The 226,879-nt window shown below is 40.8% G+C and overlaps 1 protein-coding gene across 1 annotated transcript; it reads right to left on the bottom strand.

The window, feature by feature from the left end:
- Window positions 1-30,530: 30,530 nt before the first annotated feature.
- Window positions 30,531-212,857, bottom strand: TACR1 (tachykinin receptor 1). Its single transcript, XM_044925729.2, has 5 exons — window positions 211,838-212,857; window positions 100,794-100,988; window positions 47,591-47,741; window positions 35,487-35,683; window positions 30,531-33,736 (listed from the first exon to the last, which is right to left on the bottom strand). Exons 1-5 carry the CDS (start codon window positions 212,224-212,226, stop codon window positions 33,445-33,447), a joined length of 1,224 nt encoding a protein of 407 aa, XP_044781664.2. The 5' UTR covers window positions 212,227-212,857; the 3' UTR covers window positions 30,531-33,444.
- Window positions 212,858-226,879: the final 14,022 nt, after the last annotated feature.

Raw genomic sequence — 226,879 nt, 5'->3', positions numbered from 1 at the left:
CGGGAGAAATATCAATAACCTCAGGTATGCAGATGACACCATCCTTATGGCAGAAAATGCAGAAGAACTAAAGAGCCTCTTGATGAAAGTGAAAGAGGAGAGTGAAAAAGTTGGCTTAAAGCTCAACATTCAGAAAATGAAGATCATGGCGTCTGGTCCCATCACTTCATGGCAAATAGATGGGGAAACAGTGTCAGACTTTATTTTTTGGGGCTCCAGAATCACTGCAGATGGTGATTGCAGCCATGACATTAAAAGATGCGTACTCCTTGGAAGGAAAGTTATGACCAACCTAGATAGCATATTGAAAAGCAGAGACATTACTTTGCCAGCAAAGGTTCATCTAGTCAAGGCTATGGTTTTTCCAGTGGTCATGTATGGATGTGAGAGTTGGACTATAAAGAAAGCTGAGCACCAAAGAATTGATGCTTTTGAACTGTGGTGTTGGAGGAGACTCTTGAGAGTCCCTTGGACTGCAAGGAGATCCAACCAGTCCATCCTAAAGGAGATCAGTCCTTGGTGTTCTTTGGAAGGAATGATGCTAAAGCTGAAACTCCAGTACTTTGGCCACCTCATGCAAAGAGTTGACTCATTGGAAAAGACTCTGATGCTGAGAGGGGTTGGGGGCAGGAGGAGAAGGGGACGACAGAGGATGAGATGGCTGGATGGCATCACCGGCTCAATGGACGTGAGTCTGAGTGAACTCTGGGAGTTGGTGATGGACAGGGAGGCCTGGCATGCTGAAATTCATGGGGTCGCAAAGAGTCAGACATGACTGAGCAACTGAACTGAACTGAACTGAACTGAGATATAAAATCAGTTAAAATATTTTAATAGCTTTTGTTGTTGTTTAGTTGCTAAGGCATGTACAACTCTAGCCCACCAGGCTCCTCTGTCCATGGGATTTCCCAGGCAAGAATATTGGAGTGGGTTGCCATTTCCTTCTCCAGGGGATCTTCTTCACCCAGGGATTGAACTTGTCTCCTGCATTGGCAGGTTCATTCTTTACCATCATTGAGCCACCAGATGTAGGCTATAGTCCCTAGAGTTGCAAAAGAGTCGAACATGACTTAGCGACTAAACAACCACTATACAATTTACCCATTTAAAGTGTACATTTAAGTAGATTTTAGTTTATTCACAGATACATACAACTGTTGCTATAGTCAATTTTAGAACCTTGTTAAGGAAATTAGAGGTGGTATTTTATATCTGGCTTCTTTCACTTAAGATAATCTTGGTAATGTTTTATAGCATGTATCAGTACCCATTCCTTTATTTTTAAAAATTGTGGTAAAATATACAGAACATAAAATGTGTCCTTTTAGTGATTTTTAAGTATATAATTCTGTGGTATTAAGTATATTCCCATTGTAATCACCATTATCCATCTCCAGAGCATTTTTCATCTTCCCATACTGAAACTGAACCCATTAAAAAATAATCCCCTATTCTTTCCTTCCCCAGGCCCTGGGTAAATTTTGTGTTTTGATGGAAGGTGTGGGTGTCATAGGAGGAAGGAGGCAGAGTACTTAGAAAGTAGTGGTTAAGAAAAGCAGGAAGCTTTGAACAGTGGAGCTTAAGTATTTTTGGATCATGAATGAAAGGTACAAAGTCTAAATCTCCCTAGAAAATGTACAGATGCTTAATCCTGTAATGTTACAGAAAAGCTGCATAGGTAGTAGAGGGTTCTTGTATACTCAGCTAGGTCCCCATTTCTAACATCTTACACTGCCAGGTACATTTGTCAAAACTAAGAAACTGACTTACCACTATTAACTGAAGTCCAGACTTTTTGGATTTCTTTAATTTTCCCATTAATATCCTTTTCCTATTCTAATATCCAATCCAGTACATTGCATTTACTTGTCCTGTCCCCCAGTCTCCTGGTCCATGACAATTTCTCAGTCTGTTCTCTCTTCTTGACTGATAGCTTTCAGTAGCACTGGGGAGGTATCTTGTAGACTGTCCCCATCATGGGTTTGTCTGTTTTTGTTACAATTAGTTGCAGAGCTTTGCATATAATTTCAGGGGTTGCACAGGCCTCTGAGGCCCTTATATGGGCCTTCTATTTTATTACTGTAGATAGGAATTTAAAAGGGAATGCAGGGCCTGGCTGTTTGAGGGGTAAGTCCCCGCAGAGTTAGATCATTTTCTTATTTCTCTCGGGACCTGGACTCCGTGCGAGTCTATAGGTCGGCCTCGGGCCCCTCCGCCCTTTGGGTCCCACCCCCGGGACCTCTATCCCGGTGGCCTTCGTCCATTGCCGGGCACAGCCCAGCGGTCAGTGAGGCCTAGGCCTCCAAGTCATCCCAGGAGGCCACCTTCCCCTCCCCAACCCGGATGATGCCACCTCGAGCTCTCCTCCATGCCTTCTTGATTGCATTCTGTGCAGCAGAGCCTATGAGTTGAAGATCATTATGATAAATGTTTTCCAAGAACTTGTCACAGAGGATGGCTGTGAAAACACCAGGACCACCGCTGTGTATATAACAAGCAGATCAAGTCCTTAAGCAGTGGTGCTTAAAAACTCGTCATTACCTCAAAGGTGTGGTGTGTAACGTTTTCTAAGGAAAAATGAAGAGTTGTTCAAGAAGACGTGCATTAAAGCAAGTGATAAAAATTAAAATTTTATTTAACGTTCATCTCACAAATTATGAAAAAGAAAAAGGGAATGCGGGCCTTTGTTCAACATAAACAGAAGTTGCAGCCCATTAATTGGACATGACATCAATGTAGTATGTTGCTATTGTTATTAAAAACACCAGAGTGTTCACCTGAATGACAGGTTAGTATTTTTGTTTCATTTATATGCGTGTACTAGGTCATTGTGTAAAATCTGTACGGTGGGCACAGTCTTGGTCCCTGTGGCCTTTGCCCTGGTGTCATGCTTGTGAGCATGTTACAAGGCAAGAAGGATGTCGCAGTTGTAATTAAGGTTACTAATCAGCAGACTTCCCTGGTGGCTCAGATGGTAAAGCGTCTGCCTACAATGTGGGAGACCCAGGTTCGATCCCTGGGTTGGGAAGATCCTCTGGAGAAGGAAATGGGAACCCACTCCAGTACTTTTGCCTGGAAAATCCCATGGATGGAGGAGCGTGGTAGGCTACAGTCCGTGGGGTCACTAAGAGTCAGACACGACTGAGCAACTTCACTCATCAGCAGACTTTAAAATAGATTATCCTGAATTATCTGGCCAGCCAAATGCAATCACAAACTTTTAAAAACAGAGCTTTGTCCTAGGTAAGGGTAAAAGTTAGAGATGTGGCAGGAGAGGATGTCAGAAAGAGTGAAAGCATGAAAAGTACATGGTCTGTTGCTGCTGGCTTTGAAGGTGGAAGGCGTCATGAGCCAAGGAATGCAGCAGCCTTCAGAAGCCAAGAACGATCTCTGGCTAACAGCAGGGACATGACCTCAGTCCCACAACTGTGTTGAACTGAATTGTGCCAGTAACTTGTCTGGTCTTAGACGTGGATAGTCCCTTAGAGCCTCCAGATAAAGCCCAGGCCAACTGACACTTTCACTTTGGCCTGGTGAGACCCTGAACAGATGATCTGGTCATGGTGTGCCGGACTTCTAAACTGCAGAACTGTGAGATAATAAGTAAGTATTGGTTTAAGCTGCCAAATTTGTGGTAATGATGTATTTGTTACTAAGGATCAAAATAAAACAACATTGGAAAATATTGCTGTAGTGGAAAGGATCCTAGACAGGTCAGGAGTTTGGTTCTCACCTCACTATTCCTACTGCCTTAGATAAAACTGTTAATCACTTCCCCTTCCTGAGTTTCCCCTCTTATCAGTTGAGTGGGCTATTCTAAAGTTTCTTCCATATGACATATTTTTCTTTTATGAACTGCCTTTCTGTTTCTGCAAAATTCACCCCTCTTAGTGTATAGTTTTATGAGTTTTGATAAAGGCATGTAATTACCATCTCAAGGATTAGAAAAGTTACATCACTACAAAAACTCCCTCATACTGTCTCTTAAGGTCCTCTCCCAACCAAACAGTGCTCCAGCTGCTGGCAGCCATGGATCTATTTATTGCCCCTGCAGTTTGCCTTCATAAATGGAATCATACAGTAGGTAGATTTTGAGTCTGGCTTCCTTAATTTGGGCTTCCCTTGTGGCTCAGCTGGTAGAGAATCTGCCTGCAATGGGGGAGACCTGGGTTCAAGCCCAGGGTTGGCAAGATCCCCTGGAGAAGGGAAAGGCTACGCTCTAGTATTCTGGCCTGGAGAACTCCGAGGACTGTATAGTCCATGGGGTCGCAAAGAGTCAGACATGACCGAGTGACACTTTCATAAATTTAGCATAATGCACTTGACTTTTGTTTATTTTGCATTTATCAGTAGTTTTTTTTTTTTTTTAATTTCTGTGTAGCATTCCATTGTATGGGGTATATGTACCACATTTTCTTTACCCTTCCCCTGTTGAAGGATACTTGCCAATTTTTTTGGTGATTATGAATAAAGGTTGCTGTAAATATTTCCGGAGAAGGCAATGGCACCCCATTCCAGTACTTTTGCCTAGAAAATCCCATGGAAGGAGGAGCCTGGTAGGCTGCAGTCCATGGGGTCGCGAAGAGTCGGACACGACTGAGCAACTTCACTTTCACTTCTCACTTTCATGCATTGAAGAAGGAAATGGCAACCCAGTCCAGTGTTCTTGCCTGGAGAATCCCAGGGACGGCGGAGCCTGGTGGGCTGCCGTCTATGGGGTCGCACAGAGTTGGACACGACTGAAGCGACTTAGCAGTAGCAGCAGCAGTAAATATTTGCATGAGGTTTTTCATGTCTCTCAGGTAAATACATAGGAGTGGAAATGCCAGATCCTCCTGTAAACATATGTTTACTTTCTGAAGAAACTGCTCAACTATTTTCTAAAGTGTGTGTGTGTGTGTGTGTGTGTGTGTGTGCTCCATCACTTAGTCACGTCTGACTCTTTGTGGCTCTATGGTTTGTAGCCCGCCAGGCTCTACCATCCATGGAATTTTTCAGGCAAGGCTACTGGAGCTTGTTGCCATTTCCTACTCCAGGGAATTTTCCCAACCCAGGGATCAAATCCGTGTTTCCTGAGTCTATTACGTTGGCAGGCAGATTCTTTACCGCTAGTACCGCTTGGGAAGAAACTGCTCAACTGTTTTCCATGGTACCAGTACCATTGTGCATTTATCCCAGCAGTGTTTGAGAATTTCCGTTGTTCTGCATCCTTGTTGGGCTTCCCAGGTGGCGCTAGTGGTAAAGAACCTGCCTGCCAATGCAGGAGTCCTAAGAGACAGGGTTTGATCCTTAGGTCAGGAAGATCCCCAGAAGGAAATGGCAACCCACTCCAGTATTTGGACAGAGGAGCCTGTACAGTCCATGGGGTTGCACAGAGTAGGACATGACTGAAGTGACTTACATGCACACAACCTTGTTAGCGCTTTGGTTGCTATAAACTTCCCTGTTAAAATTGGTTTTGCTGTGTCTCATAGGTTTTGGATAGTTGTGTTTTTCTTTCCATTTTTCTCTAGGTATTTTTTATTTGCTCTTTGATTTCTTCAGTGATCCACTAGCTGTTTAGTAGCATATTGTTGGCTTCCCAGGTGGTGCTAGTGGTCAAGGACCTGTTAGCCAATTCGGGAGACATAAGAAATGCAGGTTTGATCCCTTGATTGGGAGGACCTCCTGGAGGAGCGCATGGCAACCCATTCCAGTATTCTTACCTGGAGAATCCCATGGACAGAGGAGCCTGGCAGGCTACAGTCCATAGGGTTTTAAAGAGTCAGACGCAACTGAATCAACTTGGCACATCTGGCACACACCGCATACAGTTTTTTTTTTTTCTAAACTGATAAGTGTTGAGATCAGAAAAGATGCTTGATAGGATTTCAGTTCTCTTAAATTTACTGGGGCTTGATTTGTGACCCAAGATGTGATCTATCCTGGAAAACATTCTATGTGCATTTGAGAAGAAAGTGTATTCTGCTGTTTTTAGATTGAATGCTCTATATATATAGCTTCATCTATTCTAGTGTGTCATTTAAGGCCTTTGTTTCCCTATTAATTTTCTGTTTGGATGCTCTGTTCATTGAAGAAAGTAGATTGTTAAAATCCCTCACTATTAATGTGTTACTGTTGATTTCTCCCTTTATGGCTGTTAGTATTTACATTTTATATTGAGGTGCTCCTATGTTGGGTATATATATATTTGTAATCATTATATCTTCTTCTTGGATTGAACCCTTAATCATTATGCATGTCCTTCTTTCTCTATTATAACACTGTTTTAAAATCTATTTTGTATGATATGCTATTTTGTCTGATATTGCTACTCTAGCTTTCTTTTGATTTCCATTTGCATGGAATATCTTTTTCCATTCCATCACAGTCTAGATCTGAAGTGTCTCTCTTGTAGACATCATATATTCAGATCTTGTTTTTGTATCCATTCAGCCAATCTGTGTCTTTTGGGTGGAGCATTTAATCCATTTATATTTAAGGTAATTAGCAGTGTATTACCAATATGTATGTTCTTATTACCATTTTGTTAATTGTGTTAAGTTTGTAGGTCTTTTTCCTTCCCTTCCTCTTTTGTTCTCTTCTCTAGTGGTTTGATGACCATCTTTAGTGTTGTGTTTTGATTCCTTTTTCTTTTTTAGCTTGAGCCAGTGCTCTGAGTGTTGTGGTCCCATTGACCAGACATGATAGCCTTTCCTATTTGGGTGCCTTCAACCACTGGAATTGTATTTTGATCTCCATTTGTTCTGAGCCCACATTCCCCAAGCACTGATTTTTTGCTGACTTGGCTTCCCAGGTAGCTCTGCCCCAGGGAGAAAAGGCACTAATCATGGGAATTTGGTCTGTGTCCATTCACTCTGACAGTGATTTCTCTTTATGAACGAATAGGACCATTTCCAGCTATATGAGTTGTCTGTCCGTTGCATCATTATAGGCAAACAAGAGGATGTGGTGGCCTTATGCATAGGGAGTATTTCACTCCTTGAAATACTGGAAAATTCTAGAACAACATCTACTTCTGCTTCACTGACTACACTAAAGCCTGACTGTATGCTCTTGCTGCTGCTAAGTCGTTTCAGTCGTGTCCGACTTTGTGCGACCCCATAGATGGCAGCCCACCAGGCTCCCCCGTCCCTGGGATTCTCTAGGCAAGAACACTGGAGTGGGTTGCCATTTCCTTCTCCAATGCATGAAAGTGAAAAGTGAAAGTGAAGTCGCTCAGTCATGTCTGACTCTCAGCGACCCCATGGACTGCAGCCTACCAGGCTCCTCCGTCCGTGGGATTTTCCAGGCAAGAGTACTGGAGTGGGGTGCCTGCCGGGGTCCAGCCCCGGCTGATCCAGGGTATTCGAAGGAGAGACGGCGTAGGCGAGGGTCAGGAAACAACTGCTTAATTAAACGTTAATTAAGGATATAAAGAGTAATAGAATGAGGATAGCTCAGTAGGAAAATTCAGTGGAGAAAAGAGGCTGAGTAGCTTGGTTTACGCGGGAGACCAATAAAACTTCAAGACAAGAAGTTTGCACCACTTACGTAGGCCGCAGGCGTCCTTCCGTTCTCCCAAAGGAGAGGAGACACTGAGGCCTCCCCGGTCGGATCTTAGAAGCCCAGGCATAATTAGTAAGCATGGTGGGTTCCGCGCTCCAGATGGAGACTCAGCCAGAGCGAGAGAGAGACATGGGGAGACCAGTCTTTCAAGGAACTGATTCCAATTCTTTATTTTCCATGGTCTACTTTTATACACTGAGATGTTATGCAAAAGTCACGCGGGGTCAGCAGTCCTGACTTCTATCAAAGTCAGGTGCTTCATACAAATGTATACAGAGGTCTTAGGGGTGTTACATCATCTTCTGGCCAGGGGGCCTGCTGACAATTTATGACCCTCTCCTTGTGACAGCGGTCAGTCAACCAGGACACTTATTTCTCCAAGGGTGATTATTCTTAAAACAGACGCCACCCAAATAAAGTTACATTCCTATAGGGTGAGGGTGTAGTGGGTTTTAGTTAAGGAAAGAATTTACTTGGCCTAAGGTCTAATGTGATTTATATCAAAGGTTAATACTTATTTCTTCTATATATTCATTAATGTGTATAAGGGCAGGGGATGTGGAGACTTAGCAGAAACATTGGCTCAACAAATGAAAAACCCTTCACCAATACAATTTCTAATCAGCCCATTATACTTATGGTTTTCTAACTTTTCTAAGGAACCTGTTTTTAGAAGGTTTAAAGCATCTCGTGCCTCTCACAGTTGGGAGGCTGTGAGCAATCACATGTGGCCGGACAAGCCTGTCAGGCAGGCTAGAGAACCTTCAGAGGAGTTTGTAGGTTGAAACACTCCTATCACGCCCAGGAATTATTATTAACTGGAGCTCTAAGTTAACTCCTTCTCCGAAAGAGGTGGTGGGGGACAGCCCCCCATAAAGTCAGAGGTGTAGGGGAGAGCACAAAGTAGTAAAGTAGGCAGGCTCTGGTTATGGGGGTAGATGCTTGAGGATTTCCAGGGGGACTCCTGAGGCTCGATCCCGCCTTTGCGTATGTCGAGCCTTCTTCCTCATGACCTTTGCCATGGGCGGAGTGCCTCACGCCGGCCCCCAACAGGTGCCATTGCCTTCTCCACTTTGACTGTATGGATCACAGCAAACTGTGAGAGTTGGACAATACAAAAGGCTGAGCTCTGAAGAACTGATGCCTTTCAATTGTGGTGCTGGAGAAGACTCTTGAGAGTCCCTTGGACAGCAAGGAGATCAAACCAGTCAATCCTAAAGGAAATCAACCCTGAATATTCATTGGAAGGACTGAAACTGAAGCTCCAATATTTTGGCCATCTGATGTGAAGAGTAATCATTGAAAAAAACCCTGATGCTGGGAAAGATTGAAGGCAGGACGAGAAGGGGACGACAGAGGATAAGAGGCTTGGATGGAATCACTGACTTGATGGACACGAGTTTAAGCAAGCTCCAGGAAGTGGTGAAGGACAGGGAGGCCTGGCAAGCTGCAGTCAATGGGGTCGCAAAGAGTTGGACATGACCAAGTGACTGAACAACAACAATACTCCTTGAAAGAGTTATTCCACATTGTAGATTACTGATGTATTCAAAAATTGCATACAACCAGAACACACACACATTAGAAGTAAACTTCCTATAGGAAATGATACAGGAGAGAACTGAGGTGTTGTGGTCATATTTGGAACAATCCACAGGCTGCATTATGCCCATATTTATAGAGTTCTATGAATATTCAGTATTTCAATGTATCAGATGGTGACAACATCCAACAGGTGGAGGAAGAGAGAGAGATGTTGTAGAGTGAGGAGAAGGTGATTTGCACAGGTCAAGGATGTGGGGCATCATGAACCAGATCTAAAATAATCCAAACACAAATGTCCAGTCTCTAGCAGTGAAAAAGTGAAAGTGTAAGTCTCAGTTGTGTCTGACTCTTTGTGACCCCATGGACTATACAGTCCATGGAATTCTCCAGGCTAGGATACTGGAGCAGGCAGCTGTTCCCTTCTCCAGGGGATCTTCCCAACCCAGGGATCAAACCCAGGTATCCTGCATTGTGGGAGGATTCTTTACCAGCTGAGCCACAAGGGAAGCCCAAGAATACTGGAGTGGGTAGCCTATCCCTTCTTCAGTGGATCTTCCTGACCCAAGAACTGAACAGGGGCCTCCTGCATTGCAGGTGGATTCTTTACCAACTGAGCTATCAGGGAAGCCCCAGGCATTAGAGACCATGGGGCAAGTAAGAAAGACCCGTCACCCACTGATTGTTGTGCTGAATTGCCTGGCAGTGACACGCTTACAGTTTTCTGTATTAGGGGAAAAGCTAACTTACTATAACAAAAGTCCTCCCAAATATACTAGCTTAAGTCAAGCAGAAGTTTATTTCTCCTCCAACAATTCAACTGGTGTAGACTAGCATGGAAGCTCTATTCTAAGGGGTCATTTGGAATCCAAGATCCTTCCATCTTATTTCTTTGTAGTTACCAACTGTATATTACTGTCCAGTAGAACTTTCCATGATGATGGAAATGTGCTACATGTGTGGTGTACAATATGACAGTTAACAGCCACATGTGGCTAGCAGTTGAAATGTGGCTGAGGAACTAAAATTTTAATTTAGTTAAAAGTTTAAATAGTCATAGATTCATAGATGTCTAGTGATTACTCTGTTTGACAGAACAACTCTAGATCAAAGCTGGGTGGTCTCCAAGACCAGTTCCTGTTCACGGGAAGGGAAAGAGAGTGTTAGTAGGATAAAGGGCTCATTTTTTAAGCTGGAGAGGACTCCAAAGGTGTATATATTACTTCAGTTCAAATCTCATTTATCCATTCTTAGTCAACTAGCCACATCTAGGTGTAAGGACAGAGAGGAAATTGTTTCTGCCTAGAGGGCCCTGTGCAGCTCTATTGTTATGCTCAAGTGATGGGCAGACTTTGGTAGATATCTAGAAGTCTCAGCCACAGCATCTCATTTTTGTAATCTTAACTCTAGGACTGTGGGCATGTTAACATTTCTAAGCCTTGGTGATAATGAGCATCATCACTACTCCATAAGGTTATTGTGAGGGTCACGATGAGCTACTGCTATAAAGCCCTCACTTTAATGCCATAAAGTACCATGCTGGGCACACAGTATTGAATTAATATTGAGCATGGCTACTACAGCTTTTGTCAACTCCAGTCATGTTTACCGAGCACTGAAGTCCTTTTTACTTTGAACATAGCTCAGCATGCCTGCATGCACCTATGATAATAAAGTTCTAAATAAGAAATGAGGGCTCTACCAAACCACACAAGGGAAACAGCATAGATGGAGACATGTCTGCACCCCAGACACCTGGCTCGGTTAATGAGAGTTTGCTTCCGAGAAAAATATTCATTTGATGTGCTGGCGGTCCCAGGTTCCTTAGCTGACGTACTCCCTGAAATGATCAATGTTACTGTGAAGGACCTCTTTGGGGATGCTCAAGAGCTTTTACCCAAGAAAGACAGCATGTTTCTTTCACTCCTTACTGCCAAATAGAGTCTAGTACAGTGAACAGAGAAAGATATGCTTTTAAAAAGATGACTGTGCCTGTCAGTTCAGTGTTTTCTTGATGAACTGATAATTAGCACATCTCTATCTTGAAGAAGATAGAGACTGACCATTTACCTGCTGAATGAAGCAACTTGGGTTCCTTCTATATCCTGACAATTGTAAGTAGTGCTGCTAAGAATGTTGGGGCACATGTGTCTTTTTTTACTCAGTGATTATGTTTTTAAGAAGAGTTTAGTGTGTATTTTATAGCAGACCTACTTTAAGATATGTACACAGCACTAAAGGGAAAGCCTCAATGTAAACAATCATTTATTATCAATTTCTAGTGAATCTTTGGATGCATGTTGATGTATGGCAAATCCATTACAATATTGTAAAGTAAAAAAAAAAATAATAATTTTTTTAAAAAGTAAAAAAAAAAAAAAAAGAACAGTATCACAGTCTCAGAAGGGCAGCTTGAGGATCCACTGCTGCAGGCAAGACTGGATTTTCTTCCTGACCTCACTCTCAGGCGTGACCTGAGTCTCTAGCTGTCTTGAGCTCCAAGGAAGAGATGTTAATGAAGTTCTTTTTGGTTGTAGCATTCTGGGTCAAATCAGGTGATATAAACTATACAGTGGGTTAAATAGAAGTTAATGTAAGAATCACTAGCTATGCTATAATAGTCACTATAAGGAAACTATAGGGTACCTTAAGATCAAGGAGAAGTACACAGAAAAGGGTAAACTTGGAAGGACTTCGGACCTCATTAAAGAGAATGCGATTCAGCCCAAAAGATAGTAGAAAAGTTTGCTGCTTTGTCTGGTCCTAAGCTGGTCTGGAGCTGCTACCCTCTCAAATGCAGGTGTGGGAGCAGGCAATCAGCAAGTGGTAGCACAGGCAAGCAGGGGGATCTGGAGACCGACAGGGGTAGGAAGCTCTCAGAGCATGTGGACTGCATGGGAATCTGCAGAAGGAGCAGCAGCTCCATGTGGATGTAGATGCAGAACTCTTAATTACAATATCAACAAATTTAATTTAGTCAGAAATTCAGAAGCAGCCAAACCAGACGATTTTGGTGTAGGATCTTTCCTGTAGTTGCAGTCGGGATGTTGGCAGAGGTGGCAGTTATCTGAAGTCTTGACTGGAGCTGGAGGATCAACCTTCAGGATGGCTCACTCACATGGTTGTGGCAAGAGGCCTCAGTTTCTCACAGGATCGTGGTAGGAAAATTCACTTCTTTGCCACACGAATCTCTCCATAGGCTCTTGAGTGTCCTATCAACATGGTGGCTACCTCCCTCCATAAGAAGCAACCCAAGAGATTGCCCAAGCCACAGTCTCTTTTGTGACCTGATTTTAGAAGTGACACATCACTATTTATTCTATTAGTTAGAAGTGAGTCACTAAATCAATTTCATACACAAGGGGAGAAGAATAAGGCTCCACGTTATCTAAGGAGTACCAAAGAGTTTCTGAACATATTTTGAAATCCCCATAGGAAAGATTTGTGAATTTTTCATTGGTCAAGGCCACCTCATGGACATTATCTGGTCTTGCATTATCTAGCAAGTACTGTACCTAAGATACTGCTATTGTTATAACCGATGTTTCAGTAGCAAGATGCCAGGGTATCTTGGTGGTGGGAGATATCCCTGGTGGTGGAAGATGAAACAGGAAGGAAGAGTTCAGATCTCCCTCATCAGGGTACCAAGTGGTGATGTCCTTCAGGGCTCTCTGGAGAACCTGCACTAACCTCAGGTTGACACTGGCATTTAAACACCTGCTGCTCTAAAGGCTTCTATGGCCATGGTTAGCCAGAGGAATGATGACAGCCAGCAGATATAGAACTCCAACCATTGCCAAGATGCAGTTAAGAAATGGGGAGGGGCATGGTTGAAGGAAATAATGGGAAAACAAGTGGTCCCTTAAGAAAATGGTTACAAAATATTGATAGATATGAATACACGCCTATTTATGAATGAATTACAAGCCAAAGGACAAATTAAGAAAGCATTTACAACATATATGTTAGAAAACAAGTTGGTTTTTATAATATCTTAATTTCTTCAGAAGCAAAAGATAATTATCGCCAATAGAAAAGCGGGCAAAGGATATGTTTGGGGAAGACTTAGAAGGGGGCACTTAGATGGGATTGGGTCGACTTATAATCACTCAGAATAAGGAGCAGGGATTTTCAGAGATTTCCCTTGGTCCAGATTCAGGACAGTACTTTAGTAGCTGTGCATGCTCAGTTGCTCAGTCATATCCAACTCTTGGTGGCTTTAAGGACTGGAGCCTGTCAGGCTCCTCTGTTCATGGGATTCTCCAAGCGAGAATACTGGAATGGGGTGCCATGGCCTCCTCTAGGGGATCTTCCTCACACAGGGATCAAACCCACATCTCTTATGTCTCTTGCTTGGCAGGCGGGTTCTTTACCACTAGCACCACCCGGGAAGCGGCCTGTAGCTTGTAGCACCTAGCAGCTTGTAACACCTTACATCTCCTTATTTATTGAGGAAATATGGTCTGTAACTTGGGACATTTGTAAGAATAGAATTTTCTTTTATCTTTCCCCTATGAAATATTTGGCACTTATGAAATTGTTCCTTATCTGTGATATTTTATGATAAAAAAGTGATAGTGAAGAATCGTCAACTGTTCATGAATGAGGTACATGTTGCAAGGAGTCAGCAAGACCTGCAATGGAGAAGATCTGTTCATGAGAGGGTATTCCAAGGATCAACACTTCCAAATGGAAGGGGACATGGGAATCCTATTTTTTACATCCTTCCTTTATGCTCTTCTGACAGTGCTTCTCTTGTTTATTACACAGTTGTTAAGTGATAGAAAGAGGGTAGACTTGGAGGGCGCTGTACTCTGAACAAAGGCACAACCATGTGAATTTAAATAAAAGTAAACATAACTCTCATACTGCAGGATGAGAAGGAAATTGAACCTCATCAACATTAGTGCTTTTTCTTCATGCCTTCTCTGCCGTGGAACAATGTAAAGGCTCCAGGGCTTTATGAGAAATCAAATACTTAAGGGGGTCTCCAGGTCTTTGGCTCCTACTCAGTGCTGCCTTCTTCCTCCCTCCCTCCTCTCCTACCTCCTTTCTTCCATCCCATCTCTCTTTTCCTTTTTATGAGGAAGATAAATGGGTAAGGCAAAACTAATAAGAAACAGTAGAACACTTCATAGTTATTTTGCTGGTGTCTTTCATAGTCTACTCTTTGTAGAAAGCAGAGCTCAAGGGTAAAGTTTATGGCCTAATACTTTGTTTCAGAGTGCAGACCAGTGGTATGTTGGAGTCTCACAAGAACTGTTGTTTTTCAGTTGCTCAGTCATGTTTGAGTCTTTTGCGACCCCATGGACTGTACTTGCCTGGATTCTCCAGGCAAGAACACTGAAGTGGGCAATTCTGAGGAATACCAAATAAAGCTCTTTGTTCTTTGCAGCCTCAATCCTGATTATTGTTCAATATTGCACCATTCCACTTATATGAGGTATCTAAAATTGTCACTCTTAGAAACAGTGGGGGCTTCCCAGGTGGTTCAGATGGTAAAGAATCTGCCTGCAGTGTGGGAGACCCAGGTTCAATCCCTGAGTCGGGAAGATGCCTTGGAGAAGGGAATGGCAACCCACTCTAGTATTCTTGCCTGGAGAATTCCATGGGCAGAGGAGCCTGGCAGTCTACCATTCATGGGGTTGCAAAGAGGTGCACACGATTGAGCAACTAACAAGCACACACAGAAATAGTGGTGGCCAGGGCTAGGGAGGTGAGGAAAAGGGTGGAGAGTGTCAGTTTGCAAGATGAAAAAATTCTAGTGCTCTGTTGTATAACAATGTGTATACAGTTAACACTACTGGACTGCACACTTAAATATAGTGGACGTAGTCAATTTTATGTCACACACACACACACACACACATATAAATATAATGGTAAAGAATCCACCAGCAATGCAGGAGACCCAGGTTCAATCCCTGGGTCAGGAAGATCCCCTGGAGGAGGTCATGGCAACCCACTCCAGTATTCTTGTGTGGAGAATCACCGTGGACCAAGGAGCCTGGTGGGCTACAGTCCACGGGGTTGCAAAGAGTCAGACATGACTGAGCAACTAAGCACACACATACCACATATTAAAAAGAGAGAAAAATGGTTACTTAGCTAGTCTCAGGGTCTAACACGCACATCTAATTGATTGGTTTCGTAGGATATCTTCAGGGTTTCCAAATAGTCCATATGTGAGAAAAAGAGGAAAGGAGTTCTCTCCCAGGTCCAACTGTCTCCCAGGTCCAATGGACTGGCCAGGTCCACTCTGTCTTCCACTGGTCAGTCACCCTATAGGGTGTAACTCCACCGTGCTTTCAGCTTCTGTCACCTGGCCTCTCCAAGTAGTTGTCTGGTTTTCAGGGACAGCGGTCTCTCTTTGTCTGTGCTGAGTGGGGGGCTTCTTGATCTGCACCAATGGGAGCAGCAGCAGTGACTGGCTCCACAATCACAAGCTGTCTCTAGATCCAGGAAGCAAGGTACATGGGCTGATTGGAGTGACACAGAAACTGAGCCTGTACAATGTCCCCGTGCTCTCTAAATTCAAGCTGAAATCAGGAAGGAGTTGTGTGGGAACACAGTCCTCAGAAATGATGAGGAAAAGGAAGAATTGCAAATTAGTGTGTAAGGGCTTTAGTTGAGAAAGCCACTCCTCAAAAAAGCAAACAGGTGATGATGACCTAGGTAAAATATTTTCTGCAGAGGAAAAGCATCTTGATAGTACCTACTCAGAGTTTCACAAGCAAAGTATTGATACATAAAGGCCAGTATTATTGGTTACTATTCTACTGTGACTGTAGTAAGTAGCTTATAAAATTCAACTAATGAATGCAAGAGAGCTATATTTATGAAAAGGGCGTTGTATTGATGGAAACACATTGTAGTTTTCAAAATATCACTTTGGAGAGTAAATTCATCAGTGTAAAAGAGATAGTTGGAAGCTAGATGTTATTATTCTCTACTCTTGGGAAATTGGCAAGAAAAATAGGGTCAGATCCCTTTTGCTTATACTGCATTTGCATTGTGCTTTGGAGAATGGATTGCCACATTAATTAAGCTGAGTAAATTCTTATGAGAACTACTTGCTTTTATTAGCAAATTTGTTACCACTACTCCCTGGGTGTAGCAGTTTTTGTTTCTTTCCCTATTCAGAGGTGAAATTGACTTAAGACCCTCTAGATTGAACTAGAGCTAGGAGAGGTGATTTTTTTTTTTTTTCTTAATGATGGTTTAGGTTCTTTAAATATTGGGAGTCCCTAGAATAGTAAAGTAATTATTAAGACAATAAAATTGTCATGAAGGTGCAATTTAAGTCCTTTGCTTTTTAAACTTCTTTGACAACCTCAGTCCCCTGAAGTTCGAATCACTTTAGCAGTAACTCCACAGAGGTCTCTGTGTGTCCTAACTTTGAAGAGCCATCCTGGCTCCCATGCAGCTTTTCCGCTTCTGGACAGCATCCGTGGGCTCAGTCTTTGTACTTTCTTGGTTGCATTTCCAGACAATGCTTCTCTGATATTGAGACTATAGTAGGTCGTAGTCTCACTTGGACTATAAACAAACCCCTTTTAAAGTTTCATGTCTCCCAGAAAACAAATTAGCCCCAGAGTAACTCCAGACACTGATTCTCAAGCCTGAGTGAGAAATTTAGGGTTTGTCGAATGGAAAGAAATCCAGTGCCCCTATGACAGCTGTCAGGACAGTCCTTATACCCCCACTCTTTACCCCCGTCACATCCCCTCACCTTTTCATGTAATGCTTGTGGTCTGATTTCTGACTGCCAGCATCCGAATAGCCTTTCCTGCGGGCTTTTCTCGTGCAAGCTGCAGGCCAGTAGTGGTCTTTATGTTTAGCAGCCTTCTGCCAACTGATGCAGCTGGTGTGTAGATAACTACCTCAGCTCCCTCGCTTCTGGGGTGACAGTCTGACACCCAAGCTTCACACTGACCCCCAGGGTTCTGGAGCAGAATCAAGCTCCAGTGGCCCATAGTAGGAACTTGCACGACAACACTTCCTTTATTATCTTCTTTCCTTCCTTGGCTCACTTCCCCACTCCCCTAGTGCTGTTTCTGGGGATGGCTTCCAAAATAAACCACTTAGTTGAGAATTTTTGCCTCAGGATTGGCTTCTGGAGGAACCCAAATGAAGACAGCCTCTAAAATCATAAGAAAAATTTGAGCTGAATATAATGCCACTTTTTATTTCCAAAAGAGCCCTTGAAAATGGTGTATTCATTTCAGCTGAGTTCTTCGCCTGTCAAATAACTTTGATTTGCCCATAGCTGAAAGGATGTTTGAGTTCTTCATACCTCACTATTTTTCAAAGTTGTTTCCAGAAGCTGTCAGTTTTTATTCTTATCTAAAGTAGCTTTTCAGATATAAAGTTTAATTAGTACATGGCAGTCTATGAAATAAACAATAAGCTTGAAATTTAACCAGTATATCTCCCCTTCCCCCCACTCCTTTATTTCCCCTTCCCATCCCTTTATTTAACATTTGGTTAATATCTATACATTTTGATAAGTAGTTGAAAATATGAAAATAAATGAACTAAGGACCTGAATTAGAAAAAAATGATGGCAAAGTCATTCAAGGAAAGCAAGAGGAAAATGTGGAAAAAGATAACGGCAGAAATTGATGAATTAAAACCCACAGAGATATAGAATTGATAAAGCAAACATAAGATTCTTTTTAAAAACAAACTTCTGACAAGTCTATTCAAGAAATAAAGAGAGCATAAATGAGCAGAGTTAACTGTTATGATATAACATTTAATAATTTGAAGATGCTTTTTCAAAATTGTTCAGAAATTGTTGTCTAGAATTACCCTAACTTCATTTTTTAAATACAGGTATTACAAGAAGTGGTGGCTGTAGAATTTCTAAGTAGGAAAGGTTAGGAGGATACATGCTTGTGGGATGGAGATATTTGAGACTCGGCCTGCCCTCAACACTGAAAGGTAAGTTGTGAACCTGTAAGGGGAAAATAAAGTACCCAGCATTTTCCAAATTCACGGGTCGCTAGAGTTCTGCAGACCATAGATTGGACAACACTGTTGTAGGGAATTCAATGAACAAGAACTAAAAAGGAAAGTCAAAAGGTAGAGCTATACATTTATTTGCAAAATAATTATTTTTAGATGATATGAGAGTTTGTTTCTCTAGAAAATTTAAGAAAATCCCAGTTGAAAAACTGTATGACCAGCTACAATGTTAATAACTTTATAATATATTAGCAAAACTAGTTAAAAAATGGAATATGAAGTTTATCATATTTAAATACTATAAAAATATAAAATACCTAGGAATGAAATTAATAATATACTGCTTCTATATGAAGAGAATCAGAAAGTGTTCCTGAAGATTTGATGGAGAAATCAAAAGCTTTTCAGACAAGCAAAGGTTAAGAGAATTCAGCACTACTAAACCAGCTTTACAATGAATGCTAAAGGAACTTCTCTAGGCAGGAAACACAAGAGAAGGAAAAGATCTACCCAAAAAATAAACCCAAAACAATAAACAAAATACTAATAGGATCATACATATCAATAATTACCTCAAATGTAAATAGATTAAAAGCACCAATCAAAAGACATAGACTGGCTGGGTGGATGAAAACCTGTGCATGTACATAATTTTGCTTACCACATCACTCTGCTTGAGCCCTCAAAATTGTATGCAATCATTTTATTTTTTTAATTTATATTTTATTTTTTAAAATAAATTTCTTTTGATTGGAGGATAATTACTTTACAATATTGTTATGGTTTAGGTCATACATTAATATGAATTGGCCATAGGTATGCATGTATCCCTCCATCCTGAATCCCCCCACCCACCTCCCTCCCCACCCTATCCCTCTGGGTTGTCCCAGAGCACCGGCTTTGGGTGCCCTGCTTCATGCATAGAACTTGTACTAGTCATCTATTTTACAAATGTTAATATATCTGTTTCAATGCTATTCTCTCAAAGCATCCCACCTTCACCTTCTCCCACTGAGTCCAAATGTCTAGTCTTTACATCTGCATCTCCTTTGCTACCCTATGTATAGGATCTTTGTATATTTTGGAGATTAATTCTTTGTCAGTTGTTTCATTTGCTTTTACTTTGTCCCATTCTGAGAGCTGTCTTTTCACCTTGCTTATAGTTTCCTTCGTTGTGCAAAAGCTTTTAGGTTTACTTAGGTCCTATTTGTTTATTTTTGTACTTAGGTCCCATTTATTTATTTTTGTCTTTATTTCCATTACTTGGGGAGGTGGATCATGGAGGATCTTGCTGTGATTTATATCAGAGAGTGTTCTTCCGATGTTTTCCTCTAAAAGTTTTATGGTTTCTGGTCCTGTGTTTTGATCTTCAATCTATTTTGAGTTTATTTTTGTGTATGTATAAACTAGCAAGTGTTCTAGTTTCAATCTTTTACATGTAGTTGACCAGTTTTCCCAGCACCACTGGTTGAAGAGACTGTCTTTTCTTCATTGTGTATTTTTGCCTCCTTTGTCAAAGATAAGATGTCCATAGGTGTGGGGATTTATCTCTGGGTTTTCTATTTTGTTCCATTGACCTATATTTCTGTCTTTGTGTCAATACCATACTGTCTTGATGACTATAGCTTTGTAGTACAGTCTGAAATCAGGAAAGTTGATTCCTCCAGTTCTATTCTTTCTCAAGATTGCTTTGGTTATTTGGGGTCTTTTGTGTTTCCATACAAATTGCTTAATTGTTTGTTCTGCTACTACTGCTAAGTCACTTCAGTCGTGTCCGACACTGTGCAACCCCAGAGATGGCAGCCCACCAGGCTCCACCGTCCCTGGGATTCTCCAGGCAAGAACACTGGAGTGGGTTGCCATTTCCTTCTCCAATGCATGAAAGTGAAAAGTGAAAGTGAAGTTGCTCAGTCGTGTCTGACTCTAGCGACCCCATGGACTGCAGCCTACCAGGCTCCTCCATCCATGGGATTTTCCAAGCAAGAGTACTGGAGTGGGTTGCCATTTCCTTCTCCAATGCATGAAAGTGAAAAGTGAAAGTGAAGTTGCTCAGTCGTGTCTGACTCTAGCGACCCCATGGACTGCAGCCTACCAGGCTCCTCCATCCATGGGATTTTCCAAGCAAGAGTACTGGAGTGGGGTGCCATTGCCTTCTCCAAATTGTTTGTTCTAGTTCTGTAAAAAATACCTTTGGTAGTTTCATAGGGATTGCATTGAATATATAGACTGCTTTGGGTAGTATAGCTATTTTCACTATATTGATTCTTCCAACCCATGAACATAATATATTTCTCCATCTATTTGTGTCATCTTTGATTTCTTTCCTCAGTGTTTTATAGTTTTCTGTACACAGGTGTTTTATTTTTTTAAGGTAAATTTACTTTTAAGCATTTTATTCTTTTCATCGCATTGGTGAATGGGATTGTTTTTTTAATTTCTCTTTCTGGTTTTACATTATTAGTGTATAGGAATGCAAAGGATTTCTATGTATTAATTTTGTATCCAGTGATTTTAGTATCTTCATTGATTAGCTCCAGTAATTTTCTTTTAAAACCCTGGCATCTTTAGGGTTTTCTATGCAGAGTATCATGTCATCTGTAAACAGTGGAGTTTTACTTCTTCTTTTCCAATCTGGATTCCTTTCATTTCTTTTTCTTCTCTGATTGCCATAACTAGGACTTCCAAAACTATGTTGAATAATAGTGGTGAGAGTGGGCACGTTTGTCTTGTTCCTGATTTTAGAGGAAATGCTTTCAATTTTTTGCCATTGAGGAAATGTATGCTGTGGGTTTGTCATATATAGCTTTTATTATGTTTAGGTATGTTCCTTCTATGCCTACTTTCTGGAGATTTTTTTTAATCATAAATGGGTGTTGAATTTTGCCAAAGGCTTTCTCTGCATCTATTGAAATAATTGTATGTTTTAAATCTTTTGATTTGTTAATATGGTGTATCAGATTGATTGATCTGTGAATACTGAAGAATCCTTGCGTCCCTGGGATAAAGCCCACTTGATCATGATGTATGATCTTTTAAATATGTTGTTAGATTATGTTTGCTAGAATTTTGTTGAGGATTTTTGCATCTATGTTCATCAGTGATATTGGTCTGTAGTTTTCCTTTTTTTGTGGCATCTTGGTTTTGGAATCAGGGTGATGGTGGCCTCATGGAATGAGTTTGGGAGTTTTCCTTCCTCTGCAGTTTTCTGGACGAGTCTGAGTAAGACAGGTATTAGCTCTTCTCTAAATTTTTGGTAAAATTCACCTGTGAAGCTATGTGGTCTTGGGTTTTTGTTTGTTGGAGGATTTTTGATTACAGTTTTGATTTCCACATTTGTGATTGGTCTGTTTTATATTTCATATCCAGTGCTCCCACCTCATCTAGTTTATGTTTTCCAGTTTCTCCATCTCTTCTATTTTTGATGTTCTTTCTCAAATCTTTATCAAGTGTAGTAGAAAAGCTTTTGTATACACACATATAAATAGTATGTATAACATACATATTTTAGAAAGCATGAATTTTTGCCTAACTGCAAAATTTATGACATTTTGATTCCACTTGTTTGTCTTAGTATGACTAGAAGACTACATTTCTAATTAAAAATTTGCAAAAAGCAACAAAGGCTTACTATATATCACAGTGATCTATAGTCAGTACCTTGTAATAACCTATAATGGAAAATTGTCTGAAAAATAATATATGTATATATGCATACCTGAATCACCTTGCAATGCACCTGAATTGTAAGTCAACTCTAATTCAATAAAATAGACAAACTAAGAAAAAATAGAATGAGTAAATAGAGAAAAGTGGGAGGAGGGAGGAGGGTTCAGGATGGGGAACACATGTATACCTGTGGCAGATTCATTTTGATATTTGGCAAAACTAATACAATTATGTAAAGTTTAAAAATAAAATTAAATTTAAAAAAATAAAAAAAGAAAAGAAGTTATATGAGAAGACTTATCTTACTAAATGTATAAATAATATATAAAAATATTATAAAGTGTTTACAATTTAATTTCATGGTATTGATTCAAAATATAGACATCCATATTCTAGAACACAAAATAGATTAAAATACAGTAAATGAAGCATCAAAAATCAATGAGAGATGAATTATTTAATAACTGATGTTGAGACATTGGTTATTTTCAAAAATAATAATCTTAGAACCTCCTTTTGCAAATAGATGAGGAAAGAAAAGAAGCAAAAGGCAAGGGAGAAAGGGAAAGATATATTCAACTGAATGCAGAGTTCCAGAGAATAGCAAGGAGGGAAAAGGCCTTTTTTAATGAACAAAGTACAGAAATAGAGGAAAACAGAAATAGAGGAAAACACTAGAATAGGACAGACTAGCAATCTTTTCAAGGAAATTGGAGATATCAAGGGGACATTTTATGTGAGGGTGGGCACAATAATGGACAGAAATGGTAAGGACCTAAAAGAAGTAGAAGAGATAAAGAAGAGGTGACAAGAATAGACAGAAGAACTATACAAAAAAGGTCTTAATGATCTGGATAACTTTGATGGTGTGGTCACTCACCTAGAACCAGACATCCTGGAATGTGTATAGTCAAGTGGGCCTTAGGAAGCATTACTATGAACAAAGCTGTGGAGGTGATGGAATTCCACCTGAGCTATTTCAAATCCTAGAAGATGATTCTGTTAAGGTGCTGCAGTTAATATGTTAGCAAATTTGGAAAACTCAGCAGGGGTCACAGGACTGGAAAAGTTACATTTTCATTCTAATCCCAAAGTAGGACAATACCAAAGAATGTTCAAACTACTGAACAACTGTGCTCTTTTTACATGCTAGCAGGATTATGCTCAAAATCCTTCAAACTAGGCTTCAGCAGTACACGAATCTAGAACTTCCAGATGTACAAGCTGGGTTTCAAAGAGGCAGAGGAACCAGAGATCAAATTGCCAACATTCATTGGATCATGGAGCAAGCAAGGGAGTTCCATAAAAACATCTACTTTTGCTTCATTGATTATACTAAAGCCTTTGCCAACAAAGATCTGTATAGTCAAAGCTATGGCTTTTCCAATAGTCATGTACTGATGTGTGAGTTGGACCATAAAGAAGGCTGAGTGCCGAAGAATTGATGCTTTCAAATTGTGTTGCTAGAGAAGACTCTTGAGAGTCCCTTAGACTGCAAGTAGATCAAACTAGTCAATCCTAAAGGAAATTAACCCTGAATATTCATTGGAAGGACTGATACTGAAGCTGAAGCTCCAATACTTTGGTCATCTGATGTGAAAAGCTGATTCATTGGAAATGACCCAGATGCTAGAAAAGATTGAAGACAGAATGAGAAGGGGGTGGCAGAGGATTAGGTGACTAGATAGCATCACTGAATCAATGGACATGAGTTTGAGCAAACTCTGCGAGATAGTAGAGGACATTGGAGCCTGATGTACTGCAATCCATGTGGTGGTAGAGAGTTGAACATGACTTAGTGACTGAACAATAATAAAAGTATTGAGAATGTCACTTAAAAGTGCATATAAATCCTTTCATAAATTTGGTGAAAACAAATGAATATGTACTTAATCCCTGAACAGGTAAGGGATCTCCATGTAGAAAACAATGGAAAGAATTATAAAGGAAGAAACGCAGATTTGAACAGAAGCAAGAAGAACAACATGCCTGAATCCTGTGGAATGGAAACCACACTCATAGAAAGTTAAACAAAATGAAACAGCTGAGTAATATATCCCAGATGAAGGATCAAGATTACACCCAAAAAGAACTACATGGAGTGATTTTAGGCAATTTATTGGAAAAAGAATTTAGAATTATTACAGTGAAGGTAATCCAAGATCTTGGGGAAAAATGGAGGTAAGATTGAGAAAATGCAAAAAATGCTTAACAAAGACTTAGGAGAAATAAGAATAAACAAACAGATGAACAATACAGTAAGTAAATGAAAAAATGCACTGGAAGGAATCACTAGCAGAATAATTGAGGGAGAAAAATGAATAAGTGGCCCGGGAGACAGAGCAGTAGAAATCACCACCAGAGAACAGAATAAGGAAAAGAGAAATAAGAAATGAAGAAACCTTTAGAGAACTCTTAGACAATATTAAACGCACCAACATTCACAAAATAGGGTTCCCATAAGGAGAAGAGAAATGGGATCTCAGAAAATATTTGAAGAGATAATTGCTGAAGACTTCCCTAATATTGGAAAAGAAACATTCATCAAAGTCCAAGAAGCACAGAGAGTACCAGACAGGATAAACCCAAGAAGGAACATGCTGAGACACATAGCAATCAAACTGACAAAAATTAAAGACCAAGATAAAATATTAAAAGTAACCAGGAGAAAGTGACAATATACAAGGGAACTCCCATAAAGTTATCAACTGATTTCTCAGCTCAGACTCTGCAGGCCAGTTGGGAGTGGCATGATATATTCAAAGTGATGAAAGGGAAGAACCTACAACCAAGATTATTCTACCCACCAAGGCTCTCATTCAGATTTAACGGAGAAATCAAAAGGTTTACAGACACACAATACCTAAGAGAATTCAGCACCAATAGGCCACTTTGGAACAAATGCCAAATGAACTTCTCTAGAGGGGCAAGAGACCAGCAACTTAAAACAATCTTGTACATATATAGACTGCTATAGCGAAACCTTATGAAAATAGCAAATCCCCAGACTACAACACACACACACACAAAAGCAGCCCAAACACAACACTAAAGATGGTCCTCTCACCTCAAGTGGAGAGAACAAGAGAGGAAGGAGAGAAAAAAGACCTAGGAAAACAAACCCAAAACAGTTAAGAAAATGGCAGTAAGAACATAATCGTTACCATAAATGCATTAAGAAACAGATTAAATGCTCCAACCAAAAGATAAAGACTGGCTGACTGGATAGAAAACAAGTCCTGTATATACTGTGTCTACAAGAGACCCACTTCAGTCCTAGGGACACATACAAACTGAAAGTGAGGGGATGGAAAAAGGTACAGTAAGTCCCCCACACAAGAACCTTCAAGTTGCAAGCTTTCAAAGATGCACATGTACTCTTGCTTGTGCAATCGTATAAGTTAGTTAGCATGTCTGGTGTACATTGTCATGTGCATACGTCCTCTACAAGTGGTTGTGCTTTTGCGTACAGTGCTGGGTAGAGTACATTAATACAGTATCTTTATTTCAGGCCCAGGATGTCCAAAAGCAAGTATAAAAAGGAGAGGTGATGCAGCTGGTACTGCTCAGAGATGCCAAGTACCAAGAAAGGATGAAGACAGAGAAAGAAATAACGGAAGCACCAAAGAGATTCATGATGCAGGAAATGGCAAGGAGATTTCTTTATTTGAGGAGGCACCGTTAGTTTGTGAGGCACAGGATCCAGATGTAGAATGCTACATGAAAGTTGCAGCAGCTGTTCAGAATGTAATCCAGTGCTACTGTGTCATTTGTGATGAGGAAAAAGGAGCTACTACCTAGACATCACTGGATCATTTTTTCAAGAGAGTGGATAGAACGGACTCCAGCAAGCAACAGGAACCTGTGCCATCAAGGTCAGGTATGAGTGAAATTGCAGCTTGCTGTCCATGTCCCCCACTCTGCTTATCCCTGGTAGTGGGCATAGCTGTCTATTCCCATTGTGAAAACTCCTAGTGGAATATTAGGATCAATGCAGAGATATTGAGGACTTGGCAGAACGCCTGCCATAGTTAGTGATGTGGGATCTTCAAATCAGAGAGGGCAGAAGGATAATGATGTGAGGAGTCAATGGGGGAGCCTCATGATTACCTCCCCCAATCAGATCAGGAGTTCTCCTGGTGGGAACAGAAGCAGAAGTGATTGTATGTGTGATGAGCACAGTTGTATGAGAACTCCCCATTTCCGGACTGGCATCTTCTAATGTGGTCTTTTTTTCTTCAAATCTATAACCCAAGCAACACCTAGGCCTAGGAAAGTTATGTTCTTGGCACTGGCTCTTGGGACACTTTAAAGTGATGTCCCCGCTGGTAGAGGGCATTTGGCTTTAGTGTTGGATACTCCTTTCATTTGAATCCATAACCTGTATATTTTAATAGAGTCCTTCAGAGGGCACCCAAGACCAGTCCTGTGGCCCAAAGGTGGAACCTGGAGAGGGGTGAGAGCAGAGGCAGTGGTGGTCAGATTCTACTGGGACTGTGAAGGGACTGTCTTTTGATTTGGGAGGATTTAAAGTCAACAATAAACCCAATTGAAAAATCAACAATTGAAAAAGGGTTAAAGCAAGGGTGTCCATCTGATATGAGAAAACTTAGAAGTTTGTGGAAATAAATCAATGAGAAAATAAATCAATATAAATAAGTATAAATAAAAAATAAATATAAATATAAATAAATCAATGGGAAAACATTTCTGTGAGTGACTGTATGTGCATTGCCATTGAGGAAAACATTGGACTTAAGATTTTGTTATCTTTTCACAACATTTTGTGTGGTGAGACATCAAGAATTCTTTCTAGCATCTCTGTTTTTACATTCCTCCCCCTGGACTATGATGAACATCTGTCTACCCCTCTGGACTGTGAATTTATTGAGGGCAGACACCATGTGCTATTGAAATTTACATTTCCAACCCTCCCCTCCCCCACAGAGTGCCTGCTATATCATGACAAGTCTCCAGTGGATGAAGTTGAATCATCTGCTAGCAAATCCTTTTTTTTTTTTTAACTTTTTATTTTGTATAGTGGTATAGTTGATTAAGGAAATGGCAACCCACTCCAGTGTTCTTGCCTGGAGAATCCCAAGGATGGGGGAGCCTGGTAGGCTTCCGTCTCTGGGGTCGCACAGAGTCAGACATGACTGAAGCGACTTAGCAGCAGCAGCAGCATAGTTGATTAACAATGTTGGGATAGTTTCAGGTGAACAGCAAAGGGACTCAGCCATACATGCACATGTATCCATTCTCCCCTAAATGCCTCTCCCATCCAGGCTGCCACATAACATTTGAGCAAAATTCCATGTTCTAAACAATAGACCTTATTGGCTATTCTTTTTAAATATAACAGTGTGTACATGCCCATCCCAAACTCCTGACTATTCCTTCCTCTCATCCTTCCCCCATCAGCTGTCAAATTCTTACAGGTATAAAATTAGCAGAAAAGTTCTGGCTCTCTTTGTGAGATAGTGTTTGGCTTGTCCCCAAATTCTTGAGGTCAACACAGAATCACATTCATAATCATCCATAAGATAATCTTTTTTTTTTTTTTTTGGACTGTCTGGACCAACCCAGGTGGCTGCCATCTTTGAGGAATAGTTACTGTCCCTTCTGCCAAAACAGGTACTTCTCCAGGTGGTAGAACAAGAGGGCAATGGGCATGGGTCAATGAGTCCCTCTTCAATGAGGAAATGTACGACCAAATCCAGAAAGAGCTTTGTGAGCAGTGAGCATGCACTGCCTTACCTTACTTCCTCCACTCTGTCCCATGGCCTCTTCATGTGCTAACATTGTTCTTTAAATTCATATATTGGCATGATTAGGAGATGACAGTACTGGATCCTGGAGTCCCTCTGGAGCCTGCTATTCTCTCAGCCCAATCTAGTGTCTGGATTTCTTGCTGCAGCTGTTTCTTTTGAGTTTTAGCACTAACTCAGGAGCCCTGCTCTGAAAGTCCTCTTAGTTTCGGAAAATGGGTGAGTGGGCGGTGAAGCTGGGAAGAGGATTAAAGAAAAGAGTGGGTGAGCAGGTACATGAGGGAGCAAGAGCGAACTTGAGATGGGAAAGGAAATTTGTTAGGGATGGTGGGGTTTCACTATTATGCCTCACTCTCTTTATTAAAGTGTGTACCAAGAAGGCATCCAGAGTAGTGGGATTAAAACAGAGATTTCAGCAGGGTGTGTGTTAGGAGGAGAGAGTGTCTAGGGATAAAAATAATGTTGGAATAAAGAATGGAGAACAAAAGGAAACTGGACATAAAAAGAAGAGGAAAGAGACAAAGGACATGCACAGAATGCAGAGGACTTGGGTTAGAATCTGTCGGTGTGAAAATCTCTGAAGCTAGCGGAATAGATGCTGCTAACATGCAGCAGAGAAAGGCAGGCTCAGGGCAGCAACCACAGTGGGGCTCATGTCATTGCTGTTGCTGATACAGTAGGTCACATTTCTAGTTAGCAGCCTTTTTTCCTAACTGCACTGCTTGAGAAAGAACCAAAGATCACAATCACTTTATGTTGAATCCCATGTGGTGCTAGTGGTAAAGAATCCATCTGCCAGTGCAGGAGACGTACATAAGAGACATGGGTTAGATCCCTGGGTTGGGAAGATCTCCTGGAGGAGGACATGGCAACCCACTCCAATATTCTTGCTTAGAGGATCCCATGAACAGAGGAGCCTGGTGGGCTATAGTCCATAGACTCAAAGAGTCGGACGTGACTGAAGCAACTTAGCACTCACGTACATGGCCTCATTCCTCTTCCTCCCTGTTTTCCTAACTAAATACAGATAAATGAGGGCTTTTCAGAGCATTGCCTATGGGATTCAGGAAAGCAGTTTCTGCAGTCAGATTCTCCCTTCACTTTTTTATTTATTTTTGTCCCTTCGGGATCTTTGCTGCTTCTTGGGCTTCTCTCTAGTTGAGGTGCGCAGCTTCTCATTGTGGTGGCCTCTCTTGTTGCAGGCTTCAGAAGTTGCAGCATGTGGGATCTTCCCAGACCAGGGATCAAACCTATGTCTTTTGCATTGGCAGGTGGATTCTTTTCTGTGGAGCCAGCAGGGAAGCCCCTTCCCTTCACCTTTGAAGATGGATAACATTTTTGATGTGTCTCCACCTTGCCTGCCTTTGTTTGAGGACTTGACTGAAACCCCTTCTTGGGTTTTAGAGCTGGGAAGATCCATTTACTCATGAAAAGGATCTGATGCAGCTATGCAGGGAGAATTACCAAAGCCGGAATGGCTCTTAAGTCACCTTCATGGTGTATGAGGCCACGTGCCTACACAGGACTAAATGAAAATGTCTTTGAATTTCTGCAAGAATGTCCATACTCCACAGCTGATATTATTTCTTGACCTATAATTAAGCTTAGTATTTTCTTCAGCTAACAAATATTCATCTCTCCAATGAAGAGTAAGCCCAGCCCTTAATCCTGAATTGGGTGCTTTTACTGTTACAAACATCTTTAAAGATGTTCTACAACTTTAACTCATCTGGGTGCCTGAAGTGAATTATGGTTTTGTTCCAAAGTTGTTTGAAGCTTCCTGGCAGCCATTCTGGTTCTCCCGGGGCTCCCCTACCTCTCACTGTGTTCTGAAGGCCTCGGGGCTCCTGTTCCCTCTCTTGTAAACAGTTTATTTTCTCTCTTTCTCTGGAGAGAAGAGTGAGAATGATTTCTTCTGAGGCGATTCAGGTTTTGCACCCTTTATTACACACACACACACACACACACACAATGTTTTACATATGATTTGTGGGGAACTTGAAGGGAATTTGTGGATTCCTTGAAGCTTATCCAGGCGTCTCAATTTAAGTCATCTTAGTTTTAACATGAACATCCTTATTATTTGTTTCTGATACTCACCATGTTGCATAGGTATCTAGATTTTCCTCAAAATTCACCCTCTTAAAGCCTTACAGTCTCATTGCATGCCTTCACCAGCTGCTCATCACTCTTTTGAGGGGGCGTGCCTGAGGGATGAGGCAGTACAGGGTGGCCCCTGCTTCCTGGGCTCTCTTCCAGGTTGCCAGGGCTCACAGAGATTAACCACTGATGTTTCTAATACTGCCAAGGGCTTCCTGACATGTTTTCAAACACAGAGGGCTGGACCAAAGCTCTGGTGGTGGCTGTGGGAGTGACGGCACAGATCTCTCTTCAGGAGAGAGCTGGCCGTGGGAGTGTAGTCAGCTGCCTGCCTCTAGCTGCGGTACCTTCAGGACCCGCCATAGTGTTCAAATCCAGACTACTCTCTCCCCAGATAGCTCCCAGTCAGTGAGAGTCTGTTGGGGGTTCGAGGCCTGGCCATTTCTGCTAGTGTGGGGGCCCCCTTTGCATGCAAGCTGGTGGGCCAGCTGAGGCTTTCCCAGGGCTGTACCTCATATGGAAGCTCCTCCTGCTCAATCTCCCTCCATCTTTTTCACAGGCATCAGATTTCCAGAGTCTCAAGCACCCCCCCCAACCTGTCCTCCTCACCCCTTATCTTTCCCAAGTGTTCCCTCAACGAGTCTCTTGCACTTCTAACTCTGTCCTGGTGTCTGCTTCTGGGAGGACCTGAACTGACACAATTCTACTCATAGGCGACTCTGTTGGTCACTTCACACAATCCCATACTGCCTTCCCAGATCCCCACCCAGAAATCGTTCTCACATCTTGCCGACCCATTTTGTCACAAAGGTAGGAGTTTGCTGGGCGTTGGGCTCCGTTCTTTTGTCTGTGCCATTTGTTAGGGTTCATTGTACCACCCCATTCAGTATCTTATAGGGTGCTTAGTTTTTGTAGAGATGAGACAGAGGCAAGAAGTAGTCAAAAACATACTTTATTTCTGTATGGAGATTTTTCCAGGATCCCAGGTTGGAAAGTATAGAAACCTTAAGAACTACCTGTCTTTGCTTACATGATTCTTCCTGAAAGCCAGGTCAATAAGTTTAGCTCCCAAGTCCCCTTTTCCTAGGGTTCCACCTAGTCTTTCCGAGAAAAAGGAAATTCCACTATGTCTTAGCGCTTTAGTGGGAGGTAAGGAAGATAAGAACTCTTATCTTTTAGTTCTTCCCATTTAGTCTTCCTCCCCATCCCTCAGTTGCAATGGTCCTACTGTGTGTCTATGATATACATCAATTTCTGTCTGTGAAAGAACAAGGAGGAATTGGCACAGTATAAATAGCTCACTGACAGCAACTGGATCCCGCATTTTGGAAGTAACATAACAAAGATGGCCCAATGATGCCTTCTATTTTATCCCTACTGAACAGAATATCAAGGAAAACCACTTAGGAGATAAACACAGGGTGACACATTTCTACAAGAGTGAGACCCACACACAGTACAAATCATGGTGTTCCTCACAGGGGAGAAGACAGCACTTTTATCAGGTAAGTGGGTGTTGGAGGGTGGGGCAGGGGAAGGCTTGATGGGCTCTCTCTCTCAGAGGAAACGTTCTGCCATATTTGACACTGCCCCCTCCTACAATGTGCAGCGATGATGCTGTCCAACCACATCCCTTCAGTTCCTCTAGATTGGCTGATGCTCTCTTTGGAATTATCTCAAAGAACTTCCATTGCAAAAGGCTATCTAAAGGTCTTTGACTTTGACCCCATTACGTATGTTGAGTGTGGGTCTTTAGAATCCTGTGGAGAATCTGCTTCTCAACTGCCTCCATGCCTGCTGGGCAGCCTAGATCAACTAAGACTGGTGAGTTAGCAATGGCCTGACTGATAGGTTTTCTCAAGAACAGAAGAAGCTGTGTGCCCCCAGCTCAGGGCCAAGTCCAGATCAAGTGTTCAACAGTCCTTGTTAAATTCAACTCTAACCTCTTCCATAGAGAGAAAGTCCCCCTACTCCTTAGCATTTTCTTCTTGGGTACATCTCATAATCATGCCAGTTCTTTACATCCCTCTGACGTGAATAATCCATACATGGCCTGATTCTTTATTAGAAGTATGACTAAAATGTTTTGGGCACTGACTTTTGTTGCCCCTAAATTAAGTATTCCATCCACATGTTTACACTGAGCTGGTTTCCTTAGTTTAATCCTCCTTGTTCTGCTTTGGCGAATGTGGCTGTCAGGTCCTTCTGGCTTCTACTATTGCTATACAGCTTCTTCCTGGCCTGCCAATGCCCTAGCAGGGCTAGGGCCAGCACAGCTGGTAAGGGCTGTAAACCTGATGTGCATCACTGTTCTTCAACACGATGGACGCAGGACTTGTGCATGCATTCTTCAAACCATGAGGAAGGCATTTATATGGTTACATGTTGTCTCTGCTTTCAGCCACATCTGGTCAAAGCACAGATCTGGAGACAGAAAGAAATTCCATGCTCACCTGCTGTAACCCCAAAACTGTGTTAGGACATGAAGTTCTCCTGGTTCATGACTCTTTGTTGACCGACTCTTCTTCTTTAGGGTTTATTGATCATTCTACCTCTTTTAGGCAGGAGGTCAGCAAAGCCAGTGGCAGGAAGGGGAGATTCAGAGTCTAAAGAGAGATGTAAGGTGGCCTCTTCCCTCAAATGTGGTTGCAGGGCACAGCCTCCTCAGTCATTGAGCATCTCAGCACATGCCTAATGCTAGTATAAAGAAAAATCTGCATGAGTCCCCTGCCTTAAGATAACCAAAAGGCCAGAGCAGGAAGCCCACGTGTTTGTCTTTCCCAGTGGTATTCTCTAGCTGTGAGACCTAGCCTGCTAAGGCCTGATAGAGAGATGCAAGTCTTGACACAAAGTCCTCTGCTCTGTCAAAGGCAAAAATCTTTCAGGAGAAGGAAAATACTCACAGTTCCAGGACAAATCAGAGAATGTCATATATGGATATTGATACATGGTCTTAGCAGTTGCTACATCTCAAAGAGCTGGGCATTAAGTCACTAGACTTACTGCTCCTATTATTCCGTTTTTGGTTAAACAAACAAAAAAACACATACAATCATTGAACCGATGAATGTTAAAATTTGAAGGGACACGTAGATGATGTCATTCAGCTTCTTAGTTTTACAAATAAGGAAAGAGAGGATCAGATTAAGTGTTGCACAGTTCTCCTGAGTCTTGGTTCATCACAGACATTAACTAGTATCAGTGGACATATTCTGTTTGCATTGGTGGCTCAGGAGATAATACAGATGAATTTGAAACTCTCAATCCCAATCCCATGATACATTGATTTACTGAGATGCCAAAAGGGGCTTCAGAAGTACACCTTATTTTCATTGGTGCTTAGAAGAGAAGGTTAAATCTTTCATTCAGATTTTAGCTGGTTTCTCCTTTTGTTTACATTATCAAGCAGAGGCTGATGCAGTGTGAGCCACCAGCTAAAGGAAAATAATCTAAGCAAGACTGAGAACATCTTTATTGAAGTAAGACAGGGTCTTACTTCAGATCAGTTTGATTTGTTTCTGCACTGCAGGCATCACCCTGAAATGAGCACATGCAATTGAAATTAATTCTAGAATCTTGGAATGGATTGTAGAGAAAATCAAGTTTAACCTTCTCATTGTACAGGCTCAGAGAAGTCAATGATTTTTTTTGGGTCACGCAACGTGTGTGTGACAAAGATATAGAAGAATGTAGGTTTTTAACTCCAGAATGGAATGTTTTACTCAAACTATTCTCAACTTTCACAAGCCCCAAGGGTGTTTCTTATGGATTTTATACCAAAAATTTATCCATGCATGAAATGAAGCAAGACAAAGATAGAGGTGGCCGTGCCTGCTGAAAGCCCCGTGGTCTAGGAGAGCATGTTGGAGTAGAAGCTGAAGCTCTCCATTGTGGTCTTAGAGTCGCTGTGAGAGGGGTCATTGGAGATCTGGTCCAGGGATGAGGGCACGGCCTTGGGGCCTTCCTCCAGGTCTTCGTCATGGGCCCCCACCACTGTGGAGACAGTGGTCTCCAGGCGGCTGACTTTATAGATGCTGCCTTGAGTCTGGAGATACCTAGTGGATTTCATTTCGAACCCTTCATGGTCACCAGTACTGATGAAAGGGCAGCACCGAAAGGCATGCTTGAAGCCCAGACGGAACCTGGAAAGAGAGTGGATGGACAAGTAAAGCTTGAGTATGGCCTGCTATCAGGAGTGTTCCCACCATTGCAGAAGCTGTTTAATATGAGGGTATACCCAAATGAGACTCTGTCTTCTTATTTTTTTTTAATTAATTGATAACTGGAGATGCTAAGGGAAAAAGATTCAAAGGCCAGTCATCAAGGTCAACTCCAGGATTAGAACCCAAGTTCATGTGAAATGCAAGTCTGTACTGAGGGTGGCAGTTGAAATATGCTGCCTCCACCGGCTCTGGGTCAGTTCAGCATCAGTAAAAACATTCACCAAGTGTTCATTACGTGTACAATACAGTGTCAAGACCCAGTCCTGTCCCTCAAGTAGCCCACTGACTTTCTACCAATCGTGTCCCTTCAGTGTGCCTCAGTTTCCCTGTGTTTTGAGCAGGAAGAATCAGCTTTTACTTAAAAGATGTGCTGAGAGATTTAACCTAGAAATGTTTAGGCAGGTTGTGAGGCTCTTAGAAGAAAGATACATTGGTGAGTTAAACAAAGACCATTTGGACAAGTCCCAGGGACTATCTGTCTTCAAAGTCATAGCCCCTGAGTGTCTCATTCATGGGAGGCTCCTTATAGGCTGATAACTGTTGGCTATAAATGTGAGAAATCTTTTATCCCTCCCCCTCCTTCTCCTGTCTCCCCTCTTCACACAGAGGCTGCAGCGGTGCTCCAGATAACCGAATGCCACCGCAGCTTCCCACAGCTCTCCCTTTTGGAGACTCTGCACTCTGTGGTGGCATCCTTATTGCTGATCACCATTCCTGAGGGTTCTTTCTTTTCTTACTTGTCTGAAGTTGGCTGCCACTTCAGGGGAGGCTCTCCTGGCCCCTGTGGCCAAACAAAGGCAGAATCAGGCCTTTGAGGCCCTGACTTCCTTTTGCTTACCCTGTCCTGCTAGAAGTGCTGGAAGAAACTGGACAAAGCTACCTAAAAAAAATTTTTTAAGATTTTTTTTTCATGTGGACAATTTTTAAAGTCTATTGAATTTGTTACAATATTGATTTTGTTTTGGTTTTCCGACTGCGAGGCATGTAGGATCTTAGCTCCCCGACCTGGAATTGAACCCGCCCCACCCCTGCTGCATTGGAAAGTGAGGTCTTGACCACTGGACTGCCAGGGAAGTCCCTGCCCAGATGGGCTGGGAAGAGGAAAATGAGAGACCAGAGAAGGGGAAAAAATGCCATGTGGTGGATAACATTCGAATGGCATCAATCTCTCTCTCTCTTGTTCTCTCTCATTCTCTGACTCATTCATTCTCTGACTCTCTCACTGATTCTTTGTCTCTTTCTGCATGCACAACTCTCTGTGAATGGGATCCTTAGAGCAGATTGAACAAATTTATTAACTTGATCCAGCTGGCAACCTGATTTATGTGTATTAATTACAGAGAGTTTTTATCTGCCCTGCACCCGACCCTCCAATGCTGAGGTAACTAGTGCTTAAAAGTCTGAAGATTTGAAATACGGGTATGTGTTTCTGGCTCCCCTTGGAAAGGAAAAACGGTCTTCTCATGGCTCCTATTCCTGCATGGTGACAAGACCATTTGTCTTTGTAGTCCCCAAGCAGCCAACCTAATTGAGCAGAGCCAGCTGTGAGAGAGGAGTGAGTGGTGCAGACTATAGAAAACTAATCATCACATGGTTCAGTCAGCAGGGATTCAACAGAGGGATTATTAGGTTCTTGTCCTGGAGAGAGTATGGGGGATGAGGGTCTTACCTGTCATTGAGACAGCAGTAGATAATGGGGTTGTACATGGTAGAGCTCATGGCCAGCCACATGATGGCCAGGTAAACCTGCTGAATAAACTTCTCCAGGTAGAGATCAGGGTTGATGTAAGGCAAGAGGAAGAAGATGTGGAAGGGCAACCAGCAGATGGCAAAGGTACATACAACAACGATCATCATCTTAACCACCTGGCAAGAGAGTGAGACAGGTAAGACTAGCAGCACGTCTTCCCTTTATAATGGTTATTTTCTCTCTTATCCTGCCCACTTACTATGCACAGTGTGATATGTGATATAAAGTAACTAATGATATAGTAACACCTTTCAAGGTGGAGGAAGGACCACTTATATGTGGTACCAAAGGACTTTGGTTGTATCAGTGATTCCCAGAGAGTGGCCCCAGGACCAGGAACATAAATATCACTTGAGAAGTTGTCAGGAATGCAAAAGTCCTCAGACTGCATTCCAATCTAACTGAATCAGAAACTTTGAATGTGAAACTCAGAATTCAGTGTTTGAGAAGCCCTGCTGATTATTCCCATGTGCATTCATGTTTGAGAATATCATATCATACTTCTAGGCAATGGCTGGAGAAGTCAAGGGAGGCCAGATTAATGAGCAACGGGTGTTCAGGAGGAAGAGATCCCACAATGGGGAGAAAGCAGCAGAAGGAAAAGGGCCATGAGTCAGAGTAGGCTGCTAGACTTGAAGACTCTGGGGGAAGGAAAGAGAATGGGTAGGATTTGGATAGCTGCAGCAAGGGACTGTCAGATGTTTAAAGGGAATATTCATAAAATGGCTTTATGAATATAGGGTGATACAACCCACTCCTTTTCATTCCCAAGACATCTTAAGAGAAAGAATGACCTAGAAGATGTGTGGCCAACATAGTAGAATAGGAAGGCAGTGAGTTCATCCCCTCACATGGGCACACCAGAATTACAACTAGTTACAAAGCAACTATATATGGGAGAAGCTGAAGACTAGCAGAAAAGATTTTCTACAACTAAAGATATAAAGAAGGAATCACAATGAGATGGGTAGGAGGAATAGAGATGCAATGTAGTGAAGATCCATACCCTTGGGAAGGTAAACCACAAACGGAAAGATAATCACAATTGCACAGTTCCTCCCCAAAGAACAAGAGGCCTGAGCCCCATGCTGGGTTCCTGGTGGGTCCTGGACTGGGAAGACAACACCCAAGACTCTCTGACTTTGAAAGCCACCAGGGCTTATACACAGGAGTGCGAGAAGATCGTAGGAAACAGAGATTCTGTTCCTAAGAGAGCCTGAGTCAGACCTACCTGCTGACCTTGAAGAGTTTCCTGGAGAGGCAGGAGGCAATTGGGACCACCTCTGGGATGAAAATACCGGTGGCAGCCATTTTAGGCATTTGGCAAATGTCATTTTGGAGTTCTCCTATAGCCTCTCAGGTCTGGGCGCTTACCCACACACCAGTGGGCTGATATCAGCCCCAGAGCCCTCACTGGCCCATAGCCACATGCCCTAGAACCTATCCCTTGCACCAGTAGCCAACAGTCACCACACAAGGCAGGTCTGGCAGTGAACTGGGCTGGGAGCCTCACCGACAGGCGTGCCCACAGTAGTCAGGTCCACCACAACGGAAGGGCACACAAAGCACACACAGGGGCACCCTTAGAGCATATAGCTCTGCTGACCAGACAGGAGTGTGCTGCTGGGTCCCGCCGGACGGCTCCAACATAAAGCCACTTCTCCAAGGTCAGAACTTGTAATCAACTTACCTGATATATAGAAATAGGCACAGAGAAATAAATACACAACATTTAAGCTGGCTTAAAACTCGACATTCAAAAAACGAAGATCATGGCATCTGGTCCCATCACTTCATGGCAAAGAGATGGGGAAACAGTGGAAACAGTGGCGGACTTTATTTTTTGGGGGGCCCCGAAATCACTGCAGATGGTGACTGCAGCCATGAAATTAAAAGATGCTTACTCCTTGGCAGGAAAGTTATGACCAACCTAGAAGGCATATTAAAAAACAGACATTACTTTGCCAACAAAGGTCCATCTAGTCAAGGCTATTGTTTTTCCAGTAGTCATGTATGGATATGAGAGTTGGACTATAAAGGAAGCTGAGTACCGAAGATTTGATGCTTTTGAACTGTGGTGTTGGAGAAGACTCTTGAGAGTCTCTTGGACTGCTAGGAGATCAAACCAATCAATCCTAAAGGAATTGAATATTCATTGGAAGGACTGATGCTAAAGCTGAAACTCCAAGACTTTGGCCACCTGATGCGAAGAGCTGACTCATTTGAAAAGACCCTGATGTTGGGAAAGATTGAAGGCAGGAGGAGAAGGGGATGACAGAGAATGAGATGGTTGGATGGCATCACTGACTCAATGGACATGAGTTTGGGTAAACTCCAGGAGTTGGTGATGGACAGGGAGGCCTGGCATGCTGCAGTCCATGGGGTCGCAAAGAGTCAGACATGACTGAGCAACTAAACTGAACTGAACTGAACCAAAGGAATTCCATACTGTTCTCCATAGTGGCTGTACCAATTTACATTCAAAACAACAGTGTAGGAGGGTTCCTTTCTCTCCACACTCTCTCCAGCATTTATTGTTTGTGGATTTTTTTTTTGATGATAGCTGTTCTAGCTGGTGTGAAGTGATATCTCATTGTAGTTTTGATTTACAGGAGATCAGCCCTGGGATTTCTTTGGAGGGAATAATGCTGAAGCTGAAACTCCAGTACTTTGGCCACCTCATGTGAAGAGTTGACTCATTGGAAAAGACTCTGATGCTGGGAGGGATTGGGGGCAGGAGGAGATGGGGACGACAGAGGATGAGATGGCTGGATGGTATCCCTGACTTGATGGACGTGAGTCTGAGTAAACTCCGGGAGTTGGTGATGGACAGGGAGGCCTGGCGTGCTGTGATTCATGGGGTTGCAGAGAGTCGGACACGACTGAGCGACTGAACTGAACTGAATACTTAGCAATGTTGAACATCTTTTCATATGTCTCTTGGCCATCAATGTGTCTTGTTTGGAGAAATGTCTATTCAGGTCTTCTGCCCATTTTTTGATTGGATTGCTAGTTTTGATGCTGTTAAGCATTATGAGTTGTTTGTAAATATTGAAGACTAATCCCTTGTTGGTCACATCACTGGCAAATATTTTCTCCTAATCTGTGGTTTGTCTTTTTGTTTTGCTTATTGTTTCCTTTGCTGTGCAGAAGCTTTTGAATTTAAGTTAGTCCCATTTGTTTATTTTTGTTTTTGTTTCCATTATTTTGGGAGATGGATTGAAAAAGATATTATTGCTGTGATTTATATCAGAGAGTGTTCTGCCTGTTTTCTTCTAGGAGTTTTATAGTGCCTAGTCTAACATTTAGGTCTTTTTTGTGTGTGTGTGTGGTATTTTTTAAATTTATTTTTTAATTGAAGAATAATTGTTTTACAGAATTGTTGCTTTCTGCCAAATATCAGCATGAATCAGCCATAGTTATCCATATGTCCCCTCTCTCTTGAACCTCCCTCCTGTCTCTCTCCCCATCCCACCCCTCTAGGTTACACAGCCCCTGTTTGAGTTCCCTGAGTCATTCAGCAAATTCCCATTGGCTATCTATTTTGCATATGTTAGCATATGTTGGAGAAGGCAATGGCACCCCACTCCAGTACTCTTGCTTGGAAAATCCCATGGACGGAGGAGCCTGTTAGGCTGCAGTCCATGGGGTCGCTAAGAGTCGGACACAACTGAGCAACTTCACTTTCACTTTTCACTTTCATGCATTGGAGAAGGAAATGGCAACCCACTCCAGTGTTCTTGCCTGGAGAATCCCAGGGATGGGGGAGCCTGGTGGGCTGCTGTCTATGGGGTTGCACAGAGTCGGACATGACTGAAGTGACTTAGCATAGCATAGCGTATGTATTTCCGTGTTACTCTCTCCATACATCTCACTCTCTCCTTCCACGTGCCCCCTACACTGTGTCCATAAGTCTGTTCTCTATGTCTGTCTCTCCACTGCTGCCCTGCATATAAAGTCATCAATACCATCTTTTTAGATTCCATATATATGTGTTAGTGTACAATATTTATCTTTCTTTTTCTGACTTAGTTCCCTGTGTATAAATAAGATCTAGTTTCATCTACCTATTAGAACTGACTTAAATGAGTTCTTTTTTATGGCTGAGTAATATTCCATTGTGTGTGTGTATATATATAAAGAAGTTGTGGTACAACTTTATAAAACTTCTTTATCCATTCATCTGTTGATGGACATCTAGGTTGCTTCCATGTTTTATCTATTGTAAATAGTGCTGCGATGAGCATTGGGGTTCATGTATCTTTTTTGGTTTTGGTTTCCTCAGGGGTATATGCCTAGGAGTGGGATTGCTGAGTCATAGGTTTTATGTTTTATGTTTTCTAGTTTTTTAAAGAAATCTCCATACTGTTTTCCATAGTGGCTGTATCAGTCTACAGTGCAAGAGGGTTCCCTTCTTTCCACACCTTCTCCAGCATTTATTGTTTGTAGACTTTTTGATGATGGCCATTCTGACTGGAGTGAGGTGATATCTCATTGTAGTTTTGATACGAAGTTCCCTAATAATGTGTGATGTTGAGCATCTTTTCATGTGTTTGTTAGCCATTTGTATGTCTTCTTTGGAGAAATTTCTGTTTAGGTCTTTCCCCCTTGTTTTGATTGGGTTTTTTGTTTTTCTGGTATTGACTTGTATGAGCTGCTTGTATATTTTGGAGAATAATCCATTGTCAGTTGTTTCATTTGCTATTATTTTCTCCCACTCTGAGGGTTGCCTTTTCACCTTGTTTATAGTTTCCTTTGCTGTGCAAAAGCTTTTAAGCCTAATTAGGTCCCACTTTTTTCTTTTATTTCCATTACCCTAGGAGATGGGTCATAAAGGATCTTGCTTTGATTTATGTCAATGAGTGTTCTGCTATGTTTTGCCTATGAGTGTTCTGACTATGTTTTCCTCTAAGAGTTTTATAGTTTCTGGTCTTACATTTAGGTCTTTAATCCATTTTGAGTTTATCTTTGTGTATGTTGTTAGGAAGTGTTCTAATTTCATTCTTTTACATGTAGCTATCCAGTTTTCACAGCACCACTTATTGAAGAGGTTATCTTTGCCCAATTGTATATTCTTGCCTCCTTTGTCAAAAATAAGGTACCCATAGGTGCATGGATTTATCTCGGGGCTCTCTATCTTGTTCTTTGGTCTATATTTCTGTTTTTGTGCCAGTACCATAGTGTCTTAAGGACTGTAGCTTTGTAGTATAATCTGAAGTCAGGAAAGTTGATTCCTCCAGCTCCATTCTTCTTTCTCAAGACTGCTTTGGCTATTTGGGCTCTTTTGTGTTTCCATACAGATTGCTTAATTATTTGTTGTAGTTCTGTGAAAAATACCCTTGGTAGTTTCATAGGGAGTGCATTGAATATATTCGAATCTTTATGTAGTGTCCTTTCTTATCTCTTGTAATATTCTTTATTTGAATGTCTATTTTGTCTTATAGGATGGTTGCTACTCCAGCTTTCTTTTGATTTCCATTTGCAAGGAATATATTTTTCCATCCTCTCACTTTCAGGCTATATGTATCTTTAGGTCTGAAGTGGGTTGCTTGTAGACAGCATATATATGGGTCTCTTTTTTGTATCCATTCATCCAGCCTGTGTCATTTGGCTGGAACATTTAATCGATTTACATTTAAAGTAATTATTGATATATATGTTCCTATTGCCATTTTCTTAATTGTTTGGGGTTTGTTTTTGTCACTGCAGATGGTGATCACAACCATGAAATTGAAAGACACTTGATCTTTGGAAGAAAAGCTATAACAAACCTAGACAGCATATTAAAAAGCAGAGACGTTACTTTGCCAACAGGTCCGTAAAGTCAAATCTATGACTTTTTCAGTAGTCATGTATGGATATGAGAGTTGGACCATAAAGAAGGCTGAGCACTGAAGAATGGATGCTTTTCACTGTGGTGTTGGAGAAGACTCTTGAGAATCCCTTGGCCTGCAAGGAGATCAAATAAATCAATCCTAAAGGAGATCAGTCTTGGATATTCACTGGAAGGACTGATGCTAAAGCTGAAACTGCAATACTTTGGCCACCTGATGTGAAGAGCCGACTCATTGAAAAAGACCCTGATGCTGGGAAGAATTGAAGGCAGAAGGAGAAGGGGACAACAGAGAGTGAGATGGTTGGATGGCATCACTGACTCAATGGACACAACTTTCAGCAAGCTCTGGGAAATGATGAAGGACAGGGAAGCCTGGTGTGCTGCAGTCCATGGGATTACAGAGTTGGACATGGCTGAGCAACTGAACAACAAATTGCCATTTTCTTAATTGCTTGGGGTTTGTTTTTGTAGATCTTTTTCTTCTCTTATATTTCCTGACTACGTAAGTCCCTTTAACATTTGTTGTAAAGCTGATTTGGTGGTAGTATATTCTCTTAACTTTTGCTTGTCTGTAAACCTTTTGATTTCTCCATCAATTTTGAATGAGATCCTTGCTTAGAGTAATTTTGGTTGTAGATTTTTCACTTTCAGTATTTAAAATATATCCTGTCATTCCCTTCTGGCCTGCAGAGTTTCTTCTGAAAGATTAACTGTTAAATGTATGGAGTTTCCTTTGTATGTTACTTGTTGCTTTTCCCTTGCTGCTTTTAATATTCTTTCTTTGTCTTTAATCTTTGTTAGATTGATTAGTATATGTCTTGGCATGTTTCTCTTTGGGTTTATCCTGTATGGGACTCTGTGCTTCTTGAACTTGATTGACTATTTCCTTTCCCATGCTGGGGAAATTTTCAACTCTAATCTCTTCAAAAATCTTCTCATACTCTTTCTTTTCTCTCCTTTTTCTTCGAATATTGGTGCATTTAATATTGTTCCAGAGGTCTCTGAGACTATCCTTAGTTCTTTTCATTTTTTTTCCATTATTCTGCTATTCAGCGGTTATTTTACGCCATTCTATCTTCCAGCTCACTTATCCATTCTTCTGCCTCAGATATTCTGCTATTGATTCCTTCTAGAGTATTTTTAATTCCAGTAATTGTGTTGTTTGTCTCCGTATGTTTATTCTTTATTTCTTCTATACCTTTGTTAATTGATTCTTGCATCCTCTACATTCTATTTTTGAAGTTTTGGATCATCTTTTCTATCATTATTCTGAATTCTTTTCTGATAGTTTGTCTATTTCCTCTTCATTTATTTGGACTTGTGTGTTTCTAGGTTGTTCCTTCATTTGTGCAGTATTTCTCTGCCTTTTCTTTTCTTTTTTTAACTTGTTGTGTTTGAGGTCTCCTTTTCCCAGGCTTTGAGGTTGAATTCTTCCTTCCTTTGGTTTCTGCCCTTGTAAAGTTGGTCCAGGGGGTTGTGTAAGCTTCATGTAGGGTGTGACTTATGCTTGCATCCTTTTGGAAGGGGGTGAGTTTTTTTTATCCTTCTGATGGGCAGCACTGAGTGAAGTGGTAATTCTGTCTGCTGATGATTGGGTTTGTGTTTTTGTCTTGTTTTTTGTTTGGATGAGGCATCTTGCGCAGGGTGCTACTGGCAGTTGGGTGATGCTGGGTCCTGTATACAAGTGGTTGCTTTTGTGGTAGTTCTCACTATTTAGTACTCCCTAGGGTTAGGAGTTCTCTGGTAGTCTAGTGTCTTGGAGTCAGTGCTCCCACTCCAAAGGCTCAGGGTTTGGAGATTCTCCAGGGAATAGAGATTCCAGAAGTGGTTTGGTATGGCATTAAATGGGATTAAAATGAATATACAGAAATGAGAAACAAAAGATGCACCCCAGACCAATAGCAATTACAAAATCAGGCAAATAATAACTAAAATAATAGCATATACACACATACGTATACACTCATAAACAAATCCAAAACAGTAATTTAAAAAATGTACCATAGATAGACCTATTGAACAAAGGAAACCAAAAATGATATCCACCAGTTAAGAACAAAGCTCACTAAAGCACGAACTGGAACACAAGACTAAAACAAGGTGCCAACTGGGAAAAAAACAACGAAAACAGAACAAACCAATCATATGGTGAGAAAAAGAAAGAAAAGAACAACAGAATAGAAGTGTAAAGTTAAATAGAGGTAGATAAGGAACACACACAGATTTGTTGCATTTCTATATACTACTAATGAACTATCAGAGGAGAAATTGAGAAAAGAATCCCATTTACAATTGCATCAAAAAGACTTAAATATTTAAGGATAAACTGAACCAAGGATATAGAAGAATTGTACATGGAAAACTATAAAACATTGATGAAATAAATTGAAGAAGACACAAACAGAATTCAATATAGACCAATATATAGCATACTTACAGATCGGAAGAATTAATATTGTTAAAATGACCATACTACTCAAGGCAACATACAGACTCAATGTAATTTCTCAAAATATCAGAGACAATCTCACAGAACTAGAACTAATAATTCTAAAATTTATATGGGCACACAAAAGACTCCAAATAGACATAACAATTTTGAGAAAGAAGAACAAAGCTAAGGGTATTATGCTCCTAATTTCAAAAAGCTATGCTAAAACCTATAGTGATCAAAACAGTATGGTACTGGCACAAAGCAGACACAGAGCTCAATAGAATAGAATAGAGAACCCAGAAATAAACCCACACTCATATGGTCAATTAATCTATGACAACAGAAGCGAGAATCTACATGGGGGAAAAGTAAGCCTCTTCAACAAAATATGTTGGGAAAGTTGACGGCTGCATACAAAATAATGAAACTGGATCACATTGTCACATAATGATTGGACATAAAATCAAAGTGGATGGAATAAATAAATTCAAAGTGGATGAAAAACTTAAATGAAAAAGACCCAAAACCATAAAACTTCTAGAAGAAACCATAAGTACCACCCTTTTTGACACTGGTCTTAGCTGGTTTTTTATTTGTCTCCTCAGGCAAGGGAAACAAAAGCAAAAATAAGTAAGTGGGACTACATCAAAGTGAAAAGCTTTGGCACAGTGAGGGAAACCACAAACAAAGCAAAAAGGCAACCTACTGAATTGAAGAAGATATTTGCAAACGATATATCTGTTAGGAGATTAATATCCAAAATATGCAAAGAACTCATATAACTCAACATCAAGAAAACCATACAACTGCATTAAAAAATAAGCAGGGACTTGTATAGATTTTTTTTTCCCCAAGAAGATATACAGGTGACCAAGTGGCACATGTAAAGATCCCCAATATCACTAATCAATAGGGAACTGCAAACCAAACCACAATGAGATATCACTCACATGTATCATAAGGCTATATCACAAAGACAACAACGAAGTGCTGGCGAGGAGAAGCTGTTAGTGGAAACAGAAGCTGGTGTAGCCGCGCTGGAAAACAGTATGAAGATTCCTTAACAAATTGAAAATAGAACACCATAGGATCCAGCCACTCCACTCCTGGGTATTTATCCAAAGGAAACAAAGACACCTTGAAAAGGTACATGCACCCTGATGTTTAGAGCAACATTACCTACAATGGTGAAGATATGAAAGCAACTTAAGTGTCCCTTGATAGAGGAATGGGTATAAAAATACATATAAAAGTAATGCTCAAAATTCTCCAAGTCAGGCTTCAGCAATACATGAACCGTGAACTTCCAGATGTTCAAGCTGGTTTTAGAAAAGGCAGAGGAACCAGAGATCAAATTGCCAACATCCGCTGGATCATAGAAAAAGCAAGAGAGTTCCAGAAAAACATCTATTTCTGCTTTATTGACTATGCCAAAGCCTATGACTGTGTGGATCACAATAAACTGTGGAAAATTCTTCAAGAGATGGGAATACCAGACCACCTGACCTGCCTCTTGAGAAACCTATATGCAGGTCAGGAAGCAACAGTTAGAACGGGACATGGAACAACAGACTGGTTCCAAATAGGAAAAGGAGTACATCAAGGCTGTATATTGTCACCCTGCTTATTTAACTTATAGGCAGAGTACATCATGAGAAACGCTGGTCTGGAAGAAGCACAAGCTGGAATCAAGATTGCCGGGAGAAATATCAATAACCTCATATATGCAGATGACACCACCCTTATGGCAGAAAGTGAAGAGGAACTGAAAAGCCTCTTGATGAAAGTGAAAGTGGAGAGTGAAAAGTTGGCTTAAAGCTCAACATTCAGAAAACGAAGATCATGGCATCCGGTCCCATCACTTCATGGGAAATAAATAGGGAAACAGTGGAAACAGCGTCAGACTTTATTTTTCTGGGCTCCAAAATCACTGCAGATGGTGACTGCAGCCATGAAATTAAAAGACGCTTACTGCTTGGAAGGAAAGTTATGACCAACCTAGATAGCATATTCAAAAGCAGAGACATTACTTTGCCAACCAAGGTCCGTCTAGTCAAGGCTATGGTTTTTCCTGTGGTAATGTATGGATATGAGAGTTGGACTGTGAAGAAGGCTGAGCACCGAAGAATTGATGCTTTTGAACTGTGGTGTTGGAGAAGACTCTTGAGAGTCCCTTGGACTGCAAGAAGATCCAACCAGTCCATTCTAAAGGAGATCAGCCCTGGGTGTTCTTTGGAAGGAATGATGCTAAAGCTGAAACTCCAGTACTTTGGCCACCTCATGTGAAGAGTTGACTCATTGGAAAAGACTCTGATGCTGGGAGGGATTGGGGGCAGGAGGAAAAGGGGACGACAGAGGATGAGATGGCTGGATGGCATCACTGACTCGATGGATTAAGTTTGAGTGAAATCCGGGAGTTGGTGATGGACAGGCAGGCCTGGCGTGCTGCGATTCATGGGGTCGCAAAAAGTTGGACACGACTGAGCGACTGAACTGAACTGAACTGAGGGACAGAGAGTTACTGGAATTATTGTGGTGATAATGGATGCAAATGTCCAATCATTATGCAGTACGCCTGAAACTAAATACTATTGTAAGTCGACTATATTTCAATAAAAAAAAAGCTATCTAGCATCTGCACAATGAAATACTATGCAAGGTGGTACTAAAAGAGGGGAAAAAAGAATGAGAAAGCTGTTTCTATATTGCGTTTTGAAGATTTTGTGGATACTGTTAAATTTAAGAATGAGGGGAAGAAAAGTGCATATTTACTATTTATGTAAAAAAGAAAAGAACATATGTTTATTTGGCTTATAAATACATTACAATATCTGAAAGGATTAATAACAAATAACGGTGGTTACCATGGTGAGTGTGTGTGTGTGTGTGTGTGTGTGCGCGCGCGCGCACACGTAAGTGCATAAACATTTGGGAACTCAATAGAGGACCTAGAAAGGAGTGAGCCTTTTCATGGTTAAGACTCAATATATTTTTTGACTTTTAATTTCCAAGCAATTTAAGACTCCCAGGAAGTTGCAAAAATCGGACAGAGAATTCTCAGATACCCATCACAAAGCTTCTCCCAGTGATACCATCTTACATAGCTATGCCACACCATCAAAATCAAGAAACCGATGCTAGTACAGTACTATTAACTAAACTACAGGCTGTACTTGGAATTTGCCAGCTTTTACATGCACTTTTTTGGTGTATAATTCTATGAAATTTTATCATATGCAGAGATAAGTAAAAAAACCCACAGTAATCAGGATACAGAACTGCTCCATTATTGCAAGGAAATTGACTCATGCAATCCCTTTGTAGGCAGATTCTTCCCCCAGTACTAATCCTGGCAATTCCCAGTTTGTTCCCAATCACCATAGTTTTATTTCTTTTAGTGCTTTTTAATGTTTGAATGAAATGAATGTATTATTTTGTCAAATTGTAATAACTAAAGAGAACTGAATAGCTCTTCATGCTTCTGTAGGTAAATCTGTGTGCTTGTGTTTTATGAATTGACAGTTTTCTGTTAGTTTTAGGGTGAGAATGAGGAGGCTTTTGCCTGTATAGGCAGGCCTAGGTTACAACACATTGAAGGAAGATTTCTTCCTCCCCTCCCCTTTCCTCCCCTCCTTTCTACAGTTCTGGGGACCCAGGGACTGCCTCCGGGACTCCTGAGGCTCTGGGGCTCATATGCTTACCAGTCTGTCATCTGTGCCAGGATGGGTTAAGTGCTGCTAGCCCTTTGCTCACCTTGCGCTTGGCAGAGACTTGCTCGTGGTAGCGGTCAGAGGAGTCCCCAGGGATCTCACTGGCCCACAGTGTGATGCCCACGACAGTGTAAGCATAACCTATCACCAGCAGGGGGAGGAAGTAGATCAGCACAGTCACGCAGATGTGGTACCTGCAAGAAGGTGAGTGAGAGTAGTCAGTTCAAGAAGTAACAGGGCTGGTCAAGCCTTGACGGTTACCTGTCTCAGACTAGTTACTTGCATGAATAAGTAGGTGATCCATTAGTGGATAAAGTAGAGAAAGCAAATCTTTTTGACATGTTTTTCTTGTAGACTTTTCCATAATGGAGATTCCTGTTCAGAATGAAAAGAACATAATGAAAGGGAACTGAATTTGTTGAACATTTATGGCAATTTTAGTTCAGTATTGCTTACTGCTCCCTCCAAAGAAAAATACAAACTTGGGCTGAATTAATAGTATATTTTCTAGAATAAAGAAGGTGATTGTACCACTCAATAGTACTTGTCAGATTTAAACTTAGGCTTAGTTTTGATGCAGGGACACGGATCAATAGAACAACTAGTACATTCATGTGAGAACAATTGTGATGGTTAATAAGACTTGTTTAGTTGCTAACTTTTGTCTTAATATTTTGCAGTTCCATGGAGTGTAGCCAGCCAGGCTCCTCTGTCCATGGGATTTCCCAGGCAAGAATACTGGAGTAGATTGCCATTACTTTTTCCAGCTGGATCTTCCTGACCCAAAGATCAAACTCATGTGTCGTGCATTGGCAAGTGAATTCTTTACCACTGAGTTAAGCTATTCTAAATGACAAATGGATTCACAGATGTAAGTATAATTATCTCGGAGAGAGACAAAACTTATCCCAGAATTAGGATCAGTAGGTGAGAGCTACAAAGGTTAAGCTACTTCTAAGCATAATTCTTAAATATATATCTCTTGATGGAAGCTGTCTGGGTCTCTGAGTTACTGCTTGAAAGACAGTTACCAAAGGATTTGAATCTGACTGGAACATAAACAAGAAACAAACCTTTGCAGTGTTAGCCCACAGATTCTGAGATTTCCTACAATGGCATAACTTGAGGGTCATTGTAAGTTGGACATTTAAATGTTATTTGAATTTTGAGAAAGAATATTTGTTCTCAGAGGGTCCTTGGGAGATGTGGCTAGTTATAAGGCTTTCCCTCTGATGTGCATGTAATGCAAAAGCTCAGAATTTCTAATATAATAACATGAGAACAGCTAATATTTGGGGAGGTTTACTCTAGGTCACTGTGTTAATAATTACATTAATGATAGTGTTAATAGCAGAACTGGAAGTTAGATTTTGTTTAGTGAAGAACACAATGCCAAGGACTTTACTGGCAATATTTTCTTTAACCCTCAAAACAAGGGTAGTGAGAAATGGAATATTTCCTGCCATATCAACAAACAAGTATGTCGCAGTCATCAGCAATTCCATCCCTCCAAATGTGAATTTCTGAGCCTGCAGGCCACCCAGAAAGAACAATACCTACTATCCAGCAGCCTCAGCCACTCCCCATGGTGAGCACTGAGGAGCTGGGGTGTGTGTGTGTGAAAAGCATTAGAAACTGGCCCCAGATAGCTGAGATATATATGAAAGAAATGACTTCAGTGAGCCCAGGCTCTTGTATCTGCTCACATATAAAAAGGCACTAAATTACTTGAGATACCTGGTTTTCTTTAATTAACAATAATCTTTTGATGTTCGGACTACTTGCCCCTTGTTGCAAACTTCTATATAACTTGACTCCTCCTCCTGCCTCCTGAGAGCAGTTCTCTCAGGGTTACTTGAGATGCTGTCTTCTGGACTTGAAGTCCTAAAGTGAAAGTGAAGTCGCTCAGTCGTGTCCAACTCTTTGCGACCCCATGGACTGTAGCCCACCAGGCTCCTCCGCCCATGGGATTCTCCAGGCAAGAATACTGGAGTGGGTTGACATTTCCTTCTCCAGGGGATCTTCCTGACCCAGGGATCGAACCCAGGTCTCCCACATTGCCGGCAGATGCTTTAACCTCTGAGCCACCAGAGAAGCCTCAAAGTCCTAAAAATTCCCATCAAATAAAACATAACTTGCAACTTCCAGGTTGTGATTATTTTTTAAATGGACAGTTTTGGCAACCAACAAAGGGATCCAGAATGGATTCCTATCCTTGACCTGAACTCTACGAGAATCTGGAGCCTTGGTACCAGCAGAGGCCTCTTGTGTCCATCTGCCTCCTTGAAATCCAGACAGATTTGAGTGAATCTTCCTGGATCTCAGATCTCCTGTATTGGTTGATGACCTTGAGTTTTATTTGGGGGAAAATGTTATCTTTGAAACTTGGTTTCAAAAAGAGGTACCTGGGTTTCTCAGTTTAGACATTGGGTGGGACACCCTCAAAGTACTGGGAGGATTTTTCTCAATTTAGGTGCTGAGTAGGATATCCTCAGTGTTAAGGCACTGGGAAGATTTTGCTCAAGCAGGGGATCCTCAGTGTTAAAGCCCTGGGAAGACTCATTTTGGATACTGAGTGGTTAGCCTCAGTTTAGAGACTGAGAAGACTGCTCAAACACTGGGCAAGGTGGGACTGAGTTATTAGCGGGGAGGACTGAGTTATTAGTGGGGAAGACTGGCTTGTTGTTTTTCCTTGACCTGGCTACCTTAATAGAGTTTGTCAAAATAAAACGGAAATCTTCTGAGAGCTTCTGAGCTCCAAAAAGGGACTCTCTTCCTGGCTGGCAACGGCTTTCTCAGATGACTGAGAAATTTGCAGGAACAAGACCTCATGCCATGCAGCTTGTTCCTACAGAAAAACCCACTCATGTAATTAACAAACTGCTCAACAGGGGACACACATAAGAACTGGCTATCCCACAATCTGAGCATCCATGGAAGTCTTATACTCCACTAGGAAACCCGAGGCACATAAGATGGGGCTTAAACAACTCTGGAGCAAAACCAGAGAACTTAAGCTCCCAAAAGCACACACTGGCCCAACACATGCAATTTTGTCTCAACAAACTGACTTCAAAATGGAAAATAAAGGTTTCAAAATAAAAAGGAATGAAAAATTGCCAATATCCATACCAAACTTACAGGTGTTTACTTGATTGGAAATTGGAGGAAATCTCACCATGGACATTGAGTGGGCTCTTTCATTGCCTATGCAATTAAGTTTCATTAAGGTGAAAAGCTGGCTTAATAAAAAAATATATTTTCAGCCTTTAAACAAAGACTTTCTAGAGGGAAACTTGCATTTCTCTGTGTCTTTGAGATGTAAATGTTCTGCCCTATCTTCCCAGGTCGACCTGTACTTGTTTGATTTGTTTGTTTGTGTTTTTGAAAACTTGGTCTTGAGAGTAAAATTCTCTGGGTTTAGGTTACATCCTCTCCCATTCTCTTATGGGGATGTCTTTTGCATCTTAATGGTTTGAATTTCTATTGAGATATATTTTATTGGTGGCCAATTGATAGATCATTTAAAATTGGAAAAACTAACTGGTAAATCTAAAGTATGCTCATCACAGCCTGCGGTCTCACTGGTACCTATAAACAAAAATCAAACTAAAGGTGAAATTATGTATCTAATAATTAAACTAAGGACTTCCATAGTTTATTTAAAACAAGTTAAAAAAACTGGCTTGAGAAGCTTCATTTGTGGTCTGTGCTTCTTCTCAATGGGTTTTACAATGTCTAAAAAGAGTATTAAAATAATTATAATATAAGCATGAAAAACATGTAAGGAAAGTCTGACTATAATTCCCAACAAGTTAGAATTTCTTTAAGGTGTTATCTCAAATGAATAAAGAAATATTTGGATGATTACTTAAAATGGGACCAATAAAATGTGGTTAAAACAAGATTTGATATTACTACATTACCTAAAGCTGAATGGTCCAAAAGGGACACCTACTGGTTCCCAACATTAAAAGCCAAACGAGCCCATCCTATTTACCTCAGGTTTTATAATATATATTAAAGAGGCTGAATGAATCACAAGGTGGAATCAAGATTGCTGGGAGAAATATTAACAAGCTCAGATATGCAGATGACACCACCCTAATGGTAGAAAGTAAAAGAGGAACTAAACAGCCTCTTGATGAAGGTGAAACAGGAGAGTGAAAAAGCTGGCTTAAAACTCAACATTCAAAAAACTAAGATCAAAACAAAACAAAACTAAGATCATGGTGTCTGGTCCCATCACTTCATGGCAAATTGATGGGAAAACAAGATAAAAGAAATTAAAACAAAAATAAACAAATGGAAAAAAAATAAAATAAATAAACAGGATCTAATTAAACTTAAAAGTTTTTGTATTGCAAAGGGAACTGTTAGGCAGTTAGAATAGGAAAAAGGAGTCCAGAATGGCGGTGGCTAAAAGACAAGAAAGGGAAAAGCCCACGAAAAGAGAACAAAGGAAGGTCTGAGGACAGGAGTGAGGACCTCAGGTAGAACAAACAGCACTCTGGCTAGCCCAGTTTACACAGGGCAGGCCCAGGGGAGGAAAAAACATATAAAAAGAGGAGCCAAAAGGCTGGGGGTCTCTCTCTCATGCACGCTCTCTCTCTCTTCTCTTTGCATCTTTTGGGTTGGCATGCCCTCATGCCTCAGGGATGTATTTTCCTTTATTTTCTAAATAAAACTGAGCTGTAACACAGAGCTGTAACACTCTGTACAGATCTGTTTGAGAGCCATAACACTGATCTGTCCAAGAGCTGTGACACAGTCTGTCCAAGAGCCATGACACACTGAAGGCTTTAACGTCCGTCACTTCAAATTTTTGCTGTGATGGGACAGACCCGAGGAAATGACACACTCCCCTGACAGAACCATGGACAAAATGAAAATGCAAACTGCTGAATGGGGGAAAATATTTATAAATGATATAACTGATAATGGTTCAATATTCAAAATATATAAACAGTTCATACAACTCAATATCAAGAAATAACCCAATTAAAAAATATACAGAAGAAGACCTGAATAGACATATTTCAAGGAAGACATAGATAGCTAACAGGCACATGAAAACATGCTTAACATCACTAATCATCAGAAAAACACGTCGAAACCGTAGTGAGATATCATCTCACCACTATCAGAATGGCTATCATCAAAGAGGAACTAAAGAGCATTTTGATAAAGGTGAAAGAAGAGAGTCAAAATGGTGGCTTAAAACTCAACATTTAAAAGAAACTAAGATCATGGCTTCCAGTCTCATCACTTCATGGCAAATAGATGGGGAAACAGTAGAAACAGTGAGAGACTTTATTTTCTTGGGTTCCAAAATCACTGCAGATGGTGACTGCAGCCATGAAATTAAAAGACACTTGCTCCTTAGAAGAAAAGCTATGACAAACCTATACAGTATATTAAAAAGCAGAGACATTACTTTGCCAACAAAGGTCCATCTAGTCAAAGTTATGGTTTTTGCAGCAGTCATGTATGGATGTGAGTGTTGGACCATAAATAAGGCTCAGCGCCAAAGAATTGATGCTTTTGAACTGTGGTGTGGGAGAAGACTTTTGAGAGTCCCTTGGACTTCTAGGAGATCAAACCAGTCAATCCTAAAGGAAATCAGTCCTGAATATTCAATGGAGGGGCTGTTGCTGAAGCTCCAATACTTTGGCCACCTGATGTGAAGAGCTGACTCATTGGAAAAGACCCTGATGCTGGGAAAGATTGAAGACAGAGGATGAAATGGTTGGATGGTATCACTGACTCAATGGACATGAGTTTGAGCAAATTCCAGGAGATGGTGAAGGACAGGGAAGCCTGGTGTGCTGCAGTCCATGGTGTTGCAAAGAGTCGGACACGACTGAATAACTAAACAAAAATCATCAAAAAATCTACAGATAACAAATGGTGAGGATGTGGAGAAAAGGGAATGCTCCTACACTCTTGGTAGGAATGTGAATCAGTGAAGCCACTATAGAAAACAGAAAGGAGGTTCCTCAAAAAACTAAAAGTAGAACTAATATATGACCTAGCAATTTTACTCTTGAATGTATGTCCAAAAATAAAAAAAACTAATTCAAAAGAATACATGCATCCCAATGTTCATGGCAGCATTATTGACCATAGCCAAGCTATGGAAACCACCTAAGTATTCATCAACAGATGAATGAATAAAGAAGATGTGGTATATAAATATGAAATACTACTTAGCCATAAAAATAATTAAATTTTGCCACTTGCAACAACACGGATGGACTTGGAGCGTACTTAGTGAAATAAGTCAGACAGAAAGAAAAATACTGTATGTTATCCCTTATACGTGGAATCTAAAAAATAAAACAAATTAATGAATGTAACAACAAAGAAAATACTCATAGGTATAACAACAACCTAGTGCTTACCAGTGGTGAGAGGCAAGAGTGGAGGGGCAAGATAGAAGTATAGGATTCAATTCAGTTCAATCGCTCAGTCATGTCCGACTCTTTGTGACCCCATGAACTGCAGCACGCTAGGCCTCCCTGTCCATCACCAACTCCCGGAGTTCACCCAGACTCACGTATAGGATTAAGAGGTACAAATTACTATATATAAAATAAATAAGCTACAAGGATATATTGCAAAGTATAGGTGATATAGCCAATATTATATAATAACTATAAGTGGAGTATAACTTCTAAAATTGTGAATCACTATGCTGCACTATGGAGAAGGCAATGGCACCCCACTCCAGTGCTCTTGCCTGGAAAATCCCATGGACTGAGGAGCCTGGTAGGCTGCAGTCCATGGGGTCGCTAAGAGCCAGAGACGACTGAGTGACTTCACTTTCACTTTTCACTTTCATGCGTTGGAGAAGGAAATGGCAACCCACTCCAGTGTTCTTGCCTGGAGAATCCCAGGGACGGGGGAGTCTGGTGGCCTGCCGTCTATGGGGTCACACAGAGTCGAACCCAACTGAAGCGACTTAGCAGCATCAGCAGCATGCTGCACTAAAATATATAATATTATTAATCAACTGTACTACAATCTTTTAAAAAGACCAAATAAAAACACAAAACTTCAATGCATAAATCTCATCTCTCTCATCATGTGGGAACCAAAGCAGTCCCTTCTGTCACAGACTATTGTAGTCACTCTCAATTTATTCTCTGGCTCACTTTGGCGCATCCCTGATCCCTGATCTTTGAGCTCTTCTTCCAAGGCCGATATTAATTCTGAGAGCTGACTCTCAGATTTGAGAGCCAAAAAAATCCTTCATGAAGCTGTACAAAATATTGATCAATTCTCTAAAATAGTGATTTTGGCAAAATATTAAAATGTAAGTTTATCTCCAATGAACTGCAAGAATGTGGTAAAACTTCTCCAAGAAGATGTCAAGATGGAAGAAATGTTTATTTTCATCTTTTCTAATGATTAAATTTCAATCATTTGACCTACATTCATTTAAATTTGGATATTGGATTGAGCATTTGCAGTTTCTATGTGAAAGGGGTTTGTCTGAGCTAGATTTTCTGTCTCTTTGAATTTGTCTATTCTAAATATTTTAGATAAGTGGAATCATACAATATTTGTCCTTTTCTGTCTGGCTTATTCACTTAGCATTATGTTTGCAAGGTTCATCCATGTTACAGCATGTATCAGAACTTCATTCTTTTTTAAGGCTAAATAATATTCCATATATATATTTATAACATTTTGAATATTCATTCATCTAATGAGGAGCAACTGAGTTGTTTCCACCTTTTGGCTATTGTGAATAAACTTTGTACTCTTTGGTGTATAAGTATTTGTTTGAGGCCCTGCATTCAATTCTGAGTATATATCTAGAAGTGAAATTGCTGGGTCTTATTATTAAGAATAATTTAATAATAATTAAGTTATTAATTATCCATGTTTGAGTATGAACCTGTCTATAATTCTTTTCAGTTGAAATGAAATCTATACTTTTTATTGCTCACAAATGAATAACAAAATAACTTTTCCTTCTTAAAAAAGAGACTGATAAACTAGGTTGACTGATTAAGCTTAGGATTTTCCAAATGGTCTGATCTGTGATTTTTCCAAAGAGCACGTTGTTTTAAAATATAGATTTTACTTTTTTAAATTCAGGAGTAGTGAGGCCTATGTTCTGTGATGTTCGGTGTCAGCTATGAGTTCATAGTCTTCAAAGGAAAGATTTCTCTGCAGGACCAAAGGAACACAGTCTCTTACGTGTTTGCAGCAGTGTAACAACTTTATTAAAAGTCAGAAAGTAATAGGGACAGCTTCTGGCACAGATACCAGAGGGCTTAGGAAGAAATCCACATACAGCTTTTAAGACATCTTATTATATATACCTTTTGACCTGTTACTAAAAATAGTTTTGGCATAGGATTAGGTCAGTTTGTTTCCCTTAGATCTTGTAACAAAGGTTGATCTCCTGACAACGCCAAGGAACCTGTTCCTATGGCTCTGATGTTATCGATTAACCAGCTCCGTAGCTCCCATCTCTGATGTGGGTGAATGGCCATAAATTCCAAATGGCCATAAATTCCAGGACATGGATGACTACATGACTGGGTCCATGGACTCCTCATCCACCTGCCTAAGAAATGCTATCACTAACAGATCAAGACAAGTTTTCCATTGAAAAGATAGTTTATTAGTCATATTTCCCAAGAGAAAGGAGCATACAGTCTTACAGACGGTTACAGGCAGAGAGCATGGAGAAAATGTAGGAAAGTCTTCTACTATGTGTTTTGAGGAAAAGAATCAGTGAGGCAGGATAAACAGGCCTAGGATGGTCTCGTTTGAATCGTTTCAGTGGGGCCCAGTGTAGGGACTGCCCATAGATGTCAGACGTGGCCCTGGGGTGATTAGGGCAGAGGATAGTGTCTTGCAGTATAAGAGCCCCAAAAAAGCAGACAGGTGATGGGTAGGGGCTTTGGGTTGTTTAGTTTGCATATGGAAGCACACTAGCAAGAGTTATCCCTAGGAGTTATCTAGCCCTGGACAGGCAGTCCCTCTTAGATCATCAACAAGACCCAAGATAGCAAAGCATCAGATACAGAAACTAGAAAAAATGGTTAATACACACTTTAGTGATGTCATTAAATCTCAAACAACAACGTAGTTCCAGGGACTACCCTGGTGGCTCAGTGGTGAAGAATCTGCCTGCCAGTGCAGGAGACATGGGTTTGATCACTGATCGAGAAAGATCCCACGCACATGCTGCAGAACAACTACACATGTGTGCCATAACTATTGAGCCTGCGCTCTAGAGCCCAGGAGCCACAACTGCGAAGCTCATGCGCCACAACTATTAAAGCCTGCATGCCCCAGAGCCTGTGACTCCCAACAAGAGAAGCCACCACATGAGAAGCCTGAGCACCGCAACTAGGGAGTAGGCCCCACTCACCACAACTAGAGAAAAGCCTGCTGTGCAACAGTGAAGACCCAGCACAGCCAAAAATAAATAAATGAAACTATTACAGACAATAATGTAGTTCCAACAGGCTTGTAGGCCTTGGATCTGAAAAGGCAGTTCTCAACGCTAGCTATATTCCAGAATAGCTTGAAGAATTTTCTGAACTGTGGTTTTGTGTTTCCACAACCAAGTACATGAGTATCTCTGGACACTGATTATTTTAAAATTTCCCCGTTATTCTCATGTGATTCTGAGCTTGAGAAAGACTTATCTAAGACAGTGTTTTTCAAAGTCTGAAACAGAACCAATAGCAGTTATCACCTTGGAACTTGTTATAAATGCAGATTCTCAGTCTCGCTAAGTTGGAAACTGGGTGGGGCCCAGCCCTCCATATTTGCATAAGCCCTCTATATGATTCTGAGGCTGGTTTAAGTTTAAGAACCACTGGTCCAAGGTAAGGAGCATCTGTGGCTTTGGTCAGAGAGCTGACTTTGATGTGAACGCAAGTCACATCTTCCTCAGGGTGTGCAGGCAGCTATCACCTTAAAAGGAAGTGGAGCTGAAGCTTGGGAGACTGGGGCCAGAGTCAAGTGTGAGGCAGGGTTTCCCCTATGCTTAATAAATGTTGATGCCCCTCGGTACTGGGCCAGATCTCAAGTCACTGGAGCAGAAGTCCTGGACTTTGGGTCTGAACTGGCTCTGTTTCCTTTAAGTGTGTGCTCTTCTCCTTCCCAGCTCCTGCACCCAGCTGTGCTGGAGCAAGAAGGGTTGTTGTGGGTAGTTAGCAAGGTTTGGGGCTGGGTTGTGGCCGTTTGGCTACTGTCAGAGATCCAGACTGCCTCTGGTGTGTCGCCTGTACAATTGCAAATAATGGCTGCCCTTTCCCTGCTGAGACACCACTTGGGGTTTGAGCTACTTCAGATCTCACAGTCCAGCTTTTTGGCTGGTTGTACCAGTCCTTGCTCCAGCGTGGAGCTGTGATGCCAGGCAAGTGGTGTTGGAAGGTTCACTCAGTTCAGGCTGGGTGGCAAGCCTAGGAGATTGCAGGAAACCAGTCAGTCATGGGTGCAGTTTCCATTTGTCCCCTTTGCCCTACTTCAGGGGTAAGCAAATCATTATGCATGCCTTATGAGCAGAGTCCTGGCTTTCTTCTGCCCTTCTGGAGCTGCCCACCAGCCCTCCAACCAGCCAAGGAGGCTCATCTTCCTGGCATTGGAACCCAGGGTTGGAGTGGCTAGTATGTGACTCAAACTGCTCACTTCCCAGTAAGGATCCCTGTGTAATTGCTCTTTTTCTCTGATTCTCTTCCCACAGGGACTGACCTGGTTAATTTTCTTCCCTTCCAACTCAATTCTTTGTCGATCTTCGTTATAGCTTTGGTTACACATGACTTCTGCCACTTTCCAGTTAGTTTTAAGTGAGGATTGCTCCATATGAAGATGTTATTTTTGATCTGTTTGTGGGGGGAACTAAGCTCTGTGTCTCCCTGCTATGCAATCTTGATCTCCCTCCTTATCTGCTTGATTACATGACATGGTTCTTAGAGGCAGAGCCCAGTTGTTGTTCGGTTGCTAAGTAATGTCTGACTCTTTGTGACTCCATTGATTGCAGCCAGATAGGCTCTCTTGTCTTTCACTCTCTCTCAGAGTTTTTTCAAACTCATGTCCATTGAGTCAGTGATGCCATCCAACCATCTTATCCTCTGTCTCCCCCTTCTCCTCCTGCCCTCAATCTTTCCCAGCATCAAGGTCTTTTCCAATGAGTCAACTCTTCCTATGGATGGCCAAAGCTTCAGCTTCAGCATCAGTCCTTCCAAGGAATATTCAGGGTTGATTTTCCTTAGAATTGACTGGCTTGATCTCCTCGAGTCCAGGGAACTCTCAAGAGTCTTCTCCAGCACCCAGTTCAAAGCAGAAACTCATTGGGCTCAGCCTTCTTTATTGTCCAAGTCTCATATCCATACATGACTACTGGAAAAACCATAGCTTTGACTAGGCAGACTTTTGTCAGCAAAGTGATATCTCTACTTTTTAGTACACTGTCTTGGTTGGTCATAGTTTTCCTTCCAAGGAGCAAGCGTCTTTTAATTTCATGGCTGCAGTCATCATCTGCAATGATTTTGGGGCCCAAGAAAATAAAGTCTGTCACTGTTTCCATTGTTTTCCCATTTATTTGCCATGATGTGATGGGACTGGATGCCATGATCTTAGTTTTTTGAATGTGAGTTCGCTATAATCGACAGAGTCAAAATCTTTAACACAGTCAATGAAGCAGAAATAGATGTTTTTCTGGTATTCCCTTGCTTTGTCTATGATCTAACAGATGTTGGCAATTTGATCTCTGGTTCCTCCGCCTTATCTAAACCCAACATGTATATCTGAAAGTTCTAGGTTCACATACAACTGAAACCCAGTTTGAAGGATTTTGAACATAACTTTACAAGCATGTGAAATAAGCAAAAGTGTACAGTAGTTTGAACATTCTTTGGTATTGTCTTTCTTTGGGATTGGAATGAAAACTGACCTTTCCCAGGCTTGTGGCCACTGATGAGTTTTCCAAATTTGCTGACATATTTAGTGCATCACTTTAACAGCATCATCTTCTATGATTTGAAATAGCTCGATCGGAATTCCATCATCTCCACTAACTTTGTTCATAGTAATGCTTCCTAAGGCCCACTTGACTTCACACTTCAGGATGTCTGGCTCTAGGTGAGTGACTATAGCATCTTGGTTTTCTGGGTCATTAAGACTTTTTTTGTATATTTTGTATATATTTTGTGTATTCTTGCCACCTATTCTCAATCTCTTCTGCTTCTATTAGGTCCTTACCATTTCTGTCCCTTAGTGTGCCCATCCTTGCATGAAATGTTCTCTTAATTCTCCAATTTGAGGAGATCTCTAGTCTTTTCCATTCTATTGTTTTCCTCCATTTCTTTGCATTGTTCACTTAAGAAGGGTTTCTATCTCTTCTTGCTATTCTTTGTAACTCTGCATTCAGTTGGGTGTATCTTTCCCTTTCTCCCTTGCCTTTTGCTTCTCGCTTCAGTCTTGTCTGACTCTGTGCGACCCCAGAGACGGCAGCCTACCAGGCTCCTCCGTCCCTGGGATTCTCCAGGCAAGAGTACTGGAGTGGGTTGCCATTGCCTTCTCCGCTTCTTTCCTTAGCTATTTGTAAATTCTCCTCAGACAATCACTTTGTCTTCTTTTGTTTCTTTTTCTTTGGGTTGGTTTTGGTCACTGCCTCCTGTACAATGTTACAAACTTGTGTCCATAGTTTTTTAGGCGTTCTATCTCTCATATCTAATCCCTTCAATCTATTCATCACTTCCACTGTATAATCATAAAGGATTTGATTTAGGTTATACCTGAATGGCCTAGTGATTTTCCTGACTTTCTTCAATTTAAGCCTGAGTTTTGCAATAAGGAGCTCATGATCTGAGCCACAGTCTGCTCCAGGTCTTATTTTTGTTGACTGTATAGAGCTTCTCCTATGCAGCAGTAAAGACTATAATTAATCTGATTTCAGTATTGACCATCTGGTGATATCCACGTGTAGTAGCGTCATCTCTTGTGTTGTTGGTAGAGGGTGTTTGCTATGACCAGTGTGTTCTCTTTGCAAAACTTTGTTAGCCTTTGCCCTGCTTCATTTTGTACTCCAAGGCTAAACTTGCTTATTATTCCATGTATCTCTTGATCTCTTGCCTTCCTATGTTTGCATTCCAATCCCCTATGATGAAAAGGACTTTTGTTTTGTTTTGTTTTTTTTGGCTTTAGCTCTGAAAGGTCTCATTGGTCTTCATGGGACTGGTCAACTTTAGCTTCTTCAGCATTAGTGCCTGGGGCATAGACTTGGATTAGTGTGATATTGAATGGTTTGCCTTGGAAATGAACCAAGATCATTCTGTTGTTTTTGAGATTGTACCCAAGTACTGCATTTCGGACTCTTTTGTTGACTATGAGGGCTACCCCATTTCTTCTAAGGGATTCTTGCCCTCAGTAATAGATACACCCATTCCTATCCATTTTAGTTCACTGATTTCAAATTGTTGATGTCTTCTCTTTCCATCTCCTGCTTGACCACATCCAATTTACCTTGATTCATGGACCTAATATTCTAATTCCAATATTGTTCTTTACAGCATTGAACTTTACTTTCACCACCAGACAAGTCAGCAACTGTGTATTGTTTCTGCTTTGGCCCAGCCAAAGCTATTTCTCCACTCTTTCCTAGTAGCATATTGGACAATTTCTGACCCAGGGGGCTTATCTTCTGGTGTCATATCTTCTTTTCAAACTGTTCATGAGGTTCTCAAGGCAAGTACACTGGAGGGATTTGCCATTCTCTCCTCTAGGAGACCACATTTTGTCAGATCTCTCCACTATAACCTGTCCATCTTGGGTTGCCCTTCATGCCATGGCTCATAGCTTCATTGAGTTACACAAGCCCCTTTGCCATGACAAAGCTATGATTCATGAAGCAATTTTCATGAAGGTATATGGTCATTTAATCAGTATTCTAATGTGAACATTTGAGTCATTTATAATGTCTTGATATATACCTGATACTATAATTAACACCTTCAGATAAATGTCTTCTCTCTATTTCTTATTTCCCAAGAATTAGTCAGGATTAAGTCACAGTGTTTTTAAGGATTTGGTGTATATTTATACTCTTCAGAAAATATATGCCAATTTATACAACCAGCAACAATTTATGAGATTTCTGTTTCCTCTTCATGCCTGTACTGGGTATTAGTAAGTCTTTTTGTCTTTGACAACATAATAGTTTATACACGATTCCTTACTTTACTTACTTTAGTATTCTTGATTCATTGTAAATTGAAATATTATAATTTTTCTATTTAGTCATTGTCATTTCTTTTGTGGATTGATCGCCTGCTTAATTTACTCAATTTTACATTGAGGTGCTCATATTATCTTTACTATTTTCTAAGAAGTCTCTATGGATTCTATCATATTATGATTAAAATGTCTCTTCCATATAAACATCATGAAAACACTCACTTATGCTTTCTCCTGGTTTATTTATGTATTTGCATTTAACTGATTAGGCTATCAAGGCTATACTTTGATATTATGAGAAAAGGCTCCAAATTTCTTTCTCCAACAATTGTTTATAGTTTCCCAAGCAACCCTATTGGATATTCCATCCTTTCCTGATGCTTTAAAATTGCACATATGTCTGTACACTCATATAGCTCTATTTCCTGGCTTTTGCTCTGTTTCCTGGACCTATCCCTCCTTTGTGGTATCAGCTCCACACAATCTCAATTTTTGTGGCTTTGTAGTATATATTATTTTTTTAATGTCATGGCAGTGCAAATCTCTTATTATTTTACTTAGTTCCAAAAAATAAAGGATGTCTGTTATAATACACATTTCTTAAAAGAGCATCAGGGGATGGTTTCAGTTATTTGTAGCCAGGCCTGCAGCTTCCCAGAAGATATCAGATGGCTGAGTTCCCTGGCCCATCTCAACATTGATTCTCATGATAAAGTTTAGCAGGTGCTATTGATCTGCTCAGTCTCTTATGTCCTTATTTCAGGTTCTTTTTTTGGTCAGCTCTTTCAGGCAAAGAGAAAAGATGTGCTGCCAGGAATGGCTCCAGAGTTTGGAAATGTTCTAATAAGAAATATTTATGCATTAGACTCCAGCAGAAAGAAACTCACTTACTCTACCCTTCCTCTTTCCTGTCCTCTTAGGGTCAGGGCAGGGATTTGGGTGGAGGCAGGTGGCTAATAATCCCACCTGAAAATTTTATTTAGTGTGTGTGTGTGTGTGTGTTACTCACTCAGCTGTGTCTGACTGTGTGCTATTCTATGGACTGAAGCCTTCAAGGCTTCTCTGTCCTTGAAATTCTCCAGGCAAGAATACTGGGGTGGGGTGGCATCCCCTTCTCCAGGGGATCTTCCTGACCCAGGGATTGTACCCAGGCCTCCTGCATGGCAGGCAGATTCTTGACTGTGTGAGACATCAGAGAAGCCCTTTATTTAGTGGATATGTTAAATAAAAAGAAACCATAAGTTACAAATCTTCTATATGCTTCATATATCCGAGAGAGGAGAACAAATTAGATGGTGGTTGGTTTGGCTGGGGATATCAACATGTTTTGTGATAAGAAAAGATAGGCCATGTTGAAATGGGATGAAAACTGCAAATTGGTGTCTGTGTGGTAGAAGAATGTCAAGAATACAGGTAACAAGGAGAGGGAAATGAGAGAGAGAGATTGAGACCCCTTGGTTGGCAGCAGGGACTTGCAAAAGGACACAGCTAGCAAGAAATTTACTTTGGCAAGGATTGCGCTATATATTGTAGGAACACTGGTCTCTGGGAGTAAATTCAAGAAAGTACAATCCTGTCCTATGCTATAAATCTCTGATTTCTCTAACCACTCCCAAAATCTTCAGTAAAATATGCCTCACCCAACAACTCCATGTCAGTGGGACTTTGAGGAAACAAATGAAGAGAATTGGTTTCCAGAGTGAAGCCAAGAAGGCTGGCCAGAGATGGTGTTGTCCACAAAGTTCGCACTACCTTGTTTGGGGTAGAAGATGTGGTGGAGATGAAGTCTCTGCCTCAGGAAGCACGGAGACAGACACAGGTTTCCTGAATCTGTACTATGCTCCCTGGTCAAACTTCCCAGTCTGGCAGATGACATTGTTACAGAGAAGAGTCAATTTTGACTCCATATTGGATCCATTTAATTGAGTTTAACCTTTGCTTTTCATCGCTTTTGTTATTATAATCATACATAATGGCCTGTCTCTGGGAACCCTGCCCCTCTACCTGAATGTTAAACCAAAGTTCAGGACCCTGTCCACCCATGAATGGCTGTAGGAAAGAAAAAATTAACACATTCCTTCCCTGAGGCTGGACATTCCAGGAGATAGTTGCAAGACTTCTTTCCTCACCTCCTTTCCCTCTCTGTTCTGTAAAAGAATCTGGCATTCAGACCCCAATGAGACAGTTATTTTAAGATATTAGTCTGCCATCTTCTCAATCTGCTGGGTTTCCAAATAAATTCATATTCCTTGCCTTAACACCTCATCTCTCAGATTACTGGCCTGTCATGTGGTGAGTAGAGTGAACTCTAACTCAGTAACAACATCAGATCACATAGATAGATATCCTTGAATTTCTATGGTAGTTCTAGAAACCCCATTCAGCCACAGTTCAGTTCAGTTCAGTGGCTCAGTCGTGTATGACTCTTTGAGACCCCATGGACTGCAGCACACCAGGCTTCCCTATCCATTACCAACTCCTGGAGCTTACTCAAACTCATGTCCACCAAGTCAGTGATGCCATCCAGCCATCTCATCCTCTGTCATCCCCTTCTCCTCCCACCTTCAATCTTTCCCAACATCAGGGTCTTTTCCAATGAGTCAGTTCTTCCCATCAGGTGGCCAAAGTATTGGAGTTTCAGCTTCAACATCAGTCCTTCCAATGAATATTCAGGACTGATTTCCTTTAGGATTTACTGGTTGGATCTCCTTGCAGTCCAAGGGACTCTCAAAAGTCTTCTCCAGTACCACAGTTCAAAAGCATCAATTCTTTGCTGCTCAGCTTTCTTTATAGTCCAACTATCACATCTGTACATGACTACTGGAAAAATGATAGCTTTGACTAGATGGATCTTTGTTGGAAAAGTAATATCTCTGCTTTTTAATATGCTGTCTAGGTTGGTCATAACTTTTCTTCCAAAGAGCAAGTGTCTTTTAATTTGATGGCTGCCATCACCATCTGCAGTGATTTTGGAGCCAAAAAAAATAAAGTTTGTCACTGTTTCCATTGTTTCCCCAACTATTTGCCATGAAGTGAAAGGACCAGATACTATGATCTTAGTTTTCTGAATGTTGAGCTTTAAGCCGATTTTTTCACTCTCTTCTTTCACTTTCATCAAGAGGCTCTTTAGTTCTTCTTTGCTTTCTGCCATAAGTGTGGTGTCATCTGCATATATGAGGTAATTGATATTTCTCCAAGCAATCTTAATTCCAGGTTGTGCTTCATCCAACCTGGCATTTTGCATGATGTACTCTGCATATAAGTTAAATAAGCAGGGTGACAATATACAGCCTTGATGTACTCCTTTCCCGATTTGGAACCAGTCTGTTGTTCCATGTCCAGTTCTAACTGTTGCTTCTTGATCTGCATACAGATTTCTCAAGAGGCAGGTCAGGTGATCTGGTATCCCCATCTCTTGAAGAATTTTTCACAGTTTGTTGTGATCCACACAGTCAAAGGCTTTGTCATAGTCAATAAAGCAGAAATAGATGTTTTTCTGGAACTCTTTTGCTTTTTTGATGATCCAACAGATGGTGGCAATTTGAGCTCTGGTTCCTCTGCCTTTTCTAAATCCACCTTAAACATCTGGAAGTTCACAGTTCATAAACTGTTGAAGTCTGGCTTGAAGAATTTTGAACATTACTTTGCTAGTGTGTGAGATGAGTGCAGTTGTGTGGTAGTCTGAGCATTCTTTGGCATTGCCTTTCTTTGGGATTGGAATGGAAATGGACCTTTTCCAGTCCTGTGGCCTCTGCTGAGTTTTCCAAATTTGCTGGCATATTGAGTGCGTACTTTCACAGCATCGTCTTTTAGGATTTGAAATAGCTCAACTAGAATTCTATCACTTCCACTAGCTTTGTTCCTAGTGATGCTTTCCAAGGTTTCCTAAGGCTGACTGACTTCTCATTCCATGATGTCTGGCTCTAGGTGAGTCATCATGCCATCATGGTTATCTGGGTCATGAAGTTCTTTTTTGTATAGACCTTCTGTATTCTTGCCACCTCTTCTTAATAGCTTCCGCTTCTGTTAGGTCCATACCATTTCTATCCTTTACTGAGCCCTTCTTTACATGAAATGTTCCCCTGGTATCTCTAATTTTCTTGAAGAGACCTCTAGTCTTTCCCATTTTATTGTTTTCCTCTATTTCTTTGCATTGATCACTGAGGAAGGCTTTCTTGTCTCTCGTTGCTATTCTTTGAAACTCTGCATTCAATGGGTATATCTTTCTTTTTCTCCTTTGCCTTTGGCTGCTCTTCTTTTCTCAGCTATTTTTAAGGCCTCAGCCACAGGGCACAGATAATTGACGTCTGAATAGATATTGCCACCAGGTGGCCCCAAACTTCAGCTGGGACCTGGAGCACTCAGTATTTCATTTAGGCAACTGGTATCTCAATAACTCATTAATAGAACAACATGCATTTTTATGTGTTTGAATTAATTGTACACTGCACACCCCACCTCCCAGTTCCTTTCATTTCCGTTCAGTCACTCAGTCGTGTCCAACTCTTTGTGACCCCATGAATCACAGCACGCCAGGCCTCCCTGTCCATCACCAACTCCCGGAATTCACTCAGACTCACGTCCATCGAGTCAGTGATGCCATCCAGCCATCTCATCAGTTCCTTACCATGTCATGATGTCATTTTCTGGTGTTTACCTTGGTCCAGTCTTTACCACCATGGCATGGGCTTTGCAAACTTCCTCAGATAATTATAATCCCATCAAGAACAAGACTGCATTTTATCCAAGATTTGCTTTTTTCTGAGTATCAGTGGACATTGATAAATGTTTTGTTTATATAACTTATCCACCTTCAACCTCTCTAGATAGTTCTGAATTCTACATGTTTTGGTCGCCTCGATGTTAGCTTAACTGACTATCACTGCAGTGGAATATTCCTTGCTGTATTAACGATCAGGGACAGATCTGGGATGAGCTTCTGTCGTGGCTGTTGGAGATTGTGATGAACACTGAGTCAAGGGGGACTATACATGCAGCAGAAATGAAGCTTGTACTTCACCATTCTGTTGAGCATTTAAAATGCTGCTATTTTTGGTGGGGTACTGTTTAAAATTACTTTGATTGATGCTTACTGGTATTAGTAAACATTTCTTTATAAAGTAAGTTGCTTATAAATGTGGGTGTTTTTGTACTCTAGTCTCTGGCACCTGAAAAGCACTTAAAATAACCAAAGTAATCCTAGTCACAATATTTGGTGACTAATAACCATTTACGTCCTCAAGTTTGGATGAAGTGCCCAGACTCTTGGCCCTCATGCTGAGTGCCCCCTTTCCTGACTGTGCCCTGATAGTATTTTCTCTCTACAAAGAAAATCTTGGCATAGTAACCACTAACAGATGGCCAGGTAGTGGCCATTTTTCTTTTCTTGTGATAAAGTCCAGTGAAATTTAGTTTATCAAGTGTGGAACAACATGAACAGTCATTGGCTTGCAGAAGGTGCAGAAACTTCACATTTTCTATGCGCAGTAGTTTCATTGTAAAGGTGTTCTGAAAAGTGGATTTGACTTCATCTCATTACTTCTAGGGGACTTGAGGTACAGGACAGATATTGCTGACTCCATTTTAAATTGAAAAAATGAAGTACAGGGAAGGTGATTGCTTCGTTCAAGTCACTCAGGGTTGAAATGGGAATGGAAAACAGATCTCTTCTTATTTCAGCCCTTTACATTTCTATCATTTCTGTTTAAATAAGCTCTGAATAAAAATGGATACTTTTCTCTTACAGCAGGGAAAACACAGTTTTCAAGAGTAAGCTCATATGTGAAGTACAAAAATTTTCACAGCATTTAATAATACAGGTAATTCACTGAAAAGTGGCATAGCTTAAAACATCATACACATTGTAAAGTAATTAGCCACCAATTAAAATAAATAAATTAAAAAAAAAAAAACTCAGACACAGAATTTAATTGTGTCTACATCGGTGACTTGGAATGTGGTCATACCTTGTTTTCCAGCTTACATCTGGATTCATTTTTGTATTTCCACAGCTTTTTCCTATCTTGAACCCTAAACCCAAAGACTCTCAGTTGGCTGAAATATTTGGGAAAGACAAATGCTTTACTTTTTGTACCTCAACCAGAATTTCTCAGCATAGAGAATAGACCATTATGACATGACCCACACAGGCTGCTAGTCTATAGTTTTCATTAACAAATTGAGCAATGCAATTTGTGTGTTCACAAGAAATTATCAAGGAGACTACAATACTCAGTTTAAAGCCTGTTGTGAGTCATATGTGAGAGGACAGACATTTTTAATGAGGGAGTGTTGAAGATTATCATACCGCCTTAAATTGGCCAAAGAGAATCTAGTTAGTAGCTGCTTCCCCCTTCTGCTGAGAGGAATAGTTGTGACAGAGGCCATAGGGACTACAAAGCCTAAAATATTTATTACCTGGCCTCTTAAACTTTGCCTACTCTGCTTCACTGTACTGCATAGAGAAGAGGCTGAGCTACGATTACAGAAGTAAGACTAATACTGTACCTTCACTTATATTATTAATGCTATTGTGATTCTCTCCCTTCTTCTGGCATCAATCCAACACCTACCCTTCTTCAAAGTCCATCTCCTGATACTAGGAGCTTCTCTAGACCATTCTAGTCCTCATAATTCCTCCTCTTCCTTTAATCTCCTTTACCACTTAAGATCTACTTAGTTCAGTTAAGTCATTCAGTCATGTCCAACTCTGCCACCTCACGGGCTTCAGCACCCCAGACTTCCCTGTCCATCACCATCTCCCCAAGCTTGCTCAACCTCATGTCCACTGAGTCGATAATGCCATCCAACCATCTCATCCTCTGTCATCTCCTTTTCCTCCTGCCTTCAATCTTTCCCAGCGTCAGGGTCTTTTCAAATGAGTCAGTTCTTCGCATCAGGTGGCCAAAGTATTGGAGCTTCAGCTTCAGCATCAGTCCTCTCAATGAATGTTCAAGACTGATTTCCTTTATGATTGACTGGTTTGAACATCTTAGTTTTTGATTACTTGATGCCTCATACAGTTCTTCATTTCAGGCACCTTAGCTTTGTCTTCCAAGTTATCTATAAGCTCCATGAAAGCAGGGACCATGGATATCTTTCTTGTCCCTATATTATCAACCATGGATTAAGTTTTCTGCTACTTAGGTGTAATCTCCGATACAAATGACCTCCCTGTTTAGGCTTCCAATTGCCTACCAGATTAAGCACGGACTTCTTACCACAACATTTAAAACTTTAAACCCCTAATCTTACCACCTAACTAGTCCCCAGATTAGTGCTTAGAAAATAGTGGCTGCTTGGGAAATGGTATTTTCTGTCTTCCTTTACTTTACTTTTTATTATGCTCTTACAACATTGGAAGAGTTCTGGATTTGACAATGATGAGGTCAGTAATGAGCAATTTCAGTATCATGTTGGGAACAAAGCCAGAAAGCAAGAACAAAGAAATATATCAATGAAAAAAATAACTGCAACAAGCATAGTACAGATGTTTGTGATGAGAAGGAGAAGGTGGGGAGGCAATCAGAAGGCCAATTTTTAGTTTGTGGTGAGCACTGCATGATCTGTGGGTGAATGACTGGAGTCAATTTCAATATGATGAGGAGGTTAGCTAGGAAGAGTTCAGAAGGAGCAGAAACAGGGCTCAATTGCAGAGGGGGAGAGAGAAGAGAAGGAAGTTTCACTTTTTGTTTTCTCAGTGTGGTTGACATGAGCCATCTACTGAGTCAAGGATGGAGGTGGGGCCGAATTAGAGATCTGAGAAGACTGGCCACAGGAAAGCAGTTGATGACATCAATAACAGAAGTGCTAAAACAAGCAGCATGGAGAAGGAAATGGCATCCCACTCCAGTATTCTTGCCTGGAGAATCCCAGGGACAGAGGAGCCTAGTGGGCTGCCGTCTATGGGGTTGCACAGAGTCGGACACGACTGAAGAGACTTAGCAGCAGCAGCAAAACAAGCAGCATAAATTAATATGACCACAAGTAGCCTGGTTTCCTAGAATTCCTTGAAGAGCTGGGCTTGAGAGGGGAGAAAATATCAGGAGAAAATATAAGGTGGGAGAGTTGAGGTTGGAGATGGCCATGGAACCACGGGAAACCTTGGGAACAAGGCCTGGGTGAATACGTTGGCTTGAGCTACCTTGATTTAGCACCAACTGCAGTCCAAAAAATTACCATGTGTTACTCTGTTTAAATAATTCTGTTAAGATTGGGCTTTATCACCCCAATTTTGCAATTTAATTTGGGGTTCAAATATATTCCTTGACTAATGTGGTTTGAGCTAGGGTTTTAATACAGGTGTTTATTTTTCCACTCTATCGTTGTACTTTCATACTATAGAAATAGTGTCCCAGGAAGCCCCAGGGTACCACAGATTGGAGGGATAAGTGAAACCTTGAAAGGCTAAGATTCTTTAGCATCCTCATTTCTATCAAATCGCATATCCTTCGTCATTGTGACACTATTTATCTAACCCCTCCTGGTCCATGAGTTGTCACCAGTCACATGAGTTGTGCTTGTTTTGTGCTGAATTTGTCTGAAAAGTGGAGCCCTGAGGATACCAGTGTCCACCTGGGGAAACCATGGGTAGTGCAGGTCACTCCTTACTTTCCCCTCTCCCTAGGACAAGAAAATCAGGAGTGGGAAGGGGACAAGCAAGGGTTCAACCTCGAGACCCCTTTGCTCTTCACTATGGCTCCCAAGAAAGACCTCTGTTATGAACTGAATGTTTGTGTTCCCCCAAAGGGCTGTTGAAACTCTAACCCGCAGTGGGCTGGTTTTAGAAGACAGGAGTCTTTGGGAGGTAACTGGGTCATGAGGGTGGAGCCCTCATCATGAGAGTAGTGCTCTTAAAACAGGACAGAAATGATCTCTCTCTGCCATGAAGGATACAGCAAAAGGTGTCCCTCCACAAACCAGGAGGAAGGTTCTCACAGGAACAGAATGGGCTAGCACCTTGATCTTGGACTTAACCAGCCTTCAAAACTGTGAGAAAGAAATGTTTTTTAAGCCACCTAGCCTATGGTAATTTGTTACAGCAGCCCAAATTAAGGTAACCCCTGTTTATTTCAGACTCTCTCTGAGTACAATTTGCTGGTGAAAACCTGTTTTGGTTGCTGAAAAATTGTTTTGGTGCCACCCTGACAATAGCAATAAAAACGTTTCTTAAGATAAGGAGGTGATTTCCTGGGTTAGAAGCAGAAAGACAAGAGATTCCCATGATATTTAACCCCGTTTCTTCCACCTTCATGGCAAATAGTCTCAGAACGTGTAAAGAAAAAAAAAAAAAAATCACTGTGAGTCAGCTTTAAAAATGCTGATTTCTTTGCCCTACCCTAGAAATTCTGAGGGAAAGCCTGGGAACATGAATTTTAGTAAGTCCCTCAGCGATTCTGAGGCAGGTGACTCCTACATGTGAAAAGACAATACTCTGAGAGGGAACCCCAATTCACCAGTTTTAAATAGTTTAAATCCTCAGTGGCATCTAGTTTAGGGCAGTTACCCAAATTCCTCCTTAGAGACAGACTCACTAGTGCAGTTTGCTGCATTTTGGAAGAAAATGTGTTTCTGTGGTACACAAATGTGTCTCAGGGGATGGCTGACTGGCCAGGCACCAAGGGACTCCCAAGGGCATTTTCCTTAATAGGTTTGGAAAAGGCCAGTGTAGGGGCTGGCCTCAGTCTCTGAGCCCCAGAACCCTCCTTTTGCCCGCACACATAGCTTCACACGTATGCACATACTAACCACCCCTCAGGCATCTGATACATAAACCATTTTAGGGGGAAATACAACCACTAAATAAACTGGGTATTGGGGCTGGTCTAATCAAAAGGCTGCTGCTGCTACTGCTGCTGCTGCTGCTAAGTTGCTTCAGTCATGTCCGACTCTCTGTGACCCCATAGACGGCAGCCCACCAGGCTCCCCCATCCCTGGGATTTTCCAGGCAAGAACACTGGAGTGGGTTCCCATTTCCTTCTCCAATGCATGAAAGTGAAAAGTGAAAGTGAAGTCGCTCAGTCATGTCTGACTCTTAGCGACCCCATGGACTGCAGCCTACCAGGCTCCTCTGTCCATGGGATTTTCTAGGCAAGAGTACTGGAGGATCAAAAGGCTATAGATCATTAAACAGATTCAGCACCAGGCGGATTGGCTGGCTCAATCCAGGGCCTCCCTGACATCAGACTTTTAGAGCTTAAAAGGCCGGTGCACCCCCTTCCACAGTAGGATCTATTTGTCAGGGGGATGGACACACCTGTTCTTGAGGGGATACCTGCCCTTCACTAGTGCGTAGCACACAATTAGTGTCCTAAAGGTGGCTTAGCGTGGTGAGGCCAACTTTAGGACTCCTTTGCTTAAAACCTCAAGATCTATAAGACTTCCATATTTCATGTAAAAATTTTAAATAAAATTTGAGAACTGATATAGGTTTTTTTTTTTTTCAGTGTCTTACTGCATCAAGTAAGGATATTGAAAATTAACCTAAGCTAAACTAAACTAAACTAAGCTACTGCTGATTATCATTGTCACTACATCTGGCAAAGTATATGTGTATTTTTTTAATTAATTTATTTTTCATTGAAGGATGATTGCTTTACAGAATTTTGTTGTTTTCTATAAAACTTCAACATGAATCAGCCATAGGTATACATAAATCCCCTCCCTTTTGAACTTCACTCCCATCTCCCTCCCCTTCCCACCTCTCTGGGTTGATACAGAGCCCCTGTTTGAGTTTCCTTAGCCATACAGCATTTTCCCGTTGGCTATCTATTTTACATGTGGTAGTAAAGTAATGCTCAAAAGTCTCCAAGCCAGGCTTCAGCAATACTTGAACCATGAACTTCCAGATGTTCAAGTTGGTTTTAGAAAAGGCAGAAGAACCAGAGATCAAATTGCCGACATCTGCTGGATCATCGAAAAAACAAGAGAGTTCCAGAAAAACATCTATTTCTGCTTTATTGACTATGCCAAAGCCTTTGACTGTGTGGATCACAATAAACTGTGGAAAATTCTTCAAGAGATGGGAATACCAGACCACCTGATCTGCCTCTTGAGAAACCTATATGCAGGTCAGGAAGAAAGAGTTAGAACTGGACATGGAACAACAGACTGGTTCCAAATAGGAAAAGGAGTACGTCAAGGCTGTATATTGTCACCCTGCTTATTTAACTTCTATGCAGAGTACACCATGAGAAACACTGGTCTGGAAGAAGCACAAGCTGGAATCAAGATTGCTGGGAGAAATATCAATAAGCTCAGATATGCAATGACACCACCCTTATGGCAGAAAGTGAAGAGGAACTCAAAAGCCTCTTGATGAAAGTGAAAGAGGAGAGTGAAAAAGTCGGTTTAAAGCTCAACATTCAGAAAATGAAGATCATGGCATCTGGGCCCATCACTTCATGGGAAATAGATGGGAAACAGTGGAAACAATGTCAGACTTTATTTTTTGGGGGCTGCAAAATTGCTGCAGATGGTGACTGCAGCCATGAAATTAAAAGACGCTTACTCCTTGGAAGAAAAGTTATGATCAACCTAGATAGCATATTGAAAAGCAGAGACCTTACTTTGCCAACAAAGGTCTGTCTAGTCAAGGCTATGGTTTTTCCAGTGGTCATGTATGGATGTGAGAGTTGGACTGTGAAGAAAGCTGAACGCCGAAGAATTGATGCTTTTGAACTGTGGTGTTGGAGAAGACTCTTGAGAGTCCCATGGACTGCAAGGAGATCCAACCAGTCCATTCTAAGAGAGATTAGCCCTGGATTTCTTTGGAAGGAATGATGCTAAAGCTGAAACTCCAGTACTTTGGCCACCTCATGCGAAGAGTTGACTCATTGGAAAAGACTCTGATGCTGGGAGGGATTGGAGGCAGGAGAAGGGGACGACAGAGGATGAGATGGCTGGATGGCATCACCGACTGGATGGACATGAGTTTGAGTGAACTCCAGGAGTTGGTGATGGACAGGGAGGCCTGGTGTGCTGCAATTCATGGGGTTGCAAAGAGTCAGACACGACTGAGCAACTGAACTGAACTGAACTGAACTGAACTGAATGTAAATTTCCATGTTACTCTTTCCATACATCTCACCCTCTCCTCCCATTTCCCCACATCAACAAGTCTGTTCTCTATGTCTGTTTCTCCACTGCTGCCCCGTAATTAAATTCTTCAGTATCATTTTTCTAGATTCTGTATATATGCATTAGAATATGATATTTATCTTTCCTTTCTGACTTACTTCACTCTGTATAATAGGTTCTAGGTTCATCCACCTCATCAGAACTGACTCAAATGCATTCCTTTTTATGGTTGAGTAATACTCCATTATGTATACATACCACAACTTTTTTATCTATTCATCTGTCAATGGACATCTGGGTTGCTTCATATTCTAGCCATTGTAAATAGTGCTGCAATGAACAATGTAATACATGTGTCTTTTTCAGTTTTGGTTTCCTCAGGATATATGCCTAGGAGTGGAATTTCTGGGTCATATGGTGGCTTTATTCCTAGTTTTTTTTTTAGAAGAATCTCCCTACCTTTCCATAGTGGCTGTATCAATTTACATTCCCATCAACAGTGCAGAGCGTTCCCTTTTCTCCACACCCTCTCCAGTATTTATTGTTTGTAGACTTTTTGATGATGCCCATTCTGACTGCTGTGAGGTGATATCTTATGGTGGTTTTGATTTGCATTTTTCTGATAATAAGCGATGTTAAACATCTTTTCATGTGTTTGTTAGCCATCTGTATGTCTTCTTTGGAGAAATGTCTGTTTAGGTCTTTTCCCCATTTTTTGATTGGATTGTTTGTTTTTCTGGTATTGACTTGTATGAGCTGCTTGTATATTTTGGAAATTAATCCTTTGTCACTTGTTTCATTTCTTACTATTTTCTCCCATTCTGAGGGTTGTCTTTTCACCTTGCTTATAGTTTCCTTTGATGTGCAAAAGCTTTTAAGTTTAATCAGGTCCCACTTGTTTACTTTTGTTTTATTTCCATTACTCTAGGAGGTGGGTCATAGAGGATCTTGCTTTGATTTATGTAACTGAGTGTTCTGCCTATGTTTTCCTCTGAGAGTTTTATAGTTTCTGGTCTTATATTTAGATCTTTAACCTATTTCGAGTTTATCTTTGTGTATGATGTTAGGAAGTGTTCTAATTTAATTCTTTCACATGTAGTTGTGAGTTTGAGTGAACTCCGGGAGATGGTGATGGACAGGGAGGCCTGGTGTGCTGCAATTCATGAGGTCGCAAAGAGTCGGACACGACTGACCGACTGAACTGAACTGAACTGAATTGTCCAGTTTCCCCAGCACCATTTATTGAAAAGTCTGTCTTTGCCCCATTGTATTTCTTGACTCCTTTGTCAAAAATAAGGTACCCATAGGTGCATGGGTTTACTTCTGGGCTTTCTGTCTTGTTCCATTGGTCTATATTTCCATTTTTGTGCCAGTACCATACTGTCTTGATGACTGCAGCTTTGAAGTATAATCTGAAGTCAGGAAGGTTGATTCCTCCAGCTCCATTCTTCTTTCTCAAGACTGCTTTTACTATTCGGTGTCTTTTGTGTCTCCATATGAATTGTGAAATTTTTTATTCTAGTTCTGTGAAAAATGTCACTGGTAATTTGATAGGGATCACATTGAATCTGTAGATTGCATTTAATATTATAGTCATTTTCACAGTATTGATTCTTCCTACCCAGGAACATGGAATATCTCTCCATCTGTTTATGTCATCTTTGATTTCTTTCATTAGTGTCTTATAATTTTCTGTGTACAGTTCTTTTGTCTCCTTAGGTAAGTTTATTCCTAGATATTTAATTCTTTTTGTTGCAATGGTAAATGGGATTGATTCCTTAATTTCTCTTTCTGATTTTTCGTTGTTAGTATATAGAAATGCAAGTGATTTCTGTGTATTGATTTTGTATCTTGCAACTTTGCTAAATTCACTGATTAGCTATAGTAATTTTCTGGCACAATCTTTAGGGTTTTCTATGTACAGTGTCGTGTCATCTGAAAACAGTGAGAGCTTTACTTCTTTTCTGATCTGGATTCCTTTTCTTTCTTTTTTTCTCTGATACTTGTAGCTAGGACTTCCAGAACTATGTTGAATAATAGCTGGGAAAGTGGACACCCTTGTCTTGTTCTTGATCTTAGGGGGAATGCTTTCAGTTTTTCACCATTGAGAATAATGTTTGCTGTAGGCTTATCATATATGGTACATTTGGCAAAGAATATTTTACTAACAGAAAAGAAGAGTGGGCATAATTTAAGCATAAAAAGCAAACGTTTAAATGAAGAGTTCCAGAGAATAGCAAGGAAAGATAAGAAGGCCTTCTTCAATGAACAATGAAAAGAAATAGAGGAAAACAATAGAATGGGAAAGACTAAAGATGACTTCAAGAAAGTTGGAGATATCAAGGGAACATTTCACACAAAAGCAGGCATGATAAAGGACAGAAACAATAAAGACCTAAACAGAAGCAGAAGAGATTAAGAAAGGGTGGCAAGAATATACAGAAAAACTATACAAAAAGAGTCTTAATGACCCAGATAACCACAAGGGTTTGGTCACTCACCTAGAGCTGGACATCCTGGAATGTGAAGTCTAGTGGGCCTTAGGAAGCATTACTACTAGCAAAACTCGTGGAGGTGATGAAATTTTTCTGAGCTACTTGAAGTCCTGAAAGAAAATGCTGTTAAAGTGCTGCACTCATTAATATGTCAGCAAATTTGGAAAACTCAGCAATGGCCACAGGACTGGAAAAGGTCAGTTTTCGTTCTAATTTCAAAGAAGGGAAATGCCAAAGAATGTTCAAACTACCATACAATTGTGCTCATTTCACATGCTATTAAAGTGAAAGTAAAAGTGAATTCACTCAGTCGTGTCCAACTGTTTGCAACCTCATAGACTGTAGCCTACCAGGATCCTCTGTCCAAGGGATTTTCCAGGCAAGAGTACTGGAGTGGGTTGCCATTTCCTTCTCCAGGGGATCTTCCCAACCCAGGGATCAAACCTGGGTCTCCCGCATTGTAGGCAGACACTTTACCATATGAGCCACCATGGAAGTCCCACATGCTATTAAGGTTAATTCAAAATCCTTCAAGCTGGGCTTCAGCAATACATGAATTGAGAACTTCCAGATATACAAGCTGGGGTTTCAAAGAGGCAGAGGAACCAGAAATCAAATTGCCAATGTTCATTGGATCATAAGTCATGCCATGTGGGGCCACCCAGGACAGACGGGTTATGGGGGAGAGGTCTGACAGAATGTGGTCCACTGGAGAAGAGAATGGCAAACCACTTCAGTATTCTTCCCTTGAGAACCCCATGAACAGTATGAAAAGTCAAAATGATAGGATACTGAAAGGGGAACTCCCCGGGTCAGTAAGTGCCCAATATGCTACTGGAGATCAGTGGAGAAATAATTCCAAAAAGAATGAAGGGATGGAGCCAAAGCAAAAAGAATACCCAGCTGTGGATGTGACTGGTGATAGAAGCAAGGTCCGATGCTGAAAAGAACAATATTGCGTAAGAACCTGGAATGTCAGGTCTATGAATCAAGGCTAATTGAAAGTGGTCAAACAGGAGATGGCAAGAGTGAACGTTGACATTCTAGGAATCAGAGAACTAAAATGGACTTGAATGGGTGAATTTAACTCAAATGACCATTATATCTACTACTGTGGGCAGGAATCCCTTAGAAGAAATGGAGTAGCAATCATGGTCAACAAAAGAGTCCGAAATGCAGTACTTGGATGCAATCTCAAAAACGACAGAATGATCTCTGTTCGTTTCCAAGGCAAACCATTCAATATCACGGTAATCCAAGCCTATGTCCCAACCAGTAATGCTGAAGAAGCTGATGTTGAACGGTTCTATGAAGACCTACAGATCTTTTAGAACTAACACCCAAAAAAGATGTCCTTTTCATTATAGGGGACTGGAATGCAAAAGTAGGAAGTCAAGAAACACCCGGAGTAACACGCAAATTTGGCCTTGGAGTACGGAATGAAACAGGGCAAAGGCTCATAGAGTTTTGCCAAGAGAATGCACTGGTCATAGCAAACACCCTCTTCCAACAACACAAGAGAAGACTCTACACATGGATATCACCAGATGGTAAACACCAAAATCAGATTGATTATATTTTTTGCAGCCAAAAATGGAGAAGCTCTATACAGTCACCAAAAACAAGACTGGGAGCTGACTGTGGCTCAGATCATGAATTCCTTATTGCCAACTTCAGACTTAAATTGAAGAAAGTGGGAAAAACCACTAGACCATTCAGGTATGACCTAAATCAAATCCCTTACAATTATACAGTGGAAGTGAGAAATAGATTTAAGGGACTAGATCTGATAGACAGAGTGCCTGATGGACTATGGATGGAGGTTCATGACATTGTACAGGGGGCAGGGATCAAGACCATCCCCATGGAAAAGAAATGCAAAAAAGCAAAATGGCTGTCTGAGGAGGTCTTACAAATAGCTGTGAAAAGAAGAGAAACAAAAAGTAAAGGAGAAAAGGAAAGATATAAGCATCTGAATGCAGAGTTCCAAAGAATAGCAAGGAGAGATAAGAAAGCCTTCCTCAGCAATCAATGCAAAGAAATAGAGGAAAACAACAGAATGGGAAAGACTAGAGATCTCTTCAAGAAAATTAGAGATATCAAGGGAACATTGCATGCAAAGATGGGCATAATAAAGGACAGAAATGGTATGGACCTAACAGAAGCAGAAGATATTAAGAAGAGGCGGCAAGAATACACAGAAGAACTGTATAAAAAAGAGCTTCACGACCAAGATAATCATGATGGTGTGATCACTCACCTAGAGCCAGACATCCTGGAAGGTGAAGTCAAGTGGGCCTTAGAAAGCATCATTATGAACAAAGCTAGTGGAGGTATTAGAATTCCAGGTGAGCTATTTCAAATCCTGAAAGATGATGCTGTGAAAGTGCTGCACTCAATATACCAGCACATTTGGAAAACTCAGCAGTGGCCACAGGACTGGAAAAGGTCAGTTTTCATTCCAGTCCCAAAGAAAGGCAATGCCAAAGAATGCTCAAACTACCGCACAATTGCACTCATCTCACACGCTAGTAAGGTAATGCTCAAAATTCTCCAAGCCAGGCTTCAGCAACACGTGAACTGTGAACTTCCAGATGTTCAAGCTGGTTTTAGAAAAGGCAGAGGAACCAGAGATCAAATTGCCAACATCCACTGGATCATGGAAAAAACAAGAGAGTTCCAGAAAAACATCTATTTCTGCTTTATTGACTATGCCACAGCCTTTGACTGTGTGGATCACAATAAACTGTGGAAAATTCTGAAAGAGATGGGAATACCAGGCCACCTGACCTGCCTCTTGAGAAACTTATATGCAGGTCAGGAAGCAACAGTTAGAACTGGACATGGAACAACAGACTGGTTCCAAATAGGAAAAGGAGTACATCAAGGCCTGCTTATTTAATTTATATACAAAATATATCATGAGAAACACTGGGCTGGAAGAAGCCAAGCTGGAATCAAGATTGCTGGGAGAAGTATCAATAACCTCAGATATGCAGATGACAACACCCTTAGGGCAGAAAGAGAAGAGCAACTAAAAAGCCTCTTGATGAAAGTGAAAGTGGAGAGTGAAAAAGTTGGCTTAAAGCTCAACATTCAGAAAACGAAGATCATGGCATCTGGTCCCATCACTTCATGGGAAATAGATGGGGAAACAGTGGAAACAGTGTCAGACTTTATTTTTCTGGGCTCCAAAATCACTGCAGATGGTGACTTCAGCCATGAAATTAAAAGACGCTTACTCCTTGGAAGGAAAGTTATGACCAACCTAGACAGCATATTGAAAAGCAGAGACCTTACTTTGCCAACAAAGGTCCGTCTAGTCAAGGCTATGGTTTTTCCTGTGGTCATGTATGGATGTGAGAGTTGGACTGTGAAGAAAGCTGAGCACCGAAGAATTGATGCTTTTGAACTGTGGTGTTGGAGAAGACTCTTGAGAGTCCCTTGGACTGCAAGGAGGTCTAACCAGTTCATCCTAAAGGAGATCGGTCCTGGATGTTCATTGGAAGGACTGATGCTGAAGCTGAAACTCCAATACTTTGGCCACCTCATGCGAAGAGTTGACTCACTGGAAAAGACTCTGATGCTGGGAGGGATTGGGAGCAGGAGGAGAAGGGGACGACAGAGGATGAGATGACTGGATGGCATCACTGACTCGATAGACGTGAGTTTGGGTAAACTCTGGGAGTTGGTGATAGACAGGGAAGCCTGGCATGCTGCAATTCATGGGGTCACAAAGAGTCAGACACGACTGAGTGACTGAACTTACTGAACTGATTGGATCATAGAAAAAACAAGAGAATTCCAGAAAAACATCTACTTCTACCTCATTGACTATGCTAAAGCCTTTGTGTGGATCACAGCAAACTGTGGAAAATTCTTAAAGAAATGGAACACCAGACCATCTTACCTGTCTCCTGAGAAACCTCTATGTGGATCTAGAAGCACTAGTTGGAACCATACATGGAACAACTGACTGGTTCTAAATTGGGAAAAGAGTACAATAAGGCTATAAATTGTCACCGTTATTTAACTTATATGCAGAGTGTGTGTCTATGTACTCAGTCATGTCCCACTCTTTGTGACCCCATGGACTGCAACCTGCCAGGATCCTCTGTCAATGGAATTTTACTGGTTGGAATACTTTTGAATACAGGAGTCGGTTGCCATTTCCTACTCTAGGGGATTTTCCTGACCAGAGATCAAACCTGCATCTCCTGCACTGGGAGGTGAATTCTTTAACACTGAGCCACCAGGGAAGCCCTTTATGCTGATTACATCATGTGAAATGCCAGGATGGATGAATCACAAGCTGGAATCAAGATTGCCAGGAGAAATATCAACAACCTCAACCTTCATGAAGAAGGCTGATGGCTAAAGAATTGATTCCACCAGGGCTTGGAATCTGCATGTGAAAGTCCTCTTCACATTCTAAGGCAGAATGTGAAGAGGAACTAAAGAGACTCTTGGTGAAGATGCAAGAGGAGAGTGAAAAGTTGGCTTGAAGCTCAACATTAAAACAATTAAGATAATGGCATTTGTTCCCATCACTTCATAGCAAATAGAAGGGGAAAAGGTGGAAGCAGTGGCAGATTTTATTCTCTTGAGCTGCAAAATCACTGTGGACTGTGACTGCAGCCATGAAATTAAAAGACCCTTGCTACTTGGAATGAACATTATGACAAAGCTCGGCAGAGTATTAAAAAGCAGAGACACGCTGATTCATGTTGATATATGGCAAAAACTATCACAATGTTGTAAAATAATTATCCTCCAATTAAAATAAATAAATGGCATTGAAACATGTATAATATCATATATGAAACGAGTCGCCAGTCCAGGTTCGATGCACGATACTGGATGCTTGGGGCTGGTGCACTGGGACGACCCAGAGGGATGGTATGGGGAGGGAGGAGGGAGGAGGGTTCAGGATGGGGAACACATGTATGCCTGTGGCGGATTCATTTCGATATACGGCAAAACCAATACAATATTGTAAAGTTAAAAAAGAAAATAAAATTTAAAATAAAATAAACAAATTAAAAAAAAAAAAAAGCAGAGACATCATTTTGCTGACAAAGATCCGTATAGTCAAAGCTGTTTTTCCAGTAGTCATGTATGGATGTGAGAGTTGGATCATAAAGGAGACTGAGCGCCAAAGAATTAATGTTTTCGAAAATGTGGTGGTGCTGGAGAAGACCCTTGACAGTCTCTTGGATTGCAAAGAGATCAAACTAGTCAATCCTAAAGGAACTCAACCTTGAATATTCATTGGAAGGACTGATGCTGAAGCTGAAACTCCAATACTTTGGCCACCTGATGGAAAGAGCTGACTCATTGGAAAAGACCCTGGGAGAGATTCAAGACAAAAGAAGGGGGTGGCAGAGGATGAGATGATTAGATAGCATCACTGACTCAATGGACATGAATTTGAGCAAACTGGGAGATAGTGGAGGACAGAGGAGCCTGGTGTGGTACAGTCCGTGAGGTCCCAACGAGTCAGACGTGACTTAGCAACTGAATGACAGCACTACTCACAAACACAGACCCAGTTTTTTGAAACACCTGGGAATCTGGGCAATCATTCTCTTTCTTTGCCTGCAGTCACACTCCAGACAAGCCACAATCAGACTGATTTCATTTCCATCTACTCACAATCACAGTCCAGTCCCGCCTTTGTGATCACCCTGATTAAGGTTTTGTGTGTGTTCTCATTTGCTCAGTTGTGTCTGACTCTTTGGACTGCATGGACTGTAGCCTGCCAGGCTCCTTTGTCTATGGAATTTTCCAGGCCAGAATATTGGTGTGAGTTACCATTTCCTACTCCGGGGGAATGTCCCAACCTAGGGATCAAACTGGCGTCTCTTGTGTCTCCTGCATTGGCAGGCAGATTCTTTACCACTAGAACACTTGGGAAGCCCTAAGGCGTTCTCAGACTTGGTAGTGTCACTTGTACAGACAAGCTCCTGATGTAAAGATAGCTTCAGCATCCTCTTTACTCTTTACTGTGGAAGCTCCCAGTGGAAGTCTCAGAGCGTAACTTTCTTTGCAAGAGGAAGAAGGGTGATAACTGGCTGGTACTGATCACCAGGACTTGGAATCTGCATCTTTACTCTGTGGAAGGGTGTGTGACGAGGGGGCCACACATGATGTTGGTGTTGGCTGGTAAGGCAGTAACTGTTTTGAGTCCAGTTACTAAGTGTGACTAAGGCAGAAGAAATAAAGAAACTAGAGGATATAAAGGATATGGGCATGGTGTTTGCTCACAAGTCAGAGTGTGCTATGGGTCTTTCCCTGTCTGGAGTTAGGTGAGCACCCACTGAGGCTGGTCTGGGAGGAGGGAGCAATCTGTGAGTAGACCAGGGTGACATAAGGCTCCTCTATCTGGAGACTAGTCAATGGAGGAAATGGGACAGAGAAAGAAATCCTCTGACATTTTCCTTTAACAGGATTTTTTCACAGCCTTACATGTGAATGACCACCTCTTTCCAAAAGATCTATTTCCAAATAAAGCAAGAGTCCCCAAACCCACCTAGAAGACAATTTCTGCTGGGAAGGATGAGGCATTTACAGAATAGGCTCTTCTCAGCTCAGCTTTGAGGCCCTTTCCTACTCAAGGGCGTTGAACCTGAAGGCATTTTCACTCACCCTAAAATAAAGGACACCTTCACCTTTTTTTGTGTTCTATCCAAACCCAAAACAGTTCTTGGAATTATATGGCATGTATAGTGTCTGAGATAAACCACACATTTGAAGTTTATATTATTAAGTAGTTTTTAAAAAAACCACCTACTGTGTTATGCATGCATGCATGTTAAGTCTCTTCGGTAATCTCCAACTATTTGCGACCCTATGGACTGTTGCCCACCAGGCTTCTCTGTCCGTGGGATTTTCCAGGCAAGAATACTGGAGTGGGTTGCCATTTCCTCCTCCAGGGGATCTTTCCAACCCAAGAATCGAAACTGCATCTCCTGAGTCTCCTGCATCAGCACCCAGATTCTTTACCACTAAAGAATTCTTACCACGCAGATTCTTTCTCAGGGCCACCTGGGAAACCCAGGTGTTATACTATCTTCTAAATGAAAGAAAGTGTCAAAATATTTTAACAATCATGCTGCTATACCTGTGTGCTTCTGCTGAATGCCAGTCCAGCTCACGAGGAGCACCCAGCTTATTTGCAAGATGAGAAACTACCAACACAAGCGTTGCCAGGTGCTGTCATAAAGTGTTGTTGCTAGGAGAAAAACTGACAATGGGGTTCTTTTGTCATTTTTGTTCCCTGAGGCTCCAGCCTCTAGCAAAACCCTGTTCGGTCTCTTAACTCTTCTCTGCTTTTTAATAAGCTGTCTAGGTTGGTCATAACTTTTCTTCCAAAGAGCAAGTGTCTTTTAATTTCATGGCTGCAGTCACCATCTACAATGATTTTGGAGCCCCCAAAATAAAGTCTGTTACTGTTTCCACTATTTCCCCATCTATTTGCCATGAAGTGATGGGACCAGATGCCATAATCTTCGTTTTCTGAATGTTGAGTTTTAAGCCGACTTTTTCACTCTCCTCTTTCACTTTCATCAAGAGGCACTTCAGTTCTTCTTCGCTTTCTGCCATAAGGGTGGTGTCATCTGCATATCTGAGGCTATTGATATTCCTCCCAGCAATCTTAATTCCAGGTTGTGCTTCGTCCAGTCCAGCGTTTCTCATGATGTACTCTGCATAGAAGTTAAATAAGCAGGGTGACAATATACAGCCTTGACGTACTCCTTTCCCAATTTGGAACCAGTCTGTTGTTCCATGTCCAGTTCTAACTGTTGCTTCCTGACCTGCATACAGATTTCTCAGGAGGTGGGTCAGGTGGTCTGGTATCCCCATCTCTTGAAGAATTTTTCACAGTTTGTTGTGATCCACACAGTCAAAGGCTTTGGCATAGTCAATAAAGCAGAAGTAGATGATTTTCTGGAACTCTCTTGCTTTTTTGATGATCCACCAGATGCTGGCAATTTGATCTCTGGTTCCTCTGCCTTTTCTAAATCCACCTTAAACATCTGGAAGTTCATGGTTCATGTACTGTTGAAGTCTGACTTGGAGAATTTTGAACATTACTTTGCTAGTGTGTGAGATGAGTGCAGTTGTGTGGTAGTCTGAGCATTCTTTGGAATTGCCTTTCTTTGGATTTGAATGAAAACTGACATTTTCCAGTCCTGTGGCCTCTGCTGAGTTTTCCAAATTTGCTGGCATATTGAGTGCAGCACTTTCACAGTATCATCTTTTAGGATTTGAAATAGCTCAACTAGATTTCCATCACCTCCACTAGCTTTGTTCCTAGTGATGCTTCCTAAGGCTTCCTAAGGCCCACTTGACTTCACCTTCCAGGATGTCTGGCTCTAGGTGAGTGATCACACCATCGTGATCATCTGCATTGAGAAGATATTTTTTGTATAGTTCTTCTGTGTATTCTTGCCACCTCTTCTTAATATCTTCTGCTTCTGTTAGGTCCATACCATTTCTGTCCTTTATTGTGCCCATCTTTGCATGCAATGTTCCCTTGGTATCTCTAATTTTCTTGAAGAGATCTCTAGTCTTTGCCATCCTACTGATTTCCTCTATTTCTTTGCATTGATTGCTGAGGAGGGCTTTCTTATCTCTCCTTGCTTGCTATTCTTTGGAACTCTGCATTCAATGGGTATATCTTTCTTTTTCTCCTTTGCCTTTCACTTCTCTTCTTTTCATAGCTGTTTGTAAGACCTCCTCAGACAACCATTTTGCCTTTTTGGATTTCTTTTTCTTGGGGATGGTCTTGATCCCTGCCTCCTGTACAATGTCATAAACCTCCATCCATCATTCTTCAGGAATTCTGTCTATCAGATCTAATCCCCTGAATCTATCTGTCACTTCCACTGTATAATCATAAGGGATTTGATTTAGGTCATACCTGAGTGGTTTTCCCCACTTTCTTCAATTTAAGTCTGAATTTGGCAATAAGGAGTTCATGATCTGAGCCACAGTCAGCTCCTGGTCTTGTTTTTGCTGACTGTATAGAGCTTCTCCATCTTTGGCTGTAAAGAATATAATCAATCTGATTTCAGTATTGACCATCTGGTGATGTCCATGTGTAGTCTTCTCTTGTTTTGTTGGAAGAGGGTGTTTCCTATGACCAGTGCATTCTCTTGGCAAAACGCTATTAGCCTTTGCCCTGCTTCATTCTGTATTACAAGGTCAAATTTGCCCATTATTCCAGGTATTTCTGACTCCCTGCTTTTGCATTTTAGTCCCCTATGATGAAAAGCACATCTTTTTTGGGTATTAGCTCTAGAAGTTCTTGTAGATCTTCACAGAGCCATTCAACTTCAGCTTCTTCAGCATTATTGGTCAGGGCATAGACTTGGATTACTGTGATATTGAATGATTTGCCTTGGAAATGAACAGAGATCATTCTGTAATTTTTGAGATTGCATCCAAGTACTGCATTTCAGACTTTTTTGTTGACTATGATGGCTATTCCATTTCTTCTAAGGGATTCTTGCCCACAGTAATAGATATAATGGTCATCTGAGTTAAATTCACCCATTCCAGTCCATTTTAGTTTGCTGATTCCTAAAATGTCAATGTTCACTCTTGCCATCTCCTCTTTGACCACTTCCAATTTGTCTTGATTCATGGACCTAATATTACTGGTTCCTGTGCTATATTGATCTTTACAGCATCGGACTTTCCTTCCATCACCTGTCACATCCACAACTGGGTGCTGTTTTTGCTTTGGCTCCATCTCTTCATTCTTTCTGGAGTTATTTCTCCACTGATCTCCAGTAGCATATTGGGTACCTACCACCTGGGGTCTTTCAGTGTACTATCTTTTTGCCTGTTCATACTATTCATGGGGTTCTCAAGGCAAGAATAGTGGAATGGTTTGCCATTCCCTTCTCCAATGTACCACGTTTTGTCAGAACTCTCCACCATGACCCATCTGTCTTGGGTGGCCCTACATGGCATGGCTCATAGTTTCATTGAGTTAGAGAAGGCTGTGGTCCATGTGATCAGATTGGTTAGTTTTCTGTGACTATCATTTTTCAATCTGTCTGCCCTCTGATGGAGAAGGATATGAGGCTTATGGAAGCTTCCTGATGGGAAAGACTGACTGAGGGGGAAACTGGATCTTGTTCTCATGGGTGGGGCCATGAACAGTAAATCTTTAATCCAATTTTCTTTTGAAGGGCAGAGCTGTGTTCCCTCCCTGTTATTTGACCTGGGGCCAAACTAAAGTGGAGGTAATGAAGATAATGGTGACCTCCTTCAAAAGGTCCCATGCAGGCACTGCTACACTAAGTGCCCCCCACCCTGCAGCAGGCCACCACTGACCCACGCCCCCACCAGAGACACCTGGATACTCCCGGGCAAGTCTGGGTGAGGTTCCTGTGGGGTCACTGCTCCTTTCTCCTGGGTCCTGGTGTACACAATGTTCTGTTTGTGCCCTCCCAGAGTCTGTTTCCCCATTCCTGTGTAAAAGTGAAGTAGCTCAGTCATGTCTGACTTTTTGAGACCCCATGGACTGTAACCTACCAGGCTTTTCTGTCCATGGGATTTTCCAGGCAAGAGTACTGGAGTGGGTTGCCATTTCCTTCTCTAGGGGATCTTCCTGACCCAGGGATCAAACCTGGGTCTTCCACATTGTAGGCAGACACTTTACCATCTGAGCCACCTTTCCATGCTTCTTAACTCTGAAGTCCTGTTAACCTCTTAGGAATACTCTGCCTTGTGGGTGAGACCGAACACAAACTTGATGATTCTATAGAATGTAACATAACTCTATAGAATGTAACTTTATAGAAGGTAACATGACTTTGTAGAATGTGGCTGATTTTCCCAGGTAGACTGGCCCTGGAACCTGTATCATTTTGAGATGTTTTCCCCTAGTATGGGGAGATAGGAATTTTTGTAAAAATAGCTATTGAGGAATGCACTGATACAAATGCAATATGACCCAGATTTCTCTTTAAATTCCTCCCCTCCCCCCAGATTTCTGTTTTAAAATAAGAAATAACGTTATTTCATTCACCTTATTCATTAATAACAAACAATATTTTCAGGCAAGATGGTAGCTTCAAATTGCAGTCTCTATGCTGCTCTCTGCTGTACAGAGGCCAGGCTGATATGGAGTGTGTGTGCAGGATTAGTCTTTCTGCATGGAATAAAATGCTTTAGTACTAATAAGGCTGGAGAGCATCTATATGTGTACTGTAAGTAGATGACCAACTTGGCTTGGCTTGCCTGGAATTTTCCTGATTTTAAAATGAAAAGTCCTACATTCAGGGAAACCCCTCAGTTCTAGATAAATGAGTATGGTTGTTCACCTTAGATTTAAGGTTGCTGTGAGCCTGTTCCTCTTCCCAGCTGTCCCCTCTTTCACGGGCTATAATAGGGCTGATTGTACATGATTTCAAATCCATTCCTTTGAGTCAAAACATTGTCCCATATTAAAATGTAAGCATCTTTGAGAGAGGTGACCCATTAAACTACTAAAGCTGGAAGCAGCATTCTACATAGCTAATCACTCCCTCCTCTAGAAACAATTGTCTTCTTCCTTATGGAAATGCAAATTAAGATGACAACAAGATAGCATTTTATGTTTACTAAATGTAAAAAATAGAGAAGGCAAAAAATAAAGAAGTCTGACAATACCAAGTGTTGACAAGGACATGGAACACTAAGAATTTTATTTACTGCTGGTGGGTACATAGGTTGGTACACCTACTTTGAAAAATAATTATCATATAAACTTTCTCTTATAAAGTTGAACATGTGCAAACTGAAGTTAGTTTCACTTTAAGATGCCTTAGAGAAACTCTTCTATACTTGGGCCTCAGAAATCATTCACAATAATTTCAGAGTAAAAAAATACTGGAAACCACCTAAGTGATAACAATTAAGAGAATGGATAAATGAATTACGGAGTATTTATATAGGAGACAGGGCTTCCCGGGTAGCTCAGCTGGTAAAGAATCCACCTGCAATACAGGAGACCTGGGTTCCATTGCTGGGTTGGGAAGAGCCCCTGGAGGAGGGCATGGCAACCTACTCCAGTATTCTTGCCTGGAGAATCCCCATGGACAGAGGAGCCTGGTGGGCTACATGGGTCACAAAGAGCCAGACATAGCTGAAGCCACTGAGAACACACACAGAAGACAATATGGAGAGTTCAGGAAAAGCTTCCAGGAACATAATCCATTAGCAGTCCATCCTCTTTTCTTTCTCATTATTATGTCCTTTTTTTTTTTTTTTTTTTGGTTTCAGCTCTATGTTCATCTTTCTTTCCTCCAATAATCAAACTCACATCAACCCACTCAGAATGGAAAGCTCATCCACATCTACTGCATTGCCCCTTCTGGAAAGTCTGAATTTTAACCTGGGCCTCCTGATAGCAAGTGAACCACTGCTCTATTGGTGCAACTACTATTATAAGAGCAGGGAAATGTTCCCAACTGGGAGTGGGAAGGGCTCCTTAGATCACCCAAGGAAGGCCCTGACCACCACCAAGGAGGAAAGAACAGAGATGACTCGTTTAAAGTGCTTAGCATAGTGCCTGGCTCATATAAGAACTTGACAAAAACTTAATGTCATTCCAACTAATACGATTTTCATTTCTCTTAGTTTCCCTTTGCCTCCACTTTATTATTTTCCTCTCTATGAAGACTCTTTTTCTAGGCAAAATGTCCAAAGACATCTTGGTTTGCTTTTCTATGTTCTGCTCCAATTGATTTGCTTTCCCACATTCTGCTCCAATATGTTCCAATCACACCATCTACTCCACTTCCCAAATCATGGAGGTAGCACAGAGATGCAACCAGGGCCCTAGTCGGGATGTATTCAGGGGAACTGAGGGTCCTCTTTGAGCATCAAAAAAGCAAATAGTAACTCTATATGCTTTTCAAACCGTAAATATCCTTTGGCTTCATTTGTTCCTTTTCTGATACTCATACTGTGTGCAAAACGTTTAGCACCATGACTTGTCTCCTATAGCATCTTAGTGAGAGTTCTTTTTTTCTTTTTTTGTAGTTCTTACACTACCTACCATATTTTTAATCTATTTAGTAACAAATCCTGAAGATTCTCAGGATTATTATGGGGAAAATAAGGCAAAGTAATTCTAATGTTCATGTAAAGTGAACATAAACATTGAATCATACGCCCACGAATTCTCTGACAAATGCATTAAAGCATCAAAATCCTGTCTTTGCTTGAGGTCTTACCAAACAAGATAAAATATTTGCAAATCATATACCCATCAAGGGGTTAATATCAAAAATATATAAGGAACACATACAACTCAATGTAAAAAATGTGATTAAAAAATGGTCAGAGGACCTAAATAGACATTTTTTTCAAAGAAGACATACAGCTGGCCAACATGCATATGAAACGATGCTCGACATCAATAATCATCAGGGAAATGCAGATCAAAACCACAGTGAGATAACACCTAATGCCCATTAAAATAACTGGTATCAAAAAGGCAAGAAACAGCAAGTGTTGGAGAGGATGTGGAGAAAAACTCTTGTGCACTATTGGTGGGAATGTATATTGGTGCAGCCACTATGGAAAACAGTATGGAGCTTCCTCAAATGAAATAAAAGTAGCAATCCACTTCTGGGTATATGTCTAAAGAATATGAAATTTTTACATTTCCTAAGCAGTTCTGTCACCTCAGGCAGGTTATTGCAACACAAAGTGCAGAGCAGGTTGTGAGAAGTTGGTGTCCTTCTCTATTTATCAATCTACTTATTAAAGTAGTGTTGATTTATGATATTATACTAGCTTCAGGAGTAGAGCATAATGATTAAGTAGCTTTAGAATATTTTATACTCCATTATAAATTATTACCATAGATAATGGCCATAGTCCCTACTCTATACAATAGATCCTTGTTGCTTATCTAATATATATATAGTAGTTTGTACATATAGTAATTCATATCTGTTAGCCCCATACTTCTAATTTATCCTTTCCCCCTTCCCTCTCCCCTTTGGTAACCATTAGTTTGTTTTCTATATTTGTGACGGAAGTTGATTTTGAAGTAGTTAAGCTGATCTGTCCGCAGATCACAGCACTAGAGAAAGTAATTACTCCTCAGCCTATTACTCATGTTTCAGGATTGAGACAAAGATAATCCTTACTGAATTTAGAAATCAAAATGGGATTATTGCTTTCTAATAGCATAAATATTTATAGGAGCATAAGGCATATTTCAAATGGCTAAAACACTGAATGTCTTTTTGTATGAGATGAGGAAGAAAAAGGCAGTACTCGGTAACTCAAGGCACACAGAGCACATGCATAAAAACACACTCATATACACATACACTATCATCTTTTCCTCTGAGCACTCATCATTGATATACTCAGAAATAGCTATTCGCTTGGACTTTCAGTATTTGCAAAATTACTCATCCATTGGGCCAGTTATGACTACACTTTACAATATTTCTAACTCAGAACTTTAGAAATTATTGAATTACCCACCATACAATAGCATTTTTAGCTGGCTCAGGAAGATAATGAGCTGTCTAGAGTCATCTCTTGGTTTAGGGAGGAAAACTTTTAACTCGAGAGGACAGAAGACCAGACCTTCAATTTTGGCTCTTCTATTCACTAACCTGGAGAAGGCACTGGCACCCCACTCCAGTGCTCTTGCCTGGAAAATCCCGTGAACAGAGGAGCCTGGTGGGCTGCAGTCCATGGGGTCGCTAAGAGTCGGACACTACTGAGCAACTTCACTTTCACTTTTCACTTTTGTGGATTGGAGAAGGAAATGGCTATCCACTCCAGTGTTCTTGCCTGGAGAATCCCAGGGACAGGGGAGCTTGGTGGGCTGCAGTCTATGGGGTTGCACAGAGTCGGACACGACTGACACGACTTAGCAGCAGCAGGAGCATTCACTAACCTGTGAGTTTGAATAAGTGTTTCATTGTTTCATACTTCTAGACAAAAATAATAGGAGTATTCTTTACCTCTTAGGATTGTTGTAAGGGTATATGGAAGTTACCAATGTCACCAACCAGACCACCTTACTTGCCTCCTTGAAACCTGTATACAGGTCAAGAAGCAACAGTTAGAACCAGACATGGAACAAGGGACTGGTTCCAAATTGGGAAAGGAGTATGTCAAGGCTGTATATTGTCACCCTGCTTATTTAACTTATATGCAGAGTACATCATTCGAAATGCCAGGCTGGATGAAGCAGAAGCTGAAAGTAAGGTTGCTGGGAGAAATATCAATAACCTTAGATACGCAGATGACACCACCTTAACAGCAGAAAGCGAAGAGGGACTAAAGAACCTCTTGATGAAGGTGAAAGAAGAGAGTGAAAAAGCTGGCTTAAAATTCAACATTCAAAAAACGAAGGCATCTGGTCCCATCACTTCATGGTAGATAGATGGGGAAACAATGGAAACAGTGAGAGACTTTATTTTGGGGGGCTCCAAAATCACCACAGATGGTGACTGCAGCCATGAAATTAAAAGATATTTGCTCCTTAGAAGAAAAGCTACGACAAACCTAGACAGCATATTAAAAAGCAGAGACATTATTTTGCTGATAAAAATCCATGTAGTCAAAGCTATGGTTTTTCCAGTGGTCATGTATGGGTGTGAGAATTGGACCATAAAGAAGGATGAGCACTGAAGAATTGATGCTTCTGAACCTTGGTGTTGGACAAGACTCTTGAGAGTCCCTTGGACTGCAAGGAAATCCAACCAGTCCATCCTAAAGGAAATCAGTCCTGAATATTCATTGGAAGGACTGATGCTGAAGCTGAAGCTCCAATACTTTGGGCACCTGATGTGAAGAGCCGACTCATTGGAAAAGACCCTGATGCTGCAAAAGACTGAGGACAGGAGGGGAAGGGAGTGACAGAGGATGAAATGGTTGGATGGCATCATTGATTCAATCAACATGAGTTTGAGCAAACTCCAGCAGACAGTGAAGGACAGGGAGGACTGGTGTGCTATAGTCCATGGAATCACAAAGAGCTGGACATGACTGAGGGACTGAACAACAACAAAAGTCTAAAATCAGACGATTTTTAAATTTTCTTCATAGAATATCTATTTCTTAGTTTTCTGAGTTTTGTTTTTGTTGTAAAGAAGAAGTGTTATTCACTTTCATTTTCTCAAAGATTATTGCTGGGATAAGCTATTTTTCTTTAATAAATATTATTTTTGTCATTTATTGAGGCAAATATATAATACCAATTTTTTTATATTGACCAATTAATTTGCTAAAATAAAATAACAATTTCCTGATAACTTACTAACCTTATTTGCTGGAAAAGTCAGGCTCAAAAAATAAACCATTGCTCTTTTAGCACAATTTTGAATTTTTGGTGTGAATCTTGTATCTATAGTTTGTAATGAAATTAAGCTGACTGTTTATTTTTGGATCTTACATTTTACATTTAGATCATAGAAATTAGCAAGTTGTCCATATGGTTCTGAACTCATTAAGAGCTTATGAGGTATTTAAAAGAAACTGCACAGATTTTGATTCAATTGCCTTTTATCAATGTAACTTTTCAGCAGTATTTTCATTCCTCTTCTCTCAAGCTGCATCAGTGTGATTATTTACAGGTTTGCAGAAAATAGTGCATTTTATCTTGCACTCAAATATGCATGTAGGCCTGGTTTTGCTTTCTCTTTCCCAGTAAGTTCAGCAGCCTCCGAAACCTATCGTGACAGCACAAAAGAATCCCAGATTAGGCGGTCCCATCTTTCTCAGGTGCGCTTTCACCTCCTGATCAGGGATTGCCACATGGATTGCCCCCGACTGCCCATGGTGGCTACTGCGTCCTCTTTGTCTCTATCCGTGCACTATCCACCAGTAGTGAAATTTGTGGCAGTTTTATGACAACCTTTCTAGTTTCTACATTAATGTAGGCTTCTCTTTCTCCTCCTTCTGTAGCTTTTTTTCTGGGAGTCAGAGTATAAGGCTTGTTTTCATGCAACTCTTTCCCCCTAAAATGTCAATGCACTATTCATTATTGAATTAACTGCTTTCCATCAACATTGGTGACAACACCAGGAATGCCGGGCTGTATAAATGTAGTGGGTGTCAGGGAGGAGATTAATCATAGCAGCTAGAATAAACAATCCTGGAACCACAAATATGCTGACACCCTTTTGGCTGAGGACTTGAGTAGCTTGGCAAAGAAGCTACATTTTTTTTTCACATTATTTCACATTTGTGAAATAATGAAGAATGTGGAAAATCAGGGAGTAACACCACGGGTCCTTTTTCCAGTATTCTTTCTTTCTTTTTTATTCTCTATCAATTAGTTGATTTTTAATTTTCAATATTGTTAATGAAAGTAAAGAATACACATAAAAATAAAAATGTCAGGTAAGATGATGAGTCATGACATACAAAAGACCAAATGCTATAAGTGAAGACAGTCTTCTGTTATATTGGTTCTAATAGAGAATTATATTAGAGTTAATATATCCACATTCATATACATTTCCACAAAATCTTCAGGGAATTAGAGTCATTGAGTGATGCAGTTTTCTGACATAGCTTCCCTTTCCAGAACTATTGATGATATTTGGAATCCAGAATAGCCACATCTTACTTCCTGCTAAAGCTTTACCACAAAGTTATGTGTTAAGAAATTTAATTAACAGAAAATGACATATAACCAATATTATAAATGATTCAGGGAAGCTGAAATTCCCCGGGCTATCTAAATCTCATTCTGTGGGGGTATATTTCTCATTTTTCATCCTTATTTCTTGGCTATGTTGGTGACCCTCTGATGAAGAGTCCTCATTCATCTTCCTTGTCCTCAGGAGTATTGCCTATAACCCTACAGGACCACGGCAACTTGACAGTCTGTATAGCATCCTCAAGAGTGTGCTTGGGTCCAAATAACTTTGAAAATTACTGAATTTGCATCTTGCAAAGCCAAATATCTCATCTTTATACTTTTTTTTCTTTTTAATATGCTTTTTTTCTCCACCAAGAAGAATCACTTTTGGTTACCCATGAAATTTTTCTTCCTCACCAGTCAATCACTGCATCATTATAAAAGTTCCTACATAGTATCACGGTTTCACTAGAGGGGCCACAGCTACCAACTTGCTAAAATTATGGCAGGAATCAATTGTAAACTATGACAATATTGCATTAATAATAAGCCCAAGTCTTCACTTTCATGAATGTTAGAATATTCGAATAGCAGTCTGTAGTTGCAGATTGTAGACATAAACAGTGATGGCAGAGGACATTAAACCTATCCCTCCAGGTATCTGAGGATATAGCTAAAAGCAGCATACTTATGAAGTTTGCTGTTTTATCTTACGAGTCAGCTATGAGAAGCCACTGGAGTAATCAATTTTCATAGCAGTTTAGCTAACAAAACTATTATTTACAAATGCACACACACATACATTCACATCAAATTGTAGAAACATGTTTAATGACACATGAAAATAATAGGAAATTTTTTATGATATGGCAAATGAATTAAGCAGATTACAAGATAAATATAAAAATTGTGAAAAAATTCAACCCCACTCCTAATAAGAAACATGCATTTTTAACTTTCAGTTCAGTTCAGTCGCTCAGTCATGTCCTACTCTTTGCAACCCCATGAACCGCAGCATGCCAGGCCTCCCTGTCCTTCACCAAGTCAGTGATTCCATCCAACCATCTCATCCTCCTCTGTCATCCCCTTCTCCTCCTGCCTTCAATCTTTCCCAGCATCAAGGTCTTTTCAAATGAGTCAGTCCTTCGCATCAGGTGGCCAAAGTATTGGAGCTTCAGCTACAGCATCAGTCCTTCCAGTAAATATTCAGGATTGATTTCCTTTAAGATTGACTTTTTTGGTCTCCCTGCTGTCCAAGGGGCTCTCAAGAGTCTTCTCCAACACCACAGTTCAAAAGCATCAATTCTTTGGTGCTCAGCCATCTTTATGGTCCAACTCTCACATTGATATATGACTATTGGAAAAACCACAGCTTTGACAATATGGACCTCTGTCAGCAAAAAAAAAATCTCTGGTTTTTAATACACTGTCTAGGTTTGCCGTAGCTTTTCTTCCAAGAAGCAAGCATCTTTTAATTTCTGCACTGCCTGCAGTGATTTTGGAGCCCAAGAAAATAAAGTGTATCACTGTTTCCATTGTTTCCCCATCTATTTGCCAGGAAGTGAGGAGACTGGATGCCATGATCTTTGTTTTGTGAATGTTGAGTTTTAAGCCAGCTTTTTCACTCTCCTCTTTTACTTTCATCGAGAGGATTTTTAGTTCCAGGAAATAACAACCCACTCCAGTATTCCTGCCTGGAAAATCCCATGGACGGGGGAACCTGGTAGGCTATAGTCCATGGGGTCGCAAAGAGTCGGACACGACTGAGCAACTTCATTTTCACTTTCACTTTCACTTTTCTCTTTCTGCCATTAAAGAGGTGTCATCTGCATGTCTGAGGTTATTGATATTTTCCCAGCAATCTTGATTCCAGCTTGTGTTCCATCCAGCCCAGAATTTCACATGATGTATTTTGTATATAAGGTAAATAAGCAGGGTGACAATATGCAGCCTTGACATACCCCTTTCCCAATTTGGAACCAGTTCCTGTCGTGTTGTAACTATTGCTTCTTGACCTGCATACAGGTTTCTCAGGAAGCAGGTAAGGTAGTCTGATATTCCCATCTCTTGAAGAATTTTCCACAGTTTGTTGTGATCCACACAGTCAAAGGCTTTAGCATAGTCAATGAAGCAGAAGTAGTTGTTTTTCTGGAACTCTCTTGCTTTTCCTATAATCCAATGGATATTGGCCATTTAGAAGCTCTTTATGAACTCTTATGGAAAGATCTCTAAGATGTATTAAGTTAAATAAAAAACAAGGTACAGAACAATACACATAATAATCTTAATTTGTGTTACAAAAATGGCAACAATCTTTATTTGTGTTGACCTGTATGTACACAAGACACTTCAAAAGAAACTAAGAGCAATAATTCCCTGGATGGAAATTCATCAAAATGATTGAGCCTTTATAAATGATGGGAATACGGGTGATTAAAGAAATTGTTAGAATTTTCACCATACTTTGTGATTTACTCGTAAAGTTTTAAATGATTTCCAAGGAAGATTAACCAAGTTTATATGTAACATTTTGTAATCCAGATGTATGTACTTATGAATAATAGCAGCAGGGGATGAGTACTATGGAGAGCTATGGGCTTGTTCTCTTATTAACATTGTCACATACCTCCGAGCTCAATAATTTGTCTTAAAACCCTTAGACCAATTGGAAAAATTCCAAATCTCTGCAACATAGGAGTCAGCAAAAGGCAAAATGCAAGTAAACATGAGAATGAAGTATGCCCATTGATACTTTGGCTTATCCAGAGATGAGTACCTATGATTGTCACTCCCAGGAAAAGCCCCACACCTTAGAAGAAATTTCTTATGGAGGACATTTTGGGATTATCCCCATGGAAGCAGTTTCTTGAGAGTTTGTAAAAGCAACCGCCTTTGAATAGCATTCGATTTTAAGTTAAATAAAAATGAGGCATACATTCCATAGGACTTCCTTTGTGTTCCAATGGCTGAGACTCCTATGATCCCAGTGCAGGGGGCCCAGGTTCAATCCCTGGTCAGGGAACTAGATCTCACGTGCTGCACCTAAGAGTTAGCATGCTGCAACTAAAGATTTATGCTGCCAAATGAATAAATATTTTAAAAAATGAAACATACTTCCAGAAAAAGTGCATAAACCAAACTTCCTGGTATTATGAGTAATTTTAAAGCAAACACTCATGCTACTACCTATCACTGAACTGAAGAAATATGCCATTTCCTCAGAAGCACTTCCATGTGTCCCTTCTTGATCACATTCCTTTCCTTCCCTTGAGAGATAATCATAGTCTTCATTTTCATGGTGACTACTTCTTTGCTTGACGTTGTAGTATTACTACCTATTTATGGAATTAATAGTTTCTTCTTTTCCAAATACCACAAAATGTTTTCCAATGTGGTTTTATCAATGTTTGCTTGTGCTGCTGCTGCTGCTGCTAAGTCAATTCAGTCGTATCCGACTCTGTGCAGCCCATCAGGCTCCTCCGTCCCTGGGATTCATCAGGCAAGAATACTGGAGTGGGTTGCCATTTCCTTCTCCAATGCATTCGTGCACGCTAAGTCGCCTCAGTCATGTCCAACTCCGTGCAACGCTATGGACAGCAGCCTACCAGGCTCTTCCGTCCACAGGATTCTCTAGGCAAGAATACTGGAGTGGGTTGCCATATGCTTCTAGCAGTCTACAATAGGTTCTTCACCCAAAGTTCTAAATGCTTAGCTTAGTCAGACTTCTGAACATTTGTAAGTCTAATGAGTAGGCAGGAAGGTTTCATTATGGTTTTAATTTGCATTTCACTGGTGACAATTGAAGTTTTGTGCCTCCTTATAAATTAATTGGTCATTTGGATATCTCTTTTTGTGAGGCACATGTTCAACACTTTTGTCTATTCTTTTATTGGGTTATCTTTCTTTAAAAGTGTCTAATTTAATGCATGTATTAATAAGAGTCTAAAAGAGTTGGACACGACTGAGTGACTGAACTGAACTGAACTGAAATGATAAATGATCAGGGTTAGAGGTTAACCATGCAGCCAGAAGGCAAATGTAGCAAACTAAGACTTTCACAAAATCTTTTAGTATAATTATCTGGCAGAAGTTATTCATCAGACAAGATGGGCCTAAACATTTGCCCACCACACTGTCTGCTGCCCGTCTGCCCACCATCTGCCAATGGTATGTACTCAGATCAATGAGCTATGCTAATTGCAGTAGATAACATTCACTGGATTCTTCACAATGTGTGCGGCACTAGGCAAGCACATATCTTAATTAGTTCTGTCAACACCTCTATATGGACTATACTATTAGTCTTAGAAGCTTGAATAACTTGATCATTATGACTCAATTTGAGAGTGATGTAGCTGGGAGTTGATCCCTCATTTAACTGGAGCCTATGTTATTACCCTAATTATTACTTTGTCTCAAAGCAAAGTTTCCTTCAGGTTTCAAATTTGGAATTATCATGTATTGTGGAAATTGCAATCATTAGTTTTAATAGAAGAGAAAAGAATATAACTATGTGCTTAGTTTAGAACTGGTAAAATTTAAGTTGCCTAAAAATATATCATAATGCATTATGGCAGATACTGACAGACACAAAATAGGTTGGCATAAAGCTTACACTTATGTTTGTAAGACAATATGTGCATGGCAAATCTCTGTCAACTTGTTACTGCATCTGTAAACATTTTATACATCTTGAATAGACAAAATCAGATTCTCTTAATCTAGCCTCATATTTTAGGTTAAAATTATAAAATAAACAATAGCAGCAAACCTAACCATGAGTCCAATAGCAGTTACCCTAAATTCTTGAAAGGTAACTTGAAAAGATGGCCTAAAACGTTGAGTCTCAGAGGGACTTCCTATTCATTTAGTTCAGTTCAGTTCAGTCGCTCAGTTGTGTCCGACTCTTTGCGACCCCATGAATTGCAGCATTAGTAAGCATAAAACAGCGAAGTGTTTAAAGGTAAAACACCAAACACTACCGTTTCTTGGATGAGGTCATAGACGTCTATGAGAAAAGAAACCTTTATTTCCAAGTTAAAATTTGAATTTGTTAGAAGACAGAAGAACTGTGCTTATTTGAAACAAAAAGCTGAAGAAAGGTGTGATCAGACTTTGAAAAGATCACAAGAGCTAAGAACTGAACTCCAGTTCATGAAGTTGATGGCAATTTCTGAAGCAGTTTATATAAAGAGCTTTATTTCAGAGGGCCACCCCACCTTTGAGGGAACCTTCTGGCTTGAACATGTTCATGGGTCCTGAACAGCTTGTAAAGCTATGCTCTTTCTCCTGCTGTGACTCTGCTCAGGCTTGTAGTTTCATTTGAAAGAAAAATGTTCACTACCTCCTAGGCTGAGTGTTAATGCTCCCACCGCTTGATCAGTTAAATCCCACTGTCTGTGTCTGGAAGGCAAAGTCTGAGCTTTACATATTGCTTTCTGGTAAGCCACACTGCAGTTTCCATGGAACAGGTGCAGCAGTGTAACTCTGTGCAACAGGCTTTTGGACCCTCAATATAGGGGGCCAACAGGTACAGTGTTTCATTTTACCACTTAAGAAGTCCAAAGGTCTATAATGATTATACTATCTAATGAATTTGTTTCAATAAAAATATCTTTCATATGGCACTGAATAGCTTACAAAGTGAGAATATATTCTCTTGTTTGCTGTTCAAAATGATTGTTTACTGGAAGGAGTGCCTTATTATGCTCCATTTAACAACCAGGGGAGATTGTGATCTTGCCCAGGGTCACATAGCTAGTTAACTGGCAATCTTGTAATTAAACCCAGATCTTCTGGATCCTAACCAGTGGTCTTTTACAATTTCCTTAATAAACCCAAGATTGGAAATTATAGAGGTCTTTCAAAAGGAATCACATTATCAATGTGCTTTGAGTCCAGAAAACTGGTGTAATATAAATGTCATATTGCTGCTCACTTGGAACAAAACAAAGAAAAGACCATTTTAATGTTGCCTCTAAGATAAGAACTCTTGGAAAAATATGCCAGAATAGCTTCAAAAAACCTTAAATGTGACCAGTCAAGTCCCTGGAAGAGAAGTAGGTCTGCCTGTTGGGGACCTGTAACTCGTATGATCTCAATGTGCTAGCCTTGCCTTCCATGCATTTCACATGCATGGGTATTTTTCCAGCTGAAAAATCCCGGAAGGTAGGTTTTTGGTTTAGTTTTCCCTAGAGACAGATCTTGAGATAAATAATCAAGTGCAAATGACTTATTTGGAAGGAGAAATGACAGTAGGGAGTAGATATCAAAGGCTGTGTCACTGAGCCAACTATCACCAGGGTGACTGGAGCTTAATTGTAAGAGGAAAGCCTGAACACAGTAAACACACACTCCACAGAGACATTCCACCTGAAGGGTGAGGGAGCTGGCGTGTTCATATGCCAACTCCCATCAGTCATTTTTTGAGAACTGCTGGGAGTAAGGGTTGGTGTTAATTCCCTCACTCTCTGGCATGCTGTGCAAGAGGGCAAAGTGGCATTCTATAGGTGAAGAAGAGATTTCAAGGCAAAGAAATGCAGACATTGGCAGGGCAAAGTAACTGGTTTTTTAGTGTTCATTTGGTTCATTGGCAGGAAGAATATGGAAGTGCACCCAAATGACCTAGGTCTTATACTATAAAACTTTTCATTCAAAGTCCAGAATAGTATTTGGGACATAATAGTTCCCTCATAACTATGGACATACCAACCTGAAATCAGAGTGGTTGTGAGAATACTTACAGATACAAATTAAATCCTGATCAACAAAAGAACATGGAAAGAAAGAAGGAACAAGAGAAGGCAAAGAAGGCACTGGGAGTCATCTCTACTCACACTTTCTCATAAATCTTGTTGGGATGCTCTGGCCATTCGATCATGCACACCACTCTGTTGGGCATGGTCTCCGTGGTTGAATAGTAGCCCTGGGGGAAGGCCAGGAGGAGAGCCAGGATCCAGATGACACAGATGACCACCTTGGTGGCTGTGGCCGACAACCTGGGCTGGAGGGGGTGGATGATGGCCATGTACCTGGAATGGAGAAGAAAGGACAAAATTCCAGTTTGGTCACCAAAATCTGCATTAGGGATATGCATTGTTCCTGCCCAGTGAAAAATTCCTTAGAAACCCTTTGAGTCCTGGTGATTTTTATGACTATTCTAACCTTAAGCTATGTGATTTTTATGACATGAATGCAAAAACCTGTAAGAAAAATCAGCCAGATGTTTTAATATTTTAGAACCCATCTGGCAATATCCAAGGAGAGACATTTTCACACTTGTAACTCTTATGCTAGGCACATGATGCCCCGGTATAGGTTGGTGGCTTACAGCAAAATCAGAAAAATAAGAACAATTTGTGAATTTATTCAACATAAAGTCTATATCTTTTTTAGATTAAGGAATAATCATGATAGAAATAGTAGTTTTTAAAGTCCTGGTATGATGATTTAAAAGGCTAGCAATCCTGTACAGGTCCATACAATTTGAAGGCAAGTGAATGTGTATGAATGAGAAAGCAGTGACCTAAAGCCAACAAAAAGCAATGGTTCCTGGAGAAAACTTCACCAATTCAGTGTGGTTAAAAAAAAGTATGCTTCATGAAAAGAAAGAGACTCTCCACCTTCTGAGACAGACACACTTTTGCATATTAAAGGCCAGGGAGGATGAAACCTTTTGTAGGAAGAGTGAAGGAAAATGAAGGATGACTTCAGGCCTGGAGCCATTTCTCCATCTCTTGCTTGGTATTGAACAACAAATGGTGTCATCTGAATGAGTGCCCATGTCCAGATTTGTGTGTTGCTTTTCAAATTCAGCAGAGAGTTTAGAAATAACAAATATTCCAATCAGCATTTCATATCAGTTATAATCATATCAATTCTGCCTATTACATTTAAAAAGTCAAATACCTTTTGAAGAATAGGTTTAGCCTAGTCCCATAACACTACTACCCTGAGCTACTGAGGTGCATGGTAGGCAGCAACCAAGCAGCTTGGGGTGGAACATAGCCCATGCCCCTTCTAGGGTGCTGCTCCCTTCTCCCAGGTTGTAAGGACTCCTGACTGGAAGTCAGGAAGCTTGTTCTTGAGAGGGTGGTGGACTCAAAGGGGCCACTGTCAAGTACTCCTACCTCACTGGCCTAGATACAGAGTCCTCACAGGGGGAAAAGGAGCCATGCCTCACATCCTTTCACATCCCTTTGTTACTATTTTGCACTCTTAATACCTGCCAATAACTACTGTCTACACTGAAAAACAATTTTCTTTCTTGCAAAGTTCATGGATCCATCCCTTTGAATTATATCTTACACTGCCTTTGGGATTTAGGTATCCAAGAAAGTCTCAGAATCATGCATTTAATTCTCTGACATGCAGGTGTTTCTGACTTCCATGGGACTGAAAAGTCAATGGAGACAGAAATGAGCAGACAAATAGAATAGCTGCCAGCTGTCTCCATGTAATTCTCTTTTACAGTGTTCAGAATCTAGAATCTCTAGGATGATCCAATTCCTCCTTCCCCCCAAATCCCCACCTCTGATAACCATAAATCTGATCATTTTTTTCTATGAGTTTGTTTTTGTTTGTTTTTGAAGTATAATTGGCCTACAACACTATGTTCATTCTTGGTATACAACACTGTGATTAGATATTTGTGTGCAGTTTAAAATAATAACCTTAAGAAATCTAGTTACAACGTGTCACATACAAATATATTACATAATTATTGACTCCCCACACTGTATATTTCATACCCCTGTCTCTACTCTTGTTTAAATATTACAGTCATTGTGCCCCCCCTTTGCCAAACACAGTGTCAGCATGACCCTGAAAACTTTATCACCTATTTGGGAAATAAAATTATGCCTTAACAAAAGGACACTAAGGGGAGATAGACTTGAAGTCAGGAGAGGGTTGAATCAGAAAGAGACTTGCAAAAGATATTGTGGTGGAGGTGAGTAATAATCTATAAATCTCTTGGTTGAATTGGTGGCTATAAAGTTTGTCACTCAGCTGCCAACTACAGAGCATCAAAAGGGCAAAAACAACTCTCAACATGCAGTGAATCAAACATTGTCTGGCTACTTCCAAGGGAGGTTCAGTGAACTGCAGACCTGATGACCTTCCATACTTGTGGTGGTATTCTAAAAAGAATCTTGAGAAGTCTTGAATTCTCTCCTGGTTCTGCCTCTTTTTGTGCTGCCTGACAGCAATAAAGTATTGGTTTCCTCTTAGGTCATGGAACGGTTGTGGCAACCCTAGAATCAGAGCCAACAGAAGTGGATTTGTGCAACTACGATTGTCTTGGTGGCTGCGAGGGTGCAGGAAGGCCTAGAGGAGCTATCCCACATTAAAGGTCAGGAAGGGCGGCAGTGAGGAGATACCCCTCGTCCAAGGTAAGAGAAACCTAAGTAAGACAGTAGGTGTTGCAAGAGGGCATCAGAGGGCAAACACACTGAAACCATACTCATGGAAAACTAGTCAATCTAATCACACTAGGACCACAGCCTTGTCTAACTCAATGAAACTAAGCCAGGCCCGTGGGGCAACCCAAGATGGGCGGGTCATGGTGGAGAGATCTGACAGAATGTGGTCCACTGGAGGAGGGAATGGCAAACCACTTCAGTAATCTTGCCTTGAGATCCCCATGAACAGTATGAAAAGGCAAAATGATAGGATACTGAAAGAGGAACTCCCCAGGTCAGTAGGTGCCCAATATGCTACTGGAGATCAGTGGAGAAATAACTCCAGAAAGAATGAAGGGATGGAGCCAAAGCAAAAAGAATACCCAGCTGTGGATGTGACTGGTGATAGAAGCAAGGTCCGATGCTGTAAAGAGCAATATTGCATAGGAACCTGGAATGTCAGGTCCATGAATCAAGGCAAACTGGAAGTGGTGAAACAAGAGATGGCAAGAGTGAATGTCGACATTCTAGGAATTAGCGAACTGAAATGGACTGGAATGGGTGACTTTAACTCAGATGACCATTATATCTACTACTGCGGGCAGGAATCCCTCAGAAGAAATGGAGTAGCCATCATGGTCAACAAAAGAGTCTGAAATGCAGTACTTGGATGCAATCTCAAAAACAACAGAATGATCTCTGTTCGTTTCCAAGGCAAACCATTCAATATCACAGTAATCTAAGTCTATGCCCAACCAGTAACGCTGAAGAAGCTGAGTTGAATGGTTCTATGAAGACCTACAAGACCTTTTAGAACTAACACCCCAAAATGATGTCCTTTTCATTATAGGGGACTGGAATGCAAAAGTAGGAAGTCAAGAAACACCTGGAGTAACAGGCAAATTTGGCCTTGGAATAAGGAATGAAGCAGGGCAAAGACTAATAGAGTTTTGCCAAGAAAATGCACTGGTCATAATAAACAACCTCTTCCAATAACACAAGAGAAGACTCTATACATGGACATCACCAGATGGTCAACACCGAAATCAGATTGATTATATTCTTTGCAGCCAAAGATGGAGAAGCTCTATACAGTCAGCAAAAACAAGACAAGGAGCTGACTGTGGCTCAGACCATGAACTCCTTATTGCCAAATTCAGACTCAAATTGAAGAAAGTCGGGGAAACCACTAGACCATTCAGGTAGGACCTAAATCAAATCCTTTATGATTATACAGTGGAAGTGAGAAATAGATTTAAGGGCCTAGATCTGATAGATAGAGTGCCTGATGAACTATGGAATGAGGTTCGTGACATTGTAAGGACACAGGGATCAAGACCATCCCCATGGAAAAGAAATGCAAAAAAGCAAAATGGCTGTCTGGGGAGGCCTTACAAATAGCTGTGAAAAGAAGAGAAGTGAAAAGCAAAGGAGCAAAGGAAAGATATAAGCATCTGAATGCAGAGTTCCAAAGAATAGCAAGAAGAGATAAGAAAGCCTTCTTCAGAGATCAATGCAAAGAAATAGAGGAAAACAACAGAATGGGAAAGACTAGAGATCTCTTCAAGAAAATCAGAGATACCAAAGGAACATTTCATGCAAAGATGGGCTCGATAAAGGACAGAAACAGTATGGACCTAACAGAAGCAGAAGATATTAAGAAGAGATGGCAAGAATACACAGAAGAACTGTCCAAAAATATCTTCACGACACAGATAATCACAATGGTGTGATCACTGACCTAGAGCCAGACATCCTGGAATGTGAAGTCAAGTGGGCCTTAGAAAGCATCACTACGAACAAAGCTAGTGGAGGTGATGGAATTCCAGGTGAGCTATTCCAAGTCCTGAAAGATGATGCTGTGAAAGTGCTGCACTCAATATGCCAGCAAATTTGGAAAACTCAGCAGTGGCCACAGGACTGGAAAAGGTCAGTTTTCATTCCAATCCCAAAGAAAGGCAATGCCAAAGAATGCTCAAACTACTGCACAATTGCATTCACCTCACACACTAGTAAAGTAATGCTCAAAATTCTCCAAGCCAGGCTTCAGCAATACGTGAACCGTGAACTTCCTGATGTTCAAGCTGGTTTTAGAAAAGGCAGAGGAACCAGCGATCAAATTGCCAACATCCGCTGGATCATGGAAAAAGCAAGAGAGTTCCAGAAAAACATCTATTTCTGCTTTATTGACTATGCCAAAGCCTTTGACTGTGTGGATCACAATAAACTGTGGAAAATTGTGAAAGAGATGGGAATACCAGATCACCTGACCTGCCTCTTGAGAAATTTGTATGCAGGTCAGGAAGCAACAGTTAGAACTGGACATGGAACAACAGACTTGTTCCAAATAGGCAAAGGAGTACATCAAGGCTGTATATTGTCACCCTGTTTATTTAACTTATATGCAGAGTACATCATGAGAAATGCTGGACTGGAAGAAGCACAAGCTGGAATCAAGATTGCTGGGAGAAATATCAATAACCTCAGATATGCAGATGACAGCACTCTTATGACAGAAAGTGAAGAGGAACTGAAAAGCCTCTTGATGAGGGTGAAATTGGAGAGTGAAAAAGTTGGCTTAAAGCTCAACATTCAGAGAATGAAGATCATGGCCTCTGGTCCCATCACTTCATGGGAAATAGATGGGGAAACAGTGGAAACAGTGTCAGACTTTATTTTGGGGGGCTCCAAAATCACTGCAGATGGTGACTGCAGCCATGAAATTAAAAGACGCTTACTCCTTGGAAGGAAAGTTATGACCAACCTAGATAGCATATTCAAAAGCAGAGACATTACTTTGCCAACAAAGGTTTGTCTAGTCAAGGCTATGGTTTTTACTGTGGTTATGTATGGATGTGAGAGTTGGATTGTGAAGAAGGCTGAGTGCCGAAGAATTGATGCTTTTGAACTGTGGTGTTGGAGAAGACTCTTGAGAGTCCCTTGGACTGCAAGGAGATCCAACCAGTCCATTCTGAAGGAGATCAGCCCTGGGATTTCTTTGGAAGGAATGATGCTGAAGCTGAAACTCCAGTACTTTGGCCACCTCATGCGAAGAGTTGACTCATTGGAAAAGACTGATGCTGGCAGGGATTGGGGGCAAGAGGAGAAGGGGACGACAGAGGATGAGATGGCTGGATGGCATCACTGACTCGATGGACGTGAGTCTGGGTGAACTCCTGGAGTTGGTGATGGACAGGGAGGCCTGGCATGCTGTGATTCATGGGGTCGCAAAGAGTCGGTCACGACTGAGTGACTGATCTGATCTGATCTTTCGAATTTGGCCAATGACTGAACCTGGATGGTCATGGCTAGTGTCTTTTTGAGTGTTTGCATTACTGTTGCAGAATTGTTTACTGAAGCATTTCCCAGAGGAAAGATCTTTCATCTCCAATGCTGGACCTGCAGCTATGAAGATGCCTGTCTCAGCTTCAGCATCTCCCAGGCCCCTGCTTTCACTGTGGCTGTGCATTCTCAGACTTCACAGGAGCTTAAGGAGAATGCATAAGGGAGAACACAGTAATTACACTGTCCCTTTTGGATGTTATCTCAAATACAAAGTTTTAATTTACTTTTCAGTTCAGTTCAGTTGCTCAGTCATGTCCAACTCTTTGCAACCCCATGAATCGCAGCACGCCAGGCCTCCCTGTCCATCACCAACTCCTGGAGTTCACTCAAACTCATGTCCATCCAGTCGGTGATGCCATCCAGCCATCTCATCCTCTGTCGTCCCCTTCTCCTCTTGCCCCCAATCCCTGCCAGCATCAGTCTTTTCCAATGAGTCAACTCTTCGCATGAGGTGGCCAAAGTACTGGAGTTTCAGCTTCAGCATCATTCCTTCCAAAGAAATCCCAGGGCTGATCTCCTTCAGAATGGACTGGTTGGATCTCCTTGCAGTCCAAGGGACTCTCAAGAGTCTTCTCCAACACCACAGTTCAAAAGCATCAATTCTTCGGTGCTCAGCTTTCTTCATAGTCCAACTATCACATCTGTACATGACTACTGGAAAAACCATAGCCTCGACTAGATGGACCTTTGTTGGCAAAGTAATGTCTCTGCTTTTGAATATGCTGTCTAGGTTGATCAAACTGTCCTTCCAAGGAGTAAGCGTCTTTTAATTTCGTGGCTGCAATCACCATCTGCAGTGATTTTGGAACAAAAAGAATAAAGTCTGACACTGTTTCCACTGTTCCCCATCTATTTCCCACGAAGTGATGGGACCAGAGGCCATGATCTTCATTTTCTGAATGTTGAGCTTTAAGCCAACTTTTTCACTCTCCTTTTTCACTTTCATCAAGAGGCTTTTTAGTTCCTCTTCACTTTCTGCCATAACTGTGGTGTCATCTGCATATCTAGGTTGTTAATATTTCTCTTAGCAATCTTGATTTCAGCTTGTGCTTCTTCCAGTCCAGCACTTCTCTTGATGTACTCTGCATAGAAGTTAAATAAGCAGGGTGACAATATGCAGCTTTGACATACTCCTTTTCCTATTTGGAACCAGTTTGTTGTTCCATGTCCAGTTCTAACTGCTGCTTCCTGACCTGCATACAGATTTCTCAAGAGGCAGGTCAGGTGGTCTGGTATTCCCATCTCTTTCACAATTTTCCACAGTTTATTGTGATCCACACAGTCAAAGGCTTTGACATAGTCAATAAAGCAGAAATAGATGTTTTTCTGAAACTCTCTCGCTTTTTCAATGATCCAGTGGATGTTGGCAATTTGATCTCTGGTTCCTCTGCCTTTTCTAACTCAGAACAAATGTTAAAACATAAGTAAATGTAATCTAATACTCATCCTGATGCCCAACCTGGTGATATATCACTTAGAATGTAATGTGACTGGGGCTTAACAGGGATTGCATCAGCATATTGGTGCTGTAGCTCCAAATAGGTGGCAGAAAGCCATATTTTATTTTTATTGCAAAAACTGCAATTTGGAAGCCCATTTCAGTTAACTCTGCCATTTCTTAAGTGTAGGAGATATTTCAGTCACAGATGAAAATATTGTACATAGAAAGCCAGAGGAAATAAAAAAGATTAACTTCTAAAGTCAAACATGTGTATTTTCATTTGTATGAAATAGAGCTATTTATAAATCTCTCTCCTCTCCTTTCTTTTCCCCTTTCTTCTTTCTCTTTCAATTCTCACTTCTGGGGCTTATGTGACACACTTCTTTCTTAATTACCTCAAGTCTAGTACCACTTGGATGACTTGTCTGTAGATGGGTGCACATTTTCTTTCTAGCAGTACATTTGTAGTTTGGATTCCATTTTCATATACTTATATATTTATTTGTAACCACCCTGAATAATTCTTGCTTATTCAGTTGCAAGTTATTGCAGAGTAAGTGCTGCAAGCCCCAGGAAATTACATTCAATAAATATTTATTGACTGCATTGTGTTCATGAGACTACAAGGCAGTCAATGAAATGTCTTTCCAGTTTATGCATTAATCATCAGGCTGTCAGAGACTGTCCAGAGGCTGTGTGGGAGGTGGGGTGTGTTCTCCACTTCAGGCTGTTTCAGTCCCATGAGGGCCATCGGCTCTGATTTGAATTGTATGTGGCCTCTCAGATGAAAACTTGAGGTTCTATCTTCCTTTTGCATGATTTTGCTTATAAAAAGAACTCTCCATCTAGCCCCTTAAATCTGGCAAAATACAAGTTTGCATATCTTAAAAATCACAGAGTGGAACAACCTTATTATGAGAAAGGATTCTTCTGACAAGCTGCAGTATCATAACTTTCTCCTATGCTAGCCCTTAGTCATTTGGCAAAGAGAATGTTTTTCCTTTTCTAGGAGATCTGTCTTACCGGTCTTTCTTCTACACTATCCCCTCCAATTCTGGTCCTTGCCCTCCTTATTCCCACTCACATCTTCCTGTGATGGTACAAGTTTTTTTTTTGTTTGTTTGTTTTTTTTTAATGGACTGAATCTCCCTGGGTTCAAATGACCAGGAGGAGTGACAGTTGAGAGCATGGCTACCTGAGGAAGGTAGTTGCATGTTACTATCTTTGGCTTTCTCAGTGCCTAGAATATAGTAAACACTCACTGAACACTTAATTGAATAAATGAATGTGTAAATTTCATGACACATAGCAGGAACTCCATAAAGGTTGTTGAATAATAACACATGCAGCAGGAAAAGCACATGCATATTATACCTTTGTTTCTCACAGTATGAACATATGTGAGAATAATGTGTTTCTGTCATACAGACATTTGAGATCATCCTTGCAGGAATGATCTCACTGGATCCAGGTCTTTCAGAATCTCCTAGGCCTTAACATTTAACTCTTAAATTCTCAGTAAGTATTTGTCAAATAATTTTTGCATTGACCACTTTGTTGGAAACTGTACAAAACTCAGTCTTTCTACATGGTATCTCCCCTTGGCTCTTCCTCCGAACAAGAGGTCACTTCATCCTTTCTTCTAGTCCCCTCCATTCCATTATAAGGACCACCATTCCACTGTAAGGAACACACAGTTTTCTACCCAAGGCCACTATGCTTTGTCAGTTTGGGTTTTTGCTAGGACATTTCTTTAATTACAAAATTCAGGGACCTCATTTAGCCAGATCACTTGACCAGAAACTTTGTCTATTTAACTAAGACCATGCTTACAAACTATAAATGAAGAGGTTTTTGAGCAGCCAATAGAGATGACAAGAGTTCACATGCCTACTAAAGCATTGTGGTAATGGCAGAGGCCCTTACATTCTCACTGCTATGCTATGCATAACTCCAAATAGCCTGAGTTTTTTGCCTCCAAGCCCCAGTAGATTTGTAACACTGTTAGTGAACTCATTTCAAAAAGTAGCAAATGACAAGATTGCAGTAAACCAGACCATAAAATTTCAAGAGGTGTGCAGTATGTGTGCTTAATCATGTCCAGCTCTTGAGACCCCATGGACTGTAGCACGTCAGGCTCCTCTGTCCATGGGATTTTCCAGGCAAGAATACTGGAGTGGGTTGCCATTTCCTTCTCCAGGGAATCTTCCCGACTCATGAATTGAACCCAAGTCTCTGGCATTTCTTGCATTGGCAGGTGGATTCTTTAACACTGAGCAACCTGGGAAGCCTGGGAAGATTTCAAAGACAAGATGGCCTCAAGAGCTTGTGACAATTTAGAGTGAACTGAAGGAAGGGATGTGGCTGATTCTTGTCCAAGCTCTCCTGTTCAGGTGTGATCAAAGAAGGACCAATGTAGTTCAAAGATGATTCAAATATAAAGTTTTGAACCAGGGCTACCATAAAAGTACATATGACTAAGGCCTGAAATGAACTATGGGTAAAATGCAATAAATGTCTAAACCAAATATAATACCCTGAGTGTTTTCAGGAGCAGCTAAGATGACAGAGTAGGAAGACCCTGAGCTCAATTCCTCCCATGGGCACACAAAAATTAGAACTATTTGTCTGTGATAATGGCATGATTTCCCATAACTAAATATATAAAGAAGCAGGAGACACTATCTTCTCCTCCTGGTCACCTCTATTTCCCTCCTCCCTCTTCTCTTCTCTATATAACTCCATGAACCTCTTTGGGTGTTCCAGACTGTGAAGAGCACATAGGGAATTGATTACTGGCTAGCTTGCTCTCTCCTCTGTTGACTCCCGCTCTTCTCCTCCTGGTCACCTCTATCTCCCTCTTCCTTCTTCTCTTCTCCATGTAACTCTGTGAACCTCTCTGGGTGTCCCTCACTGTGAATAAGTTTTTCACCATTAACTTAGATGTTTTATCATCTGTGCTGTATGGATGGAGAAGTTTTGAGGCTAATGTAAGAATAAGACTGAAAGCCATAGGCAGGAGGCTTAAATCCATAACTTGAGAACACCAGAAAACTCTTGATTCCAGAGAACATTAATAGACAAGAGCTCATCCAAAAGCCTCCATATCTACACTGAAACCAAGCTCCACCCAAGAGCCTACAAGTTCCAGAGCAAGACATACCACACTAATTCTCCAGCAACACAAGAACACAGCCCCAAGAACTAAAATACAGGCTGCCCAAAGCCATGCCAAACCCACAGACACCGAAAAACTCACTACTGGACACTTCATTGCACTCCAGAGAGAAGAGATCCAGCTCCACCCACCAGAACACAAACGAAAGCTCCTCTAGCCAGGAAACCTTGACAAGCCACTAATCTAAACCCACCCAAAGGGAGCAAGCTCCACAATAAAGTGGAACTACAAACTTCCAGCCTACAGAAAAACCACCCCAAACACAGCAATCTAAACAAAATGAAAAGGCAAATAAATATTCAACAGGTAAAGGAACATGATAAATGCCCACCAAACCAAACCAAAGAGGAGGAGATAGGGAGTCTACCTGAAAAAGAATTCAGAATAATGATAGTAAAGACGATCCAACATCTTAAAAACAAAATGGACTTACAGATAAATAGACTAGAGACAAGGATTGAGAAGATGCAAGAAATGTTTAACAAGGACCTAGAAGAAATAGAAAAGAGTCAATCAATAATGAATAATACATTTCCCCTAAAGTCAGGAACAAGACAAGGGTGCCCACTCTCACCACTACTACTCAACATAGTTTTGGAAGTTTTAGCCACAGCAATCAGAGAAGAAAATGAAATAAAAGGAATACAGATTAGAAAAGAAGTAAAACTCTCACTGCAGAAGACATGATCCTCTACAAAGAAAACCCTAAAGACACCACCAGAAAATTACTAGAACTAATCAATGAATATAGTAAAGTTGCAGGATATAAAATTAATACACAGAAGTCCCTTGCATTCCTATACACTAATAATGAGAAAATAGAAACAGAAATTAAGGAAACAATTCCATTCACCATTGCCACCAAAAGAATAAAATACTTAGGAATATATCTACCTAAAGAAACAAAAGACCTATGTATAGAAAACTATAAAACACTGATGAAAGAAATCAAAGAGGACACTAATAGGTGGAGAAATATACCATGTTCATGGATCAGAAGAATCAATATAGTGAAAATGAGTATACTACCCAAAGCAATCTATAGATTCAATGCAATCCCTATGCTAACAATGATATTTTTCAGAGAACTAGAACAAATAATTTCACAATTTGTATGTAAATACCAAAAACCTTGAATAGCCAAAGCAATCTTGAGAAAGGAGAACGGAACTGGAGGAATCAACCTGCCTGACTTCAGGCTCTACTACAAAGCCACAGTCATCAAGACAGTATGGTACTGGCACAAAGACAGAAATATAGATCAATGGAACAAAATAGAAAGCCCAGAGATAAATCCATGCACATATGGACACCATATCTTTGACAAAGGAGGCAAGAATATACAATGGAGAAAAGACAATCTCTTTAACAAGTGGTGCTGGGAAAACTGATCAACCACCTGTAAAAGAATGAAACTAGAACACTTTCTAACACCATACACAAAAATAAACTCAAAATGGATTAAAGATCTAAACATAAGACCAGAAACTATAAAACTCCTAGAGGAAAACAGGCAAAACACTCTCTGACATAAATCACAGAAGGATCCTCTATGACCCACCTCCCAGAGTAATGGAAATAAAAACAAAAATAAACAGATGGGACCTGATTAAACTTATAAGCTTTTGCACAACAAAGGAAACTGTAAGCAAGGTGAAAAGACAGCCTTCAGAATGGGAGAAAATAATAGCAAATGGCTATTTGCTACTGAAGCAACTGACAAAGAATTAATCTCAAAGATATACAAGCAGCTCATGCAGCTCAATACCAGAAAAATAAATGACCCAATCAAAAAATGGGTCAAGGAACTAAACAGACATTTCTCCAAAGAAGACATACAGATGGCGAACAAACACATGAAAAGATGCTCAACATCACTCATTATCAGAGAAATGCAAATCAAAACAACAATGAGGTACCATCTCCCACCAGTTAGAATGGCTTCTATCAAAAAGTCTACAAACAATAAATGCTGGAGAAGGTATGGAGAAAAAGGAATCCTCTTATACTGCTAGTGGGAATGCAAACTAGTACAGCCACTATGGAGAACAGAAATAGAACTGCCATACGACCCAGCAATCCCACTGCTGGGCATACACACCAAGGAAACCAGAATTGAAAGAGACACATGTACCCCGATGTTCATCGCAGCACTGTTTACAATAGCTAGGATGTGGAAGCAACCTATATGTCCATCACCAGATGAATGGATAAGAAAGCTGTAGTACATATACACAATGGAATATTACTCAGCTATTAAAAAGAACACATTTGAATCAGTTCTAATGAGGTGGGTGAAACTGGAGTCTATTATACAGAGTGAAGTAAGTCAGAAAGAAAAACACCAGTACAGTACATTAACACATATATATGGAATTTGGAAAGATGAGAATGATGACTCTATATGAGAGACATCAAAAGAGACACAGATATAAAGAACAGACTTTTGGACTCTGGGAGAAGATAAGGGTGGGATGATTTGAAAGAACAGCATATAACATGTTAATATATAACATGTATATTACCATATGTGAAATACATCACCAGTCCAAGTTCAATGCATGAAACGGGGCACTCAAAGCCAATGCCCTGGGACAACCCTGAGGGATGGGATGGGGAGGGAGGTGGGGGGTGTTCAGGATGGGGGACACATGTTCACCCATGGCTGATTCATGTCAATGTATGGCCAAAACCACTACAATATTGTAAAGTAATTAGCCTCCAATTAAAATTAATTAATTTTTTTTAAAAAAAAGAAGGTGACATGTGGTGGGTGGGCAAGACATGATATAGTCAAGACCCACAACACTGGGGAAGTAGCCAACAAACAGGAGGATAATCACAATAGTAGAGGTTCTTTCCAAAGAGTGAGGAGTCCAAGCCCCACACAGAGCTCCCAAACCCTATGTGGATTGTGGTCCTTTACCAGGAAGGTGAGTCCCCAAACACTGGGCTTTGAAGGCTATCCAAGTTTGCATATGGAAGAGCTAGAGGGCCTGAGGAAACAGACTCTGTCTGGCCTTAAAGGGTGCATGCAAAATTTCACACTCCCAGACCAGATACAGAAGCAGTAAACTGAAAGGAACCTGGATCAGATCCAGTTTCTGATCTTGGAGAGCCTTTCAGAGAGGCAGAAGGGAACTGGAATTCCTGTTGGAAACAGAGACTGTCAAGGCAGCCATTTAAAAAGAAAAATGAACAATGATGTTTATTTCATATTAAAAGCAAACAAATAAAAAGCAACCAAACAAGTTAAAACCACACACCACCTGATGTCAGTAAGGACACTGATATTTTAATCTACCAAGCTGTTTGTAATGAGGGCTTTTAAGCAATCCTACTTTCTATAATGAAAGCTTTAAAAGGGGCCAGGATAGCTGATGTCAGCAGATTTAAAAAAAATTTTAACTGGAGGATAATTGCTTTACAATGTTGTGTTGGTTTCTGCTGTACAACAATATGAACCAACCATTAATATACATATATCCCTGCCTTCTTGAGCCTCTTATTCCACCCATCTAGGTCATTACTGAGCACCAGGCTGAGCTCCCTGTGTTATACAGCAACTTCCAATGAGCTATCTGTTTCACACATGGTAATGTTTATATGCCAATGCTACTCTCTCAATTTGTCCCACCCTCTGTGGGTGGGACATGACTATGGGTGTTATAATCATTTTGACAATATTGATTCTTCCAGTCAAAGAACATGGTATATCTTTCCATCTGTTTGTGTAAGCTCTGATTTCTTTCATGAGCATCTAATAGTTTCCAGAATACAGGTCTTCGGTCTTCTTAGATAGGTATACTTCTCTTTCTGATCTTTTGTTGTTAATGTATAGATATACAACAATTTATGTGTATTAAATTTGTATCCTTCAACTTTACAAAAATCATTGATGAGCTCTACTAGTTTTCTGGTAGCATCTTTAGGATTTTCTATGTATAGTATCATGGCATCTACGAACTGTGACCACTTAACATCTTCGTTTCCAGTTTGCATTCCTTTTATTTCCTTTTCTTCTCTAATTGCCATGGCTAGGACTTCCAAAACTATGCTGAATAAAACTGTCAAGAGTGGACATCTTTGTCTCATTTCTTATCTTAGAGGAAATGCTTTCACCTTTTCACCACTATGATGTTGGCTGTAGGTTTGACATGCATGGCCTTTATTGTGTTGAGGTATGTTCCCTCTGTGACCTCTTTCTGAAGAGTTTTTTTAATCATAAGGTGGTATTGAGTTTTGTCAAAAGATTTTTGCAACTATTAAGATGATCATATGGCTTAAATTCTTCAATTTTTGATGTAGTATATCACACTGCACAGGCGGCTGTGACGGGCGTGCCATAGCGTGGCCGAGAGGAGCCACCCCAAGTCCGAGGTCAGGGGCAGAAGCCGGGAGGACCCCATGCCCGAAAGGCGGCGGCCAAGAGGAGTTACCCCACGCCCGAGGTCAGGGGCAGCGGCCGAGAGTATCAGACTGCCACAGCGCAGGAACGACCGAGAGGAGCTACCCCGCGTCTGAGGTCAGGGGGGCGGCTGAGAGGACATACCAAGCATCCAAGGTCAAGGGTGGCGATGAGAGGAGTTACCCCACGTCTGAGGTCAGGGGCAGCGGCTGGGAGGAGCTACCCCACACCCCTAAGCCCGAGGTCAAGGGCGGCGGCGGGGAGGAGCAACCACACATCCAAGGAGCCGTGGCTGCACGGGCGCAGGAGGGCCTAGAGGATCTATCCCACATGGAAGGTCAGGAAGGGCAGCGGTGAGGAGATACCCCTCGTCCAAGGTAAGGAGAAATGGCTGCGCTTTGCTGGAGCAGCCGTGAAGAGATACCCCACGCCCAAGGTCAAGGGTGGCGATGAGAGGAGTTACCCCGCGTCGAAGTCAGGGGCAGCGGCTGGGAGGAGCTACCCCACGCCCCTAAGCCCGAGGTCAGGGGCGACGGGCGGGAGGAGCTACCCCACACCCCTAAGCCCGAGGTCAAGGGCGGCGGCAGGGAGGAGCAACCACACATCCAAGGAGCCGTGGCTGCACGGGCGCAGGAGGGCCTAGAGGATCTATCCCACATGGAAGGTCAGGACGGGCAGCGGTGAGGAGATACCCCTCGTGCAAGGTAAGGAGCAATGGCTGCGCTTTGCTGGAGCAGCCGTGAAGAGATACCCCACACCCAAGTTAAGAGAAACCCAAGTAAGACGGTAGGTGTTGCAAGGGGGCATCAGAGGGCAAACACACTGAAACCATACTCATGGAAAACTAGTCAATCTAATCACACTAGGACCACAGCCTTGTCTAACTCAATGAAACTAAGCCATACCCGTGGGGCAACCCAAGGTGGGCGGGTCATGATGGAGAGATCTGACAGAATGTGGTCCACTGGAGAAGGGAATGGCAAACCACTTCAGTAATCTTGCCTTGAGATCCCCATGAACAGTATGAAAAGGCAAAATGATAGGATACTGAAAGAGGAACTCCCCAGGTCAGTAGGTGCCCAATATGCTACTGGAGATCAGTGGAGAAATAACTCCAGAAAGAATGAAGGGATGGAGCCAAAGCAAAAAGAATACCCAGCTGTGGATGTGACTGGTGATAGAAGCAAGGTCCGATGCTGTAAAGAGCAATATTGCATAGGAACCTGGAATGTCAGGTCCATGAATCAAGGCAAACTGGAAGTGGTGAAACAAGAGATGGCAAGAGTGAATGTCAACATTCTAGGAATCAGCGAACTGAAATGGACTGGAATGGGTGACTTTAACTCAGATGACCATTATATCTACTACTGCAGGCAGGAATCCCTCAGAAGAAATGGAGTAGCCATCATGGTCAACAAAAGAGTCTGAAATGCAGTACTTGGATGCAATCTCAAAAATGACAGAATGATCTCTGTTTGTTTCCAAGGCAAACCATTCAATATCACAGTAATCTAAATCTATGCCCAACCAGTAACGCTGAAGAAGCTGAAGTCGAACAGTTCTATGAAGACCTACAAGACCTTTTAGAACTAACACCCAAAAAAGATGTCCTTTTCATTATAGGGGACTGGAATGCAAAAGTAGGAAGTCAAGAAACACCTGGAGTAACAGGCAAATTAGGCCTTGGAATATGGAATGAAGCAGGGCAAAGACTAATAGAGTTTTGCCAAGAAAGTGCACTGGTCATAACAAACACCCTCTTCCAACAACACAAGAGAAGACTCTATACATGGACATCACCAGATGGTCAACACCGAAATCAGACTGATTATATTCTTTGTAGCCAAAGATGGAGAAGCTCTATACAGTCAGCAAAAACAAGACCAGGAGATGACTGTGGCTCAGACCATGAACGCCTTATTACCAAATTCAGACTTAAATTGAAGAAAGTAGGGAAAACCACTAGACCATTCAGGTATGACCTAAATCAAATCCCTTATAATTATACAGTGGAAGTGAGAAATAGATTTAAGGGCCTAGATCTGATAGATAGAGTGCCTGATGAACTATGGAATGAGGTTCGTGACATTGTACAGGACACAGGGATCAAGACCATTCCCATAGAAAAGAAATTCAAAAAAGTAAAATGCCTGTCTGGGGAGGCCTTATAAATAGCTGTGAAAAGAAGAGAAACGAAAAGCAAAGGAGAAAAGGAAAGATATAAACATCTGAATGCAGAGTTCCAAAGAATAGCAAGAAGAGATAAGAAAGCCTTCTTCAGCGATCAATGCAAAGAAATAGAGGAAAACAACAGAATGGGAAAGACTAGAGATCTCTTCAAGAAAATCAGAGATACCAAAGGAACATTTCATGCAAAGATGGGCTCGATAAAGGACAGAAATGGTATGGACCTAACAGAAGCAGAAGATATTAAGAAGAGATGGCAAGAATACACAGAAGAACTGTACAAAAAAGATCTTCATGACCCAGATAATCACAGTGGTGTGATCACTGACCTAGAGCCAGACATCCTGGAATGTGAAGTCAAGTGGGCCTTAGAAAGCATCACTACGAACAAAGCTAGTGGAGGTGATGGAATTCCAGGTGAGCTATTTCAAATCCTGAACGACGATGCTGTGAAAGTGCTGCACTCAATATGCCAGCAAATTTGGAAAACTCAGCAGTGGCCACAGGACTGGAAAAGGTCAGTTTTCATTCCAATCCCAAAGAAAGGCAATTCCAAAGAATGCTCAAACTACCGCACAATTGCACTCATCTCACACACTAGTAAAATAATGCTCAAAATTCTCCAAGCCAGGCTTCAGCAATACGTGAACCATGAACTTCCTGATGTTCAAGCTGGTTTTAGAAAAGGCAGAGGAACCAGAGATCAAGTTGCCAACATCCGCTGGATCATGGAAAAAGCAAGAGAGTTCCAGAAAAACATCTATTTCTGCTTTATTGACTATGGCACAGCCTTTGACTGTGTGGATCACAATAAACTGTGGAAAATTCTGAAAGAGATGGGAATACCAGAGCACCTGATCTGCCTCTTGCGAAATTTGTATGCAGGTCAGGAAGCAACAGTTAGAACTGGACATGGAACAACAGACTGGTTCCAAATAGGAAAAGGAGTTCGTCAGGGCTGTATATTGTCACCCTGTTTATTTAACTTCTATGCAGAGTACATCATGAGAAACGCTGGACTGGAAGAAACACAAGCTGGAATCAAGATTGCCAGGAGAAATATCAATAACCTCAGATATGCAGATAACACCACCCTTAAGGCAGAAAGTGAAGAGGAACTCAAAAGCCTCTTGATGAAAGTGAAAGTGGAGAGTGAAAAAGTTGGCTTAAAGCTCAACATTCAGAAAACGAAGATCATGGCATCTGGTCCCATCACTTCATGGGAAATAGATGGGGAAACAGTGTCAGACTTTATTTTTCTGGGCTCCAAAATCGCTGCAGATGGTGACTGCAGCCGTGAAATTAAAAGACGCTTACTCCTTGGAAGGAAAGTTATGACCAACCTAGATAGCATATTGAAAAGCAGAGACATTACTTTGCCAACAATGGTCCATCTAATCAAGGCTATGGTTTTTCCTGTGGTCATATATGGATGTGAGAGTTGGACTGTGAAGAAGGCTGAGCACCAAAGAATTGATGCTTTTGAAGTGTGGTGTTGGAGAAGACTCTTCAGAGTCCCTTGGACTGCAAGGAGATCCAACCAGTCCATTCTGAAGGAGATCAGCCCTGGGATTTCTTTGGAAGGAATGATGCTGAAGCTGAAACTCCAGTACTTTGGCCACCTCATGCGAAGAGTTGACTCATTGGAAAAGACTGATGCTGGGAGGGATTGGGGGCAGGAGGAGAAGGGGACGACATAGGATGAGATGGCTGGATGGCATTGCTGACTCGATGGACGTGAGTCTCAGTGAACTCCGGGAGTTGGTGATGGACAGGGAGGCCTGGCGTGTTGCAATTCATGGGGTCGCAAAGAGTCAGACACGACTGAGCGACTGATCTGATCTGATATCACACTGATTGATTTACAGATGTTGAAAAATCCTTGTATTCCTGAGATAAATCTCCTATGGTGTATGATTCTTTTAATGTATTGTTGGATTTGGATTGCTAGCATTTTGTTGAGGATTTCCTGTGTTTATGTTCATCAGTGATATTGGCCTGTAATTTTTTTGTGTGTGTGATCTTTGATTTTGGTATCAGAGTAATGGTGGCCTCATAGAATGAGTTTGCAAATATTTCTTCCTTTGCAGTTTTTTGGAACAGTTTTAAAAGAATATATGTTAACTCATCTCTAATGCTTGATAGAATTTGCCTGTGAAGCCATTTGGGCCTGTACTTTTGTTTCTTGGGAGTTTTTACATCACTTTTTCAATTTTAGTACTTGTGATTGACCTGTTCACATTTTCTATTTCTTCCTGGTTCATTCTTGGGAGATTATATCTTTCTAAGAATTTGTCCATTTCTTCCAGGTCATGCATTTTATTGGCATAGAGTTGTTTCTAATAGCCTCTTACAATCCTTTGTATTTTTGTGGTGTCCATTGTAAATTTCTCCTTTTTCATTTCTAATTTTATTGATTTTTCTTGATAAGTTTAGCTAAAAAAAGATTTGTCAGTTTTTTTTTTTTCAAAACATCAGCTTTTGATCTTTTGACCAAAAGTTTAAATTGATCTTTTCTTTTGTTTTCTTAGTTTCTGTTTATTTTTTATCTTTATAATTGCTTTCCACCTACTAGCTTCGAATTTTGTTTGTTCTTCCTCTAGTTGCTTCAGGTGTAAGGTTAGGTTGTTTATTTGTGAGTTTTCTAAGCTTCCTTCCTAGAACTGCTTTTGCCATGTTCCATAGGTTTTGGATTATTGACTTTTCATCTTCTTTTTTCTCTAGATACTTTTTTATTTCCTTAGTCATCCATTGTTGAGTAGCATACTGTCTGACCACCACGTGTTTGTGTTGCTTTTTTGTTTGTTTGTTTGCATTTTTCTTGTAGTTGATTTCTAATCTCATGGAGTTGTGGTTGGAAAAAATGCTCAATATGATTTCAATCTTCTTAAATTTACCAAGACTCATTTTGTGGCTCAGCATGTGGTCAATCCTGGAGAATATTCCATGTGCCACTGAGAAGAATGTATATTCTTCTGCTTTGGGATCAAAGGCTCCATAATTATGGCTTGCTTGCTGAGTTGCTTCTGTCATATCCAACTCTTTGTGATGTAGCCTGCTGGACTCCTCTACCCGTGGGATTCTCCAGGCAAGAATACTGGAGTGGGTTGCCATGCCCTTCTCCAGGGGATCTTCCCAACCCAGGGATCAAACCTGTATCTCTTATGTCTTAGGCATTGGCAAGCAGGTTCTTCACCTCTAGTGCCACCTGGGAAAGCCTATCTAATCTAATGTATCATTTAAGGTCTGTGTTTCCTTATTTGCCGGAAGCCAGCACGGGAGTCCCCACCCATGACAAGACCATGTGGGAGAGTTCTGGTGGGCAAGGTGAGCCAGAACTCGAGAGGTGCCCCTCTGGGCCTGCCTGAGCATCTACCCCCAAGCCAAAAAAAAGTTTTACTATTTCATGACTTTCACCAACTCCTCTGACATTAACAGGGGGCTATCCCCGACCACCTTTCTCTGTAAGAAAATCAACTTAAAGCTCCGGTTAATAAGTCTCCTGGACATAATAAGAGTGTTTCAATTCAAACCCCTCTGATGACTTTCTAGCTTGCCTGACAGGTTTGTTCAGATTCACAGCCTCCCAACCACAAGAGGCATTGGAAGCTTAAGATATTCTAACAATGCAGAGCTTCTCAGAGAGTTAAAATTGTTAAATAGAACTAGTAGAGGATTTCTTTGTTGAGCTAATGCTTGCTGCCAAGTTTCCATATCCCTTTCCTACTGTGTCCCTGGGAGTGTATTGATTAATATAGTTGGTGTATAGAAATGTAAGTAGTAGCTTTAATGTTTGTAACCTTGGACCCTTGAATTAATTCTTTTCTTGTTATAGCCCACCACTTTTTGCCCTATTGGTATGCAACTTTATCTAATGCTTTTGGAGGGTGACGCCTGACTTAAGAATAATCAGCTTTAGAGAAAAATAAGTTTTCTGAAGAAAGGGTCATAAAACGTTAACAGGCTTCCTGGCCAGAATATGATGTAAATCACCTAAAGCTTTTGCATATGATAAGTTTGCAGAAAGAAAGCCTGGCTTCGATAAAGATCAAGGACTGCTGACCTTGCATGACTCTACCCCTTCCCCCATTATCCTCTATGCACAACTTAAGGTATAAAAACTACTTTGGAAAATAAAGTGCGGGCCTTGCTCACTGAAGCTTGGTCTCCCCATGTCGTTCTCTCTCTTTCCTTTTCCTATTCAGGCTGATTCCATGGAGCACAGGGGCTCTCTGCATTCACTTTCCTGCCCAGGCTTCTAAGACCCACTCGAGAAGGTGCCTAAGGTGGGGCACCTTCCACGATTAGAGAGGGCGCCTGTGGCCTACGTGAACAGAGCAAGTCCCATGCTGGGGCTTTATTGGCTTTCTGCGTAAACCAAGGAATATCAGCCTCTTTTCTCTCCTCTATTTTCTTAACTGCAAAATTCCTTCCTTATCTCTTTACCTATTTTTTCACCGACGCCGTCCTCCCAAGGGAATCCCTGGATCCAACCGGGGCTGGACACCAGTACTTATTGATTTTCTGTCTTTATGACTTGTCCATTGATGAAAGTGGGGTGTTAAATTCCCCCTCTGTTATTATGTTAACGTCAACCTATCCATTTACAACTGTTTGTAATTGCTTTATATATTGAATTGCTTCTATGTTGGGTGCATATATATTAATATTTACAATTGTTATATCTTCTTCTTAGATGGATCCCATGATCATTATGTAGTATACTTCTTTGTCTCTTGTTACGGTCTTTATTTGAAAATCTATTTTGTCTGATATGAGTATTGCTATTCCAGCTTTCTTTTAATTTCCATTTGTATGGACTAATTGTTTCCATCCTGTTATTTTCAGTCAGTATGTGTCCATATATCTGAAGTGGGTCTTTTGTAGGCAGCATATATATGGGTCTTGTTTTTGTATTCATTCAGGTAAACTTTAGGTTGGAACACTTAATCCATTTACATTTAATGTAATTATTGATATTCATGCTCTTATTTAGCATTTGCAAAAGCTTGCTTAAAACTCAACATTCAAAAAACAAAGATCGTGGCATCTGGTCCCATCACTTCATGGCAAATAGACAGGAAAAAAAAAATGGATACAGTGACAGACTTTATTTTCTTGGGCTCCAAAAATCACTAGAGATGGTGACTACAGCTATGAAATTAAAAGATGCTTACTTCTTGGAAGAAAAGCTATGGAAAATCTAGAAAGCATATTTAAAAGCAGAGACATGACTTTGCCGAGAAAGGTCCATATAGTCAAAGCTATAGTTTTTCCAGTAGTCGTGTACCAATGTGAGAGTTGGACCATAAAGAAGGCTGAGCGCCAAAGAATTGATGCTTTTGAACTGTGGTTTTGGAAAAGACTCTTGAGAGCCCCTTGGACTGCAAGGAGATCAAACCAGTCAATCCTAAAGGAAATCAACCCTGAATATTCATTGGAAGGACTGATGCTGAAGCTCCAATACTTTGGCCACCTGATGTGAAGAGCCGACTCACTCACTGGAAAAGACCATGGTGCTTGGAAGGATTGAAGGCAGGAAGAGAAGGGGACAACAGAAGATGAAACTGTTGTTTGGCATCACTGACTCAATGGACATAAGTTTGAGCAAGCTTTGGGAGATGGTGAAGGACAGGGAAGCCTGGAATGCTGCAGTCCATGGTGTTGCAAAGAGTTGGACACGACTGAGAAAATGAACAATAATGCTTTTATCGCCAAAAAATATTCAAACTACCATACAATTGCACGCTTTTCACATGCTAGCAAAGTCATTCTCAAAATCCTTCAAGTTAGGCTCCAGCGATACTTGAACGAGAACTTCCAGATGTACAAGCTGAGTTTAGGAAAGGCAGAGAAATCAGAGATCAAATTGCCAACATTCGTTGGATTATGGAGAAAGCAAGGGAATTCAAGAAAAACTGCTTTATTGACTTTGATAAAGCCTTAGACTGTGTGGATCACAAAAACTGGAAAATTCTTCAAGAAGTGGGAGTACCAGACCACTTTACTTGTCTCCTGAGAAATCTATATGCAGGTTAAGAAGCAACATTTGGAACCTGACATGAAACAATGAACTGGTTCAAAATTGGGAAAGGAGTATGTCAAGGCTGTGTATTGTCACCCTGCTTATTTAACTTATATGCAGAGTACATCATGTGAAATGCCAGGCTGGATGAATCATAAGCTGGAATCAAGATTGCCAGGAGAAATATCAACAACCTCAGATATGCAGATGATATCACTCTAACTGCAGAAAGAGAAGAGGAACTAAAGAGCCTCTTGATGAGGGTGAAAGAGGAGAGTGAAAAAGCTAGCTTGGTCAACTCAGCATTACAAAAACTAAGATCATAGTATGGTATCCAGTCCCATCACTTCATGGCAAATAAAAGAGGAAAAAGTGGAAGCAATGATAGATTTTACTTTCTGGGGCTCCAAAATAACTGTGGATGTTGACTGCAGCCATGAAAATAAAGACACTTGCTCCTTTAAAGGAAAGCTATGCCAAACCTAGGCAGTGTGGTAAAAAGCAGAGACATCACTCTGCTGACAAAGGTTTATATAGTCAAAGCTATGATTTTCCAGTAGTCATGTATGGATGTGAGACTAGGATCATAAACAAAGCTGAGCACTGAAGAATTGAGGCTTTTGAACTGTGATGTTGGAGAAGACTCTTGAGAGTTCCTTGGACTGCAAGGAGATCAAACCAGTCAATCCTAAAGGAAATCAACTCTGAATGTTCATTTGGAAGAACTGATGCTAAAGCTGAATCTGGCCACTTGATGCAAAGAGGAACTCACAATTTTTCCCAGATGCTGGGAAAAACTGAAGTCAAAAGGAGAAGGGGATAGAGGAGGTTGAGCTGGTTAGATAGCACCACAGACTCAATATACATGAATTTGAACAAATTCTAGGAGATAGTGCAGGACAGAAGAGCCTGGCATGCTGCAGTCATAGGACTACAAAGAGCTGGCCACATTGTTGAACAATAACAACAACAATGCTCCTATTGCCATTTTCTTATTTCTTTTTAATTTTTTTAGATCTTTTTCTTCCTTTCCTCTTTTGTTTCCTTCTCTTGTAATTTGATGACTAACTTTAATGATGTGTTTTGACTCATTTTTGTCTGTTGTAGATTTTCAGCTTGTAGTTCCATAGAGGATTTGATTTAACAGTCTCTATATAAACAAGATCATTTTCAGTTGCTGGCCTCTTACTTTTGGATGCGTTCTGAATATCCTGCATTTGTACTCTTGTCTTGTCACAATTGCTGGTTTTGATATCCTATTTGTGTGCAGATGATTTCCTACATTTACTTTTTTTTTGCCTTTACCATTGAATTTTCTATTAATAATTTTGTTGTTTTTAGTAGTTGTCTTTTATTTTGCTTAGAGAAGTTCCTTTAGCATTTGTTGCAAATCTCATCTGGTGGTGCTGAATTCTCTTAGCTTTTGCTTGTCTGTAAGTGTTTTGATTTATCTGTCTAATCTAAAAAAGAGCTTTCCTGGGTAGAGTATTCTGTTGTAGTTTTTTCCCCCATTGACCAGTTAAAATATATTATCTCCCTCCTTTCTGATCTGTAGAGTTTCTCCTGATAAAGCAGGGGATAACCTTATGGGATTCCCTTGTATCTTATTTGTTGATTTTCCCTTGTTGCTTTTTAAATTTTTTCTTTGTCTTTAATTTTTGTCAGTTTGATTACTGTATGTCTCAGAGTGTTTCTCCTTGGGCATTCTGCCTGGGACTCTCTGTGCATTCTGGATTTTGATGACTGTTTCATTTCCCATGTTAGGGAAACAATCAGCTATTATCTTCAAATATCTTCTCAGGTCCTTTCTCTCTCTCTTCTTCTTCTGGGAGCCCTATAATGTGAATGTTGGTGCATTTAATGTTGTCCCGTAAGTCTCTTCCCCAGAGGAGGGCATGGCAACCCACTCTAGCATTGTTGCCTGGAGAATCTTCATGGACAGAGGAGCCTTGCGGGCTGCAGTCCATGGGGGTCACAAAGTCAAACATAACTGAACAACTAAGCACAGCACAGCACAGCATAAGTCTCTTAGATTGTTTTCCTTTCATCTTTTTTCAAATTTTTTCCTATGGTATTGACATCCACCATTCTATTTTTCAGGTCAGTTATTTGCTCCTCTTCCTCAGTTACTCTGCCATTGATATCTTCTAGTGTATTTTTCATTTTGATTACTGTATTTTTCACTTCTGCTTGTTTGTTCTTTAGTTCTTTCAGGTCTTCATTAACATTTCTTGTATCTCCTCCAACTGTGCCTCCATCTTTTTCTGAGATCTTGGATCACCTTTACTATCATTACTCTGAATTCTTTTTTGAGTAGATTGCCTATCTCCATTTCACTTAGTTGTTGTTCTATGGTTTTATATCATTGTTCACCTGAGACGTATTCCTCTACCATCTCATCTTGTCTATCTTTCCGATTGTTATTTCCTTAACACAGCCTGCAGAGTTGTAGTTTTTCTTGCTTCTGGCATCTGCCCTCTGGTGGATAAAGCTGCCAAAGAGCCTTGTACTGGCTTACTAGTGGGAGGGACTGGTTCCTGCCTGCTGGTGTGTGGAGCTGGATCTTATCCCTCTGGTGGCAGAGCTATGCTTGGGAAGACTTTATGTGGCCTGACTCTTGATGGGTTGGGCTGTGTTCCTGCCCTGTTGGTTGTTTGGCCTGAGTGTCCCAGCACTGGTGCCTACAGACTATTGGGTGGGTGTAGGTCTTGGTGGGAAATGGAAGTCTCTAGGAGGGCTCATGCCAATGACTACTCACCGCAGCTGCTGCTGCCACTATTGTTGTCCCTGCAGGGAGCCATAGCCACCTCTTGCCTCTGCAGGAGACCCTCCAGGACTAGCAGGTAGGTCTGGCCCTGTCTCTTATGAGATCACTCTTTTTCTCCTGGTCCTGGTGCACACTAGACCTTGTGTGCACCCTCCAAGAATAAAGTTTCTCTTTCCCTCAATCTTGTGGAATTCTTGCAATCCAACCCCACTGACCTTAAAAGCCAGGTTCTCTGATAGCTCTTCCTCCCATTGCCAGATCCCTAGGCTGAGAAGCCTAATGTGGGGCTCAGGACTTTCACTCTTCTGGGATAACTTCTGTGGTATCATTACTTTCCAGTTTATAGGTCACCTACCTGGCAGGTATGGGATTTGCTTTTATCACAGTTGTATCCCTCTTACCATCTCATTGTGACTTTTTCTTTGTCTTTAGATATAAGATATCTTTTTGGTAGGTTCCAGCATTCTTTTTGTTGATGATGGTTGTTTAGCAGTAGCTGTGATTTTGGTGTTTTTGTAAAAAGAGGTGAGCTGACATCCTTCTACTCCACCTTCTTGCTGGCAAGTCTCCAAAGCAGCTATATTTGAGAGCTCACTCTACCACAAGAACACTGGTGCTGTCTACCATGATTTGGCATCTTCCTTCTAGCCTGTTAACCCTGGGGCAAGGCCCCTTGCACCAGAAGTCCAAGATCATCCCTGAGACTTATGCAGTCAACTATACCAGGATCCAACAGTACCCACCAGTAAGATGGGATCAGCCCAGGGACACCTTGGGCCACATAACCAGCCATTCCTAGGCCCTATACTACCCATTTGTATACTAGAAACAGCCCCATGACCTCCTGAGACACACAGCCATTCAGGGATTCAGAACTACCCCACAGGCCTGCACCAGCCCCAGGGCAGCCAAGGCCCTAGGCCTATTCAATAGTGGGCCAGCATCAGGACTGGCACAATCCAGCACAGGTAGGCAGCCATCCTGAGATCAGGAGTCACTCAACAGTGATGGGTAGCCTAATCATTAGACAGGATTGGCTGGAAAACAGCCCTGCCATCCAGCGCATTCATAGTGGTTGGTCCCACCACAACAGATAGGCCCATTCAGCCCACATAGAGGACATACCAAGATGTTATAGTTCTGGCACCCAGATGGGAGTACGTTGCTGGGGCACACTGGAATCTGCTATAAAAGTTCATTTCTCTAAGATTGGGAAAAGTAACTGACCTTACAAATATATACAAATAAACATAGAGTCTTAGGCAAAGGAAGACAACAAAGAAATATGTTCCAAATGATGGAACAAGTTAAAACTCCAGAAAAAGAAATAGGTGTAGTGGAGAACATCAAAGAACTGAATGCATGGTTCAAATTTTTGATACTAATACAATAGTATCAGGGAATTTTAAAACCCCACTTATATTAATGGACAGATCTTTGAGACAGAAATCAACAAGAAAACACTGAGAACAACACATTAAAGAAACCATACATTAGATCAGATGACTCTAATAAATATATATATAACATTCCATCCAAAAGCAGAATACAAATTCTTTTCAAGTATGCATGGAACACTTTCTAAAAATCAATGGCATACTGAGCCACAAATCAAGTCTCAATAAATTTAAAAAGATTGAAATCATACCATGCATCTCTTCTGACCACAGTGGTATGAGAGTAGAAACCAACTACAAGAAAAAATACTGTAAAAACACAAACACATGGAGGCTAAACAATATGCTAGAAAATAACCAATGGGTTCCTGAAGAAATCCAAGAGGAAATAAAAAATATCCGGAAAGAAAATTAAAATGGAAATATGGAGATCCAAAATCCATGAGATACAGCAAAATCATTTATAAGAGGGAAGTATATAGAAAGCTAAGCGGGAAACAAGAAAAATTTTGAGTTAAAATTCACACTTAAAGGAACTAGAAAAAGAAAATAAATAAAATCCAAAGTTGGTAAGAGAGAAGAAATAAAAAAATATTAAAGCAGAAATAAATGAAATAGAGATTGAAAAACAATAGAAAAGATCAATGAAACTAAGATCTGGTTCTCTGAAAATTTTAAAACTCCAAACTAACCAAAGTGCATATCCAGGTGGCTTCATATATGAACTTTACAAAACCTTTAAAGAAGAGTTAATACCTATCCTTTTCAAATTATTCCAAAATACTGAAGAGGAAGAAACAATTCCAAAGTCATATATGAGGTTAACATCATCATGATACCAAAGATACCACAGAAAATCATATTTTGGGTCAATATTACTGATGAACATACATACAAAATCCCCAAGAAAAAATTAGCCAACCTAATAGGACAAAACATTAATAGGATCATTCACTATGATCCAGTGGAATTTATCACAGGGATGCAAAATGATTCAAGATCAACAAATCAGTCAATGTGACACCTGTGTTAACAAAAGAATAAAAATGATCAGATCATTTCCATAGATGCAGAAAGATCTTTTGCAAAATTAAGCATCCATTTATGATAAAAAAAAAAAAAACACCTCAAACAACTGTGTATGGAGGGAATACACCGCAGTATATTAAAGGCCATATATGACAAGCCCACCATTAACATCAGACTTCATGGTAAAATGCTGGAAGCATTCCCTCTGAGATCAGGAATAAGGCAAGGATGTCCACCTTTGCCCTTTATATTCAAAGTAGCATTGTAAGTCCTAGACATAGCAATCAAACAAGAAAAACAAATCAAAGAAATAAACATTGGAAAGGAACAAATGAAGTTGTCACTGTTTGCTGATGGCATGATACTATATAGAAAATCCTAAAAACACCACCAATAAATATTCAAATTATTAAATAAATTCAGTAGAGGAGAAAGCCCCAAATTAATACAGGTATCTGCTGTGTTTCTATATTATAACAATGAACTATCAGAAAGAGAAATTAAGAAAACAATCTCACTTAAAATAACATCAAAAAGAATAAAAGAGCTAAGAATAAACCTAACCAAGGGAGGTTTCAGCTCCAAAAACTACAAAACTCTGATGGAGTAAATTGAAGGTGACACAGATGGAAAAATATACCATGTTCATAAATTGGAAAAGATAATATTGTTAAAATGATCATATTATCCAAGCAAATCTACAGATTCAATGCAATTTCTTTCAAAACACAAATGGCATTTTTCATAGAACTAGAGCAAGTAATTTTCAAATTTCTGTGGAAACACAACAGATCCCAAGTAACCCAAACAATCTTGAGAAAGAAGAACAAAGTTGAAGGTATAATGCTCTCTGATTTCAAGCTATACTAGAAAGATATGGTAAACAAAACTGTATGGCACTGAGGTAAAAGTAAACATTAATCAACAGACAAGAATAGAGAGCCCTAACTGATTTCACAATTATATGATCAATTAATCAGAGAAAAAGAAATGCAAGAAGGTAAAGTGGTTGTCTGAGGAGGCTTTACAAATAGCTGAGGAAAGAAGAGAAGTGGAAAGCAAAGGAGAAAGGGAAGATATGTCCAACTGAATGCACAACTCCAGAAAATAGCAAGGAGAGATAAGAAGGCCTTCTTAAATGAACAATGCAAAGAAACAGAGGAAAACAATAGAATGGGAAAGACTAGAGATCTCTTCAAGAAAAGTGGAGATACCAAGGAAGCATTTCATGAAAGGATGGGCACAAAAAAAGGACTATTGACTGAGCACCAAGGTTGGGATGAGCAAATTTCCTTGAAGTCCCCGACAGGGTAGACATTTCTAGCTCTTTTAAATACTTGAGAGTGTTTCCCTTTGCTTTCCAACTTTAAGATAAGGTATCCTATTAGACAATCCATCTTGGGCAAGTCCAAGGCTTCCTGTCTTGTCCCCACACCCTGTAAGCCAAACAAGGTCAAATGCCCTGGAGACCAAAGGTAGTTTTGCTGCTCTGTCCAATACTTAGAAATATTGTCTTCATTTAAATTTGACCTGAGTAGTCCTCACTTTCTTAGCAGATAATTATTGCATATAAGAAGGTTTTTTAAAAATATTTTTTAAAAAAGAAAACAACCCAGAAATTAACGTAGTATTGTAAAACAACCATGTAGTTGTTTAGTCACCACATTGCATCTGCTTTGCAACCCCATGGACTTTAGCCTGCCAGGCTCCTCTGCATGCCAATAAAAATTAACTTTAAAAAAGGAGAGGGTTTTTTAATGATGGTGGTATCTCCTACAGAATTTTTTGGTTAATTTCAAGAGCATAAATCAGAGTATCTAGTCTGCCATTTTGCTGGAAACAGAAGTTCTGCTGTCTTGGTTTTCTTTTTCTTGTCTAAATATTTGAAGTGAAAATTCAAATAATATAGGAAAACATAAAGAGAAAAGCCTTTTTCTTACTTCCATTTCCTAACACAAATATCTAGCTAACACACTAACATGCTTGGGAACTGATATGATTTATTGTATGTGTTTTCTGTTTATTAACTCGTTTTATCTTTTACTATCTCTTTGATAGTCTACTTTTATGACTCCCTTTTTTCATATGAAGAAATCAAGGCTCAGAGAATTTAAATGACTCATCCATCAAGTGATGGGGCTGGGTTTGAACTTGGCAGTGTGGCTTCAGAACCTTTGTCTTCCTTCTCTTCACTGCGTTTGCTTTGCTTTTAATCATAGCACTATCCAGGACTCGCACATTCACTGTCAACAATGAGTGAAATCTTTCTTTCTTTGCACATTCAAGCCTATATACACATACATTTCCTAATTTAGTTTTTACTCATTTACTCAAGAAGCATTATTTTACCTCTTCTATGTGTCAGATCAGAGCTCAGTATATTCATTTTTGAAGGAGTCTTGAGGGAGAGGCACACACTTCGTGATAGTGAAGATACAACGTTGCTCTGTGCTGCAGTAGAGTTACAATGCATAGGAAGCATAGAACAGACAGAAGGCCATTTCAGTCTGGGCAGGAAAATCACATCTTAATGGAGCTGGTATTCGAATTTGACCTTGAAGGATGAGTCGTTATGTATGTCTCTGGAGAACGCTATGCTTTCTAGGAGGAAGCCTCAGAATATACAAAGCTCTAGGGACCTGAAAAGTAATGGCTTGTTTATAATAATTTCTAACATGCTATTAAATGCTTATCAGGAATAAACAAGTACTGTTTCTTTTGTGTTCCCATGACACCTGGCCAGATAAACATGGCCCCATAGTGACTACCATCTAATTAATTTAATGACTCCATCTATTAAACATGCAGATGTTGGCCTCTTCCAGATGTTGATGGGAAAACAAGGATAGAAAGTTGGATGAAGAAGGACGTGGTCTTTGAATCTCTGCTGGGGAAAATGCCCAGGGAGATTGTTACCCTCTAAGGAAATGTATGAAGGATGCTGGGACCAGGCCTGTCAAACACAGAGTAAGAGCTCAAGAGAGGAAAACATGCTTTCCAGAAAGTAAACTCTACGCAGGCTTGTGTTTATAGGCCATCCTGTGGCTGGCCCGTTCTGCTGGTGATCTAGGGCTTCCTCGGTCTGCATTCCTGGGCACTAGAGCCCTTATTGTCAGAGTAATGACTTTCCTCCTCCCATGAGGCTCACAGCACAGAACATACCTCTTTCCCTCTTCCCCTCTTTCACTTTTCATTTTTCCTGCTACCTAATCTCACTTGAAGTGGTTTCTCATGCCACATACTATTCACTGGGTAATGATGGTTGACTGAGATAACATGTGATAAGAGAAAAGGACAGAGCCTGGTGTGCAGTAGGCACATGATACAGGTTCATTTTTTCCCTACCATCTTTGTAAGGCTCATGACCAGAGGCAGCATGATACCTTCTCAGAGGCTCAGTGTCTAGCTTAACCCCGGGTACCTAGAGCATGAGACACTTCAACTGTGTAAATCGTATGTGACTGGCTGAATCCGGGACTAGACACCCAAAGGATGCTCAGATAGCAAAAGGACAATGAAGCAGTGGCATCAGTTTAATAGCTGCTGTCAAATCTGGAAGTACTCAATTTACAACTTAAATCATATTTCATAGTTTAAAAAAAAATTGGAGTAGTATTATTCATCCCCCAGTCCCCACATGTGGATTCCACTGAGACATTCAAGCATGACAGTCTCTGAAACATGCTGTCACAGACTGGTAAAAGGGCACTAAAATGTAGACAACTACACATCAGACCTCCTATAGGGTTTGCTGGAATAAACTGTACTCCTCTCAGGAGGACAAGATCAGGTTCCCCTATGAAGGAGGAATCTGATTCACCTTCTCCCTCCTTCCCCGCATAGCCAATCCTCCTCCTTTATTCAGCATCCTGCCTTACTGCCTTCTTGTAGATCTCATTTCTTTGTCAGAGGCTCACGAGAGAGCTATTGTGACACCAGGAACAAATAGGGGCATTGTCAGAAGGCTAAACGCATAGACTGCATGTGCGGGACTGCCCAAGAGAAGAAAAGCATATCCACAGGGAAGAAGACAGTGCACAGGGAGGGCAGGGGTTGGGAGAGGGCCCAGGCATGTCATCGGACAGGGCACAGCTCAGCCTCCTCGTGCTTCTGCAGTCCTCCATACAGCTATCTCTCTGGCCATTCTTTCTGCCCTGGGCAGAAAGGGCAGTGGGTGCTCCTTTGACAGATCCAAGCTCCAAGAGGCTTGGCACTCAATTCTTTATTCAACAACCCACAGCAGAAGAAATGCAGAATTTGCACTTACCACTGTAGTGTAACAATGCTGCACTACTTCTCTGACAACAAGTCAGAAAGGACTGAATTGTAGTCTTTTCTTTTTCTGCCACTGACTAGTGAGAGCTTCTGGAAAGTCATCTCTTCTTGAGTCTTGGTTCCTTATTGGTGAACAATTTTTGTATATGTTCTGTAAAGTCCAAGTACTAGTTTAGCTGTGAGTCTTGGCCCTCGCGGTGGAGCTGGGCTGCTTCTCTTAGCCGCTGGGAGGTTTGTTCCTTCCCTCATCTTTGTCACATTTTATGGGACCTCTTAGCCACTGTCTCTCAAAATTTCCTTACTCCAATCAGAAATGGCCAATTCCTAACTAGCAGTTTAATTTTATTTCATGTAAATATTGTGAGGACCAAATAAGACAAAAATTTAGGATTTTTGATTGTCGTTTATGCATTGTTAGGAATACTTACCAAACAGATATTCAGGCCCAGGAAAGACAGGAAGAAGTTCGTCAAGGTGAGCTATGTCACATCCAGAGCTTTAGAAAGATCACAGATATCTGGGATGGATGACAGCAGAGCAGGTCTCAATAGATAAGGATGTCCTAACCATTAATTTATAATGACCCCTCAGCCTGGACTTCAAGGAAAAATTGTTAGGTCAACGGTATTTCACTATCCTTGAAATAGATGGACCTTACCGACAAAGATCCATCTAGTCAGAGCTATGGTTTTTCCAGGAGTCATGTATGGATGTGAGAGTTGGACCATAAAGAAGGCTAAGTGCTAAAGAATTGATGCTTTTGAACTGTGGTGTTGGAGAAGACTCTTGAGAGTCCTTTGGACAGCAAAGAGAACAAACCAATCAATCCTAAAAGAAATCAGCCCTGAATATTCATTGGAAGGACTGATGTAAAGCTGAAGCTCCAATATGTTGACCGCCTGTTGTGAAGAACTACTCATTAGAAAAAACCCTGGTGCTGGAAAAGACTGAAGGCAGGAGGAGAAGGGGACAGAGGATGAGATGGTTGGATGGCATCACTGACTCGATGGACATGAGTTTGAACAAGCTCTGGGAGTTGGTGATGGACAAGGAAGGCTGGCGTGCTGCAGTCCATGGGGTTACAAAGAGTTGGACATGACTGAACTGAGCAACTGAAAGGAATGACTGAACTGAACTGAGAAGCAGCTTGACCCAGGAATCAGGTTGAGTGTATCTGTGCTCCTTGCATACAGATGACACACAGGACCACAGTGACCAGGCAGGCTGTTAGGATGAGAAGAAGGATTACAGGTTGTGTAATCCAGTCCCTCCACTAGACACATGAGGACACTGGGGCCCAGAGAGTAGCATTAATAATCAAGGTCCAATCTGAGGTCAAGTTGTACTTAAAGCCAGTGGTGGCTCCAGAATTTTTGTATTGGAAGGGCTAGAGGACAAAATCAGGCTTAGGGAATGGGAGAAGGCTGTCTTGAAGCTGCTTTTGTGTAAGACTTTACATACGATTAAAAAATTGTCAAAGTTTATTATACAAGCAACTCCTACAGCTCAACTCCAGAAAAATAAATGACCCAATCAAAAAATGGGCCAAAGAACTAAAGAGACATCTCTCCAAAGAAGACATACAGATGGCTAACAAACACATCAAAAGATGCTCAACATCACTCATTATCAGAGAAATGCAAATCAAAACCACTATGAGGTACCATTTCACACCAGTCAGAATGGCTGCGATCCAAAAGTCTACAAGTAATAAATGCTGGAGAGGGTGTGGAGAAAAGGGAACCCTCTTACACTGTTGGTGGCAATGCAAACTAGTACAGCCACTATGGAGAACAGTGTGGAGATTCCTTAAAAAACTGGAAATAGAACTGCCTTATGATCCAGCAATCCCACTGCTGGGCATACACACTGAGGAAACCAGAATTGAAAGGCACGTGTACCCCAATGTTCATCGCAGCACTGTCTACAATAGCCAGGACATGGAAGCAACCTAGATGTCCATCAGCAGATGAATGGATAAGAAAGCTGTGGTACATATACACAATGGAGTATTACTCAGCCATTAAAAAGAATACATTTGAATCAGTTCTAATGAGGTGGATGAAACTGGAGCCTATTATACAGAGTGAAGTAAGCCAGAAAGAAAAACACCAATACAGTATACTAATGCATATATATGGAATTTAGAAAGATGGTAACAATAACCCTGTGTACGAGACAGCAAAAGAGACACTGATGTATAGAACAGTCTTATGGACTCTGTGGGAGAGGGAGAGGGTGGGAAGATTTGGGAGAATGGCATTGAAACATGTAAAATATCATGTATGAAACGAGTTGCCAGTCCAGGTTCGATGCACGATACTGGATGCTTGGGGCTGGTGCACTGGGACGACCCAGAGGGATGGTATGGGGAGGGAGGAGGGAGGAGGGTTCAGGATGGGGAACACATGTATACCGGTGGCGGATTCATTTTGATATTTGGCAAAACTAATACAATTATGTTAAGTTTAAAAATAAAATAAAATTAAAAAAAAAAAAACAAAGTTTATTATAAAAAAATATAAGGGAAGAGCTCATGAAGATGGGAGAGAACTAAAGCCAATCTTTGGTACCAACACAGCTTGATGCCCAAGAACTCTTTTCTCATGCCTTTCTCCACTATATGTGGCCATATGAACATTTTTAGATGAAGGGAGAAGAAGGCAGATCCACACAACAATGAGCCCACCCTCTGGATGAGGCAGGTCAGGACATGTCCTGCCCAGGGTTCGGGGAAGCAATGGTGAGGACCAGAGTTGGTTCCAGCCTTGGCAATAGATGTTCACTACAGAGACATGCAGGTATCTACATCTTATGCCCAGATTAAGGAGACTGGGGAGGTGATTTCTAGCAATAGACTCATTAGTACCAACCTCTATGACCAAACGTTTGGAAGGCTGAAAGAATTGATTAAAATGGGACTTTACTGATAGTAATAATTATAAACAGAAAAGATTATGATTTATGCCCAGATTTACAATGCCCTTGTGGAGAGAAATGGTGGAAGGATTCTTGTTCCCACTGTTTCTTGACCTTTCAGGGCCTTTTCTATTCCTAAGGCAGATGTCATAAGCAAATTAAAGACATTTGTTTGAACATCCTCAATGGCCTTTTTTTGTTTCATGGCTACCCAGCCAAATTTGAGGCTTTGCCTCCCAACTTTCTCTTTCTTTTCTTTTTTTGACTATTTATTCTGCCTGATTGCAAGTCTCCTGGGTGACCAGCCAACTGTTAAAGACAAGTTTAGTTCAGTCCCTCATTCATGTCTGACTCTTTGCAATCCCATGGACTGCAGCATGCCGGGCTTCCCTGTCCATCAAATCCCCGAGCTTGCTCAAACTCATGTCCATCAAGTTGGTGATGCCATCCAACCATTTCATCCTCTGTCATTCCCTTCTCCTCCTGCCTTCAGTCTTTCCCAGCATCAGGGTCTTTTCCAATGAGTAGTTCCTCCCATTAGGTTCAGCTTCAGCATCAGTCCTTCCAATGAATATTCAGGTTTGATTTCCTTTAGGATTGACTGACTGGATATACTTGCAGTCCAAGGGACTCTCAAGGGTCTTCTCCAACAACACAGTTCAAAAGCATCAATTCTTTGGTGCTCAGTTTTCTTTAGGGCGCAACTCTCACATCCATACATGACTCCTGGAAAAACCATAGCTTTGACTAAACAGACCTTTGTCGGCAAAGTAACATCTCTGCTTTTTAATATGCTCTCTAGGTTTGTCATAGCTTTTCTTCCAAGGAGCAAGCATCTTTTAATTTCATGGCTGCCATCACCATCTGCAGTGATTTTGGAGCCCAAGAAAATAAAGTCTGTCACTCTTTCCATTGTTTCCCCATCTATTTGCCATGAAGTGATGGGACCAGAGGCCTTGATCTTCGTTTTGTGAATGTTGAGTTTTAAGCCAGCTTTTTCACTCTCACTTTCATCAAGAGGCTCTTTAGTTTCTCTTCACTTTCTGCCAGAAGGGTGGTGTCATCTGCATATCTGAGGTTATTGCATATCTGCATATCTGACGTCTTAAATGGAACTGGATGGTTTACAGTACAAGTGGCTCCTGAAATTTCAGTGAAGTCCTGTCATCGAGCTTGTACCTCACTTAAATGAAGCAGGGCGGTTTGATTCAACAGATTTATATGACTTCTTTAACATGGTGGGGTCACCATGTAGAAATGATTTTCTAATATCAAGTAATGTGCAGAAAATTACTTCTTCATATCCAAGCAAGTCCCTCTCCATTACCCCTACATCTCTCAGGCTTTAAGGGAGGTTTGGTGATGATGTGGGGAGGATAGATGGGATGGGGTCCAGGAAGGGGATAAAGAAGCCTATTAAAACACCTGGATAAATAATGACTTGATTTCAAGTAATATCAACATGTCTTTGTTGTCAAGTTTTATCCATTTATAATTGTTTATTCCTAGATATCTAATGGGTAACCCACCACCCACTTCTCCTCTGGGAAAGAGTGCTTCCCTCAGATTCTCTGAGAATGGTGGCTGTTATATCAGATATCTAATTCACCATCCTCTATATAATTAATAGCTAATCACTGTCTGGAGTACAGCCAGCTAGCTGATGACTCGCTCATATCTCTATTCTCCCTTTCTTCTTCAGTTATAAAACTCTAATTTGAGTAAGGCAAGTTCTGACTTTTGTGTTGCTGTTCAGTTGCTCAGTTGTATCTGACTCTTTGTGACCCCCTGGACTGTGGTACACCAGGCTTCCCTATCCTTCACTGTCTCCTGGAGCTTGCTCAAACTCAAGTCCATTGAGTCGGTGATGCCATCGAACCGTCTCATCCTTTGTTATTCCCTTCTCCTCCTGCTTTCAATCTTTCCCAGCATCAGAGTCTTTTGCAATTAGTCAGCTCTTTGCATCAGGTGGCCAAAGTATTGGAGTATCAGATTCAGCATCAGTCCTTCCAATGACTATTCAGGACTGATTTCCTTTAGGATGGACTGGTTGGATCTCCTTGCTGTCCAAGAGACTCTTAAGAGTCTTTTCCAACACCACAGTTCAAAAGCATCAATTCATTGGTGCTTAGTCTTCTTTATGGTTCAACTATCAAATCTGTACATGATTACTGGAAAAACCAAAGCTTTGACTATATGGATCTTTGTTGGCAAGTGATGTCTCTGCTTTTTAATGACGACAGTGGCAGTGATGTCACTGTCTAGGTTTGACGTAGCTTTCCTTCCAAGGGGTAAGTGTCTTTTAATTTCATGGCTGCAGTCACCGTTTGCAGTGATTTTGGAGCCCAGGAAAATAAAGTCTGTCACTGTTTCCACTGTTTGCCCATCTATTTGCCATGGAGTGATGGGATCGGATGCCATAATCCTAGTTTTTGGAATGTTGAGTTTTAAGCCAACTTTTTCACTCTCCTCTTTCACATTCATCAAGAGGCTCTTTAGTTCCTCTTTGCTTTCTGTCATTAGGGTGGTATCATCTGCATATCTGGGGTTATTGATGTTTCTGCTGGCAATCTTGATTCCAGCTTATGATTCATCCAGCCCAGCATTTCTCATGATGCACTCTGCTGCAGGGGTTAATACTCAGCCACCTGTTGCTCTGGCTAAGCCATGAGAAAATCACCATGGGAAAAAAGTAAAAGCAAAATATAGCAATACAGGATAGCCCAAATAAAAGTACACCAGGTTGATTAGTTGGGGTCAGTGTACCCTGCTAAGCTAAGGAAAAACAGTGTGGACCTTGGAACGCCGGATCAGCACAAGTTCAGAATGCTGCTTGTGCACACACACTAAAACGTTTTCCCAAGGCATATGTGGGTCTGTGACCTCCAGGCAGGTGATAGCCCTTGTACAAGAAAATAATAAAGATAGTTTAAAGTAATCAGTAAAATGGGAGATGTGACTGGGGACACAGGAGGCTAACTTTATCATAGCACAACAGATACTTCCTGCTTGTCAAGATATTAAATAAAAGTGATGTAGCTCCGAGGAACAGGGCTCTTGATCCAAGAGGTCTTGAGTCCCCCCGATCCCATCTTTAAAACTTTAATTCTGTCTCTAGTTTCTTTTCCCCAAACTGTGTGTCGACCACTTTCAATCCCTACCTACTGTGCTGGCTGCAGCAAGTGGTGCCCATCGTGGGGCTCACAAGTGAAGGATCACTGAGAGCAAAGCTAAAGTTAAAATATCCGCGCACAGTCCTGAAGAAGAGTGGAGTGCTGCTGCTGCTGCTGCTAAGTCACTTCAGTTGTGTCTGACTCTGTGTGACCCCACAGACAGCAGCCCACCAGGCTCCCCCATCCCTGGGATTCTCCAGGCAAGAACACTGGAGTGGGTTGCCATTTCCTTCTCCAAGAGTGGGGTGAGGCCCCTAAAAATCCTCCTTTGTGGCAAGTAATACTCTCTCAGACATTGAAACGGGGTTAAGCATGGGAAATTCAGAAAGCTCAGAAGAATACCGGCCACATATATGCCTCTTAAGGCAGCTTTTGAAAGCAGGGGGAACAAAAACATGCGAGGGTCGGCTATTGGAGCTTTCACAAACCACTGAGAAATATTGCTCATGATTCCCTTCTCTCGGTACTTTAGGTTTAGGAACATGGGAGAAGGTAGGTAGGGAATTAAAGAAACTTCTTTGCAAGGAAGTGCCCTCGTCTGTATCTATCTGGTCAATTTGGACACTGACAAAGTCCATTTTGGAACCTCTTCAGACCCCTGAAAGCTCAAAAGGGAGTAAAGGTAAATGTAAAACCCCATTAGAGGGAGGACCTGAATATGCAGAGCCCAAGGGGTAAAACAAAAAACTCAGGAGGCTCTTAAAGCTGCAGTTTCTTCTGCGCCTTTTTTTGGGGAAGATGAATTTCCTTTGCCTCCTCTTCCTCCCTCTCCTGGCTTAACCGCTGTAGAGGCTCAGGCTTTTCCTTCCTTACAGCAGACAGCAGTTCTGTTACCCCTCCAGAAAGGCATTTGTCGGACTCGACAGGAGGGTGACTTGGAAGCTATGACTATGGCATTTCCAGTGACAACAACACATGGACGGACACCTCCTGGGACAGATCCTAATAATCCTAATGGGGTATATGAGGCTATGCACAGACAGATTCCCTTCAAAATACTAAAGGAACTTAAGCAAGCTGTTCAGAATTATGGAGTAAATTCTCCTTTTACCTTGGGACTAGTACAGGGACTAGCTGAGGGTTCTCATTTGATTATGATGGCTCATGACCAAGCCAGGCAGATCCCCATCTCTTTAGATCAATTAATAGACGGTGGAAATTGGGGGAGAACTCAAGATCAAGTGCTTATGGAAGATCAGGCTATAGAACAAGTGAGGTGATACTACATAAGAGCTTGGGAGAAAATAGAGGTTAAGGGACAGGTTTTCTTTACTTTAAGAGAAGTCACCTCCCCAGAGAGACAATCCCTGCTGGGACAACATCTTATCAGTCAGGCTACCCCTGTAAGTGGAGAGTGAAAAAGTTGGCTTAAAGCTCAACATTCAGAAAACGAAGATCATGGCATATGGTCCCATCACTTCATGGCAAATAGATGGGGAAACAGTGGATACAGTGTCAGACTGTATTTTTTTGGGCTCCAAAATCACTGCAGATGGTGACTGCAGCCATGAAATTAAAAGACGCTTACTCCTTGGAAGGAAAGTTTTGACCAACCTAGATAGCATATTCAAAAGCAGAGACATTACTTTGCCAACCAAGGTCCATCTAGTCAAGGCTATGGTTTTTTCCTGTGGTCATGTATGGATGTGAGAGTTGGACTGTGAAGAAGGCTGAGCGCCAAAGAATTGATGCTTTTGAACTGTGGTGTTGGAGAAGACTCTTGAGAGTCCCTTGGACTGCAAGGAGATCCAAGCAGTCCATTCTGAAGGAGATCAGCCCTGGGATTTCTTTGGAAGGAATGATGCTAAAGCTGAAACTGCAGTACTTTGGCCACCTCATGCGAAGAGTTGACTCATTGGAAAAGACTCTGATGCTGGGAGGGATTCGGGGCAGGAGGAGAAGGGGACGACAGAGAATGAGATGGCTGGATGGCATCACTGACTAGATGGATGTGAGTATGTGTGAACTCCAGGAGTTGGTGATGGACAGGGAGGCCTGGCGTGCTGCGATTCATGGGGTCGCAAACAGTCGGACACAACTGAGCGACTGAACTGAACTGAACCCCTATTTTCAGAGCCAATTTGAGCATTCCTTAGTTCAATATTTAGTTATAAAACTATGACTACAAAAAAGAGAGATGACATTTTTGACACTGAATGGCCATGATATTCTTTAGACTCCAGAGAAAACTGGTTAAAATCTTTTTTGAAATTGCAAAACCAATTCCTTTTGCATGTGCAATTAAGAAAAAGTTGAATTGTTAAAATACTTTTTTGGAGCTCCAATTCTGCCTGAGAAACAAAAAACAGGCCTGGGAAAAAACCTGAAGTTAACTCTTATCATGTCCTTGGGATACATAGCCCACTCTATCTGGGACTCCAGCCATGAACAAATTGGTAGAATTCAAACCAAGAAAAGAAAGAATGGACAAAGAGACATTTTAAATTTCAAGTGGAAAACTATGAGATCTCTCTGTCTAAATTTATCTGTGTCTCAGTGTGTGTCTTTGCTTTTGGATAATATGAGGTTAATTTGTAAATGAGCTCTATTTAAATCCAGGTTCACATGAACTGAAAAATATTCAATATTAAATATCTAACATTAATGTTTGTTTGCTAATCTAATTAAAACATGTCTTAAGTCATCAACATTGTGTAATACTTTTATTGTGCTTAGGTTTAAGGTAAACTAAATTTGTCAACAAAGACAGTGACTTTTTATATATATAAATGAGATGAAAATATTTAGATAAACTTTATTTAAAATAATTATATTTTAGAAATGTCTATCTAAAATAATCTCTGAGGATTGGGGTAACAAATTTCTAGAATTGTATTAAACTAAATGACAAAGTTGATTAAATAGCTAAGTCATTTCCAAATAAAATAAGATTTTGCAACATTAATTACTGAACACTAACAGAGAAACTAAAGAGATTTTGGACTGTTAATAAATATATTTGGTGCCATCTTGAAATAGTCTCTAAATAGATAAATGAAGTGATGACTACAAAAAAATGTAAAAAAAGGTTTATGACAAGTGAAAAAAGAGTTTTGTGCATGGTACAAATTTCTTAAGACATTAAACTGCCTTTAAAGTCTTATTGTTACTTTGAGTAAGTAAATAATTATTGTTTCACAGTGAATATAAGCTGGTACCCATCTGAAATTTGGTTTTCTCTTCTTGTTAAAAACAAAGTTTTCTTGAAATATGGTTTTTGATAACAGACTATGTAAATTTGTCTTTAAGTGATTCATACTTGCTTTTAAAATCTTTTGTTACTTTGATAAAATAAATGAGTGCTATTTCACAATGATCTATGGAAACTATGCCACACATAGACAAAGCTCTTTCTGCTTCTACAAAATTAACCCCTCATCAGAAAATTTAAAATGGATAAACAATGGCTATAAACCAAAGAGTCAGGGCTATGGGAAGTCCAAGATGGCCACTTTGCTTTTCCCGGCTCCCTGACAAGCCTCACTTCTATTTGATAGGATAAAGCCTTTCCTGGCTGCAGGGTTAATAGCTCACAATGGAAAAAATGGTTAAAATGCATTTTCTGCAATCTCCAGTGGCCAGGGCACCCACTTTGCTAAATAGGTCGTACAGACACAGACACTGGCAAAATTTTCTTGAGCTTCTTGGAGACTGTCACTTTCACTGATGTCCTTTGTCATCACACAAGGACCACAGAACAAAGGAATTGGTTACATGAGATTGAACAAACTGCTAAATATGAATACAATTTTCACGACTTTTTGTCTGACATATTACTGGCTTCTAATCTTTGTTTTCAGATATTAAAAAAAACTCTTCTCCTCAAGTCACTGATAACTTAAAACAATTTAGTGATTTATACCTATGGGCAAAATTAAAATATTTTTCTTTTCTCTCTGCCTCCTCCCTCCACAAACTGGATACATTTGAGTTCTGAACAGCCTCATCAAGGTAAAAAACTGTCTCCAGACATTTACAAAAATCACTGGGGAGCCCAAACTCATATAGATGAAGAGATTAACAACAGGTTGGTGGATTTAGAAAATGCAGTGCTACTCTTAGGAAAAGAAGTACAAAATCTTAAATTACAAATACATTTAAAGTGTGACTGTAACATTACTACTTTCTGTGTAACCCCCCAGAAATTTAGCCAATCTGAACACACCTGGAAAATGTTAGATGGCACTTGCAGGGCCATATGGCTGACAACCTTACTCTAGGTGTTAAAAAGCTACAAACAAGAATCATTGACAAGTAGCATGCTTCTCCTAGACTATTACCAGATACAGATACACTTCAAGGGATAACAGAGGGCCTTAACTCATTGAGTTCCTCTTGAGTGGATCAAAGGTATCAGAGGTGCTGCTGCTGCTGCTGCTAACTCACTTCAGTCGTGTCCGACTCTGTGTGACCCCATAGACAGCAGCCCACCAGGCTCCCCCATCCCTGGGATTCTCCAGGCAAGAACACTGGAGTGGGTTGCCATTTCCTTCTCCAATGCAGGAAAGTGAAAAGTGAAAGTGAAGTCGCTCAGTCATGTCCGACTCTTCGCGACCCCATGGACTGCAGCCCACCAGGCTCCTCCATCCATGGGATTCTCCAGGCAAGAGTACTTCGTCTCATTAAAATACTAACTATGTTTTGCTGTTTCACTATAATCTTCTCTTTAGTCCTCAGATGCACACAAAAAGCCCTCTGAAAACTAATAAAGAAAGAAGTTGCAAGATCAACATATCTTCTGCTACAAAAACAAAAAGTGGGTTATGACAGGGTTAGTAGTCAGCCGCCTGTTGTTCTGGCTAAGCCATGAGAAAATCACCATGGGAAAAGAATAAAAGCAAAATATAGCAATACAGCATAACCCAAATAAAAGTACACCGGGTTGATTAGTTGGGGTCGGCATATCCTGTTAGGCTAAGGAAAAACATAGTGTGGACCTTGGAACACCAGGTCAGCGCAAGTTCAGAACGCTGCTTGTGCACACACTGAGACGTTTTCCCAAGGCATATGTGGGTCTGTGACCTCCAGGCAGGTGATAGCCCTTGTCCAAGAAAATAACAAAGATAGTTTAAAGTATTCAGTAAAATGGGAGACGTGACTGGGGACACAGGAGGCTGACTTCATCTTAGCGCAACAGATACTTCCTGCTTGCCAAGACACTAAATAAAAGTTACGTGGCTCTGAGGAACAGGGCTCTTAATCCAAGAGGTCTTGAGTCCCCCAGTCCCATCTTTAAAACTTTAATTCTGTCTCTAGTTTCTTTTTCCCAAACTGTGCGTTGACCATTTTCGATCCCTACCTGCTGCGCTGGCTGCGGCACACTGCACAGAAGTTACCGGGTGACGATATACAGCCTTGATGCACTCCTTTCCCAATTTGGAACCAGTCTGTTGTTCCATGTCTGGTTTTAACTGTTGCTTCTTGACCTTCATTCAGGCTTCTCAAGAGGCAGGTAAGGTGGTCTGGTATTCCCATCTCTTTAAGAATTTCCCACAGTTGTTGTTATCTATGCACTCAAAGGCTTTCACATAGTTAATAAAGCAGAAGTAGATGTTTTATTCTGGAATTCTCTTGCTTTTTCTGTGATCCCTGGATGTTGGCAATTTGATCTCTGGTTCCTCTGCCTTTTCTAAATCCAACTTATACATTTGAAAGTTCTCAGTTTGCATACTGTTGAAGCCTAGCTTGAAGAATATTGAGCATTACCTTGCTAGTATGTGAAATGAGTGCAATTTTACAGTAGTTGGAACATTTTTTGGCATTGCCCTTCTTCGGGATTACAATGAAAACTGAACTTTTCCAGTCCTGTGGTCACTGCTGAGTTTTCCAAATTTGCTGGCATATTGAGTGTATCACTTTAACAGCATCATCTTTTAAAGAGACATAAGTGGAAGTTTCTGTAAGAATTCCATGAGGAGGCACCTTTCTCCCTTCTTCCTTCATCCCTTTTGCTGCTTAGAATGTGGATGAAGTGTCTGAAATCTCAGCATTCATTTTCGACCAACAGATGACTTGAGAATGGAAGACACATGAGAGGGAGCAAAAAGATAGAAGGAGCCCAGGTGTCTGATGGTTTCATCAAACCACCATACCTGTCCTACTCTGTGCCAGGAGCCAGCACGGGAGTTCCCACCCATGACAAAGGTCATGCCGAGAGGCCTGATATGCAAAGGCGAGTCAGGGCTCAAGGGGCCTCCCTGGACCTACCCGAGCATCTACCCCCAAACCAAAATCTGTCTGTGTTACTATTTCACGACTTTCACCAACTCTTCTGACATTAATGGGGGACTATCCCAAACCACCTTTCTTTGTAAGAAAATCAACTTAAAACTCTAGTTAATAAGTCTCCTGGGCATAATAGGAGTGTTTCAATTCAAACCCCTCTGATGACTTTCTAGCTTGCCTGACAGGTTTGTTCAGATTCACAGCCTCCCAATCATGAGAGGCACGGGAAGCTTAATATATTCTAACAATGCAGAGCTTCTCAGAGAGTTAAAATTGTATTAGAATAGAACTAGTAGAGGATTTCTTTGTTGAGCTTATGCTTGCTGCCAAGTTTCCATATCCCTTACCTACTGTGTCCCTGGGAGTGTATTGAGTAATATAGTTGGTGTATAGAAATGTAAGTAGTACCTTTAATGTTTGTAACCTTGGACCCTTGAGTTAATTCTTTTCTTGTTATAGCCCACCACACTTTTGCGCTATAGGAATGCAACTTTATCTAATGCTTTCGGGAGGGTGGCGCCTGACTTTAGAATAATCACCTTTAAAGAAAAATAAGTTTTCTGAAGAAAGGGTCATAAAATGTTAACAGGCCTCCTGGCCAGAAGATGATATAAATCACCTAAAGCTTTTGCATATGATAAGTTTGCAGAAAGAAAGCCTGGCTTCGATAAGGATCAAGGACTGCTGACCTTGCATGACTCTACCTGCCCCCCCCCCCCCCCCCACCACATTATCCTCTATGCACAACTTAAGGTATAAAAACTACTTTGGAAAATAAAGTGCAGGCCTTGCTCACCGAAGCTTGGTCTCCCCATGTCGTTCTTTCTCTTTCCTTTTCCTTTTCAGGGTGATCCCCTGAAGCGCAGGAGCTCTCTGCATTCACTTTCCTGCCTGGGCTTCTAAGACCCACTCGAGAAGGTGCCCAGGGTGGGGCAACTTCAGCTATTCAAGAGGGCGCCTGTGGCCTACGTGAACAGAGCAAGTCCTGTGCTGGGGCTTTATTGGCTTTCTGCATAAACCAAGGAATATCAGCCTCTTTTCTCTTCTTTATTTTCTTAATTGAAAAATTCTTTCCTTATCTCTTTATCTATCCTTTCACCGACACCGTCCTCCCGAGGGAATCCCTGGATCCAACCGGGGCTGGACCCCGGTAACTCTGGCCATGGCTTTAGGTAAGTCTAGCACTTGCATGTCTCTAGCATCCTTAGGGAGAAGGCAATGTCACCCCGCTCCAGTACTCTTGCCTGGAAAATCCCATGGACAGAGGAGCCTGGTAGGCTGCAGTCCATGGGGTTGCACAGAGGCAGACACAACTGAAGCAACTTAGCAGCAGCAGCAGCATCCTTAGAATGTTGACCTGCCTCCTACTGAGGTTGTTTTAAACCTTTTTGTGTTTAAGACACAGCAGTCAGGTCTCAGTTACTCTCATCTGATTTGAATTCTGACAGCAATCTTTAGCACTTATGAATGGCTACTGTACATACATGTGTGCATGGTCAGTCACTCAGTAATGTCTGAACCTTTGTTACCCCATGGAGTGTAGCTCCTCAGTTTCCTCTGTCCGTGGGATTTTCCTGGCAACTTTACTGGAATGGGTTGCCATTGCCTCCTTTAGGGATCTTCCTGATCCAAGAACTGAATCTGCATCTCTTGCAGCTCCTACATTGACAGGAAGATTCTTTACCACTAAGCCACCCAGGAAGCCCCTGCATATTGTAAATAATAGAACCTAAAATAAGACATCTGATTGTTAGAGAAAGGGAAGGCAGATATTAAGGACTCAGTCACTGCAGGTTGAAAACTTGGTGACTCTCATTGTGCAGCAGAAACATATTTGGTCAAAACAGGACACATTTCTACAGCCTGAGGCATTAGGCGGTCATGGGTTCTTGCTGTTTTTGTAAAGTCCTATGAGAGCAATGAACTCAGGCAAGAGCCAGAGAAGCTACACACAGAACTAAGATGGAAATCAGCTTTGTTATGAGAGGTTTGTAATTTGAAACATTGCTGGGCTGAAAATCATTGACTGCTCTTGGACTCAAGTGAAGTAATTACAAGTGGTGGGTGTACAACTGCATCCTTGGAAAGTGGTAAGATTGTTGTCCTGCCATACTTACGTGGTAAGCCCAAGTCTTAACCTAGATGCCAGTTCCCATGCACCAGCTTGGTGTTTTGAGGAGACAATAGGTGTCCCCAGAATTTTCATCTCTGACATCCTTAGGATGTCAAACAACTCATTCCAGTGCTTTACAGAGCTTAAAAGCAAGGCCAAGTTTTCCAGTAGGAAGAACTGCTTATTTTAGTCCATCTCTACACATTATTTAAAATTAGTATCTACAAAACAGTTTCTATAAACAAAATATTAGCTATGTAGGTAGAGTGGCCACGCACGTTGCTACCTCTAATTCCCTTTCTCCTCTAGGTTTAAAAGGAAAATATTCCTTAGAGATTCAGTTGCTTATGGAAAACTTTGGCTCAAAATATCTTCCAATGATTGATATGTTAGTGTGTCTTTGTCTTTCCTGTACATATCCACTTGCTCCACACCACTAGATCTTTAATGTGTCTGTTCATAATGGGATCTTGACATTAAACATTGTAGAGTATTAAATATACAATGCCGAGTTTTACCCGTGCTGCAGGACATTAACACATCTAAGACAACTTAATAGCTTTGAATAAAGTGGCTCCAAACACCAGTACTGGGAAAGATGGATGTACTTACGATTACACTATCCTTTGACAGTATGTGAGAAAACTGGAGTTCGCAGATACACAGAAGTTAAATGTAAAGATAAGGCCCCTGCCCATTAGTTCTGTCCCATTTCAAAACCTAAGCTTTGTAAGAGAAATGCAGAGTCCTCCCCAGTTCAAAGATCCCATTAAAAAATAAACAGGACTGGGAATGACACAGTCACAGATTTTAGCACTGGCAGATATTTATTTGAGCTACATGCCAGGTACTGTGTGTGCCCTGAGAGAGATCTGCTTTGGGTAGAGCAGTAAGTGAACAAGTTCGTCACAGACTTTGCTTTTCACCCACAGCTGAAGCTACCTACCTTGAACTTTTGCTTTCTTCCCAAGGAAGGTGATTGCTACTCAAGCAAGAATAGATTTCAGGGCTGAAATGATCTCTCACCCACGAAGAGTTGATTCATTTCACTGACCCAAAATTGAGGGGGGGCAGTGGGTGTTTTAAGACATCCATTGAAGACATCCCATGTAGCCTTGGCCTGTACTGCATGACTATACACTATGGCAAACAAACTCATGCAGGATTGGAGTACTGTCAAAGGGTCTGATATCTGCCTCTCCCCACTGGCTACTGTTGAGGTCCTTACCCGTCACTGGTTGGCAGCCTGGATGCTTTTATTCAGGTAATTACTGAATGCTTATTAGAGAGAGGTACTATGGAAGGGGCTAGAGATGTAAAGGCAGAGATCATGACTACCACCCATGATCTCAGGGAGCTCTAGTTGTGTTAAATTCTATGAAGAAGAAAAGTTAGAAGTTCATGTAAGAAAGGGCTTGCACAGCCAGGGAAGGCAGAGAAAGAATCTCTGAGGAAGCGGCATTTGAGCTGAAATCTTTAAGATGAGTTGGCTCTGGTAGGGGAGGAATGACACGCAGGTGGAGTCATTCCAAAGAGGAAGAGGGAACTGGAGTGAGAGGGAGAATGGTGCATGGTAACGATTGCAGCTCACACCACTGGGTTCATACTCTATGAAAGTGAAAGTCACTCAGTCATGTCTGACTCTTTGCAGCCCCATGGACTAAAGACCATGGAATTCTCCAGGCCAGAATACTGGAGTGGGTACCCTTTCCCTTCTCCAGGGGATCTTCCCAACCCGAGGATCAAACCCAGGTCTCCCACATACCAGGTGTTTTTTGAAAAGTTTTATATATATGAACTCACTTAATCCTTGTAAAGACCCAAAGAGATAAATGCTATTATGACCTACATTTCACATATGAGAGAACAGTCACAGAAAGATTAAGTAATCTACCCAAAGTCATACATTTGAATCTTCAGATAGCCTAACTCCAGAGTAGTGAGCAGGATGAAGAGGTATCTATCCAGATGGGAATGGGAAATCATTGTATTTTCTTCAGTCAAGGGGTGAGGTGGCCAGGTTTGTACCCTAAACAGTCTATTCTGGCTCAATGAACTCTGCTTGGTGAATGACAGCTTTGAGTTCATCTTAGACCCTCTGCCTCTAGTCCACATGCCCTCCCAGGACATGTACACATGCGGTAAGAATTATGCTCTGTTATAAAACTGCAGTCTCCCAAATCCTTTGGACTCAGGGTTCTAGAGTTTAGGGCTTTAACAAGAACTACAGAAGGTACAGATCCTAAGAGTCTGAATGAAGCCTCTGCAGGCATTAAGAAGTCCATTCACCATGTCTTTTCACTGTAATGGGAGGGACACACAGAAGGGACATCCGCATTCTCCACACCTCTGACCACCTCTGACCCAGGGACTTGGTTCCTTGGAGACTGCAATAACTTTGTATTTGCTGACTGGCTTCCCCACCTGGTCAACAATGATCCAAAGAACTGTAAACAAAAGATAAACACCATCCTCTCTACTCAGACCTACCATAATCAGAATTTCTGGGAAGAGTTTCAGAAATTGATACTTTTGAAGAGTCTCAAGAATGAAGCAGATTACTTCTAAGATCTTGATTCAAAATTATGATTTTTATCTTTCCTTACATTTATCCATTAAAAGAAATATAAGAAGAACCAGAGTTTTTTCAAAATGCTGAGACACCTTATACATTTTATATTGCTTAATGCCAACTCAGCCCTTTGAGGCTAGTACCAGCATTATCACTTGACAGATAAGGAAACTTGGGCTCAGTAAGATTTCTGCCCCCTTCAATGTGCATGCATGTGTGCTAAGTCGCTTTAGTCGTGTCTGACTCTTTGTGACCCTATGTAATGTAGCCCCTCAGGCGCCTCTGTCCATGGGCTTCTCCAGGCAAGAATACTGGAGTGGGTTGCTATGTCCTCCTGCAGGGGATCTTCCCAATCCAGGGATGGAACCTGGGTCTCCTACGTCTCTTGCATTGGCAGGCAGGTTCTTTACCACTAACACCACCTGGTAAGCCAATACCTCACACTTAATACTGGAGTGAAAACTTGAATCTGTTTTTCTAAACTCAGTCTCCTTCTGCTAACCCAGATGTGGGCAAAAAGGCTAAACAGTAAATATTTTTGACTTTTGTAGGTCTTAGATTTTTTTTAGTTTCAGACATCTGCTTATCAGTGAAGTTCTCTGGCATGAAACTTCCTTTGTAATTACTTTCTTAGTTTCAACAGTTTAGGGGAATTCTGACTTGGCACAAATGTTCTTAACTTTGAGTAGCAGGCCCAGGACTCTATGGGGCCATGACTGGGACAGGAACTACAGTGGGAGCTGATAGAATTCTTTCAGCCTTGAGAGGTATGATAATTAAAAGTATGGGCACAGTCTATGGGGCTCCGAGATAACCATGGACTTCACTATGGCCTGGAAGAATTTATTTATCACAACAAGAGGTTCTCTTTTGTGCAGATGTTTCTAAGTGTAACCTTTTCCCAATCTTCACAGTCAACTGTAGTCCTACAAAACTAAAGCTGCAGACTTCTCCTTTTCTCTTTTTCTAAACTTAAGATTGGAATAAGTATCCCCATGATTTCTGACAGAAACCATTGTAACTCACAAATATAAAAGGACTTCCTCAGGAAAGCCGGGCAAGCACAGAAAAACCAGATATATGAAATGACTCAAAAGTTTGAATGAAGAAAATACATCTGAACAATCAGAAATGTTCTCTGAAGGAAGTTTACTCCAAAAAGTAAGTTATGATAAGAAACAAAACAAAATTGATTCATATTCTCAATAAACTTGGATTTAAGCAACCACTCCATCTAAAAGCAGTAATCAGAGGTCAGGAAATATTGTTTTTAAACATTTAAAATTTTAAACTAATTTAATTTTTAATGTACATTTATGTTTCTGAATTCAAGTTTTAAATGTCAAGTTTTATTTGCCAGTGATAGTAGTGAGTAACAGATTAGACATTATAGAAAATCACATCAGTGATTCAAAAGTTCGGCTTGAGAAATTTTCCCAAAACCCAGAACTAAAAGACAAAACAAATATAATACATTAACATGTAAGAGATATGAGAAGTGGGTTTAGGAAATAAAACATAGTATAATAGGAATTCTAGAAGGGGAAGCAATAATTAGTAAATTTAGAATGTAGTCCCTGAACTAAATAAAATTTTGTTTTTAAATTAAATGGGGACTTTTCTAGAAAAAAATTACTAAAAAGAAAATTCAATATCAGAAATTCTATTAATATCATCTATCATATGACTAGATCAAAGGAGAAAAATATTTTTTATTTGGATAATTAAAAGGCACATAAAAAATTAACATCATTTACTAATATAAAATGGAAACAGATTGATATTCTATCAATAAAATATCTACATAGATTTTATTCAGTGGTGAAAAGCTATTAAGTTTTATGATGAGAAACTGAATCACCTAATGATGACTATTGGTGGTGGTAATATTGTTTTAGGCCAACCAATGCAATTAAGATAAGGAAAGGAATAAGAGACTTAAGTAGTGTAAAGTAAGAGAAAATTATCATTATTTTAAGATAACAGTGTATCTACAAAACCAAAAAGAATCAACTGAAAAACAGATAAAACTAATTTGACATTTCAGAAGATGGTTTCAAAACAAATGTGTAAAAATTACACATTTACATTTTAGCATAGCCATTTATAAACATATGGAAGTAAAGTCATATCACAATGGTCATGATATATAATACTTAGAAGTAAATTGAGTTATGTAAAATCTGTATGAAGAAAACTACTTAATATTCCTTTACTCAGTTGTGTCTGACTCTTTGAGATCCCATGGACTGTAGCCTTTCAGGATCCCCTGTTCATGGAATTCTCCAGGCAAGAATACTGGAGTGGGTTGCCATTTCCTTCTCCAGGGGATCTTCCTGACCCAGGGATCGAACTTTGGTCTCCTGCATTGCAGGCAAAATCTTTAATGTCATGCCAAATGATTTTTCTATAGACAAGATCATATCACAATGGTCATGAAAGTATATAATACATCAAAGAAAATTGAGTTATGCAAAATCTATATGAAGAAAACTGCTTAATATTCCTTTACTGAAAGAAATAATAAAAAGTTGAATAAGTGAAGAAACATTATACCCGGCTCAACAGTCGTATCAAATACTGTTACGTTAGAACAAGCTAGTGTGCAGGATCTGCACACCTAGGTGGGGAGATGCAGAAATCACGTTGGCTATATAACTTGAATTAAGATAAGAGATCTGGCAACAGAAATTTAGGAGTTACCACTGTGAAGTTAATGGTTATAACCATGAACACAAATGAGATCATCTAGGAAAGGGTGGGTTGCAAAGAGAAAAGGGCCAAAGACCAAATCATAGAAAAGAACAACAAATTTGAGATAAGGACTTCCCTGGTAGCTTAGTGGCAAAGAATCCTCCTGTCAAGTGGGAGATGTGGGTTCACTCCCTAAGTCAGGAAGATCCCCTGGAGAAAAAAATGGCAACCCACTCCAGTATTCTTGCCTGGGAAATCACATGGACAGGGGAGCCTGGCAGGTTCGAGTTCATAGGGTTGTAAAACAGTCAGGCACAACTTGGAGACTAACTAACAACAACAACAAAAGTCGAGAGAAGGATACTTGAATTTTTTGTGATGCTAATAACCGTGGAGAAGACAGTATACATGGAAGTAAAGCAAAGTATTAGTCACTCAGTTGTGTCCGACTCTTTGCGACCCCACGAACTGTAGCCTGCCAGACTTCTCTGTCCATGGGTTTCTCCAGGCAAGAATACTGGAGTGGGTTGCTATGTCCACCTCCAGGGAGTCTTCCCAACCCAGGAATCAAGCCCGGGTCTCCTGCATAGCAGGCAGATTCTTTACTGTTTGAACTACAGGGAAGTCCCTAGTATACATGGAATCTACCAGTTATTGTGTGAAGTCAACAAATCCTGCTGCTGCTGCTGCTAAGTCGCTTCAGTTGTGTCTGAGTCTGTGAGACCCCATAGACAACAAATCCTAACGAGTCTCAATTTCCTCTTCTATAAAGTGGAGTTGCAGTTACCAGGGGAAAAAAAAAAAAAGAAGTGTAATAATGATTGTGAAATATTTTTTTTTAATATAAACTGTAAACCATTATACAACAGATGATGTTATTTTTAGTTCTGGCCAACTTCCAGGCAATGTTTTAACGTGAAATGTGTTACCTGATGGCTCTGAAAAAAATTTCCCATCACTTCCTCTGTAGTTACAGTTTTTCCACCCAAGGCCGGTTCTACAGGCTTGTTAACACAGACACATGATCTGCTCTGTGCTTCTGCAGTGACGCAAACTAAGCTGCCAGGGAAACCAACGGATCTGAAATGTTTTACAATGCCCTGCATTGTTTCAGTCATCAAATGGAGACCAGAATTCCAGTTCCAGTCAAGTGAAGTAGTGGAGCACTTTCTTTTTGTATAAACAGATGCCTGACCTTATATAAATACTGTGTTCCTTCCCAGAACTTAGCTGGAAAGCATCCCCACCAAACACCTCCTAGGATGTTTGGCACATGGCCCAAACCAGATGACATTTCAATTGTCCTTCCCCTCTATTGTGATTTCAAATATTCATAACATGGACATTTCTCCAAACCCTTAATTTCAATGACAAGTGTCAAGTAGTAATAACATAATGGGCTTAGTCCCACATCCATCATTCTTTCATCCATTCCTACAAAATGTGTTCATTAATCATCTATTAAATACCAGGCACTTTGTAGGAATAAGGTTCACAGAGATGAATGACAACTGAGTTGCTCTTGAAGAGCTTGAAGTCTAGTCAGGAAAAAAAAAAAAAAAACAAAGAAAGAGAGAAACATGGTAGCACTGAATTGCAATACAGTGGGATCAGATCAGATCAGATCAGATCAGTTGCTCAGTTGTGTCTGACTCTTTGCAACCCCATGAATCGCAGCACGCCAGGCCTCCCTGTCCATCACCAACTCCCGGAGTTCACTGAGACTCACGTCCATCGAGTCAGTGATGCCATCCAGCCATCTCATCCTCTGTCGTCCCCTTCTCCTCTTGCCCCCAATCCCTCCCAGCATCAGAGTCTTTTCCAATGAGTCAACACTTCGCATGAGGTGGCCAAAGTACTGGAGTTTCAGCTTCAGCATCATTCCTTCCAAAGAAATCCCAGGGCTGATCGCCTTCAGAATGGACTGGTTGGATCTCCTTGCAGTCCAAGGGACTCTCAAGAGTCTTCTCCAACACTACAGTTCAAAAGCATCAAATGTATGTTGACTATTTGTTGTTGTGGTTGTTGTTTAGTCGCTAAGTCCTGTCCAACTCTGCAGTCCCATGGACTGCAGTACATCAGGCTCCTCTGTCCTACCTACACTATCTCCCAGTTCAGTTCAGTTCAGTTCAGTCGCTCAGTCGTGTCCAACTCTTTGTGACCCCATGGACTGCAGCACACCAGGCTTCTCTGTCCATCACCAACTCCCAGAGCTTACTCAAACTCATGTCCATTGAGTCAATAAGTGATGCCATCCAACCATCTCATCCTCTGTCCTCCCCTTCTCCTCCCACCTTCAATCTTTCCCAGCATCAGGGTCTTTTCAAATGAGTCAGTTTCCAGCATCAGTGGCCAAGGTATTGGAGTTTCAGCTTCAGCATCAGTCCTTCCAATGAATATTCAGGACTGATTTCCTTTAGGCTGGACTGGTTGGATGTCCTTGCTGTCCAAGGGACTCTTAAGAGTCTTCTCCAACATCGCAATTCGAAAGAATCAATTCTTCAGTGCTCAGCCTTCTTTACGGTCCAACTCTCACATGACTACTGGAAAAACTATAGCTTTGACTTATACAGACTCTTGTCGGCAAAATGTGTCTGCTTTTTAATACACTGTCTAGGTTTGTCATAGCTTTCCTTCCAAGGAGCAAGCGTCTTTTAATTTCATGGCTGCAGTCACCATCCACAATGACTTTGGAGCCTAAGAAAATAAAACCTGTCACTGCTTCCACTTTTCCCCCTTTATATGAGTGATTCTTGAGAGTCCCTTGGAGTGCAAGGAGATCGAACCAGACAATCCTAAAGGAAATCTGTCCTGGATATTCATTGGAAGGACTGACACTGGGGCTGAAACTCCAATACTTTGGCCACTTCATGCAAAGAACTGACTCATTGGAAAAGACCTTGATGCTAGGAAAGATTGAAGGCAGGAGGAGAAGGGGACGACAAATGATGAGATTGTTGGATAGCATCACCAGCTCAATGGATATGAGATTGAGTAAGTTCCGGGAGTTGGTGATGTACAGGGAAGCCTGGCATGCTACAGTCCATAGGGTCGCAAAGAATTGGACAAGACTGAGCGACTGAACTGAACTGAACCATCATGGTTATGGCTGGGTGATTAAGACCTTTTTGTATAGTTCTTCTGTGTATTCTTGCCATCTCTTAATCTCTTCTGCTCCTTTTCCCCTTCTATTTCTCCTTCCCATGGGTGGAGTGATGGGACCAGATGCCATGATCTTAGTTTTTTGAATGCTGTGTCTCAGCCCAACTTTTACACTGTCCTCTTTCACCTGCACCAAAAGGCTCTTTAGTTCCTCTTTGTTTTCTGCCATTAGGCATCTGCATGTCTGAAGTTGTTGATCTCTCTCCCAGCAATCTTGATTCCAGCTTGTGATTCATCCAGCCCAGCATTTTGCACAAGATACTCTGCATATAAGTTAAATAAGCAGGGTGACAGTATACATCCTTATCTTACTCCTTTCCCAATTTAGAACCAGTCAGTTGTTCCGTGTCTGGTTGCTTCTAGAACTGCATACAGGTTTCTCAGTAGATAGGTAAGGTAGTCTGGTATCCCCATCTCTTGAAGAATTTTCCATAGTTCATTGTGATCACACAGTCAAAGGCTTTAGTAGAGTCAATGAAGCTGAAGTAGATATTTTTCTGAAATTCTCTTGCTTTCTCCATGATCCAACAAATGTTGGCAATTTGACCTCTGGTTCTTCTGCCTTTTATAAATCCAGCTTGAACATCTGGAAGTTCTCAGTTTGCATTCTGCTAACGCCTAGCTTGAAGGATTTTGAGCATAATCTTGCTAGTATGTGAAATGAGCAAAATTGTACAGTAGTTTGAATATTCTTTGGCATTGCCCTTCTTTGAGATTGGAATGAAAACTAACTTACTGCTGAGTTTTCCAAATTTGCTGACATATTAAGTGTAGCACTTTAATGGTATTGTATTTTAGGATTTTAAGTAGTTCAGTTGGAATTCTGTCACTTTCACTAGCTTTGTTTGTAGTAATGCTTCCTAGGGCCCACTTGACTTCATGCTCCAGAATGTCCGGCTCTAGGTGAGTGACCATACCATTATGGGTATCTGTGTCATTAAGACATTTTTCGTATAGTTCTTCTGTGTATTCTTACCATGTCTTCTTAATCTCTTCTGCTTCTGTTAGGTCCTTACCATTTCTGTCCTTTATCACGCCCATCCTTGCATGAAATCTTCCCTTGATATCTCCCAGAGGACTATGGAAACCCTGGAAATGGCCATCCAGACTCTCAGTTCAGCCAAAAGTCTGAGAGTTGAAGTGTCAGAAGTCTGACTCCTTCTGATTCTGAAAATAGAGTATAATTGATAAATACCACTACACATGACTTTAGATGGCAGCTCTCCTCATCACTGAACTCTTTCTCCTTGGTATAATCCATTTCTAAGGGGATAGTGACATCCTCCCTAGGAGAGCAGACTACATTACACACAGTCTGCCATCCTCAAAAAGAGAGAGGAGGCCAAAACCGCTTGAAAGAGTTGTTTTAAGCAGAAGTTCAGTAGGATTGCAGACTGGAAATGATGCAAATGTCAAAGTCACTTTGACTGAATCTAAGGAGATACTTGCATGTGGCATGAAAGCAGAGTGGGCAGGAATCTTCTGACTTCACCTATACCTCAGTGGGACATCATGAAAGATTGCCCAAAAGGAAGACAGTCCTGACATTGAAATGAGGTTACTCCCTTCTGAGAATCACTGATCCTATTTATCACATATGAATGTTGGCTGGATGTGCTCTGGGATCTCTTCTAGATCTATGAACCTAGGATTTATTTTAGAATCAGAACAAAGACTATTACAACAAATCTCTTAATTCTTAGAGTAGGTGTATATAACTGGGGAAGAAGCAGGAGCAAGATCCTTAAAATTCACCTAATGCATCCTTCATTTCCTTTCACGTGGCTGCTAATCCTTTTAACTTATGAGGGCAGAAGATCCAGGCAGGAAAACCTAGGAAGCAAAATAGAGACAGTTTCATCTCCTATATGACTCCTTGCACATTCTTTATCCTACTCGTGCTGATTATAGGTCATCAGTATCATTTAAATACTCTATCCAGGCTCATTAAACTTTCTACTGAAGCTTCTGACTGTGTACAGTACTATTCAGCTTTATTCAGGGTGTTGTGCAGAGAAAACTAGGGTGGTCCTTGCTACAGAAGGACATCATGAGCCTTGGTAAAGGGCTAGCCTGGCTGGACGACTTCAATAAAGGCTAAGCTTGCTGGTTAACTGAAAGATGGAGGTTTATTGAAGTGTGGAGGTTGGGAGCTGACTGTGCAGAATGCTATTTCTCTTGGGTGCCCCTGCTGCTAAGTCACTTTAGTCGTGTCCGACTCTGTTCGACCCCACAGACGGCAGCCCATTAGGCTCCTCTGTCCCTGGGATTCTCCAGGCAAGAATACTGGAGTGGGTTGCCATTTCCTTCTCCAATGCATGCAAGTAAAAAGTGAAAGTGAAGTCGCTCCATCGTGTCTGACTCTTAGCGACCCCATGGACTACAGCCTACCAGGCTCCTCCGTCCATGGATTTTCCAGGCAAGAGTACTGGAGTGGGGTGCCATTGCCTTCTCCATGGGTGCCCCTAGTAATGCCCAAAACAGTGCTTGGCCCATAGGAATGCTGAGCCTGATACTGCCTTCATCCCACGCTCCTGGCTTTCCTTAGGATTCCAACAGTCAGGATCACACTATTGCTGCTGAGCTATGAATGTATTTTTCCTGAAAACCCCCAAAAAACACCACTTCTGAGGAGCCCACTGGGGAGTAGTTAGACTCTCCAGACTAAGCGTGTCATGAGGGAAGGGCTGCATTGCTGAAGCCAGCTGCTCTGGGAGATTTCTAATTGGAAGTTTGGCCCCATGGAGATAATCAGTCAAGCAAAAACCACTGGGGATTCAGGACGAAAGCCAGAACAGCTGAGTGAAAATGCCAGCCTGTTAGCCACCCAGCCACGCTCCCTCTTTGAGAAGGGTTTCGCATCTTCTCCCTTTCATCACGTGTGAATCAGGCCCTTAAGGTTTCCTGCCTGAACTATAGGGAAGCAAAACTTGCCGCCCCAAATATCTCTGACATGCAGATTATTTCAAACTGAAAACATTCAAATCTCAAAAGAATCAGTAAGAAATTTTGACCTTCCCCCTAACTGCCTAAACAAATGTAGACAGAGGACCTGTTCTAGGAAAAGAGCGAATAGATAATTATATTAATAGAATGAACTAGGTGTGTAGACAGGGAGGAAACTAGCAAAGTCCATTTGTTAAGATTCTTCCCTGTGTCCCATTATCTCTGCCTGGCCTAGCAAACATTTTTATTTTTTTTAATCAAACATTGTCTTTTACATCTCCATATGAATGGCCTTCCTCCCCTTTGAAGTCCCAAACCCCTACCCCCAATATCCTCTTTTATCTTTAGCTGAAGATGGTATTTAAGGTAAGAGTTGTGGCCATTTTGGGGAGTTACTCAGTTCTCCTGGATCTCTTCCATGTATACCTGTTATTAAACTTTTCTTTGATTTTCTCTTGTTAATCTGTCTCGTATCAATTTAACTCTTAGACCAGCCAGGAGAAACTAGAAGAGCTGAAGAAAATTTCTTCCTCCCCAGCACTCCTAATTGTCCTGTGTTCTCTGATTTTCCTATGTTCTCTGCATCAGTCTCTCCTTGTCCATCCACCCTTCATCCTTGCTGTCAGAGAATGCCCTGAAACTGTCTCCAAAGCACTGCTCAGCTCCTGTTATGACCCCACCACCTCTTCTGGCCCACTCTGGGCTGCGGGCTTCAGAGGCCATGTCCAGTCCACTCCCACCTCAGTCACAGTAGCCTAAAGAGGCACCCCTCTTCCCCAGAAATCTATGTTCTCCCCATTCTTTTGCTCACGGAAATTTATACCAAGCACAATCCTCCTGGACCCTACCTCTCCATATCAAAGGAAAGGGCTACTAAATATAATTGACTTTGTTAATTTTGGAAAGATGCTTTACACCTTGTCTGCTATTTAAAAACTAACGAAAACAAATGTCCAAACAGTCAGGAACAGACAGACGAATGTTCTTGTGCATTCTGCCCTTGGCCTTTAAGGATGTTCTCTTCATTCTTGAGATTTCAGCTCCTAAAATGTCTTAATTCTCTTCAGCGCTAAGATGTTTCTAATTGCCTTCTCTCCTGTGATGGTCTAATAAGTTTCAAACTACCTTAGCATCATTTGAACTTAGCTTCCTCTTCTGCCTCTAGCAACCTCGCTTTATCTTTCTCTCTCTCCCTTCTTTTCCCATCTCCCTTTCCCTGTTTACATGCCCTTCTTTCCCCTTTTCCTCCTCTCTCTGTCTGTCTTTCTCTAATGTCATTAACTCCATTCATCTTCCATCCACAATGGTACATCTGGCCAACTCACTTGAAGAGGGTTCTATTCCTTCCATAGTAGTCACCATATCCTGTTCTTAGGGGTCACATAGCTCAGATACACATAAATGAGGTCAGGACCATCACCTTCCTGCCTTCAAAAGTCACCGTGTTACCCTCTATCATCATATTTCTTGTGAAGCCACTTTTATGTTTCATCATATCCACATGACTAGAGGAAGGATTTTGAAAAGGAGAGCAACCACAAAGTGTGTCAAAAGACATGGAAACTTCTAGAATAATGAAGATACAGAAAAGATAGTTGACCTCATTTTAAGGTTAATCAGTTCAGTTCAGTCGCTCAGTTGTGTCCGATTCTTTCCGACCCCATGAATCGCAGCACACCAGGCCTCCCTGTCCATCACCAACTCCCGGAGTTCACTCAGACTCACATCCATCGAGTCAGTGATGCGATCCAGCCATCTCATCCTCTGTCGTCCCCTTTGCCTCCTGCCCCCAATCCCTCCCAGCATCAGAGTCTTTTCCAATGAGTCAACTCTTCGTATGAGGTGGCCAAAGTACTGGAGTTTCAGCTTTAGCATCATTCCTTCCAAAGAAATCCCAGGGCTGATCTCCTTTAGAATGGACGGGTTGGATCTCCTTGCAGTCCAAGGGACTCTCAAAAGTCTTATCCAACACCACAGTTCAAAAGCATCAATTGTTCGGCACTCAGCCTTCTTCACAGTCCAACTCTCACATCCATACATGACCACTGGAAAAACCATAGCCTTGACTAGACAGACCTTTGTTGGCAAAGTAATGTCTCTGCTTTTGAATATGCTATCTAGGTTGGACATAACTTTCCTTCCAAGGAGTAAGTGTCTTTTAATTTCATGGCTGCAGTCACCATCTGCAGTGATTTTGGAGCCCAAAAAAATAAAATCTGACACTGTTTCCACTATTTAGCCATCTATTTGCCATGAAGTGATGGGACCAGATGCCATGATCTTCGTTTTCTGAATGTTGAGCTATAAGCCAACTTTGTCACTCTCCACTTGCACTTTCATCAAGAGGCTTTTTAACTCCTCTTCACTTTCTGCCATAAGGCTGGTGTCATCTGCATATCTGAAGTTACTGATATTTCTCCCAGCAATCTTGATTTCAGTTTGTGTTTCTTCCAGTCCAGCGTTTCTCATGATGTACTCTGCATATAAGTTAAGGTTAATGGAAGTCTTCAAAAAAGAAATCAAGGTGATTTGAAATATATTCTATAATTCTAACCCAAGATCAACAAATTACAGACTATGGGCCGAATCTGACCTGCTGCCTGTTTCTGTACAGTCTATGGACAAAAAATAGTTTTTATATTTTTTAATGGTTGATAAACAATAAAAAGAAAAATATTTCATAAAGTGTGAAAATCTGTGGAATTTGAATCTCAGTGTTCATAAATTAAATTCTTCTGGACTATAGCTAAACATTTACTTATAGACTGTTTATGTCTGCCTTTGTGCTGCAATGGCAGAGTCAAGTAGCTGGGACATAAAGTAGTTGTGACATTTATGTCCCATAAAACCTAACATACTTACTATCTGTCTGTAATGGGTTGAATGGTAGCCTCTCAAAAGACACATTCAACCCTGGTATCCAGTAACTGCAAATGTCACCTAATTTCTAAAAAGTCTTTGCAGATGGAATTAAGGATTTTAAGATGAGAGCATCCTAGATTTATCCAGGTGGGCCTCAAATCCAGTAACAAATTTTCTAATAAGAGATAGGGGTGAGGATGCACATGGACAGAGAGAAGGCCATATGACAATGGAGGCTGAAACTGAAATTACATATCTACAAGTCAAGAAATTCCTGGAACCATCAGAAGCTGGAAGAGGCAGTTAAGGATTTCTCTCCTAGACCTGTGGTGTGCTGGAAATGCACACCTGCTAAGACTTTGCTTTTATGCTTCTGATCCCCAGAACTGTATTGTTGTTGTTGTTCGGTCACACAGTTGTGTCCCACTCTTTGTGACCCCATGGACTGCAGCACGCCAGGCTTCCCTGTCCATCACCAACTCCCGGAGCTTGCTCAAACTCATGTGCATCGAGTCGGTGATGCCATCCAAACATCTTGTCCTTTGTCATCCTCTTCTCCTCCTGCCTTCAATCTTTCCCAGCATCAGGGTCTTTTTTAATGAGTTGGCTCTTCGCATCAGTGGCCAAAGTATCAGAGCTTCAGCTTCAGCATCAGTCCTTCCAATGAATATTCAAGACTGATTTCTTTTAGGATTGACTGGTTTGATCTCCTTGCTATCCAAGGGACTCTTAAGGATCTTCTCCAGCACCACAGTTCGAAGGCATCAATTCTTCAGCATTCAGCCTTTTTTATTGTCCAGCTCTCAGAGCCATACATGACTACTGGGAAAGCCAGGCTTTGACTAGATGGACATTTGTAGACAAAGTAATATCTCTGCTTTTTAATATACTATCTAGGTTTGCCATAGCTTTTCTTCCAAGGAGTAAGCATTTTTTGATTTCATGGCTGTAGTCACAGTCTGCAGTGATTTTGAAGCCCAGGAAAATAAAGTCTGGCATTGTTTCCATTGTTTCCCCATCTATTGCCATGAAATGATGGGACCAGATGCCATAATCTTCATTTTTTTGAAAGTTGAGTTTTAAGGTAACTTTTTCACTCTCCCCTTTCACCTTCATCGAGAGGCTCTTTAGTTCCTCTTCACTTCCTGCCATTAGGATGGTGTCATCTGCATATCTGAGGTTATTGATATTTCTCCTGGAAATCTTGATTTCGGCTTGTGCTTCATCCACCCCGGCATTTCTCATGATGTACTCTGGATATAAGTTAAATAAGCAGCATGACAATATACAGGCTTGATGTAATTCCTTTCCCTATTTGGAACCAGTCCCTTGTTCCATGTCCAGTTCTAACTGTTGTTTATTGACCTGCATAGAGGTTTCACAGGAGGTAAGGTGGTCTGATATTCCCATCTCTTCAAGAATTTTCCACAGTGTGTTGTAATCCACACACTCAAAGGTTTTAACACAGTCAATAAAGCAGAAGTAGATGTTTTTCTTGAATTCTCTTGTTTTTTCTATGATCCAACGGAAGTTGGTAATTTGATGTCTGGTTCCTCTGTTTTCTAAATCCAGCTTGTACATCTGTAAGTTCTTGGTTCACATACTGTTGAAGTCTAGCTTGAAAGATTTTGACCTTTACTTTGCTAGCTTGTGAAATGACTGCAATTGTGCAGTAGTTTGAACATTCTTTGTCATTGCCTTTCTTTGAGATTGAAATGAAAATTGACCTTTTTCAGTCCTGTGGCCATTGCTGAATTGTCCAAATTTGCTGGCATAATGAGTGCAGCACTTTCACAGCGTCATCTTTTAGGATTTGAAATAGCTCAAATGGAATTCTATCACCTCCACTAGCTTTGTTTGTAGTGATGTTTTCTAAGGCCTAGTTGACTTTACACTCCAGAATGTCTGGCTCTAGGTGAGTGATCACATCATCATGGTTATCTGGGTCATGAAGATATTTTTTTGTATAGTTCTTCTGTGTATTCTTGCCATGTCTTCTTAATATCTTCTGCTTCTGTTAGGTCCCTACCATTTCTGTTCTTTATTGTGCCCATCTTTGCATGAAATAGTCTCTTGATATCTCTAAACTTCTTGAAGAGATCTCTAGTCTTTCCCATTCTATTGTTTTCCTCTGTATCTTTGCATTGTTCATTTAAAAAGACTTTCTTATCTCTCTTTGCTATTCTTTGGAACTCTGTATTCAGATGGCTATATCTTCCTTTTCTCCTTTAGTTTTCACTTCTTTTCTTTTTTCAGCTTCTCCCAAACTGTGAGAAACTAGTATCTGTTGTTTTAAGCCACTCAGCTGGTGGTAAAATCTAGGAAACTAATACACTGACCTTTGTCAGAAATATTGCCAACCCTTGCTTCAATTTGTATTTTTACATAGTATTTTGTTATGTTCATTCAAATTTAGTTTTCTCCTGAATGGAGTAGAGATAACACAATGCAAGGATATATTGCATTTCTATTAATTTGATTAAGAAAATGAGAAACCCTTTGTATGTCCACAGGGTGATGCTGATGCCTTTCTTTCCTTGTTGTGGGAATGGGAGCAGGCGCTGAGTGCTCCATCCATCTCTCCAAAGAACTCATCTCTCCAATGCTTATCAGCCACTGCCTGGGATCAATGGTGACTGGAACAGAAGCTGGAAGGGATTTTCTCCCAAGATTTTATTCAACTTTGCACTAGTGGTAGGATGGGCTTGGGGAAGTATTGAGGAGGAAAATGAATGAAGAAGGATGCTAACTTGGAAAGACTGGTAGCTGAGACTTGGAGGAAGACTAGACCCCCACTCCACCAAGGCTGAACAAATCATCTTTCCTTCCATTTTCCTTTGTACCACCTGCCCACTGTAGTTTCCTCATCCACTTATCCTTCATTGTATCCACTTCATGAGTATCCACTCATCCATCCTTAGCCAGGAAGTAAATGCCACCTGGCTACTTGATTAGGTGCCCACATTTCTCTCCTTTACACTCCCAAGAGAGAGGAGTCAGACAGCATAAGGACCTGCAAAGCCAAGTGTTTGACTTAGTGGGCTCGGAGAAGGTATGGGTAAGAGCTGAGGAAGAAGGTTACATTCACCTGGTTCCCCACTTGTTCACGTATGATGTACCATACAAGGGAAGAAAAGTAGACCAGGGAGCTCCCAAATAGCCCTGTGCCAGGACCATGGCGAATGACATCAGTCGGAACCCCAAGGCAGAGGCTAGGCACAAGGAGGCGCTGCCTGCACTCCCAGGGGAACTGTCCTTCCAAAACAAAAGGAGAGACAGAAAAATACACAACTGTGTGCTATTCAGGAAGAGATAAGTAATTTAAGAAGTGAATTATTTTTTTTTAATTTTATTTTATTTTTAAACTTTACATAATTGTATTAGTTTTGCCAAATATCAAAAAGAAGTGAATTATTTAAATATTTTATTCTATTCTTTCAGTTCTGGTTAATGGCCATCATCAGAAAGATGTGGGAAGGAGACTGAATGAAAATTGTCTTACTATTGAGAGAGAATTCACAACAGTGGAGCAATTTATGGTGTTTCTACCTGGAGACAGGGAAATAGGAGCTTTCTGAGTCCAAGTTCCCTTGGAAATAAGCTGTAGTTCAAAACTGATTTCTCAGAGAACTTGGACAGACACACAGACATATGTTAGGTCTAAACTTTATTTTATGTATGAGAAAATGGAGGCCTAGCTATGCGAATTTATCGAAGATCACAGAGATAGTTGAGGACAGAGAAAATAAGAGGTTCCATGACCCAAGTTGGTTCTTCGATATTCCTCACTGTTTTGGGATCTAATTCACTTCAGGTTAATGTCTCAGAGATCTTCAAGTGGATGAAGACCTAGGCATTTGTGGGGAAAACCATTATTCCAGTTAATTACCTATCAGCATAATTTTGATTAGAAATAGTGGACCAGGAAAGATTTCCAAAGTTTCCTAACTTTCCTTTATTCTCTGCCTTTTTCCTGGGTAGAGCAGGCATATTGTGTATTTTTAGGGTCTGACTTAATAAAAGGGATTACTATAAGGGGCAGCATTAACACAGTTATCATCCAAGATAAAATACATATTTAAATAGATAAATGAAAATGTTCTTAGAGTGGGTCTCTATCCCAAGCTTCAAATAAAGTTCTAACCTTAGAATCTGTTAGTTTTTATCAGCAGGGGTAAAAGTTGTTTCTGTCAGCTTTGGGTGATTGTCATATCTTTTCATCAATTAATTTTTGTTGAAATGCCTGCTGAGTGTGTGCTGTAGCGCAGGGAGACAGCTGACTGTTTGCAACATAATCTAATTTGGCAGCTGAGCCCTGAAAGCTGAGTATTCCTTAAATTAACATGCTAGAGGATGGCAGAACTAAAAAAAGGAACCGGTGCTCTGGGAGATGCTTGCTGGCTATTCAGTGAGGTTTGAGCCTCTGCTCTGAATTCTGATGGTCCCATGTCCAAGCCCAGGCTCTGCCTCTGACCAACTTTGTGGCTTGCAGCAAGTTGTCAATCTCTGAGCATCTGTTAATGCATTTGTAGAAGAGAGATAGCACCTCTAAGGGTGTTGTACTGAGTGCTTTAGACATATTTTCTCATACAGGTTTTAGAAGAGCTGATAAAAAGACTTTTTATTGGTACTTTTTTTTTCCCCCGAGGGATAAGTAAAGCAGCTAATTTGGAGGAAAGGCCAAGGAATAGGAGACATGATTTCTAGTCCAGTTTGGCTATTAACTAATTCTAGACCTGTAAGGTTTCAGAAAGCAGATCCCAACAATATGCCTTCCTAAGTTACATCATTGAAAGAATTAAGTACTTGGACCAGCTAAGACACAAATCAAAGTAAAGAATTCAAATGAGGAAGTTGTGTTATGAAAGTATAGAAATAATAGAACTCAGTTAAATCTAAATAATTATTAATTTTTGTGTTATCTTTTAAATCTAATAAATTATGGGTTTTTTTTTTCTCCTCCAACTTCAACTCCAAGAAACTAGTTTTATTAAAGCTGGAAACTATTAATATGCCTTGAGTATATGCCAGGAAACAAAGAATTTCCATTAACCAAAGTTCTGAGAAAACTTACAGGCCTTAGAAAGGAAAATGGTGGCAGGACATTTGTCATACCTACAGATTTGGAATATAGCCACGAAATTAAAAGTTTACAAAATCAGATTTATACAGATGAGAGTCATCCCCAAGTCATGTTTTCATGTCCCAGTCTAGCCATATCTTTAAGAAAAATGAGGGCATTTTACAAAAATGTGGTAGCAGCACACAGTGTAGCATGCATTAACTAATTCAGGTCAACGGCCAACAGTTCTGGATCTACTAACAATAGCAAAAGACCACTCTCAATACCAAGACCCACCTCGACCAAACTGCCTGGAAACTCCACTGCTAGAACCTGAAGGCCAAACAACTAGTAAGACAGGACACAGTCCCACTCAACAAAAACCAAAACAAAAAAGAAGAAAAAGAAAGAAAGAAATGATAGCAAATATGTTACAGACAAAAGAGCAATGTAAAAACCTACAAGACCAAATAAGTGAAGAGGAAATAGGAAACATACCTGAAAAAGAATTTAAAGTAATGATAACAAAGACATTTCAAGATATGAAAAACAGATGGAGAAAATACAAGAAACATTTAACCTAGAAGAAATAAAGAATAAACAAACAGTGATGAGCAGCACAATTACTGAAATTAAAAATACTCTGCTGCTGCTACTGCTAAGTCACTTAAGTCGTGTCCGACTCTGTGTGACCCCATAGACGGCAGCCCACCAGGGTCTCCCGTCCCTAGGATTCTCCAGGCAAGAACACTGGAGTGGGTTGCCATTTCCTTCTCCAATGCAAAAATACTCTAGAAGAAATCAATAGCAAAATAACTAAGGCAGAAGAACAGATAAGTGAACTGGAAGATAGAAATAACTGCTGAGGAGCAGAAGAAAGAAAAAAGAATGAAAAAAGTGAAGACAGTCTCAGAGACCTCTTGGACAGTATTAAACACACCAACATTCAAATTATAGGCGTCCCAGAAGAAGAAGAGAAAAAGAAAGCATGTGAGAAAATACTTGAAGAGATTGCAGTTGAAAAGTTCCTTAACACAGGAGAAGAAGCCTCCACCTATGTTCAGGAAGCCCAGAGAAAAACCCAAAATAAATATATACAGGAAAAACCTAAACAAACAACAGATAATGGAAGGGGTGTGGAGAAAAGGAGACTGACTTGCACTTTTGATGGTAATGTAAACTGATATAGTCACTGGGGAGAACAGTATGGACATTGCTTAAAAGACTAGAGCTAAAACTACCATGCTGCTGCTGCTAAGTCACTTCAGTCGTGTCCGACTCTGTGTGATCCCATAGATGGCACCCCACCAGGCTCCCCCATCCCTGGGATTCTCCAGGCAAGAACACTGGAGTGGGTTGCCATTTCCTTCTCCAATGCATGAAAGGGAAAAGTGAAAGTGAAGTCGCTCAGTCGTGTCCGACTCCTAGCGACCCCATGGACTGCAGCCTACCAGGTTCCTCCGTCCATGGGATTTTCCAGGCAAGAGTACTGGAGTAGGGTGCCAATGCCTTCTACCATATGACCTAGCAATAAGGAGCTCATTATTTGACCCAGTCAGTTCCAGGTCTTGTTTTTGCTGACTGATTAGAGCTTCTCCATCTTTGTCTGCAAAGAATATAATTAATCTGATTTCAATATTGACCATCTGAGGATATCCAAGTGTAGAGTAGTCTCCTGGGTTGTTGGAAGAGGGTGTTTGCTATGACCAGTGCGTTCTCTTGGCAAAACTCTGTTAGCCTTTGCCCTACTTCATTTTGTACTCCAAGGCCAAACTTGCCTGTTACTCCCGGTATCTCTTGACTTCCTACTTTTGTGTTTCAGTGCCCTGTGATGAAAAGGACATCTGTTTTTGGTATTAGTTCTAAAAGGTCTTGTAGGTCTTCATAGAACCACATAACTTCATCTTTAGGATTAGTGATTGGGGCATAGACTTGGATCACTGTGATATTGAATGGATTGCCTTGGAAAGAAACTGAGATCATTCTGTTGTTTTTGAGATTGCATCCAAGTACTGCATTTTGGACTCTTTTGTGAAATGCAAAACTATGAGGGTTACTTCATTTTTTCTAATGAATTTTTGCCTAGAGTAGGAGAAATAATATATAATGATCATCTGAATTAAACTCCTCCATTCCCATCCCTTTTAGTTCACTGATTCCTAAAATGTCAATATTCACTCTTGCCATCTCCTGTTTGACCACATCCAATTTATCTTGATTCATGGACTTAACACATTAAATCAACAAACAAACATTAATATCATATATCAACTTAATTGAATATTTTTCCAGTTCACATAAACCTAAAAGTCATCTTGACCAGAAGAAGGTATGATAAACGGAATTACATTTTACTGAGGAAAAAGAAGGAAAGAACTGGTTAATCGTATTTGGATGGAAATTGAGAGATAGGTTGGATATGGAAAGTAATGAGAGATTGTGGAAAAGGAACCCTGAAGAGTGAGAAATGTCATGCATAGTCAGGATTAACTAAATTTAGATTGAAGTTAACTAAATGGATTGTATTAAATAAGCTAGTGCAAGACTGAAATTTAATTTCTCTTTCTGTTAAAAGTTTTTGATAACAAAACTTCTTTTTGATAACAAATTTTGTGTTTCTGTGGCCTTCAGTTCAGTCAGTTCAGTCGCTCAGTCGTGTCTGACTCTTTGTGACCCCATGAACAGCACGCCAGGCCTCCCTGTCCATCACCAACTCCTGGAGTTCACCCAGACTCACGTCCATTGAGTCAGTGATGCCATCCAGCCATCTCATCCTCTGTCATCCCCTTCTCCTCCTGCCCCCAATCCTTCCCAGCATCAGAGTCTTTTCCAATGAGTCAACTCTTCACATGAGGTGGCCAAAGTACTGGAATTTCAGCTTTAGCATCATTCCTTCCAAAGAAATCCCAGGGCTGATCTCCTTCAGAATGGACTGGTTGAATCTCCTTGCAGTCCAAGGGATGCTCAAGAGTCTTCTCCAACACCACAGTTCAAAAGCGTCAATTCTTCAGCACTCAGCCTTCTTCACAGTCCAACTCTCACATCCATACATGACCACAGGAAAAACCATAGCCCTGACTAGACGGACATTTGTTGGCAAAGTAATGTCTCTGCTTTTCAATATGTTATCTAGGTTGGACATAACTTTCCTTCCAAGGAGTAAGTGTCTTTTAATTTCATGGCTGCAGTCACCATCTGCAGTGATTTTGGAGCTCAAAAAAATACAGTCTGACACTGTTTCCACTGTTTCCCCATCTATTTGCCATGAAGTGATGGGACCAGATGCCATGATCTTCGTTTTCTGAATGTTGAACTTTAAGCCAACTTTTTCACTCTCCTCTTTCACTTTCAAGAGGCTTTTTAGTTCCTCTTCACTTTCTGCCATAAGGGTGGTGTCATCTGCATATCTGAGGTTATTGATATTTCTCCTGGCAATCTTGATTCCAGCTTGTGTTTCTTCCAGTCCAGCGTTTCTCATGATGTACTCTGCATAGAAGTTAAATAAGCAGGGTGACAATATACAGCCTTGACGTACTCCTTTTCCTATTTGGAACCAGTCTGTTGTTCCATGTCCAGTTCTAACTGTTGCTTCCCAACCTGCATATAGGTTTCTCAAGAGGCAGGTCAGGTGGTCTGGTATTCCCATCTCTTGAAGAATTTTCCACAGTTTATTGTGATCCACATAGTCAAAGGCTTTGGCGTAGTCAATAAAGCAGAAATAGATGTTTTTCTGGAACTCTCTTGCTTTTTCTATGATCCAGCGGATGTTGGCAATTTGATCTCTGGTTCCTCTGCCTTTTCTAAAACCAGCTTGAACATCTGGAAGTTCATGGTTCACGTATTGCTGAAGCCTGGCTTGGAGAATTTTGAACATTACTAGCATGTGAGATGAGTGCAATTGTGCGGTAGTTTGAGCATTCTTTGGAATTGCCTTTCTTTGGGATTGGAATGAAAACTGACCTTTTCCAGTCCTGTGGCCACTGCTGAGTTTTCCAAATTTGCTGGTAGATTGAGTGCAGCACTTTCACAGCATCATCTTTCAGGATTTGAAATAGCTCAACTGGAATTCTATCACCTCCACTAGCTTTGTTCATAGTGATGCTTTCTAAGACCCACTTGACTTCACATTCCAGGATGTCTGGCTCTAGGTCAGTGATCACACCATCGTGATTATCTGGGTCATGAAGATCCTTTTTGTACAGTTCTAATGTATATTCTTGCCACCTCTTCTTAATATCTTCTGCTTCTGTTAGGTCCATACTATTTCTGTCCTTTATCAAGCCCATCTTTGCATGAAATGTTCCCTTGGTATCTCAATTTTCTTGAAGAGATCTCTAGTCTTTCCCATTCTGTTGTTTTCCTCTATTTCTTTGCATTGATCGCTGAAGAAGGCTTTCTTATCTCTTCTTGCTATTCTTTGGAACTCTGCATTCAGATGCTTATATCTTTCCTTTTCTCCTTTGCTTTTCGCTTCTCTTCTTTTCACAGCTATTTGTAAGGCCTCCCCAGACAGCCATTTTGCTTTTTTGCATTTCTTTTCCATGGGGATGGTCTTGATCCCTGTCTCCTGTACAATGTCACGAACCTCATTCCATAGTTCATCAGGCACTCTATCTATCAGATCTAGGCCCTTAAATCTATTTCTCACTTCCACTGTAAAATCATAAGGGATTTGATTTAGGTCATACCTGAACGGTCTAGTGGTTTTCCCTACTTTCTTCAATTTAAGTCTGAATTTGGTAATAAGGGATTCATGATCTGAGCCACAGTCAGCTCCTGGTCTTGTTTTTGTTGACTGTATAGAGCTTCTCCATCTTTGGCTGCAAAGAATATAATCAATCTGATTTCAGTGTTGACCATCTGGTGAAGTCCATGTGTAGAGTCTTCTCTTGTGTTGTTGGAAGAGGGTGTTTGCTATGACCAGTGCATTTTCTTGGCAAAACTCTATTAGTCTTTGCCCTGCTTCATTCCATATTCCAAGGCCTAATTTGCCTGTTACTCCAGGTGTTTCTTGACTTCCTACTTTTGCATTCCAGTCCCCTATAATGAAAAGGATATCTTTTTTGGGTGTTAGTTCTAAAAGATCTTGTAGGTCTTCATAGAACCATTCAACTTCAGCTTCTTCAGCATTACTGGTTGGGGCATAGACTTGGATTACTGTGATATTGAATGGTTTGCCTTGGAAACAAACAGAGATCATTCTGTCGTTTTTGAGATTGCATCCAAGTACTGCATTTGGACTCTTTTGTTGACCATGATGGCCACTCCATTTCTTCTGAGGGATTCCTGCCCACAGTAGTAGATATAATGGTCATCTGAGTTAAATTCACCCATTCCAGTCCATTTTAGTTCGCTGGTTCCTAGAATGTCGACATTCACTCTTGCCATCTCTTGTTTGACCACTTCCAATTTGCCTTAATTCATGGACCTGACATTCCAGGTTCCTATGCAATATTGCTCTTTACAGCATCGGACCTTGCTTCTATCACCAGTCACATCCACAGCTGGGTATTCTTTTTGCTTTGGTTCCATCCCTTCATTCTTTCTGGAGTTATTTCTCCACTGATCTCCAGTAGCATATTGGGCACCTACTGACCTTGGGAGTTTCTCCTTCAGTATCCTATCATTTTGCCTTTTCATACTGTTCATGGGGTTCTCAAGGCAAGAATACTGAAGTGGTTTGTCATTCCCTTCTCCAGTGGACCACATTCTGTCAGATCTGTCCACCATGACCTGCCCATCTTGGGTTGCCCCATGGGCATGGCTTAGTTTCATTGAGTTAGACAAGGCTGTGGTCCTAGTGTGATTAAATTGACTAGTTTTCTGTGAGTATGGTTTCAGTATGTCTGCCCTCTGATGCCCTCTTGCAATACCTACTGTCTTACTTGGGTTTCTCTTACCTTGGGGGTGGGGTCTCTCTTCACGGCTGCTCCAGCAAAGCGCAGCCATTGCTCCTTACCTTAGATGAGGAACTTAAGTGATGTATATTTGTTTTCTTTTAATTATTTTGTGACTTTGGTTGAACAAGTATTGTTTCCGTGATCTATGATTCTGTTGTGTTTTCAAACCTTTTTTGATATTTCTAACAAACTTTTAAAATATCAAAATCTAAGCTCTTTTAGCCTCCAGATGACTCTGGGACAGATGCTAAGAAGAAACACCCCTGAAACATTTCAGAGAGGAATGTTAAACTAAGTTTTGTTGATATTTTTAATTCAGAAATTTTGGAAAATGATTAGAAGTAGACTTTAGGTTGTAACATATGGATTGATGTCATTAATACTGATATCCCCAAATTTCATATGGAATCCCTATAATCCAATATACCCTGATTTAATTTTATAGTGTTATGAGTCATAATTCTAGTGATAATACTAAAATGTTACATGTTGCAGAAATATCCAAGTTTTCTAATTGCATTTTACTCAAATCTTTAACCATGCTACTTTAAATTTTGTCCTCTATAGATTATCATAATTTTACATTGACTTTAAAAAATGAAAGTTTTCAAGAAAACTCATAAAAAGTACTTTTAAACAGATATGTTTCTGATAGCCTTTTGGTAAAGGCCACTGAGTGAGTTGAAGTGAAAGTCGCTCAGTTGCATCTGACTCTTTGCGACCCCATGGACTATACAGTCCATGGAATTCTCCAGGCCAGAATACTGGAGTGGGTAGACTTTCCCTTCTCCAGGGGTTCTTCCCAACCCTGAGATAGAACCCAGGTCTCCAACATTGCAGGCAGATTCTTTATCAGCTGAGCCACCAGGGAAGCCCAGAGACCACTGAACAGGGCAGCAAATGACAAGCTGTAATGGAAAACCTGATTACTTCATGTGAATCAACAGGAATCAGTTATATGGGAGTGAATGAACTGATAGATATGATTTATAATTTTGACTGTAGAAAACATACTAGAAACTTGAAACTGTTTCCTAGGTAACAATTTTTTCTCTTATGCTGTGATCTCCAAGTTGATAAAGTATGCCTTTGTAAACAAAGATGAAACATTTGTCTTTTCTCTCTACTTGATCCTGCCAAAATTTGGCTTCTCCAGCTGGCTCTTCTATGGACTTGATGGTTTACTGCAACTGGATTACAACTAGCTATAATAATAGCTGTTTTAATTTGTTCTTTGTTTCCAAGTTCTTTATGCCTTTGTCTCTCTGCTACAGTATAACTTTGTCATGTAATGTTACTAACTCCATTGCTTATATCTATTTAATAAGTTTGTTGGCTCTTAAACAATGTGTAACCAGGCCTCCAATAAATGTAATGGTGACTAGGGAACTTAAAGAAATTGATCAGATATATAGTTCTGTATACAACTAATAATTCCAATAGTGTGATTCTAGGTATGAGAAGAAGCAACAAAGGAAATACTTCCTGGATCATAATAGGTTAGAAGATAGAGGATCCAGGGAATCTTTTATTATCTATCAATGGGCCTAATCAAGAAATTAACACCTGGAGTAACATATCAACAAAAAATTTTGCCTGATCTGGAATGAGACTCCCAGCACCAGGGGACAAAAAAAAAAAAAATGGTCTTGAAATGTCTCCAAAATATTGTTTGAATTTCTTACCATGGAGAAGGATTGTGAAATGGCATATTTACTGCCATAACAGTAAACAAAGATGTCACAGTCATCAGGGATTCTGGCCCTCCAAATGTGAATTTCTGAGCCCAGGAAGAACAATGCCTGCTGTCTTTCACCCACCAAGCTGCTGCCCCAATCTTCTCCCAGCTGCCACTCTACGGTGGGCAAGGAACTAAGTACATGAATAATCAAATTGCAAGATGCTGGCCCCAGATAGCTGAAATGCACATGGAAAAAAAAAAAATGTTTCCCTAAGCCTAGACTCTTACATCTTCCCATACATAAAAAAGCACTAAATTCCTTAACTTGAGGTATCTGATTTTCCTTAATTCTTGATAATCTTTTGATGTTCAGACTAATTGCACCTTGTTGCAAGCTTCTGTATAACCTGACTCCTTCCCTTGCCTTCTCAGAACAGTTCTCTTAGGGTCACTTGAAATTTTGTTTGCTGGGCTTGAAGTTCTAAAAATTCCCACCAAATAAAACATAAATCTTAACTTCTAGATTGTGACTATTTTTAAAGTCAATAGTAGTATGGATAAAAACAATGTTTTCTGTCATTTCAGTAAACAATAAATGTTGCCCCACCATCAAGGCATCAATCCCTGTAACCCCTCCCAATGTTGCATTTTGTGGGAAATTCAGAATAGAGGAAAACAAGAAACTGGCCCTAGATAGTTAAGATGCGTATCAAAGAAATAATTTCTTTGCACATAGACTTTTGCATCTTCCCGTATACAGAAACGGAGAAGGTGATGGCACCCCACTCCAGTATTCTTGCCTGGAAAATCCCATGGATGGAGGAGCCTGGTAGGCTGCAGTCCATGGGGTTGCGAAGAGTCAGACACGACTGAGCGACTTCACTGTCACTTTTCACTTTCATGCATTGGAGAAGGAAATGACAACCCACTCCAGTGTTCTTGCCTGGAGAATCCCAGGGACGGGGGAGCCTGGTGGGCTGCTGTCTATGGGGTCACACAGAGTCGGACACGACAGAAGTGACCTAGCAGCAGCAGCAGCAGTATATAGAAAAGCACTAAAATAATTTACTTGAGATGTCTATTTTTTGTGATCATCATTACTCTTTTGATGTTCAGCTATGTGTGTTTCTTTTTAAGTAAAAACTCCTGTGTATCCCGACTCCTCCCTTTTCTCTTTGGAACAGTTCTGCAGAGTTATCTGAGAGGCTGTATATACTGGACTACAGACCTCAATGAAAGTGAAAGTGAAAGTCGCTCAGTCAACCCCATGGACCATATAAACATACTAGAGTGGGTAGACATGCCCTCCTCCAGGAGATCATCCTGACCCAGGAATCAAACCCCTGTCTCAGGCATCTCCTGCATTGGCAAGTGGGTTTTTTTGTTTTGTTTTGTTTGTTTGTTTTTTTACCACTAGCGCCACCTGGGAAACCCTTTTATTTTTTAGCTGTTCATACAAAAAAAAAAAAATAATAATTTTGATATGTCAAGAGAAACCCAATTTGGCTATTTTTAAGACAAGATTTCCTTTAATTCCTTATTAAGCAAGTATTTGCAAATGTAAATTCTGTATATAGATAATAAAATTTCTCAATGTCTTTCCAATGAGAATAACCCCAATACCTCTTCTTGAAACTGTTCAAAGGAAAACTTACTCCTTCAGAGAGAGGAGCTAAACACCATTGAATCAACCTTAGAATCATCTGACAATAGGAGAAGATCCAAGACCCAGAAAAGACTTACACAAATTCATCTAGACTCTCCAAGTAAGCAGATAGGCACAAGAGGCCTGTGCTAGTACCAGGGCCTGGCTCCTCATAGAGTTCAGGTGAAGGAGAGAAGTCTGCTATGGTTTTCGCCATTGATTCCAAAACTATTGACTGAAAAATATTCACAACCTAAAAGTTGAGAATTATGGTTTATTTAGTGACCTATTGAGGTCTGTGACTTCCCTTATAGCTCAGTTGGTAAAGAATCTGCCTGCAATGCAGGAAACCCTGGTTCAATTCCTGGAACAGGAAGATCCCCTGGAGAAGGGATAGGCTACCCACTCCAGTGTTCTTGGGCTTCCCTTGTGGCTCAGATGGTAAAGAATCTGCCTGCAATGCAGGAGACCTGGGTTCGATCCCTGGGTTGGAAAGATCCCCTGGAGAAGGGAAAGTCTACCCACTCCAGTATCCTGGCCTGGAGAATTCCAGGATAGAGGAGCCTGGTGGTCTACAGTCCATAGGGTCACAAACAGCTGGACAAGGTTAAAGTGACTTTGCACACATGCATGCTAAAAAGCACTGCTTGATAAACTGGGAATTCTGACCTTAAAGGAAAAGAAGCCCTTCTAGGGGGAACTGGTATTTTCTCCCCCTGTCTTTGAAGTGTAAATGTTCCACTTGAACCTCATAGGCTTTTTCCCCCTTTGTTTTCAGAGCTCAGTTTCTGCCATCCAGAAGGTACATAAATGGTGCACATTTGGCAGCCAATCAAATAGAGTGGAATTCCCAACAATCTTTTGTCGGGTTGAGCCAACTCTTGGGAGCCTTTGTCATCTTAACCTTCATTGTGTCCACCTGTGCAGTGAAGGCCCTTCACTTTCTTAGACTGTTTTTAGGAATAAACTTCCTGAATATTGTGAAGGCTCTATCTTTTGCATTCTGTAATGAGGATTCTCTTTGAGTCTTACTGGTTTAAATTGTTGTTAAGCTATATCTCATCTTAACTGAAGGATGAATGCTGAAGGATGAATCTTTTAAATTGGAGAAACTTCTAAGTTGGTAAATTTTTAGACAATTTTCATTATAAACAACTTTTATTAGAACCTATGAAAAAAAAAACTAGAAGATGGATTGTTGTTGTTTAGTCATGAAGTAGTGTAGGGAAAACCACTAGACCATTCAGGTATGATCTAAATCAAATCCCTTATGATTATACAGTGGAAGTGAAAAATAGATTTAAGGGCCTAGATCTGATAGATAGAGTGCCTGATGAACTATGGAATGAGGTTTGTGACACTGTACAGGAGACAGGGATCAAGACCATCCCCATGGAAAAGAAACGCCAAAAAGCAACATGGCTGTCTGGGAAGGCCTTCCACATAGCCGTGAGACGCAGAGAAGCGAAAAGCAAAGGAGAAAAGAAAAGATATAACCATCTGAATGCAGAGTCCCAAAGACTCGCAAGAAGAGAGACGAAAGCCTTCCTCAGCGATCAATGCAAAGAAATAGAGGAAAACAACAGAATGGGAAAGACTAGAGATCTCTTCAAGAAAATTGAGATAGCAAGGGAACATTTCATGCAAAGATGGGCTCGATAAAGGACAGAAATGGTATGGACCTAGCAGAAGCAGAAGATATTAAGAAGAGGGGGCAGGAATACACAGAAGAACTGTACAAAAGAGATCTTCACAACCCAGATAATCACAATGGTGTGATCACTCACCTAGAGCCAGACATCCTGGAATGTGAAGTCAAGTGGGCCTTAGAAAGCATCACTATGAACAAAGCTAGTGGAGGTGATGGAATTCCAGTTGAACTATTTCAAATCCTTAAAGATGATGCTGTGAAAGTGCTGCACTCAATATGTCAGCAAATTTGGAAAACTCAGCAGTGGCCACAGAACTGGAAAAGGTCAGTTTTCATTCCAATCCCAAAGAAAGGCAATGCCAAAGAATGCTCAGACTACCACACAATTGCACTCATCTCACACGCTAGTAAAGAAATGCTCAAAATTCTCCAAGCCAGGCTTCAGCAATACGTGAACCGTGAACTACCAGATGTTCAAGCTGGTTTTAGAAAAGGCAGAGGAACCAGAGATCAAATTGCCAACATCCGCTGGATCATAGAAAAAGCAAGAGAGTTCCAGAAAAACATCTATTTCTGCTTTATTGACTACGCCAAAGCCTTTGACTGTGTGGATCACAATAAACTGTGGAAAATTCTTCAAGAGATGGGAATACCAGACCACCTGACCTGCCTCTTGAGAAACCTATATGCAGGTTGAGAAGCAACAGTTAGAACTGGACATGGAACAACAGACTGGTTCCAAATAGGAAAAGGAGTACGTCAAGGCTGTATATTGTCACCCTGCTTATTTAACTTATATGCAGAGTACATCATGAGAAACACTGGACTGGAAGAAACACAAGCTGGAATCGAGACTGCTGGAAGAAATATCAATAACCTCAGATATGCAGATGATACCAGCCTTATGGCAGAAAGTGAAGAGGAACTCAAAAGCCTCTTGATGAAAGTGAAAGTGGAGAGTGAAAAAGTTGGCTTAAAGCTCAACATTCAGAAAACGAAGATCATGGCATCCGGTCCCATCACTTCGTGGGAAATAGATGGGGAAACAGTGGAAACAGTGGCAGACTTTATTTTTCTGGGCTCCAAAATCACTGCAGATGGTGACTGCAGCCATGAAATGAAAAGAAGCTTTCTCCTTGGAAGGAAAGTTATGACCAACCTAGATAGCATATTGAAAAGCAGAGACATTACTTTGTCAACAAAGGTCCGTCTAGTCATGGCTATGGTTTTTCCTGTGGTCATGTATGGATGTGAGAGTTGGACTGTGAAGAAGGCTGAGCGCCAAAGAATTGATGCTTTTGAACTGTGGTGTTGGAGAAGACTCCTGAGAGTCCCTTGGACTGCAAGGAGATCCAACCAGTCCATTCTGAAAGAGATCAGCCCTGGGATTTCTTCAGAAGGACTGATGCTAAAGCTGAAACTCCAGTACTTTGGCCACCTCATGCGAAGAGTTGACTCATTGGAAAAGATTCTGATGCTGGGAGGCAGCAGGGGGGCAGGAGGAAAACGGGATGACAGAGGATGAGATGGCTGGATGGCATCACCGACTCGATGGACGTGAGTTTGAGTGAACTCCGGGAGATAGTGATGGACAGGGAGGCCTGGCGTGGTGCGATTCATGGGGTCACAGAGAATCAGACACGACTGAGCAACTGAACTGAACTGAACTGAGTGTTCAACTGTTTTTGACATCATGGACTATAGCCCATCAGGCTCCTCTGTCCATGGGGTTTCCCAGGGAAGAATATTGGAGTGGGTTTCCTTTTCCTTCTCTAGGGGATATTCCTGACCCAGGGATCAAACATACATCTCCTGTGTCTCCTGCACCGGCAGGCAGATTCTTTACCATGAGCCACCTGGGAAGCCCTAGAAGGTGGATAAATATATACGCAATATATATATATACAAACACACACATATATACACATATATAACAGCTAACCTAAAAACTCTTAGTTTAAAACAAACAAAATATTATTTAAGAAGCCTTATTTTTGGTCTTCACTTCACCTCAATAAATCTTGCAGGTGCTAGTATAACATTGATTAATGTTAATTAGGTTGATTAACAGGTTGATTTTCCTGAGGTGAGATCACCAGGGACTACCTGCAGTAGGGCTGTGCCCCACCTGCCAACTTGGCTGCAGAACTCGGAGGCTGTGGTGGAAAATGAGGGAAGGCTGTCCAAGAATCTGCCAAGGTTTCTTTTGCCTTAGTATGCCTTCTCTTCCCTTGTCCATTCTGACCTGGACCTCTACTCCGAAAACACATTAACTCTTTTGGAGGATCAGAAGGAGGGCATCTGGGGCATTGTGACACACTGGCCACCATTTTGGCAAGCTCCCAAGCTGCACTTGGAGACCTCTTGACGTTTCCTGTTTAGGAAACTGCTGCATTCCACTTTGGGAAATCCCTTTTGCAAAGCACCTCTTTGGACGAATGTCACAGGTTTAGTGGGACTTGGGAGTGACCTTTGGGGCATTCTTGTCATTTGGCTTTTTCATTTCTGGGTATCTCTTGCCATCCTTTTGAGGCACATTCTGCCCCTTTACTTTTGATTTCTGGGCATCTCTTTGCCATTTGCTTTGTTTTTAGTGACTTCCCAGTGGTGCTGTTTGGTCTAATTTGTTTACTTTGGTTTGAGTCTACAGAGATCTGGCACTAAATGCTCAAGCTAGAATGGGGAGTGCTTCCTCTAAGGTTCCATCTCAGAGTCCCCTAGGACAATTCTGACTGATCAACCTATTTACTTAACTAAAGGAAATCACATCCTAAATACTGAGGGGGCTCTTTTACTGTGTACACAATTAAGTTAAATTAATGTTAAAAACCTTATTAAAGGACACTTACTCCTTGGAAGGAAAGTTATGACCAACCTAGATAGCATACTCAAAAGCAGAGACATTACTTTGCCAACAAAGGTCCGTCTAATCAAGGCTATGCTTTTTCCAGTGGTCATGTATGGATGTGAGAGTTGGACTGTGAAGAAAGCTGAGCGCCGAAGAATTGATGGTTTTGAACTGTGGTGTTGGAGAAGACTCTTGAGAGTCCCTTGGACTGCAAGGAGATCCAACCACTCCATTCTGAAGGAGATCAGCCCTGGGATTTCTTTAGAGGCAATGATGCTAAAGCTGAAACTCCAGTACTTTGGCCACCTCATGTGAAGAGTTGACTCATTGGAAAAGACCCTGATGTTGGGAAAGATTGAAGGTGGGAGGAGAAGGGGAGGACAGAGGATGAGATGGTTGGATGGCATCATCGACTGAATGGACATGAGGTTAAGGGAACTCTGAGAGTTGGTGATGGATAGGGAGGCTGGCATGCTGCAGTCCATGGGGTCGCAAAGAGACGAACAAGACTGAGTGACTGAACTGAACTGAACTGAAGGTTAAAAAGCTGTCTTTATAATAATATCTGTTCAGAATTCTGACTTTAAACAAAGGCTTTCTTGGAGTGGGGACTTGCACTTCTCTTCCTGTGTATTTGAGATGTAACTGTTTTACTTTATCCTAGGACATTCTATGGAGAAGGCAATGGCACCCCACTCCAGTACTCTTGCCTGGAAAATCCCATGGATGGAGGAACCTGGTAGGCTGCAGTCCATGGGGTGGCTAGGAGTCAGACACAACTGAGCGACTTCACTTTCACTTTTCACTTTCATGCATTGGAGAAGGAAATGGCAACCCACTCCAGTGTTCTTGCCTGGAGAATCCCAGGGATGGGGGAGCCTGGTGGGCTGCTGTCTATGGGGTCGCATAGAGTCGGACACGACTGAAGTGACTTAGCAGCAGCAGGACATTCTATGTGTGACTGTGTATGTGTTTTGAAAACATGACCTTTGCCATAATATTTTGAGAATAAACTCTCCAGATTTAGGTTATATCATTCACCAGTCTCTTATGGGGAGGCCTCTTAGTGGTTCGGATCATTATCTATCTATCTATCTATGTGCTAAGTCACTTCAGTCCTGTCTGACTGTAATCCACCAGGCTCCTCTGTCCATCAGATTCTCCAGGCAAGAATACTAGAGTGGGTTTTCATACCTTCTCCAGGGATCTATATATATATATAATATATATATGTGTGTGTGTATCTATATATATGTATCAGATCAGATCAGATCAGTCGCTCAGTCGTGTCCGACTCTTTGTGACCCCATGAATTGCAGCACGCCAGGCCTCCCTGTCCATCACCAACTCCTGGAGTTCACCCAGATTCATGTCCATCGAGTCAGTGATGCCATCCAGCTATCTCATCCTCTGTCGTCCCCTTCTCCTCCTGCCCCCAATCCCTCCCAGCATCAGAGTCTTTTCCAATGAGTCAACTCTTTGCATGAGGTGGCCAAAGTACTGGAGTTTCAGCTTTAGCATCATTCCCTCCAAAGAAATCCCATGGCTGATCTCCTTCAGAATGGACTGGTTGGATCTCCTTGCAGTCCAAGGGACTCTCAGGAGTCTTCTCCAACACCACAGTTCAAAAGCATCAATTCTTCGGTGCTCAGCCTTCTTCACAGTCCAACTCTCACATCCATACATGACCACAGGAAAAACCATAGCCTTGACTAGACGAACCTTTGTTGGCAAAGTAATGTCTCTGCTTTTCAATATGCTATCTAGGTTGGTCATAACTTTCCTTCCAAGGAAATCCTTTCCTTCCAAATCTTTTAATTTTATGGCTGCAGTCACCATCTGTAGTGATTTTGGATATATGTATACACATATAAGTATAGGTATACATATAATTGATTTCAAAATGATGAATACTTTTAAAATTTGAGAAACTAACAATTTAGTGAATCTAGAGGACTCATCATAAACAACTGTTTTATTGGCACCTGTAACCAAAAAAAAAAAAAAAAAAATCAAATTAAAGGTGAGAAAAAAATCTAATCATTAGCCCAAGAAAGTCTGTTGTTTAAAACAAGTAAGAATACTACTTTGGGAAGCTTCATTTGTGGTGTTTCTTCACCTCACAGAGTTTTACAGATGCTAATAAGAGCATTAGAATAATTAATGTTAACTTTTTAAAAAACTTGGAAAGTTTAGCTACTATTTCCAGCAAGGTAAAAAATTTAAAGGAATTCATTCAAATGGATAAAGTAATCTTTGAGTGCTTCCCTGATAGCTCAGTTGGTAAAGAATCCGCCTGCAATGCAGGAGACCCTGGTTCAGTTCGTGGGTTGGAAAGATCCACTGGAGAAGGGATAATCAGCTACCCGCTCCAGTATTCTTGGGCTTCCCTTGTGGCTCAGCTGATAAAGGAATTATTTCAAATGGATAAGGAAATCTTTAGATATATAATTATTTAGAAGGGGATAAATAAAATGGACATTTATGTGATTAAAATAAGATTTGATATTACTATACTAGCAGCATGTAGTACACCACATCACTGTCTGAGCTACCAGGGCTTTCCCGGCAGCTCAGATGGTAAAGAATCTGCCTCCAATGCAGGAGACCAGGGTTCGATCCCTGGGATGGGAAGATCCCATGGAGACGGAAATGGCAACCCAACCTACTCCAGTATTCTTGCCTGGAGAATTCCATGGACAGAGGAGCCTTGCAGGCTACAGTCTATGGGATCGCAAAGAGTCAGACACAACTGAGTAACTAACACACACACACAACCAACGAGGGCTTCCCTGGTGGCTCAGACTGTAAAGAATCCATCTGTAATGCAAGAGACCCAGGTTCAATCCCTGGGTTGGGAAGATTCCCTGGAGAAGGACTTGGCTTCCCACTCCAATATTTTTGCCTGGGAAATCCCATGAACAGAGGAGCCTGGCAGGCTACTGTCCATGGGCTCACAACCAGTCAGACACAACTGAGCGACTAAGCACACACACAAACATGACCAATTAACTGGTCCAAAATTGGAAAAGGAGTACATCAAGGCTGTGTATCATCACCCTGCTTATTTAATTTATATGCAGAGTACATCATGTGAAACACTGGACTGGTTGAATCACATGCTGGAATCAAGATTGCCAGGAGAAATATCAATAACCTCAGATATGCAGATGACACCACCCTAATGACAGAAAGCAAAGAGGAACTAAAGAGCCTCTTGATGAAGGTGCAAGGGGAGAGTGAAAAAGCTGGCTTAAAACTCAACATTTAAAAAATGAAGATCATGGCATCTGGTCCCATCACTTCATGGCAAATAGATGGGGAAGTAATGGAAACAGTGACAGACTTTATTTTCTTGGGCTCCAAAATCACTGCAGATGGTGAATGCAGCCATGAAATTAAAAATGCTTGCTCCTTGGAAGGAAAGCTATGACAAACCTAGACAGTATATTAAAAAACAGAGACATCACTCTGCTGACAAAGGTCCATATAGTCAGAGCTATGGTTTTTCCAGTAATCGTGTATGGATGTGAGAGTTGGACCATAAATAAGGGTGAGCACCAAAGAATTGATTGATGCTTTCAAATTGTGGTGTTGGAGAAGACTCTTGAGAGTCCCTTGGACTGCAAAAAGACCAAACCAGTCAACCCTAAAGGAAATCAAGCCTGAATATTCATTGGAAGGACTGATGATGAAGTTAAAGTTCCAATCCTTTGGCCACCTGCTGGGAAGAGCCGACTCATTGGAAAAGACCATGATGCTGGGAAAGATTGAGGTCAGGAGGAGAAGGGGATGACAGAGGATGATATGGTTGGATGACATCATTGACTCAATGGACTTCAGTTTGAGCATACTCTGGGAGATAGTGAAGGACAGGGAAGCCTGGCACACTGTAGTCCATGGGGTCTTGAAGAGTTGGACACAACTGAGCAACTGAACATCAATATAATCTAAGGTTAAATGGGAAGAAAGGGACCCCCTACTGTTCCCCAGCATTAAAAGCCAAATAAGTCTGTTCTATTTACCCCAGTTTTAAATTTACACTGAAGTATTTGATAAGTAATTATTGGGGGCAACAGTTAGGCCAAAGGGCCTGATTTCCTCAGGTCAAGCCCACTCTCAATCCCAGAGCCGTCTCTATACAAATAGATAATATGGACAGGGAACAAAAATTAAAATTTAAAAAAGGCTTCTAAAACTCCTCCTGTAAGACCAAAGCTTGTTGATTAAATCTTAATGAAAACTGATGTTGAAGATAAAAAGTTGACAGATTTGAGATGGAAGTATATAAAATTGGTATATTTAAGTGGGCTTTAAAAGGTAGTTCTATAAAGCTTTCTATAAAGAAAGCTGAGCACCGAAGAATTGATGTTATTGAACTGTGTTGTTGGATAAGACTTTTCAGAGTCCCTTGGACTGCAAGGAGATCCAACCAGTCCTTCCTAAAAGAGATCAGTCCTGAGTGTTCATTGGAAGGATTAATGTTGAAGCTGAAACTCCAATACTTTGGCCACCTGATTCAAAGAACTGACTCATTTGAAAAGACCCTGATACTGGGAAAGATTGAAGGTGGGAGGAGAGGGGAGGACAGAGGATGAGATGGTTGGATGGCATCACTGACTCAATGGACATGAGTTTGGGTAAACTCTGGGAGTTGGTGATGGACAGGGAGGTCTGGCATGCTGCAATCCATGGGGTCGCAAAGAGTAGGACAAGACTGAGCAACTGAACTGAGCTGAACTGAACTTAAAGATAGTTCCATCTCTTTTGTTTAACTATATTATGGGATAAACATGTTTCACAGGGGTATTCTTCCCCTGCTTGGTATTATCAAGGGAAACACACTGACTGAAACCGCCCACCCTGGCCAGACACTATAATAGCCATTTGCATGAAGTTACTTTATGACAGGAGGTCCTGGTAAAGAACTCGGAACTAATAAGCCACCACCAACCAGAAGAGTTCAGGAAAGGTCAAAAGGAGACACCACGTGTCTGACCACCTCCAGAATCCTTGCTGGCATCCGCCTTGGCTAAGCAATGCGTGCACCACCAGCAATGACTCTCAGTCAGGGCGACAAGCCAAAGACAACCTGGAAACTAATCCCATCACCGTAAAACCTAGACTGCGAGCCACAGGGCAGAGTAGCTCTCCTGGGTTCCCTTACCCTACTGTTCTCTGCCTGGGTGCCCTTTCCAATAAAATCTCTTGCCTTGTCAGCTCATGTCTCTTTGGACAATTCATTTCCAAGTGCTAGACAAGAGCTCGCTCTCGGGCCCCGGAAGGGATTTCCCTTCCTGCAACAAATGGCAACTTTGGTGGGGACTCTTCTTCACTGCAATTGACATCCTGACCACTCAGGGTACTCAGGGGCCAGCTAACCTGCTGATGGACCAGACCCAATAGCTGCAACAGGGCCCCTTTTTTCCTTGGAATCCTTCTATTGCAAATGACTGACCAGAGTGCCCCAACTGGCTAAAGAAACAAGAGACGTTATTGAACTCTTTCCCCTTCCCTCTCTCTTTCCTCTTACTCCTTCCTAACTTACCCATTTTTCTAGTCCTCCCCCCCGCCCCCGCCCCTAGTCCTGGATGCAAGAATCTGGTTGAAGGGCCTCAGCCTGAGCTGAGGATAGGAGGCTGATCATTTCTGCTTGGCAGATCTCGGATTCTAGCTTTGTTCTGGTCTGGTTTTTAGTTTGAATTCTGATTCTGTTCTGATCTGGTTTCTGGTGGGGCCGAGTTCCAGTCTTCTGTTCCATGGAGGCCTGGGGTACAGTCCTGTAATGCCTGAGTATCTGTAGATGGCAAGAGACTTCTATAAGGCCACCCCCTTTACCCCACTCTCTTGCCTCCTTCCCCCTCTTCTCTCAACCTGGCTTCCTTTCCTCCCTTTGAAATCTTTGAAGACCTGAGATATTTTTCTCACTGTTAGTACTTGGATCTGAAGTTCTGTGTCTCTAAAGGAGGCTTACTGAGAGGCCATAATCTTGTATTTAAGGGAGTGCTTGATTAGGACTGCTGGGTCTGTGTGTGTGCTTTATACTCTGTTCTGTGTTATGATCTGTGATGGCCATTTTGCTTTATGTGGCTCCCATTTTGTTTAGACTGCCACCATTTGTTTATACCTCAGAGAAAGTAAGTTTAAGCAAAAGTCTTCAAAATTGGTTCCAAAACTGTTTTTTTTTCTGCATATGTAATTCGTAAAAGCAAGCTTGATCAAACAGCTTTTTAGAATTCTGACCCTGAGGTCGGAAAACCAAGTAGAACTTAATTTTCTCTCCCCTTGCCTTGAGACCAGGGCTCTCAGGAACACTTACTTAGACCATCTGTAACTCCTGACACTAAGGGAAAAATGGGTAGAAGCCTTTAAAAAATTTATTTATTCCAATTGTTATAAAATAGTAAATTTTACATTGTAATATCTGATTCACGACTAAGAAAACAAAGCTACATCTCTTGTGGCTGTATGGATATGTGTGTATCTCAGTATGTGTCTTTATCTCTAGATAATACTGTTGAGATTAATTTATAAATGAACACTATTTAACTGACCTAAAGAAAAATAAGTGCTTACAACTCAAACAATTCCAAATTAAGCCAAATGAATTTCAGGTTCATGTGAACTAGGAAATATTATACATGTGTCTTTAGAGTCATCAGAAAGTATAATACTTCTGTTGTACCTAGGTTTACAAGAGTTCAAATAAGACTTATTCTGTTACAAATGTGTCAACAGGAAAAGGAACTCACTGTGGAAAAAAAAAACTTAAGGGAAGTATTTTCAGGAAATGAAGGTGTGAGACATGAAAAAGTACTAAAATGAGTGAGTTATGCATGATCAGTATTTTCTAAAATTGGATTGCAATTAGTTGGGTAAATGGATTTGGTTAGGAATGACACAGCCATAGGAAAACTGGTTAGAGCCAACTAGATCCAAGATGGTGGAGTCAGCTTTCATTAGACCTTGAGCCTCAGTATATACGCCCATTGCGACATATCAGCAAGTTAAGTGATACACTAACCAGCACAGGCTAAATCTGACGGGGTGTTCTAAACCCCTAGATTTTTTGACAAAACTTTCTAAATCAAATTCTATTGAAGTTCTTTTGACCTCTAGCTACCTTTGGGATGCTTCAAAGGGCCCCTGAAACATTCCAAAGACATATTAAACTAACTGAGTTTATTTGGTTGGTTAAATTGCATGGGAATATTATCAAACCAGTAATCCTCTGAGGTTATATTGTATGGTAAACATTACTTTTATAGATATCCTAGAAATTATATGGAGTTCCTAAAATTCTGATATGTCCTGGTATTCTAATGGGAAACCTGATGATTTCACAAAGGTTAGCAAAAGGACTGAATGAACTGTCAAATATACTTATAACTTTTATGGATTCTATCTGAAAAATTATGGGTTTGAATCTCTGTTTCCCATGAGTAAAGAAAACTTTCCCCTCAAACTAATTATGACAGTAATTTGGTAAAATTATACTTTATAAACAAATTGAAACATTTATCTTTCCTCTCTACCTGACCTCTCCAGAGATTGGATGCTCTTAGGTTTCCAGTAACTTTATCAGATAAGTTAGGAAGGTTATCTCATTAACAGGTACAGAAATCTCAATGAATTTTTGAGAACTTGAGAAGGGAGGAATTCATAAATCTGTTAGATGAAATCTGTGATAAGCCTTTGGTGTGACTTTCCTATCCCTGAAAGGTTTTATTTTAAAAGTTCAATCTGAGACTTCTAAAAAGTTTCAGCAAAGCAAAAAAGTCTATGATCAGTTATGGTTATATAAATTATCAAGCCAAATTTACTGAGACCAGACCTATTTTGCAAACAAACTAGTCTTAATTTGGTTATATTTGGTAAAAAATGAGGGTGATTTTAGGGAGAAAAAGATGTTTCAATGAATGTTAAATTCCAGTTTGTTGTTGGAGGTCTGTCTACTAAGACTCATGTTCTGGGTAGTTCTTTGCTATTATGCGTATTAATGTAAAATTTAATTGAACTCTTTAAGTATACCCTAAGTTTGCTTCTGAAGCTTATCTCAGTACTCTGTCTTTGAATGAAGATCAGATGCCTCACAACCTGCAACCAAGACTGGCTGCTGCTGAGTCGCTTCAGTCGTGTCCGACTCTATGAGATCCCATAGACGACAGCCCACCAGGCTCCCCAGTCCCTGGGATTCTCCAGGCAAGAACACAGGAGTGGGTTGCCGTTTCCTTCTCCAAGACTGGGAAAAGACATAATTTAAGGGCCTGTCTGCAACCTGGATAGACAGACCTTTTTATCAGGTACTCTTAACTAGCTCATGCACTGTGAAATTGAAGGGAAATTGACTCTTAGATTAATTCCCACTTCCTGCAGCCATGAAATTAAAAGATGCTTGCTCCTTGGAAGAAAAGTTATGACCAACCTAGACAGCGTATTAAAAAGCAGAGACATTACTTTTCCGACAAAGGTCCATCTAGTCAAAGCTATGGTTTTTCCAGTAGTCATGTATGGATGTGAGAGTTGGACTATAAAGAAAGCTGAGTGCCAAAAAATTGATGCTTTTGAATTGTGGTGTTGGAGAAGACTCTTAAGAGTCCCTTGGACTGCAAGGAGATCCAACCAGTTAATCCTAAAGGAGATCAGTCTGAGAGTTCATTGGAAGGACTGATGCTGAAGCTGAAACTCCAATACTTTGGCCACCTGATGTGAAGAACTGACTCATTTGCAAAGACCGTGATGCTGGGAAAGATTGAAGGCAGGAGGAGAAGGGGAGGACAGAGGATAAGATGGTTGGATGGCATCACCAACTCAATGGACATGAGTTTGAGTAAACTCTGGGAGTTGGCGATGGACAGGGAGGGCTGGCGTGCTGCAGTCCATGGTGTCGCAAAGAGTCAGATGCAACTGAGTGACTGAACTGAACTGAACAGCCCCTACAGTGGACTACTCTATAGAGAGGACTGCCGACCTGCATTCACCTTAAAACAACGCTCAAATAGAGGAAACTGCACTATACTAGGACAAGAAGATGATATCAGAAGTAGACAGCTTGCCCAAGATCCTTGACATGACTCGTATGATCATTTATAATGTTTTCTTGACTTCTTGAATCATTACACATGGATAGAATGTTTTTCTATCATAGGCACGTTCCTATGCTAGTTTTAGAAATCAAACCAATTGTTGGGTTTGAGTCCAATTACCTGTGTCTAGTTCTGTGTTATCTTGGGGAATTTCTCTACTCAAAGGCTCTAATTGACTGGCTCTAAGGAAATTTACTTTAAAATGACAATTATAGTCATGTTCAGGTCACTATTGATATTCCTCTCACCTGGCAAATTTATAATACCTGCTCTGACCCTGGCCATAGATTTAGTTTTCTCTTAGGGTCATTCAAACTCAGTGACAAGCTAAGTCTCAATCAAAAAACTGTAACCTCTCATCTATTAAAAGGAAAACTGCCACAACTATGGGATGGATTTATGTACATAACACCAAGCTATGGTAATTTAAGTTTAAAGCCTCCTCTGTGTTGGGAACAATTAAATCATACTAAAGATAATCAGTCTAACAACACTAGGAAACTGGGCTATGTGCCTTATAGACAGTGCCAATATATAATTTCCCTGGAAGATAAGGATTGATACAGGATAGACTAAGTCAGATGGCTTGGGATATTACTGGACTGCACATAATGGAAGCTTTTGGCTTAACTTTTTTTTTTCCACTTAAGACTTTTTTTTTACTTAAGACTTTACTAATACTGCTAGCCTATGTTATTTGTAGTTCATCTGTTTTGCAGATTGCTGTTTCTTACACTGCCAAGTGTGTGACTGAGTCTCTGACAAAATAATACATAGCTCCATATGAGATCGATGATGATAACAGTGTAACTCTAGATATGGGAAGAAGAGGAAATGTTTTCCTGGACTAAGAGGCTAGTAAGACAGGTGGTCCAAAGAATTTTGGATACTGCTTTATTGCTTAGTCCGGTAACAGCACATTGAGTGGCCTATCAGCAAAATCTTTGCCAGACCTGAGAATGAGCATTCTCAGCTCTATGGGATGAAATAGTCATGAAATGCCACCTTCCTCCCCTCCAAAAAAATTCATGGTCAAGTTTATGACCAAGAAGGGGCTCTGCTGACTGGAAATTGGCACTTGCCACTGACCTCTACCAAGATAAATTCATGGCCACTGCAGCTGCTGACCTTCAGCACACCTGCAAGGAGCTCAGGACAGAAATCAGGAATGAGGCACTCTGTGCTCTGGGAAGCTGGCAGGACAGGACTTCAGATAGGTATTTTGAGGAAAAAATTTTAGAAGTCCCAATTCTTGCATCTTTTCATACCTAGAAAAACACTAACATTGTTAACTGTGACATCTGCTTTGGCTATTAAGAAGAATATTACAAATATTACAAATATTAAAAGTCAAAATAGAGTAGCTATTGTTCAGACATCCAAGAAAATAACTAGGTGACAATATAGATGCAATTTCAGACTAGTTATTGTAGCTTTCTGAGTTATATACCAACTTGGATGCTACCAGACATTCTCAAAACAATGTCTGTGCTAGCAGCTAGTAACTACAACCTTACTTTTTATAAAACTAGGCAACTGGTTACCCAGCTACCAACTGCCTGGACCTGAAATGCCAGGTCCAGATTGGATTTCAGGCTTATTCTTCTGAAAAGAAATGAGATATATTTTATCTATTAAAATTCCAGTTGTCTCTCCTCTCTCTACTTCTCATTGGGTCTCTTAACACCAAAATGGCAGACCAAGAGACTCAGATTTTAATCATACAAGATTCAGATCTAGGACTTGGAACTCAGAAATACTTTCAATTCAGTGTCTGTTCTCCAAATTGAGGCATCACTATGTCTCATTTTGAAAGGAAGTTACTGGAGCATAGTTGCCTAGTTCCCTGAATTAAAACTGAGCAGGACTCTGTGGGGCTTTGATGTACAGATCATTTCTGTTTCTTATCTGTAGAATATAAGCTTCATTCAGTCTCCTTGACCTTCCCTGAGTTCCAAAAGGAAAATTCAAACACTTGCTAACCAGGAAAGGGAAGGAATACAGAAACATACAGAAGAAGAGTCAAGTGATGGTACTGCCTTGGGGCAGGGTCTTGGTTTCTTCTCAAGAAATACACATAACAAAATCTTTGAGTTCTTCTGCAGTACTATGGCAACCCACTCCAGTACTCTTGCCTGGAAAATCCCATGGATGGAGGAGCCTGGTAGGCTGCAGTCCATGGGGTCGCTAAGAGTCGGACACAACTGAGCGACTTCACTTTCACTTTTCACTTTCATGCATTGGAGAAGGAAATGGCAACCCACTCCAGTGTTCTTGCCTGGAGAATCCCAGGGACAGGTAATGACCATCCTGTTAGGTCTCCTGTTTGGCCCATGTTAAGGTCCAACAGTTTCAGGCTAAATTGCTGTTACTACAAGGGTGGAAGCTGGTTTCAGATACAGAATACCTCAACTTAGATCAAGTAAAGAGAGACTTCTACTCCGCTAGGCAGGACTACGCCCATGCACAGCAGGAAGAAGTTACAGAAGAAAGAGACCTCTGCGCCAATTCCCAAGAAGTATCTTGAGTATAAAGTCTCTTGGGAGGAGTTGTTAGGGGAAGCACACTGACTGAAACTGCCCACCCTGGCCAGGCACCATGGTAACCATCTGCATGAGTTGTTTTATGACAGGAGGTCCTGCAACAGTAGTATATGAATAAAACAAGGCATATAAATCTGTGTCTCAGAAAATATTAACCAAACATGCTAAAGGAAATCAGTAGTTACCTGAACCATACGAAGTAAGTAAAAACTAGGAACTAACGTGCAAAGACTAATAAAAATAAAATAGTGATTGTGCTTTAGGCTTAATTTGTAAACAAAGAAGGTCTTTGCTGAATGCCTTATACAAACCTTTGAAGGCATGACAAATTAAACTCTAAAATTGTAGAACATAGCACTTACAAAATTAATTTCAGTTTAATTAGAAATCTTGTCACTGATAAAATCTTTTAGTATCTTTTGGGTGACAGAGCTGTTCTTTGGGGAACTAAAAGCAACTGACTTTCTCTTGCTAATCTCTACAAACCAGAGTGATAACAGGCCACAAGGACCTGAGATTAAGCCTAATTAGCTCAAACAGATAAGACCTAAAATCAAAGAAAGAAAGTAGCAGTTTAAAATTCAAACTTCTGGGATGCTCCCTCAGCCAATCCTTACAGATAGTAAGCCTTAGTCATCTGAGCAAGCAACTTTAATGTATTTCAACTGTTTGTAAACTGTTTGTAAACTTCTACTGTATAATTGTAAAATCCCTTACAATTATACAGTAGACATGACAGATTCAAGGGATTAGATCTGATAGAGTACCTGAAGAACTATGGACAGATGTTTGTAATATTGTACAGGAGATGGTGATTAAAACCATCCCCAAGAAAAAGAAATGCAAAAAGGGTGTCTGAGGAGGCCTTACAAATAGCTGAGAAAAGAAGAGAAAAGAAAAAGTGAAAGTTGCTCAGTTGTCTCTGACTCTTTGTGACCCTGTGGACTATACAGTCCATGGAATTCTCCAGGCCAGAATACTAGAGTGGGTATAGCCTTTCCCGTCTCCAGGGGATCTTCCCAACCCATGGATAGCTGAGTCACAAGGGAAACCCAAGAATATTGGAGTGGGTAGCCTGATCCTTCTCCAGGGGATCTTCCTGACCCAGAAATTGAACCAGGGTCTTCTGCATTGCAGGTGGATTCTTTACCAACTGAGCTAAGAAAAGAAGAGAAGAAAAAGGCAAAAGAGAAAGGGAAAGATAAACCCATCTGAATGCAGAGTTCCAAAGAATAGCAAGGAGAAATAAGAAAGACTTCCTAAGTAAACAATGCAAAGAAATAGAGGAAAACGATAGAATGGGGAAGACTAGAAATCTCTTCAAGTTTATAATACCTAATTCATAACTTTTTTTTTTAAATGAAGTCATGAGATCTCTAGTTTTGCCTGTTTATGTCTGTGTACACATTATACATATGCAATAACTCTACCTTTGAAAAGTATTATCAAAACTAAATTTATAAAATGCTCCATTCAATTAAAAAGTAAATGCTCACAAATTAAATGTAAAGAAACCTGCCTAAAGAAATTTCAGGTTCATGTGAACTCAGAAATTCTCAAAATTAACTTGATACCTGGTATTAAAGTTTAAGTTTGTGGATCCAATTGATATAGTCATCTTTAAAGTCATCAAAATTAGGTATACTACTTTACTGTACCTAGATTTAATAAATAAGACCTTATTATATCTGTTGCAAGAAAAATAACTTTCTTTGATAAAACTTCAAATGTAAATGAGATAAGAGATTTGGGGTAACCCATTAAATAATTGTATTTTAGAAATGTCTGTTTAAGATGATCTTTCCAGGTACTTTGTAACCTTAAGTTCTAGAGTTATGTTAATTTAAGTGATGGAAGTTTATTAACTAGCTAGAGGATACTGAAATATCAATTACTAAACAGAGAAATTAACATATTTAGGAATATAAATGAAAATATTTGGTGTTAGCCTGAGTTGTTGTTCTCTATCAGAAAGCAAGTGTTTTAAGAAATTACCACTGATATTTGTGCTTACCAATCTATAGAATGCAAATGTAAAAGAGAGTTCATAATTGCTTACTTCTTAGCTTTCATTAAAAATTAGTGTCTTAAGAGTTGAAGATTCTAATTTAAACATATAATTAAAGCTAGTGGAATAACAGACATTTCAGTGTACAGTAAGAGACTGAAAGTGTTTACTGAAAGTGTATATTTTCAGTAAAGAAGGTATGAGGAATGAAAGGATATTTTAGTGAGAAAAAAGAATGATCTGATTGATTTTATTTGGATGGAAAATGAGAGACAGGCTGGATACAGAAAATGATGAGGAGTAAAAAGTTTCATACATGGTCAGGATTAACTAAATTTAGATTGGAGTTAACTAAGTTAATGGATTTTGTTAAGTAAGCTAATGCAAGACTGGAATTTGATTTCTCTGTGTTAGAAGTGCTCCTCTTTGATAAGATATTGTGTGAATTTCTGGGCCCTTGAATGATTTGCATTTGTTTTCTTTTAAACATTTTGTGGCTTTGGTTAAAAAAGTAGTGTTTCAGTGACCTATGACCCTGTTTTGTTTTAAAACCTTTTTGATAGTCCTAACAAACTTCCCAAGTATCAAAATCTAACTAAAGCTATTTTAACCTCCAGCTGACTCTGGGATGCTTCAAAGAAACATCTCTGAGACATCTTAGAGAGGAATGTTTTAAGTTTATTTGGTATTTTAAATTCATAAGCATTGCCAAATGATTGGAGGTGAATTTTAGGCTATAGTGTATGGATAAATGTCATTAATATAGGTATTTCAGAATTTATATATAATATATGTTATCAGTCCTCATTCTAGTTGTTAACATAAAATGTTGTTTGTTGCTGTTATTTAGTTGCTAAGTCATGTTCAACTCTTTGCCACCCTCTGAACTGAAGCACACTAGACTCCTTTGTCCTCCACTATCTCCCAGGGTTTGCTCGAATTCATATCCATTGAGTCAGTGATGTTATCTATTCATCTCATCCTCTGCCACTCCCTTGTCCTTTTGCCTTCAGTCTTTCCCAACATCAGGATCTTTTCCAGTGAGTTGGCTCTTCCCATCAGGTGGCCAAAGTATTGAAGCTTTAGCTTCAACATCAGTGCTTCCAATGAATATTCAGGGTTGATTTCCTTTAGCAGTGACTGGTTTGATCTCCTTGAAGCTTAAGGGACTCTCAGGAGTTTTCTCCAGCACCACAATTTGAAAGCACCAATTCCTCAGTGCTCAGCCTTCTTTATGGTCCAACTCTCACATCCATACATGACTACTGGAAAAACCATAGCCTTGACTATACAGACATTTGTCAGCAAAGTGAAGTCCTTGCTTTTTAATATACTGTCTAGATTTGTCATAGCTTTCCTCCCAAGCAGCAAACATCTTTTAATTTCATGGCTGCAGTCACTATCTGCAGTGATTCTGGAACCCAAGAAAATAAATCTGTCACTATTTCCACTTTATTCCCTTTCTATTTGCCATGAAGTGATGGGACTGGATGCCATGATCTTAGGGTTTTTTTTTTTTTTTTTAATGTTGAGTTTTAAGCCAGCTTTTTCACTCTTTGCTATATGTTAGGGAAATATCCAAATTTCCTGCTCATCAAATCTCTAGCCATGCTATTTTAAGTTTTGTCCTTTATAGACAATTATTTTATATTGATGCTGTTACAAAAATGAAGATTTTCAAGAAGACTCATAAAAAGAACTTTCTAAGCAAATATAAGTTTCTGATAGTCTTAGAAAATACCACTCAACTGACAAAAATACCACTGACAAAATTCTGATAGAAAACTTGATTACTTCATCTAGATCAACAGGATCAACCTGGAACTGAATGAACTGATGAATATGATTTATAACTTTATGACTTCGGAAAATATACTAGCTTGAATCTTTGTTTTTCAGAAAAACCTTTTCTCTTATGCTGTGGTTTACAACAAATTGATAAAGTATGCCTTTGTAAACAAAGATGAAAAATTTATGTTTTTCTGTCTACCTGTTCCTGCCAGAATTTGGCTTCTCCAACTGGCTTTCCTATGGACTCGATGGTTTACTGCAAACTGGATTATAGTTAGTCATTCTAGTCATTGTTATAACTTGTTCTTTGTTTTCAAACTGTTTATGCTTTTGTCTCCCTGCTACACTATGACTTTGCCAATGTCACTAGCTACTTTACTTATATCCTGCCTATTTTATAAAATTATTGTCTCTTACAGTACCCAGTGCATAAGCAGGATAATAATGATAACTAGGTGACTTGAAGTAGTTGATTAGATATGTAGTTCTGTATGAGATCAATGATTGTAACAGTGTAACTCTAGATATGGGAAGAAGCAACAAAAACAAATATTTTCCTGGACCACAAGGGACTAATAAGCATGGGTAGCCCAGAGAATTTTGAATACTGTTTTATGGACTAAACCAGTAACAGAGCATTGAGTGCCCTGTCAATGAAATCACTAGATTTGGGAATGAGATTCCTAGCGCCATGGGACAAAACTGTCATGAAATGCTCCCCAAACTATGGTCAAATTTGTGACCCAGAAGAGGCTCTTCCAACTGGAAATTGGCATTCACCATCTACCTCTACAAAGATTAAATCATGGTCACTACATCTACCGACCATGAATACCCCCTGAAAGGATTTCCTGGTGGAGATCAGGAATGAGGCCCTCTGTGCTCTGGAAAAACTGGTAGAATAGGCCTTCAGAAAGATACTTTTAAGAGAAGATTTTATGGGCTCTGGTTCTTATGTCTTCTCATACCTAGAGAAATGCTAACATCAATGACAGTGATTGGCTATTAAGGGGAAAATTACTATTAAAAGTCAAAAGAGAGTGTTGTTCAGACATCTAAGGAAATAAATAGGTGACACTATGGTGTGATTTCAGACAAGCCCTTGTATCATTAAGAACCTGAGTTTTCCGAGCTGTGTCAGACTTGAAATGCCATCAGGCATTCTCAAAGCAATGTCTGCTAGCCCTGGTAACTACAATCTTACCTTTGAAAGGTTTTCCCATGTAAATCTAATATGTTTAGATGATGAAGTTGCTTTAGATCATATGTTAGCAAAAAGAAAAAACACATATGTAGTGACCAATAGCCACATTAAAGGTTAAAACCTACTTGGATGAACCGAGACAACTGGCTACATCTCCTCAAAGTGTTAAGTCTAGATTAGGAATCAGGCCTATATTCCTAAAAAGAAATAAGATCTATTTTGTCTATTAATATCTGGTTTTAACTCCTCCAACTACTGATTCCAAATGTCTCCACTTGTTTGTACAGGATAACCCAAGCACTGACCCTATTGTGACAATAATCAAAATTGTTATCAAATGTAACTTGGTTATTACTCCTTCTCTGACCCCTAACTAGTTGCAATAATTCTTTTACTGATCATTGGCCTCTCTTTTTTTAAACCACTTGCTAAGTTTTGTCTCCTCCAGACTACAACAGACTCAATTCAAGGTAAAAATGATGCAGACATTACAGCCACTCCTCAGAACAGATCCTGCAGGAATAACTACAAAACCCACCCTGCAGCCCCTTAATGAACAGGGCAAGAACTCCATGACCCCATCTAGGTGGGGTCTATGAATCATGTGCCAGCCTGAAGAAGCTACAGAAGACAGACTATTATCCCTCATCCTCCTAATAAAGATTTCTTGGGGTTCAAATAGGGAAATTTAAAGTAAGAGATAGATGAGCCCCTGGGCCCGAGAGCTGGTGATCATCAAATCGAGCAAAACTAAGGTTCTGTCCTCAGCCAAGCAAGAATGATACCTATTTCCCCTCCTGCATTGATATGGAGGGAATAAACTAACAGAGGGAATTTGTTGCAGTGAAATAGAAAAAAAGAGGAATGAGTTTTTCTTTTGTTTCTTTCCTTTTCCTGAGAACAAAGAAGATATAGAGAACAGTGAGCAGGCCTGATCACTTGTTTTTACTTTAACTGTTCCTAATCTGTAGTCTGTAACTAAGTTTGCTTTTCTCAAAACCAACCTGCTACTATATAAACTACTACCAGCACCTATCACCTCCCTAACTCCGCATGAGTTATATCCTGCACCTATTACCCTTTAACTCTATGCTAATTACATCCTGTACCTGGAGCTTACCTTTAAGGCAGCTTTCCCTTGTAGTTTTCTTTCTTTTTTCATTTCAGAAAGAAAGCCATAGTACAATACACCAGAGGAAGACAAACCCAATTACTGGGTTACCTGATGCCAGCTATGACTTTTGAAACAAAACAAGAAGAAGAATGCAAGACTTTCATTACTTTGAGCCTATCATTTACTCTAAGACCATGAGACCCAGGCTACATGCAGTCTCTCAGATTTCAGAGGAGGCGGGGCACAGTTCCTGAGGCACGAGCCTACTGTGTTCTCTCCCCTACTGGTTGAAGATTTAAGTCATCTTTCTATTTCTTCCAAATTCTGTCTCTGTAATTTGTATTCAACTTTAGAGGCAGAGGAAGCCAAGGTTTTGGTGGCAAGAGCACTACAGTTGAATGAACCAAAAGGAAACCTCCCATTAGTCCCCAGCATCAAAGGGCACCAGTCAAGTACATCCCATATATATACTTAGATATGTATGTTCAATGGGCTTCCCTGGTGGCTCAGTGGTACAGAATCTGCCTGCCGATGCAGGAGATGCAGGTTCAATCCCTGGGTAGAGAAGATCCCCTGGAGAAGGGAATGGCTATTCACTTCAGTATTCTTGCCTGGAGAATTCCATGAACAGAGGAACCTGGCAGGCTAGAGGCCATGGGATGGCAAAAGAGTCAGATATGACTTAGCAAGTAAACAACAAAATATGTCACATGTATATGTATATACATAAACACATACATCTTTTAAGACTGGAAAAAAACTTGCTGATGGGATTCTAATGGAAACAAAAGTTGAAGGTATAATAATTGGCACAAATAAAATGAAAATTTATATAAACTGGTATATTTAAATGGATTTATATAAGATGGTTACATCTCTTGTGCCTAATTATAATGTAGGATAAATATTATGAATCTCATTGGGGAATGCTTCCCCTGCCTGATATTATAAGACAGGGCATATAAACCTGCCCCTTAACAACATTAATTAAACATACCAAAAGAAACCAGCAGTGTTACCTGAACCCTCATAATATGAAATTAAAATTGAAAGCTCATATTCGGGGGGTAATAAAGATAATATTAGTGATTTTAGCTCTGGGCTTAAGAGGGTCTTTGTTGAAAGTCTTGTGCTAACTTTTGAAGGCATGATAAATTGAACCCTAACTCTGTAGCAAATAGAACCCTCGATTTGCAGTTTAGTTGAAAATTTTCTCACGGATATAAAAAAATTTTTTTTAAATATTGTTGGGCAAATCATTCTTTTAATATCATTTAGTGGCAGACCAGTTCTCAGGGGGAAATAAAACAACTGTCTCCATCTTTGTCTTGCAAATCTCTGTAAATCAGAAATGCAAATACTGTGCACAATAACCTGAGGCTGAGCCAAAGGAGCTCAATCAGGTAAAACCTGAGACTGAAGGAAATAAAAGGAGAAAGCCTTTTGAAACTCAAACTACCGGAAAGGTTCCATCACCCCAAAGCTAATTCTCAGCTTCCTTAGGATCTACAAAGGACAAATATATATCTTAAAAGTCTTACTATAAATAGTAAAGCCTTAACTATCTGAACAAGTGAATTTAACTATTGCAGCTATTGTTTATAAACTTGTAAGTTTATCTCATAATACCTGATTCAGAACATTTTAATTTTTTAACATGAAACCATAGGATATCTAGTTTTTCTGTTTATATGTCTGTGTACATTAAACATAATACTTTCTGCTTAATGATATACCCAATTGAAGCAGAATTCCAGAGAATAGCAAGGAGAGATAAGAAAGCTTTCTTAAGTGAATAATGTAGGGAAATAGAGGGAAAAAGTAGAATGGGAAAGACTAGAGATCTCTTTAAGAAAACTGGAGACACCAAGGAAATATTTCATATAAAGATAGACACAAAAAAAGGACAAAAACGACAAGGACCTAGCAGAAGCAGAAGAGATTAAGAAGAAATGGCAAGAATACACAGAACATCTGTACGAAGAAGCCCAGATAACCATGATGGTGTGGTCACTCACTTAGAGCCAGACATCCTGGCGTGTGAAGTCAAATGGGCCTTAAGAAGCATTACTATGAATAAGTTAGTGAAAGTGATGAAATTCCAGCTGAACTATTTCAAATCCTAAAAGACGATGCTGTTAAAGTGCTGCACTCAATATGCCCGCAAATGTGGAAAACTCAGCAGTGGCCACAGGACTGGGGAAGGTCAGTTTTCATTCCAATCCCAAAGAAGGACAATGCCAAGGGATGTTCAAATTACCATACAATTGCACTCATTTCACATACTAGCAAGATTATGCTCAAAATCCTTCAAGCTAGGGTTCAGCAGTATGTGAACTGAGAACTTTCAGATGTAGAAACTAGATTTGGAAAACACAGAGGAACCAGAGATCAAATTGCCAACATCTGCTGGATCATAGAAAAAGCAAGGGAATTCCAAAAAACATCTACTTCTGCTTCATTGACTACGCTAAAGCCTTTGACTGTGTGAATCACAACAAACTATAGAATATTCATAAAGGAGGAAGCAGGAATATTCATAATGTGGAGGCAAACCACATTACCTGCCTCCTAAGGAACCTGTATGCAGGACAAGAAGCAACAGTTAGAACGGGATGTGGAACAGACTGGTTCCAAATTGGGAAAGGAGTACATCAAGGCTGTATATTGTCACCTTGCTTATTTAACTTATATGCAGAGTACATCATACGAAATGCTGGGCTGGGGGACTCACCAGCTGGAATCAAGATTGCCTGTAGAAATATCAACAACCTCATATATGCAGATGCTACCACTTTAATGGCAGAAAGTGAAGAGAAACTAAGGAGCTTCTTGATGAAGGTGAAAGAAGAGAGTGAAAAAGTTGGCTTAAAACTAAACAGTTAAAAATGAAGACCATGGCATCTGGTCCTACCACTTCATAGCAAATGGATAGGGCAAAAGTGGAAACAGTGTCAGATTTCACATTCTTGGCCTCCAAAATCAATGTGGATGGTGACTGCAGCCACAAAATTAAAAGACGCTGGCTTCTTGGAAGAAAAACTATGACAAACCTAGACAGCATATTAAAAAGCAGAGATATTACTTTGTCAAATAAAGTTCCACATAGTCAAAGCTATGGTTTTACCAGTTGTCATGTACAGATATGAAAGGTGGACCAGAAGGAAAGCTGAGTGCTGAAGAACTGATGCTTTCCAACTGTGATACTAGAGAAAACTCTTGAGACTCCCTTGTACAGCAAAGAGATTAAACCAGTCTATCCTAAAGGAAATTATCCCTGAATATTCATTGGAAGAATATTCATTGGAGCTGAAGCTCCAACACTTTGGCCACTTGATGTGAAGAACCGACTCACTGGAAAAGACCCTAATGCTGGGAAAGATTGGGGACAAAAGGAGAAGGGATGACAGAGAATGAGATGGTTGGATGGTGTCACTGATTCAATGGACGTGAGTTTGAGCAAATTCCAGGAGAAAGACCGGGAAGCCTGACTTGCTGCAGTTCATGCGGCCACAGAGAGTGAAACATGACTTAGCAACAGAAAAACAACACCAAATGGAGCATTGGTCACAGGACAAGAGAAAGTTGATATTTAACACATGCAACCTAGGTTTATAAGAAAACTTTCAAGACTGAGAAGTGTTCAAAGGCAAAAGAAACACAACTTAACAAATTGAATATCAGTGAAACACAAGCAGGAAGTTAACGTTTTTTGGTATGACCAAGTTCTCCCTCAAACATATAACACACAAATGAAGCTTAATGTGAGGGTGGTGTCTTTGGGACATGTAGGATGTGGGATGTGGCATGTAATTTCGGAGATGGTATAAAAGAAAATGATTTGGTTTTTCTGGGCTGTAACACAGTTGACTCTTGGACAATGCAGGGATTAGAGGCACCAACACTTGAAAATCCACAGTGTTATTTATAGCTTGCCCTCTATTCCTCCATATTTGTGGGTTCAACCAATTGCTGACGGTGTAGAACTATATTATTTACTATTGAAAAAATTTGGGTATAAATGGACTCATGCAATTCAAACTCCTGTCATTCAAGAGTCAGCTGTATATAATATCCAAATACTTGGCTTCTGGTAAAGAGTATGTGCACCTCCACAGATGGGAAGGATGCTGGATGGCATTTGGAAACAGGTTTGCTGACTCAATTAGAAGTATTTTATAGTTTATATTTATGGGGGGAGTGGGGAAGGATATAAATGTTTCATCTTGCTGCTGTTACACCTGATGTAGAAAGCATCCAAGAGGATGCTGTGACAGAATAATGGTGTGTCGTGGGTTATTAGAGATTGCAGATTAGGAACTTTTCATGCAGTTCCATTCCTTTCCTTTTCCCTCTCTCCTTGCAACAATACTCCACAGGGTAACTTTTATTAATATCCTTTTGATCAGGTGGGAAAATTGAGGCCCAGAGAGGTTAAGTATCTTGCCCATATTCACATAACTAGTAAGTGTAGAACCACTGTTGGAACCTTTCCTACACTGAACTCCATTATCAAAAGTCAGATGTAAGGTTATTGAAAGACACTCATATGTGAAAGACATGAAATGCACTCCACGGAGAGTCCCAAATATTAAACGGGCAGTTCACACATTAACACTCACACTGAGGTTTATGTCACATGGCTGTCATTAAAGCATCTTTTCATCCCTGGGTTTCCTTATCCATAGAGCTTCATAGTCCTTCTGAAAGTTGGAAACACAGCTTCTAAAGGTGGCAAATCAGTTTCTAAAGTAAGTCAGTTTCCCAGTCTGCCCTCAAGGTCTATGACTTCCTTAGGCCACTCTGCTGAAATCTTCCTGTGTCTGTGATGGTATTTTAATATGGTACAGTCTAGGTCTTCAACAAATACTGTAGATATAGCACTTGGAGGGCTGGATGCAGGACAGATTTTGCTGGTCCTGCCTCAGGAAAGACAAGTAAAGCAGAGACAAGTAAAACACCCTCTTGCTAGCAAGGGTGTTGAAGAAAAAGCCAGTGGGATGGCAATAGTTGGACCTCAAAAGGGTCCATGAAATATCTCAGAGTTTTCAGTATGCCTTGATAGATTGGAGCTAAAGGAGAAAGGATAAATACCAAGGTAGAAATCAATCAAAGGTATTCTTCTGGGGTATAATACCTGTTGGGGACAGGGTGTGGGTTGGGAATCCAGTGGGGACCAGTCAAGTGAAGTCTGGAAGAGACAGGTGAATTAGAACATGTAGTTATTCTTGAACAGGGATTTGAAACCAAAAGTTTTCTATTTTGTAGCAAAACATCATGGTAGACAGAAATTTGATCTGATTTTTCTTTTGCTTCAAGGCATAGGATCATAGGTGTGCTTTGAAGTCTGTCTGATGTCTGGTTTTCAGATTTTGGTTGGTGTGTGCAGAAGAGAAGTACAGTCATATCAACCACTATATACACACTTTAATAAGTTCCTATTCTGTGCCAGGTAACAGGAAACCAGATAAAGCATTCCTGTTCTCATGGTGCTTGCAGTTTAGTGGGTGGGAGGGTGTGGGAAAGATCAAGTTACAGAGAGTTGCATAAATGATATACAAATATCTTGCATGAATGACAGGAATACACAGGAAGGACACCTCACTAGACCTGCAGATTAAGGTCAGCTTCTTAGTAGAGGCAGCACCTGAACTAAGTCTAAGAAGACAAAGTCAAGAGGTAGTACACCAGCCCTATAGCAGGCGGATCTGGACAAGGTAATGGTAATAGGGTAATGCTCAGTTCTGGGCATTATTTAAACTCTCAGTTAAAAGGACCACAGGGCTTCCCTGGTGCTTCAACTGGTAAAGAATCTGCCTGCAATGCGGGAGACCTGGGTTTGATCCTTGGGTTGGGAAGATCCCCTGGAGAAGGGAAAGGCTATCCATTCCAGTATTCTGGCCTGGAGAATTCCACGGACTGTATAGTCCATGGGGTCATAAAGAGTCGGACACGACTGAGCGACTTTGACTTGAGCGAATGGGAATAGCAAGTAGAGACAATGAGGATGGAAAGATGAAGGAACTAGGGACAGTTAACCAAAATAGAGAAGCTTCAGGATGGATCTATCAGAGAGATGGCCACAGGGAAGAGGCATTATATTAGTAAGGGCAGCCCCAAATCAGGGTCATTATTCCTTCAATAAAAGGAATGATTTTATAATGCTTCAAAATGGAATGAATTTAACAAATGAGACAACTTGAGTGAAATATTTAAGCAGAATTTGATCTTCTTACAATGATGCTGTCTAGAAGGTTGTGGGGTTGAATTATTATTTGAGTGAAAATTTGTTAAAAGGGCTCTAACATCCTCTCTGAAACAGTAGGACCCTTATATCACTTTCCTTAGACTATACGGATTTCAAAAGCCACCTTGAGCAGGAGCGTACAGGCAGACGTCTAAGGCACATGAATGCAAATTGCATGGGTCTCCAAGTTACTAGGGAGTGGCGAGTATGAGGATGATGCTAAAAAAATTGTTTTTAATAGTCTATCCAAAGTAGAAACAAAATCCCCATTGGTATCAAGGCTTAGATGAGACAGTGTATTGGAGAACATGCACCATAACGGATCATTATAAACTGTATTAATATAAAATCCTCTTTCTAGTTTCCAGGTGACAAACATGAATAAATCATTATGATGATCCCCAATCCAATGCTCTTGAAGTTTATTTTAAAAACCCAAACTTCACATTGTTTTCTCTGTACTTTGCTGTTTATTTCCTCTTCCCCTCCTCTTCCTTTTCTTTATTTTACTCTAAGCCTTTCCCACATTGCCAAGGGTAGACCATTCCTTTGTCTCCGAACTCCCTCTGCGTGGTACTAATTGCATTGGGTTATAACGGTGTTCGTAACTTTGTTGATAGTTGAAGATTGAGAGCAGATGGGCAAAGGCAATATTTCACTGCATTAGCATCTGGTACATAGTAAGTGCTCAATAAAGCTTTGCTGAATGGACAAATGGATGAATAAGAGGCCATTTCCCTCATTGCATGTAATTTTATCCAACCCCCGCCCCCCCCCTTCATACTGTGCTTACAGTCTCTAACAGCTCACCAATGTCCTCTAATTGCCAAAACTAATGTCATCATCCTCGGATTCTAATGACACTATAATATAACCCATCATAACTCACCTCTCTTAATTTTTGTCACTCCACATATTCTGATTATTCCACTACCTCTCTGTTTCTTATTTTTTCCCTTCTAATACCTGATAGAACATTTCCATGAATCCCTGGCTTCTTTTCCAGAAACATATATAGGTAAAAGAGATATTCTCTACTTTCAAATTTCCAATAAGCCATCTGTTCAGAAAATTCCTAAATATAGATTTTGTTTCCCTAGGCTCTTATTCTCTACCCCCACCTCTCAAATTGCTTGTTGGGCATTTCAAACTAATCATTATATTTTCACGTAAAATCCAACAAAAACTATACTCATTTTCCTCTGACCAACTCCTCCATCCATTTCTTGATTCACTTGTGAATTCACTCAAATTGAGTCAGCCTGTCATTCTCCCCAAATACTTCGCAACTTTTTATTTCCATATTGCTGTTGTATAGTTTGTTTTACCTAAAATATCACCTTTCCTTAACTTAATTTTCTTTAAAAACCTTATCCAATCTTCAAGGCTCAAATCAGTTATCACCTTTTGAAGCCTTTCTTGATCATCACTGCTAGATTACCTCCTGCCTCCTCACTCCTATAGAATTTCTACAATACTTATGAAACCTATCATATAACACCGTATGTTATAGTTACCTTTAAATCATTATGTATCATAAGCCCTTTGAGGGAAAGCATGAGGCCCTGATTCAGGAACCACGTACCTGGTGGCACCATCCCTTGATGGACTGGAGATCTTTTTCCAGTTTAACAGTGAGTGTTTCTCGCTTACAATCTCTATTCTACTATTTTCTAATTGAACAACAGTAATAGTAGTCAAGTGGTCCTATGATGTGCTTTTACATTGAAAATTACTCTTTATTTTCCCCCAGTTGAACCCATATATGTTTCTGACAGCCAACCCCCCACCCCCACCAAAACAAGGGCTTTGACCATTCAGGACCCTGGGGGCTCCTATGATTTGGGAGAGGATGTGGCAAGGGCAGTGGGGCAACTCCAAAGTAGGTGGGCAGCAGACCTCTCCAGGAAAGGTCCTGCAGCCAAAATGGTTCATCCAAGATGTAAAAAACTCAAGAAGGTCTGTATCAACCCTTATATATTCAAGATTCATGATTTGAAAAGACAGGATCAGTTACCATGGATGAACTTCTAGTGAATGAACATTCTCAGCAACACCTGGGTGCTTAGTCATGGACTGTAAGATCTATCTAATGCTTGGGGCTGGTGCACTGGGATGCCCCAGAGGGATGGTACGGGGAGGGAGTTGGGAGGGGGGTTCAGGATGGGGAACACATGTACACCTGTGGCAGATTCATGTTGATGTATGGCAAAACCAATACAATATTGTAAAGTAATTAGCCTCCAATTAAAATAAACTAATTAAAAAAAAATTAGTGGAAAGACTTGCCTCTGGGTGTGATGGAGAAGGACTGCCCTGAGATATACAATGGGATCCAAGTCTGTCAACAAGGTGAGGTTCAAGGACAGACTGCAGGTCTAGCAGAGACTTGGGAAGCAGGTTATTTAGACTTGTAGCTGCATATGACTGGGAGTTGGATAGATACCAGGGAATCAGTAAGCAGAGTTTTGTTATTTATGCATGTCTTGGTTCCTCTTTTAATCTCTCAGAGAGTTCATTCCCTCTTTTACCTTCAATCATTACCCCTATATGAGGAAATATTTTTTTGGTCCTGAACAAATTTCATATTGTCCAGAGACCATCATCATTTGGATGTTTTCTTTCACTCAAATACAATATATCTATTTAGACCCAGTCTGAGAAGTAAGCAACATTTACCTTTCATTTGCTGAAATTAAAACAGCCCCTGCCAGGTAAAGAAACAGTGTTATCAGACTAGCACTTTTCTGAGCCTCTAGCTGCTGTGAGCTGGGTTCCAAGTCAGGTCCCCATTCGCTTCTACCGCCCCTTTTGTGGGGCTTAAGGATTGGTTCCCCCTCCTCTCTTCTTGGATGCTGCTCCAGAGAACTGGAACCAGTCATCGTCACTGGGTCCTGAGGAGTGAAGGTGCCCCTCTCAGCGTCTTTCAACTTCCAATTTCATGAAACATCACACACATACCTTTTAGTTTTTAAAATACGAATTTTAAAATTTTGTTTTGAGTGGGAGAAATTACAGAGTTTTAAAAAGAAAAATCCTTGGTATTTGTTGGAGTTTAATTAGTAAACCTAATATTATTTAGTATATTTGTCTCTGCAATGTTAAAAAATTCTAGGTAGCCATTGCCTTCAGTAAATGGGTATTCTTTCTGAAGGGACTCTCATTATCTCTCTCTGTCTCTCTCCCTTCACTCTATGGAAAGTTTATAGGAAAGACTGAAATCAGTTCTACCATCTGCAGCTCAAGTCTTTTTCTCTGCCTACACTTTGTTTCTAGAAGGAAATTGGGCAAAGCTTACCAAGACAGTTTGACCCAGCTATTCAATTTTCAGGAGTTTATTCTATGAAAAGAACAAGGGATGCTCTCAGATTTCTGTCAAGAATATTAATTTCAGAGTTACCTGTAATCATTCAAAATGGAAACAATATACATCTAAAAATAGAGGAATGATTAAATAAATGATTATAGCTATGCAATATAATGCATCCTTTAAAAATCTTATTTTGAAAACTATTTCATGATTTGGAAAATGAAACAAAACAAAACACACACAAAAAAACAACCATTGAAACTGTTTTTATTATGATCCAAAATGTATATTGAATATGAGTGACTCTATGTGGCATAAGTAACACAGAAAAAGTAAGTATAGCGTTCCAGACCTATATCTAGTTTTCTGTATTGGAATGGTAGATTGTTTACACTTTTTAAAATGGAGGTCTTGGAAATACAGCCTTGAGGCCTTATTCCTAACTCTACCTTGAAAATAGTTATAAACCCTGAGGGTGCCATTGATAATGTTCTTCCAAATGTTTTTATAGGAGCATGTATTATTTTATTTGTTCATTCATTTAATCAGTAAGCATATAGTGACTTCTAAGTACCAAGCACTCTTCTTCGTTCTGAGGAGATAAAAGTAAACAAAACAGAAAAGACACGCTCCTTGCTCTGCCCAGGGTTTAGAATCCTTTAAAATTAGAAGCAGCATTCTTTAAAATTTCATTTCATTTGACCCAGTAATTTTATTTCTGGGAATCTACCCTAAGGAAACAATCAAGAAAACAAAATAAAATTATCATACAGAATTAGCAGATTCTCAACAGTAGGGAGATGGTTAAAGTAATAATAGCATATTCGTGTAATGGAATAATATTAAGAGGAAGCCACTGCCATTATGTTACTGAAGAGTGTTAATTACATGAGAAAATATTATTCATGTTTTCCATTAATATAAAAAAAAATAACCTACCAAATTACCTAGAATCTTACTTCAATAATGTAATGAAATAGTCATAAAAAGAGAAATTCAAATGTTAACAGGTGTTACTTTTGCATGGTGGAGTCATGGGTGATTTGTATTTTTGTGTCTATGTTCTTCATGAATGAGGTTTAATTTTACAATCAGGAAAACCATGTTGCTTTAATTTTTTAAGATAATTCAAAGATTATCTGTTAAAAATTCAAGGAGCATACAAAAAGGTAATTTAACATTTCCTCCAAGTCTGCATCGCCTTGGCGGAGTAAAGAAGAGATCATTCATATGGAGGCCTCTTCCTCTCTAAAACACTCTAGGGAAAAAATGGATGACCATGCCTGTAGGGAAGCTAGATTCATTGGAGGGCCTAAGGGGATTAATTCACTCTGCTCACGAGGCTGAGCAAGGAAAAACAGAAGGAGCATTGGAGAACCTAGAGACACAGCCTTGAAGCAGCATCCCTAACTCTCCTTGAACTCTAACCCTGAGCATGCCGTTGATAACCTGCACATCAGGCACAAGTGGCATTTCTTGTCATTTCCCTCAGCTCTGACACCAGAGATCTTCTGATCTTCCTGAGGGTGTCACAGAGAGTCAGGGTCCTGTGTGTGGTTTGCCTAGAGACAAACAGTGGAGCCTGAGATGTCAGAGTCAAGGCAGCCAAAATCGGGCTCCTTTCTCAACCCACTGTGAAGACCTTGACCCTGAATCCTACCCCGCACCTTCTAAGCGCAAAGAGAAAGAGAAGAGCTATGGAGCATGTCATTGCTGTATAAGCCAGAGCAGGAGAGCTGTCTGCTGGGGCTCCATCAGCTACTGAATGCTTGGGCTCACACTGACTGTCGGGTCTCCCTTGAGCTCACAAGTACCCAATGAAGTAAAAATATCAACTTTCCCTCTAAGTTAGGGATAATCAAGATAGTATGTGTAAAGCTGAAATAGCATCAGGCTTCACTGCACATAAAATCAGTTATGCATCATGCTGTGAGTTTTCTAAGTTTAAGGGGGCTGAGAAGTTAAGGGAGCAAGTCACTGCAGAAAGACTTACAGGTGTACCTGACATCCAGCAAAACAAATATCTAAAAACCAGAGTAGCATAAGAGATAAATTCTCAAAAAAATTCATTTCAGTACCACTTTGAGTAATTGGTTTCTCTCCTACATTTAAAATATAAATTGACTCACCACAATTTATTTTTCACATTACATATTAAGCACATAAGAGTTGCATAAAGGGAATTTAAAAATCAGCATTTGGATATCACTGCAAAAGAAACATAGTTTCCTCTGATTTAAAAAGAGATTTGGCTATAGAATCCGCTCAAATCAATTCCAAATTTTATGCAAAAGAGTTCAATAATTTTGGGAAAAAATTTTTGAAGCTTTTCTCATAGCTTCTTCTTTGGGTTTCTCATATTTATTTATCTCAGCAAGGCCATCAGAAGGACCCATTTCAAAATCACAGTGGCAGGTGTTTTAAGCATACCTCCACATCCTAGGTAAACATTTAACACTTGTGAATCTATAGATATACACATTAGAGACCTAGGGCACTCACAAAAAGTCAATACAAATAGAGCTATGCTCTAATAATTAGTTTTCCATCATGCCATCTTAGGACCCACTTGAAAATGCCAACATTTTCACTATTAATCAGCTTCTGGAACCCTAGCCTGTCGAATGCAGGAAAAAGCTCTCAATTGCCTTTGATTGCCTTTGCCAAGCATGTTTCTCTATGGATACAGACAGTCTAAAAACATTGACCTTACATGGCAAGAGAAATTTTGAAAAACTCCTGGATCCCTATATGTGGAGTTTCTTAAGAACAACATAGCTGCCTCTCATTCCTGAATGAGAACTCCTAGCAGCATAGACAGAGCTTAATTAGAATTCTGCATTTTATGATTCTAATTGAATGCTCTTAACATCCAAATAATATTAGAGGGGTAAGACGGGAGCAAAAAGCCCCTGAATCTTCAGGAAAAAGTGAAAATGAGGAATTTTGCCTACATGTACTCAAAACTCGAAAGCATCCAAAGGTTGAACAGCAGAAGAGCAGCCCTGCAAGGATTCACAGTACCCCAGTCAGGGGCCAGACCCTTGGCTATACCCTAGGTATCCCCTTTAGGCTGTAAAGGCAGAAGACAGAAGGAATATATGGAAAGAAGCAAAGTAGGAGTTGAAAGGAAAAATGTCAGGGAGATGAGTGGAGAAGGGGAAAAAAAGAGTTAAATGAAGGAAAAAAAGGGGGGGGGGGATGTTTCCAGGCAGCTCAGTGGTAAAGAATCCACCTGCCAATGCAGGAGATGCAGGAGATGCAAGTTCACTCCCTATGTGGGAACGATGCACTGGAGACGAGAACGGCAACCCACTCCAGTATTCTTGCCTGGAAAATCCCATGGACAGAGGAGCCTGGCGGGCTACAATCCATGGGGTTGCAAAGAGTCGGACATGACTGAGTGATTGTACACACATATGTACATGTAATGGAAAGGAGACAGAAAAATGGAAAGGAGTAGAAAAGGAAAGAGAGATAGAAAAGAAAAGCATCAGATAAGATTAAAATCCCCCATCAATAACTGACTCGGCTAGCTGTCAGTACAAATCCAGTGGTACAAGTGGTCAATCTCCACCTTGAACCATGCACTATTCCACCCTGAAGCTCCATAGCAGTGCTATCTTCCTTTAAAGATACTTTTTCCCTTTTTCCACAAATGTCAAGCTCACCTATCGAAGGCCACAGCCGTCATGGAGTAAATACTGGCAAAGACAGCAGCAATGGGGAAGAAGTTGTGGAATTTGCAGTAGAACAGGCCATAGTACCACTCATTGTGGACTGCGTAGGTGAAGTTCACCACTGTATTGAATGCAGCCATGGAGGCCTCTGCGAAGGCCAGGTTCACCAGGAAGTAGTTAGTAACTGTCCTCATTCTCTTGTGGGCCAAGATGATCCACATAACCACCACGTTGCCCACCACAGAGGTCACCACGATGACAGTGTAGGCAGCTGCCCAAAGGACAATTTGCCAGGCTGGCTGCACAAACTGGTTAGGCTCCGAGATGTTGGTGGAGATGTTTGAGAAGAGGTCTGAGTCCACTGGGAGGACGTTATCCATTCTTCTGCTAAGCGATTAAACCCTCCTCTCTATACACACACGGACCCTTTTGCAGCAGGGTCCTGAGCCAGCGCCTGAGATCAAAAAGCCCTGTTTAACCCAGACGGGAGGGCTCGTAGGCTCTTTCTGGACAGAACCCCTTCCTTACAAGAAGGCTTGACGCTCAAATAAAATCTTCTAGATGTGCTGTATATCCTTGGCTTTGAATTCCTCCACTTTTAAGCTTCAGGAAGCACTTGAGTTCTGTAATCTGCAAACAGCGTCTCTCCCGCGTTGAGCTGGAACAGAGAAAGAAATTCCACGGGTCACGGTTCCAGGAGGCAGGAGACACCCCCCCACCTTACTGCACCTGCTGCTGCTTCCAAGTGCTGTTCTTCCTGCCTGCAGCGAGAAAGGCAAAGCCCTATGCTGCGTGAGGACCTGGGGGCGAAGATAAGGCTGGGAGGTATTAGTCACAGTACAACCTGTAAAAGTCAGAGTCTGTGGCCGGGATTCTGGGGCCCTGGGTCCAGCTGGAGATTTTTTTCCTCTGCTTTCATTACCGCCGCCGCCGCTGCCGCCGCCGCCGCCTGCAGCTTTGCAGGCGCCTCTTGGCTCAAGTCCTGCTCAGCTTGGGAGTTAGCAGAACCTTGGCAGGCTGCGCCCGAGGTCTTTATAACAGGCTGTAGCGACGTCACCGAGAAGGGGCAGTACCTGGGCTGCGTACTCGCCGGCCCTCTTTCACAGGGCCGCAGCTGCACTATCTGTTGACAACCGGCTCACTGCACCATCACAGCCACCAAGCCTTTTGCTGCTACCTGCTGTGGGAGTCTGCAAACCGTGCGTGCTCCCAACACAATCCTGGAGGGGGCGCTAGCTAGGTCGCCTTGGAGTAACTGCGCCAGATGGGGTCCGCAGCTGCAAGCACAGATGAACCAAAGGGGAAAAGAAGGATTTGGGAAGGAGCTGCAGGGATGGACACCCAACATCCAAAGAGGGCGGGAATGCTGCCGTAACTCTGCAGAGGCCCCTGCCTCTGGAGGTTGGAGTTGGCGATGTGTGGGGGTAACGTGCCGACGCTGCGCTCCCCACCTCGCTCCAGCCCGAAACACTCCCCAAATACTTGGTTCCTTTCACTAGTAGACCGAATCCCTGGAGGCAGTGATAGGTTCTAAGCTTTGGAGAACAGCTTCCTCAGCTCCCCTGGGAGCTTGGCCCCTTGCTCCGTGAAAAGCCCCAGCTAAGCTCTCCAGATGAAGCCCCTGCGCAGGCAGTGGGGACTGGGCTGAGCTCTCTGCTAACCAGTGTGTTTCCCAGACGCGCAGCTCTGGGCTCTCTGCCAGCAACCCCTGTCTCGAGTTCGCGGTCCGGCAACCTGCAACCTCTGCCTCTGAGCCTCCCGGGACTGTGGGCCAGAGTCCATCCCCGGTAGCGTCGGGGATTCGTCTTCCTCTCACCAACCCGCTGCCAAGTTTGCATAAGCACTGGAGGAGAGGTCTGCCAGTCTTCGCTCCCCACTCCATCCCCAGCCCTGGCGGGCTTTAAGACCTTGTCTCCAAGGCCATTTCAAATGGCCAAGCTGGAACAGGGTCCAGAGAAGCAGTAGGAAGGGCTCCCTAGTAGTTCAGTTCAGTTCACTCGCTCAGTCCTGTCCGACTCTTTGCGACCCCATGCACGCCAGGCCTCCCTGTCCATCACCAACTCCCGGAGTTTATCCAAACTCATGTCCATTGAGGCGGTGATGCCATCCAACGATCTCATCCTCTGTCATCCCCTTCTCCTCCTGCTTTCAATCTTTCCCAACATCAGGGTCTTTTCAAATGAGTCAGCACTTCGCATCAGGTGGCCAAAATATTGGAGTTTCAGCTTCAACATCAGTCCTTCCAATGAACGCCCAGGACTGATTTCCTTTAGGATGGACTGGTTTGATCTCCTGCAGTCCAGGGGACTCTCAAGAGTCCTCTCCAACACCACAGTTCAAAAGCATCAATTCTTCGGTGCTCAGCTTTCTTTATAGTCCAACTCTCACATCCATACATGACCACAGGAAAAACCATAGCCTTGACTAGATGGACCTTTGTGGACAAAGTAATGTCTCTGCTTTTCAATATGCTGTCTAGGTTAGTCATAACTGTCCTTCCAAGGAGTAAGCGTCTTTTAATTTCATGGCTGCAATCACCATCTGCATTTATTTTGGAGCCCAGAAAAATTAAGTCAGCCACTGTTTCCCCATCTATTTGCCATGAAGTGATGGGACCAGGTGCCATGATCTTAGTTTTCTGAATGTTGAGCTTTAAGCCAACTTTTTCACTCTCCACTTTCACTTTCATCAAGAGGCTCTTTAGTTCTTCTTCACTTTCTGCCATAAGGGTGGTTTCATCTGCATATCTGAGGTTATTGATATTTCTCCCAGCAATCTTGATTCCAGCTTATGCTTCATCCAGCCTGGTGTTTCTCATGATGTACTCTGCATAAAAGTTAAATAAGCAGGGTGACAATATACAGCCTTGACATACTCCTTTGCCTATTTGGAACCAGTCTGTTGTTCCATGTCCAGTTCTAACTGTTGCTTCCTGACCTGCATACAGGTTTCTCAAGAGGCAGGTTAGGTGGTCTGGTATTCCCATCCCTTGAAGATTTTTCCACAGTTTATTGTGATTCACACAAAGACTTTGGCATAGTCAATAAAGCAGAAATAGATGTTTTTCTGGAACTCTCTTGCTTTTTCAATGCTCCAGTGGATGTTGGCAATTTGATCTCTGGTTCCTCTGCCTTTTCTAAAGCCAGCTTGAACAACTGGAAGTTCACGGTTCACGTATTGCTGAAGCCTGGCTTGGAGAATTTTGAGCATTACTTTACTAGCGTGTGAGATGAGTACAACTGTGCGGTAGTTTGAGCGTTCTTTGGCCTTGCCTTTCTTTGGGATTGGAATGAAAACTGACCTTTTCCAGTCCTGTGGCCACTGATGAGTTTTCCAAATTTGCTGGCATGCTGGGTGCAGCACTTTCACAGCATCATCTTTTAGGATTTGAAATAGCTCCACTGGAATTCCATCACCTCCACTAGCCTTGTTCATAGTGATACTTCCTAAGGCCCACTTGACTTCATATTCCAGGATGTCTGGCTCTAGGTGAGTGATCACACCTTCATGGTTATCTGGATCATGAAGATCTTTTTTGTACCGTTCTAATGTGTATTCTTGCCACCTCTTCTTAATATCTTCTGCTTCTGTTAGGTCCCTACCATTTCTGTCCTTTATTGTGCCCATCTTTGCATGAAATGTTCCCTTAGTATCTCTAGTTTTCTTGAAGAGATCTCTAGTCTTTCCTGTTCTATTGTTTTCCTTTATTTCTTTGCATTGATCGCTGAGGAAGGCTTTCTTATCTCTCCTTGCTATTCTTTGGAACTCTGCATTCAAATGGGTATATCTTTCCTTTTCTCCTTTGCCTTTCACTTCTCTTCTTTTCACAGCTGTTTGTAAGGCCTCCCCAGACAGCCATTTTGCTTTTTTGCATTTCTTTTCCATGGGGATGGTCTTGATCCCTGTCTCTTGTACAATGTCATGAACCTCCGTCCATAGTTCATCAGGCACTCTGTCTATCAGATCTAGTCCCTTAAATCTATTTCTCACTTCCACTGTATAATCATAAGGGATTTGATTTAGGTCATACCTGAATGGTCTAGTGGTTTCCCCCACTTTCTTCAATTTAAATCTGAATTTGGCAACAAGGAGTTCATGATAGGAGCCACAGTCAGCTTCCGGTCTTGTTTTTGCTGACTGTATAGAGCTTCTATCCATCTTTGGCTGTAAAGTTATAATCAATCTGATTTTGGTGTTGACCATCTGGTGATGTCCATATGTAGAGTCTTCTCTTGTGTTGTTGGAAGAGAGTGTTTGCTATGACCAGTGCGTTCTCTAGGCAAAATTAAGTTAGCCTTTGCACTGTTTCATTCTGTACTCCAAGGTCAAATTTGCCTGTTACTCCAGGTATCTCTTGTCTTCCTACTTTTGCATTCCAGTTCCCTATGATGAAAAGGACATCTTTTTTGGGTGTTAGTTCTAAAAGGTCTTGTAGGTCTTCATAGAACCATTCAACTTCACCTTCTTTGGCGTTACTGGTCAGGGCATAGACTTGAATTATCATGATATTGAATGGTTTGCCTTGGAAATGAACAGAGACCATTCTGTTGTTTTTGAGATTGCATCTAAGTACTGCATTTTGGACTCTTCTGTTGACCATGATGGCTACTCCATTTCTTCCAAGGGATTCCTGCCCACAGTAGTAGATATAATGGTCATCTGAGTTAAATTCACCCATTCCAGTCCATCCTAGTTCACTGATTCCTAGAATGTCGACGTTCACTCTTGCCATCCGCTGTTTGACCACTTCCAATTTGCCTTGATTCATGGACCTAACATTCCAGGTTCCTATGCAATATTGCTCTTTACAGCATTGGACCTTGCTTCTATCACCAGTCACATCCACAACTGGGTATTGTTTTTGCTTTGGCTCCATCCTTTCCTTCTTTCTGGAGTTATTTCTCCACTGATCTCCAGTAGCATATTGGGCACCTGTCCAATTGGGCATATTGGGCACCAGAAGCATATTGGGCTTCCCTGTCCTTCACTATCTCCCTCAATTTGCTCAAACTCACGTCCATTGAGTTGGTGATGCAATCCAACCATCTCATCGCCTGTCATCCCCTTCTCCTCCTGCCTTCAATCTTTCCCAGGATCAGGGTCTTTTCAAATGAGTCAGTTCTTTTCATCTGATGGCAAAAGTATTGGAGTTCCAGCTTCAGCATCAGTCCTTCCAATGAACATTCAGTGTTAATTTCCTTTAGGATGGACTGGTTTGGTCTCCTTGCAGTCCAAGAGACTCTCAAGAGTCTTCTCCAACACTACAGTTCAAAAGCATCAATTCTTTGCCACTCAGCTTTCTTTATAGTCCAACTTTTACATCCATACATGACTACTGGAAAAACCATAGCTTTGACTAGATGGACATTTGTTGGCAAAGTAATGCCTTTGCTTTTGAATACACTGTCTAGCTTGGTCATAGCTTCTCTTCCAAGGAGCAATGGTCTTTTAATTTGATGGCTGCAGTCACCACCTGTAGTGACTGCTTCCATTGTTTCCCCAACTATCTGCCATGAAGTGATGGGACTGAATGTCATGATCTTAGTTTTTTGAATGTTGACTTTTAAGCCAACTTTCTCACTCTCCTCTTTCACTTTAATCATGAGGCTCTTTAGTTCCTCTTCACTTTCTGCCATAAGGGTCATGTCATCTGCATATCTGAGGTTATTGATATTTCTCCCAAAAATCTTGATTCCAGCTTATGCTTCATCCGGCCCGGCATTTCATATAATGTACTCTGCATTTAAGTTGAATAAGCAGGGTGACAATATATGGCTTTGATGTATTCCTTTCCCTACTTGGAACCAGTCTATTGTTCCATGTCCGATTCTAGTTGTGGCTTCCTGACCTGCATACAGGTTTCTCAGGAGGCAGGTAAGGTGGTCTGGTACTCCCATCTCTTTAAGAATTTTCCAGTTTCTTGTGATCCACACAGTCGAAGGCTTTGGCATAGTCAATAAAGCAGAAATAGATGTTTTTCTGGAACTCTTTCTTTTTCAATGATCCAGCAGATGTTGGCAATTTGATCTCTGGTTCCTCTGCCTTTTCTTAAATCCAGCCTGAACATCTGGGAGTTCACGGTTTACCTACTGCTGAAACCTAGCTTGGAGAATTTTGAGCATTACTTTGCTAGCATGTGAGATGAGTGCAATTGTGTGGTAGTTTGAGCACTCTTTGGCATTGACCTTTTTGGGGATTGAAATGAAACTGACATTTTCCAGTCCTGTGGCCACTGCTGAGTTTTCCAAATTTGCTGGCATGTTGGGTGTAGCACTTTGACAGCATCATCTTTTAGGATTTGAAATAGCTCAACTGGAATTCCATCACCTCCACCAGCTTTGTTCATAGTGATGCTTCCTAAGGCTCACCTGACTTCGCATTCCAGGATGTCTGGCTCTAGGTAAGTGATCACACCATTGTGGTTATCTGGATCATTAAGATGTTTTTTGTACAGTTCTTCTGTGTATTCTTGCCACCTCTTCTTAATATCTTCTGCTTCTGTTAGGTCCCTACCATTTCTGTCCTTTATTGTGCCCATCTTTGCATGAAATGTTCCCTTAGTATCTCTAGTTTTCTTGAAGAGATCTCTAGTCTTTCCTGTTCTATTGTTTTTCTCTATTTCTTTGCATTGATCACTGAGGAAGGCTTTCTTATCTCTCCTTGCTATTCTTTGGAGGAACTCTGCATTCAAATGGGTATATCTTTCCTTTCAGATATATCTGATTTTTTTTTTCAGATATTTCCTTTCAGATTCCTTTGCAGATTCCTTCAGAATTCCTGAAAAATTCCTATTTCAGATATTGCCTTTCAGATATATCTCTCCTTCCAGCAAGCAAAATATCTCCAGGAAGGGCTTTAATGTTCAGAAATGTATTATATGGATTTATACTGGGCTAAAATCAGATGATTTCGGGGAATCTGCTAATTAACACTGATTTTGTTGAATTCTCACATTTCAGTGTTTACCATTATTCAGGGAGTAATTTTGCAAAACTGTATCAAAAAGATCCTATATATGTTTTTATTCTCCAAGAGTTGATATTTTTTTGTTTTCTACTCAACCTCCTCATTGACATACAATACAGACCCATCAGCCTCAAAGAAAATTCTGTTTACAATCTAATATAAATTCTTTCTCATTAGTCCAGGCCCTTTAATACTATATAGACAGACCTGCAAACCACAATATCCATAATATACAAATATAGGGTTTTCACTATTGTCTGAATCTTATTTTTCTCACTCAAAACATTGTTTGGATGCTTCAGAGTCATATGAAAATTTACTTTGCTTCCAGTTTTTGCTACTAAAGACAAGGCTACAATAAACATTTTTATGTTTTTGCAGTTCAATACTTTTTTTCAATGGGATAAACTCCAAGTAGAATTGTTAGGTAATGGATTGTATTTATATTTATATGCACATATGCGTATGTGTTGTGTGTTTCTATTTTATGTTGCCAGATTGCATTCTAAAAGGGTATCATACTATTAATATCACTAATGACTAAATCACTGTTTTCTCACATCACCTACAGTAATATATATTAAGGGTTTTGTCAGTCTAAAATATGCAAAGTATGATAACTTTGTTAATACATGGTGTCTATTTTCTGATTACTAGAGAATTTGGACTTCTTAAGACAATGGCACCCCACTCCAGTACTCTTGCCTGGAAAATCCATGGACGGAGGAGCCTGGAAGGCTGCAGTCCATGGGGTCGCTAGGAGTCGGACACGACTGAGCGACCTCATTTTCACTTTTCACTTTCATGCACTGGAGAAGGAAATGGCACCCCACTCCAGTACTCTTGCCTGGAGAATCCCAGGGACGGGGGAGCCTGGTGGGCTGCCATCTATGGGGTCGCACAGAGTTGGACACGACTGAAGCAACTTAGCATAGCATAGCATAGCAATATTTTTTGGCTGTGTGGATTTTCCCTTCTCTAAACTGTCTATTCATATTCCTTTGTTCCTTTCTGTGTTGGATTGCTTTGTGGTCATTTTTTTTTTTCTCAGTGCTCTTTGTATGTTATATGTATGAACACTTTTTATGTCATGAATATTTCAAATATTTTTTCTGGTGACATTTAGGTCTTTAATTCACCTGGAGTTTCTTATTTTATATTATGTAAAATACTTTTTTCATACTGCATGCTCGTTTCCACAGCTCCATTTTCCTAGTGAATTAAATAATTATCCTTGTCACAGAATACATTTTTTAATATATGTGATTTAATATTTATATTCTTTCTCCAGTCTTTCCCACTGATCTATTTATGTATTCCTACAGCAACATTATACATATAATTCATATACATATAATTTACTTTTCCTAGCCCCCTTGCAATTAGGCAGAGCCTTATGACTAATTCAGGCTTCCCTGGTGGCTCAGCTGGTAAGGAATCCACCTGCAATGCGCAACCTGGGATCCATCCCTGGGTTGGGAAGATCCCCTGGAGAAGTGAATGGCAACCCACTCCAGTATTCTGGCCTGCAGAATTCCATGGGCTGTATAGTCCATGTGGTCACAAAGATTCAGACATGACTGAGCAACTTTCACTTTATCACTTTATTTTATGACTAATTCAGCCAATAGATTGTTAGTGGAAATGATATGTGTCACTTTCAGGCTGAAACATATTAGTGTGTGAGGGCTAAGGGACAGCAAAAGAAAAAGAGAGTAAGAGAGAGAGACTTCATATGATGTCACCTGCTAAGTCCCAAATGATGCAGCTGCATGAGCACAAGTCCTGATCACCTGGAGTTCCTGGGCTACTGTGTAACACAGACCCCTGCCAAATCATTTTGGACAAGTAGCACAAACAAGAAGTGAATTCTTGTTGTGTTAATACACTGTCTATGCGTGCTCAGTTGCGTCCGATTCTATGGAATCCCATGGACTGTAGCCCGCCAGGCTCCTGTGTCCATGGGATTCTCTAGGCAAGAATACTGGAGTTGGTAACCATTCCCTTCTCCAGGGGATTTTCCTGACCCAAGGATCAAGCCCGCGTCTCCTGCAGGTAGATTCTTTAACTCTGTGCCACCTGAGAATCCATCAGGGTTTGCAAGTTCATTCTCTACATCTGTGTCTCTATTCCTATCCTGAAACTAGGTTCATCAGTACCATTTTTCTAGATTCCATATATATGTGCGTTAATACACAATATTTGTTTTTCTCTTTCTGACTTACTTCACTGTGTATGACAGACTCTAGGTTCATCCATATCACTACAAATGGCCCAATTTTGTTCCCTTTTATGGCTAATATCCCACAGTATATATGTACCAACACGACTAACACAACATTGTAAAGCAATTATACTCCAATAAAAAAATAGTTACCAGTAAACCCCACCAGGGTTTGGGATTCATTTGTTACTCATCCTGATATAGTAGCTTAACCTGACTAATACAGAAATAAAATAAGGCAAGTTCACATAAGTGCTTACTTCATGCTTTTCTTATCTATTTGGGGACATCATATTTAAATTTTAGTATTTTTAATCCAATTTAAAAGATTCCAAACAAAATAAAGTACATTGGTATTCTAACTGGAACTGCCTTGAATTTACTTAATTTTGACAAAATTGACATTTTTTATTCTAAACTTTTTCTTTGAAGAACATGAGATGCCTGTCTATTTCTTCTAGTCTTCCTTTATTCCTTTCAAAAAGGTTTTATAATTTTGGTTAAAGTAGATCCAGTCTTTGGATTAAGTGTATTTCCATGTGCTTTTTTCCCATATAAATAAAATATTTTCCTTTTTTACCCTAAAGAAAAGCTATTGACTTCTGCATATGTGTACTTGTTTGTATGTGTCTGTGTGTATATCCTAGGCATCTTTCTAAATTTCTCATTCATTCTAGTGTTTTTCACTTAAATTTCTTTAGTTTTCAATCACGTCGTTAACTTTTTCTTGTCTTATCGAATTTCCTGTGCTTCCAAGACAAAGTTGAATTCAAAACAGTGATGACAGTTATTTTCATACAGTTTCTGAAGATAATTAGGATGTCTTTGATTTTTTAACATATAAGATATTTGTTATTAAATTGGCTAAATAGTCTTTTATGTTTAAATAGCTTCATTCTACTTTACTTTGCCTTGAAATTTGCATTAGAATGTCTTGTAATATCTTTTTTTAAATGCCCTTTTCAGGATTTGTGTAAATTTTTTTTTTTTCCTAACTAACTCGGTGCAGTGGATTAACTGGATAGATTTCCAAACACTCACCTACCCTAACCTTTCTGACATGAATTCTGCTTCAGTTCAGTTCAGATCAGTCGCTCAGTCATGTGTGACTCTTTGGGACCCCATGGACTGCAGCACACCAGGCTTCCCTGTCCTTCACCAACTCCCAGAGCTTGCTCAAACGCCATCCAACCATCTCATTCTCTGTTGTCCCCTTCTCCTCCCTTCAATCTTTCCCAGCATCAGGGTCTTTTCCAATGAATTATTTCTTCACATCAGGTGGCCAAAGTATTGGAGCTTCAGCTTCAGCATTAGTCTTTCCAATGAATATTCAGGGTTGATTTCCTTTAGGATTGGCTGGTTTGGTCTCCTTGCAGTCCAAGGGACTCTCAAGAGTCTTCTCCAACATCACAGTTCAAAAGCATCAATTCTTCAGTGCTCAGCTTTCTTTATGGTCCAGCTCTCACATCCATACATGACTCCTGGAAAAACCACAACTTTGACTAGACGGACCTTTGTCATCAAAGTAATGTCTCTCTTTTTTAATATGTTGTCTAGGTATTTTCTTCCAAGGAGCAAGCGTCTTTTAATTTCATGGCTGCAATCACCATCTGCAGTGATTTTGGAGCCCCCAAAATAAAGTATCTCACTGCTTCCATTGTTTCTCCATCTATTTGCCATGGAGTGATGGGACCAGATGCCATGATCTTAGTTTTTGAATGTTGAGTTTTAAGCCAGCTTTTTCACTCTCCTCTTTCACCTTCATCAAGAGGTTCTTTAGTTCCTCTTCACTTTCTGCCATAAGAGTGGTGTCATCTGCATATCTGAGGTTATTGATATTTCTCCCAGCAATCTTGATTCCAGCATGTGCTTCTTCCATCCCAGCGTTTCTCATGATGTACTCTGCATATAAGTTAAATAAGTAGGGTGACAATATACAGCCTTGATGTATTCCTTTTCCTGTTTGGAATCTGTCTGTTGTTCCATGTCCAGTTCTAACAGTTGCTACTTGACTTGCATACAGATTTCTCAGGAGGCTGGTAGGTGGTCTGGTATTCCACAGTCAAAGGCTTTGGTGTAGTCCATACAGCAGAAGTAGATGTTTTTCTGGAATTCTCTTGCTTTTTCTATGATTCAGTGGATGTTGGCAATTTGATCTCTAGCTCCTTTGCCTTTTCTAAATCCGGCTTGAACATCTGGAAGTTCACAGTTCACATACTGTTGAAGCCTGGCTTGGAGAATTTTGAGCATTACTTTGCTAGCGTGTGAGATGAGTGCAATTGTGTGGTAGTTTGAACATTCTTTGGCATTGCCCTTCTTTGGGATTGAAATGAAAACTGACCTTTTCCAGTCCTGTGGCCACTGCTGAGTTTTCCAAACTCAGCTTGGAAATTCTGCTTGGCCAGGGCTATATCGTTCCTTTTGTTAGGTAGTCAGAATAGGGAAAAGGAGTCCAGAATGGTGGTGGCTAAAAGATAAGGAAGAGAAAAGCCCGTGAAAATAGAACAAAGGAAGGTCTGAGGACCGGAGTGAGGACCTCAGGTAAAACAAACAACACACCTGGCTGACCCAATTTACATAGGACAGGCCCAGGGGCAAAAAAAAAAAACATAAAAAGAGGAGCCAAAGCTAGCTCGCTGTCTCTCTCTCTCTCTCTCTCTCTCTCTCTCTCTCTGTCCCGCCCCCCCGCACGCTGGGGCGCTCTTCTCTTCACGTCTTTGGATCAACTTGCCCTCACGCCTCGAAGATGGATTTTCCTGCTGTCTTCTAAATAAAATAGAGCTGTAACACTGAGCTGTAACACTGATTTGTCTAAGACCTATAACACAGTCCGTTCGAGGCCTGAGAGCTATAACATGGTCTGTCCAAGACCCGAGAGATGTGACACGCCGAGGGGGCTTTAATGTCCGTCACTCCAAGTCTTTGTTGTGACGAGACAAAAACCGAGGGGCATACACTCGTGTGACACTTTGATATACTGCTGGAATCAACTTGCTGGTGTTTTATTTAACATTTTTGTATCTATTTGCTAAGTGAGACTGATGTATAGCTTTCCCCCCTCTTTTCCTTTTTTTTTTTTTTTTGTCATGGTATCAGTTTTGGTATCAGTGTTATACATCAAAAAATGAAACACGAAGCAGCTTATCTTTAACTGTGGCCAGAAATATTAGTCATCATACCTGAAACAGAAGCACTGACATCACCCAGAAGCTGCCTGAAAATGTAACTTCTTGGACCAATACAGAACTAAAAATCTAGGTAGACATTTTAATAAGACTGTAGTCAATTCATATGTAGATTAGAGTTTGGAGAACTTAAAATAAGCCAACTGCTGCTAAGTCGCTTCAGTTGTGTCCAACTCTGTGCGACCCCAGAGACGGCAGCCCACCAGGCTCCCCCGTCCCTGGGATTCTCCAGGCAAGAACCGTGGAGTGGGTTGCCATTTCCTTCTCCAAAATAGGCCTAAGTGTTATCCAAATTTCTCAGATGATAAGAATATCTTAAATTGCTTATTAAATGTACATATTATAATTTTCCCCCTGAAAAATCTAATTGGTAGGTCTGGATTGGGCTCAGTGATCTGTATTTTTGTCAAGTATTTTGGGTCAGTCTTCTATTTAAGCAAGTTTTGGAACTAAATGAGTCTGTTATTTAAAATCCAGTATGAAACTAGATGAGTCCTTCCTTCATAGTAAGAAGGTTGTCTTCTAATGTTTTTGGAGACTATTACTTCTGCATTAGCTCTTTTTTCCTCCTTTGGGACTCTTATTTTTGGGGTGCTATGTCTCCTGTATTCATTCCACAAATGTGGTAACTAGTATTTTAAAAATGAAATAACAAACTATAAAATGTCAGAATGCATGACACATAGGATAAGGAAGCGTAAGTATTGTTTTGTGAATTTTTATTTCCATTACAGCCCTATGTGGATTGCAGTTTTGGTGGGTTTTTTTTTTTTAAGTTTGAAAGGAATTCTGAAAGTTTCTTTAAATTTTTCTCATGGTTTCCATCTTTTTTATTTATCTGCTTTGTGTTTAGATGTATTTCTTGTACTTGATTTTCTTTCCCTTGTGTCTTTTAATACAGATGCAGAATATCTTAGCCAAAATGTTTTTGCTTAGTTTCTTGAATCTCTCGATGGACACTTACTGTTTTATAGTGTTGTATTCAAATGTTTATGTAACTCCTTCAGCAGCTGTCTTACCTGAGCTTGTTTTCTGATTGTCTAGCTTCGAGTTTTTTTGGCTGCTAGATTCCCTTGCATAGATTGCTGTTTTGTTTCTTGTGTTACCAGGGCTCAGGTTGAAGCATTTAAACAGTGGACATTTACTGGGTACCCAGGTCATCAAAGAAGCTGTGGGATTATGATTAGGGTTAGCCCCTCCCTCCCCTCACAACTGGGCTGTCAAAGTTCTGCTGTGATACCACCAGGGAGCCTCCCTGTCTTCCATTCTCCCAGCCCATGACTTCCATTTCCTGCCTCAGTGCAGGGAGACCTACTTTATCCTTTCTATTTCCTCTAGGCCTTTTGAGCATCAGGGAGACTCCCTGGCACAGCAGCCTAGGGCAGATACTGCCCCTATTTTCAGACCTGAGTACTCAGGTTCCTGTTTCAGTTCTTCCTCCAAGTTTTCATGCTGATCTCCCAATAAAGTCTAGTCTGCTAGAGGAAGCTCTGCCCAGTTCTACTGTTATCTTAGTTCAACCCCCAACAGAGCCCCAGGATTTACTTTATTCCAAAGAATATCAAGGAAAGATAAGAAAGCCTTCCTAAGTGAACAATGCAAATAAATGGAGGAAAACAATAGAATGGGAAAGACTAGAGATCTCCTCAAGAAAATTAGAGTTACCAAGGGAATATTTCATGCAAAGATGTGCACAATAAAGGACAGAAACAGTAAGGACCTAACAGAAGCAGAAGAGGTTAAGAAGAGGTGGCAAGAGTACACAGAACTATATAAAAAAGATCATAATGACCCAGATAACCACAACGGTGTGATCACTCACCTAGAGACAAACATCTTGGAGTGAGAAGTCAAATGGGTCTTAGAAAGCGTCACGATGAACAAAGCTGGTGGAGGTGATGGAATTCCAGTTGAGCTATTTCAAATCCTAAAAGATAATGCTGTGAAAGTGCTGCACTCAATATACCAGCAAATTTGGAAAACTCAGCAGTGGCTACAGGACTGGAAAATGTCAGCTTTCATTCCAATCCCAAAGAATCCCAATTGCAAAGAATGCTCAAACTACTGCACAATTGCACTCATTTCACAAGCTAGCAAAATAATGCTCAAAATTCTTCAAGCCAGGCTTCAACAGTATATGAACTGTGAACTACCAGATGTCAAGCTGGATTTAGAAAAGGCAGAGGAGCCAGAGATCAAATTGCCAACATCTGCTGGATCATCAAAAAAGCAAGGGGATTCCAGAAAAACATCTAACATCTACTTCTGCTTCATTGACTACACTAAAGCCTTTTACTGTGTGGATCACAAGAAACTGTGGAAAGTTCTTAAAAAAGATGGGAATACCAGACCACTTTACCTGCCTCCTGCAAAACCTGAATGCAGGTCAAGAAGCAACAGTTAGAACTGGACATCGAACAATGGACTGATTCCAAATTTGGAATGGAGTACATCAAGGCTGTATACTGTCACCTTGCTTATTTAACTCATATGCAGAGTGCATCATGTGAAATGCTGGACTGGATAAAGCACAAGTTGGAATCAAGATTGTTGGGAGAAATATCAATAACCTCAGATATGCAGATGACAACACCCTTATGGCATAAATTGAAGAGGAACTAAAGAACCTCTTGATGAAGGTGAAAGAGGAGAGTGAAA

This window comes from Bubalus bubalis, chromosome 12, assembly GCF_019923935.1.
Source record: "Bubalus bubalis isolate 160015118507 breed Murrah chromosome 12, NDDB_SH_1, whole genome shotgun sequence".
In the NCBI taxonomy this organism is placed as follows: Eukaryota; Metazoa; Chordata; class Mammalia; order Artiodactyla; family Bovidae; genus Bubalus; species Bubalus bubalis.
Note: the sequence above shows the minus strand (reverse complement) of the source record. Positions and strands in the feature narration are given on the sequence as shown.

Bases quoted from the DNA above. Each gene is read 5' to 3' on its own strand.
- TACR1 (XM_044925729.2), bottom strand. From the start codon at position 212,226: ATGGATAACGTCCTCCCAGTGGACTCAGACCTCTTCTCAAACATCTCC. The intron at 100,989-211,837 runs GTGAGCTTGACA...TCTCCATTCCAG, and splicing joins ACGGCTGTGGCCTTCGATAG to GTACATGGCCATCATCCACC. The intron at 47,742-100,793 runs GTGAGTAGAGAT...ACCTTCTTGCAG, and splicing joins AACAAGATTTATGAGAAAGT to GTACCACATCTGCGTGACTG.